At 41.6% G+C, this 267,158-nt stretch overlaps 1 protein-coding gene across 5 annotated transcripts; it reads left to right on the forward strand.

Annotated features, from left to right (window-relative positions):
* The first annotated feature begins 1,728 nt into the window (after positions 1–1,728).
* zfhx3b (zinc finger homeobox 3b) lies at positions 1,729–220,746 on the forward strand. Of its 5 annotated transcripts, none has more exons than XM_079554550.1 (15): positions 1,729–1,885; positions 45,936–46,024; positions 75,751–75,785; positions 89,521–89,592; positions 109,150–109,500; positions 152,772–155,249; positions 155,347–155,920; positions 156,539–157,035; positions 175,178–175,409; positions 200,862–200,969; positions 206,331–206,467; positions 207,059–207,259; positions 209,472–209,595; positions 209,738–215,191; positions 215,412–220,746. In XM_079554550.1, exons 6-15 carry the CDS (start codon positions 152,808–152,810, stop codon positions 217,088–217,090), a joined length of 11,448 nt encoding a protein of 3,815 aa, XP_079410676.1. In that variant the 5' UTR covers positions 1,729–1,885; positions 45,936–46,024; positions 75,751–75,785; positions 89,521–89,592; positions 109,150–109,500; positions 152,772–152,807; the 3' UTR covers positions 217,091–220,746. The 5 variants fall into 5 exon arrangements, with proteins under 5 accessions (XP_079410676.1, XP_079410675.1, XP_079410677.1 ...); XM_079554551.1 differs by lacking the exons at positions 1,729–1,885; positions 45,936–46,024 and adding exons at positions 63,878–64,351; positions 118,126–118,225; XM_079554549.1 differs by lacking the exon at positions 45,936–46,024.
* The last annotated feature ends 46,412 nt before the right edge of the window (positions 220,747–267,158 follow it).

Genomic DNA, 267,158 nt, shown 5'->3' on the forward strand with positions numbered 1-267,158 from the left:
ACTAGATACTGTCAACTCTCTGTCAAAATTACGTCAAACCTTTGTTCTAAAAGTGCGTCATCATATCTTAAAATACCACACAAGCTGCAACAAACATGAAATATAACGTAACTTAATTTGCTTCAGTTAAAAAAAATAGGGCGGAAATGCTGATAAATGTACTGACGATAAATATCGAGCCCAAAAATGTATCGTGTATCTGTTATTCATTGAGCAATAAGTCGATATAATGATTATCGTGACAGCTTTACTCCGACTGTTTTTTTTCTGGGTAAGTTTCACAGTTTTATAAAATATGTGAGTGCAGTGACTATGTAAGTGCACCTGACTCTGCGCTTGTCCTCAACTCCTGGCGCTGACAGTTTATTGAATATCTCCCCGACTCTTCACCCTGTTTCACACGACTGGCCTGTCCAGTAAAGCATGTGAGCGCAACATAATCTTGAGAAATATGTAAATGTCTAAAAGTAAGTACTCCATTGGAGATAACAGAACACTATCCTTTCAATAACATAAAGTATCAAAATGTTTCTTAGCTGTCCACTGTGTCCTTCTGTTCCATCACCAATGAGACACCGAGACACCATTAGGATGTGTCTGTGCTTGTTTCATTTGGTGCCTATTTGTTCTCTGGTAAAGGAGGTTCTTGCCGGGGCTTTTCTCTTTGGTTATGTATACAGTAATAAGTCTCATCTTTGGTTACTGTGTTATGTCCAGTATCTCCGGGACCGACACCAAGTTTCGCACGCACTGGGAGGATAAAAATAACGGGTAACCTGCACAGAAATCCGATGCAGCGTTGCTCGTGCTTCACTGTGCGCGCGCGATGCTGTTTGCCGGAGCTCTTGGCGTCGAGAACTAAACTTAGGTGCCATGCCCTAGCTGCAGGTTGTGCGGAGCTGCTTTGGTGAGAGGGGAGGCGAGGAGGAATCACACAAATGGGGGTTCTGTTCACAGGTTCAGGAAAAAAGGGTTTTGTGTAATCCTATGCTAAATTCGGCATCAGATCTTTTGGGGAGCGGTGTAAAACCAGTATGTTTTTCTTGTCTTTACTTTTCCTGCACACCTCAAAAACTGATGATAGCACATGGCTTTTCAGCGAGCTCAGCCTCAAGGCAAAATGTACAAGGCTGCGCGGCGGCGGTACCTTCTTCCTCTTCGAAGAGAGACAGAGAACCCCCTCAAAAGGATGCTGATGTCTGGAGAGGGGAATGCCTATGAGCGGAAAACCGGGGAGCAGACGGGATGATGGAGGTTTTGGGAATGGTGGTGGTGGTGGTGGTGGTGGGGGCGTAGGTTGGGATTTTGGGGAGGAAATGCATTGAATAAAAGGAAGAAAGAAGGAGGCAATATGTGTTTGGTTCAAAGAAGAAAAAAAAAAAAGTCTATTCTGTCCCCCAGTTCTTTGTAGTACACTTAGCTTTGACCCTCCCATGCTTTCTCCTCCCACCAGTGAGCTAACCCCCCCCCCCCCCAGCTCGAAAGGGTCCGGTACATCTGCAGGATATCACACCAGCAAGCCCTTTCCCATCCCCTGGTCACAGATTCCTAATATATATCCCGACTGTGCGGTGGTGTGTATATGTCCAAAGTGTTGCAACTGGCAGCTGCTGGGGGAGGAGAGAGAGTGACAGGAAGGAGAGAGGGAGGAAGTGAGAGACAGACTGAGGTAGAAAGAGGAGGAGGGGTGGGGGGGGGGTGACTTTATATGTTGCTAACATGTTTATGATGCAGTGAAAAAAAAAAAAAAGTATTCTAGGTAAGAAAAAAAAAAAAAAGGAAAAAAAAGTGTGGTTTTGGAGATGGAGTATTTGAGATATTTGTGCTGAAGTGGTCCTCGTAGCTGCAGACCGTGCTGGTGCTGAGCAGACTGCAGGCGACCCGGGTAAGTTATGGGCTCTTTGGCTTCTCTCTTTCCCCCTGTGCGCTGCGCTGCTGATTACGATGCTGCTGATTGATTGGTTGGAGGCGCTGGATTATCATGGGCCGCTCGTCACCAGGTACCTGATGATGAGAGGAGAGGGAGAATGGAGGAGGGGAGGGGGCGAGTGAGAGGGAGGGGGAGGGCTAACATCACTAGCGCTCACTAACTCCCTTTTCTGATTTCTTTGTTTTCTTTTTTTTTTTTCTCTTTTTTTTTTTTTGCGCCCGTGCACATTTGTACAGTGCATAAAATAGATTTCGTTGTGCGTTTGCCTGTGTTTGTGTTTGTTGCTGCGTGTGGTCCCGCCCGGCCAGCGCACGTTTCCCTGAGTCAAAGCGGCGGCGTGTGCTGATGAGGCTGAGGGGAGGGCTCGGCTGATGAGGGGGAGCCAGGGGCCTTTTTTGTGAATATGTAGATGAGGGGTTTGTGCAAATGGGAGGGGGGCTTGGCGTGCGCTCGAGCCACGCGCTTCTGTTTATATGTTCTCCGTAGGGAGCTGATCCTCAACAGATTGCCCCTGTTTGGTGTGATCTCCACAGCGCTTTGTCTGGGGCATTCAGACGTAGAAAACATGCAGAAGAAGAGTTGAAGAGAGAGAGAAAAAATGAATTGAGTTTTTTAGTTAAAGAGAAGGTACAAAAAAAAATGTTGGCCATGGCTTCGGGGCATATTTTCACCCCATTGACAAGATGTGATGATTACTGTTTAGCCCCCGTCCTCCTCCCCGTACCTCCCCAGACGTTTTTCTAATCCATTTGCATGTCAAAGCAGTGGAGGCCACCGCACAGATTAGTATGAGATGACATAATGATGTAATGAATTAAATGCTGCTGTTTAAGCGTGGCGCTCCCTGAAGCTGGGGTGGGGGGACACCAGTGAAACTGGCAGGATGGCACACTTTGGGGTTTTTAACCTCATCAAAAGAAAGCTGATTGAAATAACCTTTTGTGCTTGATTTGATTACAAGACCACACCACAGTTTGCACTAACTTTAATTGTATTTACATATTTTAACCACTAAAATTTCTTGATTTTACCTTTTTCTTAAAAAAAAAAAAATCCTTTTACTTATAAATGGCTATGAAAGGACGCTCTCTATCGCTAGGTAGACTTTGGAATTTCCTTATAGTAATTTATATTGCCTTTTGTTAGCCAGATCATGTGGGATCAGGCCAAACATAGGTAAATAAACCAACAAACAAACAAACAAACGTAAAATCAGAAAGCGTGCTCATGTCTCTGTGGAGAAGGACGCGGTGTTAGACAGGACCTGAGTGCATGTGATGTTTTCTGCTACGGACCACTGATCCACACACCTGGGTGACCCAACATTTCACAGGGTATTCACATCCGCAGCAGGTCGCATGTCACTAAAACTACACTTTCATTTGGTCTGGATTTTAACTGTTTTACCGTCGTACTGAACACATTTATGTCCTTGTTCTTAAATGTTAGTAGTAGTACATTTATTTAATAATACTAAATTGAATGACTGAGATGATATTATTCCAGATAATAGTTAAAATTCATCATATTTATTTGTGAGTTTTTAAATAATTTTAAAGCTTATACGTCGGTGCTATAATAAATGAAGCTCTTTGGGGGAAAAATCTAAATGAGTGTTTTTGTGTCTGATGATTGGTGTCCCCCCGGAGTGGCCCCACTGCCCTGTCCAGGCGGGTGTGGTCACACAGGCGTAATGACTATGCGCCGTGACAGCTGGCCTAAAGTGTATGGATGTGTTTGGAGCGAGTAATCAGCTGCAGTCTGTGGGGCGCTCCACTCTGATGTGAGGCTTTCTGACTGAAGATACACACATGCACCCCATCTTACACTGCCACGACTTCTGCAAGCTCAACACAGCAAACATATCCACACGTCCACCAGTATTTACAAGCAAGTGTAATTACTCAATTATACATATATGTAATGCTTAATATATCTGCAGTTTATGGAAATTATGAATTGCAATTGTTTATCTCTGTTTCATTTACTGTAAACAATATTGAATTGATAATCATATAAATAATGTAATTCAACATTTTGTCATTAAGTGACGTTCATATTCAAATATTTATTTGTTAATATTCATCACCCTTTTCATACATTTTTTTTTAAAATTTTGCTCCTAGACTTCGTTTGACAGGACCGTAAAGAGTGAACGCAGGTGAACGTGTAGAAACATTCAACAGATTGTCAAAGCGGGGCTCAGTCTTATGATTGGCCACCCTTTTTCCCTTTCGCCCTGTTTGTACCAGAGTCAGGCCGGGTCTCCCCGTCCAGAACCGCGGCTTCCACAAATGCATTGAAACACACATAAATCTTCACTGCTTTAACAAACTAATACGTTACATTTTTACTATTTACTTAAAAAAAAAAATTTCTAACCTGATGTTTTGGTCACACTAAACTCCCTTCAATCCCAGGTTGGGAACCACTGCACTATTCTACTGTGGTACACCCCTTTTCAACGTTTGCATGTCTCAGTGATGATAAAAAGCTGACATGCTCGTAGCTTGCGACCCCATGTGGATGAATGTGCGTTAAGTTTGAACTTGGGTGGACTCATGGGCCTGTGGCTTGGCTCTGGGCAGCACTTTTCCAAAGCTTTTGCAGGTTTTCTATAGTCAATGAGGAGGATAGGCGGGAAAAGGGATTATTGGTATTGATCTACCCAGGGGGATCATTAGGCATCACTATCAATTCACAGCTCTGAGCTCACAGCATCGGCCGCCACAGACATTGCCAATTTGTCCCTATTAGAGTAGCCAGTTTGCGGGTGTCTGCAGTGAGAGGCTGCTCGGGCCCCACCGGAGAGCGGTGAACCGGGGCCTGGCCAGGGCCTGACTCCTGCTGCACCAGGGCACCTGACTCTGTTTATTATACCGTAATAAATGAGCATTATTAATATACTGTAGTATGTGATTTTGTTTCACAGAAAGGCACAGACAAAAGCCCTTGTGGTTGTTTTCCATGTGCTCTTTGTGTCAGTCAAGTCAGAAAAGTGAGAAGGCCTAAGAAAGTATTGTTGTAATAGTCTGTGTTCATTCATTGATATTATCAGCTTGTGTCTGTAACATTCTCTGCCTGTGCATTCATTACCATTAAGTTTAACAAGAATACATTTAATATTCTGCATATGAATGTTAATGTTTTATTGCATGTTCAGTATATATTTGCGTAATATATATTTGCTTATTAAATTGTACATTATTGAAGCATTAACAAAAATCTAGTATTTAACAATTATTTTCTCATTCGTCTTATACAAAATAAATTATATGCAATTACATAGTCAACTATTTAACAAGCTGATTTGCATGTTCTGAATCTTATTCCTGCGTCTCTGCCAGGCCTCAACAGCGCTGATACACTGCTCTTGTACACACATATACAGACAGGGAGAGAAACAGACAAACATTTCTGTTGACCAAGTAGGTCAGAGTACAGTAGGTTATTTTTTCCCCCTTCCCAACCCTTCACCCCTGCTGTGGCTTTTTAGTGCAGCCTTTCGTCATCTTCATAATGCACTGTGCGGAAACGGACTGCATGGACAGAAGTAAACCTATCGAAATACAAGACAAACTAAATATACTCACTGTTTGAAATATAATAGTAAGGGTCAGTGTTTACGTAGTGTTGTAAAATCGACCTAAAACCTTTTCTTATGTTTGTGCTGTGTGGTTGGACTGACCAAGTTCTTAAACACATCCCGGGCAATAATGCTCTCCTCGGGTCTGAAGCTGTGCTAAGGCAAATCAAAGGCCTCTCCATAATGACTTCAGTGTGGGCTTTGTTGGGGGTCCTTTTGCAATGCCATTTGTCACAACACACTTTTGGTTACTGTCAGTTGGTGGGACAGCATCTTCCAAGTGTAAATGTATGAGTGTCAAATCCACACAATCCACTTGGTCTGACTTCATTATCTTTAGAATGGCACAACAAAAACAACCAGTTGGGTTTGTTTATGACTCGTTTTGGAAATCAAATAAAGGGAACAAAAGAGTGTGTTGCAGTATTGTTGTGGAGCGACCATCAGAGGGCAGTGTGGCCTGCCCCAGAGCATGGCCAGCAGCGGAGGGCTCTGCAGGAACAGTGCACACCTGACACACATGCTCTGTGCTCCATACATAGATGATATACAGACATGCCTGTCAGCTTCCCTTTCTTCATGGTGCTGTGGAAAAGTCTCTGATCTTCTTTGTGGCATGCATGCCTCTTCTATAGGTTCTAGATAATTTCCTCTCAGTTCATCTATAATTGATGTTTGTCCAAACAAAGTAAATAGATTGTAGTTAAAGCCAGGCCTCTGTGCTATAAATAACATCCTTTTTCCAGTGATATTTATAGACTGAAATTGCACCAATATTAATGCAGAGATGAATTGAATATGAAATGTAAGCAAAAGCAGACAGGCTTTTGTTAAATTAAAGGCTGTATGCCTGTGTGCCATTTTGTCCCTGTGCTTTGTGTGTTCCAGAGGAGGCAGACTGTCTGGAAGTAATCAGATAAAAACAGGAATCATTCATGATCCTTAAAAAATGTACAAATGAAAACTAAACAGATCGCGCAGGGCCAGTGGGAGCTGGAGTAGATTTTACCCTGAGGAGCAGCACTGGCACAGAAGAAACCAGCATCTTCTCAATATGCATCATTGTAGTCTTGACTTGTGTGGATGTGTGTTTTGTCGGAGCAGGCGCAGGCTTAGACAGGGAGAGAGAGGAGCTGGTTGAGGGCGAGCGGGGCCCTGGGTGTTTTAATTATCTGCTGCTCTGTCGCTGGGTCAGAACCCACTATCTCTGTGGCTTTAGCCCTGCCTCATGATTTGAACAGTACCTTTATCCCTAAGCCTTCAGCTCCTCTGGCCAAACAAAGAAAAAAGTGAGGGCAAGAGAGGGTTTTACTGCAGTAAGTATGCCACATTTACCATTAATATCCCTCAATCTCCTTTTTCCGTGTAGCACACAGCACAGTAGCCTCAGTAAAGTGACCCTGTGAGGCCTGCTGGTCAATAGAAGTGGCAGAGCAATGGAGGATCTCTTGCACAAGGGCAGAACTACTCTGGTTCTTCTCAAAAGAAGAAGCTAAGTGCTGGCAACTTCCTAAACAACTGAGGTGAAAGAGCACAATCACTTTTTGCTTCATTCTTTTTCATCTGCCATTTTTGATCCTTGGAATGCCAAGCATTCCAGAAAGGCTGCCTGTAATAGCGCTGTTTCTGAAGGAATGGCTTCTACGGTCGGGCGCTGTGGCCACATGACCATTGCTCCAGATTGTAGCTAGAGGAAAGCCTTGTTTCTTTTACCAATTTATTGTTAGCTTTTCTCTTTTTGTTTTCAGCACTGTTTAGGGGGCCAGCATTTCTTGCCTTTTTGTAATTTTAATGATTATTTTAATTGCAATGTTTCTTTTGGAACTGTATGTGTATTTACATGAATACATGTATGTATTCTGTAATGTATTTATAGAAGGTTTTTGGTGTGTACTCTTGGGTGCCTTGGCGCTGTGTGCAATTCTGGACCATACTGTATCTCCATGACAACCTGGTTTTGATGTGGTTCTCTTCCTGACATTTCCCCATTTGGGGAGGCTGCTGAATTGGCGTGCCTCTCCTTCAGTCAGTGTGTCACATGAAAAAGGTGTTGGGGATGGGGGAGTGGGCTGGGGGTGCATATCGGGGCAGTATGAGGAATCTAATGGGCGTCTGGTCTGATTGTCCTCAGCCGTGGCAGAAGAGACAAAGCAGATGAATTGTGCAATGGATTCGAAGAGATTGGAGACAAGTGCATGTCAGCAGCCCCCCACCCCCAGGATACCACCCTCTCCATCTCTCTCTTTTTGTCTGATATCCTGAAAAAAACAGGGTTGACAGCAGTGCTGCGTTTGAGTAAAGCATTAAAACAACATACTATAGTTCTTATTCCTTTGTTTTTGCAGCCATTAGAGTATTTGGTCATCTTACTAGAAGTCTAAATGGTAAGAAAACATCAAGAGTATTTGGATTTATCTTTTTAAAATCTAAAACACTAATTGAAAACACTTTTGCATTTAAATGCCCTCAACAGCTAAGAGCCGTAGATTACCTGAAAGTGTGATACTATGTCATTTGTTGCATATTTAACTTATTGAGCAAAAGCCTGTGTTATTTTGTGTAAATTTAAGCATAGGCAAACCTTCAGAAAGCTGTAGGACACAGCGATGGCTTCAAGCAGCTGAGTGGCTGAGCTGATATGAAGCAGCCGTTGTAGTGTCTCTTTGTGTTCTCATGGTGGACCATCAGAGGAATATCACAGTCAGTGTGTTTTGTCGTTTAAACTGGAGACTCTGGTCACTGTCTTTGCCGGGGTTCATTATAGGATTTGTTGTGCGCGTGTGGTCGAGGGCTGGAGCTGTGAGCATCCCTCAAATCTGCTGATGCACTGTAGACACTCTGGCTTTAAACTTCTGAAGAGCAAATACACTGAGGAGTCTCTCAGGTGTTTGTGTTCTTTAATACTGGATAAAGCTTTGTCCATAGCAGGTTCTTCCCTCTGCCTAAAACTTAAAAATGGCTCTGAAATAGAGCACCAAAATGTACGCTATAATGCTATAACTTATATCTGTATAAAGGACGACTACTTCCAAGGATGTAGTCAATTTCCGCTGCAGTGTTATTTAGCTCTCATATTGCATATTTTGAAGCTCAAATCACTGTAAAATCATATGGGGCTAACATCATCATGCATACAGCCAGTATAGGCTGGAAAGCTTTGCTTCTTGAAGTCCTTTTTCATTCCTATCAAGTGACCGCTCTGACTGAGCTGCCAGCTTTTGTTTTGTGTTGACTGCATTTATTATTCATCTTTACATCAGTGTGTATTTTAATATGAATAATGGAAGAGGTATCAGAGGAGGAAGAGGCTTGTGAGAGAGGAGTGCCACACCGCATGTGTCCTTGGCTGTTCCCCTGCTGTATTGGGAGGGGGGGTCTAGATCCTGCTCAGCTTGCTCCACCTGCTCACCTGCTCATACTTGACTGGTTCTCTTGTCGGATTTAATAACAGTGTGTAAATCAAGAGACTCCCGTCAAAAACCACCCTGCCTTCATTAAATTCAAATAGAGAACGTTCCTCTTTGGATCCAATTTTAATAAAAACAGGCAATCAAATATGGGTTTAAAAATGGCCCATCATCTTACAGCATCACAGGTGTCTAGTCACTATCAGCTTGTGTGCACAGCTTCCAGGGAAGAAGGCTCCAATCACGAGCATTCAGATTTTATGAAGATGCAAATTGCAATACACTGTCCCACTGCTTAGGCGACTGGATCAGAAAGCTAGGTACCATTGACAAAAATAATATCTCATTGCCATAAAAAATTTACTTTCCTGTATATTTACATGTGTGTAAGTACAGGATCATTGGCCAAATGTGAATTCATTACAAATTCTCTTGTGTGCATTGAATTATTGTATGGGGTGTTGCTGCTGGAGGTGTGCGATATATCGTCTACAAGATTATACCAAACCTGAACATCTTTGAATTAAATATCAAATATAATTGACAAAAAGTTGCAAAAAACACTGGTGCTAATCTGATCTAAACGACTAATCTATTTCTGCCCTTTCGTAGTTTAAAATCAATCCTATTTTCGCTGTCCTTAAAAAACAACCCGTTTAACTTTTTACCATTGTCGTTATTGTAATGAACACAACTTAAGTAAAGCTTGACTGTTCATGTTTCAGCAGCTGAGCAGGAGAGGGCACTGTGAGTTACCGTGTCCCTGCTCTGGGTTTCCTTTTCTCCTTCAGTCGCTATTGAGAGGCTGTTTGCATGTTGGTCTAAGTAAAAACAAAATAAGCAAAGTAATTAAGAAGGGGTATACTATGTACTAAGGTTTAGAATTCAGTGTATTGAAAATTCCAAACATTTCATCTTCATATATTCTTCTGTTGGAGTATAGTTTACTTTTGCTGCTGCAGAGACGGGAGGTGCATCATTTTGGCTCAGTTTTGCCCCTGATAATGTCTGAGTGATTGTGGCAACATATTTAGCATCATCTAGTTTCCCTGATTACAGTCATCTGGTTTTCGTCTGAACGTTGCTGCTGATGTAAATTGCCAAATGACTTTCTGAAAATAAGCCAAGTTTTGACACTTTTTTTTTTCTTCTGTGCAGTCAGTGTGAGACCTGCAGCGAGCAGCGATTATTTGTCGTCTTCCGAAAGCAGATAATGTTCCGTCCGCTCGTGTGCGCCCTGCTCCGGTGGGTCAGGACAGGCCACCTCTTGCCCACCCCCCCTTGCCTCTGCTCTTCCTGCCTTTTTTCCAGTCGCTGCCGTGTCAGTGCGGACTCCTGCCGCTCACCTCTGCATTGGTAAATCTTCATACGGGCTCGAGGAGAGGTTTCCCGACAACAGTAACCATCAAAGAGTAATCTGGCCCTCACAGACGCTCCGGCAGGCTGCTCCCTTACACCGAGAGCAGGCCCAGTGCTGTGTGTCTGACACAAGAGGCCCGGCTTCACACCAGGCAAAGCCATTCATATATCAGCGAGATTTTAGAACAACATGAAAAGAAATTCAAGTCAAACAATCGTATTATATGCAACAGAAGTCCACACAGCACGATCATGCAGGATGGAAGCTGTATGTGACCCTCCCTGGCCATTGATACATTTATTTTCAAACCTGTCTGATTATGTTGATACACTTGTTTTCGTTCGACAGATAACCTTGATGGCTTTACTGGGTCGGCTTGCGTTTTGGATAAATCAGGTAATGAGGAACACACTGTATTTTCTATGCTTGAGTTTGCAGGAGCCCGATATTTAGTGCTGCGTTAGCGAGTCAGGGCAGACTGCTGTTATGAATTACCAGCCTCGAAATTTAGCAACTTAAAAAGTGGGAATGAGAGTTAAGCTATTGTTTATGTCACCCATCACGTTGAGATATTTACCTTTCCGCAGCACTCAGCGCTCTGTCTCCCTCCAGTGTGATAAAAGGTTGCACCCTCCGAACCTTAACCCTTTCCTGCTTTATCCCATCCTCACTTCGTTCACTTCTTAGAGCACTCCCGGGCTGCTCCCATGCTGTCGACTAGGAAGTCTATTTCCTCGGGGGAACAGAGGCGCATTTGACCAACGTCTGTGACACTTTCCGAGATTCTATTCGGGAGCATGTTTGTGTGCTTAGCTGGTGTATTTCTTTTGTTATAAGCTTGACTTTTCAGTTGGAAGGGAAAACAATACGTGTGTGCACTTAAGCACTTTATGTGAGCGTGGTACGGAGGGCGAGTGTGTTTAAATAAGAGGAAAGGAAATGAAATTCACCGCTAAAATGAATTATGGAGTATGTATCTGTTCCTGCTGTGTTGTCGGAGTGCATGAGTGAACGGGGCTCATGTGCACGAGCTGCAGAAATAAAACCAGAAGTCGGCGGTGTGTTTTGGGCGTCGTGTCAGGTTCTGTATGAATTGCCTGCGGTTGCCTTGCAGGACTGATACCTCTGAAATCCACCATTTCTCCTGATTCCCTTTCAACAAAAACATGTCCCCCAGCTAAGGTGCTCCTTCCCTGTTTTTTTTTTTTTTTACCAGGACTTTTTCAAGAGAAAACAAAACTGTGCAGAGGAGCAGCCAGATACCGGTTTTGTAAAGGCGCGTGGTGGTGCTTTCTAAGGCACTGGCATTGTACTGGAATTCCATATATGTTTTTTTTTTTTCCATTGTGAGCATCTGGCTGCAAAGATCAAAATTACGGCAAATTACCGCTGTTGTGTTGTGCAGTGGCGCAGGGAGAAATGATGGTGTCTCCTGGAACATTTGCAGCGTGTGTGTGTAAATTCTTTTCAAAAGCACTCTTGAGCTTTTGGTGCCTTCACTAAAGATTAAGGAACAAACTGTAATTGTCACGAGGAATTTGTTTTCTCATCGACTCCGAATGTGTCTAATAGTCTTTTCTACTAGTGTTACACATGCTCAACTTTTCTCTCTTTGATCTCGTTTTTGCCATTCAATTTAAAAACACTTGAATAAAATGAATATGTTAAACAGCTGAAATGATAAAAGCTACATTGTGCGGAGTTTTTTTTTTTTTTTTTTTTTGGCGAGAGCTGTGCACAGTTTGTGTGATTGGATTCAGCGTTTACTCTCTGGTGTAATGCATCCTTCTTGGCGCGTCCGCACAACTTTTTTCCGGCTGTTGTCTTTGTCTCATGCCTCTTCACTTGTCTCCTGACCCTCGGCCCCTCCGTGTTGCACCTTTTTGCATGGACGCTATTCACATATTCATGCACTTCCCATCGAGCTGCGAAACCTTGGGCCCCGGCGTTGGATTTGCCAGTCTTATTTTGAAGTCTTGTCCAGTTTTCTTTTTTTTTTTCTATTACGCTGGATAGGGTGCGGTGCAGGGGGGGCTGATGAGTCGTCCTGCAGTGGGGGGGTTATGTCAGGCGGACTGATCATAAATATTAGGAGCTACAGGGAGACAAAGGAGCTCAAATGGAAAAGGCTTGGCTGGACGAGGGGACCTGGCCATGTCATGTACCTCAGTCATTTTTCTTGCGCGCTTAGAACTCAGTCAGGGGTTTAATTGGAATCCAGACTTCAAAGAAACCCCTCAGCCCGTCCAGCGGCCCCCCAATTTCAACTCCACTAGCCCTGCACTAACTCCCCTGACTGGAGCCACTCATGTCCACACACACACACACACACACACACACGGACCATGACCACTACAGTATCGCTGCAGCATCACGTGTGTTTGTGAATGACTTTGACAACATGTTCAGAAGAGGGGAGATGAGAGAAGATGAATCTGAGAGTAAAGCGTTTTTTTTTTTTTTTTATTATTATGTGTATACAATTAAAGTCCATGATGTATCACACTGCAAAAATAAAATGACTGGAAGTAACATTTCTTGACATCAAGAGTAATTCTACTGATGGAATAAGATTGTTTTTCAAGTAAAATGAGATTGATTTTCTTATCTAAGTGCAATAAGACAAAAACACTCATTCCATTTGCAAAACATTTGGTAACGCTTTATATTAAGGTGTGCTCATTAAGTATTAATAAGGTAATAATAAACATTAATAATATACTTGTTAAGTATGAACACACTGCTTATTATACTTTCATCTGTTAACATACTAATAGGCCATTAATCAAATTTTAGGGTTAGGGTTGGCTTATTCAAAGCCAAACCTTAACCTAACCTTGACCTTAACCCTAAAATGATTGCAATATCATTTTAGGGCTTATTAATATTTAATGAGAACACCTTAATCTAAAGCGATATCAAACATTTTTCTGATCAAATCAAGGTCAAATATTCCTCAAAACTTATTTTATGATTAGTTTTTGAGAACAATTGCTCCAGATTTTAATGTAATAAAAGAAGTTATACGGCCATAATAGCAATTGTAGTAAAAAAAGAAAAGTGTAAAAAAAAAGTTAAGGGGTCAGTCTGGCTGTATGTATTTGTGTTTATTTTACACATACAGGCTTTTTTTGTACGATTTATTTTGTTTGCATGAGACACTCGCCATATTGTAAACAAAGTGTACACAAATATATTCACTATGAAACAATATTAAAGCAATACCATTCAGCCACTTTTTGTTTTTCTCCATATTGATTGAACGTCACTTTGCCCGAGATGAATTCCCACTGTTTCTTGCACTGCAGTGTTTCACCTGACATGCATCACATTTGTTTATCTTGCTCTCCTTTATCATTGTTAGCAGTAATAAGTGTTTGCAATTACTCACCACATTGCCCCGTTCGTTTCCTTTGAATTGAAGTTTCTTTCATTACGCTTGGCTTTAGTTATTTATAAATATTCAACACATGGTTTGAAATTAGAAGGGAAGAAAGTTGACTTTGTAATTGGCTAAGAGTGAGAAAAAAATGAAATAGCGGCAGCAATCTCTCAGGGCAGGAATAATTAATATATGTGCGGCAGGGTTGATTGCGTGGTAACATGGGCCCTATGTAATTATTAAGACTTGTGTCCGCTACTCCGGACTTTCTGTACATCTTGTTAGCACTCTGCAGCAGGCGTACCTGCGCAAGATAATATGTTTCTAAGGTATAATTATAGGCAGGGAAAAGGAGCTGTAACAAATCACTTTTTCCATTACACCTGGTAAAGGTGTTAATGACTTCTTGTCTTTTTGATGTCCTCATTTGAATTGTGAAACACGCCTATTGTTTGAAGTACAGTTAAAGGGTGAATTTCAAGTGGGTACGCTTTGATAAAAGTGTGTGGCTAATTTAAATTGTGTTAAAACACGCAGGCCTTTGCTTCAATCTGGAGCTCTTTTGAGGGAAAAGAAATACGTGTAATTGCCCTTAAACAAATCTGAAGCAGGAGTAGGATGAAAAAGAGGGCGGCTTATTATAGATCTACACATATTCAACGTATATTTCTGAAAGACAAAATCTGAAATGACAGTTTCAGACCAGAAGGCGAGGCATTTTTCAAACTATATTGGCATCCATTTTTTTTTTGCATTATGTTTTTATCTTCTCTTTTGTACTAGTGTCATCTCACAGTGTCTTACATCCAGTTGGGGAAATGAGCCGAACACGGTAGCCCCCGAACAGCTGGCGGTGTATAAGATGATGACTGCTCTTTTGAAGAAAAAAACAAAGAGGTCTTTCTCTTTTGCCATGTCTGTCTGTCTTGGAGAGAAGCGTGGGCTCTGAATGACTAATAGACCTGCTTATAGCCAATGGTTTGTAATGGAGGTGTTAATGACCGTGTTGCTTAAAGGTTACCTCTGAGTGCTGTTTTCTTTTCTGCCGTGCATCAACACTTTCATGCTCCCACCGACGTGTTCACTTTGTTTTCCATTTATCTACCCCCACCCCTTTTTCTCCAGCTCATCACCAGCGTCCAGCTGATCAAGGGACCAAAAGAATCGGGACTGAAGTGAAAAAAAAACTATATAATGAGAGATAAAGATGGGTGCTGGGGCTGTACGAGGGGGCCACATCACAGAAGTCCTGGTAGGATCACGGCTTAAAGGAACTCTCGGAGTATAATGTCTTCCACGGGCCTTTTGAGAGCGCTGCCTGGAGGAAGCAGGTGAAGGACGCGCTGTCTTGTATAGTGAGAAATGTTCAGAGCGGCACCCATAGCGATTCACATTTGAGTTTCATCAAATGTCTTTAAATTCAGCACTCCGCACTCTATGGCGCTCGCAAAGTGCAGCGAACAATGGAACTATTTGTAGAAAATGGCGGTAGAGAGAAGAGGTGAGGGTTTTTTGAGAGGTGTGCGCGGGTCAGGGGTGCTGTAGTTCGGGAGGGGGGTCCTAGCTTTTATGGTAATTGCATCTCAGCATCCCATTGTCAGTTGGCGCAGTGGTTGGTCTAATTTGGGAGCAGAGGTTGTTCCGTTTTGCACTCTGGCAGGCAGGAGTATTGTCATATCCATTTGAGTCAGGGGCTCACTGTTGTGCCTGCCCTTTGTGGAGTTCGGGAAACAGTTAAAATATTTTTTGGTGACAATTTGGGCAAACAGATGTACCCCGGGACAGGTAGACCATTATGTAAATAAGCTTTGTGTTGATAAGACTTTTTTTTGTTTTTTGTTAGAACAGTAGAGAAATGGCTAAAGCACAATGATCCCAAAGAAACGATTTTGAATGATCAGCTTTGAAAGTTACTTTTACTGCCTATTTTGAATAAACGCCTCAACCGTGTAATGTTTAGAAAATGGTCTTATTAAATGTCACAAGGTAAAAGGGATGTTTTCATTTGTAAACACCTTGGTCCTAAGTTGACAATGAAACTCGATTTAGTCACATGCACAGAATAAGAACAATATTGGTCGGCCTAAACTGCCCCGAACAGGGAGACTTTAGAGCCTCATGTTTGGGCTAAGCTTATATAAATGCTGTCATTTATAAATGTCAAGAAAAGTATTTCGCCGTACACAATCCACAAATCATAAATCTGGTTCACACCTTGGTGATATTTAAACAAAATGACGAGCGCGGCCAGCAGCATCACAGAGGAATTATATGTTTGGCCTTTTACTCAGTGTTGTAAAGGGTAGGGCATTACATCCAATGGGAGATTCTCTTTTCATCTTTTTATCTTTGAATACAAGCCAAATTAAATGTTTATACATCAGAATATATCCTCTAAAGCAATAAAATGCACACATTGTCTTGTTTTACAATGGGTTTTAAAAGGCCCTTTATGTTGATACTGTTTACACAGGCCCACAGCCCCCTGCAGAGAAGCCCATGCTGAGGCGTGCTGTGTGAGCGAGGGCCACCCTCCCTGTATGACTGGGTGCTACGAGAGGATTATCTGCTCACCGGTGAGAGCCGCACTGGAGGCCTGTGTTTTAATGTAGAGCTAATTCTCTCCTGTTAGGCCAAGCTCCTCCACCTCTCGGAACAAAATGCTTATTTCTGCTCAATGTATCGGTCGAGATGCCACAATATTTGATGTAGTTTCCTGCCAGTCAGTTGACTGTAAGTGTTTGTTTGTATTTTATCTTACACTGTTCCACCTTATTGTTGTTTTCGATTTCATTTGCCCAGCTGCCTGTGTAGTGTGTGATTGTGCAACTGTATTTAGCATTTTTGTGTCAAGTGCCAAACCCACAGAGACCACAGAGACTCAAAAAGAGCCAGGCTTCCCATGTTCCATAAACGCCTTAATTGGTGTGTTAAACATCTCTGTAATCACATGCGGCGAGCCTTTAGAGATGTGTAAACTGCCTCAGTGCTTCCTTGGCCCTTACATCAGACATATCCTCGTGTTGCTGAAATGCTGACTCAGATAACTGGTAATGATGAGTGTAAATGGCCAGCACTGTAGTCCTCTGGATGTGAGACAGTGTGTATCTCCTGACTGTAGTAGATAAACAGTTAATGCCTGTGACCGGAGCGCCTTGTCCCTTTTTGCTGGAACCAATCAGGACACTTACACAGTACATCCAGCTGTCATGGTTGTTTTGTAACTTGTACCGCAAAGTTAATTTCTTCACTTTAAATCACCAGAACATTGGAAGGCCAGACTGGACACTCCACTGTGTGTGACCGGGTCAGCTGGTGTTTTTCACCTTCACCTCATCGCTCGTTGCTGTAGGCGACGCTCATTCCTTGGTAAAAAACTCTGTCATCTCTTTTTACATCTGCTACTGCACTATATAATATTTAAACATGTTCTAAATACTATTATTTAAAACCATCTTCAATATTTCCTTTGAGACGTCCTGCTTAATGACGATAATAGCATCTTTAAGTCTAGATTGAAGACACATCTTTTCAAACTAGCTTTTAAGACTTAGATCGCACTTGTTTTATTGATTGATTTTTTAATATTGTTTTATCTGTCTGTGAAGCACTTTGGTCTTCCTTGTGTTGTTGTAAGGTGCTATACAAATAAACTTTGATTGATTGATTGATTGATAGCATCATCGTCAGTGTTTTATTGGCACTGATAGGGATTCCTTATGCAAATCAAACACTACACCGTGCTTAAGCTGTCTGGCAGTGCGGTCTGAATTGAGAGCTTACAGAGGCTGGTCTCCTCCCGAAGCCCCTCTTTAGTGGTGCTCCTGGGACTGTGAGATCTTCTGATGTGTGTAGTATGTCTTCATGTCTTTGGTGAGCTATGATATTTTATGTCTTTACCACTGCACTGGATAAGATTGCCAGGACATTTTTTTTATCTAAAGATGGCTGTAATATGGATTGTAGTTGTGTGGCTCCAGCACTGGCACATTTCTTGTTATTAATCCTTTGATGTAGGTGTGGCACTGTCCTTTTCTGTTATTTTAAGGAGAGAGCTGATAGCCTATGTAGATACATGCTGATAGAGGGGCTTTATCACAGCGCGCGCAGCTGCATTGATGGTTGCAATCTCCCAGAGGCTAGAGGTGCTTATTATGCGTCCCATATGAAGGCTCGGCGTTCGCTCATAACCGCCCAGTGTGGATAACGATGCTTGAATGCTGGCTCTCATCTGATTTCATCTAAAGACTAATGACGAGTTTGCCTTCTAACTTCATTTCCTCCACAGCTGTGTTTTCGGCGCTGATGAAGTGTTATGAAACGGTGAACAAAGTGGCGGAGGACGCTCGTGAAATGAGCCATCACCCGTCCAAGCTTTTAAAACGCAGCGGATGAATTCTTTTGCATTTCACTCGTCTGTGCGTCGGACAGTGTTGGAAACATTATGCATATAATCATATTGCACCGCTTTACTGTTTGCTGTTATAATCTGCTGTGTGCTACATCTGCCAGATATATATCAGTCAAGTGTTTGCGTTCGCTTTGGATCTATAATTGAACGTTGGGAATGCCTCCTCTAGTTTTATTTACTCTATAATCGTCAGTTGCCTTAAATCTAAATAACAAATAAATAAATAAATAATCAATCAATTGAGCCCAAATCAAGACCTTAAATGGCACAAAAAAAGCCTTAAAGGTGAACTATGCAACTTTTGAAGTGAAAGAAAAAGAAATGTTAATATTTGTTTATATTTGACCTTGTAGTGACTCAGTGGCTTTATGAGTGCAGCATGGCACCTTTGCTTTCCCTCACAGTGGCGTCTATGATGCTCCAGAATAAATTGTTTTCGTGTTTCTGGTACGAACCCATAAAAACAACAGATTTTTTTCACTTCAAAAGTTGCATAGTGCATCTTTAAATAGGGTCAAACTGGCATTAGATACACATTTATTGGAAAACTATGACATAGCTTAACAAGTTTTACTACAGTATATAAGTTAATCTAAAACTGCGTTTTTGGTTGAAATTGTCAAAAAAAAAGGTCAACTTGAAATTGTTATCTATATTACCCTCAATCAGATTTTTAGATATTTATTTCCATTTTTTGAATATATTTGATTCCATCGGAATAAGAATGTCATTCATAGCCATCTGTTTTCCCTGTGACCTCAACTAAACTTCTCATCCTAAATGGCACATTGAGAAGGCGTGTTCAGGACAAAATAACAAGGCAAAGAGTCAGCGGCCATGAAATCAGTGTTGATCACATGGTTCTCTGTCGTCCCTAAAGTGGAACAACTGTTCGTGCTGCAGTGAGGAACCAGCCTTCCATAAACATTGACCTTATGCCTGAAAAATCAATGTCCTTTATGAAAACCTGCAGTTAACATTACTGACTTCTGGTGGATCAATTCAAACCTCCTCAAATGTAGTCAATCCTTATTTAGATTTTTATATATATATGTATTTTTTTTATCATGCTAACAATGATTAAAATATATGCCTAGTCTTGGCGATGTTGTTTGTTTGCTTCAGTGGTCACTGGGATACATCCCCTTCCCCCCTCTCAGCTATGTCCTTTCTTTGAGCGGCATTAGAATTTAATATTCCATGAAATAAGGCGGCCCATCAGGCTATTGTAATGGCGTCAGGTTAATAGAAGAAGTAAAATTACTCTTACTCTATATGCTGTGTGACATCGTCTGAGCCACAGCCTTTTATCCTCAATCATGAGTGCATTTGAAGCTCAACTCGGCAATAGTATTTCTCTGCAGCTCTAAATTCTTTATTCTCCCAAGTGTTGTGATTATGATGAGGATTCACTGTGAATGGCTGATGCCGATCCTTGCGAGAGTGAGACCGCTGATTTTCCACTTCTAATAGGATGTTCATTTCGAGGAAGAATAAAGCTTTGAACCTGCCACATTTTCTTTTCCATTTATTTTTTTCCCAGTCTAACTTTTCATTGAATAGTCGGTCTTTTGTTTTATGTTGACAGAGAGTGCCGTCGGCCTCACTCACACCTGTGCAGCACAAAGATGGCGGGTGTCGGGGGGTGTCCTGTAATGGTATATTTGACCTGCAGCATGTGGTGCGGCCCGCTGCTCACAGCATTGAGGCCGAGCTGTGCCATACATGTGCCACACACCTCCTCACTGCTCCCTGTGGACCACTCTTTATTACTCCGGCTCACCTCCATTAGGCCTGGGCTGCCTTGTGACACCTGACGAGAGCAGGAGAAAAGAGGTACAGTCTCACTCACAGCACCCCCACTTTCAAAAGCTTGGTGCTTAGCATGTTTGTGACCGTTTATTCACTCAAATAGCTCTATATTGATCACTTCTAGATGGTCTGAATGTATCGATATCCTTAGTTTAGATCAGGGGTGGCCAACTAGTCAGAGACCAAGAGCCGAAATTTTAACCTTGATCCTGCGAAGAGCCACAAAGGCACCGACCATTAGCGAGATCCCGGGGCTTTAGTTTATTGTGATTAAATAGAATGTGACCGTTTTATTTAATCACAATAAACTATAACTTTATGCCTGGCCTTTTTCTTTTTTTTAAATAATTGTGTTAGATTTAATGGTTTTACTCCTCACCAAGATTGAAATACATGTATATCAACTGAAATGTTGTGCTTTCTGCTCTGACTGAGACAGAATTAGATTTTTTTTCTTTTTTTAATTATTTAATGCTGGGGTGTGTTTGTATGTGGGGCCCTGCCCACTGAGCCCCCTTCTCTGATCCGCCCCTGGCCTGTGCGCTCAGTGCCTGCAGCTTCGTCCTGACTGGACTGTGCAGAGAACGCACTATCGGCTGCACAAAGTTCATAAACTTTAACCAGGAGCCTCTGGAGGACGTCTGGGAGTCTGTTTTAAGTTCCATCTGTTACAGTCTCTGTCACATGTGAAAGAAAAGTCAATGACTTTGCGTATTTCCGCGTTACGATGTCGCTCTTCGCATCATACGCTTCAAAAGAGCTCCGCTTTTTTCCATTTCCTAATTTTGATCTTTTTCTGTGAATATGAGGCCAAATTACATCAAATAAAGAGTAGGCTGATCAGAAACCTGAAAAGCACAGAAGCTGATCCTAGTGCCACGATCTGCCTGACTGTTGTTCAACCTACATCCCGCTTTGAGTGAGGCTGCACGGACACCTCTTACACACCGCCTGGAAAAGGAGGGAGATACGGACTCTCATTCATGTGTAGAGATGAAACAGGGTCTGTAGGACGATGGTTGGATTTTTGGTCAAAGACTGTTAACAGTTTATGGGAAATATTTACCGATTATTTTGCAAAGAGCCGCATTGCATTAAACATATCCAATCATGCAAAGAGCCGCACTCTGATTGCCCAAGAGCCGCATGCGGCTCGAGAGCCGCGTGTTGGCCACCCCTGGTTTAGATCATTGAACATTGTTGCGGTTCAAGAATGTAGTCACTTCATGTTTAAAGCTAATACCCATTTTCTATTGTATCCAGGAGGGGGCTTACGTGTCCTCAAATGTTCCAAGTGCTAAACCCTGGAAAAAGATGCATTTTAGAAAAATGTAAAGGGTAGCACATCGGTGCGGTTCATAAATCCAGACAGAGATGCTCACATAGTTCTTTACTTGGCTACAACATAAAGTAAACGCTAACGCGTTTCGGCATAAGCCTTCCTCAGAGCGTTTACAGTCAGGCTGACTGCTCAGACGTGTATATAGCCCTGGTGTCTACCAGAATGACATGAGACCCAGTTACAGGTGAACCAATCAACTCTGTTCTTGAGTTCTATTATTAGTACAAATTATAGTTTATTAATTTATGACATAAAACTAACTAGGATATTCATTTTTACCTCTTTATTTTGCCAACATATTGACTTAATAAAAAACAGTAAAAATGTCTTCATGGAGTTCTGTCTACACCTGTGCTGCACTTGTGATAAAACACTTTACAATATTGATTTTTTTGTTGAACAACTGTTTTCTTGTTGTATTTTCAACACATAATCTTGCATGTTTAGTTACAGAGGGGTTACACAGAAAAGGAGCGTTTTGTCTAGATGGTGCATGCTGATTTATAGCGGGGCCAGAGAGCAAAGCCCTGAAGCTGCAAATGCAGTGCTTCAAATAGAGATTGCCGGTGGCCTTTGGTGTGATCAGTGACCCAAGGTGAGGCACTTAGTGATTTATTTTTTCACCTCTCCCTCATCTCTCTTATGCTGTGCGGGGCTGAACAGGCTCAAACCCTGCTCCTCCTGTGGAACTCTGGCCCCGGCCTTGACTCCCCAGAACATACACAAGTCTAAACCCTGTGTCAGATTTGCAAGCCAAGAAAAGAATGTTAAAATGCAAGTCATTTTACATTTTACTAAATTACCTGAAAATTGTTTTGCTATTGTTTGTTGAATGTAATCGTAGTTTATGACAAACCCACTCTCCCAGTTCCCTCTTACACTGTGTGCTTGTTGTGCACACCTTATGGACTACTCTCAGAGCCCCATAGCTGTCTACAGCTGAGGTTGGCTAATGAGGAAATGTCTTCTCAGTTGAGTGGACTTGATGGCTTGAGGAAACCTGCAGAATAAGCCCTACAGCTCCATCTGTCCTCCTCCTGGTAAATGTGTATAGAGGCTGTGCGCTGCAGTGTTGCATGTGAGCTATAACAGACTGAGCACGGTCTGTTTGAGCACGAGAGACTCTTTCTATATTTCACGGCATAAGACTCATCCTATAGGAGCAGGTTTACAGTGATTTTCAGTGCAATTATACCTGCCAAATCTGTTTTCTGGTCTTGCTGCAGAGAGGCTCCACTGGTGCTCATGCAGAGGCCCAGGGCCAACAGCCACAAACCAGGAGTGGAGCCATTCACACCCAGTAAGGTGATAATGAACTCAGGCTCAGGGTGTTAGGACTCTGACCTGTCCTTGGAGTCTGAGAGATGGGGTGCACTCCTAAAGAGGCTGCAGATGTGAAAATGACCATACAAGGCCACAAGGGCTGATTAGTGACCGTGCTACTCCCTCACTTCTTTAGGGCTGGTGAATGTGTTTTAGAATATAATGTTGAATGCTTTCGCAGACCATTTGATGAGTTATTCTGGTTGTGTTGTTCTGCCCGTGCTTAAAGGCCATTTTGACAAACTGAACTCTGCTGACCTCTGGGTCTATCTCTGTCTGGGGCCAGACTGTTGTGTCTTGAGTACCATATATCAAATTAGTCATAAAAAGCTGCCCCTGTCTGAGCCCCTTTACGCACTGGGAGCTAATGAGAGATGCTCCATCAGCTGTGCAAAGACGCCACTCGCCTCATCTGTCCCCTTGCTCCGACTAATAAAGAAGGGAGGGGTGATGAGGACAATTTGATCCTTTACAAGGAGTGTATTACCACTTGAGCACCCGTGTCCGTGTGGCGTCCATTCTGCCTGTATGAAGGTAGATGGTAAACGGACTGGCTCATTTTCCAGGTGAGAAGAGCTTCTGCACAGGGACTTGAGCACTTCTCACTAATTTCACAGATATTTCACAGGAGCTCCAAAGAACATTTTTGTGTTGCGCGGGTCTTTCAGGAGATTAGGAAGAGAGAGTCTTTTCCTGACTGTGTTAACACCGTCTTCCGAGAAAATGAGTAAAGAACAGACACATTCAACAGAGGTGCTTTATTGGTGATGAATCTAATCGTAACCAGTTCCAACAGGCTTAGACTTCAATATGAAAATTAAACCTTTTCTCAGACCCAACAAAAAATTCCCATTTACCGAAACCATCTGGAACTCTTACTGCCTGTTTCATGACACATAGCGACTTTCTTCATATCGTCAGTAGTTCTTCAGTATTAATCAATGGGTTTATATTTTCTTTCTTTATGGGTTTCCAGAGAGAATCAGTGAGACTGTGATTTTGCAGGAAATTATCAATGTTTGTAGGCTCTTGCTCATTCAAGGACATTAAATTTTGACGTGTAGTTGCTTATCTTGCATCGTAAATTGTTAGTTATTTGAGCTTCCGGTTTATCTTTCATTAAAACATAGATGTTGTTCACAAAGTACGGGACTGAAGGATTTTATTGTTTGTGTTACACTGGTGGGGGAATTGGTCCCTCACCATTACATTGCCATTATTGTCACCGTTCACATGTTGCTGACTCTTCAAATGAACATTATCAGCCAGATAAACATTTCAGTGATGGACTTTAGCTATCACCAACCCAGAGTTGATGACTCAGCTGTAACATGCACATTAAGAGCCCAGGACATGAACAGTATTGAAGAAGAAAATAGGGCCTCATATGGTCCCTAACGCCTCACATCTTCTTCTTTGCCCTTTCCAGTCACTGTCAAAGAAAGTCCCATAGTAATATCTTCTTTTGCACCAAGTTCATGTGTCAAGGTCATGGACACATCAGACTTGCAAATTACATTTTATATTTTATCTTTTGAGTCTTTACAGCACACCCTGTTCTGTCAATCTGTTAGTTCAGAGAAGGCACATTCAACAAATCCATTCACTAGCGCACCGTTTGATTCCCCTGCTCTGCTCTATTTATTCTAATATCATCTGGCATTATTGCAGTAACTCATAATGAGTTCTGATAAATTAAAGCTGGTATTCTTCGGCTGCCATGCCTGTTCTTGATCAGGATGCCAATTATAGAGGCTAATTCCCCCCACTCTGGTCTGTGTTTCTAACAAAAAGAGGTTTCTGCAGGGCGGATGAAGTTGACACATGTTGACAGGTCTTTTTTAAAATTGTTTTCTCCGCACAAATACTTCAACGTCGCGATGGCACCTTCTGCATTCTGATTAAACCCTGCCCACATTTTCTTTTCTTTCTTTAGGGCCAACATCCAAAATTGTTCTCATTTGACTGAATTGAAGATGTCACAGAGAAATCTTTAATATGAATGAAAAGCATTCGACTTGCTTTATCGGAGATGACATGCGTATGGGGTCTGCCTTTATTTGAATAGATGTAGTCGAGTGTGCCTCCCCCCGAACTAGGCCGCCTCCAAAAATAAGTAAATAAAACTAGCATGCTTACAGGCAGCTGAATGAGTGTCCTATCTTTTCATAAACAATATATGAGACCCTTTTTGCAAGTCAAATCCTTCTGGGTGTTTTCTCCTCCTAATAGCGCTGTAGCATGCAATGAATATTACTTTCATAAATGTTTTGAAGATACTGCTTAATATCTTGAGCTTGAAATGTTGTCAAGTCAACTAAACATGTACTGTATTTTCCAGACTATAAGTCACCCCAGAGTATACATAATGAAGAAGAAAAGCACATATAAGTCACTCCGGATTATAAGTCGCACCAGCCAAAGAATGCATAATGAAGAAGAAAAAAACATACAAGTAGGTCTGGAGTATAAGTCGCACCAGCCATGGCAACTCCCTGGGCATGGAGGCGTAACTGCACCTCTCACGGCATCACGTTGTTCAAGCTCTCATGTGCGAACCTGTTCCTCTCGCTGTGGCCATCTAGCTCTTAGCCCGCGATTAGCTTTTTTGTTTTCTTCATTGCAGTCAGAGTAACATCCGCTTTTCGCCAGTCCCTCACAAGTTTCTCGGTCACTCCAAACTTTCTTTCTGCTGCTCGTTTTTAAATCTTCTGTGGTACAGGAGTAGCAGATACTGGTACACAAGACTAGAGCGCCTTCTAGCGGCTGTCAGTGTCAGTGTATATATTTTGATATATAAGTCGCACCTGAGTATAAGTCGCACCCCCAGCCAAACATGCAACTTATAGTCTGGAAAATACTGTATGTCGGTACACTTTCATTTTGGATTTAATGTCAAAGAGAGAGACTGAGACTTTCCACAATATAATTTCAACTCCAAATCATTCTACTAAAGTACTTATGCACTGTCATTGTCTTTCCGCCTGCTTGAGTCTCCTTGGCATCATCATGAAAAGTCTATTTGAGTAATGCCGTCCAATAATTAAGGCCCTCAGAGATTCCCTCTGCATGTTATTGCTCTAACAATCCCCGATGCAAGATGCTTTTTGACTGCTGGTTGTGCAGTGACCTGTGCACATCAAGCTTCCCTCTATTTATTGGCTTGTCTTCTTTCCACACTAATGGCCATAGGGGGCTGAGCCGGGGCTTCACCTGACCATTGCTCACAAAGCCCGGCCTCTGGAACCGACAGGCGGAACGGAAATCACATTAGCCCAGGCAGAACCAAAAGAAAAGCCGACGTACTTGTGCACATATTTCTAAAAAAAATGAGTGTGCGACTATTGTGCCCTTCATCAGCCGCTCGTGTCAGTCCGGATCACTGTTGTGTACCGCCGGTTCATGAGTGCTGTCTGCCACCCACACTCCTTCTGCAGGGAGGAGACAGGCACTTTGCGGAGAGGACACTGTCCTCAAGACGTGGGGATCTCATGGGTGAAAGCACGGCCTGACATATTTAGTGCATAACTTTCCCCAACCGACAATATGAAGAATACTCTGCCAATTTGTAGCATTTATTTAGTGTAAGTTTGGCATTTCAAACAGGTCAAACTGTCTTGTGGTGTGGTGAAAATCTAGGCCACTCATATCCTGCCCGTGGGCTCGAGGAGCAAGGAGCAGAGGATGAATTAAAGCTAAATTAGTTATCCTAGCTGCTATATTGGAGAGTTTTTTCGCCTCCGTGTCTCTCATCGTTCATCTGTGTGCACTGCGCTGTGTCCAGGAGGCATCTAGACTCATTTCTTTTCTCCCCTTTACATTGCGCCTCATCATAAACTCCCCGGTCTACGCGGTGCTGTGGAGACTTAACGCGGCCATATTTCAGCCGCGCTCTGACCACTAGTCCCAGGTCTTTGGAGGGGGGAGGCAGCCAAGCCCTTGCAGTTTGTTGTTTTTTATTTAATGTGCTCCCTCCACTTCCATGTCATATTTTCTCTCTTTAATTGATGCCCATGCCTGTGTTGTTGCCCGGTGCACCACTGAGAGGATGCTTTCTCCAAACAGCCCCTTATCTGGCTCTAATAGGCCTGGCACTCCTCTGAGGCCTTCAGCTGTGTCAGGCCACTGCTGCCTCCGGTCTGAACTGCTGTGTGTTCCCCATTAGCTCTCAGTGCAGTGCGCGCCGTTCCCCGCACTCATCCCTCTGACACTGAAAACCACAAACCCACAACTCCCCTGCCTTTTCACACATAACAGTCACCTTTGCCTGGGCCGAACTCCCCAATGCTGTAATGTAGTTTTATGCTCAACATTCGTCTCTACGTTTATCATCGACTGGTAAAGAAAAGGAAGATTCTGAGAGATCCAGATAGATTGATTGTAAATTGAAACACTGCTGGAGTTTGTTTTAACCTCTAAAGCCCCACCTGACCGACTGCATTTTCTCCAGTTTGGCTTCACCCAAATCTTAAAGCTACTTGAAAAAAAGCATCAATACACTGACAAAAAAACGAGACGAAAATGAGGATGGAAAAACGCAACAAACACGCTACAATGAAGTAACAATAAAGCGTAAAAAATGTGACGAAAGAGCGACACAAAAGTGACAAAAAGTGGCAAAAAAAATGACGGAAATACAGCAAGAACGCCAACGCAAAAGATCCATAAAGCCCAAGAAAATGTGCTCAGTTAAGGCGGGGCTATGAGGTTAAATCTGACTGATTTTTGTCAACAAACAAACAGCTTCTTCGGGGCTAAATTTAGCAGTCTTGATCACTGGGTTTAAGTTTACAATATTTCACTGGAGCTGGCAGACGAGATGATGTTAGTTCTAGACACAGACCAGACTAAAAATAACCAAATCTTTCAAATTTTCCAGGTGAAAAGTTGCTGCTTTTTCATCTCTCACGTGTACCATCTGACAAATCCTGAATTTACTATTTACTAAACAAAGTTGGCACAGGGGCAGCCCGTGTTGTGTCCTTTGTATCAATAGTGGCTCTGAACCTCTGTGCCAGCCCGCAATTAGCGCCTGAGCACACATTGATAGATCGGCGAAGCAGTTTGTTCTACCAAATTTAACAATGATATATCATTATCACAACTTTGGGGGGAAATCTATAAAATCAATGGGCCTGCCGGAGGAGCAGGATTAGTATTACCAACACGCTGAGAGTGTTAAAGTGCCGGAGTATGGATCCCAGTTGTGGCTTGGATCAATGGCATTTGTGGACACTAAGCTCAATAACAAGCCATCCAAGAACTGGTTAGAAGAAGAAAGAAATGGACGTGAAAAGCAAATTTGCTGGTAGAGAAGCTAATATCCTGTGCGCGCCTGGCTGAACAGGAGCTGTGTGTCGTTGCTGGCGGCTGCAGACGGAGGAGAGGGCAGCCAAGGAATGGATTCTACCGTTGAAATGATCCCAACACACATGTAGCTGTCATTATTGATATCCCTCCGTCATTGATATTGGCAGACAGAGCCGCGGAATGTAAAATACATCGATCTCTAAGGGTGGGGAAGTGTATTGAATGACGGAATTAGATTTGGATATTGAGTGTTTTGAGAAACCGGAGCGATGATGACGAGGTTATCGGGACAAGCGCACAACAAATACCGTTAGATTTGCCGTTTTTTTTGGGTTTTTTTTAGGGCGATGCTCCTCTGCTACAGGACACTCATTGACAGACAGTGTTCGAGCGGGGCGCGGTGTGATGTAGTGCCCTCGCTGAGGCAATAACTCCCTTTAACATGTCCTGACGCTGTCCCAGATGTTGATGGTGCAGGGCATTACTTCGGACAATAGATTACAGCAGCATAATGCCTTGAAAGAAATTCACTGGAATCAAGAAGTTAAACTTTTACTGTTGGTTTGATCATTTTTCTAGTCAAACCAAGTGGTGCATTCGCGGATGACAAGTCCAGTAACCTGTGAGAACGAAAAAATGAAGAGAAAAACAGATTCGGGGTGTGTGTGCGAGAGTTCTGCGAGACACATTCGGCTTACAAAGGGAATGGCAAAAAAGCGGCAGGTAAAATGGTGTCAAAAGGAGTAATGACAGCTCTGATGAACATGAGAACTATGGATGTAATTTGTTTAGTTCTACTTTAAACAGAGATAAGTGATGGAGTGGCGGAGACGAGCCGTAATTAAACAACCTAATGAGCCGGGCGCCTCTTTTGTCGCCTGTTTTTAAACGGGACCCTCCGTTTTGTGGGAGAAAATCTTCTATTTCAGAGATGTCAAAGAAGTTTCTGACAGAGCAGTTATCACAGCATGTCAAATTGCTGCAGCTCAAGAAATAATTTGGATTTTTTTTTTTCCTTTTCGCAGAGTGCAGCGAAACAAAAGGCGCCCCCCCCACTCCGCCCCTCCTCTCTCTAATTTGCCTTGGCTGGGTCCCGGCGGGTGGGGGGTCCGCATGGACACACAGAGCTGTGCGGAGGATTATGGGAAGAGAGGGGAGCGTACATGTGTCTGAGAAGTGTACATCTCCATGTGAGGGGCATGGAGGTGCAGGGTAGGGGGGCTTAAGGAGGTTCGAGCAATTTTACCAAAAACGCTGCAATTGTCCCCAAGATTGAACAGTGCAGAGTGGTAGTGCTCATTTTGCTGTCTATTCATTATCCCCTCCGTATTTACGCATCTTTGTCTCTCTGGAGGACAAAAAAAAAAAAATGCTAAAAGGGTCTTTCGGATGGTGTGTTTTTAACAGCTTTATGCTTTGACATGGCTGAGTTAAACTAATCTGTCGTTATGTTTTGAAAGCCGCATGAATACCAAATGAGTATTTTATGCCATTCAGGGGTATTATAAACTATATTAGATCCCTGAAGTGTACAAATTACATTTTCTTTACTCTCTGAACAGCTTCCTTTGGGTGAAATTTACAATTTACTTTGGTGTCAAATTACTCCTTTATTCTGCTTCAACAATAATTACATACAGTTTTACAACATGTGCCATAGGAGTTTATGATTTCATCCCTCTTTGAAAATAAATCCCCTCATAAATGAATAATAAAGCAGTCTATGTGCTTTTACATTCAAATAAATGCAGGCAGAGAGAGTTTGTACCAAAAAAAGAGAAGATATTTGTGGCGTTTGTGTAGCATTAAAACACAGTTGTCACTGTCCCCTGAATGGCTGTCGAGGCCAATTTACAGCTTTGTTTTTTGTGTGCCCCGTATAGGAACAAAGCCGAGTGTCTGTTCACTGTGCTTGTGTTAATAGGGCACAGAGATGTTCAAGGTATGTGACACCAACAGGCCACTGATGTTTTAATTAGAGATTAACTGTTTTTGCTTGACAATGCACAACAGTAGCAGTGCATGGCTCATAATTCGTTTGTTTGTTCCCCTATTTACCTTCATGTTCAGTGTAGTGGATTTTAGCGGGGACATCTTCATGAATTTTACTTTTTATGGCTTGCTCCAACTTATGAAAGCAAAAGAAAAAGTCCATAAAAGATAAAGGATCATCCATACGCTGTTACAGTCAACTTTAATGTCAGAAATATTGAAATCTTTTGCACATCAGTAGCTCCAAAATCGCTCTTAAGAATTTCCATACAATAATATTTTTTGCCTTCGTCCAACTTAATTACTGATATTTCTGTGTAATAGGAGCCTGATTTCAAGCAGATAATTAGGTGGGATATTGAAGTGGGCCTCCAGGGGGCTCGGGTCTCGCGGATCAGGGGCGAGAAGATGAGGGGAAGACCACCATCTTTTCAAATTATTCTGGGGGGCCGGGCGCTCCCAAGCAGCTTATGGCAGCTAAAGCCGGGTAATTAAATTATAATTTAACCTGCTCTGGGTGGAATGGCAGAACGGGACCAGGGCTGGGGTTGGGGATGGCACTGACAGGATTTACACTTAATGAAATAATAAAGCAACACCCAAAAGAAGAGGGAAAAACACACATCGCCGCTTATTTATTGTTTATCTGTTCTTGTGCTTCAAAGCTAAACAGCTTCCTCATCTCGCCTCTGTTGTTTTTTGTACTTCTGAGAGCTGCTATATGGCATTATATATATATATGCTTTCAAAATATTTAGGTTCAAAATAGTGAATAGCTAGTTGTTTGCTTTGTTGTTTTTACAGGTTCGCTATTGCTTTGTTTATGTTATTTGATTTAATAGGAAACTGCTTTGTCACATGACCCAGAACTCCCTTCTGGGATTCTGAGGTGTCATTTTTAGAGACACCTGGTAAAGTGCGTTTGGTCAAAGACGTTAACTCTTTTTTTATATGCTCTTTTTTTAATAGTTCACACACTCACTCAGATGAGGAGGCTGCACTTCTGAATCATGGGTAATAACTGGAATCTATCTAAACTTTTATGAATGTTCAAAAACAGCAGAACCGGGATTAGGGCACAGTACTGTTAAACGATACCAGTCTGGTCTTAGAAAAAAGGTTTAGTCACTACTGGTATAAAAAAAATAAAGCAGGTACCAAAAAGAAATATAAAGTCTGCTGGTCATCAAAATTTGAAAGGAAAAAAAAAGTGAAACATGAGTTGGGGAAAAAATGAAAAAAAGTGGAAAAAATATGGAGCTTTTTGGGGGGGGAAATGTGAGAAAAAATATATAAAAAATGGGGGGGAAAAGAAAAAAAAACTTTTTTCTGCCCTTTTGCGGTTAATGGAAGTTTCTTGGTTGTTTCATCTCAAATATAAGATACAAATGCAAAAGAAATGAAATGGAGGGAAAAGGAATAAATTAACTATGAATCTGTTTCTAAAAACCAAGTACCGTTAAAGTACTGGAAATCCCCAAAAATGACAGTAAGGTATGGGCCTGTAGTCGTCACTTAGATTTTTTTGTATTGTTTTATTTTTGTATCAGACTGTTACATAAAAAAAATAAAAAAACTACTTAAAAGAGAGATCTGAGACTTTCTGTTCTGACTGTACCCTGAAAGGTAATGAGGTTAAACAGTATACAACAGCTAGAACTTGAACATCCTCACCAAGAAAGTGAAAAGGAGTGTGCTGGAAAGTTCATAAAATAAATAAATAATACAATTTGATATTCTTGTAGCGAGTGCTTCTGGAGTTGAACTGCCAGACAGTTAGCATGCATGCACCGACTTTGTAAACTCTGGGGATCATTAAGTCAAGTGTTTTATTTACACAGGCCGGCACTTCTCTGCCTCACTTATCCCAGGCATTTGGATCGCAGCTATATGATACATGCCAATTTATTCTGCCCACTGCGCTGATTTCCACCACACTGAGATTATATGTAGCTTTCTCTCAATCAGTCCGGCAGCATGACTTATTATCCTCAAGTACAGCCTAAATCCATTGACTTTCCCATGAAACCAAGAGGAGGCGGAAAAATGAGAAAGGGGCGAAAGTGAGTGAGAATTAACAGGACAGGAAGATTTAAAGTGGAATGAGATGGAGAGAAATATGGCTCCTCCACATCTGGTTCGTGTCACCGCGCCTTTTTTCCTCCCCGTCCTTCCTCTCTCTTCGTCTCTGCAGCTGTTAAGATGGATGCCTCGCCGCCCCGAAAAGAACCACGCGGTGTTGGTACAGCCACATATTGCTGCAAGCTCATTACATGCCTCCCCTCCCAAATCACTCCTGGCCCCTCTGCCCCGCGCTCCCCGTTTCACCCCAGCCCCGGCTCTAAACCCCCTCCCTCCCCATCGCGCACACGTCTGCGGCAGCCCCAGCCGGCATGACAGACAAGCCCAGTTAACAGTCACTGTAAGCGGGGGAAAGAAAGCTGAGCGGAGAGGTAAAATGACTGGACCGCAAATGACAGGTGTAGTTAAAATAGTGAGGCGCAGAAAGGCTTGAGGACAGAGAGCTGGGGCGCACTGTAATAAGCAGGATGAAGGAGCTCAAGCATTGCCGGAGTTTTCCTCTCTCTTCCACTAACATCCTTCCTCAGGCAAACAAAGGCAAAATAAGAGAAAAGTTAACTTTTTCACATAGACACTGCCTGCTCGGCTTAGTCCTCTCACGGCGGTCTGTGTGGCACTGAATCTTTCGGACATTAATGAAGCATTACTGACATAATGCCAGATATTTACTGTGTTTTCCCACCTAATAACGGATGCCGGCTGAGCGGACTGTTTGAATTGTAAATGGGCATGGGGAGGCCATTTTGTTGTGGTCCCCTTTGGACTCATTTAGATGGACACAGGAGGGATTTTCCCCCACAGCTGATCTGCATCTACTTTCTATGCTTTTCATCCATTTTTTCGGTGTTGCCTCTTTTATCACCACCTTTCCATCAGACCTGGTACAGCCTCATGTTTGAAATAATCCGCTTTTGCAGCCTGTCCTCCCAGGGCCTCGTGGAAGAGGTGTGGGGCTGGATGGGTGTAGACTGAATGGATAAACGCCCATGAGCTCAGAAAAATACAGCTGTCTAGATCTGAGAAGATGCTCAGGATGCATTATTCTTTGCATCTCTTTATGTCTTTATTATTATTATTATTTATCTGGGTTCGTTTTATCCACATATATTGATGCATTTTTAGCTATAAATAAACTGCAATTTATTTATTTAAACTATTATTACCCTATTTTACCTCTTAACCCCCGCCTTAACCGAGCACATTTTCTCTAGTTTGGCTTTACCCAAGTCTAAAAGCTTATTGGGAAAAAAAGCATCAAAAGAGCAACAAAATACGCGACGAAAAAGTGATGAAAAAGGGGGGGAAAGTAAGAAAAACACAGCAAAACAGGCGACAATAATGTGAAGAAGAAGAAACAAAAACCACGAAAAAGTGGCGACAACGTGAGGAAAAATCTTAGATCAATTTTTAGTTTTGTATGTCTTCGCTTTCAAATGAGACGGGGGTTAAATCCTGCTACATAGGATGTTCTTGATTCCAAGAACATCCAAAACTTCTGCTAGCTTAAGAGTTTGCAAATAAAACGGCATTCCACATTGAAATGAGGTAATGAGGATTAAAAGTGTTACAACAACTGGTCAAACATTAATTAAGAATTCACTCAGAGACATTTGGCATTTGCATTTGCCTCCCTGTATCCTCTTTTCACCCGGCATGGTCTGACTCCCACGCGCATTAAAAAACGATTGCCCTCTCCATCCTCTCCTCGTCTGCCTGATCCTCCTCTTGCCCTCCCTAACTTTGGATATCTGATTAGTATTAAAAGGATTATCAATGGCGCACCCGTAATTAGAAATAATGCAGCATATTACAGATAAAGATCCCTGGGATTAGAGCTCATCATGTGGAACTCGCTTCAGGCCAATGAAGCCAATACGTTGATGATGTTGGAGCGTTTTGCATATACAGTACGCTGTTCCTGTGGTTCTCAACTCGTGACCCATGCAGTAGGGCTGTCAGCATAATTACTAATATCGACTTATCGTCAAATAAATGGTACACGAGCAATACATTTTTGGGCTCAATATTTATTGTCTGTGAATTTATTCGCATTTTTCCCCATTTTTTCTGAAGTAGTACATAATTTTTTACCACATTTTTAGTTTCTGTGGCATTAAAAGGTCTTTAATAATAATGTTTATCGCAACGTTTCCTGCCTCAGTATATATTGAACTTCAAATTTTGTTATCGTGACAGGCCCAACAGTGGGTCACAAGACCAGTTTCAGTTGGTGGCTGTACCTTCCCTAAAATGTCCCTTGGCAGATATCATAGTTTGTTTTTGAATGTTCTGTGTGGGTAAATACTGACCTTAACCTTAACCTTAAATATCCTAAAACAGGATCAGACTATACGCTACATGTGATTATATCCAGTTGCTCCTCTTTGGCTTTACAGTAAAAAGCAGTATCCCAATTCATTTGAAGCAGTGCAAAGAGCTATATTTCTGTACACTGTTTGGGGTAGTTGATAATGGATCAAAACTTTGTAGTCGTAGTTTTAGAGTTGATAGAGATGGATAATGAAGCTATAAATAAATGATTGTTTTTGTCCAGTTGGGTTCAGTAGGTCTTCTAGTAACGATGCTAAAATGTTCTTATAGTCAGATCTATGTGTTGTTTTGTACCTGACAGTTTCGGCTACAACTGTGGCCCTCCTCAGAGGTTGGAAGGCAGGAAGACAAAGCCAAAAACTGTTTAAATCAGCTGACCAGACACGCTACAGGAACATCACGTGACAAACTCTGACAGAAACTGTCGGGTTTGAAATAACACACACACATAAGAACATTTGGTAACACTTTATAATAATGGTACATTCATGTATGATTTTCATGAACTTATGCATGAATTAATGCATGATTTCATGATACATTCATGCATTGCTTAATCATGACTTCTCAGGAACAAACATGATTACGTATTGATTCATGGATAACTTCTGGTCTAATGAATGTACATCGAAAACTTAAAAAATCATCATGATGTGGATCATGCATGTTCATCATGTGAAAAAACTATTTAAAAACTTGATGAAGTATATCATAACTAAGGCTGTCAATAGATTCATTTTTTTCATCGCGATTAATCGCACTTGTGAAATGCGATTATCGCAATTAATTGCAGTAATTTTTTTTCTAATAATTATATATTCATTTTTAATACTTATCCCACATAAAACACTAAAGCACGTGATTACTGATTGCACATTTCATTGACCAAATCCACAGTTCCATATTTATGTGAAAAGCCCAACAGCTGATAACTGGGATCTTCAGCCATTTCAGAAGATCCTGGGATTGATAACTCACTTTTTAGAGACATTTTCTTTTGTGCTGAACCTTTTGGACAGAAACTGCAAACTTTTAGGTTCCTGAAGTAGAATATAAGGACACAATTTAAATATTTTTTGTTGAAATAGGATAATTAAATTAATCGCAATTAATTAAATTAATCGTGATGAATTATTTTAGTGACTAATGCGATTAATCGCGATTAATGTTGACAGCCCTAATCATAACCAAACCAGACCTCCAGAGCTGGTCTTTAACAGGTTAAAAAGTTTAGGGGACACAATCAAAACGAAGTAATGAAGAACTAATGATTCATTCATAATTGTAACGTATAAATAGAATTAATTTTGGTAATACTTGTACTGTATATTTGTGGTGCTTTTATATTTAAAAAAACACACACACACACAAGAAGACACCTCTTTAGTTGAGGGGACATAATCGTAATGAAAAACTTTGTGTTCTTGTACATAATTTGCAAGTAAATTTCCGCCCTATGAGTCATGATGTTCATGCATGATCCTCATGATCATTATTGGTTGATCTTTTTTTTGTTCACTTCTGTTTTAGTGGATTCATGGTATTCTTATGTGATCCTCATGATCATGATGAATTTTTAAGATTTTCATGTACATTCGTTACAGTAGTTAGACGTTTAATTCTGGGATGAAGTCGTCCATGAACCAACATGTAATCTTGTTTGTTCCTGAGAGATCATGATTTAGTATTGCATGAATGTATCATGAAAGTTCATAAAAATCATGCAAGAACTCATGTACCATTATTATAAAGTGTTACCGACCATGTTTAAATGATTGTTTTAACCAAAATGTCCATATAAAGCAGATTAAGTACCCTTGGTTAAGCATTCTAAAAGCCAAGGTTAGAGCTACATACTAAATGGTATGGCTGTAAACAAAGCAATTTTATTCTCTGTCAACAGTTTTGTCATTTTGATCGAGTTACAAAAATGCTGATGATCTTAAACTGCATTTGATTAATACAATATGTTTACAAACATGCGCACATTTGGACAAAGCGGGTTCAGAGCCGCGGTGTGTGTGGCCTGAAATCGTAGCACCCTGTTATCACTGACAGCATATAAAGAGTACAGCCATCTGGGATGAAGCTAAACTTAGCATGAACATCTGTCTTCATCAGAGCTGGTTAACTGGCTCCTACAGAAACCCAGCACGTGTAATTCATACAATATTTAGATGAGAGGGTCCAGAGTGCTCCTGAGGGGATGCAAACACCGACTGAAGGACTGACCCTGGCCTGGTCTGCGGAGAGCCGTGCCAGCGCTGATCTCTTTAAAGGACACTGCTGCACACGTAAATGTCATGCCTTAAATCGGACATTTTGCTGACGCCAGGTCTTTTCACTGATAAAGCAATAACACGGAGCGGCTACGTATTAGAGGTTGGAATGATGATGGATAAGTGAAGGATGGAGCTGTCCAAGTGATGTTCTGGACCAACTGGGAATTAGCCTCTGACACGCATTGATTTAAACTACTGGAAGACGATGAATTTGTAAATGTATAAAGGCGACAGAAAAGTTGCACGAAAATGATCGACGACCACCTCCACCTCTAATTGTTCACTTTATATGATCCTTTATATGTGGTCACACAAGAAGCTTTATTGTATGAAAAACACAAGGCACTGGTCGAAGCTTAGCCACATGACTGTCACCTGCTGCACGAGTAAATAACAGGAAAGAAACACACTGGTAACTTGGTTAAAATCTAAAACAATTCTATTGTTTTTCTATTGCTATCTAAAAATTCTAAATATATTGAAAAGTTTATTAGAATTAATGCTATTTTTATTGTCAGTTATTAAAGCAGAACTGAGTAACTCATACCCCTAGAGGCCATAAGCGCAGCTGCAGGTGTCACGGTTTTTTACATTGTCTGTGAGATTAAATAGTACTACGCTGACAGAAAAGACAAAGGGAGTGAGGGATATTGTACATCCACAATGGAGATCTTTTTTTTTTACTCAAACTTGGCTGTAAATACTGTTTAAGTGGCGCTAGCCCGCAGCTAGCTTTGCCGTTAGCCTGTTGGCTTCTTCGTCGTGATTCCACTAGTGTGTAGTGCGCCTCCAACCTGGAGGCAGGAAAATTGCAATTGTTGTTTTCTGACCAGAGACACCAGGAGGAGATTAAATATTTATTATAATTGTATTACCCCTAGAAGGACTACGGAAAGGATTTATAAAGGTGAACAAGTTACTTAGCTCTTCTTTAAAATGTTCAGAAACTTTTCAAATTGAACTTGCTGTGAATGACAATAATAAAAGTATTTTCGTATGTAAATAACATGAGGAAAGAGTATCCCAACTGTGATACATTGTTATATTTTGTGCTGTATTAAAACAAAAACACATCCTAAGTGCGATAAGTGGACAGCCTGAAAGCTAATATTGTTATAAAAGTAGATGATTCAAAAAATATATATACAGAAAATTGTAGCTGTGAAATAAATTACAAAGATGGGACTGCAATATCCTTGAAAAATCAGTCTTCTGTCAGTGGCTGATGCCTGATATTTCATCCTTGTTGTTTTATTAAAGACTTAAACAAGTTTATGTCGGCAACAAATACAAATTAGCCAATCTCTCTGACACACTCTCACTGTGATCTAATAGCAGACACATGGAGAGCAGGATGCAAGGAGGAATCGAGATTGTGATGGCGTATTATATTTCCACTTATGAATCTAATAGGTTTGAAGAATGCTTTATTTTAAGTTATGAGTGCTGGCAGGTCTTAGTGTCACATTCCTCTAGATATACCGAGAGCTCATAGAAACTCAAGTCTCCATTCATTAACCATCATTAGAACTAACCAGATGAGTGCTCGTCATTTAACGGTCTGTGCAAACATAATACATTCTTATTAGTACTAATCGAGCTTTTTAATGCAAGACGGCACTTACTGGAGTGTGTGCTGAACATCATGAACAGGTGAGTGGCGAGAGTATTGGCAGTATACTAATTTGTTTGAAACGTTGTGAAAGATTGTACCACGTTATCATTTCCCCATTTGACCCTTTATTGTCCAAAATGTTACTTTATAGATGTCCTTATCAGGGCTCAAGAGTAACATTTTGGGTGCATCTGTTAAATAAGTAAAGTAAAGCTATTTTCTATGAGAATTAACTTCAAAAAATAAACATGAAGGCCTTTTTTTTTGGCTCTTGCTCTCCCATAGATAGAAAATGATGATTAAACTCTATATGGAAATCTTGTATGTATTCTGGTTCACTGTGTTTAGATTTCCACTAATTTTCATGGAGAGTATGAAAACTATATATTTTTGGAAACCTTAGAGTATAAGCAATGAGAAAACAATGTTTCCATTTGCCCTTGTCATTTTACTAAAATTGTGCAATTATACATTTTTTCCATTAGAGTAAATGGGGAGTTCAGGTGATCGCTACGGCAACTCCATGAAACATATGACAAGGGTTTCATTGACGTTTTTTGATTTGAACGACCAAATGGAATTTTCGGCCAAATTTTTAAAATTTCCGCTACTTAGTTTTTACTCCCCATATAAATCACTATCATAGCACTTTTTTTTTTTTTTTTTTTACATATCAGAGGAAAGGACAAATGAATAAAGTTTTCAAAAATGTATATATTTTTTTATACTCCACAAAAATTCAGCGAAATTACATATTTTTATCCACATTTATGCTTTCTGCTAATCCTTGATTCCAAAACAAAATGCTTTATTGTACAATTGAGTTACTGTGACCAAGTCGTTCCCTTGTAGATCAGTAATGCTTATCTTAAGTTTAAATAAAGCAGAACTAGTCACTACTAAGAGTCAGTACTAATATACAATACTAATAGACTGAAAAATAAAATAAAACTTGAGTGTAGTAATTCAAAAATGTGAATCGCAAATAGGCCGAAATGTAATCTTACACTAAAATAACAAACTCTCGTTGTAAAACAGCGTTAATGTGGTAAAGTTTGGAAAGTCGCTCTAGTGAAAGCTACAGGGGCAGCACCTCGTCCTCTGCAGACTGAGAGCGTCTCTGTGGTGCCTCCTATTCCTGTAACTCGGTTAATCGATTGTTCATTTACTATACCTTTTGTAATTTCTTTTGCTGCTTACAGTATGTCTTTGCTCTGGCTTCAAAGTCAATCGATTGGGAATTTCTTGCTCTCATCTGACACTCAGCCAATCTATCCTTGGCATTTTGACCCGGGCCAACCTCTGCCTTCGCCCTCGTGGCTCCGGCTGAACTCTGATGGCAACCTGCGTATCCATGTCACCGCTCTGACACCGTCCGTCCTGCATCAATAAACATTTGGGAAGGGCAGATTTTTTTTTTTTCTTCTTCTTTCGAACTTTGAATAATTTATAGCGCATGATTAGAAACTCTATCCTGAGTGGAGGATCTTGTTGCTTGTATGTTTGTCTTGGATCTTTACAATAAAACATGACCCGGTCTGATTAGAAAGTCCGCGGCCACAGTGCTTGCTGTGCCTGAGTGTTTGTGAAGTCGTGTGTGTGTGTGTGTGTGCGTGTGTCTCGGAGAATGAAACAGCTTTATAGCAGAGAGCACTCCTTTGTCAGGCCCCTCGGTAGATTCTTCGTAACGCTTTGATTAAACAACGATAGGGTTTGAGAAAATGCATATATTATTTATGTCTTAACGTTAGTTTAAAATTCATTTGGTTTTCTGGTTCTGTTTTCGCTTCTCTTATTATCATCAAATACTCAAATATATAAAACTGTTGTCATGTGTGAACACTCAATAGGAAAAAACATGTATTAAATCATGCATTTTAAATCAATTTCTATTTGTTTTTATGGTTAACTGTAGCAATGTTTTCTCCTGACAACTCTTTCCGGTGGACATCTCGCATGCTCTGTTCTCATCAGTTCTTCCGCTTCTATTTTATGTTATTTTTTTTATCAAACAACAAATACCGCTTTTCTTCCCCCCCCCCCCCATCTTTAGTTGCAAATGAGAGGCAACACTGTGAGGGGTGAGCCTGTCCCACACTGGGCTTCGCGTCTGTCTGTGCAGCTGAGGGACAGTGGAGAGAGTGCATCATGAACTTTGATCTTACAGTAGCGGCGGAGTGTGTGTTTGGGCTTGGCGGGGTTGTTATATTCATTAGCACAGTCGGAGCGCCCGCAGGCATACGCAGAGGAGCAGCGAGTGTGGGGAGCAGGAGCGAAGGGGGGTGGGGGGGGTGGGCTTGTATGGAAATTGACCAGTGTGCTGTAACTGTTCATCTGCTACGGGCCTTTGAAGTGAGCTGTTCTACACTGCAGCCGCCCTTGTTCTTGATAATTGCCTAAATGATCTCCATGGAATGTGGGCTTGTGTTACAACTGAACTAATCCAGGGGCAACCCACTGATTTGACAGGGAGCTCTCGCTGCCATGTCACCCCCACCCTCCAACGCACGCCGCCCTCACCCAAACAAGGGCCGATCTTGTATTCTGTTTGGTCTGTTTATTAGGCGAACGCAGTGGGGGGTGGTCCTGATGTGGGTTCTGGAGGCATTGGGGGTTCTGTTAGCTGTACGGATGATGGCCTTTCTGGTGCCCGAGCTTAGCCATGCGCTTAACCCACACTCCTTGACATCATCCTCTCCATTGATATGCAAATGTCACGCGGCTCTGTTTGCAAATGAGGGTGGAATAATTAGTCCGGAGCACTTAGCAACAACAACAGTGGTACACGTGTACAATCCAGAAAGCTGCGTTGTTCTCATTGTCATTTGAGGCACTGCTGGCAATCATAAGCCACCCCCCCCTCCTTCCTTGTGCTATGAGACACTGGTGGGTGGTGGGGCATCCACAACAAGTACAGTGTTTGGCCTTTCGGAGCATGGGCAAGGTTGAGGCAGCCAGTGGAGCATGGAGGCCAAGCAGAGCCCTAGGCCAAGAGCAGAGAGTGAGGAGCGCAGCCCGGGTGAGGACCTTTATGCATTCAAGGAGGTCAAAGTACCGTTCCAACTGGAGAGCATGCTACGAGGAAACGCAGGGACTCGCTCCGACAGGTCCTGGAGGAAGAAAGGGCCTGTCACATGCATTTACACCAAAACACAATGAGCAATCAGGTTCACATTTCACCGAGCAAAGATACGGGATAGAATGGGATGGAAAAGAAGCACATTGATTTTGAAAAAAACTTGCTTGAGTGGGAAAACTAAAACATGAGGACTAATTTACAACATTGTGCGGGTACTAAGATGGGTGTCATGTTGTTCACTGGTGCCAGGCGAAATGATGAGCCCCCCTCCTGCTGTCGTGGGACAGGCCCAATGGCAGGGTATCAGGTAGACTAAGGTCCCATATAAAAGCGGCCCCTATGAATTATAAATCATAGGCCACTAGAGTCACAGCCTGTGGGATGCAGCGGGGGTAAGAAGGAGTATATTCCCGGAACAAAGGACAATGTTGGGAGGGGTAAGGAGGGAGGGGGCACATTAGTGTCATGCAGGATGTACTGTAGTGGGATGGTATGTGTTTTAGTTATCAGAACTTGATCGCACATTGTGGTGATTATTTATTCTCCTGCTGAAGTAGGCTTTGTTCTCTGCACACCTTAGAGTTCATAAGTTCCTTCTAAGACCTGTGAGTGTGACAATCCTCTGCTGAAGTTCTCTCTTTTGGTCAGTTGGTAGTGGGCCTGGTTTCTTCAGAAGTGCTTGAATAGAAATATTCTTTTCCCCCTTTTTGGAGGTAGGGGGCTATGCTGATGAAAGGTTGATTGATATGGTGTCAGACGCTCTGTGATGGATTAAATTGTGTGTGCAGACGTTGTGGCCCTGGCCAGTCATGGCTGTGCAGCCTTTCCGCCAGCCACTGCTGTGGCAGCTTTAAGAAAATTTGATTTTCGCAGCTCAGAAACACACGGCAGCCCCTTTCTCTCCGCTGCCTGACTTCCATTTAGTTTGAGAGTGCACAAGTGATTCTTTATTGGATGAAATCTGCGCCGGATTGGATAAAGTGTTAGAGCGCTGAGCCATCTATCACTATCACCGCCCCAGCTCTAGTTTCATTTTGAAAGAAAAGAATGAAAGCTGAAAAAACAGAAAAGAAGAAGAAAAACAGACAGCCATAGAATGTTGAAGATTTGAAAATTAACTGTGGCAAGGGAAAAAAGATCTATCCTCCAAGCACTAAGGCTGTTTCCTCTGTTGGAGGATGCCATGCTTTACTGTGTGGAGATGCCTCCAGGACTCACCAGGCTCTGAGGCTGAGCGCTCTGCTTTCTCTGACTGTGGTGGCCCACGCCTGTTCACCACTGACTGTTTAACAGCCATTACACTGTAGCAGAACTAAGTTTGTACACAAGACTTGTACAGACAATTAAAGATTCTCATAATAACTGAAGTTTGATGACCATGCATGCACTTGCTTGACCAGCACTCATGAAGGCGTGTTTGCTTGCTTACTTCTGCCATGATGCTTCCATTCATTTTTAAAACTATCCCTTAAGTCCATCTGTCTGTCCATTAGTGCCCTGCTGTATAAGGCAAATGGCCATGAATTTACCTTAGGGCGATTCAGACGAGTGCTTCTGAAGGAAGAGCAGGAAAAGGAGTAGAGGGAAAAAGGCAGCGAGAATAGTAAAAGTCCTATGTATTTCATTTGGTCTTCCATAATTCATTTTGAAATGCATCTTAGATGATGTAAATCTGTTCAGAGACCCACTATTCAGTGCCTTTACCCTTAAATGTCTGTGGCTGAAGTGTCCTGAGGCAGTGTGGACCCACAGTCTCCCCCTCCCGCTCTTAATAAATCATTATGGAGCCGAGCCGCACTTATCAAGCTGGTCAGAGACCTCTAATGAGCGCAGGGACCACGACTGTGCAGCCCCACATATATTTTATTAAGAACACATTTAAACACACTCTTCAGAATATATGGCCACATTGGTGCACCCCCGTATCACATCTGCATCATAAATAGCAGCTCTGAGACCACTGTAAGATGGGCTCATTGTTCAAGCTGCCTTCTCCACTTGTCTGTGTCCGGTGGACTGCTGAGTGCCCTCTATGGAGCGCTTGGATGATCTCTGGATGGCTCCTGTGGGCCTACAGAACCTTTGACCTCGGACTGGAGTTATAACAGCCTTCAGAGTACAGAGAATACTTGAAAGTCTGTATATCATGCATCTATGTTTCCAGATTTCCAAATTTGAGAGCATTCGGAAATGTTTATTTACCAGCTAATAAAGTTATCCATTTAGTTTAAAATAGTGTATTTATTTTGGAAACCATGGACGTCGACATCCTGCGCCACTCAGTTGTGAATGTACCAGGATAATGCCAAGTACTTACAGGCTAAGTTGAAAGTTGCTTTGTCCATTGAACAAGTCAAAGTTTGTTTTCACATCCAAGGATACAAGTACAGTATGGGTACTGATTAGTAACAGGTCTGCTATGGTTTGATTGATTGTGTTAGATTTAGAAGAACCAGACTCTAAGAGGTACCATATGTATTGGGACAAAAAGACAAAGATGAAACATTAACAAGGGAAGAGAGTGGCCATTCATAAACAAGTGTACACAATTAATTCATAACTAATTTCATCATAAAACTGGGCGGCTGCTTGAGGAGCCTCCGACCAGCCTCGGGGTTTGGTTGGGTTCAGTTTAGTTTGCTTCAGGCTTAGTTTAGAGTTTCATAGCTCGCCATCCAACCTGGCCAATTTCATAGTTTAAAGCACATTAAAATCTCTGTTCAGCCACTCAACGGTTATGGCAGTCAGCCCCCATAGTTTGAGATTTATTTGTATTTAGTTTCTTAAGCAAGAAAATATGGAAAAAGAAAAACAATGACCATATCTGCTGCAACTTTCCCCACGTGTGCCCCACTCGCTCCTGTCAGTAGTAAGTCACTACTGTGTGCACCATCACATGACCGTGTGATGTAATGACGTCATATGCAAGGGTAGCTTTACAAGCAAAAAATAATAAAAGGAAAACTAGGAGTTACAGGTACTGTTAATCATTCTGTCTTTACAGTAAGTAGCAGCTATTAACAGGACTTAATAGGCTAAAATCGAATGCTAATGAAAGTCATTGCTACTTCTCTGGTCATTGTTTCATACACATAAATCTGAGATCAAATCCCATTCACCTGTGCAGCCGTCTCTGACCCTCTCTGTTACTTCTGCATCATCAACATACAGCATTTCTCTTTGTAGATTTCGATATGTTTATAATTATTTTTCAAAATGAGTGAATAAACACAGATTTTCTCAGATTGACATGTGCCTGATGAGAGCATTGATATGTGCTGAAGGGGAAAGAGTGAGTGCTTTGCTGCTCTGAACCCTGTGCTGTGTTGAAGTTGTGGATGCATTCGAAGCTCTAGTCCCCAGGGTCCATGTTCACAGTCTCCTTTCTGAGGCTGGCTCCACTCCACTGATCACACACTGATCACACATGTCCACCTGTGCTCACATGTTGACACAGTGTTTGAGGAAGTCTTCTCTGATAATGTCCTTGTATTGATCACCTATCTGTGATGATAGCTGCTGTTGAGCAAGCTGCATTCAATCTCAAATGACTGTCAATAGTGCGCTGTGGATCGTTGTCTGAGCCGGCTGTCTGTCTGAGTGGGGGGGTGGGGTCAGTGTGCCGGGTTCACCAAAGGTGAAGGGCCCCCCTCCCATCTGGACTGAAGCCTGGGAGTCAAGTTCAGACACGGCCTGTGAGGGTGTTGAGGTCTGTGTCCATCTGGATCTATCTGCATAAAGAGGACAGCCCTCCACTTAGTGTGGGCAGTAGCGATGCTGCATTTGGGAAATGAGATTTTTGTAAGCAGTGGCAAATTGAACTTTTGCCTTTTATAGTATGTTTATTGCAATGCAAATTGATTTTTAACATAAGCATCCTTGCTCATATCTCACTGGTTCACATTTAGTACTCTAATGGTGTCAAAAATGAAAAAAAAAAAAGTTAATTTTGAGTTTATTAAACTGGCTTTAAACCATTTTCTTCTTCATAAAACTTAAACTTTATTTACTTAGAGTCAGAAGCAAAAAGTAAAAATACATTTGAGTGTGAAATGATATTTCGTGGTGTTGGTAGCTGAGGTGTGTGTGTAAAGTGTGTCCGACACTGCTGCTCATATCTCTATTGTGTGTAATCACAGCCCTCGCCTCTCAGTGCCAGACTTTTGACCCTTTTTATTTCGCCGCCCCACAACCCAACAGGCATTTGACTACTGAACAGATGTGCAGGGGCAGTCAGTGAATTCTGATGAGGCTTTCTTAATTCATTTTTATATCTGGTTGACCCAAAGACACAAAGAATATTTATTTGATGCCTTAGTTTTTTTTCTTAAACAGAACTGTGTTTTTGGAATGAAAGGATTTGCTCCGACAGAGGCCATGATATTTGACTGTGTGACAGTTTGGGTGCGAGAGAGCATGTGTCTATTTCGTGCACGTGTGTGCACGTGTGTGCACGTGAGTGCATGTGAGAGCTGTGGCCATGCGTGCACAGGGCTATGTGTGTCCTGGGGCTAGACAAAGCTGTGCTACTCCTTGGCAGTTGCTCCTTGTCATTGCAGAGGCCGGGAGTGTGATCCATCTCTCATGGAGGCGCCATGGCGTCAGGGCAAAGCAGGATCTAACTCCTTCTCTTCTTCTCTTGTCTCTGCTTCTGGACTGTCCATTCTGATCCACTCACTGTGGCACTGCAGCCTGGGGTCAGGAGTGCCCCTCTCTCTGGAGTATAATTAATGCGTGCCACTCCGAAGAGCTGCCCTTGCATGTGCTGGACCACAAACAGGTACTGTTACTTCCTCTTGTGTTGCTCTGTTTAACTTGGTCTGCTGAGTATTACTGACTGACGTCTGTGCTGACCACGGCTCACTCATGCCCTGACTTCTCTCTCACCCCTCCCCTTGGCTCTCCCTCACTGTGCACACTGCATGTACACTGTTCATGTGCATGCACTACTGGGTAACTTTTAATAGTCTCTGCCAGAGTGAAAATACCTGGTTTTATTCTTGATCTTCATTGTGTGGGTTTCCAAGTTTACAGGTGTAGAGCTGCAAAGACACATTTTATGCTCAGAGGTGGCAAATGTCATGTTTTTGAAGTGGAAGTGGGTTGTCTTTACTGCTTTGGGCTGTACAGCTTCTACACCTCAGATCGACTTTCTCAAAGGTTACATCTTTGCTTTTTCCTCTGTTTTGTGATTTTGATGTGTTACTTTACTCTAGGATAAAACCAAATGTGTGGGAAACGGTAATGTTTGTCAACGCAAGTTTTTACCCAGCAATATTATCTTGTTTCTTGACATTATGTACACTGATTACATATTATTTCATGTAATAATCCTACGATGTATTTTTACTTGTTGACAACTTGCATGAGAAACCCAAGCTTGTTTAAGAATTTCATGTTCAGGTACTGAAGCTACATGTAAGGACTGAGATGCTTGGTCAACTAAAGTTTTGATAGCTGGCTTAATTATTCTCCCTTGTTATTGTTGGTGACATTTTCCAATTGCAAAGCTGTAGTGTAACTTAAGTACATCAGTGCCTTTTATTAGATGAGGCTAGTTGACCCATTTAGAAGATCTTTTAAACTTAATTTACCAGTATACATACCCAGCACTTCCAGAGGTTAATGGCTGACTGAATTAACCCCTACAGCATTATCTTCCAAATGGCCCACGGCATATGATAACCTATAATCAATATCCCCAATTATGTGTCAGACCGAGGCTATTGGCCATGACCTGTCAGTCATGAACAGGAAACAGGATCTGCTCTGGTGCTGGGGAGCTGTCCAGTGCTGAAATTATTACACACATCTGGTACCACATTTTACTCACTCTCTTCACATGTTCAGTTTACAAATAGTAAGAAGATTTAGAATTATTTTACTTGCTCTGGTATTTGAGTGCGATACACTCTGATTTTTTTTTTTTTTTTTACTTTTATGTGAAAATTATGGTATAATTCATTATTATTTTCTTTCTTTTTTTTCTTAATATTAAGAAATAGCTCTCAAAAAATAACATAAAAATGTCCTGATATAGGCCTACAGGATCCAAAAGCTGATATCCATTTTCCCCATGAATTGTGTTTAGTTAATTCGCACTTTGGAAAACTCAGATATGTCCAGTAGCCTACAATAACAAAAGTAATCAGCCTAAAAGCTTTATTTTATATCTATATTTTTTATCTTGTTGTATTAAATGTGAGTTGTTGTTTTTTCCCCCCCAAGAAGTAATAAATAACAATAAAACATAAATATACATATATTTAAAAAAGAAAAGAAAAATTGATTACATTTGTTCCAAAAAAAGAACGAAATACTGGTCACGGCCCACATGTCCGAGCTTGTAAAGCGTTTTATTTTATGTCCGGCCTTATATTATTTTAGGTTGAATGGCGAAATTAAATGATGGTGTTTTAAACGGCCTCCGAGACTTAATCGGGCCTTTTAGTGCAGTATGCTTAAACAGGTAGGCGAATTCTTTAATTTTACAGGAAAAAAAAAGAAAAAAAAAGCGGTAGTTTTTTGTTATTGTTTTATCCTCCAAATAAAAATGAAATAAAGTCTACCTGTGAGAGTGGGTTATCGCGGCTGTAGCTTGCAGTCCGCTGTGGGGACAGGGGGACAGACGCCTCTCTCCTCAGCTCGTGGGTCTGAATGTGCGGGCAGTGGTCGCAGAGACCTTGAACTTCAGCGGAGCTGCACTGGGGTGCGGTGGGCGGGCTGACGCTGCGGGCCATTTGCCAAATCTGTGACCCAGTGACCAATTCAGCCTGGTCGAGTCAGATACTTTGTTGTCATGATGTTCGTGCGTTAGATCATCTGTTTAAGGATTGAGCTGCCACGTGCGCCCCGAATAAAAAGGGAAAATAAATGAGTGAAGTTGTGACGAGATTTGAATGCATTTTAATGTTTTAATTGATGTATCGCCTATATTTTATAAAGCCACTGTGTTTTTTGGAACTGCTTTAATCAAATGAGGCCTGTGGGCTTCAGTGTAGCAGAAGTTATGTATCAAGAGGAGCTTGAGCTGTCCATCACACGGTTTCATGTCCGGATGCTCGTGCCCTTGCTGCTGCTCGGAGTGCAGAGGGAGTGCTCAAAGCTTACTGTAAACCAATATGAATATACGGTCTATTAATTGTTCCTTTAGCTCTTTCCCTAAATGTGGTGGGATGGCTTTCATTGTCCCGGATTTCCCCCTGCTTTCGAATATTTCGTTTCATAAATGTTAATTGATTAATGATGGAGTAGACTCGCTGCAGAGCAGATTGGTTTACATCCTGCATTGATGTTTCGAAGTTCTATTCTTGTGGCACATCAATTTTGGCTGCAAGACTGCAGACCCTGTCTCCTGCGCGCGTCAGCTCCTGTGGTTAAAATGATGTCATGCTCAACACCAGCTCTTTGGATTTTATATCAATGACAAGGCCCGGTTATGAACGAACGCAGTGGTGAAATAGGCAATCTAAATTAAAATAATTATTTATCCAGTAAGCCTAATTGTTTTTGCCTCCTTTAGAAGCGCATTTGTTTGAATGCCGTTGTTCTTATCTTTATATGTAATAGTACAGGCTTCTATGTTTCAAATAAGCTTCTGAAGTGCAGACCTGAGTAAATCATGTTGCTCCATCCTCAGGCCTAATTGTTGACTCGCAAACAAGTGTTCCATTTGAATATTATGAATATTAAATAGACAGGATAATCCAGCATCTTGGCTCACAGGGTAAATTCCTTCGCAGTTTAGACCCGCAATTAATCCACTCTATTAACCCGCGATAAAGCCTAATTAGCCTCGATTAGAGCAGAATGGGAGGGGTCTTCTTTGCTAATTGAAAACCTGCTCCTCCTTGCGCGCGCGGCCTTAATGTCCTAAGCGGCCCTCTTTGTGCTTCTATACCATTCATATTCAAATGAGAGCCACAAAGTTTGGCAGCGACACACGACCGCCTCTTTTTGTTAACGCGACACGTGTTGGGATAGCATTAATTCAAGTGAATGGCACGGTGCCAGCGCGTGCGCAAAAGACAACCGAAAGCTTAGGCTATGTAAAGTAAAAGTTTTTTAGTAGGCTACACAAAGTAAATGAAGAACAATAGAGCGATTACAGATCTGGACTGTAATCCTGCAGTAGACTGCAGCAGGCTTGCACCTGCTTCCCTTTAGTTTAAGTGCACACCCCTCCTGCATCCCCTCTGTGCGCGCGTCGGAAATATGACATGCATGAGCGCCTCTCTCAGACACACACGCAAACACACACTGACACACAAACCACGTCTTTCCTCAGGCATTTGTCGCTTTCTTTCTCGTTTCGACGAATATGTGACCTAAATAACCATTTTATTGTCTGTACTCCCTTTTACATTTCTCGTAAGAAGCTTGTGTAATTTTACGCATTTTGTCGTCTCCTCCTCCCCTTGCTCGGCATCACGTTTTCTACTTTGATGAGCGTAATATTAACATGATAAGAAGCCATCAATGAAAATGTGCTGTAGGTGAGTGAGCAGAGGCCTGTGTTAAACTGCCTCTTATGTCATATTAATGCACGTAGGGCGTGTTCCTTATCAAGAAGATCTATCCTAAATTGTGCTCCGCTGGGACCCACTTAGACTGGAGCTCATGTAATGGACATGATCACTCAGCCTGCATCTTAAGGATAGCACACATTCACTTCTAAACTGATGGAAATTTAAAATGCTCTCGCAGAACACCATTAGGACATTTCACATTCATTCTTTACAATCGTAAGGATATACTAGACTGTATAAACTTTTTAAAGCTTACACATTTATTTCACATTTTTGCAGTATTAATATTTTTTTTTTTTGTTGATGTTGAATAACAATACCAGTTTTATAATCTCCATTTCTTAAATCAAAGTTATTAAGAGCATGACATTTGGGTGATTTTTCTATTGCATGAATATGAAAATGGGGCTGGAGTGTTGAGGGCAGCTGAGGTGGTTAAATGAATAATATTGTCAGTTGGAGGTATTGATTATAGAGCTGTGAATGTGTAAGCAAAATGGACTGCTGATGTGTATGCTGTGTGAACAGAAAAGCACGGCAGATAATGATGCATAATGTTGTCTCAGACAGGGCCTCCTGCTGCATAAATCCCAAATTATACCCCAAACCAAGTGAGCATTCTCCTGGGGCCACAAGGTCAAGTCCATGAACTCTGCCCCTGAGAGTGTGTCTGGAGCGGTGGTGAGGCGGGACACAACATGGCGGCTGCTGATGCAGGGACCTGCTTGTTGTCTGACTGCACAGCTTGCTCACCCTCAGCCTTGCTTGTCCCTGCTTGGTTTTCGCCAACAGTTCATCTATTATTCACTAGACTTATTAAAAGTTGTTTCAGAGACACCAGGTTCTGCCAGATGACCTGAGAAAGAGGGGCCTCCTGAGTGGCCTGAGTGGAAAACCCAAATGGACTCAGTGCAACTGCTAAAACACATGGGCCAAAAACAAACAGAAAGCCTGCATTATTAAGAAGTGCATTTCTGTAGGAACAAGTGAAAGGACATCTGAAATATACATGAGAATTAGATTTAAAAAAAACATTACATTTCCTTATATTTGGTTTAACTAAATAATATGCGAATTAACAAATGTAAACATGCCGGGGAATGATAAGGAATAAAAACATACACACATTCATTTTTCTAGATTCTTGCGATTCGGGAGCAATAAGCAGTAATGAAATGTAAATGTATTAGGGCTTATCCTTAAGAGACTACCTTGGCCCACATTGACACTGCTCTTGGTTTGTGCATATCTTTGAATATTCATATGTATTTTTATGTAGAAACGTGGCATAACCTTTCCCCCCTAATGCGATGTGTGCATATGCACTTCCCAGCTGTGTCCAGAGAGGGGTGGGCTCGATTATTCGATGTGTGTGCGAGGGGGTTGAGTGGAGGAGCTGGCCGACGCAGAAAGGTCAGATGATGCCGGAGACAGGCGGGCTGGCCCACTGCTAACGCTTTGAACCTAACAGATGGTGAAGGTTAGGTGATGTCCCATCGCCTGGCCTTTGCGCTGTAATTGAGGATAATTTGAGCTCCAAAGAGAGCAAGCCTGTCCACCGTCGGGCCCAGCGAGGAGAGATGAGGTTAATATGAAAATGATTTTGCATTATGACCGGATTCAGGAGGCCGGTTGCTGTTCTAATCCTGGCCTGAGGCAGCGAGAATGAAGGAGTGTCACCCTGGGTCCAGACGCCACATGAATACAGCTCCAATCTATTAGCCAGCACCCACACGGTCTTATCCAAGAGTGGGACAGGCTTTAGGGCCAGTGTAGGGAGTCTTGGAGGTGAACTGACATCCCTTATTCTACAAGAACAAAGAAGCTTCCCAAATCAGCTATCTGGATGTCTTGTTTTCGCTCTTTTGTTACCAAATATGATTCAGTGAAATAAATCCACACATGTAGTTTTACTTTTTTATGCAAAGCACTAGATTTGGAGATTCATGGACTCTGCAGTCTGGGCATCTCAAGGTGAAACAGAGGGACCAATTCTCTCCAGAAAGTTGCCTCTGTGCTGTGATAAAGTCATTTAAAACATTGATCTAATCGTCATACTGGTCATGTTAACCCGTAGAGCCTTGGAGGGAGATTCTGGGAAAGTGGAGGTGCCCCAGGGACCCTCAGACAGCAAGACACAATAGGCTGAGATTTCATTTAGACTGATTATAGACTGGCGCCACTGTATAGTTAATATCCATATATTTTAAAATGAAATGCAGAATTTTGTCCACCCAAGTATGCAAAAAAGTAACATGAATATTTATCATAAATTAGGTTAGACAGTGATACTTCACTCACCTTCAGCTTTTGACCTCTGACTGTGATCATGATTTAATGCACATATTCTCACCCCCTGCTGCTGTCCAAATGTGTGTATGTGATGGTGCGTGGTGGTGTGCAGTTGGGTGGCCTGTGGGCTCCCCCAGGTGTAGTCTACATGAAGGGGTCTGCACAGGGCTGTCCTGCTGCTGCCCGCTCTGTTCACCTGCTTTTAACTCCCTCTATTGCTCCTGACCTGCTTCTCAAATGTTGCTCCCTTGAGCACCCGGTCCTGGGGGGGCCTGTTCTTACAATAGTATACACCATCTTCTCTATCTTTTGTTGCTTTATTTAAGAAGGATGGGATCAGCCTCCACTGAGCTTCGTTCTTGTTCTGAAACACAAGACTGATAATATTAGTAACAATGCAAATTTATTTCTCTTCTGTTTTCATAGAGGCCTGGCTATTTTTGTTGGTTGATATTTTGATGGAATTCAAATTTCTCCAAATCAGAGGAATGTAAACGGAAGGCCGTTTGGCTGTTATTTATTTGCTCTCTCACCAGGGGTGCAGGACTTTGAACTTCAGTTCTATCCTCAGATGTTATCACACACATGTTTTTGATTGTACATGTGCAACTTGGAGACATAGGCAGAGCTCGTGCATCACCGCGTGTTATTACCTTCTGATTATTTCACTCTTTTTTTCTCCAAATGGAAAAACAACATTCATCATTCCTTTGACCTACGAGATCATGGCAGAAAGTATGTCTTTGAAAAGTAAAACAAAAAAATCCACTTTTAAATAAGATCAATTGTAAACAAACCCAGGGCAACCCTTTGAAAGGCACTGCCAAGAGATTTACCTTGCCCTGTGGCAAATAATATTTCTTGAACTAGGTTTAAATTTCCAGTGTCTTGGGTTTACAAAAATCTGGAACAAAAGAAAATGGTCTCTGTGTGGATAATGTTATCTACTGGCCGTCCAAGAAGTCAAGAGGGAGAGTAGGAAGTTTGCCTTTTTGTTGTTTCAAATGCAAGGCCACATGTTGCGTCCATTAATTCACATAAAATGGTATGTACTGAGAACTAGTCCTTTAGGAAAGGTAAAATACAAACACATACTAATAGTTTTATTGTAAATATTCTTCTTAAAACATTTACTTGTCATTTCTCTATTGGAGAAATGAAATGTTGTTTGTCCTAAATTTTATGTTTATATAGTATAGTATAGTATAGTATATAATTTTGGGTGAGGCGCTGAGAACTTTTTTTGAAGGTCTGTTAATAATTATATCAAGCATGGCACCAGAACAAGGCTCCCACAGGCCTTGAAATTGTCTATTTTCCTTTGGCCTTTTACTCCAAATTTATGAACCAACATTTCCCCATATAATAACACACAAATACTTTATTCAGACCCAAATGTCTTTTTTGTTTGTTTCTTTTAAACCAGATTTTTGTCAGGGCTAAAAAAAAATAAAGCAGTGCAGCTGACTACCCAACCTTTCTCTGTAAACATAGCAAAACAGTGGGCTCTGTCATCTGATGTTCTCGCCTACTTAAAACACAGGGGTGCAACTGGTAAGGGGGTTGTGCTCAGGAATAAAAAAATAAAATAAAAAAAAGCCAGTGAAGCCCTGCTATCATTATTTATTTTTACTTTTTTCTTTTGCCCCCATCCCATTCTTTAATCCTTGTGATGAAGTCTGGACAGGCAGAGGCATGCTTTTGCAGACAGCAATTTCAGCGCACCATATGTGCCTCACACATCGGATGGCAGCGAGGAAAGGGGTCTGTCTGGAGCACTGCCCGAGAAAAGAGGAAGAAAATACACAAGATGAAATGTGGAATGGTCTGCACTCTGCGCACGCTCACACCCTGTAAATGTTTAGCCATGTGCATGGTGAGCAGAGCGGCTCTCTAGCCTCTGCCAAAATGAAACATGTCACAGAAGTAAGCAGCAATATGCTAGAATATGAACAGGTAAACAAATGAGCCAGGTACTCACACGAAACAACCAGGTACTGTACACAAAATGGTGGAGAGCTGCGTGCTCCTCAGCCCCTCCCTGAGCGCTGGATGAGATGCTGACGCCCTGATCATGTGATTGGAGCCCCTGGAAAAGAGCGCTGTGTCGGCTTGTGTTTGCCTCCAACTTCCCCATTCATCAGCACACACACAAGCACCGGCCAAGAGTCAGAGTAAAACATGAAGAAATGTTGACGTCAATAAGTAATATGTTGTTTGATTGTCGACATCTCTTTTTTGGCAAAGCATGACGATGGACTTGCTCTTATGTTGTTAATGTCCTTTTTGACAAGGATACATGTTTTGATGGGAAAAAGGGTGCGAGCTAAAATTATTTTTCGGTCAACAGATCTTGATCAGTTACATACAAGGATAAATCTGTCACCCTGCGTGTTCCTTGATATGCCTGCAGCAGCTCTTGGTGCTGACCAAGCAGCTGGCCTCTTAAATCTCATGTTGCATATATACATAATCCATCTCACTGCTCCCAACTTGTTTTGATTTCCTCCCCCAGTTGAGTGTGTAAAGACCTCAAGAGACTCACTTTTGAAGGGTGCAGGGCCATGGCAAAAGGTTACACTTAAGCCCTGATTGGTCAGTCTGTGTTTAAGGCTGCTTTTGGGAGCTTTCAATTTGACATGTGAATTGAAGGAGAATTAGACTGACTGTGTCTATTACAGACTCACCTGAGTGTTTGCCCTCGGAAGACTAGGGCTGAATTGCTCCACTTTGATTCTTGTTCAGAGAAAAAAAATAAAAATAAAATGTGAATGCATACATTTAGTATCAACTATGATTTTCAGAAGTAACCACATTGGCATCCATACAGTGCTGGATATAGGTTGAGAATGATATTAAATACATTTTAAATGTCAATAATAAGTGTGACTGAGTGATTGATGCTGTCAGTGAGTGGTCTCTACCTATGTTGCCATGGGCCCAGCAGGTATACATCAGTAGCACATTAGACAGACAAGGAAATGTGGCATACATGTGGTGACGAGTGGAGGAGACGTACATCACATTTCCGTGTGTGCAGCAGACTCCTGGGGAGCTGCTCTGAGCTCAGCTCACTAATGCTCCTGAGGTGCTATAGGAAAACTGAGACTGTCTATGTTACTGATCTCACTATGCACATCATGTGAGCTTGTTAATCTGCAGAGCACAGAGTGAGATTTGTATGTGGAGCACTCTGATCAGTGTAATTGTGTAATGCACCTCATACATACGTGTTAAAGACATGTGGTAACAAAACAGGTCAGTCTGCACATCTTCATTTCAGGACCTCAGCTGCAGGAACATTGCCCAATGTGCATGTTGTTCCTGGAAATAAAACACTTTTCCTTCTTTTTTTGTAGATATTACTTCACAGCATAGTTATTGCATGGCAATAGGATGAAAATAGTAGGATAAAAGTGGGTTAATGTGTTATTAAGGTTTTGTAAAGTGCGCTGTGATCCATTTGTTTGTGTGACAGAGAGGTCTATAGAGTCATATTGCTTTTGTATGAGATGCAGATGTTAATCAAATCACTTTATTATTGATCATTTAGCTCTAAGAGATGAATGGAATGTACCTGTGTGATTTGGTCTTTTTATTGAACAGGCCTGTACTTGAGAGTTCATTACTCTTGACTTTGAGTGGTTCCCAGGCTCAGATGGCAGATGTTCTTGTGCATTTGTTGTGACCGGTTTGAGATGCCCTTTCTGTCCAGACCTGACCTTTGACACTTTTGGTTCATTTGTGCACTGGGGTTGTGAGGGGTCAACAACAATCCTTACATGTCTGATGAGACTAGAATACATTTCTGTGAATAGTTTCTACTTTATTGTTACAAGAGCAACGAGTACTGAAATCTACAATTGTTATCAATGTATTGGATACCTAGAGTTATAGGCATTCAACCAAAGTATTGTGTTGCATGGTTTGTGAGTTGATACTTGCCCCGGTGCAGTATGGACGCTGATCCTGTTGTGCGGTGAATACACTCTCCTCTGCTCTCGAATAGTCAGGTCATGAATTTGCAGTGGCACATGTGTCTCTCAAATGGCGTCCTCTCTTGGCTCGCTGGATGGATGGGAAAGTGGTGGGATGTCTGTTCCCCACTGACCACCTTCAGGCCCCGGGGCTTTCTGTGGGGAATGAGCTGCCTGCTGACCACTTCAATAAAATTCAATCATAGATATCATTCGCAATTCTTGTAACTATGTTCTGACTTTATAATGTGACAGGCTCTGTCAAAATCTCCCTGATTGGAGAAGAAGTTAAACCCCAAATTTTCTCCAATGGATCATTTGTGTGGCTACTGAGAGGTGTGCAGAAAAGGAGAGGAAGAAGACTCCTTGCATATTGATTTCGGTAAAATCAGGAAAGTTAACTTTACTTGACTTTATCAAACTGAACTCACATTCAAAACATACAAAACTCTTGGCTGAAGGATTCTGCCAGGACCACTGTGCTGTTTGATGCCTACAAATGATCAACACGCATGGTAAAGTATCTTTTATTCAGGTCAAGGGCAAAAAACATTGGCTATCTCTAACACATCGTCCCTTGTGACTCCAAGGGCAAACATGTATCTTTGCATTAGCAGTAATGCATTGAGTTGTTTGAAGGACATTTGGTGGTCTTACCAACAGTGTATTGTTCCCATACATCTTCAAGACATTTTTCTTGCTCAAGTTCTATATATCTTTTTTCAAAGATATAACATTTTTTTTTAATACTTTATTGTCCCTGGAAATTTGTCCTCTGCATTTTCCCATCCTTTAGACAGCAGCTGTTCTTTACTGGCCAGACCTGATCCAGCATCCTATTCTGTTCATGTTTGTTTATAGTCAAATGGCTCTTCTCAGTGGTCTTGTGTCTGTCCTATTAAATTACTGTTGTGCAATAAAATTATAAAGTCGATTGTAGATCCACTGGTGTCACCGGTAAAGTACAATAACAAAGTCCTTCAAGTAAATAAAAATAAAATAAAATAAAGTATATTCAGCTCTAAAAGTAAACTTGCATTCACTTTTTCCGCACTTTGAACAATTGGCGTTTCATAGAAAAACATTGCAACAAACACTACTGTATGAAGCAAATCTACATAGGAAGCAATAACCTTTTGTGCTATTTATTTATTTATTTTTATTTACAAATGTCCATATCAGATACAAAGAAGGCTTCTATTTCTTTCAGTTGTCTTGCCTGAAGTGCAAAGGTTGTCAGAATCTCCTTTTGTGAGTGACACCAGGCTGGTGAGTGCAGCAGTCACTGTCCACTTGTCATTAATGCCACACTGACCAATTACAGCCAGCTCACTGACTGGACAGAGCTCTGCGGCCCGCTGCTGTCTGCTGTCTGTCTGCCGCCGCCAGGGCCAGATGGAGGTCATTATCACGGCACTGGGACGCACTGGGACCTCGGGGACACTGTGGAGGAGTCGCCCCAACTGCCCTGTGTCTCAGACGGGTCAGGTCAGCACCCTCACCCCACCATCCCGCTCCTCCTATCCCTGCTCCCTGCTGCCACCTTGTTTTATTCCTGGAATGAACTGGTTTTGCCGGTGCACAACAACACTCTCTTTACTTAGATTCAGGGGATGCTTTTCATCAGTAGATTAATAGCCAGGTGGGTTATCAGCTCTCAGCACCTCCAGCTCTGCTTGTGGCCCCTGCAGTTCATGTTGATATGCCAGAATTACAACTCAGCGTCTATGTTGTCATTGCTGCTAGCAGCTTCAGTGTGAGAAATATGCCTTTAAAAATATGTACTAACTTAGCTAAATAGATGGAACAAAAACACAAGGTCATAATGTTATAGTACTTTTAAGGAACATGAATGAAGAATATAATTGTTGTGAAAAGAAAGGGACAATTAGAAGACAAATATCACAATTGTAAAATGATAGTGCATATTGACTCATGCTGTTCATAAATATAGTTAAGTGGTGAAATAAACCTAATTTTAACTGTTTTTCTACTTCTTTAAATTGTGGGAAATGTTTTTTTTTCTCAAATCCATAACACTGAGATGACTTTCTGTTGGTCTGTGTTACGTTACATATGTTCCAATATATATCACTATAGTGAATAAGAAATTACTAAAGTTTTGATTACTTGGCTGCATCTTTATCAAAAGCAATGACTAAGTTAACTTATGAGAATGAGAATTTTTTTTTTTTTTTTTTTTTTTTTTAAAGCTTGCATTGATATGGTTTCCCAAGTCAACTGTAATTTTTCAAACATTTCCTCAGGCTGTTTAGCTTAATGGATTTTTTTTATGTAGGCCATAGCTCTCCTTTTAAACATGTATGACAGCCACTGTCTTCAAATGGCTTCCATTTAGTAAGCAAAACTAGACCTGGACTAATTGCTTGGTGTTTTCCTAAAAAAAAGGAAAGAAAACAAAAATAATAATAATCTAAAACAGGTGAAATTTTGTATATTATATATATGAGTGGCTTGTGAAGACATCATCATGAGAGTGATGTGAATCTAAGGCCATCTTGATTTTCAATTATAATTATGCAATATGTAATTATAATAAAAATTATAGTAATTGTGTTCTGGGATTGGAAAGAGCATAAAAACAAGCAAGTGCATCTTGATTGATTGTTTATTTAATCAGAGTGCAGTGTAAACTGATTTCTTTAGCTTACATATGGATTCCCCGTGTTATTCTTTTACTCTATATGCTGTACGCAAAAAAAAAAATGAAAAGGATGTTGGTGGTTGTCGCATTGACAGTATATTTTATTTTTAATCAACCAAATGTTTTCAAGTTTTTAAAGATTAATCATGTTTTCTTTGCAAGTGGTTTAACTTTTCTTCAATGGGCAAATGCTATTAGATTTGCAGCCCATAACTTTCATCTGAATTCTTCTTCTTATTTGAAACTATTATTCACACTAAACCCTCACTTCTACAAATTCGGCAGTTGTCTCTCTGTACGATGACAGCGAGGCGGTGAAATCCGGACACTCCCCGACTCTCCATTATCCCACTGTAACTGTCCCATGTGAGCCCACCTCTGCTCCTGTCTGGCCGGCCTGACGCTGCACCACTGCCCACTCGCATGTGACCGAACGCAATGAGGTCCAACACACGCAGTTCGTCTCCCCCGAATATCCTTCACCCCCCTCGCCTTTCAAAAACTCTCCACTCTACTCACAAGCATTCATATTGTTTAACTTGGTGTTGTTGTTTTATGAAAATTGAAAATCAACTCGCCAAAATGCACTGGGAGCGCTCTGTGCATTTTAAAGGCCAGCGCAGGAAATAGAGAAAAATGACACTGGGGGGGCAGGTCAGGAGAAATGGCAATATGTGAAGGGACGCCGATGCTCCGATGGGAATTTAAAATTGGGCTGGGGAGAGATGGGAATGCTGCGGAAGACGGTTGAGCATTTTTACTTCATTTTCCCCCCGAAATGTATAAAGTTAATACAGGCATCTGGCGTGAAAGATGCTGATGCAATAACAAATACAGTTTTGTTTGTCTCTTCAGTTTCAAACAGGAGTGGTCATACATTTTCGTTATTTGCATTGATCAATAGAAAGAGCCATTGAACTTGGTCTTTGATTTTTGTCCAAACTAACATTTCATTTTTTACGGTTTTGCCAATTTTTCTTCTACATTTATACTTTTCTGTTCCCTATTATTATATAGTGGTGCGTATTTCAATATCAATCAGAAAGCTAAATTCTACTTTTGTAATTTCCCCCCCAGACAAAGCCACCTGTCTCATGTCCGGGACTCCTTTGTCTCTTAAATAATAAACTTAGGCACACAGGGCGCTCTAAGGAAATGACCAGTGAAGGGGGCGGGGGGGTGGGGGGTGAAACAGAAGATGCCAGCGAGGCTTCGATAAAAGAACGGCATAGAAAATAGTCATACGATGGGAGATTCCGCCGAAAAAAGATGAGAGAGGTGACCTTTGTGTCTGTGGCCCGCGTCTGGACATCAGTAAGCAGCCATGTTTGAAAAGGGGACGCCATTTTGTAGGCAGCAGCTTATTATTACGTTTTATATTCAGCCGCGTTGGGAGGCGCTGGTCACTGCACGAGCCCGGCAGTCATCTCAGGCATCAATTGAAATGGTGTGTGTTGTGTGGCTTGTGTACATGTGTGCTGCTGTGTATACAGGCAGACAGGCAGGGGGAGGCGGCGTGGGGAGGGGGGGGAAGGCCAGAGGCAGTCAGGATTAGACAGGAGGACCCCAGGGCTGGAGACCCAAGCTCAAGTTCATCAGCGCAGACAATAGGAGGGATATTCGCAAACCGAGTCGTGCTTCGTAGTCGTATTGGGCTGTGTGGTCGGGCTGGGGTTTCGGAACGTCACCCCTGTGGGTCTTTGTACGTGCTCACGATTTTGCAAACGTTCAGGTATATACATGCTCTCTATCAAGTGCTTTGATTGGGAACGTTGTCGGCAAGATCATAGATGAAGTTTTTGGATAATCCAGTCAAAACTTTCATAAACTGTGAAACCTATAGACAATGCAATGAGTGTTTCTCCACTCAAATCAAGCTTTTATCTACTTTGGAATATGGCATTTAATTACACAACATACAATATGTGAGGATAGAAAGAAAACAAATATTGCTTGAATGAAGTATTCTGTATGTAGTTTTTATTTTATTTAGAAATACAGTTTACATTTTACAACTTCATTACCACAAATGATACAAAGTTTCATCATCTCCAATTCTCCATTCAGCAGTTGTGTAGTGTTTTTTGCTTTGTCGTTTAGTTTATGATCATTTACAGTAAAGATCGTCAGCAAGGAAAAATAATATAGAATGACTCTGTTTTGAGCCCACATGCCAAACACTGTGATACAAACCATATATGTCTTTGTATCAGCTAAATGTGCCGTGTTGCTTTTATGTATTGATTGTAATTTTCAGGAATGGTTAAAAATAGTTTTGGGGGGTCAGCTCGTGCTTTTGTGCAGCCGTCGTGCACACAAAACGCACACACTCGCACATGTCCTCCTGGTCCCGGGCCGCCCTCCTCCTCCTCCTCCTCCTCCTCCTCCTCCTCTTTGCACCCCTTCAGGAGGACATCTGCTCCCCCAGCGTCAGTGGCATTGTGCCGGGCCACACTAACAGGGGTTTTAGCCACTGCTGGTGTGAAATTAAACAGCCACCTCGTCCCTTGATGATAAGTGGCGTCCTGTCTTCATGCTGCGCCTATCCTGTCACACCGCACAAGGTCACGCTTTCAAGGGGCATCATGGGAATTAGAGTTCATTGTGAAAATATGGACGGGTAAAGTACAGTATACAGGCTTTTGTTCTGGCTTGAAACAACTCAGGGTGGATTATGGAGGAAAAAAAACACAGTACACAATACAGTATAAAGAACTACTCTGCTAAAAACAAAATAAAAGGATTGCCTTGTTATTGAAATTTCTTTAGTCAAATTGATTACTTTCTTCTTTATTTCCAAAGTTGATTTGCTCTCCATTAAACTGCGCCACTGATTTTGCATTTCCTTGATCATGCACATTTATCTCAGAAAAGGCCTTTTAATTACAACATTAAAAATGTAAATCACACAACTTTCCTCGACATTTAAAATATAATTTCATTGCTTCTGTTTTTTACTTTTCTTTATATTACTAACAATCAATGATTAAAACAATGACAAGATAATTAAAACAGTTAGTACTTCAAACAAAAATGTGTGTACTGTCTGTGCACATTTTTAGTACAAAAACCTTCAGTAAGATGCATCCGTTTTATAGTGTAATATTTAAATTTTATTAAAAACCCAGTGCTGTCTAAAAGGGAAGGCGTTTTCAAGGGAAATTGTCTTTCAGAGTTGAATGCTAAATATTTGAGCGTTTCTATATATTTTTAATTCCCTCTTAGCATTGGCTGCAATTATAATGTATCCCTCCACACTCACTCCACTGTACAGCCTTGATGAGCACTTCACATGTGATTGAAACACTTCATTTTGAGAGGAAAATGAGTTATAATTCAGACTTATTAATAATACATAATAATGCCATTCAGTCAAATTGAACGTTTGAAAACAGAGGAGGCTGGAGTCGAGTTGTGGCTAATTTCATGCTGATTTATCGCTACATACAGAGAAATATCCCGTGTACAAAGTGACATAGATTCCCATGTCAGACGTCTGTGGAGATGGTCTGACAGTTTAGTTAGGCCAAACCATTAATATTAAATGTACCTGTTTATTTCTGCAGTATAGACGCATGTTCAGACTCTCTCTGATATGGGTATAGCAGAGGTCCCTGCAGACTATTATATCTCTCATTGAATATCACTGTCTTTCCCATTCACTCACCTTCTCCCAATTTAGCGCTAAGCAAAGGAAATGAAAAGACTTTTTTTTTTCTTACCAGGGCTTTTAAAAATAATATCGAAAATTTCCCGATTATTACAGTATTAAAATGATTGAGATGGACTGTTAATACCAGTGGAGTAATTTTCCCTCTCCTCTGGAGTCGTAATAGTGCTGATAGAATGGCTTGGCTGGGCACTGGCACATCATTTCCTCTTGGCAGGTACAGAAGAGGGGACGGTGCAGGGGCGTCCTGTGGAGTTAACAGGCAGCATTGGGGAATGGGCAGCTGAAGAGTATTCCCTAAAGTACTCCTACTTTCTAATAGATTTGGCAAAGAGAATAAGCATTTATCTTTATGCATCTGCATCTGCTGGTGCAGATCGTTTTTACGTGATAGAGTTGACGTCCCGTACACTGACACAGAGTTGTAGGCTACTCCTTAGTCAGGCCTCATGGTTGGTTGACCCTTCCCGGTGACTCCCATGGGTGCACTCTGCCGCAGCCTGTTGACCGGTCATGTGACTGTAGCACAGTGTCTCCCTGGACAATCAAGCTCACTTCTCTCACAGAGGACAACAAGAGCACCAATCAGCCGCACTGAGTGACCCAGTGTTTAAAGCTGGTGCTATAAGTCCAGCTTTGTCCCACAAAACTAGTAGAAAATAGTACGAATATTTATTTATTGATATTTCTTTTGGTGAAATGTGTGAATTTTACCGTAGTAATTCAGTATGGAATGTTAAGCTTTTCTTAATTTTCAAATCGCTTTATTATTTATAGTTTTATTTAAAAATAACAGTGTTTAAAAATGTAACTCATAATTCAACACTGTTTAAATGCATATATCAATTTCAATATTTTTAAACATGAATTACAGAATGATATGAACACATTTGTCTAATAGCAGTAACATTGAGTCTCAAGTGCATTTGTTACTTATTTCAAGAAACTATAAGAAAAAAAAACATGCCATTGCTTTATATAATTTCTCTCATTATATTAACAGTGTATGCTTGTGTTTTGAGAGTATGTTTTGAAATGTGTATTCAGAGGTTGGTGTGTGTCTGTTCTCATCCCACAACATTTAAACACTTCATTTAAATTATTCATTTCACCTCCCACAGGACTCTGCCCGCACCTGCCCCACCCACTATCCCCCCAAATATACACACATCACACGTGCCGCCCCCTCTCTCACATGTCCACGTCCATATCAGAAAAAATGAATGCTGCTTTGCAATAAATAATACATTATTCTAATACACATTCAGGTGGAGTCAGTCTCGTGCAAGGAGAAAAATTTAGAAAGCAAAGGGGGAAGGCTTTAGTCCTGAAGTGAAAGCGGAATGCAGTGACGGCTCGATAATAGGCTAAAACAACGTGCACGAGAGCCAAAGAGTGAGCGAGAGACAAGAGGAGAGGAAGAAGAGAGAGGGACAGCGGAGGGGAGAGAGAGGGAGAGAGTGGCAAGCATATTATAACTCATCCATGTGGATCAGCCGTGTAGATTGGGAGCAATCCCTTGTTGAAATTGTCTTCTAAACACTTAGAGAGCAGGAGACAGAAGGAGCAGAGTGTGTATCTCCCAGTGCCAGGTAGAGACCTCTGACAGAGCGCTGTGTGTGCGGCTGTGCACACACACGCGTGTCTGAGCCAACTAGTGCTGTGCATGTGCCGGAGTGAGAGGCAGTGAGAGAATGAAGAGGGGGTATTATGCACCCTGGATGTTGCCTGGTGCTTTAAACAGCTGCTACAAGCCCAGGTAGTGTGTGCCGGCTTCTAAATAAGCAGCGCATTGACCGTCCCCTTCAGGACAGGAGGCTAGGCTGCAGAGTGTGAAATCAGACTAATACAGTGCGTAGGGCTGAGCAGAGGCAGCGCTCCTGCGTGACTTACTTAGGAAGAGAGTAGGGGACATCAAGCAGCACCAGAAAACAGGGGACTGCACCTCAGAGAACAGAGAGGAAAAGGCAGCAAGGTCAGTAAACCTTTTTTAATTTGTGCTGTGTGGTTTGTGCTGTGGACTGCTGTAGTTTGGCTGGAGTTACAGTGGAGCTGGGACCGAGGCTGTGCTGTTGTTTTGCCTCTGAAAGTATTGATTGTTTAAAGTTGTGGGAAGTGTGCTGTTTGTGATGCTGCCGGTGCAGAGCAGATGGACTGCACGTGGGGGGGCTGACTGAGCGGCCCAACTTTTACTGTCTTTCTCTCACTTAGTCAGGCTGTGGGCTACAGTTTACACATATCTTTAGTAGACATCTTATCCTTTTAAGTCTGCAGTTTATACATTTTAGTCAAGATGACTTATTAGTCAAGCTGACTTTTAAAGTTGTATTGATACAAATAACTCTGTAAAGTTGTTCTTTATTCAGAGGTTGGTGCATCTAACCTGACATTAAAGTGTTCAGATATTGTAATCCACAATATAAAGTTTGTTTTCAGTGTCAGTATGAGGCATGCGTCACTGAGTCACGTGGTCACACACAGGCCAATCACAGAGTGGCGTGCTCCCCCACAAGATGGAGTTCAACTTGTTCCCAGAGCAATGCCAATAAACTGTGTGACAACACTGTTTTAATAGTATGAAAATTAATGAAAGTTTTCATTTTTGCATGTGTGAAATAATGACGGTTTTAAAAAAGTTGTGTGACTGTTGTTGTGTGTACACACCAGCATTTGAATTTGTTTTGCTACACTCGAGCTCAGAAAGTGGAAAAGCCCGAACTACCAAATTGTCAGCAATACTAAAGACATCAACACAAAAATTTGAGCCATCCATCACAGCTGTCGGTGGGTTTCTGTGGCGACAGTGATTTATTCTGGGGCTGAAATCCATTTGGACTCTCTCTCTCCTTAACTCACATACAGCCTGTAAGTCAGTCCCACTCACAACTGCTCCACTCTTTAATAAGTGTTGATTTTTGAGCTGCAATTATCTGCAGTGGACAAGTGCTGATGGGGGAATTATCTGTCCACTCACAGAGCTGACATGTTTCAGATATCAATATGTTTTCCTCTATTGAACATTACCATTTCCTCTGGAAATTTAAAGTGAATTTGAAGTTGTAAACTTTAATATCAGTCATACTTATTTTTTCTTTTATTTGCAAATTTTAGTAGAAGTAGAAGTAAATAGCCTCAAATAATTTTCCACCTGATCACTTCATACACTCACACACACACCTCAATTTTAGCTTTTGGTTTTTGCATTGTTTGCAAAGTTGCGAGTTAATAACTTTACTTTTTTGAGTTTGACGATAGAACACTGGAACATATAGAGGTGGTCACATGACCACTTCCTGTGTGCTTCTATTGGCTGATTTAGTTTGATGTCACTCCTGAAACATGTTGATTTCATAACATGCATTGCTATTTAGTAGAAACAGTGTGAAAGCATGTCCATTTGTTTTACCATGGCCTGATTTGTTCTTATGATGGCCATAGAGGTCACTAAGGCTCCACCAGAACCACTGTCTGTTGCATACATCCATGAATGTGTGATGGAAAAGTCAAGCAGCCCATCAAATTCAAATTCCCATGCAATAGATTCACTGTTGGGAAATCCATGAATGTTGAAATGACCTCTCACAACACTTTTGCAGTCTGTTTCTGCCTCTGTCCTCCAAGTGACTGGAGTTAGCAGTAGTACAGTCTGATTGAACTCTAGCTAAGGTCTGGTTTGAGCCACGATAACATGCCGAACTTAGCCCCTTTCTGAAAATCCCGGATTAATACTTGCTTTAAAAGCTTAACATGTTGAGGCGTTCAAACATGCAGTGGATTGACTGGACGGCCCTGTTATCTCCCACAGAGTTTTACAAGTCCAGGAGCACCAGGAGGGAATCCTCTGAGTCCAGCCTACATTTGCAAGTGGAATACTGACTCATTTCACTATTAAAATATCTCACATTTAAAATAAATAAATAAATAAACATACATTTTCAAAAATCGAATATAATTTCTGGAACATTTATAACAATTTAAATATATACTAAATGTTTGAATAAATAAATCTATAAAACAATAGATTTGAGAGAGACCAACATGAATGAAGAGAGGAATTATGAAAAAGGAATGCCACTTAATTGGAAACTATTATAAAATAATAAAAATCTCTTGGAGGTGTCCACTTTTCTTTTTATATATTAGCAGTAAATGGCAAGTCCTGGACACTTATTGTTTAAAGGAGACATGCCTCGACTGGATTACTTTAATTACATGAATGAAGTTGATGGTGAAAATCCCCCCTTACATGTTTCCTGCCTCATTTGACTGAGTTTCCATTTGTTTGCATGGAGACTGGAGCTTTTTTCTTTTTTTTTGTTGGGCCTTGTTTGTGTAATATTCACTCAAAACCAATCCAGTGTAATGGCTCTGTGCCCTCAGTAAATACGCATGCCATCATACATGTGATTAAAGCTTGTTAACCGCAGCCATGTGCATAATCACTCTATGTTTCTCTCATGTGGGACTAAACTTTTGAACTGCGATTTATCCAAAGACTGCCATGCTGTTCCTCCAGCTCCACAAACAAAACCACTTTCATGAAGTAAAAGCATTATATTAAAAGACTTATATAGATGTTTAGATTCACAACTGTATTATTTGAAACTCCAAAAGAAAGATTAGAAAGCATGTCAACTGTTTCTTTCTGCATTTCTAAAGATACCTTTATTCCTCTTTTAAAATATTCCTATTTCGGTGTAAATGTCCAGTGATCCTCAGTTGTTTCCTGTGTCACAACAGTAAAGGTTATACTGTGATAGGATGCAAACAAAAATAATGAGTAAGGTCTTCATTTGCATTTTCCGTTTTTCACCAAAATGCTTGCACAGTGTTGCATGCTGTGGCCATTGTTTCATTGTCCCACTGCGTGTGTGTTGCTCTGTGTTAGTGCGCGGTTGGGTATAAAGTCAGTGGAGATATATGCTGTTTTATCCCATGCCAGATGGTGTGTTGTGTTGTTTAGTTTGTGAATTTCCCTCCGCAGTATTTCTCATGATGATGTACGGGCGCTGAACAGACCAGCACGCTGCTATGTGTTTTGTTGGTATGGTGTGAGTGTGTGTGTATGTGTGTGTGTGTGTGTGTGTGTGTGTGTGTGTGTGTGCAGCGTCTAAGAGTAATGGTGGTGGGCTGTTGTGCTATGTTGATTCCATCTTGGCCATTCTGCAATAATTCAGAATCGCGGAAGAGCGAGCGGGCGCTGATGGGAAGGCGGCGTTGTGGGGGGAGGCACCATTTGCACCCGTCCAATCCCCCTTCAGCACCACTGGAATATAATCCGCTGTCTCCTGACCTTCAAATCATGCAGCGCTGCAGTCATTTCAATTGGCCCGGTCGCCATTAGCGTGAAAATGTCCTCTAGCCACTCCAGCTCGTGCACATGGAAGATTTCCTTTCTCCCAGCATGGCTTCCCTCCTTTTACTTTGCTCCTCGCCTCCATCTCGCATTGGCTGCTGTGTGCCCCCCTGAAGCCCCGGCCGCCATGACGGGTGGGGGACCTCTTGCACTAAGGAAATGAGCCACCACAGGAGATGTTGTTGGTCCAAAGAAAGGGATGAAAAACATTCGAATATATTTCTGTTGCACTATGTTTGGAAATAATAATGTGCTCTGTGCTGTACTTTATTTTAGACTTTTTTTTTTCATGGGTTTGAAGATGCCAGGCCTGAACAATTTCAAAATCTTTACTACGACACCGCACTTTATAAATATTCAATTATAAAACTATATTTAACAAAACAGTTACACAACTTTGTTAAATACCAGCATAATGTTTTACAATATTTGAAAATCCTTTTGACTAAAGGACGATTTTTGATAAATGACGAATTTTTGAATAAATTCCCTTCATTGATAATAGCTCTGCATATCAGTCAAACTGATTCAGGAAACAGTTCACGTCCAAATGCTGGGTCATTTTGACAGCAAAAACATTGTTGTACCTTCAGTTTTTATGAGACACAAATGCATTATGCAGTTGTTTTACGCAATTCGAGTTGATCAGCTTTGTTGTCAGTTCTACTCCATGTAAAGCATATGCCGAGAATTTCTCTCAAACCATTGATGAAAACTTTAACACTACGCAGAGCGATATCAAATACATATGAACAGAGGGAGAGAAGGGGAGAGTTCAGCTTTGTATCATGCAACAAAATTTCTCTTTGGACTCACATTTGCATTGAAGCCAAGTGTGTGTGTTTTTTTATTTTTATTCCTGCTCATCTGTGGTTAAAACGATAAATCATCAGTTTTCACTTGAAATGCCACAAAGACCAGTTCACTGTTTATTATCATTCATTTTCATTTTCGCCTGCAGACGATGATTGTAGCGTTACAGTGTTGACCCGCAGCTCGTGGTGCTGACTTCAACCGAGGGTTCAGTGGAGCGTGCCCCGCACTGTTCCCTTGGCCAAGTGCATCACAATGAGGAGCAGCTCCAGCCTGCTTTACACAGCAGAAGGGATATACTCAGGGTCTCATGCCAAAGCTCAGCATGTGTTATGTTGCTAGCAGATAGATAGATCAATTATTGAAAGGACGACACATTTGAAATGATCATCTGAATATTAAAAATATATCAGAGGGCAAACAGCAACGGCATCCAGATCTGAGCAGAGAGATGTGTGTCAAATCTCCAGAGAGAAGTTTGATACAGACGGGTCAAGGGTTCTCCCAATGTTTGATTAGAGGCTTTTTTTTATTATGTTGTTTTTGAAAACTATGTGTAAATTGTCAGTTACACTCAAAAAATATGTTTATTAAAAAGCTGCCTCATAAATTATTTTCATTCTGCATTTAAGCACAAACATTTGGCCCAGAATTTATTGTATGTTAAAAACTAAAACCGATAAATATCATATTTTTAAAGCGATATTTCAGTTTTTTTGACATAGGGCCTCATATCCTAGTTATCCAGAGTGTTGTTTATTTCTGGAGATATATATTTTTTAATTCATGCAGTCCTTATATTTGAAGAGTTTAGTGGCGCTAGGCTATTGCTAGGCTAGCACATGTCTATGGTAACAGCTAGCCTGCATTAAAAACAGTCTGACCAATTCCACAGTGCATCTGAGGCAAATCACTTATAATACTGATGTAAATGTCTGTGTCAGAGTATTTTTTTAAATATAACTGACCTTGCATCACTTGAATTACCACCTTTTGAGGGACTATTTTCTAGCAGATCACTCCGCCGCTGCATAGCTTACAACCACGAAGCTGATGCTTAGCGAATATAAGTTCTTTAAAATGGAAAATCGTTAAAATTATTCTATCGACACAGACATTTATATCGGTATTCTGGTGTTATAAGTAAGTGATTTGCCTCAAGTGCACTGTGGAGTGTGTCTAAAGCTGTGTTTTTAAAGCAGGCTAGCTGTTACCGTAGATATAGCCTAGCATTAGCCTAGCGCCACTAAACTCTTCAAATATAAGGACTGCATGAAGTTTAAAAAAAAAAATCTCTCCAGAAATCAACAACACTGTGGATAACTAGGAAATGAGGCCCTATGTTAAAAAACACTGACATATACCTTTAATGCACGTTTTGGTTGCACAAACATAGGTGACGTGAGGGGAAAGCTTTAAATAACTTTATTTGTGTGGACCATATGTTGTCTGTGTTGCGCCCATTCCGCTCTGACTCCCTCCCCCTGTGCATGTTATTATGTTCACTGTAGGTGATGCTCGTGATTAATGACCCTCTTGGCACTATTCATAACACTATGACCTCAAGGTAAGATTGAAATGTATTCAGAGCATGTAGAGCATTCTGATATTATGACCCAATATACTTAGTAGCCATTACATTTGTTGATATAGGTGAAAATAAACCAGAGGCCGATGAGGTTTCAAATCAACAAGGCCACTCCAAGAAATTGACTTATTGAAATTGCATTAAGTAGATTAGTCTGAGAAATAAATAAAGACTTTTTACGTTGCAGTATGTGTTGAACAATAGCGTTTCAGGATTGAGTCGATCAGCGGGTCAGCATCAATTAAATTTCTCCATGTGTTTCCCGGGGGCTGGACCTGTTGTCTTCTAATAATGCCCTGTGTCTGTGGACCAGAATGTTTCATTTCCTCTTGGAGATTGGCCTCAGTAATGCTCAGTGCTTATCATAGTCCCCAAAAAGCAGCGCAGAGCTTCCAGTGTTTGTGATGTTGGATACTCAGATCCAACCTCAGGCCGGGCGCAGACCAGAGCGCTTTGAGGCACTGGATTTCTCTCATTTTGATTGTCGAAAGCTCCCGGACTCATCTCTTTCACCTAAAAAAGAAAAAAAAAAAAACACTTGCCTTTTTAACGCCTTAATATTAATTTTCCGGTATCGAATGTTGGTAATGTTTTCTAAATGGCGCACTTGCTTTGGTGGTTTGCTCGTTCGTGTCTGTTTGTCCTGATGAACATGAAAAATTGTGTCTGGAAAGGACAAGGTTGTGAGGGGGCCAAGCTGTCCCTGGCCATTTATTCTCTGTGGCTCCCCCGTCTAATTAATGGGGCACATTCAAACATGTTATTGCAGCACAGGGTCTGTCACTCATTAATCACGTGACCTTGGGTGGCACACTTAATGACCTTGGAGGAGTAGATCAGCTGCTGAAGGCTCAGGCTGCGCACTTTACTGTTTTCTGGAAGTGCTCATGGCGACATTAAGCGCTCCCTTCTGCTCTGCTCTCCACCACAGGGAGAGAAGACAGTACTGTAGGTTAGGCATTGGCTGCATACTTAACATACAAAAAGTTACGCCGTATGCATTTCTTTTTGTTATTGCTAAAAATGGCCTGCAAGAAGGAAAAAAAAGACCAAGTGCGCTTTTTTTTACGACATTTTCCCAACTGAGAACATTAGTAATTAATAAAATGAGTTGTTTTGAGTAACCTTTCCTGTTTTGCGCCCCCAAAGTTTAAACATTGATCAAATTCTTCCTGCCACTGTCTTTTTCGTGATTGCCGCATGATAATGTCGCCTTTCTTCTCGGTGACATTGAAATAGTGTGATTTTGTTTATCCCTGCTTTTGTTTATTTAACATTTTGCTCAGCGGGGGAAGTTTCAGATAGATTGTTTTCAAGACAGTCCCCGCAGACAGCGAGCAAACACACTACAGCTTCATCAAACAGAACAATCTTCAACTTTCCCCCTTCTGCAGTGCGCCGCCAAATGTGACGGAGAGCAACATCATAATGGAATGTGATGGGAAATGATTGTCATAATTTTTTTTTCTCTCTCTCTGTAAGCATATGCAAGCCTGAGTTTTTTTTTTGAAGATTTATTTAGACCCCTGTGTAAGCGGAGCCTTACACACACACACACACACACACATAAAAAAAAACAGCAGTAATGGATAAAAAACATCCCATTTCCATGTGGCAATCATTTGTACGTTTAGTTATTAATGAATTCACGCGAGAGTGATAGCTTTGAGAAGGAAAGAGTAGTAGACGTTTCAGCGCATGCTTTCTGACCTGGAATTTAAAGACGTTGTGCGAAAACAAATATTTTCCGTAGTAAAAAAGTTAGTTTTAGGCTTGTTTGAAATGAGATCCTTTTGGGTTCACTCTAAATCTCTGCCGTGTTGTGGTTATATGGTAGCATTTTTGTTTTTTGTTTTTTTTATTTCAAAACGATTGTTCGGGCAAGGAAATTGCAAATTTGGCATCTAACGAATGCACGGTTGCCGCTGCCGTCCCGACTGTCCAATCTGTGGACGATCTCGGACCTTTGACTCTGGCTCATTAAAACCCACATAAAGGCAACACATATAGGGAACATGCCATTAACGTTCTCCTTTTTTCTACCACCCTCCGTCTTCCTGTCTTCCGTGTCCGCCTTGTCTTCCTCCCCTTTTGCACAGACTTCACGAAAAATGTCCCCTATTCTGTAACCATGGCAATAAGGTCACTGCATATGATACTTAATTGAATCTTGCCTGTGTGCTTTTGTGCGCATCTCCTGAGTCCGGACAATAAAAAATCTTCCATTGATGACTCCTACCCCCTTCTCTCTGTGCCGCTGTCCTTCTCCTCATTTTGTGGCCCATGCATTTATTCATCTGTTTCCCTTTCTGCTGCAGACTCTCTCTGCTTTCCCCTGGCCTCTCTCTGACCCAGCTTTCCTCACTTCTACCACACGTCTTGTCCTTCACCAACTCTTCTGTGTCATTTTCAGCTCCCATTGTTTTTGCTTTCATTCTGCAATTCTTAAACCTTCATGTTGCATGTTCCTTCCTAACATGAATCAATTCGAATTATTCAGGAGGACATAATACAAGTAGTTGGTAAAGTACTTTTGTTTTTTGGTCAGATAATTCATCAAGGACACAAGGATTTTTTTGCTTTTGACTATTCACAATTTTTTAGCAAAATATTTTATAAATCTGCCTTAAACACTCGGAAACTGAATATATAAATATGTAAGTAAAATGAAAATCGAGTGAGTATTTATTTGTTTATTTGTATTTATTTTTTAGGATCCTCATTAGTTGACTAGTCTAGTCGATGCATGTTCTTAAAACTTCTTATGCCAAATGTTGTGACAGAATATCATGAATTGAATAAAACGGGGAAAAAAAACACACAAGCTAGAGAAAAGAAGGCGCACATCAGATTTGACATATGCACCGTAAAATAACCATTAGCAGTTAGCTCCAATCCAAAGTGACAGTCTATCAATAAAGTCACTCTGAAAATGGGACAGGTTTGTTGCTGTGTTTAAATCATCAGAGACTCCATACAGTGGGGGAAAGCACGCAGGTATAGGAAGTGCATTAGGGCCTGGTGTTAATGGGTGTGGTGAGAGCGATGGGATGTCCTGGGTGAGGTGGAAAGAGGGGGGGTCACTCACATCTCACTGGTGCATGGGACAGGCCTGCAGGCTTTACTTTAATCCTGGCTACAGACTACAGTTTGGTGGCTCTACTTGGCTTTTCTGATCTCCTATTTACATCCTGCTTTGATTATGACGTCCAAAGTTAAGTCTTCCAAAGCAAAACTGTCCCACAAAAGCAAAAGCAAATGGTACAGCATTTGTTTAAATGTCCCTGTAGAGATGTTTGATATTGATAAAGCAATATAAAAAAAAGCCTCTACGAACTTGGAGTCCCCAAGCGTCTCTTGTCGTATGCAAATCCGTTATGCTTTTAAAAATGTCTTTTGAAATGTAGAGCGGCATCAACAATATTTGAGTTTAGATACCTTTTCTTTTTTGTTCATATCCTTACTTTCAGTCAAATTCAGTTATTTGTATTGTACTACAGTGTGACTACAAATTAAGAAATGTAATATTTGTAACATTAACTTCATTTGTCATTACCAGTGTTGTCCCCACATATCTCCTTGAATAAGTGTGTGTTTTTACACTGAAGTGATTACTTTACGTTTAGGATATTATTCTAATGTTCTGAGATGCACCAGTATTTTTCCTGAAGACATATGCAAATATGAATGCAAAGAGCTGATCCACGTGTCCCTTGTATAAAGCTCCATTTACATATAGTCAAAGTGAATGAACTATGACAGAATACCACTTTGCCCTCGTCTGGCTGTGGTACTTCCTTGTTCCTGTATAGTCCTGTCCATATGCTCACGGCAAACACCCCGTATCCGTCCACACACTGATGTAACAGGCGAGCCTTTGTCGCAACAAGTGTCTCCACCACATTACCATGCTTGCCAGCTCTCCCCCTCTTGGCAGCGGGCCTGCTCCGCTCCCACCCCCCTTGTGAGAAAAGGAGCTGATTGTGCCAGGGGAAAACGCTTTAGGGGGGTAAATGGGTCAAAGGGGGCGGGGTGAGTGGGTGGATTGATTTACATACTTGCAGATTAAGCCACACTCATCTGATTTAAAACAGCTTCCAAGCAATTAAGGGTGATTAGCTCTTCTGTTTTGTTTGCCATGGCACTGTGTAGCAGTGACAGCATCTGTGCCCCAGTGGGAGCTGCCTGTGGGTATGTCAGATCTAAACATGGCACGTCTTTAGCCCTCCTCCCCACTCATGTCTCCTCCTCTGCCATTCACGGCTGGAGTGTGGGATAAACAAACACTACAGGAGCAGCCGTAGAAGGCTGGCACAGACCTGAGGGGAAGCCACTTTGGCCATGGCCCAGGACTCTCGTGTTGGTAATGTGCCGGTGGCTCAGGAGGCACCCGCTCTGTCTAATAGGATAGCTGTTTTATTCATGCTAACCGCCAGCATTTATTCAATTAGAATTGTTTTTGCATTAGAGGTAGGCATGCAGCTCAATGGTGTAAATTATAAACATCAGTCTTTAACCACTGTTTAGAGGTTTTAAAGTACATACCATATGTATGGTTTTGTTACACAGTTGTGATGTTGTGATAGTTAATATTGTGTTTTCTGTGAGAGGAGCAAACATTTATGATAAAGAATATAGATATTCCTAAACCCATGGGCCTGCAGCTTGTCTTTACTGTGAACGAGATATATCATACAGGAGAATCACAGCCTGTAGGTCACTGGTACCACTGCAACGCCTGTAGTTGTTTTCTTCAACATGTTTATGTGTATGTCACCCATTAGTGACCTGTGCTGTGTTAAGTTGAGCCCTGCTTCAGTGAAAAGCTGTCACAGAAAGCAGAAAGACAGCTCTGGTATGGGACGTGTATGTTCACATGTCCATTTGTGTGGCTTTAAGACCCTCCTCTGTTGATATAGAAAAACACTTACTGCTAATGTAAATAGCACGGCAGCATAAATCAGGAGCCGCGAGCTGCCTGGGGAGAATATCGTGTAATAGTTATTGCGAAATGAAGTGGCATTGGGATCAATATCCCACTATATCTCACTCTGGCGTAATGGCACAGGGGGAAGCTGGAGGCCAAGGGAGTCCGGTCTCTCCATCCCGCCACGGGCCCATAAATCTGCCCGATCCGCAGCCCGCTTATTAAAGTGCATGCACAAGCAGCAGCAGCGTCCAAAAATACAGGCTCTAACTGACCCAGAGTCAGGCCAATGCAAGCCTTTACCTTGTCTCAGGGCAGAGGTTAAAGGCTGATTGAGGCTATCGCACCATGTCACTGTGCTGTAAAGATGAAACACTGGGTTCAGGACAGTACCTTGTAAAATATATTATTAGGTTGTATCTGCCTTTGAACTGTTTATTCAAGCTATAAGAAGTAAAATACTTCATCAACTAAACCATGCTGAACGTTCCTTGTTGTTTAAGGTTTTCTCCAATCGTTCATCATATTTTGCCATAGAGGAATCGCCCCAGGGCAGTTATTATTGGTCACTGAAAAAGGATTCCTGTAAAAACCTTCAGAGATGTGCTGTCCACTTTTTGCTCTCACACAGTGTTTGAAGCTGATGACTGATGTCTGGACACTGATGCCCTGCTCTTATGTGTTTTTCAGGTCTGTGAGGGAAGCTTTGGTCTGCTTTACACTTGGTAAGTGTTTCTTTGAACTTTTTTGTTTTTGCGCTTGAGAAAAATACTGTATAAATCTCCTTATTTGTAAGGTAGAAGCATTTGTAATATATGGCATAAAGCAATGCTTATATTTACAGACCTGGTACTGTTTTACTGGTGGTAAGGCAACATTTCAATCGTACGCTCTACTGCAGTTAAAATGTCTCTTAAACACTGCACAGGTGTTTAAAGTGATCATTTACAAAGGAGAGGTGACGTGTGAAACAGACATGTAAATGAGCGGAGCAGGCTGCCCTCTGCCCTCTGGTGTGTGGACGTCTGACCAGTGTCTGACCCTGATGTGCTCCTAAATGATTTGACAATAGAGAGGTGTATTGATCTGGGCAGTCTCTGGTGAAGGGTCAAGAGGTGGCTTGACGCTGAGGCATGAGGCTGTTCTGTCTGCGGGGCCTACCTGTTTTTTCTTTTTCCATGGCTGTTGAGTTTGGGAAATACTTCTGTTTCACTTCCATGTAAGGACACTCTTTGGACGTCTGCAGCTACGTCACAAGCTTCTGCTTCTTAATGAGGATTACAATAAAGCTATGTGTAGAACATTGAAAAGCTAACACATTAGAGCTTGGATGACAGCCTCAGGAAATGGCTTCTTTTTCTTTTTAAGGCAGCACAAATTGCTTAAAGCAAAGCTTATGCCTGAAAGCTTTGGTAACCCACACCTCCTAACCCCTGGCCCGAAAGAAAACACACGTCTGCGCGCTTTTCTCCGTCTGCCTGTGCTCACATCTGGACAGAAACTGAAAAACTCCCTCCCTCTCTGCTCAGATTCTTTGAGAGTGACCGGTGTAGAGCAACATCTGGAGGGAGGAGCTCTTTTCTTTCCCTGTATTTCTTGTGTAGATCTCGGCCTCCGATAATCCGTCTCTCTCCTCATTAAAGGGCCTGAATAAACACAGGCTCCTTCCAGTTGTTCCTCTGAATTTCCTCTGCAGGCGTCAGGAGACCTGAGCAGGAGCTACTGGATCAAAGCAGCCGGTAGCCCCAGTGTGCCCAGAGAGAGAGCCTGTTCCGGGGCTGGGCCCATTACCTTTCTCCCTGGTGCCTCAAAAACTCATGGGCCACAAGCTGTCAGCCCTTTTGACCCAGCTCAAAAAGATGGAGATGCAAAGAAAAAAATGAGAGAGAGGAGGAGAAAAGTGGTAATGAAAGTGGTCTTAATAGCAGAAAACAGTGGCCCATTGTGAAGCTAGTGCAGTCTCATAACAAGAACACGGGCATTGTCCGCTCTGTGTGCCACTCTGATGCACTGACCCTGATGTGACATTCATTTTCTAATTCCTTGCACTTCCTGGCAATCAACTTAGAGGGGCAGTGGTTCGCTGAAAAAGTTTGCAGTGGAAGCAATTAAAGGCACAAAGCTGAGCTGCAGCAGCAGAAGAACAGAGGCAGAGAATGATGTCTACGCTGTAATTGTTACTCACTTACGGGGAACATGATAAAATTTATCAAATTGCATCCCCTGTGCACTTAAAAATATCTGGTATTAAATGGTCAATGTAATTAACTTGCTGCTTTGTAGCGGCATGATGAGTGCAGATATGGTCTGAAATGAGCATAGTTTAGTATTTGTGGATGTTGTGTGTTTGTGTCCAAATGGCCCTGTGGTCGTCATCAGGCTCCCATCAGCCCCTCCATTAGTTACTGAGCTGTGGGTCCATGCTCCAGTCTACCTGCTCCGAATACAGATGAGGCAGGAGGATGAGCGGCAAGCACAATGAGACAAACACGCGCACCCTCCCACATCCCAGCATTAACATAACATCTGTTTTGACATTAAGTGACATGTTTTTGACACGCATGTATAATCAGAGTAATTGCATTTCATACACCTAAGTGAGCCGGCATCATATTATACAATAGTCCAAATCATTAAAAGCGTTTGTGTGTTACGTCGCCTGTCCGTTTGATTACTGCCTATCACTGGCCACTGCGCCACTGATGGCTGTGGAGAGAGCACTTCATTGAGGCGCGGCCGCAGATCATAGCTTACACTGACTGAGAAAACGTCACACACGGCAGAGTACACACACAGGTGAACCAGCACAAAGGCAAATATGGAGGCTGCGCTGTCTTCTATCCTCCCGGAGCCCAGAGAGCCACACGCTCGTGACAGGAAATGTGCTGGCAGTCATTACACAGAGAGGAGCAAACAGGCGGCGGCCACACTCACATAATGTTTTCATGCGTTTCATCACTGTGTTTTCATGGTATGGAAAAGGAGTTTTGTCTCATACACTGAGAGGTGCCATGGATGAGCACATTTGCTTTTAAAATAGTTTTTCATGTTAATTTTTATACTGAAGTATTTAGTTTTGATCAATTATACTTGGAATTAAAGCACAGAAATGCCCCCGGACCAAACTGTAGGGACGACTGAGTAAAACATTTTTCATGAAATATTAAAAATGAGATGTAATGCAATGATTATAATAATGATATATTCTCGCTGTTTTTGCATTCATATAAGATCCATTAACCTTCACAAATTTGTCCAGGGGTCCTGGGGTAAACATTTACATTTCAATTTACGAAACAGAAAAGAAATACATTTAATTAATAAAAAATGTTGCATACATTTTTCTATATAGTTGTATTTCATTATTGATTTAATACCGACACACAATTTGACGCACAATGTCTTGGTGTGTCAAAACAACTCTCGAACAACTCGAGATGAAAAATGTCATATGTTTAATTCAGTGGTTTAAGACAGAATTCTAGTTCACAATTTAAAACGGAATAAGGTGTTTCAAAATCAGAATATGGGCATAATAAGGAATGTGTTTGTTGATATGACATATGAGTGAATATTTTATAAAGATTGTTTAGAATAATTTCATTGCGACATAGGAATCTGTAAACCTAGTATGTGATGTCCGTGTGTCCCTATGTCAGTCCAAAGACGCCCATGGGAGACCTGAGTCACGGGGCCTTTTCACAGTCCCCCAACAATACAGCACCATTTAAAGTCGACCAGCATCTATTTCCTCCAATAAAATCTAATAACCTTTTCTGTCCAAAATCAATGCAGTATAGGAGTGCTGGAGCAAGGCCCTCTGCTGCGTGGCCTGTAATTGCAGTCCTCTTTATTTTTGTACTATTTTGGATTTGACCCCCCCAGCCGCAGTTCTCTGGTCCGCTGTGCTGTGTGGCTGATTGCCTGCGCAGCTCGTCCCACACTCAGTAATCAGGCAGGCGCTGGGTGGAGAGGGGGCCAAACTGCAACTCAAGGACCTTTTGTAATTGGGGGGGGATTCGAAGGGCAGGGGACTTTTACATATGTGTCAGAATAGGGCTGTAATAGTGACATGGGACCAAATAACAGGGCAACCTGAGTCAAGTAGTTAATAGTAAAGCAGCTACTACCTTTTAGTGTTGTGTTCAAAATGTTCCTTTTATTTCATTTGAGCTGCTTCAGCCACATTGGGCTACAAGTTAGTAGTATCGACTGTAAAAACGAATGTGAATGCATGGAGGAAGAGGGTCTACTTTGACATCTTATCACAAAGAGGAAAAAACAATCATGCATCTAAAAATGTGACACCTGCGCTTTATGACGTTTAGCAGCTGTGTGGTGCTCTGTCATGCATCAAGTCACTGTGATGTGGCCAAATTAAAAAGATTTGACACACCCGGTGAAGCTAGGTTCTTCACTGAACTGGTTAAAGTGTGAGGCACATTCTAATTCATGTCTGCCCAGGACGCCCGGGGGCACACAGACTGGCTCCCCCAAAACTACAAAAGGTCTGCAGTTTGGCCCAAAGCAAAGCAGCCCATGAAAGGAGCTGGACACACATCACTTTCCCTGCAATAATAATTATCATCTGTTTTACAAATTTAAGCTCTATTTTAAACAGCTGGTTCCTTGTGTATTTTATGCAGACAAAGTGACAATTTTGTGCTTTGGAATATTTGTACAAAGCTGAAGACTCTAGGTAAATGACCTGTGTACACTGAACAAGTGGACTTTGTTTTATAACTGTATGTGTAGAGGAGTGCACCAGCTATGCACTGAGGGGCACTAATTGCAGAGCTCCGGAGCAGTGCTTGCGTCACACTTGTGTCTTTAGCTGAGGATTCTCTGCACAGACATATGGCCATGGCCTCAGTGGCACAAAGAGTACCGGCCCCAGGGCATAGAGGCTACAGCCCTGCTTTCTGACAGTATAAACAAATAAAGGGACAGCAGCTCACACTGTGTTCACAATGCAAAGTGTGGGGTGCAGAGAGCTCAACTAGCGCTTTCTCTTCGGAAACGGTAATCTTCCATTGGAGAACAAAAGTTACTGCTTGACCTTCATTTATATATATATATATATATATATATATATATAATTTTTATTTATTTAAGTGTCATGCACATAGTGCCCAGCCCACATGGACTTACAAGACATTGAAAACATAACAAGTAACACAGGTGGCTACAGACCTCTTTGTTCTTACAATGAAATACTGTATACAACAAAAACCTCATACAGGATATAAAGTGTGTTGCCTCCTATTCCACGCTTTATAAATAAAACAAGCCAAGGCAAAAATATGATTCTTAAAGAGCTAACTTAAAATCTGACCATCAGGTAACCAAAACAACTCAGATTTTCAGAATGTTTCTTATCCATGGGGTCTTCTTATGTGTAAAACCAGTTAGTTTCAAATCCAAATAACCACAATCATTTTTTTTTTAAATGTTTTGAGCTATGGATTTTTCTGCTGTAAACAAAAGGGTGAAGATTTCTGAATTTATGTTATTTCTTCATGAATAGATTTACAAAGTAAAACAGTGATGGGTTTGCAGTAAGTGATAAATTCATTCTATTGTAATAACGGAGAAGGCAGGAGAAGGTCAGTTTGTGTGAGTGGTGGGCTGCTTTTTTCTGTGGTCATAAAACTGGGGGCCGGACCTCCTGATGCTGGTCTAATGTCAAGCACCTTTGTTACAAAATCTGAGAGGCCTCCCCTGGGAACATATTACTTATTATGAAGTACTTGAACTGGTGTGATTCTTTGGGTACAATTATATTCCTTTCAAAATGATCTTGAGACCAGAGAATCTATACTGGGGAGATGGTGTTGTTGCCCTGGGATGAGATGCTTTAAAACTATTTGTTTGAACAGGGTTTTGATAGCAGAATTAGGATGTAAAAAGTCGAAGTTGACAGAAATAGTAAGAGAATATATGAAGGGGAATGTTTTAAGGGTGGTTCTTCCGTGATGTTATTTTTAAACTTGCCTGCTGTGTTATTGCCTGTTTGTGGGAACACTTCACTAATTGCATTAAGACAATGACGCACTTTCTCCTTCTGTTTAAGTTCACTTTAATTGACTCTGAATGGTACACTGGGGAGGACAGGACTGATGGCACAAAGTGGACAAGCAATTAGCCATGTCTCCTTATGCTGCGGGGACAATCAGACGACTTACAATCATACAGGAATCTGTCGCAGAGGGCAACATATGCTATTTAGTGTCACTGCTGCGGTGGCATCCTGATGGAATGGCACTTCATTCATTACACAATCAGACAGTGAGCGCGAGACACAGGCATCTACTGAGGAAGCAGGAGGTTTGTAATGAAACAGCAACAAATGTGCAGCGGAGGCCAAGAGGTGACAGAGAGAAATATGAAGAAAGATGGAATAGTCAGAAAAAGGCATTGATTGGGATCACAGAGCCGACAGGGTTTTTGGAATGATCATCAGAGTTTGTATGTGCCTGTGTGAGGGCGCTAAGGTAGTATGAAAGTTTAACAAGGAAATACAGGATTTTTGAACCATTAGGCGTCAATAAGAAAGCCTAATATATTGGATTGTAACGCAATAGAAATACAGTCATGTTTTATTTAAAAAAATCTGTGAAGTGAAATTCAGTAAACCCTCAATGTGCCTCCTCCTGGTATACTTTTTGTCTACAAGATCTTAACTCATATTTGATGGACGCTTTTGTATTACTTTAAATTTAATGGTATTCATATAAAAATAAATAATATTGATATATTTAACATTTTACCTTGGCTTTCTTAGCTATAAGTAACATGTAGTAACGTTTAAGTTCTTAATTTACCATTAGACAGAGGATGCTTTGGTGATATTAATGTAAAGCTTGAAGTGAGTTAGTTTGCATTGTTGTGGCACATTTTTGAAGGTGTGCAGCGTTATAGATAACACTGCATTGTGAAGACGCTTCTGTCTCCCTCCATGAGCCCCTCCTACTTCTACCATTTTTTTTTTTTTTTTTTTACTACATTTTTCATTTTCCCCCTTTATCCCCCCCCCCCCCCCCCCCCCCCACCATCACTACCCCTTCCCCCATCTTGGACAATCTCTGGCTGTCTATCCTGTTCCTCCTCTCCTCTCTCATCCCAACTCCGTTCACCCCATATCTCCCTCTCTCCCTCCCTCCCTCCCTCCCTCTCTTCGCTCTTCTTCTTCATTTAATAGTGGACCTCAGAGTGGTTGCCATGTCGACCAGCCGGCACATTACTATGGCAACGGGTCTGAGCGAGGCGAGGCTGCTGATTAGGGAGAGATGTCTAGTGTAGTGTAGCCTGGCCAGTGCGGAGAGGGGAGGAGGAGGAGGGGGGGGAGGAGGGGGGTAAGGGGGAAATGGTGTTGGGATGCTAGAGGGGGGTTGTATATTATAGGTCTGGAGATGTGCGTGCATCTTAAAAAAGAATTTAGACAGCCTGATCGAGCCTAGCAGGCAGCCAAAGGACATTTTAGATTGGATGTTACATGTGCAGCAGATAAATGATTTTCCTTTACTTTCTCTGTAAAATGCAGCGTTTATCTTCACCTGGCTGATCCAACATCGACACAGTGCGAGTACTTGTAGTGTTTTTAAGAAAGCTATGAGTCATTATACCAAAACACATCAAATTTAACCTAAAACGATTCTTTAGGCAAATGAAGGCAATACCTTCAGTCAGCATTTCCTCACAAGAACACATTCTAAACCAAGATTAACAATCATTTGAAGAGTTGAAACAGGAAACTTTACATTCGCACTAACTAAACACAACTATTTTACTTTCCCTATAAGCACTTAGTTGAGTTTAACAACAATCTGATTTGGTATACAACAAGAACATAAAACATGATACACCTACTCTATGCACTCTGTTTGTTGTATTGTATTGAATAATCAAAATGTACTTATCTCCAGTTTTTGTTTAGATTAATAATAAGCAGAAACTTGTTAACTAATCACACCACTGCAAAAAGTTAATGTCAAGCCCTGGTTAAAACATTGCCATAAAGAAACTTTATGCTCTAATGGAGTTTTATGAGACCAAGTTTGGACTTGCAATGATGTCTGGTGTTTAGACATGTGAGGGACAGAGTGAGGCTTTTAAAAGTGCCCTCCTTCAGATAGACTAATGACCGCGAGAGGATGCCTCAGACCTCACAGATCCATCAGAGAAACTAATTACCAGATCCAATTAAAGAGAGAGAGAGAGAGAAGGAGAAAAAGGGGAAACATAGAAAAAAGAGCAAAAGTAGATGAACTGAAACTCCTTTTCCACAGCTTCAACCCACTGTGGGCTCTTTTAAGTAATTACAGCTTATTTATTGTTCATCCCTTAGCCTAATATGAGCGTGACTTTACAGTAGCAATGTTCAGGAGGTAAGGGGAAAAAAAAGGTGATTAAAAAGCTGGAAAACATTTTTTATTATCTATTTATTCAAGACGCAGAGCATTAGAAAACGCTCTTGGATGAATCGGCAAGAGAGCAGAGCCATGTTTTAAAACTTCTTTCAAATGTGCGTGCTGTTTTAATTATAGCCTAATTTATTTGCGTACAATTTATTAATACCTTTTACATTGATTTTAGGGGGTGGTTTCCTGCTAGTGCCAGCGACACTCCTGACCCTGGAACTTTGTCTGCTCTGCACTCTTCACTTTCACTAATGATTTACTTTTTATTTTAGTTGCCTTTCAAGAATAATAATATGTGTCTTATTAATAAAAATAATCCAGACTCGCAAAGTCACTTTACAATTTTTGTGAATTATTCATTCACTCCAAGGTTTGCCATTCTGCGCCAATGACCCCTCTAACCATCACCAACCACTCACCTATTCACCCTTTCTGATATTCCCTCATGGTCTTTCATCCAGATACTAACCTATCCCGTTTAGCCTCCGAAATCTGACATGATCAGGCATAGCAAAGGTGGTATGGCATTTTTACGACCAATAATGAAGAATATTTGTCCTTGCCTTCCCCACAAATATAGCCATATTTCCAATTGTACCTTAGCTGAACTCCGAGGCGCTTCATTCAAACTCTGTCAGCTCTTATGGACAGTGGCAGAGGTGAAGAATCTCACATAATCATGAAGTGGTCATGCCATTACATTACGTTATTACAAATTATACGCATAGTTTTAGTGCAGGGACCAGTGCAGGACTTAAGAGACTGTTTCAGTGGTCCATACTTGCCCCTGCATAAACATGTACCCTGTTAGATATTTTTACTGTACTTCACTTATGGCATATAAAAACAATATTCCTTATACTGTATATGATATGATTAACTATTCCTAGATTTATAAAGATGCTACAGCACACATTACTTTGACCTTATAGGGAGGTAATAGGGGAATAAAAGTGAAGGGTCCAGTGGTGAAGGGGTGTTTGTGCTTCACTCCACACCTCTAACACTGATTACAACAAGGGGCAGAGAGGAACACTTAACAGTTTATTTTGGACATGTCCTCAGACAGACGCATTGATTTTATTGATTGGTTTTGGGGGGCATCCTCCTCTCATGGAATTCTGCTGTGGGGGATTTTCACGACAAGGCCAAAATACTGAGAACAACTAAAATTGATAAACCAACTGTTTTCTAGCTTCTTTTTTGTGATACTGCAAAGTGTCCACTCAACTGCTCAGTGAACCACATTCTTGTTGCCCCACTTAAAACTGGCGTTTTTTTTGCTTACAAAGTCCACTTAGACAAATGCGTCCACACTGACCAAGTCCAGCCCTCGCGGCTGTGAGGCAGTGCATGAGCGATGTCTCCCCAGGGGGCTGATATTTTATAGTTTATGTCCATCAGTACTACAGCCTGGGGCACAGGGTGACAGTAAGTGCTCTCAACACTGGTGACACTGATTCGTCAGAGCTAGGACACACATGGGGTGTGGGTCAGAGGCAGAAGACATTAAACACCTTAAGACCCACATATGCGACTGCATTATAAGCTCTTTGTGCTTTTCTACAATGCTGTTTTTGTTCTCTGGCTTTGCTCATTTAGTGCATCCACAGCTACAGGAAGTCACTGGCGCATGTTGGTCATAACACACATGGGTGTACAATGATATGGCCATCTCATATGTGCTAGGCCAGATTGGCTTGAGGAAGGGGCTCCAATCTAACATGGCATTTCAATTTCTCATCCCCCTCATGGCTGTGCTTTGCACTGCTGCACCTCTTCTACATATATATAGGCAGGATGCCTGTGAACCCCAGCCCTCTGGATGCGCATACTAAGCAATCAATGTGTCACCTTTTCCTGACAATCCTATTTTTCCATAAGGGGGCCACGCTCATTTTTTCTTGTCAGCAGAAGGTAATTTGCTGTATTGTGATTCAGTCCTAAAACTTGGTGACAGGTTGTATGATAAGTGGCTACCTCCCTTCTGTCTCCTCTACTCGCCCGTTGCATCCAAAAAATAAAGAGGGAAGAACCCTAACCCCCACTCTGCACCCTGGTGCACCCCCACAATCCTGTCCCCTCTAAACCCCAGCTCATAGTAGTATGTGAGGCCGGCTGCTAAATTAGATAAGCGGACTGTAGCGCGGGCCTGATTAATAAAAGATGCAGTGCTCCCTGGAGAGGGCCCTGTGAGGGCCGCACCACAGAACCACAGACAATGGAGTGTGCTCCCACACAATGAACAGGAAATAGAGAGAACCAACCAATCATGGAAATACAACAGTTAAAGCACAACTGTTCGGTGGCACACTCTGACATTATGTATGCAACATGCTGGTCATGTTAAAAGTGGAAATGTATTCATTTATTTTGAAAAACATTCTCAATGGACTGAGACCTGCCTGCTGTTTCTTATGTTTCTTTTTAACAGTATAAAGTAGTAGTAACATTTTCTGAATGATAAATATTTTGTTGGAGCTTGGGGTATTGGTTTGGCTGCAGTATTACAGTCATTTCAAATAGTTTGTATTGTATATTATTTGTACAGATAACCAAAAATACTATAAATTTGTCCTTGGCTGAAAAAAAATTATGAAGTGAAAAGTAATGCAAAAATGTTTTTCAAAAAAAATGTTTTATCAGATGTCCTTATTTTATGTGACTGCATATGCTAATCATCAAAATTCCTGTGTGGGCAGAGGTGGGAGAAAGATGGACGATGCTCATATTTCACCTCGCCATGTCTTTTAGCCTTTGGATACACTGGACTGGGTGCTTTGTAGAAATATGGTTTATATAGTTTTGCTCATTAGCTGTTAGCCATCTATGATCCAGTTGTCCATAAAGCCTGCTCAAACCAAATCATTGTTCAAATCATGCCTGTTTCCTTTTTAAATCTATTAATCTATACCGTCATGTCCTGAGTAATTTCACAAAATCGCGCATCATAGCAGATGTCCGCAGAACCGGTTCAGTCCCGTATGGTTATTGTGTACTCTGTGCGCATGAGCGTCCCACAGCCTGACAACAGCAGACATGTTTTCTGTGCATGTTGCTGGTATGTGATTGCCGCATGGATCAGGAACACTGCAGCATTTATCTTTAAATAACCTCCACCCCTTGTCGCTGGCGAACAATAGCTCGACACTTCTAATTTTCAGCAAGATAATGGTAGTCATATTGAGATGAAAAAGGTCATGGGTTGGCTTGTAAGATTCTGATTGGTTCGGAGCGTCACGCTGTCCCGCGAGATAAAATGGATAGTGATATTTCATTTATAGCACCATCCTTCTCGACGGGCATAGCAATTTTAGATGATGGCTACATGAGCAGGCCTACTTGTGTGATGATTAGAGAGCATCTCACAGTCACCAGTTTAACAACAAAATGGCCACACGAACGTCGCACATCAGCATCTTTTAGTTGCCGCCGTTATGTGATGAGAAGCATGTGCTGAATAGAGCGCCACGTGCTGTTTTAATATTTAGTTATTCTTTTTTATTCCATTCAGCCCGGGAAGATTGATGGCTTTTTGTTTATGCATATGTATAGGCTTTGCATATGCAGCTCTGACCTTCAGCTGCTCACATATACATTGAGCCAGACGCTGCTGTTACCCTGTGCTCTGCTGTATTTAAAACACACAAAGACTTCCATTTCATGTTGTGAGCTTGAACCATATGTCCTTACACATCACACTTTATTCTTCTCTTTACACTTACATACAGTCTTTTAACACAACGCCATGTTCTCCTTCAGAATGAAGGCACTTCTTGTCTCTAAGAGGGATGTTGCAGTCAGTGAAGTGGCTGAACCAGACTTCCTCACATTCTTTGGTTGAATTCTGTCATTCTTGATGTGACCTCAGTAGGTGTATGAATAGATCATTAATTGAGAGCTTGTATGGGAGATTTGCATGCGAATGATGATGAAGGCTGGTGGACATGGAGTAAAATGTAAACTGGTTCAAAAGTATTTAGTATGTTACATTTTATTTAAATGAACATAATATCCACTATTGCTTTCAGTCTATACATTACAGCATTCACACCATTTAAGCTGTAGCTGTACAAATGGCGTGACTGTAAAAATGTATTTGTTATACGTTTTTCTTGCCGTTGTTTCTATTGTGTACTTTGTGTCCCACTTCGCTTGTGACCCAAAACCGCATTATGAGGGAGCAGCGAAGGCAGTGGGAGTGGCCAGATCTTACTGAGAAGACTGGCCTTTAAGGTCAGTGTGCTGGTCATGTGACAGACCCGCCGAGCCCCCTGAGTCTTATGACAAACAGCGGCGCTGGCCCGAGGTGTGTGTCAGGGGTGTTTTTCCACAAACTATTCTATAAAAGAGTAACTGGGCTGCATTTGCCCTTTCCTCCTACTATGCGTTCAGCCAACAGGCCCCCAAAGATCTCTTAAAAAATGCTGATCCAGAAAGCTAGGCTAGGGCCCTTGTAATCCTTCTCGCTGTGCTCCACTACAGTTTGTTCCCAGCCAATGGCTTCACATTCCTTCACTGTCTCATCCTGATGCACTCTCTGTGATGTGAGCGACAAGGTGGCGGGATACAAAGGGGGCCTGTTTGAGCCTCAAGCTAATTACAGCACATTAGAGCATGACTAAATAAATCTTAAGTGGTGCTAATTGTCTGGCATTGTAAACAATAACTGTGTGATTTGCCCAGGGGCTCTTCAGAACGCAAGGGGCTGGGGCACAGGGGACTGGGATCCTTGGCATGGTTCCAACAGGGGATCGCAGCACCATCCGTCAGCATGCTGCGCCCCTGTGTCTCCATGTTCAAGTCACACCCCACTTGACAATGTCGCGGGATGCGCCATATGCCCCGCACCCACTGTCTGCACCAGCCACTTCCTGACATCTTCCCCGCAGCTAGTACCAGAGCAGAATAAGCCATACATGACAAGTGCAATCAAGCTGGAGCCCGCTGTGGAGACGTTATACATCACTGTGTTAATGAACATGAATTAGTAATGGCATAATCACCCTGCCTGGTTCTGACATTTGCTTATACAATACAAACGGAACAAAAACGTATGCATAAAACCATCTGTTGTAGTTATATTGTTTATTTAGGGACATTTTATAGGACATGGAATTCATTTATTTTCTATGATGCTTCTTTTAAAATGCAACCATATAAGGTTGACAGTTAAACGATATTTACTATATCGACTTAGCGTTCAATAAATGACAGATAAACGATATATTTTTGGGCTCGATATTTATCGTCTGTACATTTATAAGCATTCCCTTGTATATTTTCTGCTGCAAATTGAGTTACATTGTATTTCATGTTTATTGCAGCATGTGTGGTGTTTTCGGATATGAAAGACGCACTTTTAGAACAAAGGTTTACAGTCATTTATACGCCTGAGAGTTGACAGTATCTAGTATCGATAGAGTCAATAATATCGTTTATCGCGATACTTTCCTGCCTCAATATATTGACCTTCAAATTTGCTATTGTGACAGGCCTACTTGCCCCCAGCTCTAATAAATATATAAATACATGATTGCGAAAGAAAGGCTATCTGGCAAACTGATACCGTATTGCAAATGGCCCTCTTGCTGTGTATGTTTCAAGCTTTTGATTGTCTGTGTCCCAGCTGGCAAAAATAATGAGCAAAATATTTCAGTTTCTGTCTTGGCCCATAGGCCTTATTGGACAGGAGAATATCGTGAAAGGATGTGAAGAGTAGAAGGAAATATGCAATAAATTGTATGAGCCCGGGAGTTTACGTCACAACGCTGAGATCTGATGTAAGTTCTATGTGTTTGCAAACTATTTTCACAGAAAAATATAAAATGTCATTCTGATAAAGGCATAGATTTCAGTTTTAGTTTGTTTGTTTAGTTAAAAGAATACATTATTTTCTACCCCATAATGATACTGGCCCCCCAAAGTTGCTCGCTGCTCACACTATACATGCAGCTAAAAGCTACCTTCTGTCCCACAGCGCATTGACTGTCAAGTGGAAGTCTCTATGTATTTAATGTCATGTTTGTTACTTTTGCAGGCTGCGACAGACAGGCGGCGGTGACAGAGGGGTTTTGAAGAGCCTGCCTCCCAGACTCTCTGTGGCCCAAAGGTATGTGTGCATACAGACGTCCCAACACAACACGGTGAACAGGACTATTCTCAAAGCTTTTCACTCTGCCACTGCACTCACCAATGAGGAGAGGGCCGTGAACCGAGGGGGGAAACTCTACAAATTCACTTAACTTTCTAAACACTATTTGTCAAACATTATGTGACTGAATTTCCAACCAGTTCTCTTTCAGATGGGAAGAACGTTGCAGCTCTTTTCCCTTTTTCTTCTTTTTTTTTTTTTTTTTTTTACAAAGAAAGCAGTGCTGTTCGATCATATTTAATCTGCGCTGTGCAATATTAAATAGTTGAATGACCATTTTTCGTTTCCAATTCCAATCAAATTTCTGCCCAGATTTTTCATCATGTTGTTGAAAAGCAGGGACACAACATTCATATGAAGTTGAAGGGAAAGTCTTACTTGGCAATAACTTGCAACCCTGTATAATACACTACTATTTATAACACATTACTAAGAGTAATTAACAAAAACTGGCCCATATTAGTAGATACGTCATTCACTTTATATTGATATAAACATGCTTTTGACTAAATATCTACATGTTAATGCTGTACTCTTTTGCTGCCATACTAAAATGTTTCTTATTTTGTTCGGGACCAATAATGCTTTACTTTCTTTGTCTGTCTAAAAACCAAAAAAATCCTCAATTCAGCTGATTCATTTCCCAGTAATTGCCAGCGATAAATGCCAGTGTAACAGTGGCTTTGCATGTTCACCATCTGCCACTGCTGGATGCTGGCGTCTTTGCCAGCTCATTTGTACTGTGTCACTCTCCTGAAGTGTTTTAGTACTTTCCCAGGGGATTTGTGTGCTTTTGTTAGCTTTTCTGCCAACGCACACATGCTAATTGGTTGATTAGTTCAGGTTGGCTGTTCTGTTAATTGAATTGTAATTTAGATTTGATGTTTCTAATGAAGATCTTAATTTATTGTCTGGCACTCATCCAAGGGTTTATTTTTTGCGAGCAGGGAGTCCAATAGATGAGACTGAAGGAAGCTCGGAGCGCACTGAGCATGTCTGAGTGAGGCAATGAATGTATCAATGCACATGAACAAAATCGGATCACATTTACAGTTTAGAAGATTTAGCCACAAAATGTAAAGTTTGAAAACACAGCTTGTTATGTTACAAAATATATTAGCTTTTTGAGAAAAAAAAAAAAAAGTGGAGTGTTTCTCTTGAGATCAGGGATTCTCAAAGTCAACAACGGAGAGAATTTCATTTTCCATCTAAATAGATGTTGACAAGTTGAACTAAAGTTATTTATTTTTTAGTTTTGAACACAATCAATAATAACATTAGGATACAACAATACAAGTGCAGGAAGAGGCAGAAAACCCAAATGGGCTTTTAATTACGCCTCCACCTAACAATAGATATAAAATCATTACATTTAGTATAATATAATATATATTACAAAAAATGAGGAAAAAAGAAACGTTAATTAGAAAGATACAATACCACACAAAAAAATCAAACAACTGATCAATTACATGCAATCAAAGAACCTCAAAGAAAGAAGTATTTTTAAAAAGACATGATCAGTGATGTGCCTTTTACAACATGGGAAAATTGACTCCACAACTTACAGCCTCTGGAAATCTTTACTTTAACTTTGCATGTGCTGTAACGATGGACTTCGGTGTTAGTTTTAAAGTAAAACCTAAAGTGCTCTGGTGTGATGATTTATGGCAAATAAGTTGAACTCATTTGATCAGCGGTATCTGTATGTTCTGTTTAAGAATAGAATTTAGAATCCTACATAAGAGACACACAATGAAGAGTAAAGCAGAAAGTTGACTTTTATTAGACTTGAATCAATGTCTGAGGTTGGTAGACACAGTGTGTTAGATTCTGTTGTACTCTTGTGTTTGAACACAACGGTACATTTTTACATTGCGCTTTGCAGTTCTCAACATATGTGAAGTAGAAGAGGTTGAACTGAACATGTTTGTAAAGGATGCTTTAGTCCAAAAACACAGATTAGATGTGACATATTGTTTATTGACTCAAGGGTTTGGCTTAACCAAGTGTCTCTTCTCCATATGTTGATGATGACCAATTTCTTTGAATTTTGCACAGTTTCAGTGTTGTCTTGTTTGTTCCGGGTTAGGTTAGAAATGCTCTTGTTTCCCCTGAAGCTGTTTTGGAAGTATACATTGTATCCACATTGGAGTCCATCTTGAGAAAAGAAAAAAATCAATGAAAACCTGATTTCCCTTTAACTTGAGGGGGTGGTCCCACTCTAAGCCCACCTCCTGCTGCATGGGGACTGAATTTGAACACTTTTTGTTCTTGAATGGACCAAAACACACTTATTCCATTGTAATCATTGGCCAAAAATCCCAGAAGGCATTGCGTAAATAAAACAGATGGTTTCTATTCATAAATGTATCCATAATGCTTCGTAGTTGAAGTATAGTCAACTGGACTGGGTTGTTTATCCGGCTTGTTGTTTATGCATATTCCTCAGTGTTGAGTCCTCTGCTGTTTTGAAGACCAATCTTTACTCCAGATGAACAGTTCCATTCATGGTGCATTGGTTAGAAGGTCTAAACAAAGCACAAAATGTGTAGTGGTTAAGCAGTGTTATTTCAAAGAATCTTTATGGCATCTCTTCATTATTGTCTGAGCTGAATAGCTCCATGCAGTTTCCACACATGCAACAATCCATGCTATGTGCCACATAGCATACTTGGCCTATTAGCTCAGGCATTAGCAGATTAAGCCGTGGGGATGATTTCCGTTACGAGCATATTCAAACCGCTTCTCCATTTGTCATTTAGCGCACATTTAAGTCGCGATCATTAACTGCCATGCGCCCTCCCTCCCTTAATGAGAAAGCAATTACCACAGGCAGGTCCTTCGTCCCTGTGGCCTGGCAGCGAGTCCGAAGCCTTCCTACCTACCTTCAGCTGTGGTGTGTTCTCTCAGATTCGTTCTCCTCCTTGTACCTCTTCTGCCTTTCTCTGTGGCTGCAGACTCTCTCTCTTTCTCCATCCATTGCAGCTTCTCTCATTTGCTCCTCCCATTGCTGAGCTTCAGGCAGCTCAGGGTTTTAGACGAATCACTCTCACAATGGCTGATCAATACAGCTATTGATCCACTGGCAAAATGTTTATAAAATCATTCTGGGCAGCTGCGATGCAGCAGAGAGGGAGGTGGGGTGACGAAAGGGCCAGAATGCCACACCATTTGCCTACGAGCGAGCCAGCCCCATCCTGATTGGTGCGCCATTTGCCCGCCTTGCCAGGAAGAGGGTTGGCACACTGTTCTGTGTCATTGTCGCTCAGTATGCTACAGCCCTCCCAGGTCTACACTGCAAACTTTACAGAGCGCCAAGCCACAGCCAGGCTGTTTCCCGCTTTGCAGTCTGGTGACGATTGCTTGGCAAGCCGTGGCACAACCAAGAAATGTATTTGCATAAATTACTAACGGGGAGGCTATCTCGGCCTAATGATCCCCTTTCATTCATTCCCATAACGCTCTTATCTTACATGAATATACCACACCTTTCAGCAGTGCTTACAGTGTCAGCCCTGCTCCGGGTCAGGACCCTTCTCTGCAGAATTTAACATGCACATCCAATCACCGCATAAACATATAACTTGAAAACACAAGCAAATAAATAAAGGCATATATTGGCTAATGGAAGAACACCTATGATCTCTGTTTTACTGCCACAGGGGAACATCCATCTCTCAGGAGATTGTAGTCCTCCCTCATTCCTTAGTTCAACACGATGTAAATGAAAGCACTTGTGCAGGCACCTTAGACATTTTCTGTACTTCTGTCTGCATTTGAACATCCTGTTTCTTCAGTTGCAAGTGCTACTGACAGACTGGCTAAATATAACACAATCCACACCAACAACAGATACGAGTTGTGGGACTTTTACGACAGGGATGGGTCTTTGCATATTATGTCTTTTGGTGATGATGTATGGGATGTTACACAGAGCGGATAATTACAGTGTGGTGTAACTATTTCCTGAATGACAACTGTGGCTGAACCAGACAAACATCTGCATGCCATAAGGCCCGGGCTGCAACAGTGACACACAGGCTCCAGTCCCCTAGAGTAGGCTTCTCCTGACACCGGCACCGACCCACTGCATGGTCCTCTTTTTCTTATAATTATCGGAGACGACTGACATGTTTTTATGTAGCCAATGACTCAATTTATGCATCGCACACTCAAAGATACAAATGGTTTTGGTAAAGATTTATGCAGAGAAAGTGTTAACCCGACAGAAGCTGACTGGGAATTTACTATCACACACCCACAATTGGCCACAGCCCATTCATTACCAGAGCATGTAGTAATGAAGTTAAATCCCTCATCATGTTGTCCATGTGGTCTGTGAGAGTGGCGTGTGGCTGTTAAGCCTTCTCTGTTCCCCAGATGTTGTCAGACTTGCCTCTTTCTCTGCCATAAAAGGTGACAAGCAGAATATCGTTTTGTTTTTCTTTCTAACTCCAATTTGAGCTCATATCCATCTTCTGACATTTACCCTTTATCCTTTTCATCTTGCTTCACTTGTGTTGTTTCATCTGAATGCAAGGGCCTTCTCACAGAAAGAAAAGTCAAGGAAAATAGGTTGGGAACCACTGCACTAGAGTATAGGCTGATCTGCTACAGTTAAGTGCAAAAGTCACGGGATTTCAATGAAGACATCAAATCTACTGTATATATGTAATTATTAACACACAATTATTATTTAACAACATTATTGCATGACACCAGATGTGTGCATGCAAATGGAACCTTTAACTTGTGCAGTGTAATCTCCACACTCTTTTATGAATGAGAAAGAGTCAAAGCACTCCGGTACCTTTCCGCTATGCTTTTTTCTGCCACTATCGCCAATGTAGTGCAGCCGTTTCAGAGCGCTAGTTAATGCTGGTGCCGCTGCATTGGCCTCCCTTTCCCTTACTCTGCTTTTTATTGATTTCAGGCAGACATAGAGACAGACAGAAAGAAAGGGCCTTTTCAGGAAGAAGTTAAATGGTCAAGTAGCGAGTGGAGGGTGGCTTTCACCACTTTATTGACGAGGTGGAAAAATGTCACTATTATAGAGGCCCTTGCAGCAGATAGCGAGCTGATTGGATGAGTGCCCCCGGGTCAGAGTGGAGCACGTTCCTTCTGCAGCCAAACGAGAGCAAATAAAAGGGCAGAGGAATCGGCTTGAACTGGAGGTGAGCCTGCACTCCACAGGCCTCTGGGCTGTACTCGTCAGCTTGCCTGAGTCAGGGAGCGCCACATTTGGACTGAGGGCTGATCTCGGTTGCACTCCGTCGTCCTACTAAACTTTGGTTTGAAAGTAGTGTAGATCTAAGTGATTGTGCTGCCTCAGGGACCGCTGCATTGTCAAAGAAAAACTGTTGCTAGACTGGTATCAGAAGGTGAGAAATAATATGCCTTTATGTGTGTTATTTGCCAGAAGAGTCACTGCAAAGAGATTATGTTAGACATGAACCATTTGAATATGTGCTATGTGTAGTGTATTACTTTCAACAGCTACAATCGGTCAGCGAAAGCTTTTCTCTGAGTTTGTATGAGCTCCCTTTGTGTAGATGGCTTTAATCATGGTGCTACATTTTCCTCCACAACATAAAACCTGCACTATAGGATATTATTCACTTCTGTGAGTCTTGCCCAGAGCACCTGTGGCTACCGATGTAGCTTACCTCATCGTCAAAGTGTGACTGTCATGAAGCCTTAATGTCATTATCTCATGTACTATTAAGATTTCAATATAATGTGAACTGATCCAACTGTTATTTCATATAAAAAGAAGAAAATCCCATATCTTTAAGATGCCAGTTTCAGAGTTCATCGTGGAGGCACCCTGAGGCCCCACCCCTGCGTCCTCTGTCCCATTAAACTGCGTATCATTAGTTTGGCTCCTCCTCACTGCTCCAGACAGGACTATGGAAAGGTCAGCATGCCACAGCAGAGACAGAGAAGTGCTTAATCAGAGGTGAAATGGTTTCTTCTCCAAATTGATTCCAGTTCAGATCAGACAAGAGTATCTTCTGTTAAGCCACTTAAAGACTGGAGCAGACGGCGGCAGGTGCTTTTAAGAGGGCTTTTATAACGAGACATTAACAAATCAAACCATTCTGGGGACATTTGGACCAGAGCCCAAAGACTATTGGCCTGTGTGAAGAAGTTCTGTCGATCTTCAAGATCCATCTCGCTGTTGTGTTTATCTCCCCTATAATGAACTTACCTGCATCATCACCTTGTGCATGCTCATATACCAAATAGATAAGAAGAAGAAACAGCAAGATCCCTTAAAACAGCAAACTATATTTTTGAATATTAATATAGAACCAGTTTGAAATAAATATTATGTCTTTGTCAGATAGTAAAGCCAACCTTATTTAAACAGTAGAGCCTGAAGGCTTCTCCCTTCACACCCTGCTAAAAGCTCTTTTTACAGCCTCCTTGTCATAGCAGTGTATACAGAAGATAGAAACATCTGAGCTGGAATACAGCCACACACACATGTGCACACTGAACATTCACCAGCTCCCTTATGCTGAATGCATAATATATGTAATGAAATAATGTTTCCAGTGGGGATGGCTGTGGCTGGGGGATGGAGATGTGTAGTGAATATCAATGTGGCTCCCCTCAGACTCCCTGGTTCAATTGGTTTGATGGTGGGGGGTAAATGAACATGTGGGAGCGCAAGAAGCTTTATCCCTTTGCCCAAAGCTACTGCGAAGTTCACACACAGAGGAGGGGCTCACTGCCCACTCACTCATTAGGACCATATTCAAATACTCTAATGTTGCATCATATCACAGCCACAAAAGTCCTATGTCCAACTTCAACAAAAGTAACTTATTTTACATATGATTTGTCCCTGCTTACACTGTTTTGTGTACTTTTATGAAGCATAATAGATTTTACAAACTATGTAATAATATTGTAGTCATATTCATATTGTGTCACTGCACCTAAAAGACACTCAAACTGCTTTGAAGTTAAACTTCAGCTGGAAATTGTGATGAAAATGAATGGAGAGACAGAGCGTGTTTCCCCTGTGCCTCACCTGGCCTGACTCCTGTGAGCTCATCTGTTCCGTCTTGTCAGAGTGGAGATGCTGTGTCTCTGTCAGCCACTCTTTGATGTTTTAAACATTACCATTAATAATGTTTTCAGCATCAGAATTAATTGCTTTGCTACTGTGTCCTGCTCTCTTCATCCTCGGCTGAAGCGTGCATAAATCAAGGCTAACTACCTTTGTCTTAAGGTTTTGAGGTTAGGAATTTTAGGATGAGACTGAACTTGCAAGAAGACTGTGCTGTGCATCATAACTGAATAACAGCTGCGTTAGGATGAACTTTCAGTTGAGTCTACTGTTTTAAATATTCAGAACACATCTCGAAACAGGCTTTACAAAATGTGTGCTGGAAATACTAATAAGGCATTGTTTCCTTTTTGATTATGATATTGAAGAAAATTGAAATGCAAAAAGATATGAACTTTTGCCCACAAAACTGATATCCATTTAATCATTGATCCATTTTTACAAGAAAATGTGAACTTTTCAGCAATGGGATATTGTTCATAGCGTGAACTTTCAAATAACCTTTCTTCTAGAATCTCCAAGTGGTTTTCTAACTTCCAGATGTTTGGTTATCTGTAATTCCAGCTGTGCTGGAGAGGTTAAATGAGCTGGAAACTGTGTGTCCTGTTAGACTCATCAGACTCGGGGAAAAGTAATTAATGCCTTCAAAGTTCCCCCTGCTTAGCAACTCCATCCCAAATAATCTATCACAAATTTCCTTTCCTATTCAAAATTAGTCACACCCTTATTGCGGGGCACCTCCTCTGGGTGACTGCTGCTCTGAGCTGTCTCTGGGGCCCCACAAAGTGAAGACTGGGTGAGGAATGTGTGAAGCATCCAAGAAAACATGAATGGCTCTTTTCCCACAAGTATGAAAAAACAGAGTCCTGAGCTGTGGAATCTTTGTGACGCAAGAGCTGAGTGGGACGGACACTACAGGGTCGGGATTTAGACTGTTGTTAAAAATGTGTTCATTGGATTCAATGGTTTGAATTGGAACTGTGTGGACTAGAAAGCTGCTGCAGTTTGGAGAAACTGTTGAGTATGCATTGGAATAAAAGGATATCATAGAGCTCCATTTTTTGTCATTGTAAATGTAAACTCTCGTATATTACAATAGCTACTGTCGAAAGATAAGAAAGTCAGAATATGCTTTATGATCAGTTCTTCATGTGAGTACATACAGAGAAATACAATTCTTCTTTCAACTCCTTAACAATAGGTTATGACTGTGCATTAAGCAACATCTAAAAGTATACACCCTGTAGGAATGCCCTTGACTTTTGTTTAAGCTTGCATTGACAGCAACCCAATAAGTATAAACTAAAAGCTTGATTATAGGTTTCCAAACTTAGACGATATATAGATGTTTGACAGTACTGGGGGGTTTAAGGTTTTTGTCTGTTCCCTTTTAAAGTTAACGGGACAGAAGAGTTTATTTGAACAGTCCTCTATGTCGAGGTAAATAATTGTTTGCTCTCATTACAAAACACGGTTGTACGCCGTTCCATACACTGAAGGTAGAACGCTAAAACAGAATAGAGTACAGAAGACAACTCAAGAGCCCCTTAGAGAGACCAGCTGATTACCACTCTGCCAATGCCTCTGTAATCCATCATACATTATGACACAAGGTTGAAAGAAATTCCCAATCACCCAAACAGAGCAAACTTCAATAAGCCTTTTCTCTTCCCTTCCTCGTCTAATTACGCCTGCCCCATAATCGCTGTTATATTCATCATAGAGCTCAGTATTTATAGGCTCTGTTTTGATCATGGTAATAATGTCAGTGGCGAATCCCTGGAAGCCCAACAGGAGAGACGCACTTCACAGTATGTAGAGGAGGCAGCAGGAGAGACGGGGCCTTAGTTCTTGGATGCAGAAATTATTTTGATGTTGAAAGCGGCGACAACAAGGAAACGTTACTTTAACTACTTCCTGGTTTGAAAGTTTCCCCAACTGTGCAAATCCTCATTTTTGCCATCTCCAACTAGCCTTTTCACTGTGTGATTTCTATTACGCTTTATTGCTTCCTTAAGCCCTCTTATTTAGGGGTAAACCACAGCCTTTTTTTCCTGCATTTGCTCCCAGTATATATTTAACACCCACATGTGAGGCTGGAGCCTGGGGAATGGAAAGGAAAACAAGCATGCCCTCTCTCCTGGCCCTGCAGCGCTGCCCTATACTATAAATACCGCCGTGTAGTGCACCAGGCGTAGCACCAGTGGCATGGGAACCACTCTGCCTCTTAGGGTCTATCCCGGGACACCACTCCTGTTCACTCTGGGAAGGTCTGGCTATGGCTGTAGTATTGTGGCCTAAAATAGTGGGAGGGTATAAGCACTGTTTTAGATGTTTTTTTGAAGAGCATCCCAGGGTCATCTTCCTCCCTTTTGGCCTCCAAATATAAAAAGGCCAGGCACACATCGGCAGGCCTTGTAGCCGCATGAGTGCCTGCCGATATATGAGCCTCTAATCCAGACAGGCCACACTGAAATATGGCATGTGATGAGGAGCACATTAAGGCTTGTGGATGCAAGATGCTGTCAACACGTCATTTTTTTTATCCATTCATTTGTTATAAACAGTCAAATCGGGTTAGAGATTCGAGCAATGGCGAATGTGCTGACTCGGCCCCGAACATCCTCCGAATGGCATCTCTTGTGGTCTGTTCTCAGAAATTTCACCACAAGCTTGTGATTCACCGTGGCCGAGGAGGCGCTTATTTGTTTTCTGACCCAGGGCGCAAATAATGCTAGATCTTCTGAGTGAGCGGTGTCAGTTGTTAATATAGCGCTGTCACTTGTTATATGTTCCGCTCCATAATAACCAGATGCACATGATAGTATATGTTACGACCAGGTAAAAAAAAGATTTTTATACCTGCTAGGGGTACATATATGGTGTCTGTGATGTTTCGCTATACAAAGATGGAATGAATATTCTTTTCAAACTTGAATGGGAAAAAAAAAAAAGTTCCCCCTTTCTTGGCTGCGGCGAAGCGTTTGTTAGTTACTCCCCTAAAAATTGATTTCGACTTTTCAAAGGTTTGTTCTTCACAGTGCTGTCTCTCTGTTTCGATGCACGACAGGCTCGGCTCATATTTTCAGAGTTTGAGGTAATAGTTTTAAACTGACAGACTAAACATCTCTCCCCCAACTGTTCCACTTCTACAGAGTAAATAGTTTTTTGTGCACAAATACACCGGCACACTCAAAGCTGTGACTGACATGCGATAATGATTATTTCTGGAGGATTGGAGGGGGGCGCATGGGAATTGTTCAGCTCCAGTTCAGCTCAGTTCAGACTTTATTAAAAATAATTATTGAACAAAATGCTAATCATGTTTTACAGGTATTTCGATAGCTCACAAAAAGGAGTCCTGATTATGACTTAAGTATTTAATTATTCATTTGCTACATACCGTAACAATGCTACTCAAGAATGTAATCAATATTATGAGGAAAATAATTGTTGCTTATTAAATATGCACAACATTTAAAACATGAGCATAGCTCTCATCCAAAGCACCGGTGCTCCTAACGTACAATACTTCCAATGCTGTAAAGTGCCCAGATCTAAACAAGATGTGTCTTAACAATGGTCTGGATCCACACAAACAGGTTTTGCGCAACAACAACAAAAACATTTTAGAGAGTGTGCATGGCATCTGCTGTGTAAAATGTGGCCAATGTGGACAGCTAACTTCTCTTCTTTCACAATTCTCATTTACTGAATGCTATTGAATTACTCAAACACACATCATTCTTTTGTGTTTCTTGGTGAGAGTTCTCTTGCGCATCAAAGTCTTGTGTTTGGTAGGAGTGTGACAATATATCGGTTTTCCGATATATCACGATATTTTGCGGGACGATGCGATTTTTTTCCCCCGATAGCGATACTTATGCATATTAATGAGTGACGTCATGCATATTAATGAGGATGCAGTGCTCCACAGTTTTCTGTGAATAGTGGCCAACGAAAGTCAGCCAGACAGGTAGAGGACAGCACTTGGACCAAACACTGTTACACAAATGCATTACTTTTAATTATGTTTTTAAAAATAATAAATAAGATTAATTTGGGGTTTGGGCTTTATTGCTTTTGGAATAGGACTGTGGTTTCTTGTTTATTTAAATGTAAATTAAGTGATGCTTCTGACATATCAATGACCCATTTTTAGTGTGTAAGTCAGGGATCATTTATTCACTTGCCTATTTAACAAAAGGGGTGTGTATAAATAATATGCAGTATGTTCAAATGATTTCTAAGAAAACCGTGATGCATCGTAGGTTTTAATATATCGATTATCGCAGTATCGGCACATCGTAAAGTTAACGTGATTGTGAGCCAAGTATCGCGTATTGTCCCGAATCATGAGGTGCACAGAGGTCCCCACCCCTAGTGTTTGGTCATTCTCCCCAAATCATATATATCTGTATTGTTTTCTCCTCTCACACCTCTTCTCACTCCGCTCTCTCTCGCCGTCCTCGTGGCCCTGCTTGTTATTTCTACCTACACGGTCCCGTAATGAAGTTTGACATAAGCACAGGGATTAAATATGCGGTGGAGGGAGAGAGAAAGGAGCTCTGTTACACTCTCTGTTACACTCTCAAGGCCAACTCTAAAATGGAACCAGATTGCGACACCAGAAGTGGGGAAGTTTTGGGAGAGGTGCCGAGACCGAGGCTTAAAGCAAGAACAGGAGGAGCTCTTGGACGGATGACTGAGGCCAGAGAAACAAATACTGGTACAATGTTAACAAATACAATGTTAACAAGACAAAACGCATCAATTATATAACAGGAACAGCAGTAAGCATAACGTAAAAAAAAAAAAACAGAATGATTTGTGTCTGATTTTTTTTCACCAGATGATATAATAGTAGTTTAAAGTACTTTATAACAAAGGAAATGGTCACAGGGATCAGAGCACGTTTCACTTTGTCACATCGCTCTGTCGTACTAACAACTGAAGCCAACGTGAGCAATTACCTCCCATTGAAAGTGCAAGAGCAGAAGTCATTGTGCAGCCTCTAATGAAGAAGGAAGGAGCATCGCTAATACTATCACTCAATCACCAAATATAGAAATATAGGCTAAGATGAGCCCTCGGTGCACCAAGCGTGTCGATAGGATTTTCTGTTCTGAACTCTGAGAGGTCTCACGTGGAACTTTGCATTCTTAAATAACTCCGGCAAAATGCTTTAATCTTAATGAGTCTGAACAGCAAATCTCTCATCTGCAGCAAAAAGGATTAGGAATGCATAAAAAAGAGCGGCGTTCCACTTTGATGAATTGTGTTTAGAAAATCCCCGGGCATGAAGTTCCCCCCATTGAACAAAGCGTGAGGCGAGAACGGACGCTTTTAAACAACACAACTTATCAAAGAGAAACACAACATGCATTTAAGAGAAAATACAAAAGCGCAGAAGATTCAACTTCTCGCTAAAATGATAAAAGTGACAAACTCTTTTCTTCAATCCACTTACCTACTTTGGGAATCGGAGCTGGAGTAGCTTTGCACAAATTACTTTTATTGTGTTTTTATACTGCTTCATCAGGAGTGTGTTTATTTATTCCATGTGATGCATTTGGCTTTTGTTAGACATAAATGAATTCATAATTTTTGCCTCTTGGTGGAAGCTTATGAAATGGGTGATGAAGACAGGGGTTGATGAACTGAAACAGATATGTGCTGAGGGGTCCTGGGCTCAGAGAAAAGCTGCTTCCATGCTGCCTTCTCTTCTACTTTCAGTGTAATTGGCTAAACACGCACAAGTTTTCCTCTGGTGTTAGTTAACTATGCCATTTCACAGAGGTGTTTGTTTGTATTTGATTAATACATTATTGATAATATGTTAATGTAATCTGAATCAAAGCGGCAGAGCATTTACTTGATTAATTATTGCTCTGTGGTGTAATTTCCCCAATCAGCCTCTCTGAGTGTTAAGGGTTAGAGCACAAGCCTCTGGCTACTTCTGGCTGCTCAGACTACAAAGAAGATCATTGCACTGGGACGTGCTCCGGGTTCCCCCACACCCCACCTCCTCCTTACTCCTCTTAGTGCCCTCAGGCCTCCACAAAACTACACATGGCTCATTTTCACTCTATTTATTTTACCTTTCCTTACCAATCACCATTCACTTTTGTTTTTTTTAATGGACAATGGATGCAGACATTGTTCTGTCAGTCCATTATTGAGTCTATATGTCTTTTAAATAAATGAATGTGCAAGCAGGAAATAATAGTTTCAATAAAGATACAGACTATCCGTCTCCTGGTGACATGTCTCTGTTGCAAAGACATCACTGTCTGCTGCGTACTGATGATTGTAAATATTAGCATGCACTTGACCCATATTGATCTGCTGCAGCGTTAGATCCTGAGCCTAAACATCTGGTGACCAGAGTGTCACTGTGAATGACAGATAACATCTGGAGCAGGAAACTTGCCTGCCCCTGGATCTCCTTTGCTGTCCCAGTCCGTTCCCCTTGTCCTGCTCATAAGCACATCCCTCACATTGATTTCCCATTAACCCCTTCCAGACTTAGGGGCTGCACATACACACACAGATTGATTAACAACATTATGGCATGAAAATGACTGCAGGTCTGAGACCCCTCACCTCAGCCCTCTTCTTTTATCATGATCGCAGCCATACTTATCGTGCTCTCCTCTCCTTGTCCCTACCTCTATCCATCCTGTGTGTTCACCCTGCTCTCAGTTACATGTCAGTATTCACATGCTATTGAGCCTGGCTTCACACATTTAGCCCTACCAGCACTCAATGTTCTCATCTGTTTTCACAAAGTCATGATAGATTGGGTGTAAGCGTTTGCAGGTATGTAGTGCTGCTGTCACAGAGCAGTGATTGTTCATATACAACATATTTCTATATGCAGTGCCATTACACTTACTCTATGGCTAATATTAAATCACAGCATTTCAAACATATTACTTCATGTGATGGCAAATAGTGGCTGTTGCTCTATTTTCTGTGTGGGATGCACGTTTCGATCTTCTGTAGCTCAACAACTGGTGTATTAAAATACTTGCCTAAAAGGGTGCCATCGTATCTTTGTGCAGTATACTTTCTCCCTGCAGCTTCGGAGGCTCAGATAAAGTAAATGTGTTTGTTGACTGTGTTTGTGCACCACGTTGGAGGCAGTTAGAAAAGGCCTTCATTTAAGCGTGGCGTGCCTCCATCAGTCCCAGTCTCAGAAGTACAAAGAGCCCAGAGGAAGGAGCTTCACAGCTGTTTGTAAACTATAAGAACAGGAAAGGTCAACAAAGTAATGCAGTGCATTTTTGTAACGCATTTTCATCTTTCTGTGTTCCATAGTGAGACAGCAGGGCTGTGCCCTGCCTCAGTAGTACGGCTGCATTTAAATTACTGTTGTTGCCTGGAGAATAATGGTGAAAGCATAACCCCATTGTATTCTTTGATAAACTCTGGAAAATGCATGGCATAAGCTAAGAAAACTGCACGGTTTAAGGGCACAATTGCCTTGCAAATCTACCATGGCAAAGTTTTGGTGAAGGAGATGAGAGGAGGAGTGGAGAGGGTGACACCCAGTGAGGAAGAAGAGTGTAGTGAGGAGAGCGGTGAGTTGGAAGCATGTTGCAGGAACAAGTGTTATCTGTGTGAGCAGAGGCCTTTGTTCTCGGGGCGCTGAGCTATAGATTTCTTCTCTATGTCAGCGCCTTTATTTGGGGCTCCGGGAGAGGGGACAATAGCAAACTAATCCACGACTGAATCAGGATTAATATTGAAACGGCAATATTAATTCACAGCTGAGGAGCAAATTCCAAATGTGTCAAAATGCTCAAACTAGAACAAAACAACAGCTCTTTGACCAACAATACTTGCCTCTTCCATATGCGAGTATTATTTTTACTGCGTTGTATTTGCCTCCTCTCTGCATTCTGTTTGATTTGGATATTAATCTTCATAATTATTTCCTATAGAGGAGTGGAGCATGGGAAAGCTGTATGTTGTTTTTGGCTATTCTCTCTAAGCTGGGATTTAAGATCTGGATTTGAATATTTATGACTGAAAATAATAGAGGTTATAAAAATAAGTCGCTGCAGCGCTGGGCTGTAAATATAAGGGTAGGCAGTGTCTCACATCAAAGAGGCCCAGAGAAGTTGGCCACTAGTCAAATACCTGGGAAAAAAGTTTCTCTGTTAATATTCAAGGTTTCCAAGAGGAAGAAAAGTTGTTTCATTTGACTAAATATTCTTAAGAACACAAATACTTGGGTCACATTGTTTGACTTGTATCAGTGTTTGTTGCAAATGTGCAAAGGTGACACCGCTGTAAGACACAAGTGTACAGCTCTAGTTCCAATGTGATATCATTTGATTGAAGCAAATCTTTTAAACATGCTGGTTTGCATTTGAAACAAGTGACACCTTGCCATTTTTGACAGATATTTATTTTTTGTAAAGAACAGTGAGATGGGAGGGTTTGATAGACACCGAGGCTGGCTATGACAACACTTAAGTTGAAATACAAACCCATGCCGTGCTCAACATTTGGGCTTTAGCTGACAGGCGTTACTGACCTCATTCAAAAAGAGAGAAAAGAGTGATTTGCAATGAATGATGCATCTGCTGGTGAGGGCCATGTGAGTCCTCTCTCTCATAAAAATGATTTTCAATGTAATATGTTTGCAGAACTGTACTAATATGGTCAATCATTTACTAAATTCCTAACTAATGCTAAAGATGTAAGACTAATGCTAGTTGCCCTTTTTGTGGGACATTGACTTGTGTCCTTCCTGATTGATTTAAATGTGATAAATATTTTTTCACTAATATTCCCCAACTGACTGGACTGTCCAACCCCTGGTGCATTCGCAGGCGCAGTAATCCCTCACCAGGGGGTTTTGGCCTGTTGTATGGCCACCTCAAAGAGCATTGTGCTGTTTTTCAAATGTCGTTTCGTTATGAATCACTGTAAACTTCATCTTTTAAACATGGCTGCATAACGTGAAAGGTCATTTTGTCTTAATCCTCAAATCTGTTGCACCCAGGCCCCATAGCCACGTGTTATGAAGTTAAAGAAATAATCTTGGGAGTCCATTTTGAAGGCCATCCTTATTATCTTCTCCAAGCTCCAATCAGAAGATATCATTATGAGTGGCCTATGAATGCGGTGTTAGGAGTGATTATTTCTCCTTCCTAATCGGGCCCAATCATATCCCTGAATCAGCTGGACGCAGCGCTCATGGTGTGAGCCTTTATTATGTCCAGTGATTAATCATCCCGGCCTGCCTTATCCCTCTTAGACACACAGAGCCGTGTTGACCTTTTTACCCGGGGAAAATGGGAAAAGCTCACCTTCATCAGCCCCACGCTCACCTAATTTCACTGCTCCTCACATGTAGCCTTATACAGTCAAACATTGGCTTATGATATAGACAGACGTCCATTCACAGCTATCCCCATGTACCTGGCAGTATTTGGTCCATGTTTTAGTGACATTCAATAAAACGTCTGGCCTCTTATTGTAAGAGTTTACGATAAAGGCCCTACCTGGTTGAGTATTGTTATAGGTGCAAACATAATACCACCTTTTCGGTCTATTCTGAATTGAACTGAACCTTAGAACTATCTATTCACTATTCACAATCATATTAGGAGCTTTTGTTTTGATAATAATCATAATATACAACCAAAGATTTGAGTATTTGCACCATTGCCCTGATTTTGTTTCTAACTTGTCTCTTTAAAGTTAGTTATACTATACTTCAATCTACACTGTGGAAGGCACAGTTTGTTTAATGTCACACTATATAATTTTTCACACCTTCCTGTGAATTAATACAGGTCCAAAAGGTCACCCTTTTAAATCCAAGTTAGTTATTAGGAATCCTTTATTCTTGAGTGAAAGTGTGTCAGACACAGATGAAGGTGAAATATTTATTCCTTGACTGCAGATCATATTTGACTGTTATTGTTTGTTTTGTTTGGTGTTCTGCACCTAATTTGTGCGGTGGTACACTTTTGCGGGGAGGTCTAACAAACATACACATCAACTTTAACAAAGGTGGACCTCGCCGCCGTTGCTTTAATTAGACGGAAATTGTAAACAGAAGCATGTCTCTCTTCCACGGATTATCCATAGTTTATGAGTGAATGTTTGAAGTTCTGAAGGGCTCTGAATCAGCACTGCTCGAATGCTGCGCTTATAGGACATTGTTGTCTTCAATTATTTTCAGTTATATTCCCGTCTGTAAGAGGCAGCAGATCATCTATTATTTAAAGATGCAATGGTTGCTGTTTATCTGGGATTTTTTAAACTAGGTTATCTTTTCACTTTTTTTTTTGATTAAATGGAACAAAGTGTAATAAAAAGCAGTTTCAAATAAGCGCCTGTCTGTGTACTGTGGCTGCTCATCTGCCATTATTGTGATTTAATATGAACGGTGCCAAGCAACTGCCGCGAGAGAAGATCTAACGAGCGTCAGGACTCCTTTAGTATGTACATAAAGGGTTTACACAGACGTGAACTCAGCTTGCACATGCAGCTGGCAAATAATAAGAATGTGTTTTATTCATACACTACCAAATACTTGAAAACAGATCAATTTGAATAGTTTACAGCTATAAATAATAATTGTGATTTTGAAAAAAATAAAAAATAAATAAATATATATATATATATATATATATATATATATATATATATATATATATATATATATATATATATATATATATTAGTTATTAGAAATGTAGTTATATAGTTTTATATATATAGCTGTATCTTTCTTTCCCAAATTCCCAATCCATGACCCTGATGGCCTATGAGGAGATAAAGTATCCTATTCTGACCACAGTGAACTCGAGCCAGTGTCCAGTCTGTCCGACAGCCCTCAGTTTGGCCTTTCTGTCTATCATACAACAGATATATTAGTGTGTATTTTTTATACTGTAAATGCTGTAGAAAACTTTTCATCAACATCTGTCATTCCAGCTGTGTGATCCAAATGCCCTGACCTTAATGACGATCTAAAACAGTGTACTTATGTCCTGATAAGTGATCAGATTAAAGATAGTGAAAGGTCATGCTGCTTACACACATGCTTAAGTCACTGTGTTTCTCCCATGGCCTATTGAGCTTTGTGACACAGGTCAGAGTGGAGGAAATCCCCAAAGCCATCCAGCTGCTGCCATCAGAGACTCCTGGCATTCTTCTGTCTGCTAACTATTTAGTTGTCAGTGATTTGGTTAAGTGGAATTGACTTTTATCTGCGGTGTGCTGTGGGGCTGCCACTGGCAATTCAGAATCCCCTTTCCTCAGCTCTGTCTAAGCCTGGTGTCACATCCTGCACATTGCTATTGGCAGCTGAGCCAGTCCTAATCAATAGCCCGGTCAGGGATGGCCCGCGGCTCTGCTGTGGGTGGGCTATTGATCCGACACACTCACTCCCACAGGTCGCACCGACAAACCTGTAAGTCGTGCCCTTTAAAGCACTGAGACAACAAATTAACAGGATCTGTTGTAACTTCTCCGCCACTGTATGCATCTTTTGTGGACTCATGTTGTCTAGTAAACAACTGCAAACAATCAATGTGTAAAATATGCTCTGTTTGCTTTAGAACTAAAGTATTAAACACTGAATAAACTCAAATACTAATATCTGCCTGCTGTCACTCGTGTAGACCAGTGGCCAAAAGTTCAGTTATTTTTGTAGCAGTTTTAAATGTTGCTCCCAGAGCTCCTAATCACCACCGGTAAGAACTCTTGGGAACAATTAAACATGGGTTTTAACCACAGAGGTAAAAATAATCATGCACAGTTTCCAAATAGAAGAGGCTTCAAAAGAGCGTTTCAGCTATCACAAACGCCTGACTCTCGTGCCTGTTTTCTGAACCGAATTTGAGTCGCGATGGAATTATTGAAACATATGACAAGCGCATTTTTGTCAGTCTGCACAAAGCAGGCCCATCCCATGAGGAATTCAAAGTTTCTTCTACCATGTTTTAACTGGAATTGACAGCGAATAAATATGTATTGTCTAAGGGACTTTGTTGTCACATACGAGTGATCCTCTGCATAGCAGTCAATTAAATATGTCTATACAGGAATACGTCTTGTTCAGCTCACAACGATTTACTTTCTGCAATTGTACTAACAATGGAAAATATTAACAGCAACTGATTTGCTATTAACATTTTTTAATTATAAGAGATATTTCATAGTATAATTCTATAGCATACAGTACCTATAATTATTTTTTCAGTTTCCAAACAGCTAATTATTTCTGAAGTTGAAGGGAATCCTACTGCTTTGGTTTGTTTCTTTGAGAGACGTTCATTATGATGTATTTTGGTTGGGATACTGCAATAGTAGCTTCACTTTTATGATGAGTAAAACTGTCACTCTTTAATGTCTTCCAAACATCCTTCTAACCAGTTTATTTTTGTGCTTTCTTTCAGGTGATGATTCTCTTTTGACTGTCTCTTCATGTGACCTGGGAGTCCCTAAATCCCAAAGAATATAGCTTTGGAAATCCTGGAAATACCTGGAATTCTAGGAGAATATCACCAAAACCTTTCAGGTGCCCAGGCACCACATTGATAGCTTTATATTTAATTATTTTCTGTGAACACAAAGAAGACAAAAGTCAGCACATTAGCAATAGCAAGTATCACCGACCATGGCTTTGACCAACCTGCTGTGACCCAGAGAGTGTGACCTTTCCACCTAAGGACTTCAAACAACCCCTTAAAACGGACACAGCATTGGAACGGCTTCTGTGTGCTGGACTCAGACCACAACCGTATCAGGTAAGGTTATGAAGTCTCCTGCTGTCTGTGCCATGAGCTCTTCAACTGCATCCCAGCTTTGAACACACAGTGGGTCTGACTAAAGTAAACGGCTATTTCATAAATTGTCACTTCATGATATACTGTCCTGTAGTTTTTTGTTTTTTTGATGAATACTGTAATATTTCAGTCCATACAGTCACATACATCTGCAGATTTTCTTTTTCCAACCTACTGTGCCTGTGCGGCGATCATAATATGACACTGAAGGACGACACTTGAATTGTGTTAAATAGATAAAGGAAACACTTTATTTTACACTACCCTTGATACATTGTACCAGCCAAATTTAGTACAAGGTAATGTGAAGTGTAACAGTGTGTAATAACTTGTACCTATGTGCTACATACACAATAGAATCAGTTGTATTTGTAGTTTAGAGGTACGTAAGGTAATAAGACTCTAACTCCTATCCTTAGCCTTATTTCATCATGTACCTCCAAAGTACTAATACACATTATTCCATTTTGTACATACTGCATAGGTACAAGTTATTACAGGTTGTTACAAAGCAGAGTACAATGTGCTAAATTTTCTTTGCTACAATGTATCAAGGTAGTGTAAAATAAAGTGTAACCAAAAAGGGAAACAGAGACATCTGCAAATTAACTCTTCAAATATGTGATAAATATGTTTACACGTTTCTAAAACTCTTGGAAAAAAAATTGTAACATTTGAGCCCTACACATCAGTATTTCCTTGTTATGGGTGTGATTAAAGGCTCTATACCTGATTTTTTTTTATTGCAAACAATTTAAGAGGAAGTAACTGAATTAAAATGTTAATTCCAAACTCATTCCTTTTACATCCCGATTCTTCACTGGGACGTGTTTATCGGCACATTTCACAACTTGCAGGGTAACTTTTCAAGGTCATTGTCACAGAAATGCTAGAAAACTAACCTGAGAGTTGATGAAATTGATACAAATGACAGTGTTTTTCACAGAGATGTCTGAGTTTACAAGATACTAAAGGAGGACAAAACAAATGTCTTCATCTACTAGAAGAAAAAAAATCAGGTATAGTGCCTATGTAGAATGTTTTCTGAAATCTGTGAGATGAAGATGCTCTGGGTCAGCTGGTCTAGCACAGCACGATGCAGTGGAGTGTGAGTGGGCAGGTCTGACTGAGCAGCTCCCCTCTCTGGCCTTCAGGGCTCTGACACTAGACCTTATTTTTCATGTGGGCGGCACTCTGGGCTGGTCCCTTTGTGCCCCCCCCCCCAACCCCCCACCCCCCCCGTACAGAGGAAGACATGCATGATTTCATACATGAAAGATATATGTAATTGGACAGCAGGGCCTATGCAACACATTTACAATTCTAAACAGCCCAAACCCAGCACCCTCCTGAGGAAATGCATTTGTACATATAAAAACATAAGATCAGAAAGAAAGAAAGACAAAACGACGTAGGTTATCATTCTTGTTAGACGATACATCTCTCATGTGGAATATTTGCATCAAGACATGGGACAGTGTATTTTAATTTTCTTCAGTACAACTCAAAATGAATACTAAGTTTATTGCAAGAAAATGAAATACAATGTTGTACAATGTATAGACAATATACACTAATCCATTGAATGCCTTAGTTTTGAGACCTTTAAAGAATATTAATGAGGTCAAACATATATACAAGAAATGCTTCTTGGTGTAAACTGCTTATCTAACACTAAACGTGCTGTGTGTTGCTTTATAATTAGGTTTTGTTAAACTTGCGTGGGACAATGTGCAGAGTTCAACCTAATACTATGGGCACTTGTGACCTGCAGTTCTGTGTCTCATTACCAAAGGTTCTAAAGACTTTCTAATAATTCTGAGAGAATTAAACCTGAATTCACCTCAATAGTTAGGTTTGTCATAGAAATAATACGGATCCAACATGCCTTTTCTCATCTGCCACAAACAGGAGGTCACATTACTATATTTTCAGGTTTATAGATGGGCTATTTCTTTTAAATAGTAGTACTATGCTGTGAATATGGGAAGTTACTACACTCGGAATTGATTAATATCTTATATATAATACAGATCCTGTGATTCTCGGGTGGACTCAACATGACAATTGTAAACTACCCCCAGTGATTCCTATACGAGTCCCTACACTTAACTAAACAATAAAAATGAAAGGAGAAAAAGTGAAATCCACAAGCTTCTATTTACCTCCATTATTGACTCAGTGCAGTGGTTAACCCCCTCTGTGATTTCAGCCAGAGAAGGGCCTGAACTAAACAAAACTACTTTTTATGTTTGAGGGATTGTTCACTACAGGAATGAGGTCTGTCGATTGGTGCACGAATGCGTGAAGGCGAGGGGATCACAGCTGGATCAGGCCATGTGGTCCATGTGCAGGTGAATGCAGGTGTAATTTCAAGTGCCAAGAGATTTTTTTTATTTTTTTTAACGTTGCAGTCGGACAAATGAGTGACTTATGGAGTTTTGTGAAATGTATTTTGCATGTAATGGTTTCACATGAAGCTAAATGCTTTTTACTTTTGTGGTATGTTTTACTGGTCACAGCTTATTGACAGCTTCAGGATAAACGTTTTATCAATCATTTCTATTGTGCTTACCTGGTACAGGATTATGTTGAGAAACTAAATAAATATATGGATAAATAGATGTGGTCAACATCTAAAATTCTTCCACGGGAAGCTTTGACCAAAGGAAAGTTTTTCCTCTCCTCTCCTGATGGCTCCAGTATTTGGCTTCTTCCTTCTGATGCGTGCAGCTTCAGTTGATCACGTGGCTCTTTGGTTTGGTCATTGATGCTGGTGTAGTTTATGAGCTAAAATGTAGGAAAGTGTTGCTTCAAAATGTATTTTAGATTTATTTGGTCTTTTGTCACTCTCGCTATCTGTCAGATTTGACTTCGCTGCTTTGATTCGAATGGTCAGTGTCCATAGGAAATGCAGTCTCGTTATTTACAGTGTTTTCGTTTGCGGACGCGCTGTCCTAAACAGAAGTCAGGGCGATATCGCGGAGTTGAAGTCACGGCATCCAGAGGCTGTGACGCAGGACTCACTTGGATTTGACCGCTGGCTTTAATCCTCGATGTGCACGTGTCTTGTGTGTCACTGACTTCCACCTGTCATCTTTCATCTCGTCGTGTTCTTAAACGTCGTCATGTGGAGGAATTTATGCAACTCAAGTTGTTTAATTTGTCCACAAGTGCACCTGCGGTATCGGAAAGCCTATTTGTTCTCTAGAGTTGAGGACGGGATTGGTTAACACCGGTCATGTTTCTGTTGCTTACATTTTCGTGGGGCTCTGATTTTGTGAACCAACGCGTTAAAAAACACATAAAGAGAATTAGTTCACCTCTGTGACCAAAGCTTCATATTAATGACTACTGCGTTTAATAAAAAATAATAATAAATAAAACAAACATTTTAATACGTCACTCAGAGGGCATAAATGCTGATTTCCTCTGTTCTGCCATAAGTTTCCTCTGAAAGCTATTCAAAAAGTGGGCCTATTTTCTAACTGGAACACAAACATAGGCAATATTCACATCAGATTTCATCTGCATTATTTTACACCTGCGTAAAAGCTCAATAATAACAATAGGCTAATAGCGGGAATAATGATATTAATAATAATTATAATAATAATCATAGATAAATCAATAGCCTTGCACCTTTTCCTCGTGTTTTTTTTTGCCTATAAATGGGTGATTTAGGGGTCAGATACATCTCCCTGAAAAGAACCTGTGCATTTTGCTGGCTGCAGATCTGTGTTGATGATGTTGGGTTAGCACGTTCTTCCTTTCGGTTGCCGTCAAAAGTGATTGCTGAATAATAGATAGAGTCTAATGGTGGCAGAAGAGGATTGATATGCGTCTTGTTTCTCATGTAAATGAGCCAAACTGACCAGACAGACGCTGCGCATCGTTTACACAAATCTGAACTGCAGCACAAAAATCAGGTCATGTTGGTTCTGCACCTCGAGCTGCAAATAGCCGACATGTGCTGCAGGCTCCATCCACACACTCCACAGTCACGCGCAAGAGCACCTTGTGATGAGGAACTGCCAGGAGACAGACACCAAAAAATAATGCCACTGGTCCATAAATAAATCACAATTTATTAAATATTAAAAAGTCTTACATTTTACAGAAGGAACATTTCATTTCATCGTGGCGATTAGGCCTGTATACAAATTGTGTAAATGAGTAAAATAAACTAAAAGTGTTTCACTTTCCAAACGACAAAATAGAAATAAACAAAATAAACACAAAGAATTAACACAGGATGTTCACACTTAAATACCCCAATTCAAAATACTATTGCATTTTTTCAAGTAGGCCCACATATTTCATAAAAAGAGCAAATAAACAATAAACAAAAAAAAATTGCAAACATTAACAATAATAAAAACATCAACACATTGCTAAGAGGGCTTTCATGTAAACTGTCTAGGCTTTGAATAATAATTCATAATTAATATTATTGCCCTTGTATTTTAATCTATAGCTAATTGATCTATAACAACATTATTTCTTTAAGCCTTTTCTTTATTACGTTGAGGCTATATCAATATGACGTGTTTTCCTTGTTGTTTTTTGCGTTGTTTACGCTCATCTTACTTCGTGTGACTCCAAAATTTGCTGCGCTTCCAGAGAATGTATTCCATGAAATGCTTCTCACGCAACGATCTGTTGCCTACCTCGAATCTATTTGACCAGGATTTGTGCTACCACGTTCAGCACAAGGGTTTTCCATCTTTGAATCACTTGCCACAGCGAGTTGTTCTCTGAGTGCGTGAATGGCACAGAAGCGCGTGTGCGCGGAGCAGCTCCACCGCAGGCGCTGGTCTTTTGTAAAGAGGAGATGTGCTGCTTGATCCCTGTGGTCACAGCCTGAACATAAGAGGGCGCTCCCATTGCACCTGGCTGCGCTGCCCTATCCACCCGAGACGCACTGGGAGCCGGACATCAGACTCTTTCAAGAGCGCCTCAACACTTGCATCGACTTCACGCGTACACTTTTATAGCATGAGTCAATGAAAAATTAGTTCTCTCGAACGTTCAAGGCGGGATACGGAAACATTGGTGTGGCTGTACGTCAGTTTGTTTCATTTTTTGGAAGGAATATTTTATACATATGTGTTAACATAGAACTCCCAACATGCAAAAGCGCGCCAGCAAATAGGCAATAATAAAAATTAAATAATTATTATCATAATCAATTTAATTTTAATTATAATTATAATTATGCAATAATAATATATAGCTGACGGACAGTGTCTGTTCACCTTGGACCTTGGAAGCCTATAAAATTATTATCTGCTCATATAGACTTTATATACACGTATAGGTTATATAAAAGAAGTGTTCCCCTTGCACCTAAACTGTATTTTCTATATTTCCTCTATCCTGCGCGTGCGTGTGCCTAATTCGCGTGCACGTTGCGGTTGAAATGATTATAAATAAATCAAAAATGTTTTTTGTGAAACTTAACGTGAAAGTGGCTTTAAATCTGCGGGAGCAGTGGTTAAAAACGATTGTTGCGCTTTGCCCCGCGCCCCGGTTCACCGTTTTGTTCCGTGGAGGTCTAGTGATGGTCAAGCGCTTTTATGTGCCCCACATCCACTGAGCATTTTGCATTTAAGCCACTCTGCCTTCCTTTGTCATATCCACGGGCTGTCATAGCCACAGGTTGTGTTGAATTTGCAATGCCACTCATCGATGTATGCCTATTGAGACTGGCACGTGGACAGTTATCCTTCCCACAGAGAGGCGCAATTCAATGGTGCTAACACAAAAGCCCGGACCCCGTCAGTTCCCCCTTTTTCCTTTTCAGAGACGCACGGGCCCTAAAAGCACCCAGGCCTCCGTCTGGCTGCTCCTCGTTTTATGTAGCTCCACCACGCGCAATATGGTCACTGATGGAGCTATGTCAATCAGGCCTTTGCATAAATTTGTAAACTGAAGTTTGCATTGTTCGGCTCTAGGCGACTGACTCACTCAAAGCTGCCTCCTACAAGCCTCAAATTACACCAGACTCTTTTATTATCTCCGAGCCTCTTTAACTCCTCTCATACGCGAATTTAAACCTATTCATTTTTACAATCTACCCTTCCCGAGAGAGCAGACACGTCGCAAATCCTCGAGATTCCCGCGGTCTGTCTCTCACAGCCGCAAAAAGTGAGCATGGTGCCATCTCGGCTTCTTGTGCTGATTCTTGCTACACATAACCATTCTAGGCTGTATCTCCTTGTAGCAGGTGAGGTGAGTGCCTTTGCCAATGGGAAGCAAGTGCAGAGAAAATGTGAGGGATGGAGAGCAGAAGAGATTCTTGATCATTTTATTTTTTCAAGAGCTGCTTTGAAGGATGTGTGGAAACGCTGCGTCCCCATGGGCTTTCCATAACCTCTCTAACCTTAAGAGTCAAAGGCCTTTAAAATAGAATAATAATTAAAAAAAACACATCGTCTTTGTGTTGTGCATCATCCACCTTCAGGCATTTACATAGTCTTAAGAAGACACAAAATGAAACAAAACAGTAACATCAATTTAAAATCACTATGGGCTCACAGTACATTGATGATCCATGAAGTTGAAATTGTTGTGGGGGAAACGCCCCTTTTTATTGACAGTATATTGGGAAAGGAAATAAATAATGACAAATAAAGTTGGCATCTTTTGAGCGGGGCAGGTCTTATTGGAACTCATGCACTGGAAAAAGTGCACACTGACACTGAGGGATTGTCCACTTCCCTTCAGAGTATCAACAAAAAAATTATCATAACAAAGAGCAACGACAGTCCAAAAGGTTGATTTTTTTTTTTTTGCAGCTCGGGGTTTATTCCAAGGAGACAAGTTACAACGTCGCGTAAGGAAAGGGGAGACAGCTTCCTCCATGCGCAAAGAAACTAGCGAATGTCAGTGTGTAGTGTGGTATTGATCAGAAAGCATTCGGGGGAAAAAAAATCTTCATTTGGATAACTCACGTAAAAGCAGCCATATAGCCTCGCAACAATTCCTTCACACACACACAAAAAAAAAGTTAACGTGATGCGTAAAGGCCCGGGCAAACGAACATGTAAACAGTCTTAACCTCCTCCCAATAGAAAGCGTACGTGTTGTGTTATAACTGATCAACGCAGTCTTCTGATACGCGAGTATTGCTTATTTGTTTTATCATCTCAACGCAGAAACGCATGTATATAAACTTACATGATCCAATTCAGTTTCAAATGTCAAAAAGAGGGGAATTGATCTATTTATAAGATTGTATGTTACACTATAGCATAAAAAGACAGCTCTGTGCCTGTCTGGTTGAATAACATTTTACATTAACAGTGTGATCAACAATAGGCTATGATAAATTTGAATTTCTCAAATACACAAACTCACGTTGCATTTGTATAACGTAAGCCATGTTTATAGTTTCATAGTTCTTTTTCCCCCCCTCTTACAAGCTTCTACAACCCTCGCTGTTTGATTTGACATCCTTTTACCTATATGCAAAGTTTCACCTCACATCTATTACATTTGTTATTAATATTTTCCATCCGCATTATGCATCATAGATTTAACTTTAACTTCTTGTGATAATAAAAATGGAGAAAAAAATGTAATTGAAATTGTAGACCTATTGTTAAATTCTTGACACATCTACAGCAATGGTCTGAATGTGATCTGTTACTGTGACTATAAGCAAATCATAGAAACATAATCAGGAGGAACTGCCGATCGTAAATGAACGCAAAGCTCCTCGGTGAAGCACGCACGCGACGCGCTTGTTAATGTGATAATATAGAAATAACACATAGGCTTTCCCTACTATAGTTCCTGTATCGGGCACTAGATGCGCCTAAAGTCTTCTGTGAACGCGGTAAGTTGTGCGAACTACGGGCTCGCGCACAGTTATCTGTCTCGATTCAAAACATTCACACACACACACACAGAGAGAGAAAAAGAGAATACAAAAGTGGCGGAGTAAAACAAAAGGAAGCCGGGCATGGGTCGGGGGGCGCGCTCAATAACTGCGTCCTGGTTTTATTTTTTAAAAGTTATTTCGCTGCTAAAAGCTCGCAAAACGTGAGAAAACGCGGAGTAAAGCGCGGCGTCTGTGGCGTCGGACATTGCCCAGCTTACGCCGCGTGCGCAACTATTAACTTTGACTGTCTTCCGTCTAATCAAACTCTTACTTTCCGCTCTTCTTAATTCCATATTTTCAATTCCTGATCATTACTTTGGTGTTTTCTGCTTGTATCTATCCATCCCTCCTCCTCTTCGTTCCCCCTCCCTCCCTCTCTCTCTCGAGCTCTCTCCTTTGCTGAATCTTATTGATCCAGAAGGCGGCTAATTAGCCCTTCCCTTCGTGCCTGTGTAATGAAGCACATGCGCACTGAATTAATCACAGCCATTTTTTGCAGGAAACTAATTAGCAGGAATAAAGATCCAAAGAGTTTTTTCTTTTCAATCATCAGATCTCACTTTCACCTCTTCCTCGCTCCCTCTAACACAAGACTCACCGCCTGCTTTGCATCCAAATTATTTTTATATTGCCTTTAACAACTAATACTTCGTTTTTACACTCCGCAACAACAATGATCTTTCTTTTGCCACCCTAAGCGCAAACTGACCAAAAGGGGACTGCCTTGATGGGATCTTTAGCTAAACCATCTCCGTTCTGGATTAAAACGCAAGGATCTCAAAGCGGCAGCAAGAAATTGTAAGTTTCAACTTTGTGTTTGTCTCTTTTTCTGTGTTTCTCCGATCCTATTCTTTTCGCGGTGGACTTATCTCTCCCTTCTGTCCGACTTTCAGCGACGTAGCGGAGCTGTCGAATCTCGCGTTATGAGAAAAGACTCTCCATTTCTGTTAGATTTCATGCAAGTTATTAGTTTTTGTTCACCATTATTGTGTTTATTTCGTTACCTGTGTTTACATCAGCGATCGTCCTCCTCTTCATGAATGGAAGATACGAACAGGGCAAAAGACAACGAGCCGCTCCAAGCAGTTGATCGTACAAAAACACGATTTCAGACAAATATGTGCAATTCTTTGGGTTGTAGAGTACGTAGTGAAGGCTTGTGGGTGTCAAGAAGCATGTTTAGGAAACAGTATCGATAGAAAAAGACAGTGTTGAGCGATCAAAATGCAGCGGAAGCTCCGCGTATGCGCAGCCCAGAAAAGGAGCTCCAAGTCCAGCCCGTGGGTCCATGCTTGTCCGGTGCAGGCGAGCACACCTCGCAGTCTCTGTTTTGTGACCATTTCTACCGGCAAATCCAGTCGGGCTTTCTGAAGCGATGCTTGCTTCTAAATCTTCTTGATAAATACATTTTGCTGTTGTCCGGTTCAGTCGTGCTCGTCCAATCCCTCCGCCCTGCTTCAGTTCCTCCAGCTACACTTTTTACGTTATCGCAATTTGTCCGGCTTTTGGCCATGTTTTATTTTTCTGCCGCTTTCTTTTAGTTTAGTGTTTTAAGTAGATTCTCACCCATTCCCTGTCGAAGTCACATTCAAATAGATCGACATGTGTAGTATAAGATATGCGTGTATGTGTGTGTGTTTGGGACGTGCGCTAGAGGGTTGTTTGTGCGAGTGAGTGTGTTGGGCGAATAGAGCCCCCCGGTTTCTTCCATGGCACGAGCGGACAAGAAGTGCTCAGAGAGCGGACGTAGCGACAGCACAGTATGCCTGTCATGCTGCAGACACAGGGTAGCCTACTAGGCTGCTTCCGATATCACCTTTCTTCAACCATACCGGGCGCCGCAGTGACTGTTTTGGCCAAGGAAAAAGTGACCAAACCGAAAAACAAAACGTTCTTTTTTATTGTGAGCCCAAGCAGACCCAATCTTTTCAAAGTTACCACTTCAAACTAGCCAGCATTTTCTAGCTTTTTACTCGTTGTGCGAAGCCATTTGCTGATGCCCAACTAGTTGAGAGAGAATAAATGACTAAAAATAGTTTATTCGCTTGAAAGGCTCTTCTTGAATATGCAGCTGTTTACAAACACACTGCTATTTAACCTTGCCTTACTAAAACAAAATTCGCGTTTGCATTGACAGTTTTGAGTGGTAGACTATAGTACCCGAAGATTTTAAAAAGAAAAACAATAAAGCTATCTCAGCCACTTATCTACAGTATCCCAAGTTAGTCATATAGTACATTTCTGGCACAAGAGAGAAGGGAATGAAGTGCAGATTTTGATAGTAAGGTAGAAGCAAGGCGCTCACCGTTTGGGGGAACTGAAGGGGTGTGTGTGTGTGTGTGTGCGCGAGAGAGAGAGAGAGTGTGTGCGTGTGGGGTGGGGGTATGGGTCAGACAGCAAGAAACGGGGGAACAGGGGTCATGGAGTGAGCACACAGATAAAAAGGAAAGCAGAGGAAACCCCCCTGCAAACAGTCCAGGGAAGATGGTGGAAAGGAGAGTATGCTCCTTGTGTGCGTGTTTTGGGAGCCGCACAAAGCACTTGTGGTTGACAGCATCTGCGTAGATTAAGACTTTGGTTTTAGTTTGGAGTGTGAAGAAATAGGCCTGATGACTTTAAAAGCTTGTGCAGGCTGTGGGTTCCATTGGCAGACACGCTTTATTTTGAATCGTGAGCAAAGTGGGGGTTGTTTTAGTGAGAGTTGTGAGAGAAGCGGGATGGAAGTGTAGGCTCACAAACAGCGTCGTATAAAGAAGATAGTAAGAATGAGGTGTTATTTGAATAAAATGTATAAAAGTGCAACATATCTGAATAGGGTGTTTTGGTGTGTGAGTTGAGAAGTCGGCACAGTGTAAGGCAGGTATTGTTTATGCCAAACCTGTATGGTGTTCTCCCTCCCTGCCTCCCCCGTCTGACAGTAGCACTCCCCTCTCCCCTCCTCTCCTTACTCTCTCTACATCCATGTCTACTGTTACAAAACAAAGACGTGCACAATAGTTTACTGTCATCTCATGTGTCTGGCTCCTCTACGGCTTGTCTCATTGTCATATTTATGCTTAATTACAACAGTTCCTGCCAAAGCTATAGGAATGTCACATGGATGTATTCCATTTGATTTTCTTGACATAGCGTTTGGTGAAGTCAACAACCGCATTATGTTCATGTCTTGTCTGTCATGATGGACAAGTCTCCCACATATAGCCTTTTACAAATAATTGGAAGGCCTGTTTTAATTGTATACCCATAAGTATTAGCTGTAATTTTCTATTAAAATATGAATGATTGATCAAAACTTGTTAAATTGATTTTTAATGTTCATGCAGAAAAAATAGCACTTTTTGAATATTCAGTCAAAAGTTAATCAATCGTTTTAATTAAAACAATTGATTTGGCCATTGTTTCAATAGGAATGATCCAATAAAATGTTGTGTAAATTAGTTACACATTATTAAACACATGATTGAAGTTGTAAGCCTAAAAATTAAAAGCAAATGCTGCATAGTGCCAAAAATGGTTGCACTTTTTAACAGTTGCATTACCACCATGAACAAATTTGGTGTAGCGATGGTCCGAGCAAAACGAGTAGATCCACTTTGTGGAGGTGAGATAAAAGGAGGGTGCCATCGTGGATAGGTTTGTTTGATTATATGGGGTAACCACATCGAGAGCAAGGAGACAGCGCCTCTGGCTGTCATAACCCCTTCTCCTTATTCCACACGGTCTCTCCCTGCCTCTCTCTATTTTAAACAGTGTGTGTGTGTGTAGTGTGTGTGTGTGTGTGTGTGTGCGTGTGTGTGTGTGTGAGTGCGTGTGTGTGTGTGTGTGTCTCTGTGTGTGTGTGTCTGTGTGTGTGTGTCTGTGTGTGTGTGTGTTGCTGCATCGCTCCCTCCCCATCTTTCCGATGATGGGCACTGTGCAGTCGTGGAGTGCTACAACGTCCTCGGTCTGAGAGAGCCCTCTTTGGGTGAACAGTGTTCTCGTGCCACACACAGGGCAATATCTAAATTATTTATGATATTGTACTATCATACCTAATTAGCAAAAGTTATTATTATTAATATTATTATTATTATTATTATTATTATTATTATTATTGTTATTGACGTTATTATTATTATTTTACTTCAGTCGTAACATCGTGCCTTGTGTGTGCATTTGAAGTCAGTGTTTTGGAGTGTTCTTTACAGTGCACAAGGTCACAGGGTGGACTGGTTTTACCAGTCAAGTTGTAGCTTTTTCAGCTCTGTGGTGTCAGAGTGATGCGGGTGGTACCTCAGCTATATGAATCCAAGGCACAGCGAGGAGGGGGAGGCAGGACACATGACTGTCATGCTCAGGTCTGTGAGAATCAGGTTCCCTGCTGTGTTCATAGATCCTAGAGTCAATCCATAATCTTAACAGCCCTCGTGTCCATGTCTTTCGCTCATCCACAGAAGCAGTCCTCATCTTCAGTGTTGCCCTTTTATCTTTGGAAGCAAACTTTGCTGTCATTTTTGTGATTTTTCCTTTCACACCGAGTTAGCATGTGGACTTTTCAAAATTTGATTTATAAGAAAGAAAAGGTTTTACCACACATTCCTGATTTGTCTTTACTTACTGCAACTCTCACTTTGGTCTAATGTGTGTGGATTGATAACATCGGATTTAAAGGGCTGAGAGATAGTTCAAAATATTAATATCTATTTGTATTTTTCAGTACATATTCTTTACCACGTTTGTTTCGACTCAGATGTTTTTCACAATAAAAGTGTGATGTGTATGTTCTTGAGAAATGCTCAATATGTGCACTGGTGTGTGTGTCCAGCATGTAATATTAGTAGTTGGAATTATATGGAAGACATGGCTGGCTGAGCAGATCATAACAGGGATGTAGAATGGTTGGTACTGTATGGTTTTGGGCAGTGTTAACCTGCTCGGCGCTCTGGGATTGGTTGAGCTGTGGTATTGCGTCTGTACGGGGCGCATACGTCCGCACGCACACATGACGGGATGACAGGGACTACGCCGAGGGCTGCTAAATTAAACAGAGCTGAACCCCGGCTACTAAAACCCACCCCTCTCTCTGGACCCTGGAGGCCAGCATTCCACCCTACACTCTGGTGCTTATCATCACAAAGGACAGAATGCATAAAACATGGAGGACGCTTAGACACAAGCGGGCCAGGTCGCCTTTCTCTCCCCGTGCACGCTGAGCCCCGAACAATACGTGGGCCCCTCTGGCCTGTGACTCTGACGACACACATGCCGTCTTTTTATCCTTCCTTACTTCTTTGTCATGCTCTTCCTCTTCCTCTGTGTTACTGTGCTCCGTGGACTGATAACTGCCCCAGCATTGTTTATCTGTGTCTGTGAAATCCGCATTGTGTTACTCCAGTGGAAGTGTGCGGCGGCTGCTGGGAGGAGTGTGAGGTTTCAATACTACGCCACACTGCATGTATGCTTCACACGGATCGTTTTAACGCCTTTGACAGCAGTTATAGACAATATACAGTAATTCTATAATTCTTATTTGAGCTACAACACATTTTCCTATTTTTTATTTTTATATTATTCTTACATATACCAAGCCATCAGTATGATTCAAATAATAAAAATAATGTGATAGGAATGCTAAGTTATTCAAAACAATGGCTTTTTAGACCTCTGCTTTTGCCAATTCCACTTCCTAGCCTCTCATTTTCTGATAGAGAATGCTTGATAAAGAAGAGATAAATTAACTCTTTGTATATCATTTATTAACTAACATGCAATAAAACATACTATGACAGTTTAGATATCATATTTAGGTTTAGTCACTCTTTCCTGCAGATCATGTATGTTTTTTGTCAGCTGCAAGAATGCAGTGCCTGGATGTTCTGGACCCCGGCAGCTCTGTTGCACTTCCTCCCTGTGCATCTCACCTCCTCTGGATTACAGAGGGAGGGAAAAAACAGAGCCTGTCCCCACTCACACCCTCTTACCCACTTTTTTATGCTCACAAAAATCCGAACAAAGTCTGATTCACTTGCAAATATTGTAGCGGGTGAACGTTCCCGTTTGAGAGACAGTGGACAGAGAAGGGAGGGGCAGAAATGGCAACACACAGCACCGTGCAAAAGAGTATTTCTGCAGAATGATGAGAACAGCATTGGAATGAGCCTCTCTTAGTCAGGAGGGTACTTCACATCAAGTAACATCACCTTATTTCATTTCAAAATAGTATTTTATATCTTACGTATTTTACCACTGCATAGGACTCGCTTGAGAACACAAAATATCGCTACCTGGTTCTATGTTCTCCTCCTTAGGTGGGCCAGTGTCTCTCCTGGTCTTCCCCCGGAGACTGTGTTGACAGTAGTGAAGGGGTTAAGAAGCAGGGATAGCCCTCTTTTGTCTCTGCGGCCCTCTGTGCCATTGTTGTGGTGGAATTGAGCTCGGTGCACCTCACTTGACCACAGCAAAGCAATAAAATGGCCTCTAAGTGCTGGAGCCTCTGTAGTCCTCTGATGTCAGTTCCCTCACAGATTCAGCCTGTGCTGCTTTAGCTTGTTCTACAAATACATGTCAATGCCTTTGGACACAACATAGATTTATCACAGCTACACCACATTACTGTGAACTTTCTAGCTGTGTTACACATTTGTACAATCTTTTTATATTTATTCTAATGATAATAGTAATATCCAATATAAAGTTAATTGCCTTATGCTGATTAAAAAACAATACATTTTGCCCCACAATTTTATGACATATTATTTATTTAGATATTTAGATAATTTTTAACCCTTTTAAATGTTTGATAGAAAACTGTCGGGAAAAGACAGCTAGCACAGCCTTTTATGATTCTCTGATTGAATTCCCTGTAATATAAAAAGATGTCAGTGTTGTGAGGGTTCTCGAATGATTAATAAATGAGCATATGATTCAATCCTATGCCATTCTTTTCAAAAAAAAAATGTATATGCTGTCGCTTTTTCCTTACCATTTCATTTTTCAGTTGGAAAATTTTTAATGCATTGTGTTGGGGGATGTGAGGCTGATGGCACAGATGATTGTTTATAGCTACACCCACCTTTGCAGACATCGTAATTAAAAAGAAGATATAGTGCATGTCCGTCTGTCGCCATCCCATCTTGTCAAATAAGCATCTAGCTGCCGCAGTGAGCATGTCCGTGGATTTATGAAAGCTCTCCCATTGGCTGCGTTATAATTGGCACCGTCTCGAGTGTAAACCATTTTGGCCAGGTGTCATACAGACTACAATGCACCAGGCTGCAATTAAAGCAACATTTCCTCTCAACCACAATATTACCGCTTTATTCCGGAGGGCGGTTCTTCCTGATGCGATATAAGCTCACCTTCGCCGCTCTTATAGACCATCTAAAAAACAAACGGCGCTTTCCTCTGCGGGTCTCACTGTACCTAAAACAAATGCTCTTTCCTCATTTTCCCTGTGTTAAATGAACACAAACATTAGGACCTCAGTGGCTCATAATAAATTTATTAGAGAGAGGCAGACTCCCACACAGCTCCGAAAAGCAGAGACGTACTACGGTGTGTGTGTGTGTGTGTGTGTGTGTGTGTGTGTGTGCGTGCGCGTGCGTGTGTGCGTGTGTGCGTGTGTGTGTGTGTGTGTGTGTGTGTGTGTGTGTGTGCGTGCGTGCGTGTGTGTGTTCGTGTGTTTGGCCTGGGGGGTCTATACAGCTATCCCTGCAGTGTGTATCGCCAACTCAAAATGTACATTGTAGGCTATATAATTTAAGTGAATGGCGTCGTCACACTACTCCACTTATGGCAGCCTCTTTTTGAAGAATGAAAGTATTCATACTCCAGTCTTATATAAAGCTATTAAAGATAAATAAGCATATTAGTGCTGCAAGATTAGTCGCAATCAAACCATAATGACAGTTTTAAGGTCACAAATAAGACAAATCTCAAAAACAGCAGTTAGGACGTTGTTCTTCATTGAATTCCACATTGGGGCGAATGTCACTGGCTCAGTATCTGGATATTGTGCACTGTGGCCGGTGTGTTATTATTCGGCTGTTCAGTGACAGAGAGGTATGGTGGTGGCGTTGGGGGGAGGGGCAGGTCCCAGGGGAGTGACACAGGGCTAGACGGCCGTGACAGAGCGGTGACCCTGGCTTTGTGACGTCAGCGGCCTCGTCTGGTCACCATGACATTCATTTTTCCTGCTGTTTAATGAACGAAGATGGGGGGCACGCCGGGTTCATATTAGTTTATGGTGATCTGAATACAAATGTACATATAGGTTTTATTTTCCTTTGTCTATCCCTGATTGAAAATAGTGGTGGAATAGAAGGTCGAGACAAGGTCAGGGTAGCAAGATTAATCACGATTAGATCAAAATACTTATCACAATAAGCAAGTATAAACTAAAACGCGCACTGTAGTTTAGACTACTGCAAACATGTTGTGAAATGCATGTGATACGAGCATTAGTGTAGCACTTCATGTATTTGGATGTGTTCAAAATGTGCAGATTATTGACTTTAAAACACAAATCACAATCGGCATACAGATTTCCTACTACCCTGAAGTTACTATATTACATCCTGTTGTCATCTGCAGATCTGGGCAATGAAAAGATTTTTTGAATATTGTATCTAGGTCATAGTATGCCATCTCCATTGTTGCTCAGGTGTAGTCACAAATAGACATAGCAAGTTTTGATGTTTGAAAGGGTACAAAAACACACCCTGACCACACATAGGAAGTCAGCCTGATGTATAAGCGCACAGCAGATACTGTTACTGCACTTCTGTCTTCCTGCTTAATGATTCTGGTTTCAGGATTTTTTTTAATGCATTTATTAAGATATGCAAGGCTGTTCTGTTTCAATACGTAAACAATACTAGTCTTACTATACTATTTATGCTGCATCATCATAAAACAAATAAATACATGTGAATAAATTCAAATAAAGGAATAATCAGTTGCTATCAATTATTTGTGCTGGAGCTGTCCAATAACTTTCTACTGCACAGTCTGGCGATAAAAAAAACTGGGCATAAAATAATTGAATGCCAGTATTCAGTAACAGTAACACAGAAGTACTTTTGAACAATACAAAGCCCTATTTGCCAGTGGCATCCTCTGTCCAGTCCATCCTGTCCCAACATGGATGAAATTTCGTAACCATCACAGAAGGTGGACTTTTATAGGATTTTTTTCCCCCTTCTTTTTTCTGAACGCCAGGTGTCTTGCTCATGTTGGATCATGCCCTAATGGGAAACAACAGGCCACATGGCAGGTGAGAGCCGGGTCTGTAATGCTTGCAGTTTTCATTCGAGACATATATTCAAGTTTTGTGTTATAAAAATATGTAGACTTCTCTGTGATGTGTTAAGGATTAGCACAGGAAGTATGTGTTTCCCCTCCAGCAGCACTAGAAGGAGGAGGATCAGCATGCAGATGACAAAGGCTCTGTTGACACTATACTACAGAGTGTGTGGTTTTGGAGCAAAACGAGGTGGTGCTGTGGTGGTCAGGGCAAAGGCGCTGGGAGAGACACAGATACCATTCTCATCACTTCCTTCCTTTCTTTGCTAATCTGTCAAAACAGCAGAATGAGCTGTACAATTGCCAACTGAGTGTATGTACAACTTGGATATAATAGTCCTAGCTCCACCGTGTCCTTGTTGAGATCCCTGTGCATACAATTACCTATAAGAAATAACAGTCTATCCTTAGTGCCGCTATTGCACAATGTTAGAGGTGAATAAATTATTTGCTTTAGTCAGGGCCATGCTCATCTCCATATTTGGCTACTAAAGTAAAGAAACACCTGCGCTTTTTGTCCTATTCAGTGTTAAGCTTGTGGTCAAGGCAGAGCGTACTTTCATATGACAAATGGCTGTATGGGGCGCTAACAGGAAGCCTGGCTGCACGATTGCACAATGTGTAAGAAGAAGTGAGTAGCGCTCTGTGGCGGTGTGCTGGGGGTGTAATGCGTGCCAGCCTGCCTGTTGTGGGTACAGCACGGGCGGAAGGAGGGGTACACAAACGTAAGTGGACCCCTGAGACCTTCTGGAGGGGTAGAGGTGTGGCCAACGTCTGTTTTGGGCATGGCTTGTGTCAGTGTGTTTAGCGTTTGCCTGTGAGGGCATTTATATGCAAATGCAAAACAACCTATTGGGGTTGCTAATTACAACAGGGCTTTGTGTGTGCCAGGCTGAGTTCAAGCGCACCAGGCCCGGACTTTCCCTGCTTGTTTACTCATTGTCTTTCCTTATTACCCCTCATTGACACTCCCCTTTTGTGTGGCCGTGCCGTTTGCCAGCACGCTGGCTCCGCCCCCATCACTGGAGTTAATGTAGTAGATTAAAGAGGCTGCACTGGCCCTGTTTACTTCCTCTTTCATCTGGTGGCCCAGCTTAGCTTTTACCCATCCCTCCTGGAGCTCTGTCTAGCCACACCATTCAGGAAGCCTTCAGCCCCTTTCTCCTATAACTAATGCTCAGCTAATTACTTTGGGTGATAAAAATGCATTTAGGTCAGATTCTAATGCAATGCAAATTTATGAGCATGCAGAAGCAAATATTAACTTGTAGAGTCAGTGGTAGTTGTCGGCTGGGGACAAAGGTGCATCTCCCATACCTATTAAATGTACAGGTTTTATGTGTGGCTGATGACAGTTGACTGCCTGTTCTTTTTGGCAGAAAACAAACCAACGACAATGACATCCAGTATAGTAGTCACAGTGTAGTTACATTTTGTACTATTTTGAACGTACATAATCATGTTGTAATAGTTGTCAAATATACAATTATGAATGAGATAATTCAGTGATATGCATTGTGGTTCTTGTAAGTTGCCTTACCTCTTCATACCATGCATTTCCTCCCTCATGAAATCATGTGCTGTCAACTGTTGTTCCAGGGCATGTGTCTGTGAGTCTGCCTTATCAGAGGTGCTCTTTCTTTATTCAGAAATCTGCTGTGTATACACAACCATATCGGACTGGCCCTGCTGCATTCCTTTTAAATAGTCTCAAGCTAAAACAAAGGCAGACGGAGAACAGTAAAGTGTGCGCTTACTTTTACCCTGCCCCATGCCTATTTCTTGCTGCTTATGTGCGCTGATAGAGTACATTCATATTTTTTCCGACAGAGTGGGGTTCGGGGTATAGGCCTGGTTGGATCAAAGGCCATGTGTTGGGGCCGGGGCAGCTCATAGCAAACAGCTGCCCCTTGCTGTCTCTTTGCCTGGTCTGACAGCAGCCAGAAATATGAGGCCTCCCTGGACCTCTGCTCTGGGACAGCACACCCAAACTCAGCAAAGCTTTTGTCCTCTCCCCCTCTCTTTCTCTTTCCCTCTCTCTCTCTCTCCCCCCTCTCTCTCGCTCTCCTTCTCTCTCCCTCTCTCTCCTTTTCTCTCTCTCTCCCTTGCTGATCCACTCATACAAAGGGAGAAAGCAGGCGTTTGTCTATGCTCAGTCGCTCGTTCAAGCACAAATACACATTTTCATCTTGCACATACACTTCCTTGGGTCAGCTTCACAAGTCAACTAAAGTGCTTCAAACTTGCCTTTATTGTCTGTTTGTCACTCCTTCATTAGCTGTTTTAGTCAATTTGGCACAATATGTCCGTCAATCTCACTTCCAAGCTTTATTCCTGTCTCATGCCCTGGACATTGTGCTACCGTTTTCTTTACAGTGACAGTTGCTGCGTTTCTCTCTCTCTCCTTCCTTTTGCTCGCAGCCACATTTCTGGGATTTCTGCCCCTCTGCTACTTCAAACCCTGACAGAGTTGAGAAAGGCATTCAGCTCCCTAATCCGGGCTCCCTCCATCAGGAATGCTAATACGTGTGATTGTGTGACCCACTGAAGCCCGGCAACATCTGCAGCAGCCTATGGCGAGCCCCTGGCCTCCCACACCCACCCACCCTGCCCCCTGCTTTTGAGCGCTCACTCTTTTGCCATTATTTCATTGTTTCACTTCATGCCTGGGACTGGCCAGTGCAGTTAACCCTCTGCTGCTGGGACGGGACGCAAACACAGTGCTGAACACAGGGCCGGAGGGAGATTGAGGAGGGGTGTGTGTGTGTGTGTATTTGTGTAGGATGACCCTTTCCCAGGACTGCCCCATCTGGACACCCTGCACTGCTCCCGCTATTTACTTATACATTCCAATACTTGTCAGTGAACACATTTGCTCAAAAGGTTTCAGGAAAATTGTAATTGTAATTGTAAGTGTTCAGTGATTTCATATTGTATCTGATGAAGTAGTTGTCCTTAAGTTTTACGGTACTAACCTCCCTTTACTAAAACATTTACTTTTCTATGTTAACCGCTGAAACTTATAGCTGAATGAGGAATTAACCAATTGTTTGGCCTTAAATGGGAAATCATGAAGTGTTCAGTCAACCTTGAGAGACTGCAGTTAATGTAGAGTTTGGAACACCACCGTTTGGTGCTTACTACTGCATACGCTGTGTGCTTTCCTGCTAAAGACATTTGAAGAGAATATTGGCCTCATGGGAATTATTGGGTCCGTTCCCATGATGTCTCATTGAAGTCGGAAGGATAGGCTTTTTAAACTTTTGCCCATAACAGGATTCATTTGTTACAACATGGTGCAAAAGAAGCGTCACTGTCTTCTTTACATTGTGGAGAGTAGCGACACTGTGTGATCTGTTTGAGCGAAATAAGGGGAGATTAGCTGCTGCCTGTTCTCTTGTTTACAGACATGTTTCAGGGTTTCGAGGCAGTTTAAAAGGAATGGGCTGTGCAGAGCCAAATTGGATCTGGGTATGTAAATACTGCTCTGATGTTTAATGAGAAACAAAGTTAGCTAATTATAGCAGCTCGGAGAAACATGAGGAGGACAGTGGGAATGTTTCCATCACTCCCCAGCTCTATAGATTACTGCCTAATTGCCTCAATCGAATCAGGCGGAGACATTAGCCAGCAAGCAGAGGGAGCAGAGAAACATGGGGATAGGGCTGATTACACCTATCTTTGGGTGGCTCTTTAGATAATCCTAGAGGGAACCGGCACACGGGCGTCTGTCAAAGCGCAGGTCTGGTGCGTTCAGTCAAGACAGACAGGCCCCTCCCCCGTACTGTACAGTTATGAAGGTATAGGAGAAGAGCAGGATAGCAGGGTGATGTGCTGTACCACGCCAGCCAGCTGCACAAGTGATTCATACTCTCTGCGGAAGTGTTTAAAACTATAATTACGTGTAATTCTGACACATGTTTATGCTTGATTTTACCAGACAGCTTCTCCACTAATGACAAAGTAGCACATGCAGCCTCCTAAACATTTGTGTTCTAACCTTCACAGACATGTTGTAATTCAAAGTGAAAAAATATTCCACTATTCTAATGTGGGATGTTTGACATAAATCTCACTTGGTCAAACAGTATGAAATAAATAAAGGTATCTCGTCTCCCGGAGCAGTGCGGTTTCCCCTTTGTTTATTTCTGTCTCCCTGGAAGTGATGAGGAAGGAGGAAACGGACTTGTTTACTTGTGTTAATTCCCCTAATTCCTGTTAATGGCACCGAAGGAATTAAAAGGCAGTTTAACCATTTGCATGCAGCCGGACTGGAGAGGAAGGGAGAGTAGGAGCAGCTCCATTTGATCTGTTTGCAGGGAGCGCTGTGATATTAAGGTCAGCTGTCTGAAATGATCTCATGTGAAGGAATCAGCCAGTCAGCAGGGCCAGTGCAGAACCGCCATGAACACATTTCAGACATGCTGATAACACCCACTCACCTACAGTACTGTGGATGCATGGGAACATTTCCAATGTACATTTCTATTATTTATTAATTTTTTTACAGTGTGAGCTTTAGTTTGAAAATACCAACGTTTATGTGTTTTAATGTGTCCTGTGGTGTTTGTTTGGTTATTTGAAGTTGACTTTGTGGTCTTTGTTCATGGTTTTTATTATTTGCATCTGGGTTGTTTTGTTGTATTTATTTCAAAATATTAAATAAGAAAAATGCTGTTTGGGGAAAATTCAAAACAACATGCACAATCTTGAGTCTTCCCGGCTCAAAACCATTTGTTTTCAGAGACACAGGGCCTATGTATCATAATGAAGAAAGTGCATGTCAAATCTTAAGTGTGGGTAACTCGGAGCCCAAGCATATTTCTCTTTTAACTGTTCCTCAGGGAGAATGGACACTGTAAACAGATAATGGCGCTCATGCAGAAAGCACCGGAAGTGGGTGGTCTCACTCCAACATTTAGCATGTGCTCCGGATTTGGATGTGAGAACATTAGGTTTGCTACATAAGATAACTGAGCATCCTGTACGTCTTTTTTGCTTTGCTAGTACAAAGTCAACAGTTGGTTTGCAGTATGTTTAGCAGGTCAAGTCAAATGTGTTGATATGTAGGTGGTCATAGATGTGCCTGTCCCCCTTGCTTCTTTTAACACTACTCTATGTCATCCTCCCTTTTCCTCTTACACACATGTTCCCATAATTTATGGCTGCCGGCTCCTTGATCAATTGATAGCAGGGAATCCTTTAGTAAATAGAGTTTTAGACACATTGCCAATAGACCTGGGCTATTGATTGGAGTGTAAATTAAAAACTTAATCAGGTCTCTGAGATAAGATTTATCTCCACCCCAAGCAAATTACAGGGCTGACTTGGAGACACAGAGGCTGGCCACTGGGCAGATGAGCTCTTCCTCTTTGTGGGTGCCAAGCTGTGGGCCTGTCATTCTACAATGGCCGCTTCTACGGCTAGTTCAAGGAACTAAATGGTCATTGGAATAGCCCTTTACTGCCTTTAACTAAAGACAGTCAGTCAGTCAGTAGACTTTTGCACGTATCTTTAGCTATGTCGTCCTAACTTTGTTCTTGTTCATCCTCGTCGATGTGTGTTTCTTTCGATGCATAAATAATTGCCCACCTCCGCTGTAGCAAGTGATGAAATATGTATATAATTACAGCAGCTTTTATTTCTTCAACAATATTCTCATTTCACAGTGATAAAATCATGCTCATTTTTACCTACACACTGTGTTGTCTATATTTTATATGTATTAGGACAATTCTTGGGATTGCACATTGATTAGGATATAGATTTCCATGGTAATTGCTGGTGGAAATTTTCTCTATCTTTCCTCTTCTTTATTACAAACATTTGTAAATGGCTGAACTATTGAAACGAAGTTGCTTTTATCTTAAAGCATTAAAACATTGCTGTCTCTCCCCATTTCTTGGATGATAACAGTGAAATGCTGGGCTAGGTATAGAGATACAGTATCTGTCTTGATCTTTGAGTCAGTAATTAAAACATATTTTTTCTAGTGATTAAGTCTGTTATTAGACTCCTCTCAGGGATTATAGCTTTTCCCATTATCTCTTAATATAGACCTTATACAGCTGTGGAACAGATGACATTGACCCAGCGAGAGACACGCAGCTCCGAAGGAAAATGGAGAGCAGACTGTTCAAGAGGTCACATGTCCATTAGCACACACCATCGAAATAATAGCAAATGGCAAATGTGCAGTATCCTTGAGCTACATTATATAAACAATGATTGGACATCCCTTATGGTCTGTTGGTATTACCGGTTCCCAAAAGGAACATGCACTGTAACCATAATGGTCGCCAAGGTTCCTGTTTGTCTAGTGGTGGGGGAGGCTGAGACCATCAGTAATAGGCTTTTTGCCTGATAAGCCCAGAAAATACTCGTTTAGTTAGTGAAAGTGCAGAGGGATCCTGGCCCGATAAACCCACTGTTTCCTTCTGTAATACCCAACAGCTAAAATCAATAGTTGGGATAATTCTCTCGCTAGTCGTCCACCCTTCTTTATCAGGAACCTCTGCCTCTCTAACCATATACATGGAGGTGGTGGTTAGCAGGAGCACGCCTCATTTACCTTGGAGGCTCAAAGCCATTTGTGCCACGATGTTGTCTTTTTGTGATTTCAAGTTTCTATGCATTACGAGTTCACCACACAGTGGTAAAGCGGGTCTGTGATCGTTCCCTGGTGTTAGTCCAGCATCACCTGAGTTTCCGTGTATGTAGAATAGAAGTGTCAACCGTTCAGTTCAGCTGTCACTCTCCTCTGTCAACATAAGCTCTTTGTTCTGACACAGGTGCTTCTTTATTAGTCCTACACATGCAGCTTAGTGAGTGCTTTCAGATATAGCTGAATCTGTGATAATGGCATTAAGCCACAGCCAGAATTTAATGCTAAAAAGTACAAGGCCCACCTCATGTGCCACCGCAGCCTGTTATCCTTGTGTTGGCAGCTTCTCCCAGAGTTGGCTGTGTGTAATCTGTGTGGCCATCGCAGCACTGCTGTAAAATACAGCCTCAGGTGTTAGTAGACAGGGTGGTTAGCCTGCGACACCGTTACCTAAAGTGCAGTGTATTAAAAAGCAGTCAGGGCCCTGGATCACAGTATATCACAAGGGAGAGGCAGCGATAAGACCAGGCTGTCTGCCTGCAGATCAATGAAGGTTACTGACATCATATCACAAAGTGAAAGCGAGTGCTGCACCCCTAGCTATTTATCAGCAGAGGATTGGACATGAAAGAGGTGGAGAGGAGTCCAGACAGGACAGCAGTTTCCTCCTATGGGGTTTGAACTCTTACCTCCTTTGGCGCTGGCCGCACATAGATAGAGGCTATGCAAATGCATGTGGCACTAAACTGAAAGAAAGCCCAGCTGAGTATGATACATGTCTCTGATTTTTAGATCGAACCACACCAAGGTTTAAGTCTGTTTTCTTCTAAACCATTTTCTGAGTGTTGTCCTGGTATTCCTTAAGATTGATTTGTGTTTGTAAAAAAAAACTTTCAAGAACTCTAATCCATTGTGTTAAGCTATTTCTTTGAGACACACACTGTACATGTTGGACCTTGGTCTCTACATTAGTTTTCATTCTGTATTCGACAGCCACCTGAGACTGCTAAGGCTAATAGATTTTTAGCTACTCTCTAAATTGTTAAAGGACACAATGGCAGCTGAGAAACAATATTCATTTCTCTGGACAGTTTTTGCTACCCAGTGCTTGTTTCTTTTTCTCTTCCCTTATCTTTTCTTATCAAACATTACAGACCTTTGCATTAGTATGGTATTGAGCAAGCACTCTTTCCTGTCCAACACAGATCATGCTTACAGGTGCTGTATGAGTTTCATTTATCAGCTGCCTGGGGCACAATGTGGAGGATTTCCCCCAATGGGTCAGTGTGTAACTGTTCTGTCAATACATGCTTGTCAAGCCTGGGAGAGTGTGGGGAAAAAGGCCCCTTACTCTGACGCACTAAAGCCACTTATTGAGCAGCCAATAGCTATTTACCTCTGAATGGTGGCAGGCAGAGAAGGGGCTCAGAGAAACTGTTGCTCAGATCCCACTGCCCCAGCACAGACTGTAGAAAGACCAAACGGAGAACCAGTGGCGCTCACAGCAGACTGCTAGCTCCTGGTCTTTGCAGGTCCTGGCGCTGTGTGCAGCTTGTGTCGGTAAAGCCCTGCTTCCTCTCTGGAATCTCAGTGTTGACAGAGAGCATCTGGGCCCTGGGAGAGCTTCCAGCCTACTGCCTGTTCACATGTCTACACACACACTGACACATGAAGGGCTAGACTAGACAAAGATGAAAGACAGACCATAAGTATCTATGTTTGAGGGTTATGGCAGTGTTGATCACTCCTCTCAGGAGTGGCCACAGTTTAAATAGACATCCAGCTTGTGTCTTGAATCAGTCTTACATTTTGACTTCAAGAGTGAGAAGAAGCTTCTGATAGAAAAAAAAATGTCCTCAACTCAATCAACCTAGTCCAGTCAATGATATTTGAAAATATCTACTCTACTGTGGAGAATTCCTCGCCTGAGCCGACAAATGTTTGCGTAGACTTCTTTGTATAACAGTAATTAAACTTCAACAATTTTGATGAAAGCTAACCTAAAATGTTGTTATGAAGGTGCTCATTGTCCCATTTTGTTATGTTTCTGTTGTGAAAGACCCCTTTTAAAAATCCCTGCTCTTTGTCTTTGAGTAGTAAGCCTCCTGTCAGGACATGTCCCATACCCGAGTCACTGCAACATTAACCCTTTTAGCACAAACAGCCAAGCCAGCAATAAGAAACTTGTGATAAAACACATTCAACTGCGAATGTAAGTCTAGCTCAGAAGCAGGTTCCTCTCACAGCCCACTTGTATTTTATGTATTTCAAACTGAGATGAGACATTAATTCTGAGCTAAGTAAGCCATACGAGAGCAGCACAGTCCGATTTCTCACTGTGCATGAGCAGCTGTCCAAACACAGCAGGATGAAAAAAGAGCAAGAAAAACACATTATATCAACATTTAACAACAGTTGCTCTGTAATCTGGTATTACTTCCACAAGCAAAGGAGCGGCCGGTGTCAGGCCAAAGTGAACTTCAATACTGTTGTGGTAGAGGGAAGCAAAGTTACTTTGGGGTTGTATGGCTGATACAGTATGTGAAGGTCTACTGAGCACCTTAATCCAAGAGGCATGTACTTAATCACTGCTGATGTGCATGTGAACATGACCTGGTTCAGTAGTTCAAAGCAACAGAGTGTGTAGACTGTCTAAAGCTCTGATGAACTGTCGCGACTTAAAGCATAATATAACACCAACGTCATCCTATACTGTTTTCTCCCAAACTTCCGCCTTAGCCCATTCTGTCCTCTCCCGTACTTCCTTCTCAGCTGTACTGTGTACTATGAGGCTAGCTCTGTGTGCTAGCTTGTGTGCACACTTGCGCATTATCCCTCTTTGTACGATGGCACATTATTAGGGGAATTCCTGTGAAAAAGTTGTCTCACAGAGAAGGGTTTGTCTCTGGCCCTGTCGTGGGTGGCATCCCGGCATTCTTCTTTGTGTGTGATTGTTGCCCACAATGACCCCGTGTATTTGTACTTGTCTCTTCAGTCCTACAGCATATCACTCACTAATGACAGAGACACTCAAATGGGGCAAAAAATGTATGTTCTGCTCCTCACCAAAGGGACTGTGTCAAAGCAAGCTCTGAGACAAAGTTGTGTGGTCAGTGGAAACAAGGATGGACATCAGACAAGTAGTACGAGTGACGGAGGAAAGAAAATGAGAAGTCATGACTTGGCGAATGTGAAGGCAGTTCACATACAGGAGTAAAAGTCTGGTTCAGTGGATTCTTCTGCCAAAGCTGAAGCACACAGCACAGTGCAGCCTGTGTCCTCCTGTGTCTGTGTGTCTATGTGTGTACACTGTATGTGTGTGTGTATTACTCAGGTGCGGTTAATGTTGGCACCAGATCTTCAGGCCCGCGGCAATAAACAACAGAGCAGGCAGGAGGCCAGATGCAACTCCACAAACTTTTAACCTCTCCCTCTGCTAATCCCTCACCATGCTAGTAACTCTTTCTTTTTTTAACTCCTACTTTCACCTCTGTTCTTTCTTCTCCTCCCACTGCCTTCTTTCCTCCTCTTTTAGTCCCACTCTCCTTTTAAGTGAAGGCACTGTGCTGACCTCTAAATAAAGACTGGAACACTACAGCTGTTACCAACTTCAAACAGCCAATAGCTCAGTGCTGGAGCCTATGCGGGTGTTCGGGCTGGAAATAATGTGGCTATTAAAACAAACTTAGAGACTTCTTTGCTCTCAAGGCCTCATCTGTCGGAGTTGACCACACCAAACCTGGTCTGAGAACACTGTGCAGATAGGTCTGTGTAGTTATCCCTACCCTTACCTCCAGTGTGACAAAAACAGAGCAGGAACATACAATTTTGATGCGAGAATAAGACACCAGTTAGTACATCATTTGACTTTACTTTACTGAATAAAGCCTCTGAACAATGTAGTACAATAAAAGTAATCAATCAGATTCAACTTAGACACTTGAATCAAAAGTGCTTGCCAGGGGCCACTTTGAAATGTTGCAGTGAGCAACATTTTCAGACATGTGGTTTGTTCTTTGTTTGTCCCCTGTGGAAAATAATTACAAGTTGTCGGGGTTGTTATTATGAGCTTGAGTGTCCAACCTTCTCCTCAAATTCAAGGTTGCAATATGTTAATTACATGTCTAATGTTAATGATGTCACCAAGCAGGCAAGTTTGTTCTCAGGCTTGTGGACACTGGGCTTTACTGATGGCACATTCTAAAAATGTATTCTTGTTTGACTTTACTTTGCTATAGAAATAAATGGGAGGTCTTTGTAAAGGGTGGCAAAATGGTGTTGCATGAAAAGTGTATTTCTATATAAAGTTTATATGATTTTTTCCCCCCATTTTAAGTAACTCCTTAATAATAGGTCAAAAGGCAGAATACATTCTTGTCTTACAATACTGGATGAATAAACATAGGAAAGGAGGAAAGGATTTCTTCAGAGGCAGTGGAGAGACTATAGACTGACGTGACTACAAGCTCAGAGAATGTTGAGTGCAAATCTCTGTCGACAAGCTGTGCCCCTGCTCTGCTCCACCTGGGGAATGTGTTACCTAATGGGCCACAAAAGTGCCTGGAGACTCCAGCTCTTATCACTGATATTAGATGACCTGCAAAAACAGGAATCCATCATGAGGAATAAGACCTGTGCAGAAAAGTAGGATTGAAGTCTTTTCTCATTTTTTTGTGGACAGAAGGAAAGAATGGTCTGTAATGTTATCTTGTTCACAGTTACAAGAATCCTACTTGCAGAGGCTATGGGTTTCATGTTTCTAATATGTATATAAAGTTTCACTGCACAATGGACCTTTTGTCTCGAGCAAACTGAACACTCCCCCTCCTTCTTTTCCTCCCTTCTCTTGTAAAAAAAATGCATTCATGTGCTTGTGTGGCTCTGAGGACTCAGGTTTCTGCTATCTTTGTGTGCCATGTCGTCACTCAGCCCCTCAAACTGAAATGTGGCTCTTGCACAGGCAGGCGCACTGCCAGGGCTGCTTCCAGCCATGGATTAGGGAGAATCCAGGAAACAACGACCTCCTGACAAAACAGCAGCATGACAGGTAACAGAGAGGAGGCAGACAATAATTACAGAGATTTTTGTTTTCTGGACACTCTGAGCATGATGCTTAAGAGCCTGATCTCAAACCTCTAATTACAACAGTGGGCCCCACATCAGGGTACAGGTCTTTGGTGGGGATTATTCTCCTTTTTTGTGTTTGTTGGGGCCAGTTCAGCCCTGCATCCTGTAGACACCCTAGTTGTTAGAACAAAGTCCTGCTATACAATTCTATGGCACGTCTGGTCCCCTGCTCCTTCACTATACAGAGGCCCCAGTGCTGACTCTGGAGATGTCTATGGATTATGACAGTGTTGTCACAATGATGACTCTGTGACGTGGCTTGTGTCACGTCGAGTTGACAGTGACTTTTGGCATGGCGTCTGTAGAGGTGCATTAGGTAGTGCCTCCACGTACAGCTGGCCAGGAGAAGTGTGTCACCAGGTTGATGGAACAAGTCCAAGAGATTTGCTGAAGCTGTTTAGCGGATAACACATGACAATATATTTGCATTTAAAGGCCTAGCTGATAGTGTATTTGAGTTTAGCCCTAGTGAACTGTTCTACTAGCAAAAATGTATAAAAATGTGGTCAGTTTAAAAAGGTCATCAAATGCTTTCAACCGCAAGGCACAGCAGCACGTATCGAGCTGTCAACATTAGATAGATCCTGCCTCTTTAAGCTGCTACAGCCCTTCTAATAGATTCTTAAGAACTGGCTTTAGTGCATGTTAAACCAGGATTACCCAATCAATTATGGTCAGTGCAAACAAGGATTACTTAAAACACTACATTTTTCTTGTTGATAGGGTAAAAGCTGGGCAAATGGAGGAGGCAGTGCTGTTGTTGATAGTGGTCACAAAAGGGTTGGGATCAGTCTAGGCACCAGGACGACTGGAGCTTTTGAAAATGATAGCCTTTCATATGATTTCACAGTTTAACCTCAGCTTTGTTTTCATATCAGACTCATTTGTATATTTTCCATAAACTATTCATTGTACCCATTGAAATAATTCATCTTATGAGTGTACCGTTGGGCGTGGATGACGGGGATTGATCAGGCCTAAAACTCACATTCTCGCCCTCTCTCTGAACCCGTCTTTTGTTTACATTTAAATCACAATCAACAGCTGTAACCCCTTTCACAATGCCCTGCAAGTAAAGACATATTCTTGCCAAACCAGATCCCTGCACTCATGTGTGTCTGTGTTTACACATTTGCTCCCTGCCGCTCCAACCACCACACACACCTAGAATACCACAAAGCTATATGCGGGACCCTAGTGTTTTATTGCACTGCCTGGCATATGCTTGGTTACTGGATTCCTATCAGCTGCGTTAGACATTTCAAATACAGCACATACAGTATAGGACCTAATGCACATGCTTCAATAGGTTTATGCAACACGTTGACCCCTGTGCTGCAGAATCCTCCGCAGTCAAATGGAATAGGTCTGGAGAATGTTGCATTATTTTAGCGTTTCTGACAGCTGCAGCAAACAAATGTGGGCTTTTCTCACATTCGTTTTTTCAGTTGTCAGACAGAGTTTAGATACAAGTAAAGAACTGTCCGCGCTTTTGAAATAGTTTGACAGGCACCTGAAAATCAAGGTCATCCGTCTTTTTGGGAATCTACCAAATAATGTGCAAGCATTTGTTTGTTGAGCTGTTGCTAAAATGTGCATCTTCGGACACGTTTTCTTACACTCTCCACAGAAAATGTATCTTGTTTTGTCCATACAAAGAAATTCACCTGATGGACTAGCTCAAAAATAAAAGGTAAAACCAGCCACCTTTCCACTCTCAGAAAAGTGTTTGTCCCATTTTGAAATGAATCTGACTTAATTAGGAAGCAGCGAGAGTACACAGAAAGCATTCCTTAATTAGCTTAGGCTGGCTGCTGTAACCAGATCCACTGCATTAATGACAACACAGCCCCTGTGAAAAGCATCATTGTTCTCAAGATAATTGTCCTTTTAGTTAACGCGGCTTGGGAAGGGCTCTCCTTGTTAGAGGAGCTGGCTGGGACCAAGGACAGGCACAGCAGGCAGGGAGGGAGTAACAGGACTCATACTGGCGCTGTGCCCATGTGACAAGCACACTTGTCCCCTCTGCCGAAGTCCCCTTGGTATGCAGTGGAATTAGTTGTCCCCAGGGTGTGGCACCAGTGGGCTGGCCATTAATTATAAAGCCTGAATTTAATGAATGAGGGGCAATCAATAAAATAAAGCAGATGTATGCAAATAGCATGCTGATTATGCTACTTAATAGCATGTCATATTGTTAGCCTAAGAGAGCACAAAGTCAATGCTGTGATGGAAGAACAAAAGTTAAACTCTAGCTTTTGTGCGTATTTAAAAAAGAATGGTGTTTTCATTTAGAAGTTTATTGGGATACAGCCTCTGACCTGGAGAATCTCATTAGGCAATCAGATTGTGTTGCAGATCTTATCATTGTTGTGTTGTATGTCGTAGTAAGAGAAGGGGCAGAAACGGTGTGGTCGTCTGGAATTTGAGTCAGATCCTACACCCTGGTCTGAGGTGTTGGGGTGTTAGTGGCACTGTTGTTTAGGCTGATAAGACCTATAAGGGAAAGGAAGAGAGGTTTGTTCACCTGTTTGGATCTGTGCCCGTGCACTGAGATCTTCATTGTATGCAGCCAGCTGGAGCTGTTGGAAACTTTATACCTGCCTTTAAGCAGAGAGGGAGGGCAGCCAAGAATTAACTGCTGCCTCATCCTGGCAGCCGCCGAGGATGCTGTCTGGCTCCATTCATGTGCTGCGTGAGAGGACAGACAACAGGATGGAAACAGAGCAGGCAATGTATGGCACAGAGAGAATGATCACCAAAGTATGACCAAACTGCACTGAAAGGGAAATCTGATATGCTGATTGTATTTTGTGTTTTTTACTTTGATGTCTAGACAGTGCCATGTTCATGTCAAGTGTTTGTCATCAAAAGACGCCAAACTAATAGTGAAAACCATCCTCTCCAGTGAAGGACAGTCCAAGGAGAGCCCCAGAAACAGGTGTTGACCCAGTGCAGCCTCACAGTATATTATTGACCATAGTCCAACGGCCGAATTGATTGCTTTATTGTATTGCCATGAACCTCAGTGGTCGGAGACCTCTGACTGACCCTGGCTGGACAGAGTATCACAGTGACCCTCACCGTAGCTGAAGAATTATGTGGCTTTGACCTGTTCCCTAATGGTGAGGTCCTGACCCTCTCAGGCCTGGCCTGAGCACTGGGCTAAAGTGAGCCTGTGCAGCTCTGTTTTGGTGTCAGTGGAGGTAATTTAAAGGCTGGGGGTAGGCCAGGGTCCTGCAGAGGCCATGGTGGTTTTGGACTGACCCAGGGGCTTCCTATGACCTTTGGTGTTTACGGTGTCAGCAAAAACTACACATTTATCTTAACCAAATTCCATGGACTATTGGAAATACCTGCATCTTTAGTAGAATGTTCTCACGACTATCACAGAGATGCTTTGTAGAAAAAGAGCTGATTGAAAATGTGCCAGTGTGTTACTTAAGACTTTATCTCTGGAACAATTAAGAGAATAGTGTGGCAGTCAGTTTGTATTTTAGTGTCTTTGTGACTATCCTGACAGGGTACAGACTACTTCCTGTCTTGCCATTTCCTATTTCCAGAAAGCTGACCAATAAATATGTTGAGGCAGCCTTTTCCTGTGACCAACGTGCTTAATAATCTTGGTTGGAAAAAGAAAAAGTTTGTTGTTTGTATGTTTATTTGTTCTCAAACACATACTTAAGTTTGTTGTCTTTGCAGGGCAACATTTAAAATGTCTTCTGTAGCATCAAACACAGGCTAAACTAAAGGCAGAGTGCTTCATACATACCTGTCCTGAGAGGGGAATGTATGGATCCACCCACACAACTGCCAGCTTCTGTCTAATAACCACTAACCAAACAGATGTTCTCCAAAAATACCCGTTAGGACTCACCTTTCTGGAACAAACAACTCAAACACACATCTTTAGCATTTTGATGTGGGACACACATCTCGATGTCCGGCCCCATCTTCTCACTCAGCCCCAATTAAGCTGGAGGCCAACTGCATTGATTGGGAGTGGCATGTTATCGGACGGGTGGGCTTTGGAGCACATTGATCAAAGAGAGCTAACCATGAGAAAATGTTGATTTGAAGAATCGCTAAAAATGAAGCATGAGCGTTTATTGTCTTGATGCCACAGCTAGAATTGGTTGATAATTCTTCTTCATGTGTATCCAGATTGGGCGTATCGGTTTTAAAGTGGCAGTCTGTCCAGCGCTTGCGGTTTAAGGTGCATAATAGACACGCGCCACAGCAAAAGAATACTCATTGGGGGCTCCCGCTAAAGAAGGGGTTATTTTCTCCTTTCATCTAATCCACTCCAGCTCACACAGGCACAGACGCTCTCTGCCTCTTAGACAGTCAAAGGGCAAACCACTGCCCCACCTCCTGTAGGCGCACCTGGCATCTGGGAGTCCACTCGGATTACATCTTCCCAATTACTGGCTATGTACTAATTAGTAACCTTCTCATTTTACACTGGCCCTTGTGCTGTTAAAATATGAACGCATCTGTCAAGGTTAGTTCATCCGGTTCTACCACTGAGGATTGCAGGTCAGGTTAATATGATAGAAAATGTTTTTTCTTAATGCATTTTAATATATAATGTAATTCTCTGACATGTAAATACCTCCTGCTGAACAGCTGTGCAAAGGCAAACCCTAACATGTGCGCACATTGGAGGAAACACACACTGGGGATCATTTAAGCTGTCATCTTGTAATTTGTAGTGGCACTCAACTTGAACTTTTAGGGTGAGTCAGTTAGGCCCACTGTGTTTCTCACCTCTCTGTGAGCATGTTTTCCTGTGTGCATGTACTGAACTCTGCACAAACATGGATGACTTCACTTTTGTATGTTTTGCTGCAGACTGTGTGTGCTTTTATTAGGCCTATGCTTGCAGCCTTATGGCTTCAGTCCCACTTGGCACGTGTAATGATTCTGCACTCACAGAGCAGTCTAAGTGAAAACTCACTGCTCCATAGTGATAATTCATTCACAATATTTCACTTTATTTAGTTCTGTGCATTTCAAGCTTCATGTACTCAGTCCTTTTCACAGACTGGATGGTGTATCTTTGCTGTCGCTCCTTTGTCAGCCGCTTTGTGTTGCTCCCACCTTCACTGTTCTCTCCTTCCATCTCAGCTCTGTAGATGAACACATTCTCATTTGTACCAATACTTTTTTCTTGCGCCTTTTGTCTTTTGTGTATTTATATTAGTCATCCATGTTTGCAGTATAAGCAAAGAATCCTGCGTATTTATCATTCATGTGCATTGTTCTGGCTGATGGTTCCCATGCATTGACCCCAGTGTGCCTACAATCACATGCTTTATATTCTAAACACATATCATTCTTCCAAGTCTTAGTACAGACTTTGACTTATTAGGAAGAACACTTACCACAGTATATATGTTAAGCCAGTGTACATGTACTTTGGCTTAAAGTTGATCAGGGAGGTGATACTGCAGCGTTAATTGTTGCCTCGAAACTCAGCCTTGGCCATGTTGCTTGCTGATGTCACTCGTTTTCGGTGGTGGTTCGACTAGATGTTGTGGTTGACAGACCATGTCATTTTGAATGCACCACTCCGGCTCAGAGGGCTGATTTATAACTACCAGGTGCTACAGCAGGCAAGGGTGACAGAAGAGTGTTGGCTCTTTCATTACACTGGACAAACAAGGCCTACAGTGTGTGCAGACAACTGGGCCAGCGCCTCTCCACTGTGGCGGGTCAGGAGAAGAACGTTCTGGGCCATTCCTGTTAAATGGAGACTTCATTACCATAAAACTAAACAATGCTGTAACAGTGGGGACATTTCAGCCAATTTTTGTTCTGATTCTTGATGCAGAAAGGCATTTGATATCACATGGTGACCACAAAGATTTTGACATGCAACACTGGTATTTCTAAACAATGACCCAAAAATAATTATACGCCATTTATATAGGGATAGCTGGAGTCACATGTTATACTTTGAGTCTAGAATATAAAACGACACCAACTGCCCTTTACTTTTGTTTGTCATTTCTTGATGCACCAAAAGAATAACCAAATGGCAAGCTTAGACTGATTTCCATTAGAGTAACAGGGTGGACATTCATCTCTGGGTTCATTTGAATATTTAAACAGACCTGTTCTCAAATACAAAAAGAAAACATGGGATGAGGAGTACTACAGTATATGCATGCCTTTCAGCAATAATGAGAAATTGCATGGATTTTTATTCCATTTATTTGTAACTGGGGTAGAGCGTTCATTATTGGGGACAGGCTACCTGTGCTCACCCGAAAATCATATTTATTATTTGAATATAAATAGCAAATTAATGTTTATGTATTTGCAGGGTGTGTTAACATTCATGAAGAAATTAATTAAAATCATATGGATTACATCAAATTTTTCGGGGGGTCACACAGGACTAACCCAATCAATACAACTATATTAAAGGAGCATTTCTATCAGTAAATAGCACCTCTCTGCTGTTCTATATATGCACTATATGAACTCTACATGTATTGTTAGGACACAGAATTTAATGACTTTTGCTAAGTTTGGTGAAAGCTTCAAATAAATTATTTATGTACTAGTGTCAGACACTTCTGATTAGTCGACAAGTATCGCCTTATTTCTAAATGTTCTTTAAAAGCAGGGGTCTCTGAACACTTTGTCAGTGTTACAGAGCCCCAGAAAGGCTTTTGAAATTCCTCCACACTTCAGTACTGAGCTGTCTTTCAGCAGCGCCCTCCAGGCCAACTTGTTATATGTTTAACAAGTTTTCTTTTTGTTTTTTCGGTTTCCTCTGTTGACAGTTCCACATCACGGCTTTACTCGGCAAGAATGCACTGCGCCTACCTGGGTTTGGAGAGGAATTGTGAACTCTTAAATGATACAGCCTTTCTTAAGTGACATGTTCAGTTATTGCATGCATTATTTCACAAAAGGAGAATCAACTTGTATGTAACTTGAGCTTATGGGTCGGGTTTTTATATGGTGCTTTGAAATGGCAAGAGAAAATAGTGAAAATAGTTTTTTTTTTGAACACTTAAAGACCTCATGAAAAGTATTTGTGTTGCCAAAGAATTTCACTTTTTCTTTTCACTAACTCTTTGTCATTAATGACTTTAGCAAATGTGATGTGGTGAGTGAATGTTCAGCCGCGCTAGTCTTCAAAGGAACCCTCCAATTATTTATCCAGGATATCCTACGCCAGTGTGTAGTGCCTTTGGAGCCCTTTCTGTTGAGAAATTATTGAAAAGTTCCAGCGACTCTGCCTTTTTATCCGTGCTCAATGTGCAGCTAATGTGTTCCCATGTCTTCATATGCTACAAAGTTTCTATTTACTTCCTGACTACTCCACCACTCCGCTTTGGGCCCAGACAGCTTTCACCCACATCGCTCAGGTTTCGCAGTCATTTGACCTTCACATAGCTTCTAAAGGGGATCTTATCACCCTACTCAGGTTCAGACGTTTAACCGAACACTGGGCTTAACCCGCAGCCTTGTGCCATTGCCACTACATCAGCCCCTAAAGCTCCTCCCTGCATACCGCTGTCACCAACCAGGCTGCTACCGAATTACTACTGCTACTATTTGTGCCTCTTAGCTTCTACTTAGCCTTGGCAGCAACATATGAAATGGTTGTTCATGCTGGGTGTTTTTCTGCATCTGTACATGTGTGTGTCTCTTTAAGAGCGGCCTTTGGAAGTGGATATTTGTCTAATTCCAGGTGCTAGAAAAGCCTGTGTTTTACCAGGTGCAGCACTGGGTCATTACAGAGGTATTTGTTTTTCAGGTTACATGGAAGAGCCAGAGATTGCAGACGTGTTATTCATGTTCAGTTTTTCCGTGCATAAACCTTTTACATTATATTCAAATTTACCATGACACATAGTATTGGATATTGCAGCTCTGAGGCACATTAACGTCTTTCCAATGGCTTGTTTAAAAAAAAAAATCTATGCATTATGCTAATCATTCTGAGAACAATCCAAATAAGATTGTCCTCAATCTCTTCCCTGGTGAGCTGTGGAGTCGTGGTTGTGCTGTGGCTTGCAGGGAGAATCATTGGGAACAAATTGAAAGCGGTGCCGGACAGTTGACGGCCTCTCTGCAACATTTACATAAAGCTGTGATAATAAACAGCTTTATCATTGGTTTGCTAATCAATAGTGTGGCTTTTTAAGGTTCAATATTTCAGTGGTATTGATCACTTTTAACAAGTACATGTGTGTGGTTGACTTTGGCTTGACTGCTGCTTGAAAGCGCATTCCTATATGTAAGATATCAAAATACCTTACACAGTTATACAGTATCATTCCCAGCACCTACCCAGCTTGAGATCTACTCCTGCCCTTTACTTTTCCACCTGTATCTACTTACTGAGCAAATCAAAAGATTCATAAAGAGTATTCATTTCCCTCATGAATTTCAACTTCATTTTTCATCAACAATTCGTGGCTGCGAAACTTGCACTCAAGTTGGTTCACCAGCTCTCGTTCTCTCTGTCTGTGCCCTGCTAATGCACGGCTAACACCGCGCCGCTCTGTACTGTTTATCTTGGAATATCTCTCCGCTTCACATCGCCCAAAGAGATGATGATCTGAATCGTGTTTTCTGATTGATTAGTACCAGGCCGGCCGGTATACAAAGTCTCAAGTGTTCTCTCAGCATTTCTGCGTTTCTCCACGCTATGGGAAAGTTCACACTGGATGAGAAAAATGTCAAGTTCCATGTCAGACTGTTGCAAATCAGCTAATGCCCGTGTCTGTTGGTCTAAAACTGAGCAGAAATGGCGGTTGTGTGTCTAACTAATCAGATCAGTATCTTTTTAACTCTTGCGTGAACTCTGTTGCCTTCATATAAATAATACAGTGTTTAGCGATACATTCGGGAGATAAGTCATTTCAATCATAAAATTATGTGCATTCTTTTCGCAGAACTTGCAAGAATCACTTCCTGTAACTAACTGACTGTTGTCCCATGTGTGTCCTACCGAACGGCCACAGTTTATGGGATTTTTCTTGCTAAAACCTAATGAATAAAGTCTCCCTTTTTCGCACCCTAGCAGCACTGCCCTCAGGATCTTCTGGTTGAACGCTCCTGGTCTGAATGAAATAGGTGCATCAAAGCTGCTTTCATGAGAAAATCCCTTTATTGTAATTGATGATAGCTCTGGCTGTGGCACTTTTTTTTTTCTTGGCATTTAGCTGAAACCTAGGTGCCCATTTTCTTATAATATCACTAATATAAATTGCAGTGTGACATTTGGGCTCCGTTGTCAAAACTGCGCTGAGACGATATAGAAATAGATTATGTTGTGATTCCGCTCTCTATGTGAATGTTGGAGGGAAATGATGCCGCCCCCCCATGCTGGCTGTTAATTGGCGGGAGACTGGGAGCTTCCTGCTGCGTCCTCACTGCTTGCCTTTGCTTTGCCACCCCGCCAGCTTCCTCGCCAACACACGGCACAACCCTGTAATTAACCTACAGCTAATTAACTTCTTCTAATTACACCAGCATGCTGTTTCCATTGCACCCTTCTGAAAGTGAGGAGCCTGTCCCCTGAGGATGATCCTATATCACCAGTTTATCTTTGACTGCTCATAGGAACACACGGTTCTGCCCTCGTGTCGCTTTCTGTGTGTTTCTCTCTTCCAAATGACTTTTTTTTTCTTCTGTTATGCAACACAGAATGGATTAGCAGAATTAGGTGGTGTTGCATAAAGGGTGAAATCATTTTCAAGGTTCTATTTCAAGTCTATTAACAAAAGAGCCAATTGATACTGAGTACAAACAAATCAATTTTATCTTCACCGGCTATTGTTGCTTGTGCCGAACGGTTGCTAAATTGACCGCTGTAAAACATAAACAATCAGTGTTTTGTCTTCTGGGTGTTTGAGTCGCACATATTCTAATCAGCAAGGATTGTTTTAGGTGTTGCCAATTTGTTTTTGCTCTTGGGGCGATTTCATTTAGTATTTAGAAACCTGATCTTCCCACAACTCTTGCTTTAGTTTGCACAGATATTAGTCACACCAAAGTTGCAGCTGCTACCGTGGGGCTACACTACGTTTAAGAGCAGTTTGATTATTTCCTTGGCTCAGCAACAAAACGCTTTTAACCTCAAGAAAGTGGAGGAAATTGTGACATTTTGCTTATGCAGAAAATTCCAGTCACACTAAATGACGGTAACTATGTACAGTATTTACTATATGAACACCAGTGCCACCTTTACCACAGGCAGTTTCATTAAGAAAGTAAAATTTCACGCAGCAGGACACAAATCATTTTAGGCTCGACTGCATGTGGTAGAAACCGTGGCAGTTGTCCCAGTGGTGACTGTGCCTTTTTACTCACACTCTCTTGTAAACACACAACACGCAGTTCCCCTCCCTCTCTCACCGCCTCAGAGTCAACACAGCCATGGCTATTTCTGTTGCGCAGACTGATAGCTCCTACTGAAGATCATTGATTTTACGGGAAGCCCTGTTTACAGGCTGAGTGCCATCGACCTGAGGTGACTTTTTGCCTCCTGCTGCTCAAGCACTACTGTAGCTCCTGTACATCTGCATTAGCACAACAGAGTAAAGATGATACATGCGATACATAATGATCAGCAACTCTCTCTTTGGAGAAGACTGGATTACAAACTTGCAGGGCAATGTTTACGATGAGATATTAAGAGCTCTTTACTCCTTATAAAGTGGGTTGTCCTTATAGGTTTTTGCATGTGTCCAGGGTTAGGACTACATTTTTAAAGATTTGTTTTACTATAAGGTGGATTTTATAGTGAGTACACCATTACAGGCAGTTGCAATATTTTTTCAATGCAAAAGGCCACATTAAACTTGATTTCTCCTATTGGTTATACATTTCTTTGTGTCTTTAAGTTCATTCTTTTGACCACGTTAATGAGAAAAAAACAAATGCATGCCTTTATTGATAATTAATTGTAACAAAACTCTGAGATAAGCCCGGGCCTCACTTCGCCTCAGGACTACAATGGTTCCTCCATCAATGAGCATGTCCCTAGTGCAACATCAAAAGCCTTCTCCTGCTTTATCAATAAGAACCCTTCCTTCCCACATCTTCCTGTAACTTGCTTAGCGTTCACGCCATTGATTTTCCAATAAGCACCCCGTACCCTGCGGTGGCTGGCCTGGCTCTGTGATGGCTCAGAGACCAAACGCAGACGAGCAACATCACTGAGGGACACCATGAACTAAGGCTGGCTGTATTGTTAAGGGGCCTCTAGGCGTATTAAGGATCAGGTTGTTGTTGTTTTTTTTCCCACTGCTGATGTGGTAGGAGGAAGGCAAAGAGCCGCATCATATCTATGGTCTAGTCTTTATTCAGTGTGCTAGAGTAGCTAGAAAACACAAGAGAGAAGGGTTCCCTGGGGCTCAGGCCAAGCCTAAAGGGGCTGATTAGACTTGCTTTAATCAAAAGGGTGACAGATTTTTAAAAAATATATACATAAGTGTTTATAATTTATTTCCTCATATTAATTTAACTATTCTTTTTTTAATGTAAGTTTTGGTTAATTTTCATATTAAAAATGAATGAATATGCCATTTACTTCTATAGTTCTCGTTATATGAACTGTACTTGCCGTCTAATCAATAGCATCTAGATTCGATTACCATATTTTCCAGACTATACGTCGCACTTTTTTTCATGGTCTGGCTGGGGGTGCGACTTATACTCAGGTGCGACTTATACATTCGTTATTATTATTCGTTACTTATATGTTCGTTATTTTCATACTGACAGCTGCTAGAGGGCGCTCTTGGCTTGTGTACCCGTATCTGCTACTACTCCTATACCACTGACAATTTAAGAAACGGTAATGGAACAGCAGAAAGAAAGTTTTGAGTGAGGGAGAAACTTGTGAGGGACTGGCGAAAAGCGGAGGTTACTTTTACTGCAATGAAGAACGCAAAAAAAGCTCATCGCGGTCTAAAATCTTGATGGCTCCAGCGAGAGAAACGAGTTTGCAAATGGTGCGACTTATGCTCCGGAGCGACTTATATATGCTTTTTTTTCCTTCTTCATTTTGCATTTTTGGCTGGTGCGACTTATACTCCGAAGCGACTTATAGCCTGGAAAATACGGTAATCATTTCGGAATAACTTAAAAGTGGCACTGTTCATAGCGTGATATGCAGATGCAAGTACTCTTGGTATTCTAATCCATACAGAGGTTCTTTGTCTACTGTATGCTACACTGCTCTGATTATCCTTAAAGGTTTATTTCATTGGAGTTATTTTGGGTTATTAGCATAGACCATTCTTTGTCCTCTCCCCTTTTTCCTCACATTCTCATCTGTCTCCTGTACCTTGTTCAGTTCTTACAGGACATTAGAGCTCTAAACAGGTGTGACTGAGCCAGCAGACCTCGCAGAGACAAACAGTGTTGTATCAGTGGGTCCATCTGCGACTTGCCGACTCCAGACAATCCCATTGCTCATCAGTAACCGCTGCAGGTTATTGAATTACACCATCTTGATTTTAAAGGGCAATCCTGTTTTCTGTAAGCAGTGGACACTGTGCTCTGAGCTTCAGTCTGGAGACATTATGTGATTCTGTCTGCCACTAATTGTTGCAGGTATTTTAGAGGCAGTAACAGAAATGGGAAGGACGAGTAGACTGCCATAAGCGTAGTAGCAGCCTTGATATCGCATGAATCAAAAACAGCAGTAAGAGAAACTTTTGACGTCACTGGTAATAAGAAATGTTGATAATGACTCTGGATTTAACCACCTGGATGTCTAAGACTCTTCACCGTTATAATGACTGCTTGCATGTGGGCCCTGTGTGTCAAGCCTGGTTGGGACAGGCACTGGAATCTGGAGGAGGAGTCGATGCAAAAGATTACAGGAGCAAGGTGTCAGCCACTTATGTGTGTAGGCAGGACACTAAAAGGTTTAATGCGAGTTTTCTTTTTCCGAGACTCTGCCAAATCACCGTGTGACCATCCCTAACAAATCTATGATCTTACAATATACGCTCCAATATGCTAATGCTGGTACATTTACCTTATTTATGGTGGTGTAAAGCTTAGTATGGCTTGTTATGGCTTTTGTTTACGTGTTTGTTTGTTTGTTTTCTAGCACAGCATACTGGGTCGACAAATCTTTAGGACATGCCGTGTGTTGAAAGAGCTCTTCATCAGACATTCATGAAGAGGCAGACAGACATTATCAATCTCCCCTCTGCCTTAGCGCGTTCTATGTGACGGTGTGTGGGGGTAGACTCTATTCTGATCACAGCTGAAATTTGCATCGCTAAGTAAATAAGTAAATAAATCAAGTGGGTGCAGCGTATGTGCTAATCAGCTGAAACATGGCGGCGAGCGCGGTGCCGGGAAACTTTGCTCATGTAATATTCAGCACTCGCAGGTTAAAGGGCAGGCCAGAGTTATTGGTTTCAGCCCGATTGCCCCCTTTAATCAATGTTGGCTGCATCCCTTTAATAAAATTATTAGCTCAGCAGTATCGGGTGCTATCATTTTATCTTTTCGGCGCTCTAAATTGCTGCCTGTGTGTGGGGCCTCTCAGATGCTCGGGGCATGGCCAGGTTCCCAAATGCTCAGCTCCCATTTATTATTTCAGAGGCAAAAGGATGGCTGGAGCGTTTGAGAGCGGAGGTTACTGGATGTCGAATATAAGCTGTGGCTAGGTACCCACCAAGCTCATGTATTTTAAGCACATTGAAAATACCGCTTTTTTTCATGGTTTTCTTTTTCATCTTTTCCTCATCGTCTGGTTTAATGTTGTACACCCGCACGTTGGATAGAAAGCAGTGTTAAAAGTGGAATTTTTCCCTTTTCTTCTTGTTGGTTATGTAAATGCGCCACACACTGATTCATTGTCTAATTATCTCCCAACATATCTATTTGATCCATTAAGTTAGCCTGTTTCTCTCTCTTTCTGACTGTGTGTTAATTAAAAACGGATGTAGGATTTGCAGAATATGAGATTAGGGCTGTTGTTTGGAAGGTGAAGATAAAAGATGGTACCTTCCTGATATGGCAGGCAGATGAATCATGGACGGCTTATTAGTGCTTGTCTCAGGTATTGTGTTTAAGTGCCTAATCTACTGTAATGAGCGGCATGTCATTTTTCCAATTATATCTCATACTTTTGTCTTTCACCCTATGTGCCATGCATCTAGGTTGAATCCTTTTATGCTTGTATAGACTTTTTTTCATTTTTTTTTCATAATAGGCATAATAATATCATATCAGATTACTCGTTTCTCTCACTGTCATTGTCTGTGTGTATTTTCTATTTCCATTAAATACAGCATAATAATAAAGTTTCTTTGCTTTGTGTCTTCACAGGCCTGGATGCGATGAACGCCTCATGTAGGCATCAGCATGGACAGCTGTGAGTCTCCCGTCGTTTCTGGGACAGACAATGGGCTTGGCTCCTCACAACAGCAGAAACCACCACAGCCCTGGAAAGATCACTCTAGCTCACAGGTCCCTTGTACCAACCAGGCCCCTTCCCTGGACCCTCTGTCCATCCCTAGTCCATACTCATCTCTTGGCCAAAACTCCAGTGCTCCCCATGACGGGGTGAGAGAGCTGCCAAAGCAGACATCACCACTCAGCCTGCTGGACGGCTCTGCCACAGGCCAGAAGGGCTCCAGAAGAGAGGGGCTTGAGGAGGAGCAGGACGGAGTGAGCTGTGGAGAGGAGGAAGACTTAGAGGACTTGGATGAAATGGAGATTGACAGCTGTTTTCCAAGTCTCCAGCCCTTTCCTGGGGTTACCATGGCTCCAGGGGGAGGAGGGGGTATCACCTCTTTGCTGCATCACCAGGCCGCACGGCATCAGGGAGCCCCTGAGAGTGGAAGTGAAAGAGAGGAGGAGGAGGAAGAGGAGAGTAGTGATGTGGAGAACTTGGCCGGAGAGATAGTCTACCAGCCAGATGGCTCAGCTTACATTGTCGAGAGCCTCAGTCAGTTGATCCAAAGTGGTGGGGGTATGGTACCGAGCCTACTCCCCACAAACTCTCACAGCAGTGGGGGAAAAGCAGGGGAACCTGCTGGGACTGTCTACCCTCAGATCATCAACACGTTTCACATAGCCTCATCTTTTGGGAAGTGGTTTGGTAACTCAGACCAGGGATTCCCCAATACCTCAACCATGGCAGGCCTGAGCCCTGTTCTGCACAGTTTTCGTGTTTTTGACGTGCGGCACAAAAGCAACAAGGATTACCTAAACAGCGATGGGTCTGCCAAGAAGTCATGTGTATCCAAAGATGTTCCCAACAACGTGGATTTCTCCAAATTTGATGGGTTAGCCCTTTATGGCAAGGGCAAACCTATTCTTATGTGTTTTCTCTGCAAATTGTCCTTTGGTTATGCTCGTTCCTTTGCCACACATGCTGTTCATGATCATCGCATGACACTGTGTGAGGAGGAGCGGCGGCTGCTTGGGGACAAGCATGCATCTGCCATTATCCAGGGCATAGGGAAGGATAAGGAGCCCCTTATTAGTTTCCTGGAACCAAAAAATAAGAGTACTCCTCTGCCACCCAGCCTGCTTCCTGTCAACTCTGGTCAGAGCTTCTATGGCACTTTTAGTGGTGTTCATCTGGAGCCTGGAAGCAGCGGTGCAGGTAGTGAGGACATCCTGAACAAAGACTCTGAATCTGACCGTGAGCAGCAACAACAAACAGCACTCAGCTCAGTCCTCTCCCTCGGCGGGCTAAATGTTCCCAAAGCTTCCACTCTTACCTCGTCCCCAGGCTCTGCCAAAGACTCCAGTTCCCTGCCCAAACAGGTAGGGAGAACAGAGGAGCCTGTGGGGAAAGAGTTGGTTTGCAAGGGTGAGAATGGAGAAAAAGAGCCTGGTGAAACTATGGCTCACCTTTTGAGTCGGACTGGGGGCTCAGAAGAAGTGGAGGATCTGTTATTTAGAGAAGAGGAAGAGGAGTTGGAGGCAGAACACAACACAGTGACTGGTGGTGGTAACAGTAGCAGCGGTGAAGCAGGGGAACCAGCTGTCTCAAACCAAAGCATTTCCAAATCTCCTTTATTAATGCCTAGTAGCGCTCTTCAGCCTTCTGCCCGCTCCTCTGCAGGCAGTTCCACACTCAGCAGCAAAGCCCTTGCTTCCACTTCCTCTTCTGTTAAGGACGAGGGCTCAGCTGCAGACGGTGGGGGGAGGACCTCGGAGCTCCCTCTGAGCTTTAACTGCCAAGGGTCCACAGGCTCTTTGGCAATGGCGGCAAACGCTGTCAGACGAGGTGAGGACGACCCTACAGGCACTCCCTCCTCACCTCTGTTCTCCAATGCTGCTGCTGATGAAAGTGCCAATCAAGATAGTGCCACAGCTCCAGAACCAAATGATTGCCCAGCAGAGGGAGAGGAGGAGAATGGCTCTCTTCTGCACCATCACCACATGCACCACCTTCATCATCACCACCTCCACTCTTCATCTCACAGCCACTCCCACGCCCTCACAGGGGGCTCTTGTGACCTCTCTGCCCTCAGCGAGTGCTCACAGAATCATGGGAGTGGAGCAAGTGGAGCCAGTGGGGTGGAGTGTCCAAAATGTGACACTGTCCTTGGCTCGTCGCGTTCCTTGGGTGGTCACATGACAATGATGCACTCTCGAAACTCGTGTAAGACGCTAAAATGTCCCAAATGTAACTGGCATTACAAGTACCAGCAGACCCTGGAGGCCCACATGAAAGAGAAGCACCCTGACTCTGGAGGCTCATGTGCGTACTGCAGTAGTGGTCAGAGCCACCCACGCCTTGCCCGAGGGGAAAGCTACACCTGTGGGTACAAGCCCTTCCGCTGTGAGGTAAGAAACATAGCTTTGACCGTGCTCTACTTGCACATTTTTATTTATTTTAAGAATTGCATTGCTAATATAATGCTTTGTTAAATTATTCCTTTAGGTTTGTAACTACTCGACCACGACAAAGGGCAACCTCAGCATCCACATGCAGTCGGACAAGCACTTGAACAATATGCAGACACTGCAGAATGGGGGCACCATTGGGCAAGAGCAAGTGTTTGGACATGCCCCAGGAGGTGTGGTGGCTGTGCCCTCAGTGACACAGGCTAGTAGCCATCACCCTCCTCACCACCACCCCACTCAGTCCTCCAGCCACATAGGAGGGCAGTGTGGTGCACCTTCACCCACCAAGCTGAAGAACAAGCCGACATGGAGGTGCGAGGTGTGTGACTATGAGACCAATGTGGCACGTAATCTTCGTATCCATATGACCAGTGAGAAGCACATGCACAACATGATGCTGCTACAGCAGAACGTCACGCAGATGCAGCATGGTCGCCTGGGGCTGGGAGCCATGCCGTCACCATCTGAGGCTGAACTGTACCAGTACTACCTGACCCAGAACATGAGCCTCCCACCAGGGCTCAAGATTGACCCTGCTGGAGCCGAGGCCCAGTTCCTGATGGGGGGCTTTCATCTGGATCCAAATATGGCTGCTTTGGCTCCTGCACTTGGTAAGCAAAACTGTGTATCTGCTCCAGTTTTGTTATATCATTAGGTCATAAAAAGACTGCTTCAAATATACAAATAGACATTGTCAGCAGTGACTATGTTTTTCCCTTCTCTACCATCTGGTTCATTTTCAAGTGATGTGAGTTGTAATAAGCATTTTCGGAAGGCCATGATGACACAAGAATGCCTGGAGCAATGAACTACTTTAGGGTCATTCCACATACCCACTCAAGTCTTTTTTATTGACCTATATCAGTAGAAGTGTGAGTGTACAACATTTGTATCATTCATACACATTTGCATTGTTAAAAGAAATACACTTTTTTTTTAGAGGTTTGTAAATCTGTAAATGATTTTTCTAACTTCTTACCTTAAAACCCCTGAGAAAGTTGTACGAACCTTTGGGCAAAGCCAAGCACCACGCAGTGTCTAACGTGTGTGCTTTTTCATAATTGTATCCAGCATTTATTCTGAACAACAATTTAGGTATTAATTGGCATTAAAATATGTCATCAGTATTGCCAATACTATAAATAGCAGTAGAATGCATAATGTATTACAGTGACATTGAATTTGGAAACTGATCAACTATTTATTAATTTTTTTGTCATTTGTTTCAGTTGGAGGAGAAATTCCTATGGATGTGCGATTAGGTGGTGGGCAGCTGGTCTCCGAGGAACTAATGACTTTGGGAGAGAGTCTGTCACAGACAAGCGACCCCTCCCTGAAGCTCTTTCAGTGCGCTGTGTGCAACCGCTTCACCACCGACAACCTGGAGGTGCTGGGCATGCATATGGGAACTGAGCGTAGCCTGCCAGAGGAGGAGTGGCGTGCTGTGGTGGGGGACTCTCACCAGTGCAAGTTGTGCCACTATACCACACAGCTCAAGGCCAACTTCCAGCTGCACTGTAAGACTGACAAGCATGTGCAGAAGTACCAACTGGTCGCACATATTAAAGAAGGAGGCAAAGGCAATGAATGGCGCTTGAAGTGTGTGGCCATCGGTAATCCAGTTCACTTGAAGTGCAATGCTTGTGACTACTACACTAACAGCCTGGAGAAGCTGAGGATGCACACGGTCAACTCCCGACATGAAGCTAGCCTCAGACTCTACAAGGTTAGTGTAATTACACAACACTGTAACCTCTCTTTAGTTATTCACAGCCACACCCATTTCATGTCCAATAAACTGTATGTCTGTATGAGTGTAAAGGCAAAATGTAAGTGATGAGTAAATATTACTCATATATTTTTTGGATCTCTTACCATCATTTGACCATTTCATGTAGTATTGGTGATTGGTTTGGTGTAACTAGCCGGTAACTGGCTCTGAACCAAGGCATACAGTAGTAGGCCCTGAAATGTGGCAAATGAAACTGGTGGGTCTGCTAGGGGCTGGATCAGTAGGAGATGAATGAAGAAGTGTGAGGAGACAGAGGTTTGGTGCTAATACTCCTCGGAGTGGGAAAGGCTGAATCGTTCCCGACAGCTGTATTGATTTTTGCTGGACTTGGAGCTTCACCTTCTCCTCTAATCATTCCATAATAGCCAATGGATGAACACTCACCGAACAAATGGCCATAAATCTAACAGGCCTGATTCCACTTAGGTATCTATCCTATGTGTCTGTGGCTTTAGCCACTCTACGCTTAACCCAAACTGGCATAGCTGTGCACAATAGCACACTGACCCACAAAGACCGTATTAAAACATCGCTCTGTGCTAATATGAAATAATTGTTGGTACACATACTTGCTACTGACTTTGCATGTGGTAGGACTTATTCAGTGTGTCTGGTGATTGGTGTTGGTCAGCTTCTCACGTGTTATTTTTTCACGCAGTTTTACTTCTCGTAGTCGTAATAAATATGACAGTACTTGCTAAACCATGTCATTTGCATTTTCTCTTCCCCACATTTGATGCCTTTGGCGTTTTTTAGAGACGCTTGCTTTTTGCTTTACTTCAGTATGCACTATCGTTTTTATGTGTGTGCGAACGCTTAGTAAATGATCCCCGTATAGCTGTAAAAGCATGAGGTAGTTACAGTATTTGCAGTAATGTGCTTCTATAACACTGTCTTGTTCAAACTAGAACTGAATGTAACTCTTTTTATTTTTCTTTTTTTTAATTTAAACTCACCCTACATTGGGCCTGATTTACTGATTACTTGATGTATTTATTTATTTTTTTATCATTATGATCATTATGTTTATATTATTAGTGGCACAAATAGAAATTACTTTGTGCTGTGGCATTTTCGTTTGTATGAGAGACATGACACCTGCTTTTTGCACCAATTTAGCATGCATTATTTATTTGTGCTGTGTGCAAAAACAGGTACCTTATTAGTGGTAGAGCTTGGTATTGAACTCTTTGTCCGAGCTGCTGGACATAATCTGGACCACAATCCAATGACAGTACCATCTGCCTGAAATAGACAGGCTCTCACTCTCTCTCTACTCCTCACACCTATCAAAGCTCTTATTGGTCTCCCTCAATAAATACAGAGTAGAGAGTAGCCTATTTAAGTTTTATGATCTATGAGCTTTCCACTTTGCTGTAAGCCTAAAATGCAAAAGATGCTCTCTTTTTGAAGACAGTAGACATATGTCACAGTGCTGCTCAAGCAGAGAGGATTAAATATGTACAACACATCCAGGCATGATCATTTTTTATGACTTAAGCCTCTTAGGATGGCTCCATATTTCTTAAAACCAATTGATCTTCTGAGTAAGAACATGTGCATTTGTCCAGAAGTTACCTGCTCACTCAGCCTCAAAACAGTAAGGCCGTTTATGTCTCTGCCTTAGAGACATGGTTAAAAAAAATATTCATAGATATTCATTGGTTGACAAGAATTATGTCAGCATTTTATGACTCTCAAATGTGATTAGCGGACAACAAATGTATGTTTGTGAGGTCCCTTGGCAGCCCAGACTCCCCACTTGACAATGTTAGAGTCGACGCACAGTGTTGGATTTACTGTCTTGGTAAAGATACTGACAGGCAGAAGCCCACAGTGGGCCACAAGAACATAAACAAACTTGGAATAATACGCAAAGTACAAAAACAGGGGGAAAAAATACTATTAGCATGTTACTCCCCAAAGAAATCTGATACAAATAGCACCAATTTGAACCTTTTTTGGGGAAAGTAAATCATTGAGTCAGCATAAACACAACGTTAGATGTGGGACAAGCTAGGGACACTTCACCCAAATCAAACTGGTTTGCATTAAACAGGGCCTTTGTGTGCACAGCTCCATATAAATTGGAGTCTGTAATTACAGGAATTAAAAAGGAAGGTTTAAACTGAGGGCTAAGCTGGATGGGATAATTTGAGAGTCTGTGGTATGTGGTCCATATTAGGGCTGTCTAAAAATATCACCCCAACTACCCCGCATACAAGAATGTTCCAAAAGACTGCTGAAGCTCCAGCGAGGCATCCTTATGCATTGACCTCTGTACCCTGGGGTTGTCTTCTTCTTCTGATGAAAATGCTGATTCAAATTAGTCCATAACTTACAATGTGCATGAGATATGGCTACAGTATTGTACTTGATAACTCAAAAATGAAGTGACTCTTCTTAAATCTTAAAATAATGATTCAGTGCAGTAAATGCTATCAGTACATTTTTTGAGCAGTTGATTTTTCAATCAATCAATCTTTATTTATATAGCGCTTTTCATATATTTCATGTAACACAACTGTCACTTCTGGATGCAGTACAGTATGTAATATATTGCACTGGATAAACAGTAGCCTTTTGTCCACTCATACGTTAGTGAGGTGAGTGGATCTTTCCAGCAGGCCTGTTATATGCAGACATAATGGGTGGGGTTTAGGCCCAGCCACAGGCCTCTGCTTCCAGTCAGGGGTTAGGCAAAGGGGAGGAGTCCAGCCGGGGGGGTTAGCTGGCTACCTTCCTCGTCTCAGGGGCCGGTACAATCGGCGGTAATTGAGATTGATTGGATGTTATTTTTCCTCTTGCAAATGTAGTCCATTAGCTTGGCACATGCATAATCAGTTTAGAGCACAGTTAGCCGAATGTAATCATGTTCCTCGGTGTCTGCTAGCACAAAATCCACTCCAGATGCCGCTTGGCAATGGAAGGAGAGGAAGAAAGTGCCGTCACTATCAGACAGGGAATCTTTAACCAAGAAAGTCCTCACACCCTGGAGCTGCTCCTCTATTGCACACACAAACTTTGCACATGTTGGCTATATACAGTGTCTTCATCTCTCTCAACACATTTGATCACTTGCAGTTTTATCTATTCTGACATACACTGGGTCATTACACAACATTTCAGGGAGACTGGGGCTATTTTCCCCATCAGTGCAATCCAAAAGAATCAGTTAACATGGGAGAAAGAAAATGCCTCCACACCAGAGAGAGAATAATCACAATGAAACCTAATAGAGGTGGAGGGGCTATGATGTAAATGAAAGGATTAGTGGTTACATAAAAACGCATTAAGGTGTTTTACTGATGATCCTATTCAGCAAAACGGCCAGCTTCTCAGATACAGGAATGCTTGCCCCGCTGACCTCTTCCCATTAATGATCATAAGTACCAGCCTTGACTCAATTGCTCTTGGACAATATTGAGCATTGCAAAGGGCTGGGATAGAACCACAAATATGTTTGGATTACACAGTATCACGGAGCCGTTAGTTTCACTACATTAAAGTCAGATGAGGCTTTACTTCGGTTCAGTTTGTGTATGTACAAGTATTATCATAAGGTAAGTCGAGCCACAACTGGCAAACATGCTGGTTTCCCCCAAGCCTGGATAAACAGACTAGTGTCAGGAGGGAAGATCTAAACAACAGTGATTACCAACACAACATGTGAATCCATACACAAAAAGGCAGATGACCTCATGGTAATTACCTGAAATGAAAAGGCTTGTACACTCACTGACCAGATCTAACCCAAAAGTGAAAACACAACGGTAGCAAATCCCACAGTCATAATGGAACTTTTTTTTTTTTAGTTATCAACAGTATAAAAGGTTAGTATTTCGTTTTAGATGCAAAGAGGAAAGCATCAAAATATACATGGCCCTATCCCAAACAAAGCCTGGATAATTTGTTAAAAAACAAACAAAACAAAAAAATGGAACATGTCATTTCTATATTCCAATCAGTATATGCAAAGATGTACATTATTTGCTATAGCGGGGTTGTGAATTACCAGAAGGAAGTATCTTACCAATGAATTTCTACATCATGATAATACAAGGTGATGATTGCATTTCCCTTTTGTTTACCTTTTGCATTTAGCTAATTTTTGGGAACTGGGGTTACAAAATTGTGCCAGGTAATGGGAGGTACTTCTGTAAGACGAGGTCCAGCGGGCGCCAGGCTCCCCATCAGACATGTTTAAGAAGTGCACAGGGATGGAGGCAGAAGCAGCAGAATGAGCAGGGGCGACAGGAGGGTTGGGAGGATAGATACTCTGCTAATTATCATGGCTAGCCTATGATTGTTCAGTAATAGTGCTCAGTGGGAAAGGTTGCAGCAATTCCAGGAAGGGCTGAGCTCTGATTTACTGGTACTACCGCTCTAATAAAGCGCTTGCAGCACATCCTGGGAGACAGCCCATTCTCTCCTCTCACATGCACCAGCGTGTTAATGCACATACACTGATACAGAGCAGGCTGTGGCTCTCAAGTGCCAGATGACAACAGCGGGCATATGAACTGCATCAATTACATCATTTATTAATTGACATTTATACAAATTTTGACCACATCCTTCACTGTGCATGCGACATGTGACATCACTCTTAAAAGAGGTTCAATCTTTAAAGGCCCCTGTAACACCTACTCAGTGGTGTCACTTAATCCGACTTTCCTTTGTGCTACGGAATTTGCCTGTGGGAAGTTGTGCTCTGTAACCCATGTCAAACACATTACTGTTACATGGAGTGGTGAGTGGAAGAAGAAAGAAATGGCATGTAACAATACTGAGAGGAGGGTTTGTGAGGGGGCAGCGGGGCTCACTGCTAAGCAGTGTGCGAGAATTTCACAACCTTTCTCCCTACCACCTCTGAAAAAGGCCCAGAGACCGAAATGCTGCTGCTGCGGCGGCTGCTGCTACTGCCATGCACCAATCCCAGGCCTCCTTGGGGTTGCAAAGTGACTATTAAAAGGAATAGCAGAAAATGATTTGGTATTTGAGGAAATCTTTTCTGTATGTGACCTAATTCTAACAGTAGTCATTAGGCTCTTAATACAGTCCCAAGCCTAGATAAAGCCAAGAATAATTCCTTTTTTTACACAATAACATACACAAAACTTAAACCCATTGTCATAGATTGACACTTTATATGTTTTTTTATAGGCAAAATAATGGTGTGAGTGGTACATATTCTTCTATAAAGTTTCCCTGAGTAGCACTGTTTACGTTTACCGCCACTAGCACTATTTTATTGCTGCTGCTGCTGGTACTTCTGCTTAAATTATTATTGAAACCCTCACTGTCATCATGACTATGCTCTTCATTTGAACATATAGTAAAATAAAAACAGCTTCTCACAAAATATTTGGCTGCTATATGAGGAGTTCAGGGGAGTCCATTGCGTTTATACTATACATTTATTTCAGTGTCATCTATACAATTTTGGCAAGTCACTAAAAGGTTTCCAATGTCAATACCTCAGTTGAAAATATCAGTGCTGGAGACTATTTTGTGGCCCTGCATTTTATTTGATGTCCATGGACCATTAGGGGCCTCTTTTTTAGTGGTGCAGTAGAAAAGCCCTTTCAGTGTGCTATCCGTGTTTTGCCTAATTGCTATGTGCTGGAGTCTGGGCTAGAACTGGGAGCTATAAATCTATCAGCATTGTGCAGACAATGTTTTCTCCAGATGTAGCTGAGAAAGGTTTCATCCTTTTGTAATTAAGTGGAGCAGCCCAGGGTGTCATGTGTTTTTATTGGAGCCTCTGGAAAAGATCATTTTGCACCTTGTTTTCTCATCATTGCGTTTTATTGAATACAAAGACTAGTTAAGATGGAAAGATTAAAATATAAAAGCTGCACAGAATTGAACGTCTTGTTTAAATGATTATATGGATGTGACTTGGCAGTGATATAAAACACAATGATGAGGGAGTGTGAGATGGAGCCACAAAGGGGACCGAGGCACAGTCTTGGAAACAAAGCAATTACGTAGTAGCTTAGATGAGGAATATGGGGAGAAAAGTTCCTTTTTAACCCAAGGAATGTTCCCAAATGTTATCTTTCCCACGGGTGCTGTCTTCTACACCTGTGTTCTACTTTAAACTCGCTGCAGGAGCCTAGAGAGGGGGAGGAAGTTGGAGGAAAGTGAGAGTGCGTGAGTGTGTGAGAGAGACAGCTTTAAGAGTTAGGGACAAGAATGCTCTTGAGCTTTTCAAGGGCACAGATACTTTATGGCCTGCACATTCCTCCATGACAAACTGATGCCCAGAATAGACAGTGGTCTTCACCTTCACCTCCGCCTGCTCCGTTTATGTGGCAACCTTAGGGTTACTCTGTCTGAAGACTTTTTACAAGGCTGAGCTGGTGAAAGCACATCATTGATGTTTTGGCTTTTGTTCACTGTAAGCACTTCCACACATTTGTGGCTTATGAAGTTGTTCTTCTTCTCATGTTCATATACAAAGACCTTGTGCTTCACAGATTTCTTCATAATGCACAAAAGCATCTACAAAACCATTGACACACTCTATTTTCCTCACCAGCTTGTCATCCATCGCAGAAAACATTTTCATAATGTCACCAAATTCAGCCAACACTATCCCTAAAATTAAGCACCACTGAATAATTCAAACTTGGCTTGCCTGCTTCAGATGGCCAATCTCTGTCACTAGATTGGAATTTCCTTAATTTATGCTTGTTAGGTTGGAACAGTCATGTTGAAATAATTTGAACCATAAGGGCTGTCTGCAGAGCTACTGTTTAAACACGAACTTAGGGAGTTGTTAAAAGTTGAACATGGATTTCTGCGATCTAGAATGCAAATAATTATTCAAATGATCAATGTATTCATTTGCAAGGCAAGAGAGGGCTAGAGAGAGAGAGCATCTTAATAAGTTGAGTACAGCCGAGTTCTGTATTTTACTGATGTCACAGGGGCATGCAGTCATTTTGCATGTGTTGAGACATTGCAAATCTGTGAATCGTTTGGTTGCTCTGACATCTTTAGCTACATATAGTTTTTAAAATGTGCCTTTCATTGAGCTTCCTATTTTAACCGTTAAAAGTAACATGTAAAATATGATCTGAAGAGTAAAACTGTATGAACCATATTCCAAGCATGAAACCTAACTTAAATGATTATCAGGATGAAGCCGTCTCCTCTAAGTCACGGGTTTATATACAAAAATCAAAGCCCATCTGCCATCTCTGATCAGAAGCAACAGACATCAGGCCAGGGTTACCAAGGCAGAACCGGAAAAGCCATTAACTGCCAATCACTGCATCGATCGACAAGCCCGTCCACCACCAGCACCCTTCACCCGCGCGCCCCTCCCTTGGCCCACAGACACACTCTTCACTGCTCTTACTGTACATCGGCGGACCACTTTCGCAAACTACGCACATTTAACACCGTTCATCCTTGTGTTGCTTTCAGGGGAATTCATGTAGTTGTTTTGCAGCAATTGTGACGATGCCATGTTGTGAAAATACATCAGTAATTTAAGATAGTATTGCATATCTAATAGTTCATTGCTAAGAATGACAAAAATCTAGGAGTGTAGCGGAGTACTTGAGCTCATGTTTTTGCTGTACTACGTGGTAAAGGCAGAGTGCTTCTTGTTTGGCCGCCCAGATGTATGGCCACGCTATAGGGAGAGACACAGCAGCCGTGATAAATGTGGCCCGGAGCACTGTTCTGGCTTCAGGTCTAAATTGGTCTCATTCACACATCAGCAGAGACACTCCAGACCAGCCATTTTCTCTGTTTAATATTTGTGTGGCTGATCTCTAAACAGTGGAGCAGGAGTGCAGATCAAAGCCAACAGTAACTCTTATAAAACTGCCTCGATTCACTACTCACACTTATCAAGGACAAAAAGCTAGCATTACCGAATGGCCACTTATACTTGTGCCCAGAGTTCATGCAGTTGCAATATACTGAGTTAAAGGTCTAAAGTTCCCAAACAGTGGTTAAAGGTTAGCAAAATATGTTATAGCAGCAATGATGATATTAGCATCCACAATCCCCCCCAAGGCTATATGGTCTCTGAAATGGATTTTAAATGGTTGTTGTAAAGCCTGACGGCTATATTAAAATAAACCAGCTGAGAGCGGAGACAGGGTGTCGCGGTCGTGGTAGCACTGATCATCCCAACCAGGGAGAAACCAGCCAGACCAACCAAAGGCCAGCACAACAGGGATTTGGATCCATGATATTATGCGTTAACTATATGTATATGCAACTTTAAGGTTATTCAAGGTGCTAAAAGTCATTGTCCAAAATGTCCATGTCTCCGAGTATTGACTGGAGCAGCAATCGTGGTTTGAGAAAAAGGCATAGATTCCACGCCCACAAGTTACCCCTTGCCACTCACGGACAAGCACTGTATATGATATATGTTGTTGAACACTGGTGTAGTGTTGAGGCCACAAAGTGCACTGTATAGAGCTGCTAACTTTCTCCCTGGTTAACGAGTAGATGGGAAAATAATGGCTATTTTATTTCACCTTGGCAGTAGGAGTCTAGCAAGAATCTACTACAATTGAATTTTGTTCTTACGTTGGTAATTAAATGCAGCGATTCTGTGCCATCTAATTGTACTGCATTCTCTCTCGTGCCTGCGCTGACTGTAAGCAGACAGTGGGATCCTCCCGCTGCGTGTGTGCATGGCAGTGCGGGAGTGAACATCAGAGAGGCGGCGCTGAGTGAGGCCGACTGGCTGCAGTCTGTGGTTTGCAGGGCTCACTGAATTATTACTGATGGTTTCAGGGGTAACTGTCTGACCACAGGACCGGGGAATATTAATCATTTATTTGATTGTCCGCATGTGCTGATTAATCAATTTGAGTCAGATCTGCAGGATTAACTACCCTATTATTCCCCCAGTAAGAACAGATAAGACTTTAAAATATCATACTCCATTTATCATTTATTTTTAGGTCCCTGCTGATGAGGGTGAAATCAAAACAGAGGAAAGGCAGCAACACAACGGGAACATTCAACACGGGGCTTTAACTGAAGGGAACATGGGAAGGGGGGGGGGGGGGGGGGGGGGGGGGGGGAATCTTTACATTTGAATTTTTTTTGGAAGATGGCGATAATGAACAGCTTTGCGTTTCTTCAAAAGACTGAGGGAAGAAGCTGTGGAGCTGGGTGTCGCGTAGAGACAGTGAGGGGGGTGGAGACAGGACAGGAACAGGAAGTAGATGGGAAAGTGATATGTGCCTCCACCTGTAGCAGTATAGTACACACACACACGGGAGGAGGGGTCTGGGTTTGGGTAAGTCATGGGCTCACACTCACACAGCTGCTCTAACTAACGCGACTACGGCTCTTTCCTGTTTACCTCACATACCGCTATCTGCTCTCTATAAATCCTCAATCTGTCAACTGTTTAATGTGTTATGTCATGTGGTAATGCCTTTGATTCCAACATGCCTCCGTTTGTAAATACAAGAGGCACTCAAAAGGCTGTGGTTTCTTTACAAGCATGGCGCCCCCGGCACTTTGGTTGGGAATGCACTGAGAGGGAGAAGAGCTGAGACACGGAGCGAGAGGTGTTCTCAAACTTGATACACTTCCCATTGCTCTTCTGCCAAGACCTGCTGCCACTGCTGCACCAGAGCAGAGATTTTACAGATTAATCCAAAAGCAAGCGAAATCTCCCATTATTTTCCACTGGTGCAGAGCTGTTATATGTGGTGAAGACATAGTGGGTGTGAAATTCCTTTCCAACTTGACTGTTTGCTACACCACCTCCCGAAAACTTCTTATCATGCTCTCTAGGAGATTAGAAAACTCATTTCGGACACTGTATAACATGAAGGTCAACAAATTGTTTAATAGGAAGAGTCATCTAAAGCATTAGACTCAAATCACAAGTTGTCCCGTGAAAACAAAAACGATGCAATGTAATCTTGCAACTTGCATGTGCCACTTTAATAAGGACACAACAACCTCTTGTGTGGTGGCTGCCGTGCTTTAGATGTCCCTAAACGGGCAGCCAGCACAATGACCTCGGTGATGACACTGGCTAATGGCATGAGCAGTTATTTTTGGACCTTCCAGTGCACGTTCATAGTCGGTCTTTGTGGGCCGGTGCAAAGCCTTTCTGCCTTTATGACTACAGCAATAAGCTCGCTCCAATTAGCCCGAACCGTGTTTGATTTTTAGTGATGACAACTATATTTCAGCTGCAATTACGCTGCGCTGGGAATGATGAGGGTTTAGGTTATTGATTGTTAATTGACCAGGCTGATCAATGAGCACTTTTGTTCGGTTTTTATAGAAAGTGGAGGTAGGTTTTTCTTTGCTAATGAGCGCGCCCGACAAAATGACCCTGTTAGGAAATCCGTGTTGCGCAGCTCTATATGTATTAGTGATAGATTTGGTTTTTGCTGATGGGAAAGAGGGGGGCACCGCAAAGATCACGATTTTTCACCAGAAGTGCATTATTCCCCGTGGGCATGGGTCAGAGGCTACAAGGGTCTTGGGATGAAAAAGAAAACATATTTAAATTAGCTTTCAATGACTTTGGAAACATCTGTGTAAAATGGATTTCCATTATGCAGTGCACTCAGGAATAGCTCCTTGTTTTACATAAGAATAAATATTTCAAATTTAGCTGATAAGTTCTTCTTGACCCTAAAAGTGCGCCGCAATTCAAATGCTGGACCTGGTGGTATTTTTTTTTTGTGCCACTCGAAACCTCTCCGCTCTGTTGGAAGGTAAAGATAAAGCATTTCATTTATTTTTGTATAAAAAGCTCAATAGGGAACACTGCTGGGGTGGATTGTACAGCGAATTGCTTGAAGAACCCTCAACTGTAGTTTCATGTTCTATGCAAATGAGCTCATATAGACCTGCTCTTTGTAGTCAAATCCACTCCACCCAACTCATTAATTTTGATTTTAAGGACCTCTCAACAGACTGTTGCTCTTTCTCTCTCTGCAATAATGTTTATAAAGATAGCTGAGTTAAATATTGACACCGGCTGAGCACATCTTAGCCTTAATGAAATTCCAAAAAGCATAAAATATTTAGATTTTACATAACAAGAATACAGCATAGTTAGAGTTTTATGTTGCCTGAAGCATTGACCAATTATCTGGCAATAAAATATTTACAATACCAAACTGGGATCGCCAGGGGTGAATGCTTGATAATAGTTGCTTGAGGAGACTATATACTTATTTGCTGATTGGTAAAAGGCGAACAACTTTGTGGTATCGATTACCATATTCTTGTCCAGTATTGCCATTAACAGTCCCATGCAGTTGTTGCCAGAATGGTGCCTTTCACGCATTCCTGGAATTTTCCTGTAATTCCCAGAGACATACATGTCTGTTTGATTTATAGCTTAAACCTTCTCTGTTTGGTGTGATAAACGTGTAGATAGTCTTCAGGGAATGTTACTCAGGGCACAACTGACTTTTAACTCTAGACTGTTCATGTAATATATTTTAAGTTGGCAGGGACTGGTTTATATTTACTGAGCGTGCCACCTTTACAACACATTTACACTGGGGCTTTGTACATCTGTTTAGGTAACAATTTAGAAACATTACTTTCTATCTGTGAAATTAAGTAGCTAAATACAACACAAAAGTATGTAGTTTCTTTACTGTAACAAAAATGTATCACAGACTGCCTCTTTATTGTCACTGTGGGTCACAAGGGCTGTTGACACACTGCAGTGTGACGAAGCAAAGGTCCGGGCAGGTCCTGATTTGCCCCATTCAGCTCCAGATGGTCCTCTGCCAGTGGATGTCATCAAGTGGTTGAACAGTTGTTTGGGTACCCCATGGCTCCACCCTGCTCTCGCCTCCTGCAGGTTGTCTTATTGTACTGCAATTTTGGCAAGCTCCTCCCAGCATGGCTTTCATAAAAGCACCGGGAGGTTAAGCTGTTAATTAGCCACTGAAAGAGGAGGGCAACAGCTTGCTGTTAATTTGCTTTCCTCTTTTTTCTTGTTTGGGGTTTGACATCATTTCCTGCCTGTTTAGAGACATGACTGTGCCACATAAGAAGGGGCCAGCTCATTAGGAGGGGAAGATGTGTTTATCAGGCTGCCATTACAAGTGAACATTATGTATGTATGGTCATGCTTATCCAAATGTTCTTAATGAGAGGGACCCAGGACCGCAGAGCAGGCTCCTGTGGGCATAGGCCAAGGCTTGTTATCACCACACAGGGCATTGATCTCTGCACCGCCTGCCTGCTTCCCCTCCTCTCCACCCTAAAAGATAGGGCTGCACATGAATTACGTGGACACATTGATCAGCTGATTGAGAGCTATTGTTTTGAGCCCAGGGTCATTATTGAAGGAGGGATTACCCGACTCTTGTTCCATGCTTGCGTATGGGAGAGTGTATTACTCAACTCCTTGTCACAGCATTACTGGTGTTAGCTCACATCCGATTTGCAGCCGCTACACAAACGTGCCCCATACACACTTACACAGCTGCAGCCTATACAATCAACATGGCCCAAATGACTGCCTGCATTGATTGCCTTCCCTCTGCAATTATGTTACCATTGTTTACTTTCTTGCATCTTACTCATTCAAAAGGAATTCAATAATTATTGCTTTATTTAATGTTAAAGCAAGTCAGAGTGGTGGGTGTGGAGCACCGGTAGCTGCATTGTCTTTAAGTGTTTCTATAAGCCCGCCATGGCTGCTTTGTTACATGGGCTTGTGTTAAGTCCTCCTCTCTGTGGACACACATAGTGATCTATCTTACCTCGCTGCCCTCCCTTACAGCTGAGGTCCGGTTAGTTTTTGCTTCTCTTTCCAGAGACAAATATGCAGCCTGGTTTTATTCACCTCTAGTGATGGATCATTACTACTCCGAGACACAGGGGGAAGCAACTTAGTGCACTACCAGTGTGAGACATCATGCAGGATACAAGGGAGGGGTGACAGGGATTAAGACAAATAAAGGGGAAAAGATGGGGATTTGGTGCAGGAAGACTGAGATTTTTACTCAAAGTAAACTGCACTCCTTTTCCATATTAACTCAATGTGCGTTTGTTAATGCGTAGCAGTTCGAACACCTATGTGGTTGGAGGTGATGTTCATATTACAGGCAGACAAGGAAAGACTGGCCTGAACTGCAAAAGCACACTGGATCCATTCACTGTGAAATAACCTGCTTGCGTTCCAGGAGAATCCCACGGCGCAGATTTATGAGTGTCAAGTCCCCAACAAATCTGCGCACATGTTCATATACCCTGCTGGTAGGAACAAAGAAGTCATTACAGTGAAATATTTCCATTGTCTGCACTGTAACCCTAAACATGATCGTCACCACTCCCTAAATTTACACTAATCCTGATTTATTATCAGAATTAGACACTGAGCAACTGCACATGCTTTATTTACCTCTTGACTTTTTTGTGGGTTCAGTTATGATGAGATGAGATAGGAGACCAAAGTCACGCAAGGGTGCTTTCTACTCCCTTAAGCTGCAGTGTGATTTTTCAACCCAAAGGCTAGGTTACATTGTCTGCTTACAGAATGAAACAGTTACCTCATAGGTTATAATTGCTGCCATGACATCATTAAATTTAAATAACCAAGGTGTTGCTTGACTTTTCTTTAAACAAATGTGTATCCTGGAATAAATTTCAGTGTCAAATGAAGAAAAGAAAAAAGAAAAAGTATCTGCTTGTTTGAGTGGAGAATATTGTAGGAACTGGATCAGTTTTCAGCTTACTTGTTTCAAACACAAAAGCAAAGTATTAGTTCATTTTATATCCAAGGTCAAATATTGGTGAAAGTGATACAGATATGGCTAAAGTAATTTATGGATGCATTAACCTTTAGGAGTAGATTTTCCGCTGGTCTTGGAGCTATATCTGTAGTGAGATAACAAAAGAATAGATCCGGACAACTGTGATGCTCACCAATTTTTATTGCTTTCACCGGCAGTAACGCTTCAACCCTTCGTCAGTCTGATGAAGGGCAATAAAAATTGGTGAGCATCACAGTTGTGCGGATCTATTCTTTTTTTTTATTTTTTTATTTTTTATCACGGCACTGTTTTTTGATCCAGCACACTGGTTTCGTGCGTGTCTTTTCCCCACTCTGAACTATATTTTTCATTGCAATATAGAACTACTACTACCTTTTCTTCATAGATTTGCATTCTATGATATCATTTTACTTTTGCACAGCACAGAAATATTATGCTGGAAAATAGGCACTGAACGTAATGCCATTTGGTTCTTCAGTTGTTTATGATGTCCTGTTATTCATATCTATTTTGGTTTGATTGTTGTTTCATGTATAATACCATATGCATTAATTCTATGTGCCTCTATTGGGAGCCATTCTTTTGGATTGCTGCCTCCCATCCACCCTTCCAGTAATATACCCACCTCCAGCCAGCACTCGATGTGCTCTCAACAACCACAGTGTTTTGTGTTAAAGGTGCACTCTTACTTTGCATTTAAGTGGATGAAATGCAGATGTATGCAGAGCTGTGGGTGGCGGCTGATAGTGATAGGAGCATGTATAGCCCACTCTGAGGTGGAAGGGCACAGTGGAGTTTGGAGAGAGGGGCCGGGGTGGTGCCCACACTGCCCTAGTGCCTCTTTACCTGAAAAAGACACAGGGCAATGCGTCATGCTTCCATCGACAGAGTGCTCCAATGAGAAGAGTGGCTTAGCTAACCATAGTCTCTTCACTGGAGTTAAACCAATCTTCCAATTAAACACTTCATGGGGGTCAGATTAAGGCACAATGCGCACCTTGTGAATTGGACTCATTTAACACACATTTAAAAAAAAGTATATTTTATTCTCAGTTGTACCTGGTGACAATTTACGAAAGATTTCATTGTACATTTTGTAAAATTCAATCTGAAAATCTGAAGTTTTCTATTTCTCTTGTATGTCTTTAAGTGAGACACATTTTATTTGAACTGCAACAAAACCATCGCAGATCAAGAATTCACTGCAGTCCATATTGTGTACCTACCTATTCAATCCAATAACATACGCGATGGCGCCTTCTCATGCTAACGACGTGTCTTGCATGGTCAATTGCTGCTGAGCGCATCAGTATATCCTTCAGTGTATACTAAGCAGTCACGCGTTTGTACTTGCTCAGCTGAATCCCCTATACATCTGTTATCAATCCCCAGACCTTTACAGCATTGAACACACAGTATCCCGGGCCAGCTCTTACTCCCCGATCAGCTCCACAGCTCCCCTCCTGTCGGGGCCTCAGTAGGGCACTTAAAACCCCACAACCATGCGGACAAAATCCTCTCCCGGGCCAACATGATTTTTTCATTAGGCTGCCAAATTCCTGCACTCCAGTTGGATGTGATTTATCAACCAGGGGCTTCATTGCAGGTTCATATGAAACAGACCCCGGTTCTGTCCCAGTCCTTATTATATTTCAAAGTGTCCGCATACATTTGCCGGTGTGTGAAAGTGGAGGGATGCAAATGTGAAGGCCCTGTGGCACATATTTAGAGAGCTGTTATTTTGAACACTCTCTACACTTAATATTGTGTAATACAATACAATTGATGCATTGTTTAAGTCACTTTTTACTCATATCATTTTGAAGTAAAAGTACATCTTTGTGTGCTGCAACATCAGTAAACACTTATTGACCACGCTAAATATTTAGCAGATCTTGTTTTGTCCGGTATTGATTTGTAAATACAATGCTTTACACAGCTTTAAATATACACACGCAGACTTTTACCCGACTCGCTGAATTCTTTCCAAAACTGACCAGATATTACAGCTATAATAATGTTTTTTCCAAAGCGTCTGTTTTTGATGTTGTTGTTTTGCATATCAGGTGTTCCTAGATTGTGTTTATCCAGAAGTTCCTCGTTTCGCTTATCCTCCTCTTTTATATGACCTGCTCTTATCTTGTCTGTATCCAGTTTTATTGACACAGAATTAGCCCCCGCTGTCCCGGGTTGTGTCCAGTGCACCGGCAGTGAAAGTGCTGCTTTACAGGTGTGGCTGTTTGACATTACAGACTGAGCTCCTCGCAGTGGGGTGGGCCAGCTGTAGCCCTGTAGAGACCGCGCTCTTGGCCAGTCAGGTTTATAGTGAATTATGGGCAATTGTGGGGCAGCCGGTCTCAAGTTCACTCCTATATAAACCCTGTTCTTTTTATGAGAAACAATAAAACTCCCAGGACTTTCATACCTCCAGAGACTGACTTTGAAGTTCCGCTCAGGTGCTATCATTTTTTTTTTTAAACTTGTCTTCTGGTAGATTTTTGAAGTCATTTGCAGGAGCTTTCTTGCTTTAATTCGAAACATGTGGCTGAACTAAAAGCAGTTTGCATGATGGATTTGGTGTTGTCTATAACTGAATCTGCGTCTCAAGTGTCTTAGCTTACCTCAGATGTAAAAGGGGCTGTGGAGGAAGAGGAGGAGGAGGAGGAGGAGGGCTCTAACAATATCCTGCAGCACCTATTTATGACATCATGCATGGCTTCAAATGAGAAGAGAGACGAGAGCACGCACAGACACCCAACCTTTTAAAATCACCTAATAACTCTATTACACTGAGCAGAGAGCCTCACAAAACAGTGAAAAAAAAAAAGAGCCCAATTTCTTTTCCTGGAAGCACTTTCTTAATGCACATTTTAGGTGAAGAAGTGAGAAATATGAAACCAAAGAGAATGAAATACAATAGCCCTGGAAGCCCCATAGCAATATTACAATATTGCCAGAAAATTAAACAATGGTAGGAACGGACAAGAGCGTTTTACAGAGGGATAGTATTATTATGGCTTTTTTCATTGTCTTGTCAACACCTGATTTCAATGTAATACGGTTAAAGGTCTAATGTTACCACTGCTTTACCAAGCCATGGTACACTTTCTTTAGATTAATCATGTCTCATGCTAATATGGCATTTTTAATAAAGGGTAAAATTAACATTATAACTAAAGTTCATAAAGGTGTTTCACATTTGATGAAGAGGAGGCTCAGACAATATATATCATATTTGTTTTAAAATGTTAACCTTATCAGAATGATTATAATCAGCATATACATTAAACTGCGCTGGCCACCTGCTGTTTTCGCTACTTGTGGCCTCCTCCACCTCAAACAAGAAGAAAACCTTAAAGCCCATAAAAACTTGTCGTGATTGTCATTGATTACACCGTCCTCACTCCACAGGTCCAACCTGGAGTGAGTTATGGGCTGACATGACACCACAAGGCATAGAGAGCGCGCCCTTATATTGCCCACATGCAGAAACAATCAGTGTGATGCTTTAGGATAATGGTCAATACTTGTGTAGCTCACACAGGCCTTAGCCATATTGTGTTGGACTTGCATCATTGATTGAGCCATGCAGGAGGTAATTAGACTGGAGCTCTGCGGTGTGACAAGAGCTTGTGGTGGTATGCTGTCACTGTGGGGTGTTGGCCATGTTGTGATGCTGCACAGGCTGGTGGGCTGCAGCCTGGACTATGCCTGTCTAAGTGTATTTAGGGGGACCGCTGGGCTTGACAGGTCAATACCGCTGCTGATTTCCTGTCCTCTGAAGGTTGTCCTCCTGTTGTGGAATGTTCCAGTTTGTCTCAGAGCACTCAGTCCCCCACATGCGTCACCATCAAGGGCCTCGCTTCCTCCACTCCAGAGAGAGAGCCGGGATTTAACTCGCCGTGATCAATATTTAGCATCCCATGCGTGAAACAGGCAGATGTTTGGAGTTTCCTTTTCAGAGAGGGAGGCTTGTGTTGAGTGAAGGGGATCAATGCTGCCTTTCCGTCTGAGAGGCTGGGCCTGGGGCTTCTGAGGGGTGTCTGTTGGCGTTCTCGATCAGCCTTGGGGCCTTGGAGGTTTGCGTGGCCTCTCTTGGCCTGTTAGCCTGCTGATACAGACACTCGCACAGACAAAGTGGCCAGTTCAAACAGTTGTCCTGAAGTGAAGAGGGCTGGATGTTAAACAACAGCCCTGTGATTGGGAATTGATTTGTTCATTTGCCAACTGTGTGAGTGAAAGTGAGCCAGTGATGCCTGGCCAGCTATCTGCCATCGACAATAACCTCTTTTTATCTGTGTCCTCTCCTCCAGCACCTCCAGCAGCATGAGAACGCGGTGGAGGGTGATGCCTGCTACTACCACTGCGTGCTGTGCAACTACTCGACCAAGGCCAAGCTCAACCTAATCCAACATGTGCGCTCCATGAAGCACCAGCGGAGTGAGAGCCTGAGGAAGCTGCAGCGTCTCCAAAAGGGGCTGCCTGAGGAGGAGGAGGACCTGTCTTCTATCTTCACCATCCGCAAATGCCCCTCATCAGATACAGGTCAGGAACTGCCGCTGCACATATAAGCCTGTCTCTTTCACTACAATAAGCACAAGTTTGAACACAACTTTTCATTCATTTCCTCAAGTGTTGTAGAGCACTAAAATATTATTGGTAACACTTCAGAGTGGTTTATAACTTCAGCACAATATACAATGAAAGTTTTATATCCAATTTACATGTTTGTTTGTTTTTTCCCCCGTTTTGGACGGAATTGCAGATTGTGCAGAGATTTTTTTTTTTCAATTTGCATATTATTTTAGCATAGGGTTTACATCAATAGCCGCTACTTACTTTCTCCTTTGACCTGGACTTCGAGCTGGCTGACTTGTGTGGCTGAATACGGGAAAACAAAGAAAAGGAAGTGTTATTCTGAAGAATTACAACTCTCAAATACTTTTTGGATCTTAATGAATGATTTGTTTCTGCAAAGCTTACTTTTCTTAATCAAGTCCAGGCTCTCATTGAATGGGGGTTAATAAGCTACTGAAAGCATAATGAGATAGAAACACTAAAAGAGGGATGGCTGAACAACCGTAACATCTGTTACAACAAACAAGTACACCAAAAACAGACCTTGTTAAACAACAGTGGCAAAGAGTGACAAAGCGTCTGCACTGCTCATTTATTATGGACTGATTAGGAAGACTGAACGGCGGTCAATTAACACTCTTTCTAAGCAGAGATTTGGTTTTCTAATCACTTTAACTCCGGTGCCCTGACAAAAGGGCTCTATTGTGCGTCCCTATGAGCGGGAGCCATTACTCTCTCACACACATACTCACTGTCTGTGTTATGGCTGAAAAAAAAAAAAAAAAGAGGGCCAGCCTGTGAAGACGCTTTGTTCCAAGGAGGCAGGGATAATGAAGCCAGCAGCCGGGAAATTGCGCAAAAGGCAGCCACAGATCTGAGGCAAATCATTAGAGAACATATTTAGCCGAGCAATTAGGGACAATTAAGCTTTCTGTTCGCTGCACTGCAAATATGTTAACGACCACAGTGCACTGGACATGCAAACATGGAGAATGCAAGTGGCAAACCGTTTAGGTGTAAATGCTTTCAGATCAGGGTTTTTTTCCTAATGTGCGTAGAATACTTGTATTTTTTTAGTATGTATCAGTTGTATCTTTTTGCTCAGTTTTCCGTGTATTGCAATTACTTTTTTATGATCTTTTGATTCAATTTCATTTTATATGGATACTCAATTTAGATTTTATGTTTGTACTTTTATCTATTTATATTGATTATCTTTTCTTTGCATACTTGTGTGCACTTTCGCATTGTTCTTCAAAGTCTTAATGTTTTAATGGACCTGATAAGTTTCTGTGACAGCTTTAACTTTGGCTTCTCAATGCCTTTTTGCAGCCAAAGAACCTGCCTGTCTAACCGTTCCCTAAAACCGTCCACATTACAGCCCAAATACGTTTCTCTAACGGCCCTCCGCGCCTGTTGTCCTTCCCCCGACTGGACCATTCCCACGAGTTGTAACATTTAATTTCCTCTCCACTAGCTCTTCTGTGGCACACGGCGCTTTTTTGTGGTCCAGGCACAGTTGCGAAAGTGCTGGAACTTTCCCTGGCTTGTTAAAACAAAGTTGCCCCTGGATTTCTGGGTCACCTCCACAGTAATTCCCTTCGCTGCTTCTGTTCTGTAAATCCTGCTGGCGTTGTAGGTGTAGGTCCTGGGAATTCCCCAAACCCTTCTCACCCAAATACCATAATGCATGCATACGTGGTTATTACCGTGGACTATGGAAACGCGCTAAAGGCCTTTACTTATTTGCGCTTGTTTTATACTATTCCTAAAGCATGGTCTTCCTTATGATGACACAGCATTCCCAGACTGCAGGGATTGGTGCCACATAGAAATCCTTTGTGGCTAGGTGTCCAAGGAGAGCAAGGGCAGCACAAAACACAGGGTCCTTTCCAATTAGACTAACACAGGCATAAAAAGGCATGCATTGTTTTAATTCAAGCTCAGAGTGAAAAAGTGCTGCCCGGGCATATTGCTTGTATGGCTCCGCCTCCATTTGTCTTGTTTAACCCTTCTATCTATGGGGAGAGAAAAAAAGAGGCCTCACAGGGACTTGCACTTCCACACAGCTGTTGCTATGTGCGCTGAACAAAGACCACGGATGTTTTCCTATCCACAAGCAGGTATAAATTAACATACGGGTAAAAAAAAAAAAAAAAAGTGCAAATATTGTAAATCATATGAGGTCGGAGGTGTTTCAGGAAGTTTTCATACACTTGAAGCCACTGTATGGAAGAGAATGAGGACAAGGCGCTTGGAGTCAAAAGAGAAACATGTTGATATCAGGTACGGAGGTTAATAAGACCTGTGTGTTAGAGGGGAGGATATATGGGACGAAGAGTTTCAAGTTAGTGTAAGAGCTTGCGTGACACACGAGTGAACAATGACCCTGTTTTTTCAGTGAACGATGTGTGCGCCGGGGCATAGAGCTCAGTGACACATTGGGGTTTCTAATTTCTTTGCACATAATCAACGCAACTTACTTTTTGAGTTGGGCTGAACAGAATGAGATCATGTCTTCTAAAGGCCAGAGTTAATTTTCTCTGCGTGCTTTGGTGTCTGTCGTTCAAGTCGTTTCTGGTTCTGGGAGCGAGAGTCATTGTGAGGAAGCTGTAAAGGATACAAAATGTGAGCGTGTGGCGGTGATTTCGCATGTGCGGTTGCAGTTGTGTGGGAAGGAAAGATGGAGTAGAAAGTGATCTGACAGTGTGGATTAGCTCCTGCTGTAAATCTGCTTCAGTCATAGATGGCAGGCCCTTGATCGCTGGGCTGTGACGCTTTGGCTCTCATCGTGAGGAAATCCCTGTCTGTGGAGAAGGCTGGAGCAGTGGGGTTGGCAGAGGCTCGTGGCATTGTCTGCAGCTGTGTGCATGAAGTACCAGTACCTGGTTATGATCTGGGCAGTTCATTCAGGGTTGACAACAGTGATAAGTGATATATTTGTTGGGATCAGCATTTATACATTTTTACTGTTTGATCATTTTAGAATGGAACTGACTGAAAAATCATTATAAATGACACAAAAGAGCCATCTGTGTATTTTCACAGTCACACCTTTGTTCATCTCTCAGCTCAATCTCTCTTCTTTCTCTCATGCCAAATTCTTCACACCAAAATGACATGTGACATGACAAAATAAATTAATACACAGCAATACAATGCGCAACTGATCTTGCCTATGATAGTGAAGAACATTCATTCACTCTAAGTTTACAAATAATCACTATTATTGAGACCTTTCAGTCACCCCTTTGTCCCTCTCCTCTACTTTGCACCAGATTAAGGAGGAGCAGCCTTTCCTGTTGCTATACTCTATGTCCAGTGGCTGGACTCAGGCTATTTAAGCCAGGTAAATGCAGAGGTGAGCCTGGCCACACTCTGCTGGCACGCGAGCCCCAACTTTTGAGCATTTTCTCCCTCGAGGCATGTGCTAAACAGACGGCAGCAATTTCTCTTTATTCATGCTTGTTAAAATGCAAAGTAAATCTTTTTAGAAACAGGATATTGTAGCCCCTAACCAGCAGACCACTTCTACATGCCACATTATGGCCAGTCTGCAGACACTGCTGCAATGCACTTTTAATAAAGGCTCTTATTGCCTTGGTGATGCAAAGTGGATATGAGCATCAGGACTGAGCCCACGGTTCAGCCAGGCCTCAGTCCCCGCCTCTAATCCCTGCCCAAAGGCCATCTAGACGGCATAGGAAATTGTTTGCTGTCCACAGAACGTGCCAGGAAATTCATAAATACATTATTTTTCATTTTGAAAATATTACACAAGACTAGACATTTATTAAAACGACACAATGATGGCTTTATAGATTTTCCACTGGTATTCATGATGTCCAGCTGCTTTCAGGACAGTAGTACATACTTGTGTCATTAGTGTATACCCTAACACTGAGGACGTATTTATTTATCTTCATTTATCAACATCATTTATATCAAGTTTCACACAAGAGATGTACAGCCTCTCATTGAAAAGTAAAAGCAATCGCCCGGATTTAGTAATCAAGTAAAACGAAAGAGAGTGAACTCAAACCTGGTGTGATTTTTGTCACACAGGTGCAAGTATGTCACCTGTTTTATTTTGTGAACTCTCATAGCTGTAAAGCAGTGCACACATAGGTGTCTACTGTAGTGAGAAGCAGCAGAGTGTGAGTGAGAGAGGCTCCCCCTGTCATCAAGCCCATTTCCACAGCACAGACTGGCAGCAGCACATTATAATATTAGTTTCCCCCTCTCTTGTCATTACCAGACACTCTCCTTGAAAGCTGATCCAAAAGATAGACAGTCCATCAGGAGACAGTCATCTCATTTGTACTTACTAAACGTGTTAATGAGTTCTATTCTGGGGCCTGGAGGTTTGGCTGCTGGATATTGGAGTCGGGGTGGCGAGCGACGGTGTGAGGTGGCAGATTGCAGGAGGAGGGCGAGCGAATGTCACGGAGAGAGAGTGACCACAGCCGCCACAGGGGCTGTCAGTCAATGCCGAAGGCGGGAAGCTTGTGGTCGCATGCTGACACAGACAGGGAGCACCGAATATATTAGGTGACAAAGACATAATGGGTTTGATGGGTTTAATTATAGCAGTGGTCATGTCAGTCCATACAGGTACTATTCAATATATATATATATGTATATATATATATATATATATATATATATATATATATATATATATATATATATATATATATATATATATACATGAGACACAGACACTGTTACAAATAATAACAAGACTGAGATATTAGACAAGGGAAAGTCTGTTCTATAGTAGTGTTCCTTAAATTGATTTCAAAAGATGTTTTTTTTTTTCAAGATTACATTTCTATTTTGGTGCATTTCTGTTTTGTGGTTCGTGGGAATTCATTTGACTTTTTATACTGTAATTTAGTTTTTCGTTCCCGGAGTATCTCTGTGGGGAGCTTGATTTAATTTTTTATTTTTTTTTATAAGTTTTACATGGTACTTTCTTGAATTCCCCCCTTAGGCAAACATTATGATCTTATACCCAGCATGCTCATCTCCAGTATTGATTGTAGTGCAAGTACGTGCCAGGTAGGAATTACCGATACATTGTTGAACTCCAAGATTGCTTCATTTGTTACTGCATTTTTGAGCCATGCTTATTGTCAGAATTTGGCAGCTCAATTTGACCATAGGGTTCATCAGAGAAATTGCAGGGGTAAAGTTTGGGAACTATCGAGTGGAGGATTGGAAAGTTTTATTTAGACATTTTTAATAAGGCTGTTTGTTCCCCCCCAGAGAGGGCAGCTGTATCAAAGGGCATGATCTGTGCAATGGATGAGTTCATCCCAGGTCCAGCTCAGACGGCCGCTCTGCCGACAGAAAAAAAAACTAAACCAGAGAATGAAGGGTGCCCTATCCAGAAGCACGGTGCCCTCACACTCCAAAGGCATTATTAGAATAAAGGCAGATGAAACAAAGAGTGGAGCACTGAAAGCACATGTAGTGAATCATTATCCGCCGCATCGAGACAGTGTGTGCGTGGATGCTGCCCGGTTATGTCAAGTAAGTAAAATCTGTGCAACAAATACAAAAAATGCACAATCTCGCACACTGCAACACACTCAACACAAATGCGTGTCCACATTCTGAGTGCATTAGCAAAAAGAGTTCCCCCTCCAGTGCCTCAATCACACCAGCTAAAAGTAGGCAGGCAGATGGCAGCAATAAGAGAAGTGCAGAAATAATTCAACAGTGAACCTTTCTAACCTTTACCTGTGGGCGTGAGCAGAGCCATTGATTCACCCCGTGCTTGACAGTGCACTACACAGCACCTGAGGAGTGGGTGAGGAGATATGGACAAATTTGGTGAAAAACACAAAAGGAGAGTACGAGTGGGAGTGGGACTGGACTCGTGTGATAGTTGTGATCATGTCTGTGGATGACATTTCACAGACAAACATCGTTTGATTATTTCATTTTATTACTAACATTCAGCTGCACCCTTTTCATCTGGTGATTTGGCAAGTTTTTTACGAGGTGCCAATCCTTTTGCAACCAGCCGCGTTACTGACTGGAGTGGACAACGGGGATTAAGTGTTGTACACTGTGGTGGTCATTTATCAAGGCAGGTTATTTTGTTGGCATGTTTCACTTAATTTACCATTTGTCACAGTATTAGGGCCCCAAATATGATCTTTAAATAAGACAATGCTGCATGAGTAAAAAAAATGCATAAATTATGATAAATGCTGCTGATCCACTTTTGCACGTGCTACTCGCTTTGCACATGAGCAAACGTTTGGTAATTACCCCCTGTATGTGTTTAGGCTGGGCTTGAACCAGCACTCGTCTGATTTGTATCATTGCACTACTTTTACCCTCAGAAAACAGTATGTTTGCTGTTTTACTATATCTCTATATCTTTTTCATACCATTCATCTCATAATGTGCGATTATCTGGACTAAAATGAGTTGCCTTTAAAAATAGTGTACTGCTCAGAGTTGACCAATTGTATAGTCGTATAAACAAGGAAAGTATTTGTTGTTTGTTCAATCAAAATTGTATTTACATCAAAATCAAAGTACTCTAGGATAAACCTCCATGTTTGAGTAGACCCTTTTGTGCTCCATTTCTTGTCAAACACATGTTGAATATGTGCGTAGCTTGGAAAGACTGAGATTGCGCAGCGTACGAGAGACAGAGGCAGCTCACAGTGGATGTGTCCGATGTCGCGAGTGGTTGCCAGCCAAGCAGACTGCACTCAGGCCTGACCACATTTAACATGGCACAGCGAACAACATGGCAGGCAGAATTAGGGGGGGGGGAATACTCTGTGTTTTGTCATGATAATCTGGTGAGGAAAAACCTAATTGGGTGTGGGAAAGTGAGTAGCAATGCAGTCTTTGTTTAAGGGCCTTCTGCAGTCACTTTGCAGGACCTTTGTGCATGGGGCCACAATAGCATTAGCTCCTTGTGTGCTCTTGTTCCGCATCCATCTTTTCTTCGGCTCTGCGCAGTCAGCTCCTGTCCGTTCCACGCTGTCCACACGCTTCACCTCCACGCTCAATCAAGATCTTTGCACAAACTGTGCAACATGCCCCCCACAATGATTACCAGAAGTTTTGCCAACTATTGTCAATGCACCAGGAATTTGACAGTCAGCAATCTAAATTCTCTGTATGTGATTTGGATTTGGGAGACAATAAATGTAGCATAATATAGGAAAGAGGTTGAGATTATCGAACCAGCTGACCTAATTGTAACCACATTTCCTCCCTGTGTTGCTGTGGTATCCAGGTTCTCTCAAAACTCCCAACATAATGTAATTAGTTTCCGTTATATTTGCAATTTCCATGATCCAAATTGTGTATCCATCTAGTGTCTTGTACGTCATAGTAACCTAAAGCAGAGAACAAGCAAAATTTTCCCCTCTGTAAAAGGGCCAAGGTTACAATGTGGTGCTTCCTCCATCCTCCCCTCTGTGCAATTTCAATAACGACCACCCTCAGTATATTTAGTGGGCTGTTAATGGCTGTGTGCTTTCTGAAGGTGTAATCAGGCGCGCTAAAACCGGACCCAAGTTACAAACCTAGCAGCAATCTTGTGTGCATTAAAGTGTCCTTTTTTTGTTACAAAGGTCATTCATAACTGGGCCGTGTTGTTGATGTACAGTGAGCGATATTGATTGATTAATGCATTAAGTGCTCACAATCCATTAGGTTCTGTGAAAGGGACTGAGGGAACAGACTTGCCTGCCTCTCACTTTATATTTTCACCCCGTTGTTTAAAGGGCACATTTTTTCCTCCTGTCGCAGATTAAGGGACAAAAGCCAGAATTTCTGCCAAGTAATGCATTCAAAAGAACATTGCTTATCATAAGTGTCACTTGAATTACTCTCGAAAGTGAGGCAGGGAGTTGCTTTTATGCATTAGCCCAACTTGACCTAAAAAGAAGATGGCCTGTGTTTCTTACCCAGAAGTAATAATCATTTTACAGGCCCAATTTCAAAAATCTTTAGTTGATGTGTTGCTTGGATTAAATAGAAAACGAGCTTGAAGATCATGAAAAAGTAAACATTTGTTAGATATATTTCCATTTGAGAAAGATGTTCTCTTTATTTTTTACATTAACAAGCAAAAGAGTTATTTTATTATTAGGGCTGCACAATTTTTTTTTTGGAAAATATTGACTACAGTCAACAGTAGATTTAGTTTAATACACGTCCAGAATCACAAACATTTGAGAGAGAATGAAGTGTGTGAACTGCTAAACTAATCAAAATTCATTTGATTCTTTCAGAGGAATTTTTGTGTGAAGGACTAAACTATATAGTTTGCATGTTTTAAGACCCCTTGGAGAAAGGATATTTTGTTGTCCACAGAGGATATTGTACAACCAAAACAAATGCTACATTTGTAATTTACTAATTGTGACTAAACAAATTATTTGGGTTTGATTGCAGTTAATTGTGCAGCCCTGGTTTTTTACCATTTTTACCTGGATATGTTCGTTTAGTTGCTTTGATCTACTTCTTCTATTTCTTAGTATTATACTTTTGTCCCAACAGTTTTATGAATCAGGTTTGTACAATGTGTCCTATTGATTCAAATCAACTTTAGATGGAATACTTTTAGATGAGTCATGTTCAGGTGTTTTTTTCTCAGCAGAACAGCAGGTTACTGTCTGAGCGACACAGAAAAGCCTAAGCAGTGAATGTTGTGAAGGGGCATTGGCAGTCAGTCATTACTTCAGGAACATGGGCTGCATTAGACATTCATAAGAGTGGAGCTGCATCTGTGCACCTTTCATCTCCACTGGGCCTGCTCCATTACCATCTTTTATCTTTGTGCTGATGGCTGCTCTTGATAATGGGGCTGCCGAGAAATCCCCAAAACGACACACTCTCACACTGCTGCTGGCTTCCTTCAAGTGCAGTGCACTATAAAAAATACCCAGTTCATTCATTTGTATAAAGGGAATATGCCTATAGCTGAATTTGATCATAATATACGTATAGGTGTTTTGAAAAAAATAAAATGAAATAGTTTTATCCAAGTGCTCAAGCACAGCATCAGTAGATAATATGGTCACAGACTTACTAAATCCCTTTTCAACAATATACCATTTTCCAGCATGTGAATTCTTCAATGATAACGCTGTCCTGCAACATGTCTTTGGTAACTGCTTGGCTGCAAATAATTTGGTAAAGTAAAGCTATATTAAAACAATGACATTATTCAAATGGATGTCACCATGAAAATGCAATTATGGTATTCTGTGCAAAGCCTCATTCAAAACGTAGCTTTGGGCACACAAACACAAGTGCATAATGCTATAGTAATTCATGCAAGCCCAATGTTTCTCAGACGTCCAAGTAATTATGAAAAATATTCCTACTTTTTCCTACATAGCAGCAGAAGAGCAAATCTCATTTCCAAGGCAAAGCAGGGAGGAACACACTGAATAATCATTGTGTTTAATGCTCTGGTCATAATCCTGGCTTTTATGATGGTTTTCTAATGATTTTCTAATGATGTTAAATATTAGTCGAGAGTACAGCCATAATTTGAACACGGTAGTGTTTTTTTTTTCACTGCTCTATCAGCAGACTCAATTGCAACTACAATGAATATTGCTTTGGGAATGAGATTTAAGAGCCATCCCTTTTGGTGTTTTATTTTGCTGTCTCCCCATCTGCCATAAATCCTCATTGGCGTGTTCTTGAAGCCTGCGCCCTTGCTGCCTTCCCAGGTGGGAATACAATTAGGTGCAGGGGCCATTTCATTCAGTGCCACTGTCTGTCCACTGCAGTCATTCGTAAAAATCGCCCGAGCTGTCCCAGTGGAGACAACAGTGGGCTCATGGGAAATCTAAAAACAAGGCAGGAGGGGAAGGAGAAGGGGAAGGAGTAGAAAATGGTGGACAGATGTGCTCAAAGATGGGGAAAATCTCCAGAATTGCTGTCAGAGAAGATGCGAGCTCAGGCCCTGATGAGTGACAACACTGAGCAAAATATGTATCGGAGACAAAGGCTTTGTCTCCTTCCTGTGCCTTTTCAATGAATTACACCTCGCCGCCCCCTACCCCCAGCTTTTTAATTAAATGGCTGCGGCTCCATCTCTCTATCCGGAGCTCCCCATTACAGAGGCTAGATAAGGGATTGCTATCTGTAGCATGTTAAGAAAGGCTTCTGGGCAGCCAAGCCTCATGAAATTTGTCACAAGATCTCATTTTCCTCATTGCCAGACGTGATGCTTATAATTGATGTGGAGGCAGCAGTAATTTATTGGCCGTCTGCAATTATCATCCCCTTCTAGCAGGGGGATGTGACTGCAATTTCAAAGTGTGTATGCTGATGTTGTTTGTGTGTCCGAGGAGCTGCTGGTGCTGTGACATTATATCATGTAAATGATTACTTAGACATGTTTGAGCCTGGAAGTGTCCATGTGTGTTTGCAGATGACAGACGGGCTATCATAAAGAATAGATGCCTGTTATGTGCTGGTGCATTGTGGAGGTGTTGAAGCAGTCAGGGTGCCAGCTGGACTTTCACATAGAGCCGGGGGGTGAAAGGGCAGAAGCCTGGGACGTAGTGTATGTGTGTGCGGGGCATCTCTGTGTGTTTGTGTGTGGGATGGGAGAGAGGGAGGGGTCATAGGGGAGGGCCAGGGAACCTTTTGTCCACACCAGAGCACCTCCTTGTGTCTTCCTGTTTTGTTTATAGTCGACCATGTTCCTGGGTGTTTGGTCCAGGGAAACATTTGCTGAGAACAGCAGAATAGTATTTACACATGGTCAACATCTCAATCAACCAGACATGAGCAAAACTCATTACTTTTTTGACAAAAGCCACAGATCTATGAAATTGCTAGAATTAGATGCAATGGTAAATACTTAAGTAAGTTTTTGGTCATTTCGGAGAGAACTCTCATTTCAGCATTGCTTTAGCTGTCACTTTGAGAAGAGCCTGTTCGGGAATGCAAAGGTTTTTCTGTTGCACAGCTGGAGCCTCTATGGTCAGAAAGGATTGCTGTCAGGGCCTGGTGTGGTGGAAGGTAAGGAAGATGAGCAGTGTCACTGTCTGAGCATGCTCAGTTTGTCTGCAGAAGTGAACGTGTTTGTTTTGTCTACCTGCACGCCTGTTGTGTGCAGTTGCCAAATTAGACTTTCAAATCAAGATGCCAGTGGGAGACCAAGACTCGAGTTTTCTCCTTCCCTTTAATAATCATCCCTGTTTACTCTTCAGGGAGTCATCTTTATATATTTTTTTCTTAAATGTGCCCTCTAAACACGGTGAGTGTCTTTAATAAAGCAAGCAGGCAGCACGTCATTTCAACATGTGAATTGCACAGGAGAGAATTGAGAAATTGAAGCAATAGAGGAACACCAAAAGGGAGGGGTGTGAGGGGGGCAGCCGCCGCATCCTTCATGCTATTATCTTTATGGCATAGCCAAACATGCTTCAGGCAATCAGCATGAAATTGTTAATTGCCCAGCCCACTTCTGCATTGCTCAAGGGACGGGGGGCCTCCAGGAGGTCCCACACAGGCACTAAGCAGTGTCCAACCAAAAGCCTGTGTTCACTCTACCCACAGCACTCAAGTCGTCATCTATGGCATCCATTGACTGCATTAACTCCTCATTTCACAAATACTAAGACACTGTTTTTATTAGCAGTATTATAGAACTAATGGTAACTGTTCATAGCCCAGTGATGTTCGATTTGTCATTGCTTTAATCCTTAGTTTCAAAAGATGAGATTCAGAAGATTTGCGTCCATCTTTAAAAATGGAGGCTCTTTTGAATCACACGTATCATGACCAAAGAAACAATCCTTGAAATGCTTTCTTAAATATAGTACCTGAATTGGTAAAATGGCCACTATTGTATATTCTGAAGTGGCACTGAAGGAGTTAATATGCAAAGCAGATCTGTGCTTGGGAAGTTGGAAGGTCTTGTCGTTCTGAAAATCCTCGCCGATATTAATATTGATGCGCACAGTATGCCTCTGCAGCTTATATGTTAATGCAACCTATTTAGTGTTGTTGTAAATGAGTATGAAGTGTCTTAGCTCAGGTGTACTTCTCATCATGTAATGTTTCCCTAATGTTATGGAGAGAGTAAAGAGTAGATGTACAATCTATGCAAGAACAAAGTTTGCATCATAGATACACTATTAGAGCTCAGCTGATGTCCATGACAACTTATGATGCTACTAATGCCTTCCTCCTGTAAAAAAGGAGGGGCTATTTATGCTGAATGTTGCATTGTGGTCAGTGATTTAATTGCAATATTAACAGGCCCTTTGGGGATAACTTTTACATTTGTTTTTAAGTTTTCTAGTAGTCGTAGTTTATTTATTTTTGATGTCATGCACTATTTAAGATTCTCAGCCCACATGGGCTTATAAGACACAAATGAACAGTGGTCTGACATCCAAATACCAGGACCCGACCTCAACTGAGCTCAGACACTGATCTCTGAGCTCTGGTCTTTAATTTCTACCAAAAACCTGTGACTTACTACATGTTTTGAGAATTACTTATGTTGGTTGTTAAGACTTCTTACAGTAGAGGCAGTTGTTTTTCCATTCGGACATATTAGAATGGCTGACATTCATGCTCCTGTAAGGGCCTAGCTATTATGAGCAGTAAGAGACAAATTCCCTTATAGTTGCCTGGCTACATAGCATGGCTGTTGTTTATTCTGAGAACCACAGAGTGTTTTACTACATTGACTCAAAGCCCATACAGCAGTGTTTACATCCACACTTAATCACAGCTCAATCAGTCGACTGTGTAACAACCTCAGCCTAAATAGCCGTCAGGAAATCCTTTAATAAAGTTTTATTTGACATGGGGTCTTTTGTCCCGGCCCCTCTCATCCAACATGAAGACTAAAGAGGGGGTAACCCAAATGGGGCGGGCAGATAGAGGGAATGGCAACTGCCTGACAGCAATTGATTGCATTAATTGATATGCCAATATGTAAGCTTGTTACATCCACCATTGCTTAGGATGATGGCTAACAGGTCTGGCTGATCAATGGAACCAATAAAGGCTTCATCCATTAATGAGCAATGTGGTAATTAATGTTATCCCTAAACCAATTACCTCAGGCGGTGCATCTGCTGAAAAATGCAGCAAATAGTCCACACAGGTTATCTCTGCAAGAGTCTCAGACTTCTAATTTGTACATGTAGCTTTTACCTCTGTTAAGTCGTCCATAATTATATGGTTTCTAAAATGCTGGGGTGAAGAGATAGTATTAAAAGCGCATTTGAAAAGCGTGGATACTGTTGAGAGCCTTGTCACCCTATTGCTGGGTCCAGTATGTCAAAGACCTGCCATTACCAACTTTTTCACAATGTTGAGCCAGCTTGTCTGTGAGATGGGCCCATACAGTCTTCCGTCCTCTCATTCACTCCTGTTGTATTCCCGAATCACTGCAAATGCTTGTGTGTTATTACAACTTGGCTCTTACCTGTGTGATATGTTAAAGACCAGAGAATTTGAAACAAGCCTAGTATCTGACAACGGTGATGTGTGTGGATGTGTGTCATCCTTTTAACCTCTCATTTACGATCAGATCTGCTTTTGCTTCTTTGAACAACACGGGTCGTTTGTAACTTCTGCATGCTTTGTTTTTGGAGTCAGACACAAATGTAATAATGGAGCTGAATTAACCAACTGTATTGGGCAATAACTCTTCACTCTTCACGTATTCCTACACCTCTAATTACTCACATGTACTTTCTGTGGAATGAAGTATGTCTGTAGTCGGCGTCGCCAACCACAAAAGCTCGATTGTCTTGACAGTGGCAACAAAGAGCCAGCCACACTGTCTGTACTGGAATAATAGCAGCTCTATCAATCAATAGCTTTGTTTCGCTGTTTTAAAGAAAGGACTCACTTAGGATTCATAACCTTATTTGCAGTTTGGCTTTTGCACTCATCTTACCTTAACACAAAGTGGAGTGAAGCCTTGAAGATTCACTGAACGTGTAAAAGTCTTCTTAAAGTTGGTTAATATGCAGACCACAGGTATTTCACTGTATAAATGTGTTCAGTGTGTAGCAGTCAGTTTAATTACTCATGCTATATCCTACGGTACACTGGGAGGGCAGGCTCTCCTGTCGTGGAATGAAAAAATGAATAACTAACCCGATTCCTATAGTATTCCTATTTCACTGGTCTAAACAAAACAACAGAGTTAACTGTGAGATGATGACTTATTAGTTAGGACAAGCCCTTTACACCAAAACTTTATGTAATGAGCGCAGCAGAAGTGCAGAAAGGCCCATCCGTCTCTTTGCCTATTATCCCCAGCCCTAATCGGGAATTACAGCTGGGCAGGCTAAATAAACAGTAAGTAAGTTGTCTTGGATAGAGGAACGTCAATGCCTGCAACTTGCTCAAGCCTTTGCTCTGAATGGTTCTGTATTGACCCCTGAGGACCCCCTGAGAATTCCCTAATTGAAAATTAATATTGAATCAATGCTGCGGTCCATTTGCATATTGATTATAAACATCCAGGAAGGCACCAAGTATGTCTGGGATCAATAGGGCCCTTCTGCAGCAGGCCGAGTGCACTACATCACATGGCAGCGCTGCTCCGGAGGTTAATGACTGCTGCTTGTTAAGGAGCTCTTGTCAGGTGGAATCCAGCCGCCAGCACAGCAGCAGAAGAACAGCGCGAGGCTACACAGACAAGGAGGTTAAGAGCTGAAAGAAGGGTTTTGCCACTGCTAATCTAAACATTTAGCTACTTCTTTTTGTCTTCTTTTGTTTATGTTTACGATATTGTTCGCAATCACCCACTTTCGTAAGAGTCCAGCCATCTGCTTTCGTGCTGTTGTGTATATGAGAGGATAAGGAAGGGAGGATGATCAAAGATAACAGCAACCATTTCCTTCCCCTAAAGCGAGAGAAAACAATATTGGGTAGATCAAAAAGTCATTTTTAATTTAAAATGAAAATTTCACAGCTTTACATGACAGAAGAAACTAGAATCCCGTGCTTTAGAGATCTGTTTAGGATTCAGCGCATACGTTTCTTTCCCCTACCTTTCCGTAATAGTTTCCGCATGTTGAGGACAAAGCCAAGACAGTGGACTGAAAAGGTTATGTCGCATAAAATGGCTGCTACCTGTAAGCCAGTTTAAATGTATGGATGCTATTTAAAAGCAGGTGATTCTCTGGTCTGTTATTGTGCAGTAGACAGTGTGCAGCACCCACACGCTGCTGAATTAATGTTAGTGCCCTCTCTCACTGTTGGTCAGATCACCATGCACTGGAGCAGGCTCTGAGAGCAGTGGTGGAGGACTGGGCCCAGAAAGCCAGGCTGCATCTGATTGCTTCATTACTGGCCCTTTCATTGACTTGGCTGCACTGAACTGATGAACTGAGGCAATGGACAAGAGCACATAATAGGAAGAAATGAATTCTTATCACAGCCTTCTCTGGAGGCCCTGGTCCTGGCCAGAGCCAAGAGAAGCACTGGCAGAGCAGAGAGGAGGGGGCGCTGTGGGCCTCTGTGAGTCTGAAGGAGATCCAGGCTGGGGCCGTGATGCACTGTTAGACAGTGGATTATTTCTCCAGAGACCAAACAGGAATCCTCTGAGAGATGCATTATTGCAGACAGCTTGTTTTTAAATATTAGTCTGGTGATTAGTGTATGTTTTCTCCTTGTAACTGGCAGTTTTTCAATTGTTTATTCGACACGTTCTCCAGAGGCAGACCTCTGCTAGTTAAAGTCTCTGCTTAAGGCTCACATCGCAGCGCCCAAACAGCGACCACTGAGATGAATAATTAATATTGTACCTTATTTGGCTCTCGCCCCTAACTCCAGAAGCTCTCACTAATGAGTGAGAAGATTCTTCTGCTGCAAGGACAATAACGACACCATTATAAAAACAAGTGCAACACTAACAACCATCGCCATGCATAAGAATGGCATCATGCGCTATAGCACCAATTTAGCAGCAGCAGGCTGGTCTCTGTAGTCCAGGGTTTGTTAATCCCTGGCCACACTAGAGTGAGGCTAGGGACTCACAACAGACTCCTACTCATTCCTCTACCTCTATGCACTGTCAGCACTGCATTAACAATGAGCAATCACCCACCTTTATAAAGCTGGCTTCATCAAATATGATCAAACATGTAATTCTGTCATGCACCATACCTGCTGTTTACAACTGGAGACGAGTTTTGGTTTGTCAAGGACCACAACTTTCACCCTCATTAGTTTTCACACTGCTAGACTAATCAATCACATGATGAACCATGTAATAATTGTTCAAGCATTAAGATACAGCTATTTCACTTTGTGCTAGCCAAATGTGTTTCTATTTAGTTTTAAGAAAATGTGTTCTCATTTTAGACGTCTTTTAACATCTGATCCACATCCCCTGTTCTATAGTTTCTATGTAGATCCGCTTTGTTCACTCTTCTGGCTGAAACCAAAAGCGACCGCGGAGCAGTGTTAGACTGTAATGTGTTTCTCAGTGTTTCTCTGTAGCCCTCAGCCTGACATCACTATCATGATACAGGTCACATTACAAATCTGCTGTCTGTAGTTTTATTTTGTATATATTAATACATAATTATGAAAAACCTAAAAAGAAATCACAAAATCTCCAGCTTGTCTTTAATTTTAGGTGAAATTACAAGCCTAAAGCAATTTGGAATACTGATCTTTCTCAAATTAATAGAGCCTGGGTATACCACTGAGATTCAAAGGATAAATCGTGTAAATGATTGTTGAGTCAGTGCAGTGCATCTTATCATCTGGCTTCCAGTCTATTTTGTAATTAAGGCTCGAAGGTGTGCACAAAATAAATATATAATCCTGCTGAAATTATGTGATAATAAATTAGTACATTACAAGAAGTGAATAAAGCAAGAACTAATTGCATGAGATGAGTCTTTTTCATTAGAACATTTCATTATATGCATCACAAACCGTAATGTCAGATGGAATCTTGTTTCACACATGCAAATTAGGAAAATATTTTGTGTTAGGTAGCAGCTCAGGAGGTCTATTTTTGGATGGGCATAGTTTTCATTTCAAACAGCCACAGAGGAGTCAATGAAAACTTTTTAAATGTCTATAATGACATTTATGTATTTTACATCTTATTTTGCACACCATACGACTAATATTGCCCTTTGTTCTCCCTCACAATCAAACATTACAGCACAAATAAACTTGGTTAAATGCATCTCCAATAATTGCTTGGTGAAGTTGGTTGATTATTTTGTACATAATTACAGTGGAAAACAACCCATACCTATTAAGCTTGTAATGGCAGTAATACTGGAGGCAATTACCATTACTTTGCTGCTCGCACTGAAAATAAAGATTTCTCTAAATGAAAAGGATCTTGTGAGCCGGACTAATTGTAAAGGGTCTTGCACAGACATCTGCTTGTACATCATTTGTTAGGGCTAAATGCTGATCAGTTGGAGAGGTTTGTGTCTGAGAGCTCCAGATTCACTTTGCAAAACCCCAGGGGCTAAAGAAGACCAAGAGCAAGGAAACATGCACAATATCTACAATAAACAATAATAATAATGAAACCAATGAGAGCGACCATAATACTATTTGATTTTTGGGGGGCGAGGGAAGTCAGTATGTTCCATTTATATCTCAAATGTGTTTTTCACACCCATTTACTTATGCACATGACAGGATTCTGCAGCCAATTTACCGTGTCCATGATATAGACTTGGATTCTTAAGCCAACTAGCATCATGGTATAATGAGCAAAAGGCATCACAGATGCGTTTTATGAATGAACATAAACATCTGACGAAATTACTTTCAAATTAAGGACACAAGGGGGTTAGAAAAATAAAGAATCGAGAAAGAAAGGTACAGAAACAACCAGCAGTTTTCCTATTAAGGGGAAATGTCAAGCGCAGTGGTGAGGCAATAGTCTGTGCACATCCCTTTGTTGTCCTCCCTGACATTGAAGGCTAATTTTTCATGGTTATTTGAACTGGAAAATGAAAGAGAGGTTTGCGATTATTTCCTATAAATGACAACACAATCGCATTACGCTTCAGTACAAACACGGAGAGGATATTGCCTTTTCATATTTCATGTGAAAGTAATGGATGGGCTATGCAAAGAGGAAGAGAAACAAAGACAAATGGTGAAAGAAGCCCGGTGTATTTGATTTGTATTCGGAATTGAACTGGGGAAAAAGTCGAGGAGCTTTTTCAGTAAGTGCAGCCACTCCTGCAGTTGTTTTAAAGAGCCAGTGCACTGTAATGATTGGATTTGTTAGCAATTAGCTGTTAGCAACCTACCAGAGTGTGCAGTTGACACACTTGTTGGGTTTCTCTCCAAGTATATACAGTGCAAAATATTGCAACCCTGTGAATACGCAAGTGAATTTGACATTAGAAGAAAACGCAGCAATCATCCTAATAATTGACCATAAATATCTCAGTGTTATCCGAATGGGCACGGCTGTATGATAAATAACCTGCATTACCCCGCATTTTTTTTATTCTCTAACTTAGCATGCTGATAAAACTCAAAACCACAAGTCAATAACATGCTATACTTGACATTTTAAATGAAATCGATTAGTGAAATTGGTATTCATAGCCTTGTCATATTCCGTTTTATCTCGCTGTACGCTTTCATAAACAAACAGTTGGTCAATGCTGGAGTGGAGTCTGCAGAGAGGTAGGTGGGTTGTAGCCATGAGAGGAGGACGCCGGAGCATGTCTGAAGGAATATGCGTGTGTTTGTGTACTTCACCTCTCCAAAGATGTAGCGCCAGTAGAGCCTCGGCCCCGACAGAACTCATGCAAATGGCAGCCAAGTGGGAGCCGCGAGTCGGGCTGCTCACACGCGCCGAGGTGGGCTCTACATACGTCCATCCATGGCAACATTGATTTTTTGAGCTAATACCTCCACTGAACAGTCCACAGGCAGATGGATGCACTACAAAGATATGCAAATGGCGCGTTCAATAAATCGACAGGCCGAGATCTTTTTCAGACAGTCCACTGTATAACGGTCTGCAGCGCCTAAAAGGAGAGATAAACAGATAAGTACCTGTTAATGGTCGCACACATGCACCACCAGAGAGGAGGCTTAAGTAAACATAGATGCTCTGGAAAACATGTTAGCGGTCAGGGAAATGCATGAAAATCGGTGTTTCTTTATATTATTACAGCAGTTTCCCAAGCAGTGGTTTTAATTCCAAAGTATTGTTAAGATTTTTGTAACTTCCACCTCGTGTAGGCTAACCAAAGAAAGTGTGGCTATATTCATATTGGCTGTGCTTATTAGTGAGATATGAAACAAAAGCTACCGGGTGTATGTCATATATAATGGATGTGGGCTGTCTTGTTAAGCCCAGCAGGCTGGATGTGGCTGTGTCTCTGTGGGGAGAGGCTGTGAAGCTCTGCGTACCTGGTAATTAAAGAGAGTTTGTGGCAAAAGCCAAACATCAGGAGAGATGAGCTATGAACAAAAGAGTTGTGACAGTTTCAGGTTATGTGATTTTCATGTCCCTTTTTGCCAAATGAAAAATCAATACATTTTCCGGGTTATACATATTCAGAGTGTCCAGTGTGCTTCCGCCCTGATGGAGACCGGTCCGATGCGGGATGGGTGGGGGCTGTGGGGTTGGCATTGGGGGGGGGAGTCGCCTGTCCTCCTGTCACAACTGTACCATCGTATTTTCCAACTCAGTGGTGAATATTTCAGAGCTGATGTGATTGCCCTCCATGACAGTCGTGGTGCATTCACCCCCCCTCCACCCGCACACACACACACACACACACACACTTTTTTTTACTCAGACACCCCTCAGCCAGGCCCGTCATCCCACCTCATTTCTGTTTGGACTTTCTGAATAGCTTCTGAGGAGGAAAATGCTTTAATAAAAGGAGGTTGATTTAAGAGAAGGCTGCCGTGGAAGATGATAAGCATAAATGCATGGCGGGGGATGGAGTGATCTTTTGTGCAGGACAATATCCCTCGGGCAGAGTAGATGGGAGAGCAGCGTCCAGTGATGTTTCTGCCCCCTATCCAGGCTTTTAGCCCACTATCCTAGCTGGGAAAAGTGCAGCCTGCATCTTCCATTGTGGCCATAATACGTGTTAGCCTGCTGGACAAGTCTACTGTGCGCGCTGTTGTGTGTGCGTGTCAGCCGGGGCAGGAGACTGAGCAGTCCCTGAATGCTCACTCCCTGCGCAGCCACATTAACCCAGATCTCCCACTCTCATCACTCAAGACCAACACAAAGACTGGAAGTGGAGCAAAGCAAGCGTTTTATTCTCTGCATTTGTAATGTATCTAAACATGCCATTATCACCAGAACTATTTCTAATTAGTAACATTTCCCGAGAGATAACACATTTGGGAGTAATTTAATCAGCAGTGTTCTGATGCAGTAATCTACTAAGTATCAAGTCAAATAATGTCCTTGCGAAACATGTATTTCTTTGTGCCGCTTTCTGTGACTCATGCTGTGACCTGAATGCACCGACTTCCTCCAAATGACCAGTGAAATGAAGTGTAGGCCTGTGGGGTCGTGCCGATGAGCAGGCGTTGCTTGTGGAGGAGGAGGAGGAGGAGGAGGAGGGGGGGTGGGGGGAGTTCGCCCGTTCCGAGGCGCTGTGTGAGCTATCGCTGCTGTTTGTGATTAACTTGCCATTTAAAGTTTTTTTTTTTTTTTTTTTTAGTTATTAGCTGTGCCCTAAACCCCCGCCCCCTCCTCCATCTGCTGCACCTCCGCCTGTCTCTGCCCCCCCCCTCCCCCCTCCCTCTCCCACACTCTTTTTTTTTTGCCGACTTTGCCTACTTGCCCTTAGCCCCGTGGAGACACAAAGTATTCATTCACTTTAGGATCTGGAGGTCACGGGAGGGCCAGCAGGGAGAGGCCAGCGTGTCCGCCCCGTAGACAGGTCAGGAATCTAACATGTAACTTCGATTAGTAGTGCTGGGCGGAGGTGGCTCACTCAGTATTTTTTTTTTTTTTTTTGCTCTCCTGTTTTTTAATGCAATGTGCAAGCCTTAACATTTAATTTTTGCTTGATTATTTTTTACACAGTGTTTAGTCGGGTGCAGGATAAAGGCATTATTGTAAAGGCATTATTGTTATTCATTCATTCATTTTTATCTTTTTTTTTTAGAAAAGATTAATACATGTTTTAGTTCTTCTTCTTCTCTTGTCTATGCACATCTTGTGGTTTTGATGGAAAACAATTTACCCCTGAACACTGAATTTAAGGCATTTTTACACATACTTTTAATTCATTTCCAGGACTTTCAAATGAAGTTTTCCACAGCTTCCACACAAATCCGCCCATGATCTGTGCACAGTACTGCATATCTATACAAGGCCTTTTAAATTATTGCCACATGTTTAACCCACTCTTTAAGTGCAGTGGCCGGTATAGCTACACTGCGGTTTATTGGTTGTTCATTGGCTAAAGTCCCTCTTGTCTCTGGCTCCACTGTGGCCATGTTTTGCTCAGTTTCGTGGTTTTATTAGAGGTAGCTTGCGAGGACATGGCAAGGAGGGGTGGCTTGTGAATATGTGCGGTGTGGGGGGCTATTAAGAGTGGGAGTTGTCGAATGGGGAAGAGGTGTGTGTGTGTGTGTGGGGGGGGGGGGGGGCTGGTCATCTTGCATATGGGGCAGAGAGGTGCTGATATGAGCAGCGGACAATGCTTGAAAGCCCCCAGCATGGGTCCTGTGTCTCATTGTCCCGCGGTACACTCCTGTCACTTTCATTTTGCACCCTCTAGTCCAGAGTCAGGCCAACTTTGATATAAGGAAGGGGTGCAAGACATGATGGGAGGGGCAGATTTTTTTTTTTTTTTTTTTTTTTTTTTTAAAGAAGAGGGGAAAGATAGGAGTCTGTGAAGTGTGAAATAAGATTGCTTTTTATCCGACGGTGAAAGGAAGCCGGGGCAGAAGTAGAAGGGCACAGCTCTGTGATTTCCAGTTGACACCTGGTTAAAATGATAACAACAGCCTCAATAATCATAATAGGAGTAATGAGAGCTTAGGCACACAGCTCCATAGCAGACACCGAGGAGAGGCAGGCAGGCACTCGAGCAGGGAGAGAGGGAGGCAACACTGTCCGCTTGCCCTGGAGTTTTTGGATAGACAAGATAATGTTGTTTAATATAGTATCATATAGGGCACGCAGGCTGTCACTACACTCTGAGGAGCACTGGAGCCCTTCTCAGGTAGGACGACTAAAATTCCTTTTTTTTTTTCTTCTTCTTCTTTTTTTTTTTTGGAGAAAGGCAGTTATCATCATAGCTTGTATTCTGCTGAGGCCGGAGCACGGAGGAGGAGCCTGACCTTGTGAAAGATATCTAGAGTGACTATTATTACTTGCTCCTCTCTACAGTCTGGGAAAGGCAGTACTGGAAAGTGCAGTGGTTACCATCAATTATTTATCAGGCCGTTTGTGCTTGTCAGTCTGATTAGCATTAGTGTAATCACTGCTCTTCAGGGGAATCGCCGGGCCGCTCTCTCTTCTCCTCATCTGAAGGTAATCTCGCCGTTTTCAGTCTCTCATCTTCACCGGACGCCTCGTGCATAGCATCTGCTTTTGTCATCTGCACATATTTCTTCCCCTCTCTCCCCCCCCCCACACACCTCACCACCCCCTTTCTCCTCTCCTCTCCCCTTGGCGTGTTTCTGTCTGTGGCTGCTCCGGCCCCCTTCCCTCCTCACCTCATTAATGCGTGTGAGGACTCGCTCGCTCCCAGCTTGTACAGAGTGACACCTATGGGTCGCGTTACGCATCTGCACTGAGTCTGCGTGCACCAGAGAGAGCCGGTGTGTCTGTGTGTCTCTGGGAGCACTGTGGACTGTCGCCGCTGAGTGAGTGGCAGGGCAGAGCTGAAATGTAGCCCGCTCAAGAACAGATGAGGCTAATCTCTGTGTCGACAGCGGGCTTATTCAGCTTGCATGATTAGATTAATGGAACTGTTTCATATCATTGTATTAGGATGGTTAATGAAGACAATTAATTAGAAGACAACCTTCAGGCTATTGTCCTTTACATGTCTGAGATTTGGGTTAGGAAATGGCCCCGCCACCATAGCTCTGAGTGCTGTTTCTCATCTGTTTCCAGAGTTAATCTGCGGCTACAGTTGAAGCATCTCTTCCATTCGCATCCTTACTCTTAGGCCACTCATGACCTTTCATTAATTATGCCGAGTCCTGCTTTAATCATTCTGTAATACTGTTGAAGATGAGAAATCGGCAAAGCTATTTGCCTCTTAAGGATGTTATGCTTCTCTCTGAATTAAATGTCTGAATCTCTGCATAAATTATGGATTGTATTTTGAGATGCGTGTGCTCAAAGTGTCACCGGTTGATTTAATGTCTAAATAAAACACATATTGGGATGTAGGAAAGGAGGGAGCAGGAAACCCAGATAGCATTCGAATGTTAGCTGCCTATCACGGTAATATTTAAGCACAAAAGATGCCATGTGCTTAACGCGGAGTGTGTTAAAGGCGTAGGTGGGGAATTAGTCTCACTACAAGTGTCACATAACTAAGAAATGACACCCTGCCCCGTTTTTAAAGGTGAAAAAAATTTACCTAGGGATTATTTTGTAATCTGAGCACCTATGCTGCAGTACAGTCTTCTAATGCTTGGAGTTTGGGGGGGAGATTTATGAAGGCGAGAGTTAGATGGGATTTGGGGACGTGGCTACAGATCTCTGCCTTTCTGCCGGCGTTTAAGATCTGCTCCACCAGCGCCGGATGGAATTTATGTGTTGCCTTGGAAACATACCAGAAACACAGTTAAAAATGAAAAAAAAAGAGAATCAAGCACATTTATGTGGGTGAAATCCAGAGAACATTACAGTTTTTTTTTTACTTGAAGCCGGTCGGCCTTTTTTTTTTACTTACTTCTACTTTTAGTCTCGACATGGGATTGTTGGATACTCAGACGGGTATATCAAACAGGATAAGATGTCGTCACTTCTAAGATATTTTTCCTCCAAGCCATTGCTCATAGCATAACAGCTTTGTGGGTATTTATTTTACTTCCATGAATCAGAATGTGTAATAAGATAACGTTTATCTATTCCGTTGCTATGTTTATATAGCAGCAGTTTGCATATTACTTTATATTGCACTGTTGTTACTACATATTTGGCTTGATTACCTTATAATGCATTTATCTGTCATCCTGTCATTTCGGTTAAAAGATAACCTCTGTCTGTACTACCTTCTGCTATTTAGACATATATATCATTGTCATCTTGCTTTAATGAATAACATGCAGCCAGCATTAATCAGTGATGATGCTTCATATCGCCACATAGGGAAGAGCACATGTTCAAACCCAGTGTGTCGGCTCTATGCTCTATTTCTTAAGTGACAGGATAAACAGTAAGGATAATGTACCATCATAAAAAGTGGTTTTGGCTGTGGCTAGTCATGTGGGGAGCTCCGATCGGGCTGTGGGATGACTGCGGGGCTGAATACTTGAACAGGATATTTTAGTCGCTGTTGTAGCATTGTCAATATATCAATAACGGCCCGAGCGTGAAAGCATTTTCAAAAGAGCATTTAAGTACATTTGCGGAGAATTAGCTGACTTGTGTAATAACTGATAGGGGCCTATTGACCGCGGCCTAGTTTACTGTTGTCAAATCAATGCGATCAGATGCGAGTCCCCACTACCTTTTAAACAAACTTAACAGGCGGAGGGGATTTTCAGAGGGCACTGGAGAGGAATAAACAAGATTGATGCCCTTTTTATTATCTGTTTTGCTATCTTTTCCTCCTGTGTGTTAGTTACAAATAGTGTTATCGAATACCCATTGTTTGGACTTCGATGCGGCTAAATGGCCTGATACTGTATATTGAGCGGAGGCTTTCAGGGCGGTTACAAGGGATTTCGAGCTTTGACTTGGCATAAGAGTGAAATGAATGGCGCATGGGCGGACTTTTAAATATTTATGCTTTTTGCGTGATGGTGGGATAGAAGGGGTGAAATGAGCCTTGTATTGGTAAGTAACCTAGCAGATTGCAATGGACAGTAATGTATGTGCACGTATTTGTATTCAAGACATGGGAGAGGGGGGATTGTCTTGTAAAAGGTCTTCAGCTGAAGGATACCACTCATGCAATTATTTCCCCATATGCCACGCAGACCTGCTATATCTCTTTATTACCTTCGCAAAATAAAGAAAAGTAGCCAAATTAACATGATTTTGGTGTTCCCGTTATAAATGGCACTTCAGACAGCACAGGCCAGTAGTCAGAAAGCAGATTTGAACCTCTTTGTCTGTTTGCAACTGTGTGTCAGCAAATGTAATTGTGTGTAGCTCCTATAGAAAAAAAAAAAAATTGCTACCGTCCCTTTAAGTGCTTCCACCAATTCTGATGGCGTGGTGATTTACATATCCCATCCTCCCTCCCCCTTCAGGAGAGCTGAGCGAGGATGTGGAGGCTGCTAGTGAGACCACCACAGACCAGGAGGACCAAACCAAAGAGAGAGAAAGTGGGGGGGACAAGGAGCTCACCAAAGGGACAGGTAAGGCCCTCATTCAACACTCCACTTTTAGGGGACGCTCTTCACTGTGACCACATGGCCAGTCAAACATAGGTCACTTGTTAAAATTAATGGGACATTTTAATAACAATTTAATAACAATTTGGGTTTGCAATATTTCACTTCTGACCAGTTTTGACTTTTTCTTCATTTATAACTTTTGTACAATACATATAATGCATGTGCTTGTGCTTGAAACCCTTTTTTGAAATTTAAATTAATTGCACGTCACTTAATTTCACTATTTATTTAATATGTTGCTTCAGGTAGGGAGGTGGTGCTCCTGTGAAAGGGGTTGGGCAAAGGAAAGGGGGCGAGGCCTGAACACACTGTGTGCCATGAAAACAAGAGTGTTTCTCAACTTTCTGAAATATATTTGCTCATGACAAAAAGACTTGACTTAAGAGTAAATTGCACTATTGCTGTAACTGACTAATTGTCATATGAACTAAATACCTGAACATAAGTAAGATTATGCATCAGTATGTGAAATTTAATGTGAAAGAAGTCTGCAAGTAATATTTTTAGAATTTACATTTTTTTTTTGACGATGGCAATAACTAAAAGAAAATAAACTTTTAAACAAAGAATGACTGTTTGGGGATATTGTATATATTACAGTGCAGGTGTGTCTGAAACATACAGGGGATTGTCTGTCTGAGGTCCTGCAGTTGTGTGATTGAATGTGTTTTTCATGCAGTAGTGGTGCTTTTGTTAAAAACAAAGCTCGCAGTTAAGACATGTCTGATTCAATAGAGGAGATTTCTGCTGATAATGACACTGAACAGTAACAGGCCTGGAGAGATGCTTTTCACTTGTCTAACTTCTTGTGTGACTGCAGGATGTTTTGATTTACACTAGTCAGGTTAAAAGCTGGAAAACAATTCAGACCTTTTGCATACCTAAGTTTTTTATAAAGTGCAGGGGGAAAAAAACTTCATCACAGTGTTTGAAGCCCTGCCTTTGTAAAATGTCTTTGATATTCGAACTTCTATTTTAAATGAGGCTGAGTTGTTTGTGCTCTTTGAAAGGGCGACACTCTTCTTTGATGGAAGAAATAATGATATGCATGCCTGACTGAATATGGCTAAAAGTATGTTTTAGCACATCAAAATAAAGCACTTTAAAAAGCATTAAAATGAGCTGGCCGATTAATAATTCACTCATACCTGTGGTGCACAGGAAGACGACTCCTCGCATTAGGATTCCTCCTTTTTGAAAGGCATGCAATTTGATACAAGCATACTCAGTTCCTTTCCTCCCCTCTGTCAGTCGCTAATCACCAAATAAGTGTGTTTCTGTGTTTTCACAAAGGAAATATGTGCTGCATATGAAAAATTTACAGCCTCCCAGCAGCTTATTAGAAACGCTTAGTTAAAAATAGTATGTGCATTAGGGAGCAGGTCTGAGGTTGTGTTTGATGTCAGTGAAAAGGTGCTGTGGAGGTTGGGCTGCTGGGTTCAAGGCTGTGCTGTCAGCGAAAGCTTGACAGCTGGAGTTTAATGGAAGGTCCTCTCTACACTGCAAACTTTTTTACATTGATCATAACAGTGGCCTTAATATAATGAGCAGTATGTACTATATGCCACACAAATATTTAGGGGCAGTGCCACAGTAAGGACCCTTCTTCTGTGAGGCACACAGTTAGAGCATGTTAGAGCAGTGTACAAGCATCAACCTGTTATTTGTGAGAGAGGTGTGCAGTCTGAGGCTGCGATGTCTAAAGTCCATCATTAGAAGTACTGAAGTATTTTTCTCATGGTTGTCATGTTAGTGTTGGAACAGAGCGCAACATTGTTCCTTTACAAATGACAGTCACTGTCAGCAGACGGCACGAGAGAACAAGAAGAAAAGGCTGCCTCCTTTTTAAAGGCACTGTCAATCTTTTTTTCCCTTTCTTGTTCTGCTGCTTCTCACTATTCATTAAAATCATTTAGAGCTACATCACAAGTCTTTGTTAAATGCATATGTATTTGGCATGTCATCTCCTGAAGGATGGCTTCATTATACCTTGCTTTTTATCTATCTTGAAGATAATAGCGATATACTATAAGCTATGTGTTATTTTATTATAATAAAGTCACATACCTCCATGCACAGACTTGAATGTTTTAGGACTATTCTGTGTATTTAACCCAAAGACAAAAATATAATTTTACCAGTGTAAAAAGCCAGATCATTTCTCATATTAGTAATTCAAAGGGTCATTTTAATGCTCTCTATTAAATATTTATGATGAGTGAGCCATAAGCCTTTGCTCATAACTTCTTCACCTCGCTGAGACAGCACAGGCACAAGAGCAGCACTGGAGCGGGCCAGCCTTCATTAAAACAGGTGTTGTATTTATGCAGAGATTAGTGTACAGCGGGTCAGTGTGGAGAACGGCAGCTCTTCAGTATGCAGCTTCATAGTAAGCCAGGTTTAGGTCTGATAATTGTGAAAATCTGAATTATTATGGTTGTTTACCTCAACTTAGTTAAACCCTGGCGTGTTTGAGCTGCACAGTGAGTCTTGTTGGTCCTTTGGATTTGGCTGTGCTGTGTGCAGAGGAGAAGTGAGAGGGCAGCATGTTGCCACTCTTCTATTTAGCCTGGTTAATAAACATGCTGATTAGCATCCCCTAGATGGAACATAGTGGCATTACAATCCACCGACTTGTCTTTTTTGCTCGGCAGTATGCTGGAACACACAGGATATGTAGAATAATATTTTGGCTTCAGTTTGTGAGGCACTTCCTTGGTGTTTAAATGAGTGTAAATTAGTATACAAAGAAAGATGCAGTAGCTCGAGCAGTGTAAGTGTTTTATATTTCCATATCACGTGGTTTTATGCTTGTCATTACTCAAATTCTTATTCCTTTTGTCTTTGAAGATAATGGCTCATAAATTGTCCTTGTTGTGAGCCAGTTCCTGAAAGCTCATGTTTATGAGTTTTGCCTAGAGGTGTTTATTGGCTGAGACATTGTGTCTCCTGCAAAGGTGAACAACATTGTTCTGCCATCTCAAAAATAGCACTACTTCTTCTAATTAGCACATAACATTTTTTTAGAAGTGAGAGTTGGTCATATATGGGCCAAACACAATACAGTTAGTAGAAAAAATAGATATTAATGATGTATTTTTGTATCCCTCAATGGTAAATGTTGATTGCAGATTGAAAGGGAGAAAAGTGGCAAATCGAAAGACAACATTTAGTTTCTGCACCTTGATCATCCGTCCATCTTTACCATAAGGGCTTTATGTAAAAACATTCCTTGTGAGAAAAGAGTTTCAAATGATATTTTCTAATGAATACAAATGGCCAAACATTATTGTGATTGCTGCATGCTGATACTCATTTCTGCTGCTTTAATAACACTGTCTGGCTCTGGGGGGAGACAAGGTGCCAAAGTCCAATTCACTTACGGGACACAGCAGCACAAAGCCTCTGGTTTACGGAAAAGGCCATGAATTAATAATTACCCAAATGAGTCGTAAACACTTGGCTCACATGGTATGGATGGAGATTTGACTGTACTGAGACATTTTTTGGTATAGGATGCTTAGAACTGGATGGATTTCATTGAAATAGAGAGTGGAGTTTGTTCTTACTAACATGCACTTTCTGTGTTTAACTGGTCTGCAGTACTCGACTATTGTTGTCAGTTGTATTATAATATCAATATTGTGTCAGTTTCACTCTGTAACTGTAGTTGGTTGCATTTCATCATGGCAGACAGAAAGAGGAAATGGTCAGATTTATGGGGTTTCTTCTTCTCTCGTTTCCATTCTCTTTCTCTCACACACATACACACATACATAGAAAACGCTTCCACAACAATGAACAGAAACAGCCTCTTAGTTAGTCTCACTGATGCTTATGTTTATCCTCTTAATCAAGAGAGTATGTTTGTGCACACTTTACTCTTTGTATCAAACTTGTTTTAGAGTGCTGATAATGCTAAATATTACAATTATTTTTTTCCACTTTGTTTTATATAGTTTCAACATTTATGGTTTAAATTTTGGCTCAGCAATTAAAAGACAATCCAATCCTTAAAAAAGTATGTTTGCAATTAAATTTGTGATAAAAAAAAAAAAAACTGTATTTAGCTCCCTGCATAACACCAAGAACCATAACCTTTGAGAGAGGAGAAAACAATAAGCTGCTAAACTAATAGAATCACATGGATTTCAGAATTTGTTTGAGGTCCATTCTAAAGCGTTTGCATGCAGCCCATAGAGACAGGCTTTAAGGCGATTTCATTATTATGACCATCTGAAAGTCATGGGAAAATAGAGACAGTGTTAGTTTTATACTGGACCGAGTTGACGCTGTGAAGTGGTTGAAAGCGGTAAGAACAGTGCAGTGGCTGCAAGGTTAATGCTAGAGAATGGGAGGTTCCCTTTGCTTAACATTGCCTGTGTTTATTGGCGGATATGTTTAATGGGATTGACTGTGACTGGACCTAATAGGGCCTCCCTGGCTGATGCCCGTGTCTCCGTCCACAGCTCGCTCTCCCACTGGGTAATCAGTTCAAATGGCCCACCGCTGATTGGAGGCGACGTTTTAATGTCTGCACTAGGAACATGGTCAGCCCTTCTTAACCTGACCCCCTGCCACTGCCCTTCTCCCCGCTTCTTTGCCCTCTGTTCTCAATTTGCCCTTTTAGGACTGTACAAATCAGGCCAAATGTAACTCTTTATGGTCTTGTTAGGGCTCGGGCTCGGACATCTCCTTAAGTTTCATTGTGATTTCTCTCAGTTGGAAACTTAGCTTCTTCCACTGTCTAATTTTAGTTTGTGTATTGGCGACTTTCGCTCCTCCCAGTGTCATATGAGCTCTTATCTTTTATTCTGTCTTTTGTTTTCTTTTTCCCTTGCTCTGATTTTCATACATTCATTCAAGCTACATAAGCTTACACATATGAAAAAGCACTCATGGCCACGGTTTTATTGATCTGATCCAATTTTCACACTGTGTACAATCTCATCTGTCTTGGCCAATGCATAGTTAGCAGTGTCATCAATATAAGTCTGCATGTTACAAAGCCTGGCGAAAACGATGTTGTTCAAGAGTGAAAGCCAAAGTTGCACCCTGTGGTAGACAAATATTATTGCCAGAAATCTTTCGGTTCTATGAAAGAAGCTCCAAGGCCCCGTGATCCTCGTCCATTTATTACAGCGTTACAAGAGTTGGCTCACACTTTGTCCACTTCCTATTAAACACTTATATCGCATTTAAGGAAGACACCACAAAGCCCGTCTTTATCCACAGTGTTATTGATTGAGCTGCTCCCATGCTGCCAAGTGCCTGACATGCCTCGTTTGATCTCTTCTCTTTGTCATTGTGCCTGTGTTGTAGCTGTGTCCGGTCCTTCTGAGCGGCGCCAGTCGGACTCCCCGGCCCTCTCCAAAAGGCCCTCTGCTCAGTCCGAGACCTCCGAGAGCCCCTTCTCCACCAAGCGTCCCAGGACAGCTGAGAAGAGCGCTTCGGAGCAGGTGAGGAATCAAGGGGAGCGATGCATAATTAAAGTGATGACTTTAGATCAAACCCTTTTGATTAGGTGGTTCTTGCTAAAGGTTATCTTATCCTCATTTACCAAGGTCTCATTAGAAATCTCGAAACTTTAAAGTAGAAAATATAGCTAATTATTTCTAGTTATACTCCATACTTTAAATATTAAGTCGAGATTTATTTTTTATTTATATTTTTCTTGCTGCGCAGATCAGCTAATTATGGGTAAGGTAGAAAATGAAGATGGTATTTGACAGATGAGAGCACTTTGAAGTGGGTGCCAGGACTTGTCGGTTCACACTAATACACACGCCTGTGATCAGAGGGATGTGTCCGCACGGGTTAGATGGGCCTCTTTCTCCACCTCTCTGACTGTAGTTGCTCTGTACTGCACTGAAAGACCACATGCACATTGAGATTAAAGATTAGATGTTGATTTCAAAGGGAACTTAAATAACAGAAAGGTAAAAAAAATAAAAATAAACGTGACATTTGGAGTAGGCGTAGCGACGGTGGTGTGTTGCTTGCCAAATATCTAAACTGTTTATATCTTTCCCTGTTTGGCTCTGCCCCAGATGTACCAGTGCCCTTACTGTAAGTTCACCAACACTGACCTGAATCGGCTGAGGATGCACGTGATGACGCAGCACTCGGTCCAGCCCATGCTGCGCTGCCCCCTGTGCCAGGACATGCTCAACAACAAGGTCCACCTACAGTTCCACCTCACTCACCTGCACAGCGTGGCTCCGGACTGCGTGGAAAAGCTCGTTGCCTCAGTAAGTCCTCCATATACGACTGAGAACGGCAGTTTGGAAAAAATGTCATGTTACATTTCTTCATGCTTGTGTGGGTCTTTGTGTTATAATGGAGCAAAAACGCCATAAGAACTGTGCATTATTCATCCAGGTTATGTATCTCATTCATTATTTATCCCATAAAAAAAGGTTCTGTTGAATTGGAACTGTCTAATTAACAGAACAGTACAAGTATTGTTCCCCAAATTATTGCTACTCAAAGGTGCTTGCACTGTACACTGGTTTATTGAAGAATGCTTTGAGTCTCCATAGTACGTAGGTGGGTAAGGGCTTTGTAAATTGAGACCTACCATGTATAAATGTTACCTTGAAAATACCGAACAGGCATTCAGAATAAAAATTTTAATGCTGTGTTTCTGTTTTTACAATGCTTTCTGTTTATTACTTACTACTTCTAGCATTGTATAATTTGTGTATTAATTTGGCATTGGATATGTTTTTTGCATGTTTCCCTTATAACTTAAGGGAAACCTTATAGTTAAGTACCTATATTATAATAAATTATATTATGTTATATTGTATCATATTATTACATTTTCAATATATTACTCTCTATTGCATCGACTAAGAATTGGTCAGATCATGCGACGGTCTAAACGAAGATAACTCACTCAGGCCCTCCCCAACCAAGAGCGCACTGGGCAATTAAAGTCATTGTGATTCCTACCAGGCACCCTTTAAATTGCAAACATTCTTTTCTTTATCAAATAGAACGTTGTTAATTGTAAAATGGCTGCAGGCAGTCCCATTGGCTCAGCAGAGATGATTGTGCCTTTTAAGATATTTTTTTCTTTTCATTGTCTTAATGTGCCCATCATCAGAGGCTCCTTTCACCTCTCTTGTAATCACAGTCATTAAAGAGGTGAACTCTGTTTTGTGTTTTAATGGTTTGAAGATGAGAAAGTCTTATCTTCTTGTTCGAGTATTATTACACTTGACATTATTTTCATGTCTCAGATCAGCAGACTTCTAATCAAAACAGAATTACAATTAGGGAAAACTAATTGTGGGAAGGTTTTACAAAAAACTTTGTTAAACACATCTTAAGAAGAGATAGTTGTAAATGCTAATTTTCCAATCAAAATCCTGCCACCTTAAATTATGTGCACACCCGTGGTAGACCATACATACTAAGATTTATATCGACTGCTGTGCACCCAGCAAGAGACACTCACTGCTCTTTGAGGGGAAATAAAATTTTATTTGCCCTGTTTTCTTGTAAATCACTGAGCAAATCTTTGCTCTGGTCTGTGCCGTGAAACTAAATGGCTTGCTGGACAATCACAGAATAAAACATTGCTCTATCTGCTGCCCGGCCATCTTCCAGCTCCATCTAGTGAGTAAATGGCACACACATTAGTATGGTAGATGGCAATATTTATTTCTTTTATAGAGGTTGTAATATACTGAAGTACTATGAGGGAACTGTGATAGAACAGGTAATAAACCGTATTAGACCTGCACCTTCTATAATGGAGGATGTAGATAGAGCCTGCATTGTTCTTTTCTATGTTACACTGCCATTATAAACCGTAGGATGATTTGCAATAGCATTTCAATCTTGGAGGAGTGACTCATTTTTATATAGTTTTCAGTTTTATTGAATTCTCTTTGTGTCCTTTTCATCTTTTTTTTGTTTTTTTTTAATCAAATGGAGATAATCCAAATATTTTGCCTCATTAATTCAGACTCTGGCTGTGTGATGGCCATTTTAGACTGTTTGCCAATTAGGCAGTCCAAATTAAAAGTGACCCTGGGATCTGCTGCTCTTTCCTCTAATTGGCAAATGAGGCAGTTGTCCAGAAACACCCATCATTTTAATGACCTTTTGTGTTTGTTTTATAAACATTGCACTGCTCCTAGAATTGTACTATTTGCTAACACTAATATCTAAACAACTTATACAAATCAGGATCTTTTCTATTTTGCGCATCCTTGCTTCCAACGACAATGTATTTATATTTCCTATATTTAAGAATATAGGAAATATATTCTTATAACATTTATTTCGAAATTAAACATCAATCTGTGCTCGGTAATTTGTCATTTAACTGTCTATCTTCAAATTAGTAGTCAGAGTCCTTTCTAACCTTGATCATTTAAATAAAAAATCTGACGCTGTCATAATTCCACAAGATTAACACCAGAATTCCTTTGTGCTTTGTCTTTTAAGGTGACAGCAACTGAAGCACTGCCAGCCAGCATGTTTATACCTGTACCAAGTCCTGACAGAGAGTCCCAGAGCACCCCACACGCAACAGCCAACTCCAACTGTGAAGAAATAAAAAAGCAAGCTGGTTAGTATTCTTGTTTGCAAATGCACTTGCAGTTTTGCATTGTCATTTACTATTTAATTTATGGAACGTAAGATATGTATTTCTATGATGTAACGCTCACAATGTGCTCCAATATTTTCTCTTTTTCTTTTATTCCTTCCAGAAACCTCAGATCCTGACATTGAGAAGAGTGTGTCTCTATCAGCAGAAATAGCTGAAGCACGAAAGTCACCCCCGGAAGACCAGCAATCAGAGAAAGATGATGCTACGGGATTCCTGTGCTGGAAGAAAGGCTGTAACCAAGTCTTTAAATCCTCCAACTCCCTTCAAATTCACTTCAATGAAGTCCACAACAAAAGACCCCAGCTGCCTGTGTCAGATCGCCATGTCTACAAATATCGCTGTAACCAGTGCAGCCTGGCATTCAAAACTGTGGAGAAACTGCAGCTCCATTCACAGTACCACGTGATCAGAGCAGCTACCATGTGTTGTCTCTGTCAGAGAAGCTTTAGGACTCTACAAGCCTTGAAGAAACATCTAGAAACCAGCCATCTTGAACTGAGCGAGGCAGATATACAGCAACTCTATGGAGGTTTACTAATGAATGGAGATCTTATGGTTATGAGCGACTTAGCTCTTGGCGAAGACCCGAGCATGCTGGGAGAAGATGACAAAGATGGAGAGGAAAGTGATCCAGAGGAAAAGCAAAGTCCAACTGGCAGCGATACAGGCTCACTACAGGAGGATTGTGGATCCGAGCCTAAACGGGCTTTACCTTTCAGAAAAGGTCCCAACTTTACCATGGAGAAGTTCTTGGATCCATCACGGCCTTTCAAGTGTACTGTATGCAAAGAGTCCTTTACTCAGAAAAACATTCTTCTAGTCCACTATAACTCAGTTTCCCACCTGCACAAAGTGAAGAGAGCTCTTCAAGAGTCCACCACAGGCCAGCCTGAACCCACAAGCAGTCCTGATAACAAACCATTCAAATGCAGCACCTGTAATGTGGCATACAGCCAGAGCTCCACTTTGGAGATACACATGCGCTCAGTACTACATCAGACCAAAGCCAGGGCTGCTAAACTGGAAGCAGCAGGAGGTATCCCTAGCACTGCATCTGCAAGTAACCTAACTGGTGGAGCATCTAGCAACAGCACTTCAACACCTAGCCCAAGCCCTGCAAGTAACTCGATAACCACCTCCACCAACCACACATCGTCCGCCTCTCAGGCTGCCCAGAGCATATTCGGAGGTAACCATGTTAGCCATGCACATGGTCTTGAAGGTCTGGGGAACTCATCTGTGAGCTGTCGCTCTTCTCCATCAGAAAATCATGAAGTGAAGAAATCTAAACTGTCTGATTTGATGTCTGCCCGAAGTCAGCAGCAGCAATTACAGCAGCAGCAGCAACAGCTGGCCCAGGCTCAAGCCCAGGCTCAGGCTCAGCTCCAACAAGAGCTTCAGCAGCAGGCCGCTATACTCCAATCTCAGCTCTTCAACCCGGCACTACTGCAGCACTTCCCCATGACAACTGACACACTTCTACCCCTACAACAGCAGCAATTATTGTTCCCTTTCTATATCCCTGGAGCAGAGTTTCAACTGAACCCTGAGATTAGCCTTGGCCTGACAGGGTCCTCTACCAGCTCTCTGCTGGAGGAAATCAAGAACTCAGCCCAACAGAGTTGTCTACAGCAGCAACTCATGCACCACCACCTTCAACAGCAGCAGCAGTCTCAGGCACAGGGTCAGATGGCACTACTGCAGCAAAGTGCTTCTCTCCTCCAGCAGTTTGAGAGCAAGCAAAAGGCATCCAGCTCTCAAAATGACAAGGATAGAGATGCTCAAAGAGACAAAGACATGTCTGAAAAGAAAGAAGAGTATGCTAATAGGGACTCTGTAGACAACAAGATGAAAGAGAAGAAAGACATTCAGAATATGGCGCTTAACATGAATCATGACACTGGTCTGCCACCACCAAGGATTGCCTCAGATGCTCGTGGAAATGCCACTAAAGCCTTGCTCGAAAACTTTGGCTTTGAGTTGGTTATCCAGTACAATGAGAATAAGCAGAAAGTCCAGAAAAAGCCAGGAGGACCAACAGGATCTGGCGGTCCAGGTGGGATCGTAAGAGTGGTGGATCCCGTTGAAGGATTGGAGAAACTAGAATGTGAGGTGTGTGGAAAGCTCTTCTCAAACATCCTTATTCTAAAGAGCCATCAGGAACACATTCATCAGTTCTTCTTTCCATTTCGATCCCTGGAGAGATTTGCTAAAGAGTACAGAGAGCATTACGACAAATTGTATCCACTGAGACCATCTACACCTGAACCTGCTGCAGCTCCTGCTCCACCTCCTCCGCCTCCGCCACCACCTCCACCCCAAAGAGCCCCCACTCCTAACATCCCAATCTCTTCGGCCTCGCTCACCCCACCTACTGTGCCTCCATCCCAGCCACAGGTCTCAATGGCTCAGATCTCAATGCCAATGGACCTGCCTTTGTTCTCGCCCCTCATGATGCAGTCAATGTCTCTGCAGTCCCTGCCCACACAGCTGCAGCAACAGTTACCATCCGTGGAGCCAAGCCTAGCTTCAGATCTAGCCCAGCTTTATCAGCAACAGTTGACTCCAGCCATGCTACAGGCGCAACAGAACAAAAGGCCAAGAACACGCATCACTGATGATCAGCTGAGAGTCCTGCGCCAGTATTTTGACATTAACAATTCACCAAATGAGGACCAGATCAAAGAAATGGCAGATAAGTCGGGCCTGCCACAAAAAGTAATAAAGCACTGGTTCAGAAATACCCTCTTCAAAGAGCGACAGCGCAACAAAGATTCCCCATATAACTTCAATAATCCACCTACAACAACTCTTGAAGATACTAAAATTGACTCAAAACCACCTTCTCCAGAGCCAATGAAACACGAAATGTATGGGAGTAAGAGATCCTCCAGGACAAGGTTCACTGACTACCAGCTCAGAGTCCTACAAGACTTCTTTGATGCCAATGCATATCCAAAAGATGATGAATTTGAACAGCTGTCCAACCTCCTGAGTCTTCCCACACGTGTTATTGTAGTGTGGTTCCAAAATGCTCGGCAGAAAGCCAGAAAGAATTATGAAAACCAAGGTGAGGGTGCAAAAGAGGGTGAAAGGCGAGAACTATCAAATGACCGCTATATCCGCACGACTAACCTGAACTACCAATGCAAAAAATGCAATCTGGTTTTCCAACGCATTTTTGATTTGATAAAACACCAGAAAAAGCTGTGCTACAAAGATGAAGATGAGGATGGACAGTATGACAGTCACAATGAGGATTCAATGGAACTTTCCCACGATTGCTACACCCCCTCTGGGTCGTCCTGCCATACTCCGATGCCCTCCTCGTCAAGCCTGTGCCCACTCCCTCCAAATAATTCAGCTTTCTCTCAGCTCTCATCCAATGAAAAAGAGGCAACCTCACCAGCAACCTCCTCAAATCTTTATGATGAAAAACCAAAACAGTTGCCTGAAATCTCAACTGACCTTAGAGAAAGCCAAATCCCCATCAAGCAAGAAGTTATCCACCAGCCCCAACCCGAGACACACCACAGAACTCAAAGAGATGAGAAGATTCAAAGTCTCTCTAAATCTACGAAGCACTCATCCCTGTCATTCTCTCAACAACAAGCACAGTGCGGCCCCTCAGGCTCCCAGACCAGCCAGGCCCCCTCACAAAGCTCCCACATGGGACTGAACGCTCACCTTGCGTCCGCCACACAACAGCTGGCCCAGCACATGATCCCTTACCAGTGTGAGCAGTGCAAGATCGCCTTCCCCTCGTTTGAGCACTGGCAGGAACACCAGCAGTTACACTTTCTCTCTGTGCAAAACCAGTTCATCCACCCACAGTTCCTCGACCGTCCAATTGACATGCCATTCATGTTATTTGATCCCAGCAATCCTCTCCTGGCAAGCCAGCTTCTCTCAGGGGCAATGCCACAGATCCCCAGCAGCTCAGCCACCTCACCCTCAACTCCCACCTCCACCATGAACTCTCTCAAGAGGAAGTTAGAGGAGAAAGCTGGCACAAGTCCTGGCGAAAATGACAGCACAAACAGCGGAGAAGAGCCACAGAGAGACAAAAGGCTCCGAACCACTATCACACCAGAGCAGCTAGAAATCCTCTATCAGAAGTACTTGTTGGACTCTAATCCTACTCGTAAAATGCTTGATCATATTGCCCATGAGGTGGGGTTGAAAAAGAGAGTGGTGCAAGTGTGGTTTCAGAATACCAGAGCAAGAGAAAGAAAAGGCCAGTTTAGAGCAGTGGGGCCTGCCCAAGCCCACCGCAGATGCCCCTTCTGTAGAGCTTTGTTCAAGGCAAAGACTGCTCTGGAAGCACACATTCGCTCTCGACACTGGCACGAAGCCAAAAGGGCGGGCTATAATTTGGCTCTTGCTGGCATGTTACCTGATCAAGATGGGATGCCTAAAATGGATGTTTTAGATATGTCAAGTTTTTCACAAATGATGTCTGCTAACAATGAGGGACAAAGTGCCTCCATGTCACCTGTGAATAAAGGACTAGATATGTCTCCCAGGGCGTTGCTCAGCCCTTCTTCTATTAAAGTGGAGGGAATGGAAGATTTTGAAAACGCCACAATGTCTTCTGTCAATCTCAGTTTTGATCACAGCAAACTTGATAATGACGACTGCTCTTCTGTGAATACAGCTATCACCGACACAACAACTGGTGATGAGGCTAATGCAGATAATGACAGTGCTGATGCAAAGCACGGCCATAATAGTAATGATTACCTGTCTAAGTCTGGAGGCACCAATCCTCTGCTTGAAAATGATGATCATATGTCCTCAGGGCTTGTTAGCCCTGCAAGCTACTATGCTAAGGATTATGAAAATGAACACATAATTGACCATAGTGAGACATCCAGCCTGGCTGACCCTTGCTCCCCGAGCCCTGGAGCCTCTGGCAGCAGGAGCTTGGATGGTTCAGACCGTCCTGGCCAAAAGCGCTTCCGAACCCAAATGACAAACCTCCAGCTAAAAGTGTTGAAGTCTTGCTTTAATGACTATAGGACGCCGACAATGCTGGAGTGTGAGGTGCTCGGCAACGACATTGGACTTCCAAAGAGAGTGGTTCAGGTTTGGTTTCAAAATGCTCGAGCCAAGGAGAAAAAAGCAAAGCTCAACATGGCAAAGCATTTTGGGATAAATCAGACGTCTTATGAGGGGCCTAAGACAGAGTGCACCTTGTGTGGCGTCAAGTATAGTGCTCGCCTCTCTGTTCGGGACCACATCTTTTCCCAGCAGCACATTGCTAAAGTCAAAGACACTATTGGCAGTCAGATCGACAAAGAAAAAGAATACTTTGACCCAGCTACTGTCCGCCAGCTTATGGCCCAGCAAGAGATGGACCGTATTAAAAAAGCCAATGAAGTTTTAGGACTGGCTCAGCAGCAGGCCATGCAGCAGCAGGGGATGTTTGATAATCCTGCTATGCAAGCGCTGAATCTCCAGTCTGCTTATCCAAATCTACAAGGCATTCCACCTGTCCTGTTGCCTGGGGTTGGAAGCCCCTCTCTTTCCAGCTTTAATTCATCCAATTCAGGTACATTCTCTGTTTTGATTTGATGTTTTACATACAAATGCTTTTATTTATAAAGCTAAGATTTATACTGCATTTGAATACAGTTAATTTATTGTAGGGTACATGGCAATTATAAATTGCCTGACTTTTTGACTTCATAATTTTGCTATTTATTTACTTTTATTGCATTATTATTCACGTTTGCAGTATTAACTGATACTTTGTGTTACCTGTGTTTCAGCTTTAACTCCTCCTAAACCTTCGAACCTTCTGAATATGCCTGGTGCCAGTGTTCCCTCGCCAAGTCTCCCTACGTCTGGATTGCCTAACAAGACCCCTTCGTCTTCATCCCTGACCTCGTCCAGCCCTGCCCAGACCAGCGCATCCGTGTCCCAGTCCAGCTCCACAACCACCTCTTCTTCCTCCTCCACCCAGTCCACGTCCCGGGCTGAACTTCCCAAAGAGCGTGATGCTGAGAGGCAAAGAGAAAAGGAAAAGCAGAAAGCAGAAAAGGCCCCGACTCCTTCATCCACTGGAAGCACCCCCGCCCCTTCCACCTCCGCAGCCAGCGCGAAAAAGGAGAAACCGGACACAGCTGTTCCTGCCACCTCTATGCCCACCCCTGGTATGGAGTATGTGGTAGATCCTGCACAGCTTCAAGCTCTTCAGGCTGCTCTGGCCACTGACCCCACTGCTCTCCTCACAAACCAGTTTCTGCCCTATTTCATGCCTGGTTTTTCCCCTTATTACACACCCCAGATCCCTGGAGCCCTCCAAGGGGGTTACCTACAACCAATGTATGGTATGGAGAGCTTGTTCCCCTATAACCCAGCATTGTCACAAGCCCTGATGGGCCTGTCCCCGGGGTCCCTGCTGCAGCACTACCAGCAATATCAGCAGAGCCTGCAGGAAGCACTGCAGCAGCAGCAGCGGCAGCTTCAGCAGATCCAGCAACCCAGGACAAGCCAAACCCCAAACACTTCTCAGACTGCGGGCAAAGACTCAGCCAAAGAGCCGGTGAAAAGTGAGGAGCAAAAAAGCAGTGAGCCACAAAACTCCTCCTCCTCTGCCCCTCACAACAAAGCCCCTTCTGAACACAATGAGGTGGATGGCAAAGCTGTGGAACCCAGTCTAGATCAATTCATTGTCCCTAAGGTCCAGTATAAACTTGCATGCCGCAAATGTCAAGCAGTTTTCAATAAAGAAGAAGCTGCTGTTGCCCACATAAAGTCAAACTGTTTTTTCGGTCAACCAGTTTCAAACCTGCAGGAGATGTTTCTGCGTGTCCCTGGTGGCACAGGCTCAGGGGTTGGAGGTCTCTACGACTGCCTGGCTTGTGACACTACGTTGGACGGGGAGAAAGCACTCAGTCAACATCTTGAATCGGCATTGCACAAACACAGAACAATCAAGCGATCCGTCAGAAATGCCAAAGAGCACGTTACTAGTTTATTACCTCACTCTTCAGCCTGCTTCCCCAGTCCTAACACCGCATCTACCTCGCAGTCTGTCACTCACCCCATCAGCAGCACCCCTCCCACCACATCGGCTATGTCCTCCTCTCCTGTCTCCTCGTCATCCACCAGCCCGGTCAACACCACAACCGTTGGCAAAGCTTGGCCCCAGGCCCCTTTCAACAGAGCTTTAGCTGGGAAGCCCAATGCCAGTCCCTCCTCCTCCTCCTTTCCCCCAGTGTCCTCACCTTCAACGGTTACCTCAAGTTCATTGAGCACCTCAGGAGTTCAGACCTCGATACCAACAGACGGCTTTAGTGACGAGTCGGACTCTGACAACAGTCAGAAGTCACTGGACAGGCTGGGCCGACCGGCAGAGGAGCCACAGCAGCCCAACTTTGTCAAAGACAGTAGTAGTTGTAGTAGTAATCTCACTAGTGTAGGAACAGACTCCATCAGATTGTAAAAGAGCTTTCAGTGATGGACAATATTTAAAAAAAAAATCCAAAAGACAAAAAAAAATCATAAATGGGAAAAAACATAAAAAGCAGCAATGTTAAAATACATAAAAGTATACAAACCAATTTCAGAAAAAGATGTGTAAAGACTAACTGCAATTCCAAAGCTTGTAACCAAAAATGTAAATGATAGTGGATTGTTTTCCCATATCAACATGCTGGTTTTCATTGTTTTTCTTTTTTTTTTTGTTAAAACCAACTATACATGCATCCTAAAATATGAGAATAGAAAAGATTGCTGCAGTTATGTTTTGGGTAATGGTAGAAAAATTGTGTACATTATGTCAGTGGACTGCCTCAAAGTCGATAAATTGCCCAAGAATTCCCTTTGAAAGAATCTGAGTGCCGTTGTCCCTTTGTTTTGTTCAAAGTTCTCTGTAATAGCACAGCCACCAAAAGCCAGTATGTACTGTATGGGAGAATAGTCTATCCGTTATCTTGCTATTTAAGCATTCAGATACCAATGGCTTGCAAAGTGAATAATGTAATGTCTATTTTATTCTCAGGTCAAGAGCTACAGCTGTTTTTTTTTTCTGTTACAGTAATTCATGTTTTACATCTTTTGTTTCGAACCACCGTTATGCATTACCTTTATTTTCTAAGATTTTATAACAGGCATTTTTTTCTGGGCATTCAAAGTGGGTAAATGATTTGCTGTTTTCTACAAATTTCAAAGGGTAAAATCACAATCCCATTGTACCCAAGGACACCAGTGATGATATTAAAGGCTGAAAAGAGAGATTTGAAGAGAAAATCCAACTCCTGTATTTATGATAGACTTTGGTGTTATATAGCGTTGCATTGGGAATGAATTTAAAAATGATGCTAGGATGAAAAAAAAAAAAAACTTTGTACATTTAGCTTTTGTACTGTCCGAGTTGAGGACACTTGATTTGATGTTGTCTTGGTCATTCCAATAGACTAGATTATAAACAGTTAATTTATATTTCTTATTTTCTTGGAAAAGCTTCACCCAATGCCCCTCCTGACAAGACAGGACATTCTTCTATTATTTAAATTAATTGATCGGTTGGGACTGGTCCAACCCAAAGATCCTGGGTGAAATCTAATATATTATTTAATTTAATGTGTTACCTTTGTGCACTTATCACTATTTGACTCTCACTCGCTCCTCTCTGGCACTTAGTTCGTTCATCTGCGTTTGTGGAGTACACTACAAAGCAGCTTTTCTTCTTAATGTACTGTGGCTACAGGCTTTGTTTTCATTTGGGCATCTTTGTTGTCATAAATGAAAATGAAAAGAATACTAATAATAATTCTCACGCTTTAAAACAAAAGAGAATCCAAAGACGAAACACTTTCACCATTGGTGCATAAAGATAAGAGGCTTCTTTATACTTGAGGATTTGTTGCTGTTTTAGGGGAAAGAAAATAAAGTTTAAAGATAAAGACGTACGCATTAGAGTTGCCGTTCGGTGGCTTTTTTACGTAAATACCAAAAACCAAAAAGGGCCCGTGTCCTTGCATTGTGGAGTAGCACCGTTACAGAGCCATTGCAGTTTGTAAGATAGAGGTTATTATTCTTTCTTTGACTTTTTGTCACATTCAAATGTCCATTTTTTTAAGAAAGTGTATAAGGTCTGGTCTTCAAGGACAAACATTTTGCTGCTAATGTAGAATTTTGAAAGAAAAAAAGAATACCTAGATGCATGCTCATTTTGCTTTTGGCTAAGCTTTAACTAAAACAATAAACCAATTTCTTGCCTCTGCAACACCTTTTTTTCTTGTTGCAAAAACGGAACTTTGAAGACTGTGAATATATGTTCCAAAGGACATTTTGACTTTTTTTAACAGACCAATGTTTAAAGCCAATGATCTACACAGTTTGTAAAGAACAGTGCATTCCAAATACCACAATGTTTTTTTTTCTTAAGCAAGGACTGAACCTGTTTCATTGCTTTGAACTGTCACAATCTTTTACTTTTCTCATGTTTAAAGTGACTGTAAACTGTTGTGTAAATCCTTTGCATCACCTTCATGTGTCATTTGTGCTGGCATGGAAACATGGCTGATACCCTTTCATCCACTCCAGGTTGTTGCTCACTTGTTCAACAAGTAAATAGTGGTTACCAAAAATGTATATAATACATCTGGTACTGAGGCATCTCTAGGTTTAATCTCATTCTGTCAGTCTCATGTAACTGATCTCAGAAGGAAAGGCTGTTCGCTGGTGTGTGCTTGTCCACTCCCCTCCTTCACACCTCCATACCACAGAGGCCACTGGTTCTTAAGGGGACGTCTTCATTCCAAAGCATTATTTCTGGAAAAGGTTCTTTGAAGATGTCCCTGGGAACGTTTAAGGCTACTTTTCATGTCCAAAGAAGTCACAAACTCCATCTTACTGCAATGGAAATGTAGTAGTGGCATACCTAGTTTTTAATTCCTCTCCCAAAGCCCTGCCCTAACCTATTGTTGATAAATCTATGAATACAAAAGTTTTTATTTTTCAAAATCGAGACATATTTAAAAATGTGAAGAACTACTTTTTTGGCCATTCTTGTATAGCTGATATGATTCTCCTGACGGCACAATCTCCAAAGTCTTTATGAAACAGGCAATGTGATGGTGGGTGTTCCAGCATGCTGTGAAAGTCACTATAGATTAGGTAAACAAGCTTCTCAAATTTCCAGTTCAATAATATATTATTACTGTTATTAAATCCCAAATGTGTATAGATCTCATTTTTTATGTTATTTTATATTATTAAGTATTTTTATTTCTGTATATGACTTTTATTTTATAAATTAACACTAGCTTTAATTTGAATTGCTTTAAACTTAATCAGACCTGGCCACTTTATGGTGTGAGTTGTTCTTCATAGTGATTGTCACTTGTTTCCAAAGTGTAATCTTTTGGGCTTTATTGTGGCAGCGTCCACTTGACATGAACTATGTGTGAGTTTTTTATGCTAACGTGTGTATTGCAAGAGCCAGCATCATGTTTATTTTTCTTTGTTTCTAATGTAATGTTACACACCAAAACAAAATGAACCACAAAGTGAATATTCCAAAACTCATTTGTAACCATAAGGAGACTGAAGCACTGAGCAGTTTTGATTTGAATATATGAATGTGGCCAAAGCTTTATGCAGTTCAAAACAAAAACAAAAAAACAATTTATTTACAAGCTGTGTCCTATTTGACATGCGTAGTGTGTATGAAACATGGCACACATTTTGATTGGGATACTTGATGTTAGTGGATATTTGGAGGTTAAGGCAAGCTATTTGCTGTAGATGCCATCTTTTTGCCCACTGTGAAAATGTATAGATATAAATATATTTAAAGCAAGACTTCAACATTTTTGAGATTCAAAAGTGAGTGAAAAGTGACTAAAAAGAAAGAAGTGCAGAGGACCCTGGACACTCTTGAGCTGAACGAACAGCTCGACCTACAGCTTTAAAAACCACCTTCTTGTTTCGGGAATGGACTTCTTTAAACCAATGGGACGGCAGAGATGAACTGTTTGCGTGGCTGCCTCTTCCCTCCTTCTCTCTGTCCCCTCTTTTTCTGCTTGTGCTCTCTTTGACAGACGCGCTCTAGACTTCAGGACCGTAAACTGGACACAGGGGCGCTTCTTTTTTCATTCACGTTTACCTGTTTGCTCAGTCCTACCGGCAGCTCGCCCTCACTCCATTCATTGCCTCACCCACACAAAGAGTATTATGAGCGAGTGGGGGAGCGAGGGCTGGCATCTCCAAGCTGCCACACTTGTAAAGGGGGGCAGTTACACTTAAAAAGCGTATTAACCAAAATGTAACAACAACCAAACAACCATTTTTAGCTCCAAAAAACTTCAAAGATGAACTGTTACTTGGAGCGGTCTGTTCCTTTTGTGACTTCTGGTGCCACAATGTTTTTTATGCTTTGTTGATTTGTTTTGTTTTTCTTGAATTACTCCTCCTCCTTCGAGCCTCATAAGCATGGCTCTGTGGCTCCAGGCAGCCCACCCGAGGGTAGAAAAAACAGCCTTGCAATGTACAAAAAAGAGCAAGTTAAACCAAAAATGTTGTTCTTGATGTCTTTTCTATACTGTAGTCTTGTTAGCTTTTTTGTTACTGTATATGATGAAGATTTCCAAACTGTACCAAATGACATGGAAACTAACATTACAGACCACATGGAACTTCAGACTTTTAAAGAAACTTTTGTCACAGAACCTTGTTGTCCTAGTTAAGTTGATTGTAGATGGTAATTGAATATACTCCTTTGAAAATATTTCATCAAGTATGTTTCTTGCTCATTGTGATACATTAAAAAATATGAGCATAAGCTATCGCGGCTTCAGACTGTTTCTTATGTGTTAAATGCTCAATTCTTATCACTCATGACTTTATGAATGCTGTTATGAATTATTCTTTACTATGTTTTTGATTACTTAGATCAATTATCATGTGTAAATTAGATGAACCATGAGCCTGGCTACTTTATATGAGTCTCATATCCCTCACAGTTAAAAATGATGATATAAGGCACATTGTATGCTGTTAACAAATGCCATTATAAAACACTGCGTACAGTGTGGCACAGGTAAGCAAACATTTCACAAATAGAGTTTCACTGTCTGTGTTGAAACAGTTTTCGCACATCCAGGATGAATTAAAATAGCCCTAACCCAATGATTGTGAAAGGTGAGGGCTGTTTCCTCCACTGCCCTGCCCCAGATGGCACACACGCTCTCGGGCCAGGTCCAAGTGCACACTGTGAAATCAGGTTATCCCTAAAGTTAAACAGTCTACTGTGACACCGGCACCAAAGCGTCTCTGCTTTAGCCTGGAGGTGCCATCCACACCTCGCCAATCAGGGGCCTTATTGGATTATCATGGTCTTTGCTGTTTTGATCTCAACCAGTTTTTCAAAGGCAGGCATCCTTTTGTGTTTTGCACTGTCCGAGAAGTCTGACCCCGACGACTTGCTGGATGTTGATTCCCGCTCTTTGCCCCTTTCACTCTGAGCTGTCCAGTAAAGCCTACAGGCCAAAAATTCAGTAAGAAAAAAAAATGTTTCACCTTATTCTATCATCATATTTTCAAAATGATGTACAATTAAAGCCATCTATCCTGCTTATCCAGAGGTGAGTATGGTCAAAATATTAAATCAAGTATAAGTAATGCTTCTGTGAAACAATTCTAGCCAGGTACAAGTAAAAGGTAGTGACCCAAATAAGCTGTCTTTATTGTCCGATTAAAGGAACAGGCCAACGTTTTTCCATACTGAGATTTGTTCTTGCCTGAGGTAAGCTTAGACGAGTTGATGCGTACCTGTCTGGTCTTTGTGCGTGCCCTCAGTCTCACAAAAAGATGTTAGCATTTAGCCTCTCCTAACATATTCCTATTGATCCAAACGGGTGAAGTTAGAAGCGACCAGGCTGTTCCGTGTTTTCCCTATTTAAATATGGTTACGTGAGTAGTTACACGATCCAAGTCTAGTTACACAAAATTAAACATGTCGATCGATTCTAAGCAGATATAAAAGGGGTACTATTTTTATGGCGTTTCAACACCTTAGGAGCACTTTGACATTCCGGCAGTAATATCTACAGTCCTAAAGAATTCTGAAGATATTGCTGCACGGACGTCTAAGTGCTCCTAAGGTGTTATTACATTAAGGTGTTATTGTATTATTATAACTGTACTTGAATCGTGTAACTATTCACGTAACCATATTTAAATAGGGAAAACGTGGAAAAGCTTGGACGCTTCTAATTTTACCCCCGTTTGGCCCCATAGAGGGGAGGAGGAGAGGCTAAATGCTAACAACATCTTTGGTAAGGTATGCATCAAGCTTAGAAATCTCAGTATGAAAAAAATTGTGGCTTGTTCCTTTAACATGCACATACAGTAGCTGGCAGACTCTTCCTTTGCACCAATAAGTGCTTTTCTGTAGTTGCAGATTAGACGCTCACAACGATCAGGATGAATCTTGGACCATTCCTCTTTACAAAACTGCTGCAGTTCAGCGAGATTCAGGCGGTGTACTTACTTATACTACTACTACTCTACTGTGAATGTTTACATGTTATGGCCAGTAAAAATGTGATAAAATGCAATGTTTGGGTGGTATTAGTTTAAGCATTGTTTACTCATTCTTTTGACCAATTTGTGACCAATTTAGGCAGAAATATGAGAAATTCATACTTACTTTTCCTTCCCACTGTAAAATAGCCTGCATAACTGTTCCTTTTGTGACTTCTGGTGCCGCTATGTTTTTTTATGTCTGTTGATTTGTTTTGTCAAATATAACAAGCACAAAACGATCCACCAACGTTACGTAATGTGTGTAAGAGCTTATAACGTCTTGAGAAAATGAGGTGCTGAACTGACAATGGCTCCAGTATCAGTTTTCAACTTTTTAACATAAAGACCCTCAAATAAACATGTCTTCTAATTTGAATAAAACGCATGCCTTTTCTGGTGAATTCTTTTCTGTGCTCAAGATTTACACCACCTCAAAGCAGAGGGAAAAGACGAAGCAGAAACTGTGAAACAAACAAGCGTGTTTCCACATATAACACCATTAAAGCTACAGTAGATGTGAAGTTGACCTCCAACCTAAATCAGAAAAATAAAACAGCCTATGCTGAATGCGGAACTATAAAATCAATAGCCCTAAAATAGTGTCTACTGAGTGGAACAGAGGTAACATCCCACCCCCACACCTGCATTTCTTTGTCCTCATATCTCGTCTCTGTATGAATGTCAAAGGCAAATTACAGCGCTGCCTTCAGGAGGGGTCAAACTAATTCAATCTAATCTGTCAGCTAAAGCGATGGCCGGGCCAGGATCAAAGAAAGATGGAGAGATGTGGGAGGAATTGATATGGAAGTCCCACTTTCATTTGAATTATGGCCTAAAGTTTCACCATTTCAAACAGCCAGTTTAGACAGTTTGTGTGTTAGCGCTGAGATGTAAAGCTACACACGGGGTGAGCCGGGTTTCCCAGCCCACGCAAATGCATCAGTATAAAAATAATTAGCATATATTTTAGATAACTATAGGGACATGTCTTTTCAGCACCTGCACGTGTTTTCAAATCATCTGTGGATTTATATATATATATATATATATATATATATATATATATATATATATATATATATATATATATATATATATATATATATATATATATATATATATATATATATATATATTACATTTATTTTGCCTAAACACTATTTTTTTTTGGCCTGATCCTCTAATCAAACAAAGCTCTGGGGACCCCCTGCAATCTTTGGACAAGCTCTAGTTTCATCCTGAGAACCAAATGAATAAATGAACATTATGTAAAATGTTTTTGTAATTGGGAATAACTCATCAGTACATCACCACCCTTAAAGGATAGGCCACTGTTTTTACATACTGAGATATTCTTACCTTAGCTTTGACAAGCTGATGCAGTCTCCTAAAGATGTAAGCAATAATGACCTTCATGCACATTAATCTGGAGGGTGGCGGTAGTTAGTCCACATCCGCCATTAAACAGCCAAAGAAGAAGAAGAAGAAGAAGATGAGTAACTGTCTGTCTTTTTGCGTGCGCTCAGTCATGCTAGCACTTATTAGCATTTAGCCTCTCCAAGCATAGACATACTGTAGCTCCAAACTTGGGTGAAGTTAGAAGCTACCAAGCTGTTCCACGGTTTCCCTACTTAAATACAGTTACGTGAAAAGTGACATGATCCAAGTACAGTCACACAACATTAAACATGTCGATTTTCTAAGCTGATAAAAAGGGGTACTATATTGTAAGGCGTAATAATACCTTAGGAGCACTTCGACGTAACTACTCGTAACTGTATTTAAATAGGGAAAATGTGGAAGAGCTTGGTCGCTTCTAACTTCACCCCAGTTTGGAGCTATACTATGCTGGGAGAGGCTATGCTAACAATATTTGCGTGACTGAGCGCACGCACAAAGACCAGACAGCTACGCATCAACTCGTCTAAGCTACGGTAAGAACATATTTCAGTATGTACAATTGATGTTTGCGTCTTGTCACTATCGGCCTTCTTCTTTATCTGTCAGTGCTGCTCTGCATGAGCTGTGGTTGAACTGCACACAGCAACTTTTAAAGAAAATGATAGCAGCCTCTGTGGGCCGCCTCTTGACTGTCGGATCAGGTGTCTTGCCTTTTCACGGCTCCTTCTGGTTCTGCTTAAGGAAACGAGGTCCATGGGAAGAGCCGTGCCCAGGTTGTCTCTGCAGGGCCCTGACAGGCTGCTGCAGCATTAGGCCGCTCCTCAGTAGAATAATTGAATGATAACAGGCCTCCCTCCCACACGTTCATAATGAAGAGGGCATGTGCTGGGAATGTGTTTGTCCCTGCCCCCCCCCCCACTCTGCCCTCCTCTCCGCACTCCTTTCCTCCTAATAAATCATTTGTGCGGGCCGAAATCCTGGATAATTTTACTTCACATCAAAGTGCTTCTTCTGGTGTTGTTCCTGTAACCTCAAAGTGATGATGCATTAAGACGACTGGGCTTGAGTGTTTTTGCCAAAGTGCTGTTGATAGTGCCGTGAGAGGGCGAGGTGCGCTTACATGAGAGATCAATTATCACACCTCATTTTGTTCTCATATGCAAAATCATAATGGTCAGAGCATGTCAGGCTCAAACCATCGGCTTGTCTATGCTCCCCTAAATGTGTTTCACAGACCGGGCCGCTCACTGCTAAATCCCTTTAACAGTTCGGAGAGAGTCCGGTGGGAAAGGGTCTGAGTTTGCCTTGATCTGTCTGCAAATGTCCCTCAGTGGAGTAGCTTTAGAGTGATATAACAACAGCATAAAGCTCGCACTCGGCATGACGTCCTCTACCGCACCAGTAAACAATTTGTAGAGTTTGAACAATGGATGTGCAGTATACTGTGTATTTATGTTAAGCTAGGAAAGTCAAGAGTGGTTCTCAAACTGTGGCCGTACAGTGAGCGAACGCAGATGTCTTTTACACTTCATTCCTCGTGTTCCACCCCTGCCTTGGTCTAGTCCTGGTTTTAATAACTTTGATCCTAGTCTTGCTTCGACCTATTTTAGTTCCTGTATCCAATCATTGGTTTAATCCAGTTCAGCTCCATCTTAGACTTGAAATTATCCAGGTTTAGATCTGAGATTTAGATCGAATCTTTTTAAAGGTACTTGAAAATGTTTCTGAGGTGTTACTTTGTTTGAAGAAGGTTGAGCTCCGAAAGCCCTCGGTCCAGCAGCACTGCTTTGAGCTATCACATTTCACGTATCCAAACTTAATACAATAATTGCTTTGAGACTTGTTCCTATTAATATTTCTCTGGCTTTTTGCATGTCTTTGAGCCCTAACCAGAATCAGTTGGCGTGTTTTGCTGGGGGAGAGCCTGTCAGCCTGGGCCCTGACCCTCGGCTGGCTGCTATAATGATGGGAAGATGAAAGCAGCAACAGCAGTCCCATTCCCAGGCTGGCCCGCTGAGGAGGGGCTGGGAAACGGACACATAATGGAGAACAGGTGTGTGCAGAGCATATAGTCCGAAGACAGCTTATGGTCAGACTGAGAGCTCCACGCAGTGCAGAGGAGGGTACACTACCGGCATTCTCAACTACTGTAAAGCTTACTACCACTTTTCATTTGCCCTCATACAGCAGACTGTCTTATTGGAGACACCATATGCCACCTTCTCTTGAATCAAAGTCTTAGACTGGCAACAAATGTATAATTCCGAACATTTGTGGCGGGATTTACTTATTTGTTGCTGGAGTAACTGAAATAGGTGACAATGTTATTAATTCATAGAGCAATAATAAAGCAGCATTTGTGCAGCGTAAATAAATATATATTCAATTGATTTCTTTAAGGAATTAACCTTTTCAACTAAACAGAGCATGTTTTGAAAAATTATAGGTTTTAGTAATAATAGTTGCTAACGGAAAGTATCTTAACAATGCCGGTGGTGTCAGAATTCTGTCTTTGTTTCGGCTACACTCAGAGAGCCACAATTATTGGAGCCAGTGATCAAACCGCTCTAAGTGAATGAAGTATTTAGTGCTTAATTGTGAGTACAAGATAGGGGTTTTTTCCCTCTCTTTTATCACAGCTGGATATCAAATATCTCCCTGTCTTCTTTCTTGTTTCTCCGCCAGTCTTTGGCCCTTTGGTCCGACTGCATGAGTGTTCATTGTAAACGATACAAGCAGGTTCTAGTGAATTGCAGGATAATGAACAGGCAGAACACACTATCTAACATACAACTCATCATCTCCACTTTGACCCATGGAGGACTAGTTCAGAGTAGACCAGAGGGAGGATCAGTCCCCCTATACGCGGTCAGCCAGTCCACTGAGACACTGCCAATTGCTTAAGAGGAACTTGAGTGGAGATAAGTCCCCATTACATCCCTGTGCATAAGAGCTTGTTGAATGATAAATATTAAACATTGATTACACACAAATAGAAAGGCCCTTATCATCAGAGACTATTGTCTTGCTGATACTATCGTACAATTAAAGCTAACTGGCTCCTACCGAGGCCGTTTTGTCAAGTGACTGAATTGCTTATTATTCTCACATGAATAAGAAGCAATCAGAGCACCAGGCTAAGGACAAGCATGCGGAGATAGTCAGCGCTAGTTGGGAAAATGAGAATAGTTCATTAGAAAGGGGCTTGTCCATAACCTACACTTATTCTTTTGGCCTTTTAAATCAAAGAGCTACTATTGACATGCCTAAATCAGCCATAAAAGTATGAAAACTGACCGGTTAAGTGCACAACACCATCATGTCTGAATTCCACAACTTAAATACTGAGATTCATCAAAAAGCAAATGTGTACTTCATAATGTAGCGAAATACACAAACAGAAAGCATACACAACTATAATTCTAACATGTAAATTTACATGTGGTAGGATTGCCGATCAAGCTTTACACTTTGATTAGAGAAAGTTTTACAAAGGTTATGCATTGGTCCTGTGGCCAAACTGAATCTCCAAATGACAGCATATGAAAACTGTTATGAGGCATGTGGTCATAATGTTTTAATTATAGAGGCAGAAAAAAAGGACTTTTGACCAGTGAACTCACTCAGAGTTGTTTCTTCTTTTAAGTACAACTAAAAGGGTTCATGTTACAACGCCTACACAATGAGATGATTCAACTGTGTGAAGCTTTGTCTGACTAATGTTTTGCAAATACAGTTATTGTGAATCAATAGTACTGCAGAGTACAATGTTTCCACAGAATAGTAGTCCTCAGGTGTCTGCCACCAACACAAACGTAGATCTTCGTCTTCTCTCCTCGTTCCGCCCTCACTGTCTTAGACTTGACACTGAACCTATCACGCCGAGGTCGCCAAAGAACCATTTCCAATTTTAGCTTCAGTATAAAATTAATCCAAAGGCTATACATATCTTTTGTATCTTCCCTTCATATATTAATTCTGACCAGGCGTCAGGCCACTTGACTGCTGTAACAAGGTATGATGTATTGAGCCCCATGCGTTGCCATGGAGACGGAGTTCCTCTTGCACTAAGTCATTAGGCCACAAACAAGCGCTGGCATCTAAAGTCATGGCAGTCAACACAAGGAAGAGCCCCGACTGTGTCCTGCACTCAGAAGTATGTATCAACCAAGTAAATGTTGCCATTTTTAGTTCATTTATACATTTCCTGACCACGTGCACGGGCCATGAGGGGATGCCAGGATTTAGCAGGGGGTAGCTGGAATTATGTCAGGCTAGTTAAGACCGATATGTATGTTTATTTTGTCCAGACTTAGTTGAAATGCAGGGGAATTATCAATATGGTTTAATGCACTGGAGGTTAGGGATACTCAGAGTATGGATCAAAGGAATCCACTGCATAAAGATAGTATGAAGACAAGTGGATGTACACACCTGAATGTTTACAGTCGACCTGCATTCTTTATCATGATTCTTTACAGAAACTCTCCAAGCTAATTTCATTACAGCCACAGCAGTTCACTTACTATTGTTTTTGCCATTTTTGTCTAAGACAGCTAAAATGCAGCCAAACTGTAAAAGATCGGCTCAAGTCTTGACATATTTGTGAATATGAGAAATTACTCCATGAGCAGCTAAACAGAGATCACAAGTGCTCACAATTAAAAAACGACTGCAAATTGACTTAAAGTAAATGCACCCTCGAAGTACAAGTGAACAGCTGGTCACTGCAATCCATCCAACATTCTCCCACTTTCTTTTTTTGTTCCCCCTCTACATTTGTCATGGCAGTAAAGGTCTCTGGTTTTAGAAAAAACAAATGCTTCAGTTCAAGCTTCCTTTTTCCCTATGTGCTGTCCCCACTGTCCTCAATCATACGTCTTAGTTACTGTAACTTCATGTCACTTGATTCATAAACCTATTGTTGGATTTTCCTCAGGCTTTCTGCAGGGCAAATGATCTTCACTTAGAGATTTTTAATGAACGTGTGTTTGTATTGCACTACTGAACTACTGCGCAATTCAACCAATAAATACATGTTTTTCAGATGTAGTTGAGGAAAAACAAAACTTGAACATCCCATGGTTATTCTGATACAAAATACTCATTTTATACATACAGTATGTGTGTTAATCAGGATTGAATTACTTTAGCGTCAGAGACACTTGAGAACAATAACAATGACATGTACAAATGAAGGAGCTTTTGTTGTTTTATTTCTCTGTCCACTGCAACCCCCCCACCCCCCACTGTACTGCACTCCGATGTGAGTGCGACCAAGCAGGGGTTAAATCCAATGTAACCACAAAAAGGCGCTGTTCATAAAATGGAGGAATAAGAAGCAGAAATAATATTTCAAGTATGATTAGTTCATCCGCGGGGCACCTTGTGTGGATAGACGAGGGGAGGGGGGCGGCTATGGGGAGAGGGGGGCATTGTGCACGGCAAGCAGTAAATTATATCTAGCCTTTGAATGATTCCTGCAGATCTTATTACGACAGTGAGGGTTTGGGGGTGGGGGGTGGCAGAGGGTTTAAGGGGAGAGAAAAGCAGCAGAACAAATCGGATGAATTCTGTTCCAGCTGTCCGAGTGACGGCAGAGAGGAGTGGGCGTTTGGGAGGGGGGCCATGCAGCTCCAAAACAATCATTGTCTTTAATACATGCAAACATACAGACACATTCTTTATGGTGTTTTGATCATTACATCCACTGGAACATGCAGAGAAGCCAGCGTCACCCACAGACATCTCAGCGTAGAGCCTGTCCACCATTTGTCACTGTGACTGCTGATATAGTGCCTGATAGCAACATTAATGTAGTGTGCTGCTACTGACGGGGCCCAGTAGCCAAACAGAAATGCATTCAGTTGCCTTTCAATATAGTGGTTTCCAAATGTCCTTTTAAGCTTAAACAATATACTTTGTACAAATGAATTCAAAGAACTGGCTCTACCTAACAGCTTCAAAGCCTTTTACATAAGAAAGGCATTGACGCTGCTCTATGTCCATCCAGCTCCAAATTTCATGGCCAGTGAACCATGTAAACAAGCATAACTGTCTATTACCCAACATTAAATCTGCCACAAATATGACCTGCAAATAAAATAAGACTTACATTTTAAGATCTCATTTCCTACTTTAAATATGCCAAATAAGTATTGCCTTCTTACATAAACATTTAATTGTGTCAAATAAACGAATGTTGAGTGGCGTAAGAACCCGAAAACACGGACTTTTAATGCAGAACATTAATAATATCAGAGGCGCAGCTAAGTTGAATGGAAAGAAAACTACACCCAGCCTCCCACTTTAATTGCAAATTTAAATTTCCTATAATGGATTCTGACATCTCAAGTCACCAAAATCCATCATTCTGAAGGGTATTATTCCTCAATTAACCTGTCACCCCAGTACGAGCACCACCAGCAGTGGCACCAGCCCAGGTCTCCGCAGGGCCGCAGTGAGAAATGAGGAAATCTAATTATGTTCGAAAATAAGGCAGATTGATAATGTTCTCTTTCTGCAAGGAGAGATGTTTGCTTCTTTACATAGTTTTTCTTCTGAAATTAGGATGAATTGAATTCATTTTAGCATAGGCATTGACAGAAGCATATGTGGTTTCCAAGGGCTGGAAACCCCAAGATCAAAGTGGAAAACACCTCCAAAGGTGGTAGAGAATGACCGAGCCATGATCCTATGGGACTTCCAGACACAGACTGACATGGTAATAGCGACATGGTGGTAGTGGACAAAGGGTTCTGTGCAGTGTCTTTGGTGTTTCTAGAACTGCACTTTTCTTGACTGGGATGTCTGATGTGTTTCCTGGGATCTGCTGTAGCCACTCCTCCAGTTTGAGGGTCACTGCCCTGAGTGCTCAATAAAGTATCATCTATCTATCTACCAGGGGCACCACTGATGCCTTCACCCTCCGGGTCTTCTCCAGCTCTTCTTCATGCATGCAGTTATTTATTAAGTGTTTATTTAGTGTGGTACAGTGGGTAGTAGTCGGGCTCTGAGTAATGTTCTGCAGTCGAAGCTGCAAGAACAGAACACAGGCTCTTAATTTGATGGAGTATGAGTTTGCATATTTGTTCAAGTCTGTGTTTGCTGCAAAACAAAAATAGTAGTCTCACATTAAATTAGCAACAAAAATTACAATAAGAAAAATATGATCTCAGATTAAAACTAACCAAAACAAAACAAAACAAAACAAAACAAAACAAAACAAAACAAAACAAAACAAAACAAAACAACAAAACAAAAAACAATAGAAAGGCTGTGAATACAGTGCAGAGTGTGCATCTATTTTTTTCTTATCTGCATGAGGCCCTGGCAGATGTAGCCTGTATCTTCCTATTTATAGAGAGCTTACCACCCTTAGTTGTAAGCTGACAACAAACCACACAAACCAATGTAAGAACCAGGGGCCCCAACTGTAAAAAAAATAAAAATAAAAAAAGAGGAAAATATATATATATTTTTTACCCATTTATTTATGAAATGTTAGGTATTATCAATATATCTATGGCTTTTCTTTAAAAGCGTACCTGGAAAAGATCACCCAGCCCCACGTTGGAATGTGATGTCATATCGCTAAGCATTATGGGAATAGCAGCAATTGTAAACTAATGGAGATTTTAAAAGTTAAAATACTGGAGTTATTGTTCACATTTAAACACTTGGACACCACAGTGAGTTGGATGTATCTACCAACAGTAACTCAGCAGCTAAGGGAGTTGTTCCACTTTTTATACTGATATTAGCTAATGTTAGTCAATGGAACAACAAACAAAAACAAACGTGTGCATCATAGCAGAAGGGTTTCACAAAATAAAACTAGCTGAATTATATGAACTATTTTCACACTTCAATCACCGATCATGTATTTCACCCTGAAAACCCACGTGTGACACTGACCTGAGCAAAGGCTAAGCTAGCCAGTGTCTGCTGAACAGCTAAACACAACTACCGCCTCTGCACTGCACGTTTCAGGTAACCATGGGCGGCCTACAGTTTCTTTTGTGAAGCAGGTATATGTTTTTCTTTAACAAACAAATAATGATAATGTAGCTAATGTATAATTATTGAATGCGAAGATTTTGCTTGGCACGTCCAGCGCTCGCGCAGCAGACTGGGCGGTTATCTGTTGGCTCGTGTTGTCATGTTTAATGTAGCTTATGTTTGTCTACTTTACCAAGGTTAGATGTGCTTTGTGTTTATGGCGCTCTATCCATCTGCCTGGTGTATCCTCCTTACTGGATCATCTTAATCCAATCCTAAATTGTTGCTGGCTGAGATAAGGAATATTGGGGGATGTCAGTATAACCATATAAATTAAATGGGCTGCAGTTTTTCTATCAAAATCATCCTGCAGTGCAAGGTCACTCATGGTGTCAATACCAAACAAATGTGTTAGTCTGTAACTTTATCAGCTATCCCCAATAGAGGTATTTTAAGCCTTTGTCAGATAGGGCCTTTCCTTTTGGCCCTTTGTTCGCACTATCTGACTTAAGCATTAGGTACACTTTATTTGTGATCGCTTGTACATTTGACTATAATACTATAATAACGTCTCTTTTAATTCAGGCAGCATCAAAGACCATTTTGAAGAGATGTGTGACGAAACTGTCTCCACAGGATTTTCTGCTGGTCAGGTATTTCATATTTTAAACTGGCTGAAGTAACCACATAATTATCACTGATCAGGCAAGCTTTTTACTGTACCCATTTATATATTGTAGCTGAGCTAGACAAGTTGCGTGCAAAGAATATAAAAGTAGGTAGAGTAAGAATGGAGGTCATAGTGATGTTTTATGACGACTCTACAGCACTTTACAATTAAAATGGCATTTATTTCTGCTGAATTGCTGCCCTTTACGGGGGTTGAGCTGAAGAGAAAATGCTGCCTATCAGAGCAGAAACTTTATTAACCTAGTACAGGGTTACTAAAAGGAAGTGTGTCCTGAAAGCCTGACAGTTTCATCAGCGTTGTTTCTTGAATTAACATTTTTACATCAAAAAGCTCTTTGCCATTAGGTTGGATTCATTAAATATTTTAAAAAGTAAGGTATCACATTTGTGGAAAGGAGGGAATATTAAATATTAGCAATGGCATTAAAAGTAATTTCATTCTCGTGTGTATGCTTTTAGCCTTGACATTAATGATTCATAATGTCTCTTTCACCTTTCATCACTATAGCCTGTTGTGTTATAATCAGTGGTACTGAAGCAGGTGAGTATACTTGCATAGTCTTTACAATGATACTGGACTGGTCTGAATGTGCTGATATGAGGTGAACACTGTTAATTGATACAAACTTTATTGAGATGCTTTGATTTTGAATTAAGGCCCGTTTTTTTTGTTTCACTCTTAAGAAATCTTTCACCATAAGAGATACAGGATGTCAAGGAAATCTGTGATGTGCAGTATATACAGACTGTAATCCTGTGTACCAGTGCGAAATGTTTCTAAATCCATCTTATTCAAATACAATGAGAGTGTAAGCTGCATGCATGGCAGGTGGCTGTATTTTTGGCTTTGTGCTGGTAAACCCACTTTAAGGCGATGGAGAGGATAAGTGAGAGAAGGCTAAAACCAGGAGCTGTCTGTTTGTGGTCAGAGGATGTGGTAGACTGCTTGTGTTGGCTGATACTTGATCTGATGTTAATGTGCTGCTCCGTGTGTGGGAGGGAGCGAGCTGAAAGTAAGAGAGGGGAAGATGGGCAGATAATCCCGTCTGCCTGATGAGATTGAATGCTGGGATTGATTGATTGCCTAATCATAGGAGGAAATGGGCCTGAAAATGAATGGGACTCTGCCCTTGGCTTGCTGTGAAGCTGCCTGGTTGGTTTGGAGGATGTTAGCTGCAGAAAGACATGTCCTTAATGCGCATAGGACCTGATTTCATTTGTGTCTGATATACAGTTATATGATCCTGGCTAAATGATCAAATAAAAAGCAGGAGAGGGGGAGAGCAAAAGGGGATGTAAATCAAGCTTTATTGCTGGAGTATTACTTTTTCATCTCATCTGGAATGGATGCTGTGAGAAAAGAGCAAGAATAAAGATTCATCATGGTTTAAATTGATAGAAGTATGTGTAAGTTCACAGTTCTGGGCACAGTTTTGTAAGAGATAAGGCAAAGTATTTACCAGGGCAATAATTAGTATCCTATTTGTGCTGGGTCACAGGAACTTCTTCATCAGAACCATTCCTCAGTCAAAGCACATCTAGACACATAGACCTAATGCACACTATTCCAGTCATCATGAACATGTTTGTTTTGTTACAATCAATAGATATTTGCTAGTTTGCAATAATCTATAATCTACAATAGTTTTTTGCTTTATTATTATCTTCCTACATTTTGTGAGATTGTTATTGTCGGTTTATTTAAAGTGAAGAATTCTTAACATTGTTTTACATCATGATAGTGCAGCGTTGATCATTCCCTCTTTGTCTCCCTCTAGAGACGCCTAAATGTATTGCACTTACTACAGCCGCAGCTGAACAAAGAGGGCTCATGCAGTTACAGGGCTGCAGTTGAATGAGCAGCAGCTCATTGAATGAACCGAAGAAGCCGTAGGCCAGGTGATCAATGCCATTGATTGGTTGTCAATCTTGGAGTGTATAGACCTCTCTGTTTACATGCTCTCATTGCAACTATGTTGAAGTGAGCGAGCCCTAAACAGCAGCAGCTCACGAGCCTCTAAAAGAGGCCCATGCTTGTGTCATTGATTGACAAGTCAATTATCTGCCAAACAGATGACTGCACAGTCTATTCTTTTTATTTCGGTATTGGAATATATTGAAGTCATTTTAATCTCATATATTATTCAGAGTTCTGGAAAATTATCAAACTTTTTTTTATTGAAGAGTTTGAGTTACGTCTCTGTAATGCTCTAATTGTTTATTGTATTTACCACATTGGTGTCACATTGAGATTGCAGGTGGTCATTTTTCTGGTCTTTCATATCTGGTGATACTCATTTTGAAGCATATTATACCTTTTTTTTATTATGTTTTTTGTGTTGAAAAACAACTAGAAACTCTAAGAAGACAGACAGACTTACTATGCCATTTGGATGAGCAATGTTTGTTTGTTGTGTTTGATTGAGGTTTTCCCTTAAGCTTCTTCCCTGCGTCGTCAGCTTCACTGTGGTTGGTCAACACATTAAATGTATTGCCTTTTTAATAGATTGCCTTTAATCTTTCGCCTCTACCATGTCCCTTCGAAACGTGTTGAGGCTGATATGGTAATGATGTGGACCTGTCCAGGGTATTAGAGTTAAGCTGCCTGATTAGGCTGCACATCGATTAGTCTATCACTCAGCACTGGCCAGGCGTGTGCCCGCACTGACTGGGGAGGGGGCAGCTGAGATGGGCAATCGTGAGGTGTTTTTGCACCACAGGAACCTTTTGATGTTCTTGGCGCTGTTTCAGTACCAGACCCTCTTTTGGACGGGGCTGCGGCTGGGGGAGCTGTTAGAGGGACTGGTTCAGTTCCTGCTCTGGGGTAGTAAGTTCCACTCAAACTACTAACGCTTTGGTGATGTGGTTTCATAGTAAAAGTATCTCACGCAAGTACATGCGCAATTCAGTTTGCTATACTATTGTTTGGGAGTATTAGAATATTTTGCCTTACAGCTGCTGCACATTTTATGTAATCTTCTATATTTTTAGATGTTTGGTTTACTCTTGAATAATACATTTAGCTACAGTCTGGCATAACTACAGTATGTAGATATTAGAATTGGAATCTCAGGGAAAGACCCAAAGATAGAAGTGGAGAGAAGGAAAGGGAAAGTGGAGAAAAGGAGCAGCCTTGGATAGGTTAGGACCCTTGCCTTGCTTGAATACTCTGAGGCTTTTAATCCTGGAACAAAGTCATTAGGGTTCACAGCTACAGAGCAGGCCAATTAAAAGCTGAGTGCAGGCATACGTCTGGAGGAAGACTTCATTTGCTACAGGAACCTGGGTCTTTTATCAGACCAGCAAGAACCCTCACTTAGGCACTAGGGAATCAAAATGGCTGACTGAAGCTAGTCGGATGTTTTTTTTTTTTAAAGGAATAATACTGAAAGAGACAAATTAATTATGCAGCTGCACATAGCTTCATGAAATCCTGTAACAAAGTATTTTACTATTGTGTATGCAATTTTTAAGCTCATAAAAAATCCACACTTGAACTTGTCCCTTTGTACTTTTCATTAGCTATGTTCACTGTCTATAGAAATCCCAATTTATCCCTCTCGAAAGCACCATTTTAGTCCAATTAGCTGCAATTCTTTGTGTGTGTTGATTTAATGCCTGGATTGAGTTGGGCCAAAGGCTCTGATCTTCAACTCTTGTTTACTAAAATAATTGATATTATCAGATTCTTGGTGATTAGCGAGCTTACTAAAACAACACCTGGGCTCAACATCCTCCCATGAATGTAAAACCCTTCAATCCTCTCTCTGGAGTCAGCTCATTGCTCCCAGTTACTGGTATGTTGAATCTAGCATAGAGTCAAGGCTCACCAGAGGCACAAAGTTAAATACTCCTCAGATCGTTAATTAAATTCAAGTTCATACAGTAAAAACATTATTGCAACATTGTATGTATTATTCATAAGCTTCTTAATGAATAGAGTTGTCCATGATTAACATGTCTATCTTACCACAGCGGAAGTTACTGTTATGGAATATACGGAATAACTTTGGTGTGATGGCTGATTAATAATTGGGATTTTGAAATAAATAATTGTGCAAATACTGTAAATACTTAGAGCTTAGTCATTTGTTGGTCTCTGTGGTGGAGTATAACTTGTCATTTGAGTTTAGTATCAAATAAGGGATTATTGAAATAATTGACTATTTTAGTAATCGATTAATCATTTCCTAGTAGACACAGACTCAAATACAGCAAAAAATGACATGAACGTTTTTTGTTTTGATGGAAACATACTTTGTTTTTCAAGTTAAGGTATGTAGTGTTTGAACAATGACCAAAATAATCGTTAGTTGCAGCCTTAGTATCAAACTTAAAGCTACGAGCTGCTGTGTATGAAACATAAAATCAAGTCAAAAGATGCTAAATGCACGGTTTTTCTGTATGTGTATCCTGCAGTTTGCCTGTCTCCCATTTTTGCAGTTGCTGATGGATGGCTTTTTCTCTGTCTCTTTCCACTCTGCAGCTGTGGTTTGCTAGCTTTTTGCTGTCTCGTTTTGGATCCGTTTGGTCTTTTGCTCAGCTTCTATCACCTTCTTTGTGTCTCTCTGTAGACTGCGAGCTGATATCATCCTTTGAAAAGGTAATGATCCGAGTGTGTCGAGATTATGTATGTGTGCTGCACAGTGTAATGGCCTGGCTTTTTATTGCCTGCCGCATACTAATCCCAGAACTGAAGCAATGAGATGACACCTGCAGGGAGCTATGTGTGAGTTGCAGCCGCACATGAAAGAATGGCCATTAAAAATGATCAAAGAAATTACTGCACTCGGCTGCAGTGCACAACACCGCTCTCACGCCCGGATAGGTATAGCTTCAGCTGGCCCAACGTGCACTTTCCAGGCCACATGCACACGCGCACACAGCTCAAACTAATTAGTATCTCTCTATGATGGATATTTTCCAAGTGATCCTCAGTGGAAATGCCCTGTGCATAGTTGCCTTAGGCATTCTGCAGATCTCGATGCACTGATGCTTGCAGAAAGGAAATGGAGGACATGCGTGTGTTCAAAATGATCTGCCTGTTCTCCATACCCCTACCACAAATTATTCATGGACAATACATAATACCACCAAGTGTCTAAAACCTCGATTACACTGGACATTTTCCCTGGTTGTTCTAGTTTATGAAATTAGGCTTGTTTCATTGGTTTGTTGCACCCAAAAAATAACTTTACATTGACATTTCTGTGTTCGGTTTTATTAAAGCCATGCAGTTTTGTTTTTTTGTTGCATTTTGGAGTGCTGATTTAGATTTCTCTGAAATATTCACTCTCCTGGCTGTGAATATTATTCCCATTTCTTTGTTTAACAGACTGAAAGTCCTATTAGCGCTATAAGAATCACCACCTCAAGAAATCTAGGTCACAGTTATTACAGTAAAGAAGAGAGAATAGCCCCAAGTGTCATACAAATAGACCCAATTTCTCTTTGTAATTATAAATTATATTATTTTCCTAGTCTTCCTGCAGAGAACATAGTGGATGAGCAATAGTTCAGAGATTAGCCCTTTATCCGTTTTGGCTTTAGATTCATTTTCTCCTCCTCTCTAACGTGGCCCCGCCCTTGTTCTCCCTCAGTGGTCCGTTTTAGAAGCGTGCAGCTTGTGGCTTGGTGGGTAATTTCAGTGCCTTTTCATGTGTGCTGGGTGAGAGATCCTCCTCCATTAGGTAGTGTCATCTTGTGATGTATGATGTATGCATAGAGAGGCAATCCGATGTTTATTCATGAATTCCAAGGCAATGACTGAGCCGAGCCCTGTGATTTCCTTTAAAAGAACAAAACTGAGTGAGATTGAGCTTTGAGTTTTAAAGGCACACAGACTGTCCTGCTGCACTTCTATGGCTCCCCGTCTCGCTCCCCTCTTTGGCTCAATCTTTCTCTCCTCTTAACAGCACCTGTAAATTTTCCCTCGATACGTTCTGTGTCAGATTTCGTTTGTTTGACCGTTAGCAAAAGATCACATGCAGATATTTCCCTGTGAAATATGTAATATAGTAGTAAATGCAGCGCTGCAGGGATAGAACGCCCCCTTCATTCATGGTGATAAAATGCCCCTGCCCAGCTCACCATCACATTGACAAAAGTCATTTATTGCATCTTCTACATCCTTATAGAATGTAGACCTAAAATAGCGCTTGATAGTGCTTGAAGTTTTAGGTTAATCTTCAGTTTCGTGTTATGCGTTTGTACTACCTTGCATCATCAATCTAGTTAAAAAAAACAATTCAGACATTTGCAGACTGAATCCATGAATCGAATACCTTACGTTTAAAGATTGCATATGTTTATCACATTGAAGTCCCTGTATGGGCTGCAGCTCTGTTAGTTTGCAACAGCTCAGTGTTTGCCCACCCATCCAAAGATTGGCATTTCAATCCCAGCTCGCCCTGTATCCTTGAGCAAGACACTTTGCATTGCCTCCAGTGTGTATGAGTGAGAGTCCCAAATGTGAGGCTATGGCTGAAATTCGGACCATATTATGCATAAGTTCCCTGTATACTCATTAAAGTGCACAGTCCCGACCAAAGATAGTTGTGTTAATAACCCTATAATAATAGTACATATTCTGACTTCTTGAAAATGCCATTGAAAATGAGTTACTGTGCACAGAGGGCCCTGGAGTAGAGTTCTGGAGATGGGCACATGCACGAACACAAGCAAGGATACCAGTGAATGTTGTGGAGCATGAAAAAGCCAATAGCAAAACTTAACTGCCTCAAACAGATAATGCAGTTAGTGATTCGAAAGGACATAGCACTAAATATTTGGAATCACAGAAGGGTACGAACTTGTTTCTTTATTACACGTGATATGTGCATACTCAGCATGAGATTAACAGTGATTCAAAATCCTGTTTTATAAGAAACCAAAAGAAAGGTGGTGGAATAAAAAGAGTTTGTTGTTGCTCCTGATGGTGTGTTATAGAATATTTGGTGTCCATGTATAAGTATAGCAGGTCAGGTAGTAACTTGATCTGTTTGGGTTACGTGCGTGACTGATTTGATGCTGTGGAACAGGAATACTGTATGTAGGTGGAGATACAGATGTGGGCTGCCAACAAGCACCACTGCTGTGCCAGGTTTTCTTTCATTATTAATGACTGATTTAAAATGACAGAGTCTTGAAAAAATCTTTATAGTTATTGGGCTCAGAAGGTTTGATAATATGTTTTAATGAGTCTTGCGTTTTTCTTTTTTTTAGATAATGTTTTAATGGTATTAAAACATTTACAAGTTAGACTTCTTTGCAAGTTCATATCCTGTATTTCTTTTCAGAGCACAGGAAACTAAGAGTTATCCCTGACACTGTGACTGGGGTCAAATACTGTTTTAGCTGGCCTCATTACAAATTTAATGTTAGTATTATTTAGTTTCCGAGGCTTTAGTGTGAGGAAACCAAAACATACCCAGTACCATACAATCTCATCATGCCCTCCAGGCGACTCAGCTTTTTCTGATTTCTTAACCAGTATTTTTGTCTTACACACAACCAGGTTTTACTGACCTTTTTTACAGTTTATTTAGGCTGCCACCTGGCAATTATAGGGAACTACTAATAATAAACAGTGTTTATAAAATACATGAGAACAATGCTAGTAATACAGAACAAATGCAAATATGCACTCAGAAAAGGTACATTTTACTGACATTTATCTGTTGCCATGCTAACTCTGGTAGCTGTTGTTGTTGATGGTTTCTTTTTTTCTTTTTGCTGCTGTGGTTTCGTTTGATGTTTGGTCCTGAGTATGTGTATGGGAGTAAAACATGGACAAAGTGGACTAAAATGTACCATTAGGACTGGCATTACCCAAAAGTTTTGACCAAAGGGAAGCAAAGCTTTGTAGTTGTCGACTAATATCTATGCCTCAGCTCAAAAAAACTCTTAGAAACATTTCACTTTAATGAACATATCTGAGAATGCCACACAACATGGGCTGGCTGATCTGTAAATGTTCAGAGGGAAGGCCATGTAAGGTTGTTGGCTGTAAAAGGCATATTTCCTCCTTTGGTCCTAGCCATGATAGAGGTAATTCTTCAGATTTGCGCTGAAAAGACTGCATAATGTCTTTGGCTTGTTGGAGTAAAAATAAAAGTTGGTCTCAAGGTTCTTGTTAGAGTTTTGTTGTGTCAATCATTCTCAAAAAAGACCTTCATCTTTTCCTTCTTCTTCCTTTATACTTTGTTTTTGCACTAGCTTTTAATAACACAAGTAACACAAGTAAAGCCTTAAGCTCCTTGTCTAGTTTTTTAGTAATTTACTATTCTTATGTGCATAAATCTTTTGACAAGACAATGCATTGCATTTGGCTGTAGCACAGGAACAGCATTGGGATGGCACACCTTGGGAAAGTTGACAGTGTAGTCAATCTACGACGGGGTCTTTATCAGGACAAGGCCCAAACTGACTTAGAGATGGAGTGTGGACCCCAAACTTTCATCCAGTATATCATAGGATGTTGTGTTTGATAAAGAAAATATGTGATCCAGGCATATACATGTGATATTAACAGGTTTCATATGAAATATCTCAATTTCATATGCCAATCTCACTCTGAGGCCCACCTGAGGGTCATTACTCCATCCCTACATTGACGACTCCTGCTCTGAGAGACATGTTGTTACTGTATATCTTCCTGAATGGAGACATTGGGGATTGAAAAGTGCAAACATTAGCTGTATTTCCATTTATCAGCAACAATGTTGTGTTGTATTTGTTTCATAGAAAAGCATGTAGCATATGTTCAGTTCAGCGTATGCCAGCTGCTCCGAGCATAAGGCATGGTCCCATCATTTCATTGTTCCTGAGAGAAAGTTTGCACAGTGCAACACATTACGTTCAGTAGCCATTACAACAAATGGCACAATTGTACTTGAACCTGCTGCTCATCTGTTGTAGAGGACAGTCTTAATCAGAACAACCTATACTGTAAATGGCAGCATTACCCAGTATTCAGTAGCACAGTGGGAATGAGAAGTGAACTGAGTTGCTGCTGTATTAATCTGGGAGTGTGAGAGCTTGTGTTAACTGTCTACTGCAGTAATGAAAGAGTGAGCTGTCAGAGCAACATACATAATAGCTCCCTTGCCTGGTGCCCAGTTCAGGCCCGATGGGACATAGCACCGACATCCCTGTTCTTTCACACTCATCCCACGTTCCTCCTCTCATTTGTTCTTCAGGTTCCCCTCCAAATCTCCCCCTTCCTTTGACCCAAAAGTGAATTCCGAGGCTTTCAAAGCACTGTTACATAGAGACATAGAGAGTTAAAACATAGATCGATCATTTAACACATCTTTAATTCTTATTCAAGACATGAGAGGAGACTTTGTACAACATAAACCTGCAGTGGGTTTGATTGTATGTCTTGACTCTGAATGATGTCTAATGCTTTATTGATGCTTTATTGATTTGAATTTATCATGTTACTAGTTACAAAAACATGTGGCCTGTTGTTGCATGTGTTTACTTAAAAACAGGTAATCAGAGTTTGAAGTGAAGTTGAATTATCGCCCCAAATTGCTTATAGATGTGTCCCGGGATAAGACAGAAACATTCGCCTCAGTTGTCCTTAATCACACAGCAATGTGGCTATTGTGAGAGGAAGGGGATCCACTCGAAAAAGCCTCTCATGCCAATGTTCCTAACTGAATAATAATATGCACTGTGGCTGAATGACAGCTGATACTAATGTCTTGAGTGTCTATGTTAAACAAGGCACCTGTGCAAATAGGTTTTTGGCCTCCACTTCCTTATGTCGTTGTTGTTTTTTGTGGTTGTTTGGGTTTTTTCATTTTTTTTTTACAGCAGGTATTTTGAAATTCAGTTTTTGTGGCTTACTTGGCTTAACCTCTTAATGCTAGTCTCGCTTGCCTTTTTTTTTTACTAACCCTCAGCAATGGTGCATGCTACACTTCTAAGAGACGCATGGTGGAGGTGTGTGATGCCAAACGAGTTTCTAGTTACCTCCGCCCACTCGTTTTGGCTTGTGGAAGAACTACAGCGACATCTGCATGTGCCATGGCTACAAGCGCCAAACATATGCCCACCCTCTTAAGTGGGATTTCCTGCCCGCTGACTCAGTGTCTGCGACTGCCCCTCCTCTTTGCCCCTGCAGCGCCTATTTCTCAAATTACTAAACATGGCTAATTGCGTGAGCCATGAAGCGCCCCTTCATTTGAATATTATGGCTTTGGGGGGATTGGCTTTTGCATAGAATGAATATGAATATGGAGAGGGTCTGTAAGCACATACACGCCTGAGCGATATCGTGTCTTTTGTACATTTTATTATTTGACTTTTTTTCCAGTGAGCTTTGTTGTAGATTTTATATATCAATTGTAGAACTTTTGGACTTCTGTGTACTTTTGGTAGTACAAGTTTTCTCATTGTTTAATCTCACAGCTGTATGTGTGATATTGCAGTCTTGTGTTCAAACTTTGTTTTTATTTTGTGCAACTTTTAAGCAAATGTGTTGATTTTTTTTTATTTTTCATTATGAAAATACTCTATATTCTTTACACATACTAACAATAGTCTCACATTAATTAATCTCAATTACACTCACAAGAATAATAATTTAATTTAATATTATTAAATCTACTTGGACAAAAGGTGAATCGTTTTCAATCTGAAAACTTTGTCCAGATGATTTTGTTATGATATAACGATTACATGCCGCTCAATGAAACCATGTCAAAAAGGGTTTGCTGTTTAATTTCTTAATTAATGGTAAGTTATCATTTTGGCAGTTCGCCACAAAGCAAGCGTGCAGCTATAAGATAGCCTTCACATAATGAGTCACTATTTTTCGCTTTTAATTATCCTTTTCTCTCTCCAAGCCCTGACTCTCCACCTCCTTTTGGCTGTGTGCCTTAGCAATTTAATGATATGCAAATGAAATATGCATAAAACCTTTCTGCTGGAGGATGATTAAGCACAGAGCACATTAGCCAATGCCCGCTACACTGTCTGTTGTCTCCTCTGCATTCCGCTTCGATCGCTCGCTAACGCCGCCTTTGAAAATTAAAATCAATGCCGCTAACGAACTGATACCTAAAATAACACAAATAGTATCCATTTGGAAGGAGACATTCCAGGGAAGTTTCCCCTCTCTCAATGTTTGTAAGATCCAGAATCCAGGCATGGCAGAAGTCTTCAGAGTGAGTGGACGCACTACAGAGCATTCAGAGTGCAGCACAAGCACAGTTCCCGTCCAGAAGCACTGAGCATCACTGGCACTGCAGTTCCCTTTTCTCCCATGTTTGTGCGTATAGTGGCAATATTTGACTACTGGCACATAACGAAGGAAGAAAAATATTCCGCTTCTAGGTTTCTCTCTCTCTCTCCCACACTCCACCCCCAATCCTGTCTGGTTTCTCGGGCAAGCCATTTTTTGTAATCCATTTGTGTAATGAAGTCGTTTGACAATTAAAATTCCCTGTGGAAATAAAGATCAGGCTGATGATCCTGAGTTCATTAGCGGCGAAAGATTGCCATTTTTGCTTGTTTCCGCTAACAACAAAAGAAATAAAACAAATTGCCTAATTACGGCGATCCAGTACTGCTAATGCCATGCCAAGGAGAATGCCATCTTGTAAATCGTTCTTGATAGCAGATGCCAACATATTGTAGTAAGCACGAAGATGTTATAATCCCTCCCATTGGATGACTTCGTCAATAATTAATGTGCCTCTTGACCAACAAAATCCAGACAGAGCCTCAAAATTAGTGTGAGGTGCCAGCAGATAAATCACATTGCGTCGCTAATTAATGTTTTAATTCCCAGCGCTCATTTAAATGAAAACGAACTTCGTCAATCGCGGCGCTGTTTTGTTTGCAGCGAAGCTTTGGTTCTGTGCCCAATGCCAGCGGACTCTGGAAACCCAAAAATATTCCTCAGACCCAGGTTAGGACCAGACCAGTTGTTAAGTCCAAACTGCATCTGTTTATGATACTTGAGCGCTGGGGAAATTCCAGGAAGGGTGGAGTTTGCTCATTTCTTTTGGATGGCTGGCAAAAAGAGGGCAAAAAGTGGTGAAGATGTGGGGTGTGGGTGTGGAACATGTAATGAGTTCCCACGGCCTCACTACCCCAATCTGTGAGTCGGTGGGCCAGCACCTCCCCTTCTGCTTCGCCTCAGCCCAGCCTGGTCTTGTGCCTGCTGCACCCACTGCTCCAGCTCCTGTTGTGTCTGTGCCAGCCCTCTCGCCTGGCTCACTGCTGCTGCTGAGGCAGCTTTACTGAGCCTATAGAAATTCAAGGCTTCAAACATTGCTGTGAATATAGATGAATTATACAAATTCTTGGTTTTTTTATGCTATTGTTTGGCTTGCTACTGAACACATTGTGGTTTTGTCCAAGAAAGCATGCATCACTTGTAAATAAAATACACACTGTTAAAGCATAAAGCATATTATTTCCTGCTATGTAAGATAGGTACTCTTCCTGGGCAACTCTGGAACAGACATACAGTCTACGCTGGATCCTGTCTTTCTCCTGGTAATGTGTTCTTATTAATGACTTTGTTGACGATTTCCTTGACTGGGTTTCGTGATCCTTGAGAGCTTAATTAGACGTCATTTCAATCCAATCCCAGTATTCCAGTTGCTATAGGAGTTGTCTGTCCTGATGACTGTTTGACACAGAATACTTTCAGTTTTGTAGAGACAGGAAAGTCAGAGTGGGAGGGGCCTTGTCGTGTGTGACAAGTCATTCTCCTGCTGTTCTTCACATCAACAAAACATTTCTATTGTACCTTTGTCACTGTTCCTCCTCTTTGTTATTTTAAGTTTCAGCACCATCTCCTTATCCCACTCCGACCATTCAGTTGAATCAAGACTTTGGTTGTTGAAGTCCCAACATTCGGCACACCATCACGTCTTGTGTTGTTGCAAGCCTTCATCAGGGCGTCCAAGGATATATGCTGTACACTCCAAAGATGAACGGAACACATTCAAATGTATTTGTATGATACTGAAATCAAAAAGAAGAAAACCAAAAAAAAAACACAAAAAAAAAAATCCAAGTTTTTGGCGAGACAACAAAGACAACGAGATGTTTCGGTCGTGCGTCTACATCTAAACAGTGACCATTGAGAGCGAGCACATGTCAAGCCTGGTTCACCACTGAATGGATGGCACTGTGCCAACTTGTGCCTGCCATCATCTGCATTCGCTGCTTGTTTCCCTCATTTGCCCATCCCCTTTCTTTCTCAGTCCCTCTCTTAGCAACCTCCTCCTCTCCCTAGCTCTGCTTCGACAACCCAACACACTCAAACTGCTCCTATAATCAAGCTTGACGATAATTAAGATACAGATGAGTTTATCCAGTATCTAAGTTTCTGTCTCTAACCTTGACTTTCACTCGTATCTTTCTTATATCCTTTGTCTTTTAAAACTGACACATTAAGTGTGTTTGTTATTTGCAATGTTTTTATCCTGTTGTCTGATATTAAGATTCCCGGTATCTAATGGTTTAGACCAGCAAAAGAGCTAATACCGACTTATCAGTTATTATTATTATTATCAGTTAATTTTAACAACAAATGATGCATGCTCTGATTTTGATCATGTGTCATTGATCTTCAAAAAATACTGTTAACAACAGTAATTTCTCAGGAACAAACATAACCAATTGAAAAAAATGTATCCTTTTTTTTCTTTTTCCTTGTGATTTTAAGGTTCCCACCATTATACAGTGAAATTAATAAGCAAATGGGAAGAAGAGACAACAAAATGAGACCATTGTGCAAATGATTCATTTGCATAATTACTTATGCAAGAGAAATGCAAATGATTGGCTTGATTTATATGCGCCAGCATTAGTCTTTTAAAGCAGTGCTTCTCAAACTTTTTATTTCTGCGACCTATTTTTTATGGGTTATTTATTGCGACACTCCTCCCTCACCTATAGCCACCAGAAAAGGTACTAGAGTTTAAAGCAGTACTAAGTAACGTGTTTACCTTAATAAATCCTTTTCGTTGTCCCTGTGGGGGTAATACAAGTGTTTATGGGATGATTGGAGGGTCTTTCATCTCCCCCTGGTGTCTCTGGACAGAAAACCATGTTTGCAACTTGACTGCCACCGGTCCGGAGAAAGCAATACACACTAGTGGAATCACGAAGAAGAAGCTAACAGGCTAACGGGCAAAGCTAACTGCGGGCTAACGTCACTTTAAACAGTATTTACAGCCAGGTTTGAGTGAAAAAATGTTTTTCCATTGTATAATTGGATGCACAGTAACCCTCTCTCCCTTCGCCTTTTCTGTCAGCGTAGTATTTACTCTCCAAGACAATTAATAAGTTAAAAAATCGTAACTTGCTACGACACCTGCAGTTGCGCTTATGGCCTCTAGGGGGAAGAGTTACTTAGTACTGCTTTAATACAAAGAAAGCACAAACAAAGGAGGAGCAGCTGCAGTTTTGACTGAAGGGTCAGAGCGAGCAGTCGAGCTGATGTTATACTTAATCCACAGAAATAAAACAACAGGCCATAGAAAAGGTTTACACGGCCATTGATCTAAGGCTCGAGGAGCATAAGGCTGGGAACGAGAGAGTGAAGGAGAGAGAGAGTGCACAGAGCGGCAGAGCATGGTTGGCACATCTTGTCACTCAAAACAGCTGCAAAACAGCTGTCTGTGTTCACAATTTGGAGATTCAAATGTTTTGTATATGCTGCTGATAGTTACTTAATCTAGCATTTCTGTTGTCATATTGTAAGAAAACGATCTCATGAACTCGTCTTGGGTCGTGCAACCTAATTTTACTGTGATGTTAATTTGTATAGATCACATGTAGATGGACACTCTGTCAGCTTTTCGGAGCAATTTGAAATATTCCATAAAGCACATGGAAAGGATGTGGATTGTGGGCATAGTCACTGTTCTTTGTTCTTTTGTAACTTTGTGATGGCTCGCATTTTTTTTTTCTTTTAATTAGTGGCTGCTGTCACTAATTAAAAGCAAATTGTCCCTAATTACAATGTCATGGTCGCTATGCCGACCAATAAAACCTATCAAGGTTCAATTTACTTTCCTTGTCAAATCTTCTGCAGTTAAATTAGTTTTCTCTTTGAATGGTGTTCATGCCAGCAATTATGTTTTTCCAAGAATTATTATTCAACTGATTTTTCTAACCTTCATTATTATTTTATTATACATATAAGATTATACATGCTACACACAATTAACACAAAACTATCCCTCTAATGTATATATGTTTTTTTCATTCAGATAATCTTTGAATGAGTTAAATGTTTTCACTGAAAACAAAGTGTTGTCTTGTCACTACCAATGCAAAGATCTAAACTAATCAGTTTATGCATTTATGTTTTAGAGTACAACGTAATTTAGAGCAAACTAGCCTGAATCCTCCTGTTCATTTGTATTCGCTAACTGTATTTTTTATGTCAAGTGCATTTTAACCTATTTCCCCCCTTTTTCATTGTCTTTTCTTTGTTTGTACTTAAAAGGTTCTGGGCTAGGTGTTCAGGACAAAGGTGCTTTTGCGCCTGAAACTTCCAGACTACAAACTCACTGTTCATTTTTTTCCGAACAAAAGATGTGTGTGCACTCAGTCACGCAAAAAGACCAAAGATGTTGTTAGTATTTAGGCCCTCCCCTTCTCCTCTATGGGGCCAAACGGGGGTGAAGTTAGAACAGGCGAAGGGAGAGAGGGATATTGTACATCCAATTACACAATGGAGATCATTTTTTTCACTCAAACTTGGCTGTAAATACTGTTTACATGCCTTCAAGTGCCACAACACCACGTCTGATCTGAGTTTTAAGGTGACATTTCCATCGTGTGTCAATCTTTACCTCCTGATGATGCTCCTTGTGTAGCCACAGCTCAGGGCGCATAGCAACTTTTTTTTTCTTTTCCAACTCAGCCGCTCCAAGAATCCTGCAGCTGTAGCGCAAATGTTCCAATACGCTACAGTATTCTTGCAACTGCTACATAACTCTGCAACTCCTCCGCAGCCGATATGACAGTTTCTGATCAGTTAAATCCTGTACATTTCGTAACTTTGCGCATTCGAACGGTGTCCAACGCGAGGCTGCTGCCTCTCTGTCCCGCCCGCTCATCTTGGATCTGCAGCGAGTGGCTGCAGCAGCAGAGGGACAGTTTTATTTCTTTAATCTTTACAAAACATTGCGCGTTGCATCACGCATGTTACGCATTTACAAGAGAACCCCCCCGCTACCCACCGCCTTCCGCAGGTCTGGGGAAAGCATGGGGAGGGGGCGGCACCACAACATCGCAATGCGAGTCTGTCCCACCCTCCTGTCCTGCCCACTTTTTGTGCCAGGTATGACACTGAAGATTGCAAGGAGCGCCACCCGTCTGCGTATTCGTCTTCTCTACAGCCTGCGCTATGAACCACAAGATCTGGCCCTATATGCGTAGTCCATAGTAAGGATGGAATAGCCCTCAGGAGTCACTTGTATGCCCTCTGTCAGTGTGAAAAATCGCAGTTGAAAAGACCAGCTCATGTCATCGAGCTGGCACTTTTCTGTAAGTAAGAAGTTGGAAGATTGTGGGGAAGAGAGTACATTACACTGACCTAGCCTCTCTTAATTGCACTTCACAGCCTTCTATACATCTCCCTCACTGTCAGCTGTTTCACACCCGACTCTGCAGTTCAAGACACTCAACCATGGAGCAAAGGCCAGTGAACAGAATTAAAATGTCAGTGTGGTGTTTATTATTTTTCTACTATTATCCTACTGAGGTTAGTTATTACAACATAATATGAAATCACCGCCTACATCATTTTATACAGGAGTCAAGTCTTTTTTGACTCTTTGCAGTATAGATAGCCTTTTCTTACTCTCCTTCTTGAGAAATGTGTTCAGTATTTTTTTTATTTTGGGTATAGACAGTGACAGATACAATTACTTTTAGTAGCAGTAGATTTGAAGTACCTGTGGTAGTTGAACTGTGTACTGTGTTTTATTTAGTACCTTTTTTTTTACATTACTTTTTTTTAACATTTACATTACATACATATTTCTCAACAATGTAAAGAATTATAATAAAATCATCAATTTTGATCATTCATTAATCATTTTGAATGTCCTTTTTATATATTACACATCTCATAAGATAATACAATTTTACAGTTGTAATAACCTTCATGTACCTCTCAGCTCATTTCTGTATTTTTTTAAATTTTTGCATAAACTAGGAGGCACTTTGTAAACATGAGGGCGGGGCTTGTGCATGTGACATTGCCCCATGTCTATCTCCTCACAGCAGATAAACCCAGTGTCCTGCAGCATAATTACTCAGACACACATTACTGTGAGAGGTGTGCTTGTTTATAGAGGGGATATCTTCTACCTGACTGCTTCCACTTCCCTCACTGTAGCAGATGCTGCAGAAGCCCTCATCACTTCACGCCTGATAGCTCAGACACAAGTGCCAGAGGGTAAACATGTCCGTTGCCGCTTGTCTCTCTCTGAGTGGCTGCCATCTTAATGCACCACATGCCATTGTCATTGCAAGCATATTTGCATTCATGTACTCACTCATCTTTAATGAGTTTAATCTGAAACACTCGCCAGTGAAAAGGGGCCCTGGGACGTGTTAAGCTGTTATGTTAACTATTGCATGAAATGTGCTAACACTGTTGTAAGCAGATTGCTGTATTATTCAGACAGGGTAATTGTGAGCCTTGCATTTGATCCATAATTTATTTGTGTTAAAAGCCTTTTATTGCGATAAACATTTCTTACACTTGATGTAATTTACTCATTTACAACAACAGGTGACAAATCAGTTAAGAGAGTTATGCTTCCCACATTTTACAGTCTGAATAACATGAGGAATTAGGCCTATTTTGTTTTTACCTAGGAGTTGATCGTAAGTTTATTATACTTCTCTTACAGATCATTTGCTGCATTTCTCTTTATTTGCTGTCAATTTACTTGTCCAGTTCCTAATATTTAGCTATTTAAAGCAGAACAAAGTAACTCAGACTGCAGGTGCCGTAGCATGTTGCGTTTTTTTCTCCTTAATTGTCCATGAGAGTAAATACTACGCTGACAGAAAAGACAAAGGGAGAGAGGGATGTTGTTCATCCAATTACACAATGGAGATAAAAATTTTTAACTCAAACTTGGCTGTAAATACTGTTTAAGTGGTGCTAGCCCGCAGTTAGCTTTGCCCGTTAGCCTGTTAGCTTCTTCCTCGTGATTCCATTTGTGTGTATTGGTGACTGCAGGTCGGAGCAGGGAACGTTGCAACTGGTTTTCTGGCCAGAGACAATAGGGGGAGATGAAAGTCCCCCCAATCATCCCAGTAACACTTGTATTACACTCAGAAGGTCTACGAAAAGTATTTATTAAGGAAAAACAAGTTGCTTTGTACTGCTTTAACCTAAGACAAATGCTTAGACTTTATAGCTTCATGCATTTTAAACAGACAAGTCTGAACAACAACACCAACAACAACAAAATGTAATACAATAGCCTTTCTAAGCCTTGTAAGTCTGTGCAAATGAATTGTAATTTCAGAACAATTACTTTAAAAAGTGGATTTAGTACTAACTATTGTGATGTTGAATTTATTCACAATTACAATTTACTGAATGGAAAAGTTATATTTTGCGTTTCTGTTTTGATTCTTGAGCTGGCTATCCAATCAGAAAGCAGGATGAGCCCCAGAATAAAGGTTGCCATATCCCGTGACTAAATCAGTTGAGAAATGAGGGACTCTCCCATAACAAAATCAGCACCTGTCCCCGACCCCAATCAAGTATAATTAAACCACAATTAGTTGACTGATTTGTAGTAACTGAAGAAATGTTACTCGGAAAGGACCTTATGTTCGGTCATTATTGCCACTGAGAGCGAGTGCCAGCCCCTCTCTGCAGTCGTGAACCTCGTCCTCCCAGCAGTCTTAGGTGCAGCGTGCTCTGGTGGCTAAAGGCACTCGTTAAAGTCCATAACTTATCTCACGTTTGAAGCTAATGGGAAGAATACTGGCTGCAGAGAAAAATAAATTACATTTTTACCCCCGCTCTCTTCTTGCCCTTCCAACCTGCAGCGTCATATGGCAGGAGTGAGAGTATGCATTACAGATCTTTAGCATTAGAATTTATCTGTGCAGCACAACGCTGACTGATGCATTTGGAAATAATGTACTCGAGCTGGGCTTTACAGGAACTCCTGTAACTAATGGACAGCTCTCGCCTGCAGCTGCCAATGTATATCATTCAGCCACACTACCTCATCAAGACTAACAGTTCTTTACAGGGCCCACTTCCAGCCCCATCACTGACCACCTACATTCAAGATCTCTGATATAAAAACACCATTGTACCAACTGCTATGGAAAAACAACAAACAAACAAACAAACAAACAAACAGCAGTGTCTTTTGCTTTGAGAACTGTGTGAAAAATGGCACAGAATTCAGAGTAGTTACCCTTCACGGTGTTTACGTGTGAGGGACACATTGCATCTCACAATCCTTGTCATGTAAACAGTGAGCCAGTGCTCTGCTTTTGGTACAACATAAGAAGTTATATTTTTGCACAGTATATTCTCAATTCATCTCACCATTTTGAACATTACAACAAATGACAACAATGAAAAACAGAACTACATCATAATGTCCATCTTTTTTTCTTCCAATAATAATTAAATAGTTTATGCACCAATTATTAAGCGTGATGCTGAATAGCTTCAGTAATTATTTCTTAATATAACACCTATTGTACTGTAGAATAAAGCACATTTCAAACAATTTATCGCATTCTGTTTGAAGTTGAATAGGTCAATATTTTCCACACTTCCTTTCTCTAGCGCTTTCCGTTTGCCTCTGTGCCGCACATTTTTATTTAATGGTGTTTATGTTTTAATAGCTGCACCAGACACTCGCAGGCAGTCTCTAAAGTAATGTAAAGAACAAGGGCTGGACCAGATGAATTCCTTCCACACAGAGGTCAGGAAGACAGAAAATGAATAGCAATGTGAATCCCCCAGCAGGCAGCGATGGAAACCCACTAATAAGAGCATAACAGAGGAGGAGAAGGGGGCCCTCGGGAGCCCGCATAAAGGTTTTCAGTACATTTTTTAAAGAAAGTGGTCTGAAAATATCATGATGCCTTGCTTTGAAATGCATCAGTAATCAGGGAAAGGAATTTGTCCGAGGATATAAAGGAGGATTGAAATTCCCCAGTTGTTTTAAAGAGCAGGGTTTGCAGGTCGAGGCTTGTGCAAGGAGGGAAAGTATATGGAATAACAAATGCCAGTTGCCAGAGGACACCTTATTATCGTTACCTGCTCTCAACAGGCTGTGGCTTCAATTTATGTGGTTGTGTGTGTGTGTTTTTTTTAATGAGATGGTATACAGGCTTGTATGATAATGCTCACTCACGTTTAGTATTGGACAATTAGATAGTTGTTAGTCACGGCATGAAGAAGGGCAGCGCAAATACCATTTGGTATCCATATCGCAAAAAGACACAGCTGTCACTGAAGTCTTCCATCTAACAGTTTTTTTTTTCTGACACAGTCAAAAAATCCCCAAGAACAAAACACACGCTAACTTAACGCAAAAGTTCAGTTTCAGTCATGATTATGCCAATTTACTTCAATTTCAGCCTTTTCATATTCAACTTTTTGCATACAGGGATTAATAAAGTATAGCTTAAAGCAGAACTAAGTAACTCGTGCCCCTAGAGGCCATAAGCGCCACTGCAGGTGTCGTAGCATGTTGCGTTTTTTTTTTTCTCTTTAATTGTCTGTGAGAGTAAATATGACAGAAAAGACAAAGGGAGAGAAGGATATTGTACATCCAATTACACGATGCATTTCATTTTTTTCACTCAAACTTGGCTGTAAATACTGTTTAAGTGGCGCTAGTCCGCAGTTAGCTCTGCCCGTTTGCCTATTAGCTTCTTCTTCATGATTCCATTAGTGTGTATTGCACCTCCGACCCGGAGGCAAGGAAGTTGCAATTCTGGTTTTCTGGCCAGAGACAGATGAAAGACCCCCAATCATCCCATTAACACGTCCCAGAGGGACTACGAAAAGGATTTTTTAAAGGGGCTATATCATGCAAAATCGACTTTTTGGAGCTTTTAACCATGTTGTAATGCTATTTCCTTATCAAAACATCCCCAGAGTGGTTTTTGACTTCTAAGCAATCCTCCTGAATCCTGCTCTCTGAGCAGCTGCCCTCTCCTGGTAAATGCCTGACTTGCTCAGTTGTGTCGTCAGAGCGGAACGGAAGTGCTTTACGTCTAATGTATTGTCTTAATTCTATGCTTACGGCCTGATTTTAATTTGTAAAACTTCTTTTTCATTATTATTTAAAAAAAAAAAAAAAAATGTATGCTGACCTGGAAAACTGGAAAACAAACTGAACCCTGAGCGTTTTGACTTTGAATTTGAAAAAGGCAGATTGCTTAAAGGGACTATACGGAGTTTAAAAATGTCAAAATTATGTATTTTCCTCCCCCTACATGTTCCAGCCATTCCTGCACTGTCACTCAGAAAGGTGTTCAGGTCCGAAGTGCCGTCATGTACAATACAGAAGGTGCAGTTACACGTATGACCAGAGGTGGCAGTAGTGAGTATAAAATGACTAACTTGCATCTAGCCCCTTTAAGATTAGTTTAAATGTAATGAAACCCACTGTGTTAAAGAGGTTTATAAGAAATATTGCAATAATATGCTTATTGGTATAATCAAAACAGTAGTTCTCATTTTTTGCAGCCTGACCATGAAGCTAAAATTTGGTTTCATTCTGATTTTAATGGATAAATCCAAGCAGATGCATCTAAGTACATTTTTTATGGCATTTCTAGCTTGCTGACTTGTCACTAAATATCAAAGGCGCGTGGGACTTGTGAATTCTCACTTGCCAAAACCTTTTATAATTATTCTGCTCTGATGATTGGAAAAATGCATGGCTTGTTTAATCAGAGTGCAAAAGGCATATGCATTAGACAAGCGCAATATAAAGCATTTTTTACCCAGTGGATTTGAGGAAATGACATGTCAGCAGCCCGTGCCTTATTCTTGTGATGTACATACTGTTGTCTAAGCATTACTTTGTGCTTCATGTTTGATCTTATCTCCATATTTCCTCATTTAGTTTTCAAACCTTTGTGTTTTAAATATACTTTCGACCCATATCTAAACTTACTGCTCCCATTTGTTTGGCACATGACAGAGGGCCACACTTTGGGACAAATCATTCAGCAGACAACAACACTCTGTGTCTGGTCCCAAGTCAGGATAAATTTAAAATATTACTTCCGAAAAGACATATATATAACACAGTAGGCTGCAGATTACTATGGTTTACAGGTAAACATTTTTACCCCTTGGACTAATTTTGCCGAAGGGTATTGTCTTCATAAAGTTTTCTTGTGCCTGTCTGTCCACAATTAGGGGGAGGCTGAGGTTGTTTTTAACGTAATTTGCATTTGGAAGGCTTTTGTTCAGGTTTACAGAACTTTCTTGGTAACAACAAGGCTAAGAACTATGAAGAACTTGTCACCAATATGTTGGATGCAACATCAAAATGCAAGTTCTGAGAAGCAAAAGTTAAAGCCCTGGATTTTGAACAATGATGACATAATATGTAATTTACCTGTGCTTCCCCTTTTCAAAGTCACTACTGATCAACTTTTAGAGCATTTATTATAGGAAATATGCTTAATAGAAAATTACTTTGTGTGTTAAACTCTTATTTCAAATGGAAGCTACTAGAATCTGATGGTCAGTCAGTATCACCTGGCTGGAGGATTCACCTATTGCACATGTTTATAGTGGAAGGGGAGACAGGAGTACCCAGAGGAAAGGAAACCTGCGCGGAAACGGGGAGAACGTGCAAACTCCACACAGAAAGGTCCCGTCCGGCTCGGGAATTGAACCCAGGACCTTCTAGCTGTGAAGCACGAGTGCTAACCTCTGCACAACCGTTCCGTCCATTTGTAACTTCTGCCTTTAAATATAAATAGGTTACTACTCCACATACTGTGATAATGGCACGGAATGGGAAGGAATTTGGAACAAACAGTCGATCAACAATCACGTCCTAACAGCCCATCATTAACAGGTTGACAAAACCAGTGCCAGAAATCCTCTGTACATCCTCATAACTGTTCCAGTTTTATCTAAGTGGACATTTTCCATTGTAAATTTCATTTGATTTCATATAATTTTACAGCCTTTTTAGCTTATTTACTAAATTTACCAAAATGTGGACGGGCAGTGGTGACCGATCATACATTACATTTTGGAGCAGAAAATTAGGCCATTATCAGATTGAGATTAGTGTCTGTGTGTATTTTGGTGGATGTGGCTGATAGATGTCCCCTCGGTCTGTGCTTTGATGTGCCTTATCTGTGAACCCTGCAGTGCCATTGCCCCCTGACAGGCCAGAGGCTACCATTTTGATGTTCCTGTCAACTGTGACTTTTTAAGAAATCATTATTATTTTTCTGTACAAACAACATTTAGACTTTAAGAAGGTGTCATTGGAAGAGTGCATTGTGATTCATTTGAAAGGTTGTTTTTTTAACAGCATGTGATTAGTTTGCCAATGATTAGCACAGGGCCTTGTGCAGATCTAGATGACTGTGGCGTACATGTGCCTGGAAATTGCAAATAACCTTTAGTACATGAATTACTCTGCTTCTGTTGAATACGGTCTAATTTTCAATGCAATTTGTGAAAATTCTTTTTGGTTTTGAAGTCTGCCTCCAGTGCATTGCAGTTAATTGTACTAAAGGTCTATTCTCCTCTCTACTTGGCAAGCTGATCTGCAATTTTTACTCCACCAAAGCCCCTCTTGATGATCGGCCCACTGCTTGAGCTCTCAGTTGTGCATTTAGGAGGCCTGTTGGTGGTGCTTTGTCACAGTGGTAGAGATCAAAGGCGGTGCTTGATGTTGAGCTTTAAGAAGAGCTTGAACACTCTGTTCAAGCAGTGTGCAGGTCAGGCATAATGAGCAAAGCATAATAGCCTCTTTAGAAATACGCAACTCCATATATTAGCTTGTAACACTGGTTATGGGTCTTAGCCAAAGCTTCTCAGGGAAACTGGAACTATGTATGCAGGTCATGATTTGATCTTCTACATGTCATTATTGAAATAGTGATAGTCAATTATCAATATTTGTAAATACCAATACTTCTCTTAATCTCACAAATTTTTCGTGTGTATATGATAGCTCAAACATGGCAGAAAAGTATTATTCAATGTGGAGATATTTCAGTTATTTGTTTTATAACCTTGTTTAAGAATGCTACGGGTAATTTGACCCAGATACTGTAAACTTTGTACAATTAGAGTTTACATGCAAGGCCTGTATCAACTATATAATGCTCTGTGAATTTCTTGTGCTTGAGAGAGAGAGAGAGATGGGAAGAGCTCTGAAAGCAGAATGTTCCCTCTCTGAGTTTGTGGTTGTTGCTGTTGGCAATAAATTTGGCGCTGGACATGATCCGCTCCTCCCTGGGAGTTTTTGTTGCTATTAAACTTCCACATCAAGTCACAAAGTGAAGCTGCAATTGTTAAAGGAACAGGCCACCGTTTTCACATACTGAGATATGTTCTTACCTAAGCTTAGACGAGTTGATACGTACCTGTCTGGTGGAAGAGCGTGGTAGCTTCCAACTTCACCCCCGTGTGGAGCAATAGAAATATGCTGGGAGAGGCCAAATGCTAACAACATCTTTGGTCGTTGTGCGTCACTAAGCGCACGCACAAAGACCAGACAGGTACGCATCAACTCGTCTAAGCTCAGGTAGGAACATATCTCAGTATGAAAAAACAGTGACCTGTTCCTTTAACACCCAGTTACTTCTTTTGCCAGTGCCCTATGTAAACACTTAATAATAGTACTATCACTGTTAGAGCTGAAAACCTGAAAGCAATATTTCATATAGATGCAAATGAGTTAATGTTGAAGTTTGAATTAACATATTTTGAAGTCATTTGGATCCAGTTTGTATGATCCATGATTCTGTCTCGTAGTTTGTATCATGTTGCTTCAAACTAGTCTTCACAGTTTATCTGTCTCGTTGCCAGCTCTTCCTATTCTGTGGTTGGAGAAGACAACCAAAGTCACACTACATTAGTTTGGTGGTGGCTGTTGCTTCAGGGAGCCATTACTCTTCCTTGACAGTATCAAAGAGAACAGCAGTGCTGGGCTGAGCAGAGCCTCTCGCTCTCTCTCACCATGCGCCACTCGCAGGAAATTGCCTCATACTTCAGCAGGCAGGAGGTGAAACGCCAGCCATGGCGATGCATGTGTCACTTTGTGGGCTCAGGGCTTGGGTGGGTGTAAGTTCTGGTGTCACACACAAGTGCTGCCTAGGGAGCAGTGCAGGAGCAGTGCCTAGAGGACGAGAGACTGGCCACTCCTATTGCACAGCTAGGTGTAGAGTTTTGGGAAAGGGAAATGACAGAAGTGCCAATGAAGGAAATGAGTGAAAGTTATATCAAGACAATAATCCCATTTGCTTAGCTATATTTATGATGCAGTTTTGTTTCTATTCACTGAGATAACATTGGAGTACTGCTGATGCAAAACTGTGTATTACACTGAAAAGTGATTGGAGGTTATTATAAATTTGATCGTGGCTTTGTCAGCACTCTGATGGTGTCGAGTGTCTCTGATGCATTGGTTAATTATTGTACCCATCGGTTTTACTGTTTTTGAGCATCCTATTGGTTAGATGCTTTATCAAGTCTGCAAGCTAAGCATCATGGTTGGGTGCATTGTAGATTAATGGACTGCTGCTTGTAGACAAACTACGTACTGTGCTTGGCTTTAAGGTTTTAAGGGCTGGATGGGAGGTAAAAATGTGTTCATGTGGTTGTATCTGATTTCTTTTTGCCGGAGTGCACCCATCTTTCTGTGCAGATGTCTCGAGAGGACAAATGTTTATTGCTATTATAAAGCAGCCTTTGTTGTGATGATGTGTGCTCTCTGTCCCCTTGTCGTTGTTTCAGCTCTCCTTTCATTTTGTGCAGGGCTGGGGGATTGGTGCAGCCCGCCGCCTTTGCGGCTCTGTGATTAGAAAAAGAGGGAGGGGGAGTGCTTCTCAGCAGGACTCTCTGTTTTATATTCATCAAAAGAGCTGCCTTTGATTTGCTCCTTCTTTGACGTGTGACAGCCTGGACTGCAGCCTCAGACTACTGCTGAGGAAATGGTGCACTTACAGCACCTCCATGACCCCCCCCCCCACACGTGTCTGTGCTTCCAGTCGTCCTCGAGCCATGTCCGCCTATCCTACCGCTGTCCCCAGTCACCTCCACTCCTATAGGCGAGACCTCGGGCCTATGAACCACCTTATTAATTTCTTCATCATCACTGATATCGTTGCTGTCCTGGAATAATCAGAATTTTTCCAAGGTCATCCTTCATGAGCATATGCCCCCGCCCTTTTTGTTCATCCCATCCTGTGTGAAACAGCCAGACAGGTTGTAAAAACACTGAGCTCAGGCTAAAGGATCTGAACAATGTAACAAAGAGAACAAAGCAGATTTATGGGGATATACCTGGGCTAGTATGGAGATGATGACAATGAAAGTGGTGATAAAAGCGATTAGCTCTGATAATCACTGAGCTGATTTATAGGTGAATATTGATTGCTTCATAAATTTAAGTGGTTTTGACATCATTGTTCCCCACATTAGAGACATACCTAATTGAGGGCATCTATCTGAATTTTTGTCTAGCCTGAGTGATAATTCTACACAGTGACAGAGGACAAAATTGCAGATGAGCCTTTTGATATTGCCTTTGTGTACAGCTCACACTCCCATGTTTTATACAACCTAATGGATGCAATGGCAGTCCCTATGACCTTCAGATTCCACTTGGGGCTATAATCTACAGTGTGTCATGTGTGGACTCAGAAGCACAGCCTATACCAGCACATCAGTCTATGTGCCTAGTCTGTGATAGCTCAGACTGCAATCACACACACATGCTAAGATATACACCCTCACTTTCTGTTCAAACAGTGTCCAATTTTCACACATCCACAGTGTTTGAATAGGACAGCTCTGTGCCTCAGAGAGCTGGCTGGTTATTAGCAGCATCAATTATTAAGGAAATTTCAACAGAGCAAACACATGTGGGCAGAGACAGCCAGAAACAGTGTGTGTATGTGTTTCTATGTTCTGCGAGCTTATTCTGCGTGACTCTAATCATGCACTAGTGCAGCTAACAAGAATATGTATGTCCAAGGTCATCTATGTTGGAAGCACTGTGTACAACAATCAAAGGATTTAAGCTCTTGAGTGATGTTGTATTGTGCATTGATATAGATATGTATTATATACTGTCTATTTCAATATTAATGATGCAATATCCATATCGCAAGATGCCACAATATTTTTGCTGAAAAACTGAGGTCTTCTATCTGACTTTAAGATTTACATTATTAGCCAACACAGCCTTGAAAAATGCATGGCAACTTCAAAAGTTCAGTTTTAGTATCCTCATTTAGCCATATTTTAGTCATCGTGTGTCACAAAATAATTGCAATCACAGATGTTAGTACCCCAATAGCAGTAATTAAAAAAGTGAGTAAATACATAAATAATATATTCACTTACCTGTCTCTTTACATGAATATGAATTAGAGTAACTATTTAGCAATGTGGCACAAGTTGTTTACTTGCTGTCGAAATGCTGGATTTTTCACCTTAATCTTGACATGAAATGTGTCCTTTGACTGAAGCGACAGAGTTTTTACTTCATCACCACAGCGGTAGCTCTTGAAAGCTTTTTGCTTAGTTGACCAATACTGGAATGCCAAATGAAGGGAAAAGGCATCAGAGTAATAGCTATACACTGCACATGAATAATAACAGAGCAGGGAGGTCATTGCACTTCTGAATGTGTGTAGGTATGGTTTTGATTTTCCTGTCATCTGCGGAGAAGTTTGATTGGAGTTTGATGCTACTGCTCTCAGCGTGCGATCGCCCTCCGCTGCAGAAGACACCTGGCAGTTCAAGGTGAGCTACAGCCGTGTCTGCATGCGTGCATCTTATCACTGTCTCCCTAATGGTCCTTCACTTTGCTCTGAGGCATCTTCCAACGTCACCCTCTGTCATTTCAGATGTTCACATGCCCTAGTGAGCAGACACTGATGTTTGGCTGTTTCTTAACTGTGCAACACGACACATTCCCTGCAAAGAAGGGCCAGAGAACATCTTTTGTCAGGTGATGGTGCACATTCTTTTCTGTCTGTGTCAGTAAGTTGATACTGAAAGCTTTTGACTTTTGTCTGTAGACTTTGAACATTTTGCAGCAAAACCACAACCATATAACTTGGCTCTAAAGGACATTTCAGTATTTGTTAAAGATGCTCAGATCATTTATTCCTTTGTGCTTAAAGGCTTATCCTTGGAGCCAGAGGAAGACCAAATAATAATAATGCCTTACACTTGTATTGCGCTTTACAAGCCAGTGTTACCAAGTTTCTCAATGCGTCGTCATTGTTCATGCCATACTCAGTGGGGGTAAGCTACTATTGTAACAACAGCTGCCCCAGGGGTTGACTGATGGAAGCAAGGCTGCCAATTTGTGCCTTCAGCCACTCCGACCATCACCAACCACTCACTCACACTTTCATTCTTTCTGGCCTATTGTACATGTTTTTGGTGGCAGGGGAAACCAGAGTACCCAGAGGAAACGTATGTAGACACGACAACAACATGCAAACTCACACAGAAAAACCCCCTCCGGGCAGACCTTCTTCTAACTGCGACAGTGCCGCAGATGGTAGAGCAGGTCTTCTTTTGATCGTAAGGTCGGGAGTTCAAATCCCGGCTCCTGCAGGTGCAGACTGTCGTTGTGTCCTTGGGCAAGACACTTCACCCAATGCCTATGTGTGGTTGGTGGTGGTCGGAGGGAATGTTGGCACAGATGTGAGCAGCCTTGTTTCTGTCAGTCTACCCCGGGGGAAACTGTGGCTACAAATGTAGCTTACCACCATCAGCATGGAGTGAATGAACCCCCCTCCCTTTCATGTGTGAAGCGCTTTTGGTGTGACTTATGTGTCATATGAAAAGTGCACAAATAAGATTCCCTTCCCTAACTGTGAAGAACAAGCTGTAATCGCTGCACTACCATCCAAAAACCACTAGGTGATTGTGCTGTCATCATTGTAGTCATCATAGTCTCAGCCTTGTTTTTCCTACTTAAGGGGTTGTGACTAGTGGGTGACTGGATCCTACCCCATCAGCACTGGGCCTGAAGCGAAGTCCTCTCAGGACAAGTGCATTTCTCCTCCATTCATTCACTATCAACTACAGCATTCACCAAGAGAACAGGTAACTCAAAGAGTTAAATGCAGTGGGAGAAAGCTAAAGTTACCAAAGAAGTTTTCATGCTGGTTTGGATGAGATGAGGAACCCGCATCCTACTAGCAGAGACTGAGGTACAATCATCCTAAAACTCTGTCAATTCAAAATATAACACAATAAGATCCCTGCTTTTTTATAACCGAGTTGGCTTCTCTTCCCATCTTTACTTGACAGACCCACTTATCAGTATAACGTCAGCTATGTAAATTATGTCTCGCAGAGTTGGCAGCGGGTGTTTGTTTGCTTTCTTTTTAAGTACACAGTCTATTGTGTTTTATTTGTGGGGCTTTCTTGATTTTAAAGTCAGTGCATCACTATCTTGCCATCAGTTTATCTGTAGTCTGCATATCCATTGTCTGCCTTTCTGCTGCCGGAGTATTTGATATGGTTCCTGACACGGCTCAGCCTCGACAGTGCACCTTCTTTGTTCTCACTAGAAAGTGTGCCAAATTCAATAGAAGCTTGTAAATGGAAAATGCTTCAAAGTCAGTGCGTCTTACTTGATGAAACAACGGACGTATGAACACTTAACTTTAACTTTTCTTAAGTTTGTGCGCACAGGAGGAGGTGAAGAGATGTCATTGTGAGCATAACTAAAATACAGAGGTAGTTTATTATTTATCATCTGTACTATACGCTAGTGTTAGGACTCATGAGGGATCTCACTCACAATATAGAAAAAATAGAATTATTTGATTAAATGCATATCTTTTTGAATGGGACAGCAATTATTTGCTTGTGGTCAGCATTTGTCATATCTGTGCGGATTAGCTGTGAAAATGCTGACCTATAGGAGCTGGTCAGCCGTGATACTGTTGCACCTGAGCGTATGTCTGGAGCTCACCTGGACTGCAAATAGACCGTCCAGGGGCTGAGGAATTAGGAGTTGAGGCTAAAGCTTTTGGGTTGATCCTCGTATGCAAGCATGGGACCTGCCTGTGCCCCCCAAACCAATACGTTCAAAAGACACAGAGCTTCTGAATGCCACTACTGTACAATACAGATAAACTCAAGTCATGGGAAATATTGTGAGATAAGACCTCTATTTTACTCATTTTAACATGTTGAACTAGTTTCAAATATGTGAGAATGCAGCATACCGAGGGAGTGCCATACCATTTGTGACAGGAAGTTAATATTTTTGTGGAAGAGTCTGGGTTGAAACCTGAGTCAGAAAAATCTGTGTGTGTGTATGTGCACGTGTGTGTGTGTGTGTGCGTGTGTGTGTTTGTGCGTGTGCTTGTATGTGCCAACAAAATTGTTTTTTGATTAGCTCCCAGTAGTGCACCATCACTTTCCCAATTTGACAGCCGATGGCATTCCATATGTGGTGTGCAAATGACAAATCCGACACGATTGTGCTCACAATGGGCAGAAGTGCATGGGGAATGATACCACAGCTTTACTTGCTAATTGATAGAGGACCATCAAATAAATTCAATGTGTTATTTTGCTGAGACTGACTATAAGGTATACAGTCTATGTTTGTGATCATTTATTTATTTGTTTATTTGTTCGGGACGGTGCATGTCAATGAACACACATGGGTGGATTGTAGCCATGGGGTACTTTGCATGCCAACCTTCACAGACACGAGGAGAACATGCAAACTCCAAGCAGAAAGGCCCTGGGGATTGAATCTGGGACCTTCTAGCTGTGAACCATGAACGCTAACTGCTGCGCCACCATGCCATTGAGGCAATGCCTTTGTGTTTTTATTATCCAGTCCTGAAGACCAGTTACTTCTTTAAAGAGAATACCAAAAAAATTAGTTAGTGGGGGAACGTATTCTTCAATTGTGTTGTTGCTCTCTTGTTTTGAGGACAAGTGTATTGTTTTCAACTGAGATTTATACTTTTGTAGTAGCTGCCCAGTCCCTAACTTACATTAAACGTTTTGTGGTATAGTTATCTTCCAATCCATTGTCATAATGTGGCAGTAGAGCCTATATATCTTTATAAACAAGTATACATTTCATTAGTCTTAAAGGCAGTAAAGCATAGTGGTCTGCATTGAAATGTTTACAGCAGTGTGTAGGCTCCAGCAGTTTTCTGCAGAGGATATTATAGCAGCTTATAGCTCTAATCACTCATCCTTGGCCATCAATCAGAGCTCCTCCCTCTCTTTCTTTCCATCTAACAGAATTTTTAGAGTCTGCCTTACAAGGCCACATTAAATGCCCTCTTGAAATGCTTATAACAATCACAGCCAATTAAATAGCTGATTTCATTATTTTTGCTATGTTCCGGGTGGAATTCTATAAATGTGTCGTGCCTGGTGTTTTGTAGATTCTGTAACCTCAAGGTTGCGAGGTTTACAGTGAGGATTTTTACGACGGCCTTTGTGGAGCAGTCTATTTGAACATGGACACAACAATAAAATGAGCAGGAAAAAAGTTTCAGAGAAGTGCATGGATTGTATCTGGGATGTTAGCAAAAATAATCATATGACCATTCTGTTGTGTATTTCTGATATCAGTCAAACCAATACCTAAATATACAGTATATACAGTATTTTTTATTTGTCTTAGCAAAAGAAAGCTATAGTTTTTATAGATCTGTATGAGTGAGAGGGAATTATATCACATGGCGTATTCAGTGGATGATTGCAAAGGGATGTTGACTATGTTACTGTTCTTTCAGGAGTTCTTCTCATTGCTGATATGCTACTTTTAATGAAAAGATCTGGCGCAGAGAAAATCTACCTTGAAATACCCATCACGAGGTTTCTGCAAATAAACATGTTTTGTAGTTATGGAGTGCGACTGATTTAAGGCTGTAATAAAAAGAAAGTTGTGGTGTAATAGGGGTAAAATGAAGGAGATAAGAAAATATGAGGCTGACCTGTTGTCTGGAGTAAAGAGTCAGAGGGGTCCAGGAAGCCAGTGGCATAGCTGTAAAAAGATGCATTAAGCAATTAAAATTTGTGAGCAGGAGTACGAAGTTAGGCAATCATTTCTCCTGTAATTGTCATTGCCATCACGGATGATTACTATGGAGCTGAGGATGAGAGCGGCAAGCCAACAGTCTATACATCAGCTTCCTGTTTTGACAGCTCTTCATAATCACAGTCAACTGAATCCACACAAACTTCGTCAATATAAAACACATCATCCGCTCACTGCCATATTATGACACGATAATTGTATGTATCCCTGAGGTAATTAGGAGCTAATAAGATCCACCAGAATCAAATTTACCTTGATGAAGCCAGAGCTAAAAATGTCTCTGCAGCACAACTTTATCTACACATACCCAATCCGTGCTCACATACGCAAAAATAATTATGTATGCATCAATATTTGATGAACAACAAAGACGTTAGTGCCCCGCAGAATTTTTCAGTTTGAGTTGTGGTGGGATTATGTTAACAGTGTTCACACAGCCTCATCATGATTCATTTATACAAAACCCAAGCCACCACTGTCTTTTACTCCTCTGAGCCTGCGCCTGCCAGATAGCCAGTGGAGAGACAGGCCAGGCTACAGCAGGAAAAAATGGACTTGAAAGGCAAGACAGTAAGACGACAAACAATTGTAACCTTTTGTGGGTGTTCGGTTTAAAAGCTGCAGGATTCTCCGCCGCTTCCGTGTTTTTTCCAAAGTATACGGCTGCCCTCCCTCCCTCATCCACTGCGGGTCCTTTCGAAACATTCATTAATGCTAATTTATGCACCCTGGCTGGCACAAAACCAGCAGGGAGGGGTCTTCTCCCTTGATTACCAGCAGTGAGTGTGGGGGGCCGCGGAGGGGAGGCTGAGGCGAGGGTGACCTGGACAGACACCTCATTTAATTTAATACGTTGGAGCATGCAGCAATGGGGGAGTGGAGACGCGGGAGGGAGATAATCAAGAGGCTGGGCCCATATAAATGTGCTCTGAGATGACATGGAAGAGATTGGATTTGGAAATGACGAGCAAGAAGAGCAAAGCCAAGCGGAACACGATTGATTGATTCCATTCAGTGATCGTGTGTGCTGATGTGAAATTTGTTATTTTTTTGAGTGAGATAGAATGTATGTTAGTACAGTATGTTCATTTATTTGAGCAATACTTACCAGACTTTACTGTTGGAACAATAGAGTCAGGGAAAAAGCTAAAGCAATGTCTGTTCATTTATATGTATTTATTTTTTTTATTTTTTTATGTATTTATTTTTTACTTACAATAGTGATTCTCAATCTATGGTACATGTGCCATTGGTGGAACTTGCCATTTTAGACTTTATTCATTGTATTAGAAAGTACAATTACATGTATGCATTAGTTATGCATTTAGGTTAGATTGTAATTGTTTATACCTGGTTTAAACACAGTGTAAGTATTTTTTTTGGCTGGTTGCTATTGTCCGGCCACTTTATACCCCTAGAATAGGGACCAGACAGTTCCTTTATTTAGTTTCCTGTGTTATACCTGGAAAATGGGTAGTCAGATCAAGTTCAAGCACAGTCTTTTTTTAAGGTATGCTGACCATATACACTGTAGGCTACGTATGCAGATTCTAGCAGTGTGTGTATGTT

The sequence above is a fragment of the Gobius niger genome (genome assembly GCF_951799975.1).
Source record: "Gobius niger genome assembly, chromosome: 4".
Lineage (NCBI taxonomy): Eukaryota > Metazoa > Chordata > Actinopteri > Gobiiformes > Gobiidae > Gobius > Gobius niger.

What these genes read in the sequence shown, in the direction of transcription:
- zfhx3b (XM_079554550.1), top strand. Translation starts at nt 152,808, where the DNA reads ATGGACAGCTGTGAGTCTCCCGTCGTTTCTGGGACAGACAATGGGCTT. An exon ending in GGAGCTCACCAAAGGGACAG is followed by an intron (nt 200,970 to 206,330) that starts GTAAGGCCCTCA and finishes CCTGTGTTGTAG; the next exon opens with CTGTGTCCGGTCCTTCTGAG. An exon ending in TGGAAAAGCTCGTTGCCTCA is followed by an intron (nt 207,260 to 209,471) that starts GTAAGTCCTCCA and finishes TTGTCTTTTAAG; the next exon opens with GTGACAGCAACTGAAGCACT.